Here is a 270,383-nt window from a genome sequence, read left to right as displayed (position 1 = left end):
GTATATGTCCTTTAATATGTAATTAACATATCATATGTGTCATAAAAATGTAGAATTTCCTCTTTAAATGCAAATATGAGCGTTTCTGCATCTCACCAGCTACATGGCCTGGTTATAAGCACACCACAATATCCAGAATTCATAACGATTTTAGGATGTGGAGGACTGCGCCGTGGAGGTGTGAGAAATATAAAAATGTCTGTCTTTGTAGCCAGCACTTTCAGCGAGAGCATTTCGAAATGGAACTGAAGTCTCAAATGTGGTTGCCATGTAGTCAAATGTTTAAAAGTGATGCTATTCTATCGATTTTCCCCTTCACTTCAAAGAAGGAGCTATCTGATCAGCCAAAATCCGCATAGCAGAAAATAAGTCAACCTGAAGTAATGTAGCTACCTAGATAGCTAGCTAGCGAACTACATTTGTTTATCTAAACCAAAATCTAGCTTACTGACTTTCATAATATGCTGGCTAGACATTCTAAAGCATATCAATATAATTTGGCAGCTGATATCTGCCGATGTGATTTGTAACTTTGCATGCTAACGTTAGCTTCGTCAGGCTACGTTAGCTAACAGTTAGCTAGCTAACTAACTACCACAGAGGCTAACATGACTTTTCTATTTAGAGTCCGATCCCATCAACATCTGCAGAGGCATCAACATTAAGCTCAGCACCAGGAACTAGTGTAAGTCACCTTCTAAAATCTACTCAATCTTTCCATAACTCCATGATGAGCAAATAAATATACTGGAGCTAGGAATAAGCATGGTCCATGTCTTGTTGCTATAGTTGGTGTTTACAAGTAGGCTACAACTTCTACTGTAGTTTTCTCTGTATTATGGTGCCTTAGTTGATTGTTCATTGTTCATGCAAGACAATTGGAGAAATGGAGGTATTAGTAAGGAGTTGAGGGTGGGTATTGTATGTGAAGGTTAGTATGCATGATTTATTGACATGAGGGAGGTGGGTGGATATCGTATATTGTTTGAGTGTGTATTGGTGGGGGAAAAGTAGTAAAATGTTGGTTTAAGACTAATCCTGCTGCTGATGATGATTACTTTGACACCAGTTTTATTAGTACATAGTCTGTGACCCATTCCATGAAAGCTTTCAGCCTGGAATAAACTCAAGCTCAACATCATCTGACTTTGAAACAAGCCAGGACAGCCAAAGGTACATTATTTATAAAAGCACAATACCCTATTGTGACTAAACTGTCTACAAGCCAAGTGCGCCTCAAACTTTTCACACACTTGCAGTCAGTTCTTTGACATGGGGTAGAGGGGCGGTTAGTATACTCTTCTAGCCTATTCACTCTATTGTCGGCATTGCTTGTCTACTCAACAGCACAACTGTAGGTGCTCATACACAATACATGACTAGACTGTCTACAAGTCAAGCCCCCCGTTTCACATCTTTGCTAACAGCCTGTCTCAATGCCCCATTATTGACTCAAAGTGTAACAAAGCACATACCAGTCTACTGTATCCTTTTTTGTTACAGATAGATGAACATGGGTTTATTGTATGGTGACACATCCTCATGATCAGTCTGCATGTCTTTCCAGGAGACCTTCTGCAAGAGGTCGAAGCAGTGGGTGAAGAAAGTGTGTCAGAAGCTTTGAAGAAAGTGTGCGAGAAGCTTGTCTACCTGGCTGTGGAGTGCAGAAAGGACAAGACGATTGTTTACAAGGAGCCAGAGTCTCAGTCCCCAAACCCAACACAAGCTGCCATTAACCTAAATCAGCTGCTATTACAAGAAGAGGTTCACCAGCTGAAGAACATTTTGGAACATTCAACCAACCAACGCAACATCCATATTCAGTTAGACTGATGTTGTAGTATGATATAGAATACCTAGCATGCTCCCAAATGCATTGTGGAATAGATATTGTTAGCTGTTGTATACAATGTTGTTTTATAAAAAAATTTTTTTACAAGTGTTCTGACAAGTGACAAAATTATTCCATCTGCATCAGAAACCAACAAAGTGTTGACTTCAACTTCTTGATCAATTCATTATGATTGATGAATTGATGAAGGGGGGCAGAGTTGCAATCTACTGTAGAGATAGCCTGAAGAGTTCTGTCATACTATACAGGTCTATGCCCAAACAGTTTGAGCTTCTACTTTTAAAAATCCATCTCGCCAGAAATAAGTCCCTCACTGTTGCCGCTTGTTGTAGACCTCCCTCAGATCCCAGCTGCGCCCTGGGCACCATATGTGAATTGATTGCCCTCCATCTATCGTCAGAGTTCGTACTGTTAGGTGACCTAAACTGGGATATGCTTAACACCCCGGCCGTCCTACAATCTAAGTCAGATGCCCTCAATCTCACACAAATTATCAAGGAACCTACCAGGTACAACCCCAAATTCGTAAACATGGGCATCGTCATAGATATCCTCCTGACCAACTTGCCCTCTAAATACACCTCTGCTGTTTTCAACCAAGATCTCAGTAATCACTGCCTCATTGCCTGCGTCCGTTATGGGTCCGCGGTCAAACGACCACCCCCCATCACTGTCAAACTCTCCCTAAAACACTTCTGCAAGCAGGCCTTTCTAATCGACCTGGCCCGGGTATCTTAGAAGGATATTGACCTCAACGCGTCAGTAGAGGATGCCTGGATGTTCTTTAAAAGTGCTTTCCCTCACCATCTTAAATAAGCATGCCCATTTAAAAAAATGTAGAGCAGATATAGCCAAAGGTTCACTCCAGACTTGACTGCCCTTGACCAGCACAAAAACACCCTGTGGTGTACTGCACTAGCATCGAATAGTCCCTGCGATATACAACTTTTCAGGAAAGTGAGGAACCAAAATACACAGTCAGTTTGAAAAAGCTAGCCTTTGCTTTCCTAACAGAAATTTGCATCCTGCAGCACTAATTCCAAAAGGTTCTGGGACACTGAAAAGTCCATGGAGAATAAGAGCACCTCCTCCCAGCTGCCTACTGCACTGAGGCTAGGAAACACTGTCACTACCGATAAATCCACGATAATCAAGAATTTCAATAAGCATTTCTCTATGGCTGGCCATGCTTTCCACCTGGCTACCCCAACCCTGGCCAACAGCTCTGCACCCCCAACTGGCCCAAGCCCCCCCACTCCGCTCTCCTTCACCCAAATCCAGACAGCTGACGTTCTAATAGAGCTGTATAATCTGGATCCCTACAAATCAGCTGGGCTAGACAATCTGGACCCTCTCTTCCTAAAATTATCCGCCGCCAGTTGCAACCCCTATTACTAGTCTGTTCAACCTCTCTTTCGTATCGTCTGAGATTCCTAAGGATTGGAAAGCGGCCACGGTCATCCCCCTCTTCAAAGGGGGAGACACTCTAGACCCAAACTGTTACAGACCTATATCCATCCTGCCCTGCCCTTCTAAAGTCTTTGAAAGCCAAGTGAACAAACAGATCACCGACCATTTCGAATCCCACCGTACCTTCTCCACTACATAATCCGGTTTCCGAGCTGGTCACGGGTGCACCTCAGCCACGCTCAAGGTCGTAAACGATACCATAACTGCCATCGAGAAAAGACAGTACTGTGCAGCCATCTTCATCGACCTGGCCAAGGCTTTCGACTCTGTCAATCACTGTATTCTTATCAGCAGACTCAACAGCCTTGGTTTCTCAAATGACTGCCTCGACTGGTTCACTAACGACTTCTCAGATAGAGTTCAGTGTGTCAAATCGGAGGGCCTGTTGTCCGGACCTCTGGCAGTCTCTATGGGGGTGGCACAGGGTTCAATTCTCGGGCCGACTCTTTTCTGTATATATCAATGATGTCGCTCTTGCTGCGGGTGATTCTTAGATCCACCTCTACGTAGATGACACCATTCTGTATACATCTGGCCCTTCTTTGGACACTGTGTTAACAAACCTCCAAACGAGCCTCAATGCCATACAACACTCCTTCTGTGGACTCCAACTGCTCTTAAATACTAGTAAAATGAAATGCATGCTCTTCAACCGATCGCTGCCCGCAATCCGCCCACCCGACTAGCATCACTACTCTGGACGGTTCTGACTTAGAATATGTGGACAACTATAAATACTTAGGTGTCTGGCTAGACTGTAAACTCTCCTTCCAGACTCACATTAAGCATCTCCAATTCAAAATTAAATCTAGAGTCGGCTTCCTATTTCGCAACAACGCCTCCTTAACTCTTGCTGCCAAACATACCCTCGTAAAACTGACTATCCTACCGATCCTTGACTTCGACGATGTCATTTACAAAATAGCCTCCAACACTCTACTCAGAAATTTGGATGCAGTCTATCACAGTGCCATCCGTTTTGTCACCAAAGCCCCATATACTACCCACCACTTCGACCTGTATGCTCTCGTTGGCTGCTCCTCGCTACATATTCGTCGCCAAACCCACTGGCTCCAGGTCATCGATAAGTCTTTGCTAAAAATAAAAAAATAAAAATGATATTCATGAAATGTACACTGAACAAAAATATAAACGCAACAAGAAACAATTTTAAAGAATTTACTGAGTTACAGTTCATATAAGGAAATCAGTCAATTGAAAGAAATTAATTAGGCCCTAATCTATGGATTTCACACGACTGGGAATACAGATAGGCATCTGTTGGTCACAGATACCTTAAAAAAAAAGATATGGGCGTGGATCAGAAAACCAGTCAGTATCTGGTGTGACCACCATTTGCCATGCAGCTCGACACTTCTTCTTCGCATAGAGTTGATCAGGCTGTTGATTGTGGCCTGTGGAATGTTGTCCCACTCCTCTTCAATGGATTTGCGAAATTGCTGGATATTGGCGGAAACTGGAACACGCTGTTGTACACGTCGATTCAGAGGGCATCCCAAACATGCTCAATGGGTCACATGTCTGGTGCAGGCCATGGAAGAACTTGCGATATGTTGCCGTGAATTATCATGCTGAAACATGATGTAAACGGCTGCGGATGAATGGCACGACAATTGACCTCAGGATCTCGTCATGGTATCTCTGTGCATTCAGTTTGCCATCGATGAAATGCAATTGTGTTCATTGTTCGTAGTTTATGCATGCCTATACCATAACCCCACCGCCAACATGGGGCACTCAGCAAACCGCTCGCCCACACGATGACATAAACACTGTCTGCCATCTGCCCTGTACAGTTGAAACCGGACACCTACTACACTGGGGTAAGAACTGCCAGACTAAATGTCTAAGAGCCTCGCCATGTCCTCCTGCATCCCTTGAAGACCAAGACTTTTCCGCTCTCTCTCCCAAATACTTCGACCCCCGGGAGACCTTCAGTAAGAGACAGGCCGCTACCCTTCCCCCTCATCGTCCTTACGACTGTGCCATTGAACTAAGATAGTTAGACAAGCTACTCTAACTTGATTGATAGCCTGAAATTGTCACGAATCCCGCTTCCTGAGTCTGTTTTTGCCTGTGTTCTGTCCTGGAGTGTTTTTTTCCGGTGTCCTGGAACGCACCCTGTCTGGTTGCCGGGCGACGTAGCTGGTTGGGAGATCTCTGATTTACCGCACCTGTTTCCAATCCGCTATCTGCACACCTGGTCCTGATCATCACCCCTCCACTTCATAAGCTCTGACCTGACATCCATTCCCTGCCGGATCGTTAGCCATGAACAGTATGTTGTGCCAGTGTATCAGCCTCCAGTTTGATAGAGTTTGTTTTGTTGTTTTGTACGTTTTGCTTGCCTTGAACTCACCTCTGTTTTTTCTGTCTACAGTCATTTACCCGGAACACTCATCTCATCCCTACCTGGTCGTCGGTGACTTCAGTTACTTCATTGGATCTGCCTATTCAATCCCATCAACTCACCTCCGCTGCCCGCTCCGTCACTTGGATTTTTCTATCACTACATTCAAAACTTGTAAATAAATACTCACCTTCGTCTTACTCTCCTTGTCCTGGTCTGCTTCTGGGTTCAACTTTAGAAAACCGTGACAGAAATGGCTTCTTGGTAGGTAATTATGATGTGTCCCTGCATCGATTACAGAGGGCTGAACCAGATTACGATCAAGAATTGTTACCCCCTACCCCATGATGTCCACCGCATTGGAATTGGTCCAAGGGGCCCAATTCTAAACCAATCTGGACCTCTGCAACGATTACAATCTGGTTAGAATCAGGGAGGGAGATGAGCGGAAGACTCTTTAACAATCCTAGTGGCCATTATGAGTATTTAGTCATGACCTTCGGATTATCGAACACATCGGCATTCTTTCAAGCATTGGTCAATGACACCCTGAGGGATATGTTGAATCGGTTCGTCTTTATTTACCTCTACGACATCTTGATTTTCTCCAAGACCCTTCCGGAACACATACTGCACATCCGGCAAGTCCTGAGACGCCTCCTGCAGAGTCAACTTTATTTCAAGATAGAGAAGTGTGAGTTCCACATATCCCAGGTTTCCTTATCTTTACCGCAGGCATCCAAATGGACCCCGTAAAGATTGAGGCGGTCGCCGACTGACCCCGTCCCACCAACTCAAGCAGGTCCAACGGTTCCTCTGGCTTGGCAATTTTTACAGGTGTTTCAAACGCAACTTTGGTGCGGTGGTAGCGCCTATCACAGTCCTAACCCGCAAGTCCCAGACCCATTTTGATGGACCCCGAGCCTGAAAGGGCATTCATGGAGCTCAAGGGACGTTTCACCTCTGGAACCATCCTTGTTCATCCTGATCCGACTCGTCCCTTTGTAGTGGAGGTGGACGCCTCGGACACTGGAGCAGGGGCGGTCCTTTCACAGCGGAAGAAGGAGGTTAAGAAACTGCACCCATGTAACTTTCTATCCAAGGGGTCTGAATACTTGATAAAGGCACTGTACATATATGCATAAGTGTCACACGTTTGAGGGTTGGTGTCAGGTTAGAAGAGTTTCTCATTTTCAGAACTCTTTGGTGGATTTGTTAATGTTATTGTAAGAGCTTTTTGAGCAGGGCCTTCCTTTTTCCACATTGAAGGTCTATGTGACAGCCATCTCTGAAAGGCATGCGTCGACTCAGACCAGTGTCTAAGCTTATGGCACTGACCTGGGACTTGGCTTTGGTTCTGGACGCTCTTGTTGAGCCACCATTGAAGTCTGTGGACCTGAAGGTCCTTTCCTACAAGACTGCCGTGCTCATGGCCTTGGCGTCGGCCAAGCGTGTTGGGGTTCTCTATCAGTACACTTTCCTGTTTGGAGTTAGCGCCTGGCAACTCGAAAGTGAGGTTACATCCTAATGCATCTTTTGCTGTCAAGGTTATGCTTATGCCTTACAGGTCCCTGACTTTCGAGCTGTTCCCTTTCTCACATCCTCCATTTGCTTCCAGTGAACAACAGATTGCATGGCCTGTGTCTGGTGTGTACTTTACAGACATAAATGAATAGGACCATGGGTATCTGCGTTTGTGACCAGATTGTTGTCTATTTCACTAATTCAGTTCGGGGTAGGGCGTTTTCTAAGCAGCGTCTTTCTCACTGGATTGTGTAGGCTATCTCCCTGGCATATGACAGCAAAGGACAAGGGTTGCCTAGCGGTGTGCGTGTTCAACCATTAGGGTTGTGGCGGCTTCTTGAGCATTGTTCATGGGCACAGTTCCCCTGTGGGATTGAGTCTTGGGCTGCTGTGCTTAGTTGATGAATGGGTGCATGAATGCACATTATCAAGTCACAGCAGGTGCCCTGTTGTTTTAGACTTGTGGTTTCTTGTGTGAGTTCTGGCATTCCAGACTACTCAGGTCTCGTTCTGAGCCTTTTTGGAACATATAGGGTTTATGAACTTGGGCCGATGTTAGGTGGTCTATGTTAGGCAGCATTTTGTACAGGTTACCACAGTTTCCCTGTGGGTTTGAGCCTTGGGTTGAGGCAGCTTGTAAAGTGTGCATTATCAGGGTTACCACAGTTTCCTGTGGGTTTGAGCCTTGGGCTGCCGTGGAAGCACGCAATTACAGTGCCCAGGTTACTGCAGGTTTCCTGTGGGTTTGACTCTGATAGACTCTATGCAGTGCACGTGTGCGCTTTACCAAGTTACAGCAGGTGTTCTTTTGTTTTTGACTTGTGGTTCCTTGACATTTTAGGCTTGCAAGCTAAGTATTGTTCTTTTTAACGGGGGAGGTGAGTGCCGAGAGGGGGGCCGCCAGGGTGCTGTAATCCCTAATGAAATGGCGGTAGAAGTTTGCAAACCCATGAAACCGTTGCAACTGCACCCTGGACATTGGTTGAGGCCAATCCACCACTGCTTTCACCTTGCCATGATCATAATTGTGAAGAGACCCCTGGTGGCATATCTTGTTGGGTATGTAGTGGTGTCTGAACTGTGTGTTGGCTGTTTGAACAAACAGTTTGGTGCTTTCAACACATCAATACCTCTCACAAAGTAGTGATGCAGTCACTCTCTCCTCTACTTTGAGTCAGGAGAGATTGACATGTACAGTGCATTAGGAAAGTATTCAGACTCCTTGACTTTTTCTACATGTTACATTACAGCCTTATTCTAAAATGGGTAAAATAGTTTTTCCCTCATTAATCAACACACAATACCACATAATGACAAAGCAAAAATTGTTTTTGCAAAAGTATTCAGACCTTCTACTCTGTACTTTGTTGAAGCACCTTTGGGAGTGATTACAGCCTCGAGTCGTTGGTATGACACCACAGTCGTGGCCAAAAGTTTTGAGATTGACACAAATAGCAGGCATTCTCACTAAGGATTGGCCTACAGACTACACTAAACAAAAATATAAACGTAACATGTATAGTGTTGGTCCCATGTTTCATGAGCTGAAATAAAAGATTCCCGAAATGTTCCATACGCACAGAAAGCTTATTACTCTAAAATGTTGTGCACAAATTTGTTTACATCCATGTTAGTGAGCATTTTTCCTTTGCCAAGATAATGCATACACCTGACAGGTGTGGCATATCAAGAAGCTGATTAAACAGAATGATCATTACACAGGTGCACCTTGTGCTGGGGACAATACAATGCCACTCTAAAATGTGCAGCTTTGTCACCCAATACAATGTCACAGATGTCTCAAGTTGAGGGAGCGTAAATTGGCATGCTGACTGCAGGAATGTCCACCAGAGCTGTTGCCAGAAATGTGAATGTCATTTCTCTACCATAAACTGCCTCCAGAATTTGGCAGTACGTCCAACCGGTCTTACAACCGCAGACCACGCGTACGGCGTCGTGTGGGCGAGTGGTTTGCTGATGTCAACGTTGTGAACAGAGTGCCCCATGGTGGCGGTGGGGTTATGGTATGGGCAAGCATAAGCTATGAACAATGAACACAATTTCATTTTATCGATGGAAATTTGAATGCACAGAAATAACGTGACGAGATCCTGCGGCCCATTGTGAGACCTATTTTTTTTTAAAGGTATCTGTGACCAACAGATGCATATCTGTGTTCCCAGTCATGTGAAATTCATAGATTAGAGCCTAATGCATTTATTTCAATTGACATATTTCCTTATATGAACTGTAGCTCAGTAAAATCTTTGAAATTGTTGAATGTTGGGTTTCTATTTTTGTTCAGTATATTATGACCCCTCTATGGAAAGATGAGACTCTCACAAACATGTACATGTCTGACAAGACTCGTCTGAAGGTCCCCAGGTACTAGTTTAAAAAAAAATGAATGTAAGTATATTTCGAGATTGTTTGGTTCCAAAAATAAGGGGTCAAATACATGTCAACAAAATATTTAAATGGGTTCCTGATCTGTCTTATATCTCTCAGATACAGGAAACACACTTCAGAGAAAACTTCCTTTTGATTTTTTGGGGGACTATATGTTGTTTCAGGTAGTGAATCTGGTATTCAATGCATTTGTATGGGCTAATAGCAGTAAGGTCATTTTCTGATACTTCAAGGAGTCTTAAAATCCTAAATATAATAGCTAAATGATCCTTGGTATGACCTCCTTAAAACAATTCCTTATTGATTAGTAGAACCCCCACACCCCCGGTTTAGACAGGGCTTAGACTGTAGAGGGTTAATAACAGAAGACCAAATAACTACCTACTTCAATTTCAATATTGAAATCATAGTTGATTAGCTAGCTCTTTGATTTGCTAGTTTCTCTACTGAAAAACAATTGAATTTACCTCTGTTTTCTTCTTCTTTGGTGTAATGGTGTTCGCAACAATTATATGTGCATTCCGCCACCTACTGTACAAGTAGGATAAATGGATTAGGTGGTTAATAAAGACCACAAAAAGGAAAAAATGTGAGGTAAAAAAGAATACACTACCTTTCAAAAGTTTTAGAACACCTACGCATTCAAGGGTTTTTCTTTATTTTTACTATTTTCTACATAGCAGTATAATAGTGAAGACATCAAACCTATGAAATAACACATATGGAATCATGTAGTCACCAAAAAAGTGTAAAACAAATCACAATATATTTTATATTTGAGATTCCTCAAATAGCCACCCTTTGCCTTGATGACAGCTTTTCACACTCTTCTGTCACACTCAGACCAAACCAAACTCATGTCCAGCCCATCCATTATCTCAGCCAATCATGGCAAGCGGGAAGGTTCCTGAATTTTTCCGTGGCTAAACCAACTAGACTTGTAAGTGAACATATTTATAGATGGCATACAAGTTTGTTATTTTGACACATGAATGTTCACATGTTCCAGAAGTAATTTCTGCCACAAAAAATAATTTAGATTTTTTTTTCAAGTTCACGTTCCAATGCCTTTCCTGTGAAGTAGTGACACACGACATACGAGTCACAAATATGTTAGTGAGAGGAAACCCAGTAGCCAGCAGTGGGAGAAGATGGAACAAGATGGATTTTGGCCCGACATTCTGATAATTTTGTCATTGATGAAACCGTTGATCTCAATACAGTTTTCTGTTCTTAAAACTATAATCTGTTACAAACAGTGTGGACTAAGTTTTCTAGACTTTACCCCGTTGATTAGGAGTGTAAAGGCGAATTGAGTTATTGCACACACGCACTTCACAGAGTAGTCGTTCCCTAATTGAATATGCAAATGTATGATAAAACACACCAATAGGATATCGCTAGCTCTTTGTTACAGTCCGCAGTTTCTGTGTTGTGGTTTTGTTTGTATGTGTGTGTTTCAGGATGGCTTCCTGAAATTCCCCCAAGCAGCTGATTGGTCGGCCCCATCGATGATTGGAGCTGACCCCGCCCTCTCGCCAGAGGATACAGCTGTATCCTATTACAGTCTCCTTCTGAAGCTAGAACAGCAAGTGTTCCTTTGTTAGGATAGAACTGATTGATATGTCCTGTGTTGGTTGTTGCTGTGAGAGAGCTGATGGTTATGTTCTGTGTTTGTTGTGCAGACAGAGAGCTGATTGGTATGTCCTATGTTGGTTGTTGCTGAGAGAGAGCTGATTAGTATGTCCTGTGTGTGTGTCAATAGGATGCAGTGTTTTTGATTCTTGAAATTGTTTACTTACGTTTGGATTATTCTGTGTCATTTATTCCCAGGGGGGAAGGCACCTAGGGAGTGCTTAGGCAAGAGGCCTGCCGGCATGCAAAACCCGTAGTATTTACTGTCTATGCACACTAGATAAGACCTGGGCGGACCACCCCCTGTATTTGTTAGCGCACCAGGTGGTGCTAAGTTAGGTAAGTAGTGGGTAGGCAGGTAAGGTAGGAGAGGGGGCTTTGACATGTACTTTCTTTGCTTTGGTTCCATTCAGCTCCTTTCCCCCAAATTTACCGTGTGAAGGAATAAATTCCCAGTAAACGGTCAATTCTCTGCCGTTTGTCATCCTTACTCGCACTTACAATCCCATACCTCTTTCACACCGTGGGGAGCTGTTGTAGCAGGGTGTTGCGTTCCCTCCAAGACGCATACGTAACACTTGTGCTCGGCTCTGTCCCTCTCCTTGCTTGTTCTGCACACTATGACTCATTTGTTCCCATTTGAAACGTGTGGTCTTTCACCCCGACGGGGTACTCGGGGAATTCGGAAATATAATCCCTACCACAGTTGCAACATTTTACATTCAGACTCTTCAATAACATATTCCTTCTGTCTGCAAACACTTGACATGTGGCCAAACTTCTTGCATTGGGTTTTGCACAAATGCTCTTACAGCGGATCTCATATATCCCAGCTTTACATAAGGTGGTATATACAGTCTTCCTCAAACATCAATAATACAGAAACTTTTCGCCCTTTTCCCCATTCTCCATACGGGTCAAGTGACGAGCATTAACTACTCCTGGAATTTCTTGCCTAAAATATTGTTTTTTCAATGCCCAACAGGATGCCAGAGAACTCCTTTTACCAGTGACCTGCTCTGAAAATCAAAGCTGTCCACTTCCTGCATTGATCCTTTTGTGAGCCACAATGCATGCTCTTTTTGCTCTTGGGATACACACAATATCAACACCATACCACTCCTGGTTACTTTGACTGCGTCCACTTTTCCCAACACCTTCCTCACTATCCTTGTGACTTCAAAAGGGTTTCCCGAATGAACATTCTTATCCAAACAACATACTCCAACAAGCAACGATTCATCAGACTCATTTTCCACAAAAATGTTAGCCCTTTTTGCTCCATTCTTGGACTTCACTGTTCTTGGACTTCATCTTTCTCACAAACCACTCGACGCGCTTTCATCTTCAAACAACGCTTCCGCCATCGCAACTTCTCCCGATAAGATAGCCAACTTACCTCTATTTTTGTCAGCTATCGTTCACCGTCCCCTTTCATCTCTATGGTCAAAGAGTTAGAGAGCAGTCGAGCCGTGATTGGTCCAAAAACCTGACCAATTGTGGACAGCTGAAAAAACCCTCACAGAAGTCCGAAACAGCACAAAATGTAGTCATAATATATGCACAAACTCTTCTGAACTGTTTTGGCTGGAAGCATATGGACACTTTAAGCCTCGACACATTTCTACTTTCTTAAGACATTCCTATCTACATGAGGACATATTCCATTTCACCATTTCAGAATAATTCTCTAAGAAAACCTAAGGTAACCTCCGTCTGAAGTTTTCTGTGGAACTTCCAAGTTAGTGAGATGGTACCTGGATTGTTTGCTCCCATACATCGGTCCCAATACACCAGAACAGTAAACATAGATATCCAAAACCACTATTTGGTCTGATAGCAATGCCGTGGAGTGCAACAGTGCTGGCCTTCACTGGAATAGAACAGGTCTCTTCCATGGAAATGAGAACTGAGATGACAAATAATATCACCAGCACTTACAGCAGCAGTAACACACAAATTCTTATCATACTCAAACATCAGTGGTAAGACATTTTGTCACACGTGATAACCATCAGAGCTTCTGGGTTGAGGACCCTGGTGGTTGACAAAATGTATCTCTGATTTATGTTCCTCTGAACTCCAATTAGTGGCTACATGAGATTTAATTTTGGTAGTAATAGCTTAACAGTGAAAATGTGACAGTGCTGTCAACAGGCATCTTCCATGCATAATCAGAACAGATGTTGATAGTAACGCTAATTGAATTCTCCAGAACAGAAGGATGATGGTGACAAATAGGCAGGTTACATACATATTTTAATCACTGTCCATATGGGCAATCAAGAAGCCATTTTTTCCCTAATGCCAATTAAATCGCCAAGTGGAAGATCTTGTATCTTAATACTAGGATTTGTCAATTATGTTTAAAACACATGGTTATATGTATGCAGTGGCCACACTGTGACTTACCTGGCTGCTGGCCTCTGACATGCAAAATGTGTTTGGGTAAGAGTAGGTTAGAGTTTCCCCTAGACACTAGGGGAAACTTCACCCCGCAGCAAGTTTGCAGCAAGTTTGGAATGACTTCAAATGCTTGACTTGCAGCATTCCATCTGGTAAACAACCCAAAACACAATCTTTGTAAACATTGACAAAGACATTTGAATCAGGAAATGGCTTTTATATAACATTGATAATCAGATACAGAGGATTATGTTTTTCTATATGTATAAAAAAAAACATACATACAATGAAGGAAGAAAATAAATTAGATAAATTAGAGAGCAGGTGTTCAAGTTGGTAGATGAAATACAAAAAGGCACTAAATGTACTACATTCCAGTTAAGACATCGAACAGAAGAAGAAAAATAAAATCATATAGTGCTTGTGGTCTTTGATATGCGGGATATAGTGCAGGTTTTGCAACATACAATATTATATAAACAAGCACCAAATGACATACACTATATTGCTACTTAACAGCTAAAAGTACAACTTCACACTTAAGACACGTAACAGTGGAATGGGTTTTGTAAACTGTACTTATCCAAACTTTGACACCGTCATTTTTTGAGCATTTGAGCTTACTGTAAACGAAACGCCTTTTCATAATGCATAATCAAGGACAATACTACCTTAACTATTACCACACACACACGCACTAACACTGCACAAGCACAAGCTACAGTATTTGATGATTTTTTTGGAATGTAAATTGTCAATAACTTTTGCTATATTTTGCAGGACTAGTGGATAAGGCAGTTTTGGAATACAGGAATGACGCTTCCTCTAGCACTCTTGGGTGATCAAAACCATTTTGTCAACAGCGAAAACATAGTTAAAAACACTAAAGACGGATTTTTAAGACATGACAGTGGAAGGCTCAGCATCAAGACAGAGCATAAAAAATAAAAAAAAGATACACAATATCAAATTGGAATTCTGAAACACATATTTGATTATTTTGTTAAAACACCAAGAGGTACTACCATTGAGCAGAAAGGAATGAATTACAGTAAGGAGCACTATATTTTACATACATTAAACTATCCATATGCATAAATGTTGGTCGGGGTAAGACAACTGCATTTTGAAACAAATGAAAACATTAAGAGATGTTGAATGTCCCGATTTAGACTTGGTTTCGATTCTCCTCATTAGGACTGAAAACGACATTTGGGTTTTGGGGGTGTGCTTTGATGTGGGTGTCTAGCGTGTGTTCGAACATGGAGCACTTTCACTCTGCCGGGAACAGTACAGTTACAGTCACTCACCTTTCTAGATAACTTGAAACAGTGTAACCAGGTATTGTGTCTGGAAGTAGCCTAGCCGAGCTAGCAAGCTGGTCAACTTAATTTGCCAATTAGCTTCAGCTAGCTGGCGTGGGACCTTGGCAAAAATTGGTTTGACTTTGGATAGGCCATCTGTGGGGCTAGTTAGGGACCATCAATAAATTACACTATATAAATGGAACAAAAATTTCTTGTTGCACACCTTTTGTCTCATTAATTGCTGTGAATATTTGTACATGAATTTCAACAATTTACAGTTGGTTTAAGGTCAAGTCATTGACATTTGGAGCTATTTGCATTTAAAAAATATTGTCCCATGTACATTGTGTAATTCACTGATGGTCCCCAACTACCCTCATAAGGATATCTAATGTCAAACCAAATTCAACATGGACATTATATCAGGTCGCGTGCAGCTGCACTCCAAATTAATGATTACTTGGGTGCTGCCAGCTGTGGACAGGATTGAAATAACAGTTATCCTGGGGTTGAGTTTATGGTACCCTTCATTCCATGACACACAACTTTTTCCTCACAAATCTGTTTTGTACGAGACTGACTTTATGACCCAAATTATCCTATTTACACTTTGTAGTCAATTTTGACACTAAAATAGATGTTTGACTCATAGACACCACATAGCCTCTTTTCAAAAGAAAAAAGTTGCTTATTACGTTCAGTTGCTCTTTAAAACGGACTATTAATGCATCTCTTCAATCAAACATGATTGACTCATTGGAATAGAAACATTTGGCTTTGTAACATAAAATAAGACTTTTATGAACTTTGAATATATTAAAAGCACAGTGATACATCAAAGTAGAGTAATTAATGGAAGATATTTGGCCCATGATATCAGTCTCACATGATCACATGAAATCTAAAACAGATGTCAAAACGAAAATATGTCAAACATGGTTTTTGTCATAATTAGTTGTGCTCAGTTAATAAATTACATGTAAACAGTGTATAATATCTATACAATAAAAGCAAGGTCAAAAAAAAATTGGTCATTGTCCATGTTTCCATTTAACAGTTCAGTTTCTAAGCCAGTGGCAGGTATGGTTTCAGACATGGATATATCAATGCAATGTGCCAACCTATAGGACAATACACAAACTCTACACCAAAGTAATTTCACCATGAGGCTTTCCATGGCTGTGTACCGGCGTGATATATGGAGTTAATCTAAATATGTTACAAGGTAACAATTTTGTTAAGGCAACATGATTGCAGACAAAACACCAATGCATTTCAGTTATCCTATAACTAAACCATAATTTTAACATCCAATGTGTTGGACTGAGCTGATGGTTAACATGTTGCTATCATGGTCCCTGGATTGTAAAACAGAAAACTGATTACTACGCATGCAGTTAATGCACAGTGCCTTCAGAAAGTATTCACACCCCTTGACTTTTTCCAAATTTTGTTGTGTTACAGCCTGAATTTAAAAAAGATTATATTGAGATTGTGTCATTGGCCTACACACAATGTCAAAGTGGAATTATGTTTTCATCCATTTTTACAAGGAGTTTACTCAACCCCTTTGTTATGGCAAGCCTAAATAAATTCAGGAGTAAAATGTGCTTAACAAGTCACATAATAAGTTGCATGGACTTAGTGTGTGCAAGAATAGAGTTTAACATGATTTTTGAATGACTACCTCATCTCGGCACCCCACACTTTAAATTGACTGAGGGCCCTCAGTCAAGCAGTGAATTTCAAACACAGATTTAACCACAAGGAAAGCATTGGTAAATGGGGGGGGGGGGGGGGGGGGATAAGCAAACATTGAATATCCCTTGGTGAAGTTATTAATTACATTTTGGAGGGTGTATCAATAAACCCAGTCACTGCAAATATACAGGTGTCCTTCCTAACTCTGTTGCCGGAGAGGAAGGAAACCGCTCAGTCCAATGGTGACTATAAAACAGTTAGTTTAATGGCTGTGATAGGAGAAAACTGAGGGTGGATCAACAACATTGTAGTCACTCCACAATACTAACCTAAGTGACAGAGTGAAAAGAAGGAAGCCTGTACAGAAAAAAAAAACATGCATTTTGTTTGCAATAAAGTAAAACTTCAAAAAATGTGGCAAAGAAATTAACTTTATGTCCTGAATACAAAGAGATATGTTTGGGGCAAAGCCGACAACACATCACTGAGTAACACGCATGGTGGTGGCAGCATCATTTTACAGGTAACATGCTTGTTATTGGTAAGGACTAGGGAGTTTGTGGGGGAAAAAATAAAGGGAATAGAGCCAAGCACAGGCAAAAATCCTAGAGGAAATCCTGGTTCAGTCTGCATTCCAACAGACACTAGGAGACAAATTCACCTTTCAGGACAATAACCTAAAACACAAGGCCAAATACACACTGGAATTGCTTACAAAGACGACATTAATATTCCTGATTGTCCTAGTTACAGTTTAGACTTAAATGGGCTTGGAAATCTATGGTAAGACTTAGAAATGGCTGTCTAGCAATGATCAACAACTAACTTCACAGAGATTGAAGAATATTAAAATATATGTGCAAATACTGTACAATTTAGGTGTGCAAAGCTCTTAGAGACTTACCCAGAACGACTCACAGCTGTGATAACTGCCAAAGGTGATTCTAAATTTTATATTTCATCTTCAATAAATTTGCTAACAAAAACATGTTTTCACTGTCATTATGGGGTATTGTGGGTAGCTGGGTAAAAAAAAAAAAAGTACCCATTTAAAATTCAGGCTGTAACACAATAAAATGTGGAGTACGTCAAGGGGTATGAATACTTTCTGAAGGCAGTGTTTCTCTAATCTCTGTGTTGTATTATTGTATTGAAAGCCTTGGTAGCGTAACTGTTTTATCACACACATGAACATGCAATGAATGCTTTCTGCAGACAAAAGGAGAAATTAATGACAAAAAAACTATCTTTCAAAACATCATAAATTCTAACCTTGTATTTAAACAACCCCCACCCACCCATCCCAAAGCAGCGAGCTATGGTGGCCTGTCCCTTTTGGTCTCCAGTTCTCTTCAGTTTTTCCTTATGTCAGCGTAGACCACTGGCTCCATCTTGTGGAATGAGTTGGGGTTCTTGGTGCCTGAGTGATCCAACTGGGCGTATATCACAGGTCCCTGTTGTGATGAGCATATGGATGGGTGGGGAGATCAGGAAAAGGGGAGGGGGGGGAAGGCTGTGTTAGTTAAAATACATGTCAAACTGGTTCAGCTGTTAAGTTCAAATGGCCGACTGCAGATGGAAGCCTGTAACAATGCCAGATTGTAGCACAAAATACCCCCCCCCCCCCCCGGGACTACATCTGGGCTGCTCTTGTCATCTTCAGGGTGAAATTTCTAACCCCCACTGAGCACTAACCTAAGAATCACAAAACAAAACAAATTTAAATAGAAAAATGAAAATCATAGGAAACATACAGTGCCTTCAGAAAATATTCATACCCCTTGACTTACAGTATTCAAAATGTTGTTGCGTTAGAGCCTGAATTCACAATTCTCACCCATCTACACACAATACCCCATAATGGCAACGTGAAGCCAATTACATAAGTATTCACACCCGAGTCAATACTTTGTAGAAGCACCTTTGGCAGTGATTACAGCTGTGAGTCTTCCTGGGTAAATATAAGAGCTGTGGCTCCTGAGTGGCGCAGCAGTCTAAGGCACAGCATTAAGTGCTAAAAGGCATCACTGGTTCGATTCCAGGCTGTATCACAACCAGCCATGATTGGAAGTCCCATAGCGCGGAGCACAATTGGCCCAGCGTCGTCCGGGTTTGGCCGGTGTAGACCGTCATTGTAAATAAGATATATATATATTTTTTTTTAAACTGACTTGCCTAGTTAAATAAAAGGTTAAATGGAAAATAATATTTAAAAAAAGCTTTTGCCAAGTATTATTATTATTTGTTTTCAAGCCCTGTCAAATTGGTTGTTGGTCATTGCTAGACAACTATTTAAGTCTTGCCATAGATTTAAGTCAAAACTGTAACTCTGCCACATTCACCGTCTTCTGGTAAGCAATTCCAGTGTATATTTCACCTTGTGTTTTAGGTTATTGTCCTGCTGAAAGGTGAATTTGTCTCCCAGTGTCTGGTGGAATGCAGACTCAACCATGTTTTCCTCTAGGATTTTGCCTGTGGTTAGCTCCATTACATTTAAACCCAAAAACTCTAACACACAAAGAGTGAACTTTGGGACAATATTTCTAAGCTAAGAATGTATCTAAAGGATCTAAAGAATAATCAAGTCATATTGCTTTTCATTTTGTGATGCTATTAAAAACTGTATAAACTAAAATACTGTAACTTGAAGAGCTTTCACACTGTATGTCAGGTTAACATCCTTTATGTTGTGTAGGAAATATCAAGAACAATGAAACTATTTTTGTTAAGATAGGAATGTGATTTTAGTTTTCGAACGAGAACATAGTTAATGTGCAACGGACATGAAAACTAAGCCACGCTCCGAGTGAGGTCAGAAGAGTGTGTCAGTGTGATGGAACCGCCCTTTTCAACCAGAGTGCTTAAAAGGACTCGCTAAGGATTAACGGACCAGCAGAAGTGAAGCATGAGCTAAATGTTGAAATGGTTGAAACTCTAAAACCAGAAAACGTGTAGCCAGGCTGAAAATGGTTAGAACTTTAAATCTCCACACGAGGTGAAGAAGATAAAGACTAGACCAAAACATTTGACCGTCTGCATCTGTAAAAGTGGTCCTAGAACTTTGACTATCTACTCGAGGAAGAAAAGCAGAAAGAAGCTCACCTCAGACAATCACTGGGGAATCATTTAAGCCACAGACAACTAAGGACATTGTGACCTCTGATGGACAATCAGAGCCTTACACCCACGGGAGAGCCCACCGAAACATCCTTCCGACAGGGCATGGTTCTGACCGAGATAGACGAAAGAAGGCATTCACCACATAAATACATTCGTTACTTTCTTACCAAGCAGACAGTGGTTCATGTGCAAGGCATATGTTTAATGTGAGAATAGTTATAGAAATGTATCCACTATAAATGTCCATTACTCTATCTCCCCCCAATCCATCTGTGTAATAAGCCGTCATATCTTGTCAGTCCACTGGGGACTTTTGTCTCGTGTAAGAGTATGAGTATTCTGTGTTATTATTTAGTTAATTAGTAAGTAAATACATTTGTGTAGTACTGAATAATCACAAAAGGCTGGGGTTCTTGTGGATTCAAGAGGTCTGCGACGTTCAGAATGAGACTGATATGAGGTAATGATTAATAAGTGACTTTTCGATAAATAACTGATATATATACAATCTTCCGAATTAAACTCAAGATAACTCGTTAACTTCTTATGGCTGCAGGGGCAGTATTGAGTTGCTTGGATGAAAGGTGCACAGAGGTGCCCAGAGTAAACGGCCTGCTCCTCAGTCATAGTTGCTAATATATGCATATTATTATTAGTATTGGATAGAAAACACTCTGAAGTTTCTAAAACGGTTTGAATTATGTCTGAGTATAACAAAACTCATATGGCAGGCAAAAACCTGAGAAGAAATCCAACCAGGAAGTGAGAAATCTGAGGTTGCTCGATTTTCAACTCATCGCCTATTGAAAACACAGTAGGATATGGATCTGTTTGCACTTCCTATGGCTTCCACTAGATGTCAACAGTCTGTAGAACCTTGAATGAAGCTTCTACTGTGATGTGGAGCCGGATGGGAGCTGTTTGAGTCAGTGGTGTGGCAGAGAGCCAGGTCCTGGTCAAGCGCATTTCACATGATAGGGACTTGCGGTCCATTACTTCTATAGGCACAAAGGAATTCTCCGGTTGGAACGTTATTGAATATTTATGATAACAACATCCTAAAGATTGATTCTATTCTTAGTTTGACAAGTTTCTTTGACCTGTAATATAACTTTTTGAAGTTTTCGTCCGACGTTCGGCTGGACCTACACGAGCGTTTGGATTTGTTTACCAAACACAAATAGCTATTTGGACATAACAAACATTTCTTGTTGAAGTGGGAGTCATGGGAGTGCATTCCGACGAAGATCAGCAAAGTGAAGATTTATAATGCTTTTTATGAGTTTTGTTGACTGCACAATTTGGCGGGTAACTGTATGGCTTACTTTTGTGGCTGAACGCTATTCTCAAATTATTGAATATTGTGCTTTTGCCGTAAAGATTTTTGAAATCTGACACAGCGGTTACATTAAGAACAAGTGTGTCTAATTCTATGTAAAACATGTATCTTTCAAAGTTTATGATGAGTATTTATGTTATTTGACGTGGCTCTCTGCAATTTCTAAACATGGCGCCAATGTAAACTGAGGTTTTTGGATATAAATATGAACTTAATCGAACAAAACATATATGTATTGTGTAACAAAGTCCTATGAGTGTCATCTGATGAAGATCATCAAAGGTTAGTGATCCATTTTCTCTCTATTTCTGCTTTTTGTGACTCCTGTCTTTGGCTGGAAAAATAGCTGTTTTTCTGTGATTTTGCAGTGACCTAAAATAATCGTTTGTGGTGCTTTCGCTGTAAAGCCTATTTGAAATCGGACACTGTGGTGGGATTAACAACAAGATTACATTTAAAATAGTATAAGATACATGTATGTTTGAGGAATTTTAATTATGAGATTTCTGTTGTTTGAATTTGGCGCCCTGCACTTTCACTGGCTGTTGTCATATCATCCCGTTAACGGGATTGCAGCCATAAGAAGTTAAACAACTTCTTCCGTGGTACCCCTAGTCCTAATGAGTACATTTTTACACAAGTATTTTAAAATCGAGTAACAATTAAACATAGTTAGTTGATTCGATACATAAATCATCAGATTATATTAGTCACGTCACTACACAAGCATAACCAAAACACGATGCAGCCACCACTACACTTGAAAATATGTACAGTGGTAATCAGTAATATTTATTTTGGATTTGCCCCAAACATAACACGTATTCACAACAAAAAGTTAATTGCTTTGCCAGATTGTTTTACAGTATTACTTTAGCGCCTTGTTGCAAACAGGATGCATGTTTTGGAATATTTTTTTTAATTCTGTACAGGCTTCGTTCTTTTCACTAACTCATTTAGGTTAGTATTGTGGAGTAACTATAATGTTGTTGATCCATCCTCAGTTATCCTATCACAGCCATGTAACTGCTTTAATATCACCATTGGCCTCATGATGAAATCCCTGAGTTGCTTCCTTCCTCTCCTGCAACTGAGTTAGGAAGGACGCCTGTATCTTTGTAGTGAATGGGTGTATTGATACACCATGCAAAATGTTATTAATAACTTCACCATGCTCAAAGGGAAATTCAATGTCTGCTTTTTTCATTTTTTACCCATCTACCAATAGGTGCCCTTCTTGGCAAAGCATTTGAAAACCTGCCTGGTCTTTGTGGTTGAACATGTGTTTGAAATTCACTGCTTGACTGATGAACCTTACAGACAATTGTATGTGTGGGATACAGAGATGAGGTAGTCATTCAAAAATTATGTTAAACACTATTATTGCACACAGAGTGAGTCAATGCAACTTATTATTTGACTTAAGCAAATTTTAACCCCTGAACTTATTTAGGCTTGCCATAAAAAAAAGAGGTTGAACATTTCAGCTTTACATAAAAATAACTAACAATTGTCTACATTTCTGAAAACATAATTCCACCTCGACCTTATGGGGTATTGTGTGTAGGCCAGTGACAAAAAAATCTAAATTTAAATCAATTTAGAATTCAGGCTGTAACACAACTAAATGTGGACAAAGTCAAGGGGTGTGAATACTTTCTGAAGGCACTGTAGATGGGGAGGAAACGACACACAAACAACTGAAAAGTACAGTACAGTACACAGGAATGTAGCCACCACAGATCTGCCCCGACACGTCTCTGAATGTAATAAGGGAAAGGCGCCTCTCATGACGTCCCTCACAAGATCAGCAAACGAAACCAGTCGACCAGCAAAGTTGACCGTAAACAAACGCCTCTCAGAGAGACATAAAGCATATAAGGTTCTTCTTTTCCCAGACATAATCCTACAATATCAGTTTAAACTCCTATGAACATTCATAAGCAATGCATAACACCTTCATAGGCACTAAATGAACATCTATGCATGCTTATGTCAGCAACAGCAGCTTCGCAAAAGGATATGCCGTGACATTCCGGCCTGCTGCTGTTGTTGAGTTCAACCTAAATGAGAGGTCTCATACAATACTTGTTAATGTACTTGTTAATGTACTAACTTGTTAATCACCAACCTTAGTACTGGAAAGCTACAGGATGCATGGGCTTTTGTTTCAGTCCAGCACCAAAACACCTCATCAATTCAATAATAATTGATGACTATTTGGATCAGGTGGGTCATCAGGTGGGTCACATTTTACTATATACATGCACGGACTGGTTTGGGTTTTTACTTTACCTTCTATAACAGTATTTGAATGTTTGGTTTGTTAAATGTGATAGACTGTGTGCAACGCCCATTTTTATAGTTTACACCGCTACTTCTCTCGGCTATATCTCCATGACACATTCCACGCAGAATGTGTTGTTGTTCCTTGACCACAAGACACTTGCGTTCAGTCTGCATGGTCAATGCAGCACAAGCAGCAATGTTGATGACAACGATGCCGTTTTCACTTTGCTTCTTAATATAAATCCACTAGCATTCTATAATTACACGTTTGTGTTTCTTACATCTGCAAAAGGCTAGTTTGTCTTTTCTTAGCAAGTTGGGCCGAAATCGTGTTAGCCGCTAATACTAAATCGCTAGTTAGCTAGCTACCCTAGCTAATAAATGTAGAGTCAGAGTAAACATAACTAGCTATACAGCCCGATAGTACCAGTAATGGTGTAGAATCAGCATGTTTGTGCAACAGTGTCTTCTAAAAAAGGAATACGTAAATATGTTAGCTACATGAAGTAGCTAAGAGAAAACATTCAATGGTCACGCAAGTGTTTTGCTCTAAATCGGAAGTTAAATCGCAATTGCAATATTTGGTTAAAAATAAGGTCTAGATTGGTTGCCCGTATCGTGCAGCCCTACGTAGCATCATATAAATAATCTCAAATGAGTGCAGGAAATGCAGAAATGTATAAATTATTTTAAGTTGAACTGAACTGTATAAAACAATCAGACTGGAGAAAGACCCTTTAAATTAACTTAGAATGTATGTGCTGCCACCCTAGGGTAACACACTACTCATAAAGCAAAACGTAGAACTTTTATACCGTCATACTGTCAACATAAAAAGAAAATACTGTGATTAGATTATATTTTGTCCATATCACCCTAGTCCACATCCCATGCCAATTGTTGTGTAAATCCATCTACGCGTCAACCCCAAATGAATGGGAAAGACAAGCAATGCAAAAATGGTGCTTATCTTTTCCATTGACTTTAGTTTGAGGCATATACAGTGGCAAGAAAACGTATGTGAACCCTTTGGAATTACCTGGATTTCTGCATAAACTGAACAAATGATCTGATCTTTATCTAAGTCACAACAATAGACAAACATAGTGTGCTTAAACTAATAAAACACAATTTATTGTATTTTTCTTGTCTATATTGAATACAGAATTTAAACATTCACAGTGTAGGTTGGAAAAAGTATGTGAACCCCTAAGCTAATGACTTCTCCAAAAGCTAATTGGAGTCAGGAGTCAGCTAACCTGGAGTCCAATCAATGAGACTAGTTTGGAGATGTTGGTTAGAGCTGCCTTGCCCTATAAAAAAATCTCACAAAATTTGAGTTTGCTATTCACAAGAAGCATTGGCTGATGAGAACCATGCCTCGAACAAAAGAGATGTCAGAAGACCTAAGATTAAGAATTGTTGACCTGCATAAAGCTGTAAATGGTTACAAAAGTCTATAAAAGCCTTGATGTTCATCAATCCATGGCAATACAAATTGTCTATGAATGGAGAAAGTTCAGCACTGTTGCTACTCTCCCTAGGAGTGGCCGTCCTGCAAAGATGACTGCAAGAGCAAAGCTCAGAATGCTCAATGAGGTTAAGAATCCTACAGTGTCAGCTCTGGAACATGCTAACATCTCTGTTGACGCGTCTAAGATACGTATAATACTAAACAAGAATGGTTTTCATGGGAGGACACCACGGAAGAAACCACTGCTGTACAAAAAAAACATTGCTGCACGTCTGAAATTTGCAAAAGTGCACCTGGATGTTCCACAGCGCAACTGGCAAAATATTCTGTGGACAGATTAAATGACATTAGAGTTTTTTGGAAGGAACACAGGACACTGTGTGGAGAAAAAAAGGCACAGCACACCAACATCAAAACCTCATCCCAACTGTAACGTATGGTGGCGGGAGCATCATAGTTTGGGGCTGATTTGCTGCCTCAGGGCCTGGACAGCTTGCTATCATCGACGGAAAAATGAATTCCCAAGTTTATCAAGACATTTTGCAGGAGAATGTTAGGCTATCTGTCCGCCAATTGAAGCTCAAAAAAAGTTGGGTGATGCAAAAGGACTACGACCCAAAACACAGAAGTAAATCAACAACAGAATGGCTTCAACAGAAGAAAATACGTCTTCTGGAGTGGCCCAGTCAGTCCTGACCTCAACCCAATTGAGATGCTGTGGAATGACCTCAAGAGAGCAGTTCACACCAGACATCCCATGAATATTGCTGAACTGAAACAGTTTTGTAAAGAGGAATGGTCCAAAATTCCTTCTGACCGTTGTGCAGGTCTGATCCGCAACTATTGCTGCCAAAGGAGGGTCAACCCGTTATTAAATCCAAGTGTTCACATACTTTTTCCACACTGCACTGTGAATGTTTACATGGTGTATTCAATAAAGACATGAAACGTATAATTGTTTGTGTGTTATTAGTTTAAGCAGACTGTGTTTGTTCATTGTTGTGACCTAGATGAAGATCAGATCAAATATTATGACCAATTTATGCAGAAATCCAGGTATTTCCAAAGGGTTCACATACTTTTTCTTGCCACTGTAGTTGGACCTACACAACACATGGCCTGGGACATGGACTCATCTCGACATTAGACTACTTTCTGAGGTCTGGAAACAAATGACAAATTACATTTGAGTGTATTAATACCTGTGATTGGTTAGGGAGTGTGTCCACCTGGGTTGTGTTCAGTAGATCGAATAGTCAACATTTTGTTACAATGTTCCTGTACTTAACACGACCCTGGTTTTCCAGGTCTGAAATCAGATGGATGAAAAACGAAAGAACAAGCAAACACAGAAGCCATCAAGGAGATCAGCTTGAAACCCTATGCTGTAGTAGTCAAATGTTGGCTTGTCAATGATGGTAATAGAGTTGGTCAGAGCACAAATAGATCTGGACGAGGGTAATGCTGTAGTGCAGATGAAATCCTGCGACTAGCGAGGTTTGGCTGCCAGACAACCTGCCCGCTCGACCCCATTCCCTCCTCCAGACGATCTCTGGAGACCTTCTCCCATTCCTCATCAACTCATCCCGGGCCACTGGCTGCATCCCCTCCGACTTCAAAATGGCCCGAGTCGCTCTCCTCCTCAAGAAACCAACACTCGACTCATCTGACGTCAAAAACTATAGACCAATATCCCTTCTTTCTAAAACACTTTAGCGCACGATCTTCTTGACCCAAACCAGTCAGGCTTCAAGACGTGTCACTCAACAGACTGCTCTTCTCTGTGTCACAGAGGCTCTCCGCACTGCCAAAGCCGACTCTCTCCTCTGTTCTCATCCTCCTACGTCTATATGCTGCCTTCGACCCGACCTAAAAACAAGAAGCGGTGCAGATTCTAATCCAGGCACTTGTCATCTTCCATCTGGATTACTGCAATTTGCTGTTGGCTCCGTGCTAGTGCCATCAAACACCTGCCACTGCAGCGTTTTCAACCTTCCTAAGTACTCCAATGTCACCCCACTCCTCCGCACACCACTGGCTTCCAGTCAAAGCTTGCATCAACTACAAGACCATGGTGCTTGCCTACGGAGCAGCAAGAGGAACTGCCTCTCCCTACCTTCAGGCTACGCTCAAACCCTACAACCCAACCTGAGCACTCCGTACTGCAACCTCTGGTCTCTTGGCATTCCTAACCCTACGGGAGGCCAGCTCCTAGTCCAAGCTCTTACGAAACTTACTATGCCTGTAACATGTGGTTGTCCCACCTAACCATCTTAAGATGAATGCACTAACTGTAAGTTGCTCTGGATAAGCGCGTCTGCTAAATTACAAAACATGTCAAATGTAGTGCATCTCAGCTCTAGTTAGTTAGTGGATCCCTCTCCACCCTGTAAGTGTCCCCTGGGCGATGGTGGGTATGGATGGTTGGTTTGTCACTCACTGTAGCTCCTACCTGGACCGGTGTGGAGTGGCTGCTACACCTGGAGCCCTTCAAGCTGGACTCTGGTTTCTTCCCCCCCGGGCGTGTGGCGTGGGAGCTCACACTCTCCACTGACGTGCAGCTAGTTTTTGGGCCGGGTGAGGGGTTTGCAAACCAGAGGTTTGTTTTGTGCAGTTCGGGAAGCGTTGGCACACAGAGAAATAGGCGACATGGACACATACAGACATGGATACACACAGGAGAAGACTTACGGGACAAAAATGCAAATGAGAAATGGGCAGATTCTACATGGGTTATGTGGCACATTTTTAAATGACTGCTCCTAGTGGTTGGGAGGAGAGGTTTGCAGGAGTGACAGACATTGGGTAGAGACACTGTACTGGAAGATTAACAAAGCATTTGTATGGGCACCAGGAGCAAATTCAAATAAAGATCGTCTTTCAACCTATGGAAGACAATAACTGATCAACTAAGAAAAAGCATCAACTTAACAAAAGAAGTTACTTAAAAAACAATTAGTTTACCTAATAGCCTATACTACAATCAATTGGTCAATAAGAAAAGAGAATAAATAAAGAAGTGGATTAGAGAAAAACAACATTCCCCACCCCAAAGATGTGGTCACCCACGAGAGATTAGTTGTGTGTACATACCAATGTCAATCAGTCGTCCACTAAACACTGAAGAGCAAACATGGCACTCTAAAGAAACACACACACCATGTATATGTCCCAAATGGCACCTTATGCCCTAAATAGTGCACTACGTTGGACAAGAGCCCTATAGGCCCTGGTCAATAGTAGTGCACATAATATAGAAAATAGTGTGCCATTTGAGACACACCCCATATCCTCCATTTTGAATAATAAGATCAGTTTGTTCACTCTACAAGATCTCAGCTCACATCTAACCAGGGGATGTATTAAGCATTTTAGAGTAGGATAAACTATAGAAAAAACATGTACATTTGATTTAAAATACATCAAATATAATTTATACATTTAAAAAATGATTCTAGACATGAATCTGAGCTGGCAGGTAGTCTAGCAATTAGAGCGTTGGTCCTGTAACCGAAAGGTCGTTGGATCGAACCCCTGAGCCGACAAGTTGAAAAATCTGTAGTTGTGCCCTTGAGCAAGGCACTTAACCCTAATTGCTCATGTAAGCTAAATGACTAAAAGGTCATCTTGAAACTGTTAGCATTTAGTTTTTTGTGAGACTTGAAGAACATGTGTATGTCGTTCAGAAGGTATGTTAGAGGAAACATGACAGTGAGACAGAAGAGGGAGGGATTAGTGGTTAGTAGTGGATGAGTGACATGTGAGTGGTAGACAACAACATGAACGTTAGATGACAAGCCAAGCTTAACGATGCGCTTTTTAATACTTCACTGTGGGCACTGACAGACATGATATCTCTCGTCTTTCTACATTGTTGTCAATAATTATGGTGGATTTGGATGATAGGCTAATTAATTAATTAATTATCTAATTATTATTAAAAACATTCCGAATTGAGTCTAAATGCATCGTTTTAACCGCAGTGTTAAAAAAAAGTATCTATTTAAATCTAATGTGATATCCACCCAAACAAAATGATTTAGCCCAGATAATTTAATGAAAACATAAAGTTGCACACATTGGTGTTTTATACCCATTACAATCAGGGAGGGGCAACTTTGATGGCAGTGGGGGCCACAAAATCTGAACTCATGAGGAGCCGTAGTGGCTTGCGGGTCTGCGTACCCACGTCCATGCATGCAGTCAGAGCTGGCCCTAGCATTTTGGTGGCATTATTGCAATTCTACACATTTTACCATGGGGCAGAGGGAAGATTTTGCAATTGTATAATTCATTTTATGCAATTATACTAATTTTGCCATGGGGCGGAGATTCCCTCCCCCCCAGTTTTACAGCGTACTTCCTGAATTCTACAAATTCTGCCATAGGGTAGAGAGCAATGTTTGCAGTTTTTAATATGATGTGAGAGTGACTAACAAAATAAAAAATGTGGTCCCCCTTCAGTAATTTGACCATGATTACTACAAGTTTAGATAGCTGGCAAGACAAACTTACCAATCTTAAAAATAGAAGCTGACATGGGCTAATTGAGTGACTGCAAGTGACTGACATCATGAGAAAACCGCTGATGCACAATCAAATTTTGAACTTGCACCTACTATTCTAATTCACAACATTAAGTTGAGACCCCTACTGAGTTGGGAGGAAATTGATTCGCGGGCCTACAAAAAGGGAGCTGCCGCCAATTGCCCATTCCTGCATTAAATCATCAGGAGTCCATCTTTTCGCTAAGTTTACGATTCCGTTAGTCAGCACTTCCCCTACTGACTTGGATGTGCGTCAACTAATTAGGTCATGAAAAAACATTGACACCAATCATGTGATGCAGAGAGAAGTCCCTAAACATCTAGTCAGAACTAGCGTGACGTCCTCTACTCATGTCTCTCATCCAGCCACGTCTTTCGAATTAGTTTTCATTTAAGGTTATTTCAGACAAACATTTTTTTATCAATCACAAACATGTTACTGTATTATTCCAAGAGAGGGCACAAGCGACAATCTACCATAACCCAACCCCCATATCCCATGCAGCGGAGTTAAGGACTGCTGACTAAGAACGTGTGTGTATTGGGAAGTAGAGAGAAGAGATGTTCACGACATGCCACACAACCAAACAGGCCATTAAAACATCAGTTTGAAAGTAGACCTCCATTCATTGCAAGGGTCGCTTTCAGAAAAAAAGACAACTATGAACATCTGATGCATAATTTCTGCAGAGATTTAAGTTCCTTTAACATTGGCCAGCATCCCTGTGGAATGCCTTTGACACCATGTAGAGTCCATGCCCTGACGAATTGAGGCTGTTCTGAGGACAAATGGGATGCAGCTCAATATGAGAAAGGTGTTCCTCATGTTTGGTATTCTCAGTGTATATCACCAAGATAAGAGTCCTCTGTGTGATTTCATTTGTTTGATCAAATATGTCATATTATTTCATTTTTAGATACCTCCTAAAATACTCTACGGATACTGACGGTCAGGTGTAATGATTGATACTGACCAAAGTAAAGTTATTCAAGTACTATTAAAGCGATCTACTACCTTGATGGTAATACAAGGGAGACTGCCTTACCCTTCGTATTCATGGGTGGTTTGATGCCTCTTGATGATCAAGCAGATAACCACAGAGATGACGATAAGCCCGATGACGGCGCCGCACACGGCGACCACTATGACGGCCGTGTTGTCTTGAGGGAGAGACTCTGCAAAACCAGACAACGTAAGCATCATCATACAACATAACAATTACGTTACAAAGTCACAGCTGTGCAAATATTACTAGGACCCTACACATTTTTTTTAATTGAACTTAGTAGGGAATTAATTAAATGTATTAATTATACATTAATTAAATGTCTATCATAATACATCAGTGAAAATGGGATTTGGGAATAAAATAAACGGAATTTGGAAAAACAAATAATACCAATTTTATGGGGCCCTATACTACCAGTTCAATGTTTGAGACGTTAAAAATCAGTGTTAGTGTTAAAATTGTGAATCTCTTGTACGAGTGTTTCTCAATCCCTGGTTAGTAAGATATGATTAATCGCTCAGTTGGTTTGTTAGGTGAAATGTATTTTCTGGCTGTTTTATTCTAAGTCATCCTTCAACGTGAGAGACTTCGGTCAGGTCCTATTTAAAAGTGAATTGAGTTTTGCTGTACTGTTGTGAATATATTTGCAAGTTTACCTTTGATGACGACCTTGAGCTGTGTCTGAGCGGCGGTGCCAGATATGTCAGGCGGGTTAATCACGGCACACGAGTAGGTGCCGTTGTCGTTGAACTGCGCCTCAATTAAATGAACCGAGGCATCTTTTTTGTTCAGGTCTCCTGCCCATTTCACCCTGTCTTTGAATTGAGCCACACTCCCTGGATAGTGGTTTGCAGAAGTGTAATAGAAAATCTAAAAAAAAATAAAAAATGATAGATTTAAAAAAATATATATATATGTAAGAATGACTGAAGAGAAAATAGATTGCGCAAGAATTGCACACAATGTCAGCGTCCCATATGACACCCTATTCCCTTTATAGTGCACTTCTTCTGAGTATGCCCATGGGGCTCTGGTCAAAAGTAATACACTAGGCTATATAGGGAATAGGTTGCCATTTGAGACATAGCCAATGACTAAGGACTCATAACAGGAAATGGGAAAGACAAGCAAACAGGTTTAACCGTTGGGATGCTTATGGCTTACCTACATGACTGGGTACTTTTGCCAAGCAACAGCAAAACTTCCCCTGATACTGTGCGTTATGTTCGTATCTGCTACTGTACCAAACTGATGGGCAATTTGTTTAGCATTTACATGACAGACAGATATCCTTAATAGTCATTTTGTTTAAAAGTTGAGTGGACAAATAGCCGTTTGCATTAGTGTGGTTGTTGGTGACTCCCTCTCCAACTGCACTCTGTTACGAGGCCGGATACAAGCACAGCATTATGGGCAAGATGAGCCAGCTAGCTAGATCTCTAGGGGAGGGAAATGGGAATAGGGGAACTAGTTACGCTTGTTCCTTCCATTTCTATTCAAATCCCAGCATTGCAAATATGAATTAACCTTCAGAAACTACTCTGTCAGGCTCAAAACTCTTTCCACATAAACAGGTCAAAGTTACTGCCTCAATGAGTTGTGGGTCATGTTCATTTGGCCACGCAAATGAAACAAAAATCTATATACATATTGCACTGAATTCAATGCTTAAGCTTGGAGAAACATGAAAGGGAAGGACGCAGATGGTCAGGAAGAAGTGGCCTAGAACATAACACAACCCTCCTCGGGCTCCTTTCCTTTCATTGGACCAGTCACAAACACACACGCAAACTCCCTCACTCTTTTCTGTGGCAGTGGGCCTACATAATACCAGGAAACATGTTGTGCTAGGACACCCATCGGTGGGAGATCTGAGGAAGCTCTTGGGAGTTTCATGGACCTCAGAAAAAGAAAGGACTCACGGAAACAGCGCTTCCGGCGTCGGATCCCGCCGGGCAAAACGACCAGGTGACTGTGGCTGCGCTGCTGATCACTTCCCTGGACTTGAAGGAACACTTGAGGATCCCCGTGGTGCCATTCTCAACCAGCACTTCCGCCGGGGCGTACAACTCTATAGCGAATGTTAGATTTACACCTGTTGATAAAGAACCAACATTCAATTTCTTGCTTAATGTATTCAACGTTAAGAAGCTGCGAGGGATTGGGACTCTATAGGCACTTATATGTATACATCAAAGCTTTGATGCTTTATAGCCGCTTGGCCTAAGTTTGCCTAATACATCAGACTGTTACCTTGGTTACCCCATGGATATTCAGTCTGAAAGAAGTCACAAGAGTCTCAAACCAGAATGTTGAATAAAACTATGTTAAAATGTACTTCCCCGGTTGTCCGTGCTGTTGGTCATTTTGACAGTAGTAAGTGAAGAAAATGTCCACACGAAAGTATTATTAACCTGACTTTTTGGGGTGCCGGTCTGTATATGGCTCTGTCGGCTTGTATTTTCAATCTCCTGAAGCATTGCACAATATGTAAACAATAGCCAAACGTTGTTGACCGAAGCACATTTCCTCGCATTCACCTGGAAGTACCTGCATCTCACTGCAAATTCAAAGTCAGCAACGTTCGTTCAGTGGTTTGGTTTCTCTCAGCCATTGTTTACATATTTTGCAAGTGTTTACTTTGTGTGTGAATTGCGCCAGTATTGAAAATACAAACCGACAGAACCATATACAGACCAGCATACTGAAAGTCGGGCTAATAACACTTCCCTGTGGAAATGTTGTCTCAGATTACCTCCAACAAAGACAAAATCAGCAGACAACAGGTCAAATAAATCCAAATGAAGTTTATTCAACATTCTGACTTGTAACGGGACTGTTTGTAAATGTTGAGCCTACAATGTAAGAGACGAAAGTGTAAGTCTTCCACTCTCGGATTCTAAAAGGCACTAGGCGTAAGTAATTTCCAGCTATCGGGAAAAAAGGATAGAGATATTCGCTTCTGTGTTCTTACAACAATCTGTGTTAGTGTTGTCTTGATACCAGTATCGCGATACTAGGAAGTAAGGAAGCAAAGGAAACAAAACATGAAGGAAAACAGTACTAATGTTAATAACAATAACAAAAAAACTGGCTTATGTTGTCACCCAGAGTCACATTTGTTTATTTTGCAAGCTATAGCACACAATATTTTACAAGAGTAGGTTATAAAAGGACCATAGAGTTAAGTCTGCTTCTGGGTTTTTGCCAAAGAAAATCTGGTATCGTGACACTGCTATTGTGACAACACTAATCTGCGTTTACTAGTTTTTCATAGCTTAAAGCCGATACAGCGAGTTGTTCAACAGATTTCTGTACATATTTCACAACATATTCTCCAGTTAGAGAGAGCCAGGTCAGAGAGGAAGGCATGCAGTGACAAAAACATGCTGACAGTGCAGAATGCAATAATAAAACAGCTGGACACTTTCCCTGCAAGCCTTTGAATTTCAAACCAACAGACTGTGTGCAAGCAACACACACATAGAAACCAAATCCATTGGAAGTGATATGATATGGCATCTCAAAAGTGCAGTAGACAACAAATGATGCGTTAAAATAACCATGACATTTTAACTTTTACACCAAAAAAAAACCCAGATAGAACAACGAGCCAGATGTTTCACCGGATGTATAAATCTGAAGCATCCGGTTTGAATTTCCACTACCCACCAAATATGGCGAGGAGAGGAAGCCAGTGGCCGAGTACGGAGCGAATTGGGCGAACATTCAGCAGATTTTCTTATCGAAGAAAAGCCTGATCTCAATTAGGGACGGACAATACCAGTATCGCGATACTCATTATTATCGTGGCAAGGAAACAAAGCACGAAGCAGATTTATCTTCTTTAGGAAAACAGCCCTAGTGTTGGAAGCAAACATCATGTTGTCATCCAGAAACACATGTATTTATTTTCCAAGCTATAGCACACAATGTTTTACATGCAGCAGGGGACCAAAGAGTTTGATCTCCTTCATGCTTTCATTTTTGCCATGGAAAAAAAAAACACTACTATACTTGTATTGCCCCTACACTAAGTTTTGTTGACCATTTCAAATCAAATCAAAATGTTGTCGACACATCTGCTGAATACAACAGGTGTAGACCTTACAATGAAATGTTTACTTACAAGCTCTTAACCAACAATGCTGTTCAAGAAATAGAGTTAATAAAATATTTACTAAATAAACTAAAGTTCAGAAAAATAACACAAATGTACATAACAATAACAATGGGGGGGGGGGGGGGGTGCTCCGGTACCGCTTGCCGTGCGGTAGCAGAGAGAACATTCTAGGACTTGGGTGACTGGAGTCTGACAATTTTTTGGGCCTTCCTGACACCGCCTAGTATATGGATCTCAGGAAGCTTGGCCCCAGTGATGTACTGGGCTGTACGCACGACCCTCTGTAGCGCCTTACGGTCAGATGCAGAGCAGTTGCCACACCAGGCGGTGATGCAACCGGTCAGGATGCTCTCGATGGTGCAGCTGTAGAACTTTTTGAGGATCTGGGGACCCATGCCAAATCTTTTCAGTCTCCTGAGGGGGAAAAGGTGTTGTCGTGCCCTCTTCACAACTGTCTTGGTATGTTTGGACCATGATAGTTTGTTGGTGATGTGGACACCAAGGAACTTGAAACTCTCAACCCGCTCCACTTCAGTGCTGTCGATGTTAATGGGGGCCTGTTCGGCCCTCCTTTTCCTATAGTCCACGATCAGCTCCTTTGTCTTGCTCACATTGAGAGGTTGTTGTCCTGGCACCACACTGCCAGGTCTCTGACCTCCCCCCTATTGGCTGTCTCATCGTTGTCTGTGATCAGGCCTACCACTGTTGTGTTGTCAGCAAACTTAATGGTGTTGGAGTCGTGTTTGTTTACAAGGAGTTCAAGTGTGAAATGTAGTTATTGCACATATGCTCCCTAACAGAAATATGCAAATACATGTTAGAATGCGCCAATAGGATCTCGCTAGTTTGTGCACGGCTTTACCCACCTCCTTGCCTGTTCTGCCCACTATAATTCTTTTCTCCCCCATTGAAAATTAAACAAATGAACTATCATAGTTATGAATATCGTTGCTAAAAATGACGAACTAAGTGAAATCTTTTTAACTTGCTGTGATTTGAATCTGTCATATTTAGCCAATAAGTTGGTCAATTCTTAGTTATCACGCCAAAACAATAGATTCTGAAATATTTAGATGTCATTAAGGCAACAACATGGGTCGAGTGTCACACCAACGGGCACACTCGCGTATCTTGAGATATTCTTTGGTTTTGTGCCAGCTAGTTACGTTACCTAGCAAACAAGTTAAACTAATCAGACCCCATAAATTAGGAATCTAACCAGCTAGCAAGTACTCTAGTTACTATCTCTATCACATGCCTTAATTAGAAATACGACTATCGTACCAAGTCACGCACTAACGTTACTAACTAAAGACAACTATTATCGTCGTTTAGCTAGGTACAGTAGCCAGCTAACTAAAGCATATTATGTTAGCAATTACCTAGCATGCAAACTACTGTATTGGCTAGCTGACTAGTTAGCTATCAACTATAGCGATCATATTGTTATCAGCTTAGCTAGAGCAGTACTTACCGAAAATAAGACAGAAGGTTATTCCACATAGTAAAGCACAATTGCACGCGGGGCTTGTCCGTCTTAGCTCCATAATTTAGAATGCATGAATATTGCCCCCTCCCTGTTTTTAGGTCTAACGTTAACCAGCGTCCAGCTGCTCATCCACTGCACCCTCTTCCTGTAAGCAATGTTCGTGGGGCGTTTAAGCCCTAAACAGCGCTTGACTGGCCGCTTCGTCTCCCAGGCTGCGTGCCGCTCTCAAGACCAGAGCCAACCGATACAAGTATCAACGAGCAACATTCAAACAGAACCAGAAAGCTAACGCCTAATGATGTGGAAACCAAGGCTTTCTGAAGCCTTTTGGGTTTTCACCAAATTGTGCTGAAAAATTGTTCATTACGCAGAGTTTTTAACACAATGACCATTAGTGACCTCTGCTGGTCAGTACTGAAAAGCAGCGTTTGATGTTCATATATATCACATCTCGTGGTGCAGTTGTTAGTCGTGGGTCTTAGCCTATTGTCACTTACAGGTTCGCACCTTCCATCGTACTTCCCTGTTTTGCTGTGAATCCCATTTTTTTTGCTGTCAAAAACGGTGAATCGATGGCATTATTTAGGATAGAAGCTTGGAATGAACGAGTGACGAATTTCCGGCCAAGGGTGGTCCATTTAAGATCATTCCTTCCTCCCTCGCCCTGCAAGTGTATACTCGTCAGACGTCATGACACGTCATCAGAAGTGTCCACTTCATTTCAGGGCTGAGGGGATAGAGTGAATATTTTAGGAGTTTGGATCAGTAGCGCTGTGAAAACTGCATCGGAGCTCCGGTATTGATCGTTCCATCACTACTCAAGCCTAGAGAGGGAAAAGGGTGATATAGCAAGCATCTTTCAAAATTAAGGCAACTTTATGCTAAAATATCACTGATATTATATCAGACTGATTTGTTGCAAATAATCATTCTTTATGTGTTTGTTAGCTACCCAGATAGCACACATACTGTGCATCGCGCCGAAGTCGGCCCGATGTATACATGATACATTGGGTTGATGTAGTATGGAGAATTTGCACATTGGCAAGACTTGCATTAGATCGCATTCGCCCTTCAGTCGCTGTTTGGACGATGATTGTCAAAGCTGCATGCTGGCTAGCCGCTCTGCAGACGACTTAAAAAATACTTTGAGGTCGTAATCATCAGCACATAATGTTTCACTATATGATTTGAATTACCCATACCCAGTGGCAACCCGTCATTCAAGGCAGGTGTTTTGAGTCCACCTGTTTAGTTAACTGTTGCCTGCTTTGCATGTTATTTTGGAATTTTAATACGTCTCACATATCAGGTTACAAACATTGTAAAATAAAATAAAAAAATCTTTGCTTTAATAAAGTCACATTCAAAAATTGTCTCTTTTTTGCTTTCTTGAGTAAGGCAGCTCCAACATGCAGGTGTTTCAGCCATGCTCAGTGCTTTCTGTGGTGGTGGGGCAGCCAGCAGAAAATACAGAGTGTAGGGGTTGGTAATGTTCTCTAGTTGCGCCGGGATTGGCTCAGTGTTCTGTCACTCATAGCGACACGATGTCATCGCAAAATCAACAGGGAGAGTGCGAAAATTCAAGCCCCTTGGGTGCTGCCATAGATTTGCATTAGAAGTGTCTGTCGAAGAAGGCTCAAGGTCATTGGTCAAATCAAAGTTTATTTGTCACGTGCACTGAATACAACAGGTGTAGACCTTACAGTGAAATGCTTACTTACAGGCTATAACCAACAATGCAAAAAAGGTATTAGATGAACAATTAGGTAGGTGAAGAAATAAAAACAACAGTAAAAAGACAGTGAAAAATAACAGTAGTGAGGCTATATACAGTAGCGAGGCTATAACAGTAGCAAGGCTACATACAGGCACCGGTTAGTCGGACTGTTTGAGGTAGATATGGTTAAAGTGACTATGCATTTATGATAAACAGAGAGTAGCAGTAGCGTAAAAGAGGGGGTGGTGGGTGGCGGGACAAAATGCAGATAGCCCGGTTAGCCAATGTGCGGGGGCACTGGTTGGTCGGGCCAATTGAGGTAGTATGTACATGAATGTATAGTTAAAGTGACTATGCATATATGATAAACAGAGAGTAGCAGCACAATGCAAATAGTCTGGGTAGCCATTTGATTACCTGTTCAGGAGTCTTATGGCTTGGGGGTAAAAACTGTTGAGAAGCCTTTTTGTCCTAGACTTGGCACTCCGGTACCGCTTGCCATGCAGTAGTAGAGAGAACAGTCTATGACTGGAGTGGCTGGGGTCTTTGACAATTTGTAGGGCCTTCCTCTGACACCGCCTGGTGTAGAGGTCCTGGATGGCAGGCAGCTTAGCCCCAGTGATGTACTGAGCTGTACGCACTACCCTCTGTAGTGCCTTGCGGTCGGAGGCCGAGCAATTGCCATACCAGGCAGTGATGCAACATGTAGAACCTTTTGAGGATCTGAGGACCCATGCCAAATCTTTTTAGTTTCCTGAGGGGGAATAGGCTTTGTCGTGCCCTCTTCACGACTGTCTTGGTGTGTTTGGACCATTCTTTGTTGGTGATGTGGACACCAAGGAACTTGAAGCTCTCAACTTGCTCCGCTACAGCCCCGTCGATGAGAATGGGGGTGTGCTCGGTCCTCCTTTTCTTGTAGTCCACAATCATCTCCTTAGTCTTGGTTACGTTGAGGGATAGGCTGCTGTTCTGGCACCCTCACCCAGGACCCTTAGCTTAGTGATGAGCTTTGAGGGTACTATGGTGTTGAACGCTGAGCTGTAGTCAATGAATAGCATTCTCACATAGGTGTTCCTTTTGTTCAGGTGGGAAAGGAAAGTGTGGAGTGCAATAGAGATTGCATCATCTGTGGATCTGTTTGGGCGGTATGCAAATCCGGTACAGGTACAGGTGATGCTCTCATGCATGCCTCAGTGTTGCTTGCTTCGAAGCGAGCATAGAAGTGATTTTGCTTGTCTGGTAGGCTCGTGTCACTGGGCAGCTCGCGGCTGTGCTTCCCTTTGTAGTCTGTAATAGTTTGCAAGCCCTGCCACATAAGACGAGTGTCGGAGCCGGTGTTGAACGATTCAATCTTAGCCCTGTATTGACGCTTTGCCTGTTTGATGGTTCGTCGGAGGGCATAGCAGGATTTCTTATAAGCTTCCGGGTTAGAGTCCCGCACCTTGAAAGCGGCAGCTCTACCCTTTAACTCAGTGCGAATGTTGCCTGTAATCCATGGCTTCTGGTTGGGGTATGTACATACAGTCACTGTGAGGGCGATGTCCTCCATGCACTTATTGATGAAGCCAGTGACTGATGTGGTGTACTCCTCAATACCATCGGAAGAATCCCGGAACATGTTCCAGTCTGGGATAGCAAAACGGTAGTTTAGCATCTGCTTCATCTGACCACTTTTTTTATAGACCGAGTCACTGGTGCTTCCTGCCTTAATTTTTGCTTGTAAGCAAGAATCAGGAGAGTAGAATTGTGGTCGGATTTACCAAATGGAGGGCGAGGGAGAGCTTTGTACGCGTCTCTGTGTGTCCGCGTCTCTGGTCACATATAAAATGACATAAAATCACGTTATATCTACCGTAGCTTTGATTGGACTGATCATGTCATCATCATACTTTCAAAATCTTAGCTTGCAAGCTAGACAAGCAGTCAGCATCATGAATCAAGTCAACAATCTGCTGCAAATCCTTTTCAATCCTTGTTTATTGAAGAGAAATTATAGGTATAACATATCTTTGCTCATCGGCCATCGGCCATTGGACATGAACATTACTCAACAAGTTGTAAATCGCAAATTCAACAGTGAGTGGTTTGGAAGGAATCAGTGGCTACCTACAAGTGTTGCAAAGCAATCATTCAGTGGAGAGGGTGTGTGGTCCAAGTCTGGGTTTAAGGGTCTTATTTCCAAGCTTTAAAGGATAACCATTCACATGCAACACCGTGGGTGAGAAAATATTGAATACTTTGGCCTTGATGTCAGAGTGAGTTCAAGACAACTGGGAACTCAAAAAAAATTAGCTCCAACTGGGAAAATACGTTTTGAACAGTCATCCAACTCGGAATTCCAAGTCAGGAACTCGGCCTCTTTCTAGAGCTCCGACCTGAAGATCACAGACGTCATGATTCACATTTCCCCCCCAGAGTTTCCAGTTCTCTTGAAAGCACCATAAATCCAGAAAATGCCAGACTTCGATGATTAAGTTTGATGACAACATTTTCTCACAAGAAGGACCCCGGCACAACCTTCCTGTTCAAGTGAGCACAGCACAGCACGATGAGTTCCAAAATGTATTGTATGCTGCTGCATAAATTACAGTTGAAGTCAGAAGTTTACATACATTTAGGTTGGAGTCATTAAAACTCATTTTTCAACCACTCCACAAATTTCTTGTTAACAAACTATAATTTGCAAGTCGGTTAGGACATCTACTTTGTGCATGACACAAGTAATTTTTCCAACAATTGTTTACAGACAGATTATTTCACTTATAATTCACTGTATCACAATTCCAGTGGGTCAGAAGTTTACATGCACTAAGTTGTCTGTGCCTTTAAACAGCTTGGAAAATTCCAGAAAATTATGTCATGGCTTTAGAAGCTTCTGATCGGCTAATTGACATCATTTGAGTCAATTGGAGGTGTACCTGTGGATGTATTTCAATGCCTACCTTCAAACTCAGTGCCTCTTTGCTTGACATTATGGGAAAATCAAAATAAATCATCCAAGACCTAAGAAAAAAATACAAAAGTATCTATATCCACAGTAAAACGAGTCCTAAATCGACATAACCTGAAAGGCCGCTCAGCAAGGAAGAAGCCATTGCTCCAAAACCGCCATAAAAAATCCAGACTACGGTTTGCAACTGTACATGGGGACAAAGATCGTACTTTTTGGAGAAATGTCCTCTGGTCTGATGAAACAAAAACATAACTTTTTGGCCATAATGACCATCGCTATGTTTGGATAAAAAGGGGGAGGCTTGCAAGCCGAAGAACACCATCCCAACCGTGAAGCACTGGGGTAGCAGCATCATGTTGTGGGGGTGCTTTGCTGCAGGAGTGACTTGTGCACTTCACAAAATAGATGGCATCATGAGGCAGGAAAATTATGTGGCTATATTGAAGCAACATCTCAAGGCATCAGTCAGGAAGTTAAAGCTTGGTCGCAAATGTGTCTTCCAAAAGGACAATGACCCCAAGCATACTTCTAAAGTTGTGGCAAAATGGCTTAAGGACAACAAAGTCAAGGTATTGGAGTGGCCATCACAAAGCCCTAACCTCAATCCCATAGAAAATTTGTGGGCAGAACTGAAAAAGCGTGTGCGAGCAAGGAGGCCTACAAACCTGATTCAGTTACACCAGCTCTGTCAGGAGGAATGGGCCAAAATTCACCCAACTTATTGTGGGAGGATTGTGGAAGGCTACCCAAAACGTTTGACCCAAGTTAAACAATTTAAAGGCAATGCAACCAAACACTCAATTAGTATTTGCAAACTTCTGACCCACTGGGAATGTGATGAAAGAAATAAAATCTGAAATAAATAATTCTCTACTATTATTCTGACATATCACATTCTTAAAATAAAGTGGTGATCCTAACTGACCTAAGACAGGGAATTTTTACTTGGATTAAATGTCAAGAATTGTGGAAAACTGAGTTTAAATGTATTTGGCTAAAGTGTATGTAAACTTCCGACTTCAACTGTAGTATTAGGGTGAACATGATGTGGCTCTGGTGGCTGTGGTCCTTGATAATTTTATTGGCCTGAAGCGTTGGGCCCTCTGGAGAGCCCAGCAGTTGCGGATGGTGCATCTGTAGAAGTTTGTGAGGGTCTTGGGGGCAAATACACATTTTGTCAGCCTCCTGAGGTTGAAGAAGTACTGTTGCACCTTCTTCACCACACTGTCTGTGTGGATGGACCATTTCAGATTGTCAGTGATGTGCACGCCAAGGAACTTGAAGCTCTCCACCTCTCCACTGTGGCCCCATTGATGTGGATGGGGGCATGCTCTCTCTGCTGTCTCCTGAAGTCTAGGATCATCTCCTTTATTTTGTTGACATTGAGGGAGAGGTTATGGTTATTTTCCTGGCAACACTCCTGTTAGACATTGAGGGAGAGGTTATGGTTATTTTCCTGGCAACACTCCTGTTAGGGCGCTCAACTCCTCCCTGTAGGCTGTCTTGTTGGCACTATGAGCTTGGACGGCACTATGGTGTTCAATGAACAGCATTCTTACATAGGTGTTCCTCTTGTCCAGAAGGAATAGGGCAGTGTGATTGTGATTGCATCATCCGTCTATCTGTTGCGGCGGTATGTAAACTGTAGTGGGTCTAGGGTGTCGGGGAAGGTGGAGATAATATTATCCTTAACTAGCCTGTCAAAGCACTTCATGAAGACAGAAGTGAGTGCTACAGGGCAATAGTCATTTAGTTCAGTTACCTTCACTTTCTTGGGTACAGGAACAATGGTGGACATCTTGAAACAACTGGGATAGGGAGAGATTCAATATGTCACACTCCAGCCATCTGGTTTGCACATACTCTGAGGATGCGGACAGGGATGCCGTGAAGGGTTAACATGCTTAAATATCTGCATTGTGTTTTCCTCGAAGGGGACAGAGAAGGTGTTTAGCTTGTCCGAGAGCAAGGTGTCAGTGTGTGCCACGTGGCTGGTATTCCCTTTATAATCCGTGATTGCCTGGAGTCCCTGCCACATATGTCTAGTGTTTGAGCTGTTGAATTGCGATTCCACTTTTTCTGTACTGATGTTTTGCCTGTTTTCTTGCCTTATGGAGGGCATAACTGGACTGTTTGTACTCATCCATGTTCGCAGCAGTGGTTCCTCAGAGGAGGGAGGTGAGGACCATCCTCCTCAGTGAAATAAATAAAAATAGTGAAACACTAAAAAGTTATCCTTTTTAGATAAAACCATACTAAATATATTCATATGTCACTAAATAATGAATTAAAGCACACTGTTTTGCAATGTAGGTCTATAGTAACTTCAACAGCACTCTCTGGGGTAGCACCATTGCGTAGCTGGAGGACAGCTAGCTAATGTCCTCCTCTGGGTACGTTGACTTCAATACAAAACCTTGGAGGCTCATAGGCCTCACCCACTTCCATAGACCTACATGGTAATTATGACCACTTCCGGAGGATGACCTCCAACCAATCAAAGCTTTTGCACTATGTTGTCCATCCAATCATAGGATTAGGATCAGAGAATGAACCTAGTGTGTTGTATTGGGGTTGTGCCGCAGAGCATTATGGGTTCAATGGTTGTTCTATGTGTTGAGAAGCTTGGTAAATTAGTGACATTATTGGATGGAGATTGAAAAGTGATAGTTTAGCATGTTTGGGATATTCAATTCAAATTAGTTTCTTCAATCTACAGGAGAAGAAGGAGGTAGATCAATTGTTTTATTAGTTTTAGAACTTAATTTTTGTGTCCAGTCAGTGCAATTTATTTAAATGTGCCTTGCTAACTTTAGTAGCAAGTAGCAGTAACTCCAGTGTGGAGTTTTTGCAGCCAATGCTACCGCAAATTTAGTTGACTTTTTGTTTAAGAACGCATTTCATTCTCTGCGGTACATGGAAAAGGTGCGAATTAAAACCAAGGGTCGACTTCTGCCTGAGATCAGTTTCTTGAAGAAGGATGAAAAGGTGAGGGCATTCAATACCACCTGGTATCAAAAGATTAGCTGGTTAACAGGGAGCCTTTCATCAAGTCGCCTGTATTGCTGGCCTTGCCTGCTTTTTGGAAAGTCTGAGCCTTGGTCGAAAGGTGGGTACAGTGACCGTGATCGTTCAGCTAAATGGCAAAACATAAGCAGGGAGCATATAAATTCCCACATCAAATTCAAGTTTCTGGGAAAAAGCCGCATCGATCATGATGACGGTCTGGGTATTAGTGATGGGTCGTTTGCGAACGAGTTGGCTCTAAGAGCCGGCTCTTGTAGGTGAACGTTGGGAGCTGGCTCGCATATCAGAAGAGCCGAATCTATTTATAAAAATATACAAATTAAGATCTGAATAATCAAAATATTTAAATGAATAGAATGAACTAATTCAAAGAACAAAAAAATAAATATTAATATCGGCCTAAATGCTCAAGCGCACACATAATCGTTCTGACTGTCTGCTCAGACTAACAGCCTCACCTGTTGTTCCTGTCAATCAGACACGCAGTGTCAACCAATGAACCAAAGTTGCATAAGGGAGGGCCGAGTCAACTCACTCACAGTCACACACTTAGCAGCCGAGGAGAGAGAGGAAGGACAGCTGTGAAAACAACAGCTGGAAAATTAGTCGGAAGCACAGTAGCATTTGGATGCATTTTAATAATATAGACAATGTTAGAGCACAGTGTAGAATATGCCAAAACAAAATCTCATATAGAGCCGGTTCTACACATAACCTACACCGGCATATGCGAACTGTGCACCCAACTGTGAAGCTAGCTGTAGCGGAGCTTCGCGAAACTAGCGGGCCTGCTAGTGATAGTGATGGAGCCAGCACCTCCACACGTGGAGATGTATCCACTCAGTCAAGTGGGCCTACTCCGCGACCCACAGCAACTCAGTCTTCTATGGACCAGTTTATGCCAAACTCTATGTCTGTAGCAAAACAAGGCCAAATTAATATTGCATTGGCCTTAAATGATTGCCACCGATTTCCAGCCATTTTCGATTGTGGAGGACAGAGGTTTTAGAAATTATAGCAATAGTCTAAATCCAATGTACACAATTCCAAGCAGGAAACCCCTTTCAAAATCACTTATTCCACAACTGTGTGAGAGCACACAGGCTTCGGTGTGGGAAAGATTCCAAAAAGCTACTGCAGTTTGCCTTACCACTGACTGCTGGACATCAAGGGTAACCACTTCTTACATGTCGGTTATATGTCACTTCATTGAAGATTTTTCGATGTCTTCTGGACTGCTTTGAGTTCAGCAACAGACACACCTCAGAGAACTTGGCAGAGGAACTGTTGAGAGTGGCCCGAGAATGGCAAGTAGATGGAAAGGTGGTCTGTTGTGTTAGCAACAATGCAGCTAACAACCAAAGCCGTGAAAATGTTAAAATGGACTCATCGTCCATGTCTTGCCCACACAATCAACCTGATTGTAAGAGATGCTCTGAAGGTGATGAAGCCCACTGTGGACAAAGTGAAAACAGCTGTGGAACACTTCCACAGGAACTCAGTAGGTGCTGAAAAACTAAAGTCTACACAATGCCAGATGGGGATGCCTGAGCTGAGGCCTAAACAAGACTGCCCTACAATGTGGAATTCAACATTTTATATGTTGAAGCGGTTTCTTGAGTCAAAGGATGCCATCATCTCTACCCTGATCATTGTCAATGCACCTGTTGATGCTCTGACCCAAGAGGAATGGGAGGTGGTGGAGGAGGTGTGCAGAGTCCTGCAACCCTTTGACAGGTCACTGTGGAGATCAGTGGAGAGAGGTACAGTAAGCAGTTATTACTACACCATTATTTAATCCAGTATTATATATGTATATGAGCAGTAGATGAGAATGTAGTATCAGTAGACAAAACATGAACCTGAACTAATAAGTTACTGTTCTCTCTTTTCAGCTATGTGACAGCCTCAAAAATGATACTCCTGTGTAAGGGTCTGCAGCGAATCACAGCCAGCCGCCACAGAGAAGCAAATGTAACCACAGGACATGTGACAGACTTGATGGACACCCTATGTTCATCAATGGACAGAAAGTTCCACAGAATGGAATATAATCACGTGCTATCAGAAACCGCTGCACTTGACCCCAGGTTTAAGAAGTTAGCCTTCAGTGATGCCAGAGCGATTGATGAGGCTGCAGGGAGGGATAGCCCCAGCAGTCAGCTGGCTCAGGCACCAGGGCAACAGGAAGAAGAGGGATCAGATGGAGGAGAAGCACCAGCAGTAGTGCCACAAACGTCTGCTGTTTGGATGCTGTTTGACGAGAGAGCAACTGGAGATGCAGCACGAAGGAATCCCTTAGCAGATGCCATAATGGAGGTCCAATCCTATTTGGAAGAGCCCCTCCTCCAAAGATCTGCAGATCCTCTGAGCTGGTGGAAGAACAAGAAATCTGTCTACCCACAGCTTACTAAAGTCATGGCAGGGAGACTGCATAGTGGGCACATCCGTTCCCTCTGAAAGGGTGTTCTCAAAAATGGGACAAATAATTACTGAGAGAGGAAACCGCATCAGCCCCTCAAGTGAGGAAGCTTGCATTTCTGAATGCAAATCTCTCATAAAAGCAAAATATGGTCAGCATTGCTGTGTGCTGCTGGTTATAACATTGCAATAAAGAAGAGAGAGAAAAGAGGGACCAGTTTAATGTTTTAAGTGGGATGCTGCAGTTTTGCACATTGTTATTTATTTTTCTTTGATATGCTGCAATATTCTATTATTATGTTGTTCAGATTGTATTCGTTTTGAATTGTTACAATTATATGCACTTTGTTTATATACATTAAAAAGTTATCCACAATGTATTTAAAAATGCGTTGGTTTGTTATGAAAAATATTGCTATTTGCATTTAAAGGTTAAGGTTATGCTTTCATTGAATAATTTCATTAGAATTGTTTTAACACCAATCATAGTCAAACTATCGCAAACCGTTTGACTTGAAAAAAATACAAAACTTATTTTTTTTAAAGAGCCGTTTTGAAGCCAAAAGAGCCAGCTCTTTTTGGTGAGCTGAGCCGAACAAGCCGGCTCACTGAAAAGAGCCGGAATGCCCATCACTACCGTATTCAAACTGCGCAACACAATGAGAAAGTTACAGGCTGACCACGCGAGCGTTGCAAAATAAATTTAGAAATCTATGTTATTCAATTATTGCGCCAACGAGCGTCTGCGTTGCAAGGGCTAACATGCTGACCAGACCGGACACGCCGCGTGAGCGAGCATCGCAAAATACATTTAGAAATCCATGTTATTCAATTATTGCACCCACACTGCTCGCATGCGCCAACGAGCGTCTGCGTTGCAAGGGCTAACATGCTGACCAGACCGGACACGCCGCGTGAGCGAGCATCGCAAAATACATTTAGAAATCCATGTTATTCAATTATTGCACCCACACTGCTCGCATGCGCCAAAGAGCGTCTGCGATGCCAAGGGCTAAAATAGAACTCCTTTCTATTTCTGACGCAGATCGAGCTGCAAGTCCTGCCTCTCTCATCTCCTCATTGGTTTATAGAAGCAGCTACCCACGTGCCATCTCCTAATTGGTTATACCCATTGGTTTACCCAGAAGAACGAGGTCAGTGGCGGTAATGCACATAATTTATGAAAGTTGCCAATCGCAATATAAAGTCAAGAGAAGAAAAAGCCTGGAAGGAAGAGAGATGACTAGAAACGATTTGGTTGACCGTTTTATGTGTGGAATTATTGGCGGAGTAGAGGACCTTGTACATTTCAGGTAAAATAACAACTCAATGTTTATATCCCAGGACAAATTAGCTAGCAACAGCCAAGCTGGCTAAACAGGACAAATTAGCTAGCAAGTGCAAGCTAACTAGCTAAATTGCCATAAATGTTTAATGCTTTTCGACCTGTCCCCAAATTAATATAATTGGTTCAGAGTTTGTTTTTATATTTTAACCTGCGTGTCGTGATCGCGTTTGTTTTTCTGTGGACAAAATAAATGTATGCACGACGGCGCATGCGCGCAGCCGGCACAAAACCCAAACCGGCTGCGCGCGTGCGCCATCGTGCATAAATTTGTTTCAACCGAATCATTTCCAGTCAATTCTCTTCTAGGCTTTTTCTTCTCCTTACTTTATATTTCGATTTTAGAGGACATGGCGAGAGAGAAAGTACCGCTAACAAGTGCAATTACAAGGAGCTTGCATCAGTATTTCCACGTTACGATGCTTTACTTGCTGAACAAATGGAACTTTCTACTTTCTTTTTTGGGATGTCGAAATCAATTCAGAATTATTTGATAGCTTCCATAGCATCATCCATTAAAAGTTGAATGAAAACATGAATAATGTTCAGTCTGATCGGCTGTAGGCTACTAGTAAGAGCAGCTGCATTCAGCCTATGTGCACTGGTAACGTTCTGTATGTATAGTTCATTTGTGTGTCAGGAGAAAATGTGAATGTGATCCAATTTGATTTATATTCAAAATTGGTCTGGCTAGGCTGCCTATACGTTTTCAATCCAAAATTATTAACTGGAATGAATCAACATAATGTGAGTAGACGTGAGTACACAATGCGAGTGCATGTTTTATACGGCTTAGAGTTGCATTGATGCAAACATGCATAAAACAACTCTGTGTCTGGGTAGTGGAAATACCTGACCTAATCTAGTCTAAATATAATTCATATGAAGAAGTATAAGGTTGCTGCAGTTTGACAGGGTTTCATATTCCCCTGACCAGGAGTTTTTATCATTTTTTAAAAACCATGTGACGTGATTATGGAAAACTGGTCTAATCATAGCCCTTATGAAACCTTTTAGAACCGATTAATCACTGTCCTACCTTATAGGGTCCAGAGTTGTCCTGGTTAGGTTAACAGATAAGTTTTTTTTTTAATTGCCCCGTCCCACTCTGGGACCTATGGTGCCACCAGTCTGCTTGCAGTTGTCAGTTATCATCAGGTATGTGGATGATCAGGGCTTTATTCAGCTAACGTTTCTTGGGCTACTTTGATGTGTCAAGTGGGTGAGATGTGCAGTCTGTATTTAACTTAATGGAGAAACTTCTTGTTCAAACCTACAGTGGCACAGCTGTAATGGAATGTATCAGCTATTTGTATTTCCAGCTAAGTTCCCTCCTGTTCCCTGATTTTAAGAGGTGATGACCACTCCACTACCATTGTCAACTCTCTCCTGACATGAACTGAAGCTACATCTCATGTGCCCGATCATCTACTGGCACATTGAATGTTTCCTCTCCAAGCACTGTGAGTACCCCTATCAATGTTTTTGTCATTACTCTATGAGAAGTCAATCAATCACACACACAAACACAATCACATTATTACACATCAATGATTTTACTCCTTGCTTGGACTAACTCATTCATTGCTATTTTGTCTAAGTGTGTTGTGTTATTGTTTTTTGTCTTCCCTGTCAAATCCTATCCTGCACTGAAGTCAAGCCTCTGAACACTTCACCTCATGCCTCATAAAATCGAATTACATTTTATTAGTCACATAGACATATTTAGCAGATGTTATTGCGGGTGTAGCGAAATGCTTGTGTTCCTAGCTCTAACAGTGCAGTAATATCTAACAATTCACAACAATACACATTCATCTAAAAGGAAAATAATGGAATAGAGAACTGTATAAATATTAGGATGAGCAATGTCAGTGGCATTGACTAAAATACAGTAGAATAGAATACAGTATATACATATGAAATGAGTAAAGCAATATGTAAACATTTTTAAAGTGACTATTTTCCCATTATTAAAGTGACCAGTGGTTTCATGTCTATGTATATAGGGCAGCAGCCTCTAAGGTGCAGGGTTGAGTAACCATGTGGTAGCTGGCTAGTGATGGCTATTTAACAGTTTTATAGCCTTGAGATAGAAGCTGTTTTTCAGTCTCTTGGTTCCAGCTTTGATGCACCTGTACTGACCTCACCTTCCGGATGATAACGGAGTGTACAAGCCGTGGCTCGGGTAGTTGATGTTCTTGACACCAGATGCTGTAGGTGTACGGGAGGGCAGGATGTGTGCCCCCGGCTATGCATTGGGCAGACTTCACCACCCTCTGGAAAGCCCTGCGGTTGCGGGCGGTGCAGTTGCCGTACGAGGCGGTGATACTGCCCGACAGGATGCTCTCAATTGCGCATCTGTAAAAGTTTGTGAGGGTCTTAGGGACCAAGACAAATTTCTTCAGCCTCCTGAGGTTGAAGAGAAGCTGTTTCGCCTTCTTCACTACACTGTCTGTGTGGGTGGACCATTTCAGATCATCAGTGATGTGTACGCTGAGGAATTTGTAGCTTTCCACTCCGGTCCCGTCAATGTGGATAGGGGCGTGCTCCCTCTGCGATCAGCTCCTTCGTTTTGTTGACGTTGAGGGAGAGGTTATTTTACTGCCACCACTCCGTCAGGTCCCTCCTCCCTGTAGGCTGTCTCGTCATTGTTGGTAATCAGGCCTACTATGTGTCGTCTGCAAACTTGATGATTGAGTTGGAGGCGTGTGTGGCCACGCAGTCATGGGTGAACAGGGAGTACAGGAGGGGGCAGAGTACGCACCATTGTTGGGCCCCTATGTTGAGGATCAGTGAAGCGGAGGTGTTGTTTGCTACCTTCACCACCTGGGGGCGGCCCGTCAGGAAGTTCAGGACCCAGTTGCACAGGGCAGGGTTCAGACCCAGGGCCCCGAGCTTGATGATGAGCTTGGAGGGTACTGTGGTGTTGAATGCTGAGCTATAGTCAACAGCATTCTTACATAGGTGTGGGTCTAGGGTGTCAGGTAAGGTAGAAGGTATATGATCCTTAACTAGCCTCTCAAACCACTTAATGATGACAGAAGTGAGTGCTATGGGTCGATAGTCATTTAGTTCAGTTACCTTTGCTTTCTTGGGTACAGGAATAATGGTGGACATCTTGAAGAAAGTGGGGACAGCAGACTGGGATAGGGAGAGATTGAATATGTCCGTAAACACTCCAGCCACCTGGTCTGCACATGCTATGAGGACGAGGCTAGAGATGCCGTCTAGGCCGGCAGCCTTGCGAGGGTTAACAGGCTTAAATGTCTTACTCACGTCGGCCACGGAGAAGGAGAGCCCACAGTCCTTGGGAGTGGGCCGCATCAATTACACAACACACCTCCAGGCTGTGTAAGAGAAACTGCTCATATTAAGATCAAACACCACTGCTGCCTGTCAGTGGTAGTACCGATAAGTACAGGGTCTGTATTCATAGTTTTTCAGAGGAGTCTTCATCTAGGTTCAGGTCTGACCTATTCATGCAATGTTATTCACTATGATCTAAAAGGCAGAACTGATCCTAAATCAGCGCTCGCACTGAGACATTTTATGAATACGGGCCTAGATTAATTGTCTGATTTGGTCTCTACCATCTCTCTCTCTGTCTCTCCACCTGTAGAGTGTCAATGAGATAAATCAGTGGCTCCTGGCCCTGAGGAAAGCCTGCAGCCACAACAGACACTCCTTCCACCCAGGGGTTTACACAGGAGAAAGATGGAGCTGCTGCCACCAGAAGGACAAAGCAGGTACTGCCTTTTGGCGTGCCAATGCAATGCATTAATACAGTAAAGGGGATACCTAGTCAATTGTACAACTGAATGCATTCAACTGAAATGTGTCTTACGCATTTAACCCAACCCCTCTGAATCAGAGAGATGCGGGGGGCTGCCATAATCGACATCCACAGCGCTCGGGGAACAGTGGGTTAACTGCCTTGCTCAGGGGCAGAACGACAGATTTTTACCTTGTCAGCAAGGGGATTCGACCCAGCAACCTTTCGTTTACTGGCCCAACACTCGAACCACTAGGCTACCTGCCGCACAAGGTGCCAGCCCTCCTGGGCAGGTGTGCAGGTTTTTGCACCAGCCCTACTCTTAACACCGATTCAGCAAATTGAGCTCCCAGTAACCAGCTGATTACTTAAATCAGGTGTGTTGGAGTAGGGTTGGAACAAATTCTGCACATGTCTTGGGTCAGTTAGGGTCACCACTTTATTTTAAGAATGTGGAATAATAGTAGAGTGATTTATTTCAGCTTTTATTTCTTTCATCACATTCCCAGTGGGTCAGATGTTTGCAAATAGTAAATGAGTGTTAGGTAGCATTGCCTTTAAATTGTTTAACTTGGGTCAAACATTTTGGGTAGCCTTCCAGAAGCTTCCCACAATAAGTTGGGTGAATTTTGGCACATTCCTCCTGTAACTGAGTCAGGTGTAACTGAGTCAGGTTTGTAGGCCTCCTTGCTCGCAGATGCTTTTTCAGTTCTGCCCACACATTTTCTATGGGATTGAGGTTAGGGCTTTGTGATGGCCATTCCAATACCTTGACTTTGTTGTCCTTAAGCCATTTTGCCACAAGTTTGGAAGTATGCTTAGGGTCATTGTCCATTTGGAAGACCCATTTGAGACCAAGCTTTAACTTCCTGATTGATGTCTTGAGATGATGCTTCAATATATCCACATAATTTTCCTGCCTCATGATGTCAACTATTTTTTGAAGTGCACCGGTCCAGCAAGCAAAGCAAACCCACAACATGATGCTGCCACCCCCGTGCTTCACAGTTGGGATGGTATAAGCCTCCCCCTTTTTTCCTCCAAACATAACCATGGTCATTATGGCCAAAAAGTTCTATTTTTTTTTTCATTCTATTTTTGTTTCATCAGACCAGAGGACATTTCTCCAAAAAGTAGATCTTTGTCCCCATGTGCAGTTGCAAACTGGTCTTTTAATGGCAGTTTTGGAGCAGTGGCTTCTTCCTTGCTGAGTGGCCTTTCGGGTTATGTCGATATAGGACTCGTTTTACTGTGGATATAGATACTTTTGTACCTGTTTCCTCCAGCATCTTCACAAGGTCCTTTGCTGTTCTGGGATTGATTTGCACTTTTCGCACCAAACTACGTTAATCTCTAGGAGACAGAGAGACAGTCTCCTTCCTGAGCGGTATGACAGCTGCGTGGTCCCATGGTGTTTATACTTTCGTACTATTGTTTGTACAGATGAACGTGGTACCTTCAGGCGTTTGAAAATTGCTCCCAAGGATGAACCAGACTTGTGGAGGTCTACAATTTGTTTATGAGGTCTTGGCTGATTTCTTTTGATTTTCCCATGATGTCAAGCAAAGAGGCACTGAGTTTGAAAGTAGGCCTTGAAGTACATCCACAATTTTGCTCAAATAATGTCAAATTAGCCTATCAGAAGCTTCTAAAGCCATGACATCATTTTCTGGAATTTCCCAAGCTGTTTAAAGGCACAGTCAACTTAGTGTATGTAAACTTCTGATCCACTGGAATTGTGATACAGTGAAATAATCTGTCTGTAAACAATTGTTGGAAAAATTACTTGTGTCATGCACAAAGTAGATGTCCTAACCGACTTGCCAAAACTATAGTTTGTTAACAAGAAATTTGTGGAGTGGTTGAAAATGAGTTTTAATGACTCCAACCTAAGTGTATGTAAACTTCCGACTTCAACTGTAGATGGCTATCTAGCCAGCTAGCTTTGTAGCCATGGATTGTACACCTTCCATTGTTTAGCTAAGTAGTTAGCTAGCTATACACCTAGCTAGCTGGTTGATGTTTTCCTTTTGCAACAGGGCAGAGGAAAGCAACATTCAACTCCACATGCTGTTTACGTTGTTATCCATACTAAATAAAGCACTTAAGCTGCACCTTTAACTTTTTCACTTAATTGAAGAGGGGAATTCACCTTTAAGTCAGTTGCACAAAACATTTTAAGTTAAAGAAACTTTAATGGAAAAGATAAGGGGGGAAATTAACTTCATATGTTTTATTGAGCCCAGGGCCTGGTTGCATAAAACATCTTAAGGGTTACCCTTAAGGGTTTACCTTAAGGAATCATTTTCCCTTACCCAAGGGAATTGTTTAAGGCCATTGCATAGAGCCCCTCAAATATTTCCTTAGTTCAAAGCATACATGAGGGGTTTTATGGTAGTTTGAAGGCATGTATGGCAGAAAGAGTATCTGGTTACCATGGAGATGCCTGATTCACTACATAAATTACTCCTCAAAGAGATTGCTATCATTTTGTGAGATCGCAAAATAAAACTTCTACAATCAAGACAGGATAACCAAATTGCTTCAGAAGATAATAAATCATGTTTCTTGTAGTCACTTTCTAGTACATCAAGTTAGCTTACAGAGTACCTATAGCAAACTAGCCAGCTAGCTTTGTAGCCATGGATTGTGCATCTTCAATTGTTTAGCTAAGTAGCTAGCTGGTTGTTTTCCTTTTGTAACCACCCCATGTGTACCCTTAACCTTTTCACTTAATTTACGGGGGAAATTCACCTTGAAATGTTTTGTGCAACTGACTTAAGGGGAAATTAACTTAATGTGTTTCATGCAATTGGGGCCCAGGCTCTACAGTGCTACAATTTTGGGGGGCATGTGCTACTAAATATTTTGCCGTTCTACCTGAAATTTTTATTTGGGAGCACCAGTGCCCCTACAAAACAATCACCCAGGTAATAACTGTTTTAGTGATTTTTTATTTATTTTATTGTCTCACAGCCTCAGTAGTATGCAAACTTATTGTGGCACAGAAAGAAAGAAAAAGGGAGCGCTTATTCAGGAAATTAGATTCAAATGTAGCTAGGATTCAAATTGGCCCAATGTAGGCTATATCTCAGTCTTACAATATATTTTTTGATGGTGCTCCTAAACCCTGAATTTTGTAATTGCTGGCAATTCTTATTATTAAAGGGGAAATCTGCAGTTACTACATCACTTTTTGGACTTATAAATTAATTATGTAAACCTATTGATTATTGAAGCGTATAACTTAGAAATTCCCCATGAGCTTAGTTCTACTGTCGTACCCCATCAGAAGCCATAATATTAGCTTGTTTTTCCAATATTTGTAAACAAAGTAAATGTAAAAAAAAAACATAGAGCCTCAAAACATGGTTTAAACTATTATTTCGATATAAGGTATGGTCAGTCCTTGCATCCATAACTCTGTCTATCAATTTGAGTGTGGTTATATTTCCCTAGCCGCATCCCTCAACCTTTTACCGAAACAGTGACGTTGAGAAAGCTTTGTTATTGTTTTAACTGTGGCTTGCCGCTTTAATACCCCCCCAAAAATGCATTGTGCTCCTACATTTGTGTGCTCCTACATTTGTGTGCCCCTACATTTTTCAACTTAGGAGCACAAATTCTGAAGGTAGGGTCCTTGAAACTTCTAATGATATACAGTATATAATCAAGTTGCTGGTTATTATTTGTTTGAATGCATACGATTGTAATGAAAGACAACAGGCCAAATTCTGTGTTCTATACCAGTGGTTCCCAACCTTTTTTGATTACTTTCCACCATCTGAATTTTGCTCTGCCCGGAGTACCCCTGAAGTACCCCTTTTATATGCATTTTACCAGTAGGTCTCATGAGTCTTCTCAAGTACCCCTGGTTGGGGGTTCTATACTATCTGCCCTTCTATACCCTTCTACGTGCCTTCCTAGACATTAGAGGGCACGCATTTGTCATGGTTATGATTGCGGTTATGGTTGTGGTCCTGCAGCTATCACGTTGTAGCTATTTAAGTGCACGTGCAAATACTCTGAGTGCATTGTCGGACATCATGTTCAGCTGCGGTGCTGCTTGTGGCTAAAGTGTGTTTGAAAGATATGTCTCTGTGTATCTCTGAGCTGGTTGATCCCAGTCTGGAATCTGTTATCTGGCCTCCTGTCCCAGGTGAGAAGAAGCTGGACGGGGTCACAAGGTTGTTCAGTGTCCTACAGGACCTGCAGGACTCCCACACTGCAGTGGAGGAGAGGAGGTCAAAGAATATAAACTTTCTCCTGGAGCTGCAAACGTAACAGAACGTCAACTCAACAGGCAGTTTTCAGGCCTAGGATGTCCCAAATGATACTCCCTCATCCCCTCTATAGTGCATACAAAGATATCCCAAAAATGCATACAAAGATAACCCAAACCCATTACCCCCCCTCAGTCCCCACCTTTTATCTCTAGAATGTTCTAGCATTCAGGTCCAAAAAGTAACTTTCTGAGCACTTCTACAATGGGCAAATATGAATGGAAGGTTTCATTCAAATCAAAAGGTGTACTGTCAAAGTGATTCAATTCAAATGGATTTACTGTACCCTAGACTTTTTACATGAACTTGTGAATATGATGCTCTGGAACAGTATAAACAATTCTACAGACGAGTAGGAAAATGCATTTCAGAGGACAGATTGTCTGTATATGTATGCAAATTAATTGTTGAAGTGTTAAAATTGAGAATGAATGGACCCCTGAAAGATTATTCTCAGAAATGTGAAGTGGAAGATATTGTCATCCCTTTATTAATGTTGCCATTCTGTGTAAATTCTGACCTTTTTTTATGTGTTAGGTTTTTATTGTATGTGTGCATATGTTCTTATAAATCTTATACATTTATATTGCACATTTGTATATGCAATTTTTTTTCTGTTTCACCAGGTGAATGTAAAATGTCGGACCATTAACATAGTTCATTGTTATTAACCACTAGGTGGCTCAGTTGCATAAGTATGCTTGTGAAGTGCTATACAGCCATGCTATACAGTATGGTGTAAAGTGAGGTTGCACCTAGACGCTGATCTTGGGTCAGTTTAGCATTTTCCCCAATAATGGTAAAAGGATTGCGGGAGGAGAATCTGATCCTAGATCTGTACCTAGGCAAAACTGTACCCTGGAGCTGTACGGTATACAGGGTTGGTGTACTTTATACTGTATCTTTCCAGGAAGAACCAAATGGTTAACTACTTCCATGTTGCATATCAACACATTTTGTGTAAAGCACCTGCAAGTACAGTTTGAAATTCCAGTTCTCTCTAATAATTTGAGAATTATCTAAATGTATTTCAAACCAGCTAAACAGTGGACACCAATATGGTGCTGGCTTGTATTGTGACTGTGTGGATATAGATAGGCAATACTTTATACAGTTCTTTACACACAGAATGAATTCATTTCAGATTTAATCAAGTGCAATGTATATTAGATTATAAAAATGGAAAATGTGTTGCTTTACATGTGACCAGAGTACATGCTTAATTAACTGCGTGCAAGGTCATTAAAAACTACTTGTATTGTATAAAAAAAACTCTAAACATCTAGTCAACATTGATATAAAGACATTTGCTTATCAAAAGTTTCAGTCAACACTCTTAGTTCTGTATAGTGCTTTCAGTATGCCTATCTTATTACTCAAATGTGGGTTGACTCACAGTATTACAGTTGACTTACAGTGGCATATCAATACCTGTCACTCCTCGTTGAATGACACAATGCAGTATCCCAAGTCAGACAATTGTTAGCGAAATATTACAGAAACATGCATTAAATTACGGTAATCAAGGCTCATGTAGTATCTGTTTGCATAGTTTGGCTAAAGTCCAGATCTTCAGCCCTACAGAAAGAATGTACTTCCTGTTGTGGTTTCAACATCTCATGGAAACAAGAAACATCCAAGCCCCTTTGCTCCCGCTCTCCTCACTCAATTTCAAGCAGAGGTGGCTCCGGAGAGGGCCTTGCCGGTTCTGACACACCCTCACTAGTCCTAGCACCACCATGAAACAATTGATAAGTACATACATGTACACCATTGATGGCAAGCATCCCTACGCAATGACCAAGCTACCCCAGTGACACCTATTGGTGCCGCCAAGGATTTTAAGACATGGTGACATAACATATTAGTTTATGCCACAACCAACTATGGATAGGTTATCCACTTTCCACTTCTGTAAACCTGTGATCTGGATGTTCCATTCATTTTGAATTGTGGCATAAACTTTTGATTTTGAATCAATAATGCAGCTTTAGGAATGGGAAAATGTCATTGTATCTTTTCTGACCATAAGCTTTTTTTTTATTAATCTGGTTATCAGCTATATATCAACTTTTTTACACTCAGTACATGGACCTAAGTTAGTGAGACATTTTCATACTGCAAGAGTAATCTATTGTGGAATTCTTTAAATGTTCCCAATTCACATTTATTTAGAAAGACCTTCAGATGTTTCCTCATGCATGTATAGGGGGGTCTACACAATCTATGGAATGGATTTTGCTCAATTTACTCAATCTACCAATTTGACCTGCTACATTCACAACTCATCATTTACCACCGCTAAGTCTAGGTTAATGTGTTGACTAAACATTACTAACCATGAGACATCACTTCAACAAGATCTTTCGCCACCCATTGCATCACACCCCATTGGAAATTAGCATTTTTATTTAAGCATGTAATAGGCTAACCTCATCCTTGACACTCAGGGCCACAATATAGATTAGACACTGACAAATAGCCTCAATCTATCAATGTTGTGCCACAGCCATTGAGATGCCTGAAGCGATGACTGTTGAGTGCTTCAAAGGGTATTGATGATGGACCCGTGCACATTTAACTGTATTTTTTATTTAACTTTTATTTAACTAGGCAAGTAAAATACTTATTTATAATGACGGCCTACCCCGGCCAAACCGAACAACGCTGGGCCGATTGTCCGCCGTCCTATGGGACTCCCAATCACGACCAGATATGATTCAGCTTGGATTCGAACCAGGGACTATAGTGTCGCCTCTTGCACTGAGATGCAGTGCCTCAATCAGGTGTAACTGATTTCAGAGTTGTTCAAATGTCTCTGCTAAAATACTTTTTCCTTTTACCATAAATATTGCAAAATATAAGATAGGGCAAGACTACTTATAGTTGGCATTTCCAAATATCCAGTAGACCTACTTTTCAATAAGTTTCCCTTATACAGGTCTGTTTATTTAGCCTGTATGGTATTATAACAGTAGGCAGTGTAATTACAATGTTATTATATTGTCAGTTCATTATCTCAATTGTATGTATGTTTGGAAATCCTTTAGTGTGAGTTGCAAAAAAAAGTATATTGTAATTATTGTAAATCGCATTAGGGAAAGTGCTATAGCCTATTGCAAAGTGGGATCTAATTTAATGAATTTTCAGGAAGGATAACAATTTCCCAGTGATTCAGCACCAGGTGCACATAAATTCCTGTAAGCAAGTTGAACAGCTGGACCAAAGAATAATCTGGATACATTCTTATTATACACCTTAAATATACAAAATATGCAACTATTTATGAATGCCTTCCAAGCCGCCACAACATTGTTGGCCTTCTTCTATTCACAACTCTCTCAGCAACAGCGTCCACTTCCTTAGCTCTTTGTTTGGTTGAGCCAGCGAAGGGGGCGGCTACAGAGGCGATAAAAGAGGCCGAAAATCCATTGCGCCCCCAAGCGAAACATTGAAAACCTCATATTCTGTGTTCAGTACGCCACATGTGCGACTGACTGCGTACTGGTCAACGTTTTTAAGAGTCAATTTATGCTTGATCCGAAATGTGTTTGGAGGCGCCGTATGGATGGTGTGACGCACTCGCGGAGGCCAAATTGAGCTCTGTTCCGCATCACCGTGTGCCTCTCAAATTGGGTAACAATGTGTAGGGCTCTGTATAGCTCCGCATTTACGTAATTGGTTAACGGTAGGTGAGGGCGGGAGGTCCTGTATAAACACAAACTAACTTCCTTGACAACTTCCTTCACAACAGCTCTGCGCTGCTTGGCGAAGCGCAAGAACTATGAATGCCATGACTTCTGTAGAAGCTATCACCGTACGGTAAACGCTGCCCGACCAATGCAGACTACAGATTGACCATACAGCGCCTTTAAGAGTCGTGGACGGGGATCGAAGCTGCATGATTGAATGTGAGTTGCTGATGCTGTGTTGCACACCAAAACCGCAAACAAGAAGGGAGACCGAGGACTTGGCATATAGTTACGTTGTTGTTTCTGTGTGCTATGAGAAAACAATCTCATTTTGTTTCTGAAAACAATCAAATTTTGTTCCTGAAAGTCGTATTTTGAAATTAAACCGGCATCTCAGTCGTCTGAAATAGCCAAATGCGGCTCGCATCCTATCACACTCTCCCTTTCAGCTCCAGCTCAGCATCCATATTTTTTTGTGCATCCCTGTGTTGGTGTATAGGGAGTGGCAACCTTCTGATAAATCAACCGATCAGCGCACCCCTCTAGGAAAAACAAATACGTTCATGCGTAAATTGTACATTAAAAGGTAAGCGTTTCTTTCATGCATATTTATCTGGATTTGTTGAGCTGAAATAGAAAAGCACACCACGCTGTAGTTGGTATAACAATAGGTCAATAGGTTGTATGTGATTGGATGCGCATTCTGTTTCCCTATCACAGAAATATCACAGAAATATAAATTCGCAATATAATTGTGTAAACAATGTATCCAACAAGCTTAGCAAAGACAATGTGTCACTCAATAGCCTTATGGTCCTTGATGCTTAGAACATCAAATTGTAATATTGTAGCCAAGCTTAGCCCTAATGCACTGTCATATATATATATATAATATATACACACAAAAGTATGTGGACACCCCTTCAAATTAGTGGATTCGGCTATTTCAGCCACACTCGTTGCTGACTGGTGTATAAAATCGAGCACACAGCCATGCAATCTCCATATAAAAACATTGGTAGTAGAATGGCCTTATTGAAGCACTCAAATCAAATTTTATTGGTCACATACACATGGTGAGCAGACGTTAATGCGAGTGTAGCGAAATGCTTGTGTTTCTAGTTCCGACAATGCAGTAATATCTAACAAGTAATCTAACAATTTCACAACTACTACCTTATACACACAAGTGTAAAGAAATTAATAAGAATATGTACATATAAATATATGGATGAGCGATGGCCGATCGGCATCGGCAAGATGCAGTAGATGGTATAGAGGACAGTATATACATATGAGATGAGTAATGTAGGGTATGTAAACATTATATAAAGTGGCATTGTTTAAAGTGACTTGTGATACATTTATTACAACCAATTTTTTATTATTAAAGTGGCTAGAGATTTGAGTCAGTATGTTGGCAGCAGCCACTCAATGTTAGTGATGGCTGTTTAACAGTCTGATGGCCTTGAGATAGAAGCTGTTTTTCAGTCTCTCGGTCCCTGCTTTGATGCACCTGTACTGACCTCGCCTTCTGGATGATAGTGGGGTGAACAGGCAGTGGCTTGGGTGAAGGACAACAATGGAGCAGTTGCCGTACTAGGCGGTGACACAGCCCGACAGGATGCTTTCGATTGTGCATCTGTAAAAGGTTGTGAGTGTTTTTGGTGACAAGCCAAATGTCTTCAGCCTCCTGAGGTTGAAAATGCGCAGTTGCGCCTTCTCCACCACGCTGTCTGTGTGGGTGGACCATTTCAGTTTGTCCGTGATGTGTACGCCGAGAAACTTAAAACTTTCCACCTTCTCCACTACTGTCCCGTTGATGTGGATAGGGGGGTGCTCCCTCTGCTGTTTCCTGAAGTCCACGATCATCTCCTTTGTTTTGTTGATGTTGAGTGTGAGGTTATTTTCCTGACACCACACTCTGAGGGCCCTCACCTCCTCCATTTAGGCTGTCTCGTCGTTGTTGGTAATCAAGTCTACCACTGTAGTGTTGTCTGCAAACTTGATGATTGAGTTGGAGGTGTGCATGGCCACGCAGTCATGGGTGAACCGGGAGTACAGGAGAGGGCTGAGAACGCACCCTTGTGGGGCCCCAGTGTTGAGGATCAGCGGGGTGGAGATGTTGTTTTCTACCCTCACCACCTGGGGGCGGCCCGTCAGAAAGTCCAGGACCCAGTTGCACAGGGCGGGGTCGAGACCCAGGGTCTCAAGCTTAATGACGTGTTTGGAGGGTACTATGGTGTTAAATGCTGAGCTGTAATCGATGAACAGCATTCTTACATAGGTATTCCTTTTGTACAGATGGGTTAGGGCAGTGTGCAGTGTGATTGCGATTGCATCGTCTGTGGACCTATTGGGGTGGTGAGCAAATTGGAGTGGGTCTAGGGTGTCAGGTAGGGTGGAGGTGATGTGATCCTTAACTAGTTTCTCAAAGCACTTTATGATGACGGATGTGAATGCTATGGGGCGATAGTCGTTTATCTCAGTTACCTTAGCTTTCTTGGGAACAGGAACAATGGTGGCTCTCTTGAAGCATGTGGGAACAACAGACTGGGATAGGGATTGATTGAATATGTCCGTAAACACACCTGCCAGCTGGTCTGCACATGCTTTGAGGACGCGGCTAGGGATGCCGTCTGGGACGGCAGCCTTGTGAGGGTTAACATGTTTAAATGTTTTACTCACGTTGACTGCGGTGAAGGAGAGCCCACAGGTTTTGGTAGCAGGCCGTGTCAGTGGCACTGTATTGTCCTCAAAGCAAGCAAAGAAGTTGTTTAGTTGTCTGGGAGCAAGACGTCGGTGTCCGCAACGGGGCTGGTTTTCTTTTTGTAATCCGTGATTGACTGTAGACCCTGCCACATATGTCTCATGTCTGAGCCGTTCAATTGTGACTCTACTTCTATACTGACGCTTAGCTTGTTTGATTGCCATGCAGAGAGAATATCTACACTCTTTGTATTCGGTCATGTTTCCGGTCACCTTGCCATGATTAAAAGCAGTGGTTTGCGCTTTCAGTTTTGCGCGAATGCTGCCATCAATCCACGGTTTCTGGTTGGGGAAGGTTTTATTAGTCACCGTGGGTACAAAATAACCGATGCACTTGCTAATAAACTCGCTCACCGAATCAGCGTATACATCAATGTTGTTGTCTGAGGCTATCCGTGAACATATCCCAGCCCACGTGATCGAAGCAATCTTGAAGCGTGGAGTCAAATTGGTCGAACCAGCGTTGAACAGACCTGAGCACGGGCGTTTCCTGTTTTAGTTTCTGTCTCTGTCTATAGGCTGGGAGCAACAACATGGAGTTGTGGTCTAATTTGCCGAAAGGAGGTCGAGGGAGGGCTTTGTATGCGTTGCGGAAGTTAGAGTTGCAATGATCCAGAATTTTGCCAGCCCGGGTCGCACATTCAATATGCTGATAAAATTTAGGGAGCCCTGTTTTCAGATTAGCCTTGTTCAAATCCCCAGCTACAATAAATGCAGCCTCAGGATATGTGGTTTCCAGTTTACATAGAGTCCAATGAAGTTCTTTCAGGGCCGTCGAGGTGTCTGCTTGGGGGGATATACACGCCTGTCATTATAACCGAGGAGAATTCTCTTGGTAGATAATGTGGTCGGCATTTGATTGTAAGGAATTCTAGGTCAGGTGAACAAAAGGGCTTGAGTTATGATCACACCACAACTCGTTAATCATAAGGCATACACCCCTGCCCTTCTTCTTACCAGAGAGATGTTTGTTTCTGTCGGCGTGATGCGTGAAGAAACCGGGTGGCTGTACCGACTCTGATAACGTATCCCGAGTGAGCATTGTTTCCGTGAAACAGAGAATGTTACGATGTCACTCTGGAAGGCAACCCTTGCTCAAATTTCATCTACCTTGTTGTCAAGAGACTGGACATTGGCGAGTAGTATACTCGGGAGCGGTGACGATGTGCCCGTCTACGGAGCCTGACCAGAAGACAGCTCCATCTGCCCCTTCTGCGGTGCTGTTGTTTTGGGTCGTCTACTGGGATCCTATCCATTGTCCTGAATGGTGGTCCTAACAGAGGATCCGCTTCGGGAAAGTCATTTTCCTGGTCGTAATGTTGGTAAGTTGCCGTTGCTCTTATATCCAATAAAAAACAAAATACGGCATAGTTTCCTAAGAACGCGAAGCGAGGTGACCATCTCTGTCGACGCCATCCTAGTGGCTTTCAACGTGGCACCGTCATAGGATGCCACCTTTCCGACAAGTCAGTTCATCAAATTTCTGCTAGAGCCGGTCAACTGTAAGTGCTGTTATTGTGAAGTGGAAACGGTCAGCGCAAAGTGGTAGGCCACACAAGCTCACAGAATGGAACGACAAGTGCTGAAGCATGTTGCGGGGAAAAATTGTCTGTCCCCAGTTACTACACTCACTCCCGAGTTCCAAACTGCCTCTGGAAGCAACGTCAGCACAAGAACTGTCCTTCGGGAGCTTCATGAAATTAGTTTACATGGCTGAGCAGCCGCACACAAGCCTAAGATCACCATGTACATTGCCAAGCGTGGGCTGGAGTGGTGTAAAGCTCGCCACCATTAGACTCTGGAGCAGTGGAAACGCGTTCTCAGAATTACACTTCACACTTCACCATATGGCAGCCCGACGGACGAATCTGGGTTTGGCGGATGCCAGGAGAACGCTACCTGCCCGAATGCATAGTGCCAACTGTAAAGTTTGGTGGATGAGGAATACAGGTCTGAGGCTGTTTTTCATGGTTCGGGCTAGGCCCCTTAGTTTCGGTAATGGGAAATCTTAATGCTACAGCATACAATGACATTCTAGACGATTCTGTGCTTCGAACTTAATCGCCCAACATCAGTGCCCGACCTCACTAATGCTCTTGTGTCTGAATGGAAGCAAATCCCCGCAGCAATGTTCCAACATCTAGTGGAAAGCTTTCTCAGAAGAGTGGAAGCTGTTATAGCAGCAAAGGGGGACTAACTACATATTAATGCCCATGATTTTGGAATGAGATGTTTGACGATTATGTGTCAACATACTTTTGGTCATGTAGTATATATAGGCTACAAAGTAGCAACTTTGTATTGTCAAGAATATAGCCCCTAGCAGAGCTGTCATAAAACTGCCCTGAGGAAATATTCTGAAAGCATATACAGGACTATTGCGTAAAATAACCTACGAATTGATGTTGATACATGAGTCGACTGAATGGTGCTGATGATACTGTAAAAGCATATTTGCATTTTGTCAGTCGTCTTATCTCGAAACCTGCATAAGTGCAACGTGGTGCTAGAACAGTGATGTAACGCTGTCATGAATTGCATATTATGGTTGGAGAGATGTTGTCTTTTAGGCCATGCATGCAATTGGGAATACAGCTGATCAGATCTCAGAGTGTGTGGGCAGGGCCTAGTGCAATGAAGTCCTCTCATAGACATGTGATGCTATGGCACTGGCATAAGGCCACCCTAACCCTAACAGAAGTCTAATAACCACTATTATAACCACAATTCTATAAATAGCCCTAGGATATTCATTTGGAATGAATGCACAACCAAAGACGAGACCAAATGTCTCTTTTTCTGTCAGTGAATATTCTTGAAATACAAATTTTAGCATTGAGGCAAAACTGGAAGCTCTTTTTGTGAAAGTGAACACATTTAAGTCCATGTGCATTAATTCACCAACAACACACTTGCAACTATACATTTGACTCACTAAGGCCCATTGGCCAGAGTTCAGGAGAATCAACAACGATGATTAATAACCCAAATCAGAAATAGAGCCTATTGTTTTCTTATCTATAGTTAATTTTAAAAAATTGAAAAGGAAACACACAATTATTTAAATGTGTAGGCCTTTACAGTAGTACAGTATAGGCTATACTTGCTACACCTTGACATGGCTTAAGTTTTAAAAGGGCTGGAGTTCTCAACAAGGAACCCAGCTAGCACAGAACGTTCCTGTAATGTATCTATGAACCTAATTGTCCTTTACAGATGGATAAAGCTAGCGTCGTCACTAATACACTTTGATGCTTCCACCCATCTCCACAGCTAAAATGGAGAGAGATTGCCACCATTCCGATTTCTAGTGCCTCAAACCGAAAGCCTTGATTGGGACTTTCTCATCCCTGCACATCTCCCCTGTACATGATGAACATGCTGAAGTCCAGTGGACTGAAGATCCCTGGCAGGGGCCCAAAGCACTCCCCTGGCCCCGTGGGACGAACGTCTGCTGGGGGATCTGCTTCCGGCACTGTGAGCCATAAAGACAGTAAGTCACTTCTTCACACTTCAAGACTTCCTCTAGACTCTCAGGAAGAGAGTGGATTTCCTATCGCTTAGTTAGCCTATAAATCATGGTGGCATTTCATCATTGGAAGTGACCAGCGATTCCTTGATTGTTGTAATTGATTGTTTGTTTGTTGTCAGGGCCCTGAGTTTTTCCTGGTCAGCTCATGTTGTCAGAAAAAAATCAGGGCACTAGGTACAGTATTATGCTTTAGGTCAGAGTTTAAAAATGTGTTTTGGTTACTGTAGCCCCAATCACATTTTGCTTTGTCCGAAGTACCCCTTCATGTGCAACTGATCATTAGGCCGGTGTTCTTATGAGTCTTCTCAAGTACCCCTTGTGGATATGGCAGGTACCCTTAGGGGTATTGGCACCCCAGGTTGAGAATCACTGTTGTAGGTGACTTTGTTGTGATTCACGGGAGATGACATCTTAGTACTAAACCATATTTGTTTACCACTATAAAAAATCCGAAACCTACTCTCCATCTACCCAGGTGTTGTGCAAAGCCAACAGAAATAGGAGACTTACGTTATTCCCGGTTTTAGATCACATAACAAGCCCAGACCCTAGGCAGGATTGAGTTTGTTGTCATGAGTCTTGTCCTGGGCAGAACTGAGCAATTTCCCCTTAAATAGGCCAGCTGTAAAGTCAAAATTGGCTATATTGTAAAAATTAGCCTTTAAAAAAAAGCTTTTTAGTCTTAATTTAAGGTTAGGGTTAGCAGTGTGGTTAAGGTTAGGGTTAGGTTTACAGTTAGATTTTATGATTTTGTGGCTGTACGAGCTACTGACCACTCTGCAGAACTGCCTCCAGAACAAGAGTCATGACGAAAAACGCTAACCTGTGACCCTAACGCCACAGATGCGTGTGTAACACTGGCGCAGCTTTCTGCAAAATTACAGCTAGACTCTCCCTCCCAGCTGCACTCGGCTGATATTAGCCTACAGTAGGCCAAACACTGTCTGGGGGAGTCTGGGCTGCTTCTGCTGTCTTGTTATTTGCAGTAGCCTGTATGGGAGAGTTCAATCAGAGGCAGCTGTGTCATGGTGGAATGTTGTGAGCAAAGGAAAGGAAAGAGAAAAACACAGGAAGTACAGTCGTGGGTAAATGAGAATCAGGCATTGCAGTAATGCCTTTGACAGTGCATATGTTTTTTATTTATTTTTTGTTCTTTCTTCAAAAGGACTATTTTGCAGTGCAGTGTTAGTGTATGTTGTAAGTATAACTACCAATAGATTATGCATAATTACCTATCAATAGATAGTTATTTTAAGGGATGTAGGACTAATATTGTTTCAAATTACTAATAGTGTTATTTGAATTCCTTCTCAATTATCCAAATTCACAAAGTCGTGTGAATTATCTTAGTTATTGAATGTTGGTAAAATGCCTCTCTCCATGCACAGTTTTGTAACACAATATGAATATGTAACACAATATGAATATATGTTGTAAGCAATATTAGCAATGCTTTATTTATATAAAAAGGAAGTATCTTTAAATCGGTAGAGGTAGGGCTTAGTATATCGGCCTACTTCAAGTCCCTCTCACACAGAGAATCAGGTTAGGGCTGTTGAGTGAATAGCTGTTTGGTCATCAAATTTCCATTTGTGTACTAAAAGCCCTGCTCTAATTTCCTTTTTAGTTCAAGATCATTGCCATTTTTTTCTGTTGTTGATTGGTGCTATAATACAGTACATATTCTTCCCTTTATTGAGGTCCAATTGATTTGATAATAAGCAGGCAGGCCTAGATAATATCCTCTTGTTGTCCTGTCCCTATGTTCATCCTCCTTGGATTTCAATACCAAAAGGCTACTTTTTCCATTTAGAAATATATTGTGATTATATATAATGGTGCACCAACATACAGTTGAAGTCGGAAGTTTACACACACCTTAGCCAAAGACATTTAAACTCAGTTTTTCACAAATACATTTAAACTCAGTTTTTCACAATTCCTGACATTTAATCCTAGTAAATATTCCCTGTTTTAGGTCAGTTAGGATCACCACTGTATTTTAACAATGTGAAATGTCAGAATAATAGTAGAGAGAATTATTTATTGTATTATTGTATTATTTGTTTATTTGCCTATTATTTGCCTATTTATTTATTTCAGCTTTTATTTCTTTCATCACATTCCCAGTGGGTCAGAAGTTTACATACACTCAATTAGTATTTGGTAGCATTGCCTTTATATTGTTTAACTTAGGTCAAACGTTTCGGATAGCCTTCCACAAGCTTCCCACAATAAGTTGGGTGAATTTTAGCCCATTCCTCCTGACAGAGCTGGTGTAACTGAGTCAGGTTTGTAGGCCTCCTTGCTCGCACATGCTTTTTCAGTTCTGCCCACAAATTTTCTATAGGATTGAGGTCAGGGCTTTGTGATGGCCACTCCAATACCTTGACTTTGTTGTCCTTAAGCCATTTTGCCACAACTTTGGAAGTATTCTTGGGGTCATTGTCCAGTTGGAAGACCCATTTGCGACCAAGCTTTAACTTCCTGACTGATGTCTTGAGATGTTGCTTCAATATATCCACAATTTTCCTACCTCATGATGCCATCTATTTTGTGAAGTGCACCAGTCCCTCCTGCAGCAAAGCACCCCCACAACATGATGCTGCCACCCCCGTGCTTCACGGTTGGGATAGTGTTCTTCGGCTTGCAAGCCTCCCCTTTTTTCCTCCAAACATAACAATGGTGATCATGGTCAAACAGTTCTATTTTTGTTTCATCAGACCAGAGGACATTTCTCCAAAAAGTACGATCTTTGTCCCCATGTGCAGTTGCAAATCGTAGTCTGGCTTTTTTATGGCAGTTTTGGAGCAGTGGCTTCTTTCTTGCTGAGTGGCCTTTCAGTTATGTCGATATAGGACTCATTTTACTGTGCATATAGATACTTTTGTACCTGTTTCCTCCAGCATCTTCACAAGGTCCTTTGCTGTCCTGGGATTGATTTGCACTTTTCGCACCAAAGTACGTTCATCTCTAGGAGAGAGAACGTGTCTCCTTCCTGAGCGGTATGACAGCTGCGTGGTCCCATGGTGTTTATAATTGCGTACTATTGTTTGTACAGATGAACGTGGTACCTTCATGCGTTTGGAAATTGCTCCCAAGGATAAACCAGACTTGTGGAGGTCTACAATCTTTTTCTGAGATCTTGGCTGATTTCTTTTGATTTTCCCACTGTTGTCAAGCAAAGAGGCACTGAGTTTGAAGCTAGTCCTTGAAATACACCCACAGGTACACCTCCAATTGACTCAATTGATGTCAATTAGCCTATCAGGAGCTTTTAAAGCCATGACATAATTTTCTGTAATTTCCCAAGCTGTTTAAAGGCACAGTCAACTTAGTGTATGTAAACATCTGACCCACTGGAATTGTGAGACAGTGAATTATAAGTGAAATAATCTGTCTGTAAACAATTGTTGGAAAAATTACTTGTGTCATTTACAAAGTAGATATCCTAACCGACTTGCCAAAACTATAGTTTGTTAACAAGACATTTTTGGAGTGGTTGAAAAACGAGTTTTATTGACTCAAACCTAAGTGTACTGTATGTAAACTTCCGACTTCAACTGTATTAGGGACAACAAATCTGGGTTTTGGTAAATTCAATTTAAATTCAGTCAATTCAGGGAGTAGACTGAAATTCCAATTCAAAAATGGTGACAGCTTTTTATATGAATATTCTAAAATCTGCATAATAACAATATGCACATTTTCCCACCAGACGTGTTTCCATCAAATTAACTTGTTGCAGATTAAAGGCTGTGTGTGATAACATAGTGAATATAAACATAACTGTGGCGTTTAAATTCCCACCTACAAATAAAAAATACAAGTTAAATGGGTTTTCATCGCATGTTCAACTCTACTGGAGGTTTTGTCTGCAACAAAAAAAAGCATTACATAGCGAAATTTGTGCCCACTCTGGTCTTGGCAAGTGCGGTCTAGCCAACAACTCGCAAATACAGTGCGTGTAGGCTACCTACTTGATGAGATTATGGATAAGAGCCAGATTCTTTTTATTTGTCAAACGGCAGCCAAGCATCTATCATCATGGCACCAGAATAAGACCCTCAATATTTATTGGAAAGCAGCATCAAGCTCATCACCTTGCACATTCTCCACCCTTTCAAGTTCATCATTACTTATTTTACTGCTTGCTTTCCGGAGACGTAGTGGGAGGACCACGCAACATATCATCGCACCACTCCAAGTTTACTTCAATATGATGGTTATACTGTAAATATTTGCACATAAAGGCGTTTCCACCTCCATTTCTTGCATAATATATTTAACAGACACAAAAAGATCCCACCCTGTCTAGTGTATTTTGTTTTGTCAACATTTAGAAAGTTTAGACAAATTTGCTCTTTCCACCAGGCCTGTCGTGACATTTTTCGTCCAACGTGTACTTTACAGGATGGAATCTTGGTTATAGAGAAGCATTTAGGAGAATTTCCTTGAAATTTAAATTGACTGAATTGAAATGGAATGACCCAACCCTGCTAAAAATCTTTTGTCAATCTCATAAAAGCTGACATGGTATTACCTCATAACTGCTCCCAGTGGTTCTAACTTTAGAGGTCATGTCCTTGTAACTGTCGAAACAAAGAATAATAACAGAGAGAAAAGTGTTTAGGTATGGCCCCTAAAAGCCTAGTCCTAGTCTCTCCTTCTCCCACTGTCTTTAAAATCAGCCCCTCAACTGTGAATGCTACACATTAGCTATAGTATTTTTTATAAGGAATTAACATCAGTTTATTATTAGGGAAGCCAAAGAAATGTTCAACTTCACTTATTGCACTTAAGTCTCTGAAAGCTTTCAGTTCTCAATCAGAGAGAGAGAGAGAGAGAGAGAGAGAGAGAGAGAAAGAGAGAGATGAAGAGGGAGAGAGCAAGGGAAGAGCGAGCGAGTGAGTGTGAGGGAGAGGGAGGGGGTGTTCTAAGGAGTTGTGGTGGGGTGATTGTGTAGGGCTGGTTTGAATAGTTGGATTCAGATGGTGGTGGGAGGTGGCTAGGCACAATAGTGAAAGTGAGGCCTGTGTTCTTGCTCTTCCTCCTGCCCGCCTCATTTTCCCCTCGATCTTCCGTTGCCCCGGCAACACAGCCACTTGGACTAGCACTGCGCCTGTCTTTTTTGGTGCATGCTTGTTTGTCTGGCTGGGACTTGTAGAGGGAGAAGGGGGTGGGTAGAGTTCTTCTCTGTGTTGGCCCAGTGATGTGGCACAGGGCCATGGTGTTGACAAAGCTTACACATGTGATACACACAACATGCACAAGCAGGAGCATGCTCACACACCCATACCCCCTGCTACAGCACATGATATTACATACAGCACCTGCTACTGCACTGTCACGCCCTGGCCTTATTATTCTTTGTTTTTCTTTATTATTTTAGTTAGGTCAGGGTGTGACATGGGGAATGTTTATGTTTTGTTGTTTTGGGTGTTTATTTGGTAAAGGGGTTAATGGGTGTAGTATATGGTTTTGTGTTGAGTGTAGAGGTTTAGCATTGTCTATGGTGGTTAGTTATCTAGGAGAGTCTATGGTTACCTGAATGAGTTCCCAATTAGAGACAGCTGATTTCGGTTGTCTCTGATTGGGAGCCTTATTTAGGGTAGCCATGGGCTCTCATTGGTTGTGGGTAATTGTCTATGTCAGAACGTTTGTAGCCTGTGTGTGTAGTGCACAACGTTATTTAGCTTCACGGTCGTTTGTTGTTTTGTTAAAGTGTTTCGTGTCGTGTTTATTTTTCGTCATCTTTTTAAAATAAAAGAAGATGGCTTACTTTCCAAAAGCTGCGTTTTGGTCCATCAATCCGCCACACGATCGTGACAGAATTACTCACCATAGGACCAAGCGGCATGGAAGGCGGCAACAGGACCTACCTACACAGGATTTCTGGAGTTGGGAGGACGAATTGGAAGAAGATCCATGGGCACAGCCGGGAGAATATCGCCGTCCCAAAGCTGAGCTGGAGGCAGCGAAAGCAGAGAGGCGGCGATATGAGGAGGCAGCACGGAAACAAGGCTGGAACCCCGTAAGTCAAACCCAAAAATTTCTTGGGGAGGGGCTCATGGGGAATGTGGCGAGTCCAGATGGGAGAACTGCGTCAACTTCCCGTGCTTCCCGTGCTTCCTCTAAGAGGGAACCTGAGCCAGTCGGGCTGAGATTGGAGGGGAGCAATGGGAATGATGCAGAGACTGTTAAGGATTTATTGGGGAGGTTGGAAGAGAGTGAGATGAGGGAGCTGCTGTGTTGGTGCGTGAGGCACAAGATCCGCCCGACAGAGCGTGTGCGGGATGTGAGGTTACCTGAGTCAGCTCTCCATGCTCGTCCTGATGTGCGTGCTACCCGTCTGGAAAGGACAGTCCCACGAACCAGGCCTCCTGTACGCCTCCCTAGTCCTGCACCTCCTATATTAGCCCTATGTACTAACTCTCCTGTGACGGTCCCCAGCCCAGTACAACCAGTGCCTCCTCCACGCACTAGCCTTATGGTGCGTGTCTCCAGCCCTTTACCACCAGTGCCTAAATTACGCACCAAGCCTCCTGTGTGTACCCAGAGTCCTGTGCGTCCTGTTGCTGCTCCCCGCATTAGCCCTGAGATGCGTGTCCCCAGTCCGGTACCACCAGTTCCGGCCCCACGCACTAGGCCTAATGTGCGTCGCCAGGGTCCAGTATGCCCTGTTCCTGCTCCCCGCATTAGCCCTGAGATGCGTGTCCCCAGTCCGGTGCCACCAGTCCCGGCACCACGCACCAGGCCTACAGTGCGCCTCAGCCGGCAGGAGTCTGCCGTCTGCACAGCGATGACTGAACTGCCCGTCTGCCAAGCGCCATCTGAGCCATCCGTCTCCCCAGCGCCATCTGAGCCATCCGTCTCCCCAGCGCCATCTGAGCCATCCGTCTCCCCAGCGCCATCTGAGCCATCCGTCTCCCCAGCGCCATCTGAGCCATCCGTCTGCAATGAGCCTGCAAAGCCGCCCGTCTGCCATGAGCCTGCAAAGCCGCCCGTCTGCCATGAGCCTACTGAGCCGTCCGCCAGACAGGAGCCGCTAGAGCCGCCAGCCAGACAGGAGCCGCTAGAGCCGTCCGTCAGACAGGATCTGCCAGAGCCGCCAACCAGACAGGATCTGCCAGAGCCGCCAACCAGACAGGATCTGCCAGAGCCGCCAACCAGACAGGATCTTCCAGAGCCGCCAACCAGACAGGATCTTCCAGAGCCGCCAACCAGACAGGATCTGCCAGAGTCGCCAACCAGACAGGATCTGCCAGAGCCGCCAACCAGACAGGATCTGCCAGAGCCGCCAACCAGACAGGAGCAGCCAGATCAGTCATCCAGCCATGAGCAGCCAGATCCGTCAGCTAGCCATGAGCAGCCAGATCCGTCAGCTAGCCATGAGCAGCCAGATCCGTCAGCTAGCCATGAGCAGCCAGATCCGTCAGCTAGCCATGAGCAGCCAGATCCGTCAGCTAGCCATGAGCAGCCAGATCCGTCAGCTAGCCATGAGCAGCCAGATCCGTCAGCTAGCCATGAGCAGCCAGATCCGTCAGCTAGCCATGAGCAGCCAGATCCGTCAGCTAGCCATGAGCAGCCAGATCCGTCAGCTAGCCATGAGCAGCCAGATCCGTCAGCCAGCCATGAGCAGCCAGATCCGTCAGCCAGCCATGAGCAGCCAGATCCGTCAGCCAGCCATGAGCAGCCAGATCCGTCAGCCAGCCATGAGCAGCCAGATCAGTTAGCCAGCCATGAGCAGCCAGATCCGTTAGCCAGCCATGAGCAGCCAGATCTGTCAGCCAGCCATGGGCCGTCCCTCAGTCCGGAGCTGCAGTCCTTCAGTCCGGAGCTGCAGTCCTTCAGTCCGGAGCTGCAGTCCCTCAGTCCGGAGCTGCCATTCCTCAGTCCGGAGCTGCCCCTTACCCTGGAGCTGCCCCTTCCCCTGGTGCTGCCCCTTACCCTGGTGCTGCCCCTTACCCTGGTGCTGCCCCTTACCCTGGTACTGCCCCTTATCCTGGTACTGCCCCTGACCCTGGTACTGCCCCTTACCCTGGTACTGGTCCTTAGTCCGGAGCTGTCCCTTAGTCCGGAACTCCCCCTTAATGCAATGGGGTTAATGTGGAGGGGAGTCGTTTGGAGGAAGCCTAGGAGGTGGTTAGGTACTGTGGTGACGTGGGGACTACGACCAGAGCCGGAGCCGCCACCGTGGAGGGGAGCCCACCCAGACCCTCCCCTGGACTGTGTATGGTGCGCCCGGAGTTCGCGCCTCAAGGGGGGGGGTTATGTCACGCCCTGGCCTTATTATTCTTTGTTTTTCTTTATTATTTTAGTTAGGTCAGGGTGTGACATGGGGAATGTTTATGTTTTGTTGTTTTGGGTGTTTATTTGGTAAAGGGGTTAATGGGTGTAGTATATGGTTTTGTGTTGAGTGTAGAGGTTTAGCATTGTCTATGGTGGTTAGTTATCTAGGAGAGTCTATGGTTACCTGAATGAGTTCCCAATTAGAGACAGCTGATTTCGGTTGTCTCTGATTGGGAGCCTTATTTAGGGTAGCCATGGGCTCTCATTGGTTGTGGGTAATTGTCTATGTCAGAACGTTTGTAGCCTGTGTGTGTAGTGCACAACGTTATTTAGCTTCACGGTCGTTTGTTGTTTTGTTAAAGTGTTTCGTGTCGTGTTTATTTTTCGTCATCTTTTTAAAATAAAAGAAGATGGCTTACTTTCCAAAAGCTGCGTTTTGGTCCATCAATCCGCCACACGATCGTGACAGCTACTGCACACACTTTATTACTTCACACATACACACCAACACAAACATACTGCATAGTACACACACATGACCTCACAGTACATTGTCCTCATTGTCATGTGGCCGATGTGCAAAGCTTTGTTTGGTTAAAAAAAAGTATCTGTGTTTTGGAGGTATAATAACTTGAAATATGAAGGGTACGAGTGACTTTCATTGTCTCATTATAAATCACTTTATTTGGGGTTAAAATGACATTTTAATGTACACTAGCTACTGAAAATCGTAGGCTATGCCCTTTTCTATAAGAATCCCAAATATAGTGGAAGTTCAGATTTAATAGGCCTTTTCAAACACACATTAGTTATGGCCAGAAAGAGTAGCTGTTGGAAGCAGGGGCAGTGTCCCAAATGGCTCCAAATTCCCCAAATAGTGCACTACTTTTTACCAGAGCCCTATGGGTCCTTGCCAAAAGTAGCACTGCACTACATAGGGAATAGGTTGCCATTTGGGACGTAGACAGGATTTCATCCAGCATATCCTAGTCTTTGTCAAGGAAGACTAGAGTTTGATTTATCAGTGCTGCTTGAATCGTCACACAAGCTAGATACGGATGTTTTTCCTACTTAGATACCTGCTGAAACACCCATTACACTTATGATTAACACCCATTACACGTAAAAGTGTGTATTTTGTGTTGGCATCAAAATACAGTTGCCTTAATGACATTGTTTGATTTTGTTTTGTTTAATGTACAACATTATTGTATTCTGTAACCCATCAAGATTGACGTTATAATCACTCTTCATTCATGCAATTACAGTGTATAGATTTCTAATGAATTAACGTAAAACACATTGTACAATACAAAATGTTTTCTAAGTGGTGAATGTTACATTCCTGCGGGGGAACATACAATACAGTGCCTTCAGAAAGTATTCACACCCCTTGACTTTTTCCACATTTTGTTGTGCTACAAGGTTGGATTTAAATGGATTTAATTATCTTTTTTTTTCTCAACGATCTATACAAAATGCTCTAATGTCAAAGTGGAAGAAACGTTGTAAAAAAGAAAATAAAAAAAATACTAATATATCTTGATGACATAAGTATTCAACCCCCTGAGTCAATACATGTTAGAATCACCTATGGCAGCGATTACAGCTGTGAGTCTTTATGTGTCAGTCTCTTAAGAGCTTTGCACACCTGGATTGTACAATATTTGCACATTATTATTTTTTAATTCTTCAAGATCTGTCAAGTTGGTTGTTGATCATTCCTAGACTGCCATTTTCAAGTATTGCCATAGATTTTCAAGCCAATTTAAGTCCAAACTGTAATTAGGCCACTCAGAAACATTCAATGTTGTCTTTGTAAGCAACTTCAGTGTATATTTAGCCTTGTGTTTTAGGTTATTGTCTTGCAGATTGAACCAGGTATTTCTGTAGGATTTTGTCTGTGCTTGGCTCTATTCTGTTTAGTTTTTTTGTGACTTTTTTTACTCCCTAGTCCTTGCCGATGACAAGTATACCCATAACATGATGCAGCCACTACCATGCTTGAAAATATGAAGTGGTACTCAGTGATGTGTTGTGTTGGATATGCCACTAACAAAACACTTTGTATTCAGGACATAAAGTGCATTTCTTTGCCTAATGTGTTGCAGTTTTAATTTAGTGCCTTATTGCAAACAGGATGCATGTTTTTGAATATTTAGGTTAGTATTGTGAAGTAACTACAATGTTGGTCCATCCTCCGTTTTCTATAATAGTAACTGTTTTTTGAGCAGTGTCCTTCCTCTCCGGCAGCTGAGTTAGAAAGGACACCTGTATTTTTGTAGTGACTACGTGTATTGATACGAAATCCAAAGTGTAATTAATAACTTCACCATGCTCAAAGGGAATTTCAATGTCTGCTCTAAAATGTTTTATCCATGTAACAATAGATGCATTGGAAAACCTCCCTGGTCTTTGTGGTTGAATCTGTGTTTGAAATACACATCTCAACTGAGGGACCTTACAGATAATCATATGTGTGTGGTACAGAGATGAGGTAGTCATTCAAAAATCACGTTAAACACTATTATTGCACTATTATGTCCATGCAACTTATTATGTGACTTGTTAAGCACATTTTTACTCCTGAACTTATTTAGGCTTGCCATAACAAAGGGGTTGAATACTTAAAACTTACTTAAAACATTTCAGATGTATTAATTGGTAAAAAATTAGAAAAACACAAATTCCACTTTGACATTATGGGGTATTGTGTGTAGGTCAGTAACACAAAATCTAAATGTAATAACTTTAAATTCAGGCAGTAGCACAACAACGTGGAAAAAGTCAAGTGGTGTTAATACTTTCTGAAGGCACTGTACCTCCATAAATGCCATTGTAAGACCCCATTAAGTTTCAAAACTGAATTATCATGCTAAAACCCACATTCTTTTGTTCAATGTAGTACCCGTTTTGCAACCAAGTCTATCGGTCTCACACCATATGGGAGCAATTGAGGCATAAAAACAGCCATTGGGCCCCCTCCCCCACTGTTTGGGTTTCAGAGAGACGGTCCTGGCACCAACCGTACACACACACACACACACACACACACACACACACACACACACACACACACACACACACACACACACACACACACACACACACACACACACACACACACACACACAGCTTAGCTTCCTTGCTACAGTTAACAGCTTGTGTCTCTCTCACCAGAATGGATAGTGCTCATCTAAACATCATGTGTCAAAACAGCAAAGCACCGGTCAAGTCATCATTACATGAGAGATAATCTCACAGACACAGTTTTCATTAGGAAATAGAGTAATGGCTAACCTCGCATAAATGCCGTTTTGTGACGTGATATGACGAAATTGGATAAATAGATGCTTGAGTGACTGGATTTCGAATGCATTGTTTTCTCTTTAGTCAACGTGCCCGCCACCCACCCGCTCTTCATCCATTCAATATTTCAGGACCCTAAACCCGTCAAACATACGCATCACTATTATAGATCTTCTACGTTTCTATTATGACTGAATTTCTTATTTCAGCAGTTTGTGTCCATGCATGAGAAAACTGGACTGTAACCTGCATACAACACAAAATATTAATCCTATAGACAAGCTACGCTGTTGAGTTTATTATTTTTCTCATTGTTTGTTTGTAGACCTGTATGTATCGCCTTTTCTCTCCCTTCTTTAGCACTTTTGTTCCTATGGCATGCACTGCTCTTCATCATTGTAATTAAAGGCATACTGTAGATTCATGTCCATTTGAATGAATATAGGAATTATCTGATTGTAACCTATACTCTGTCTACAATAGTAATGAATGTAAATAGGAATTCCATGATTGTAGCCTACATGATCTCATACTCTCTTTCTCTACCTCCATAGACTCCCCACACAAGCAGACCTCCCCACTCCCCAGCAGCAATGCCTCGGAGAAGTCGTGCTCCAAAACATCAGAGGTGGGGGACGACGTCCTGGGGGACTACGTAGTTGGCGAAAGCGTCTGGGTCAACGGTGTCAAACCGGGCGTCATCGCCTACCTGGGCGAGACCCAGTTCGCTCCGGGACAGTGGGCTGGGGTGGTCCTCCATGACCTGTTGGGCAAAAATGACGGCTCTGTGGGCGGCGTGCGCTACTTTGAGTGCCAGCCACACCAGGGCATCTTCACGCGCCCCTCCAAGCTCACCAGGCAACCGGTGGGCGAAGGGAGCGACGGCCACTCTGCTGATTCCCTGACGGCTCAGAACCTGACGCTCCATGGCGTCAACGGGGCTTCGCCCGCTGGTCAGCGCGTGGTTATGCCACTCAGGGAAGGCATGCTCAACAGTTCGGTGAAGACGGGTAACGAGTCAGGTTCCAACATGTCCGACAGCGGCTCGGTCAAGAAAGGCGGGGATAAGGACCTTCGAGTGGGAGACCGCGTGCTGGTGAGTCCATGTCCACACACACACACACACACACACACACACACACACACACACACACACACACACACACACATAGTGTTGGGTTACCAGTATGGTTCAGACATAGTTTCTAGGTCAAGTATACTGAACACAAATATAAACGCAACATGTACATTTTTGGTCCCATGTTTGATGAACTGAAATAAAAGATCCCAGAAATTTTCTAAATGCAAAAATAGCTTATTTCTCTCAAATTTTGTGTCTGAGACCAGCCACCCGGACAGCTGATGAAACTGTGGGTTTGTACAACCAAAGAATTTCTGCACAAACTGTCAGAAACCGTCTCAGGGATGCTCATTTGCATGCTCGTCGTCCTCACCAGGGTCTTGATCTGACTGCAGTTTGGCGTTGTAACCAACTTCAGTGGGAAAATGCTCAGCTTCGATGGCCACTGGCACGCTGGAGAAGTGTGCTCTTCACAGATGAATAGCGGTTTCAACTGTACCGGACAGATGGCGTTGTGTGGGAAAGCAGTTTGCTAATGTCAACGTTGTGAACAGAGTACCCCATTGTGGAGGTGGGGACATGATATGGGCAGGCAAAAGCTACGGACAATGGACAGAATTGCATTTTATCGATGGCAATTTGAATGCACAGAGATACAGTGACGAGATCCTGAGGCCCATTGTTGTACCATTCATCCGCCGCCATCACTTCATGTGTGACCGACCACCTTGATTCGGTCTTATGTAGCAAAATTTGAAAGTGTTTTTTTTACATTGGATAAAAACAGACACAGAGCTACAACATGGTATATCATTCACTACATTTGAGAAATAATGGAAAGGTAATTCTGCTTTGAAAGTTGTTAAACTTGTAACCTCACTTTTGAGGAAATGGCCTTTGAATGTTTTGATACCTACTGGAGAGCTCTTCTTTGTCTACACCCATTCAGCATCGTTCACACCCTCTTAAGCTTGAGCCCCCACCCGAACTCTTACCATTTTACTCACCCTAGCAGGGATGGTTAGGCTGTTTTCATGTTATCCAGAGCATTGGTGACTGTAACTGTGCTGCTGGCAACAATTTAATGATGCTTTTTTTGCCAACGTTTACTGACACTGTCACTGACACTGTCACGCCCTGACCTTAGAGAGCCTTTTTTATGTCTCCTTTTGGTTTGGTCAGGGTGTGATTTGGGTGGGCATTCTATGTCCTTTACTTCTATGATTTTGTGTTTCTATGTTTTGGCCGGGTATGGTTCTCAATCAGGGACAGCTGTCTATCGTTGTCTCTGATTGGGAATCATACTTAGGCAGCCCTTTTTCCCACCTGTGTTTGTGGGTAGTTAACTTGTGTTAGTGGCACTTAGCCCTCGTAAATCCAGTAGCCCTTGTAAATCCAGCCAAAGTGTCCGATTTCAAAAAGGTTTTACGATGAAAGCACACCAAACGATTATGTTAGGTTAGAGCCAAGTCACAGAAAAAGACAGCCATTTTTCCAGCCAAAGAGAGGAATAACAAAAAGCAGAAATAGAGATAAAATAATCACTTACCTTTGATGATCTTCATCAGATGACACTCATAGGACTTCATGTTACACAATACATGTATGTTTTGTTCGGTAAAGTTCATATTTATATCCAAAAATCTGAGTTTAGGCTGGACGCTACGGTCTCACTGGGCAAAAAGACAGAGAAAATGCAGAGCGCCAAATTCAAATTAATTACTATAAAATTACTATAAAAATCATACTTTCATTAAATCACACATGAAAGATACCAAATTAAAGCTACACTGGTTGTGAATCCAGCCAACATGTCAAAATTCAAATAGGCTTTTCGGCGAAAGCAAACGATGCAATTGTCTGAGGATAGCTGTAACGGGCTTCCTCCTTCTCCTCATCCGAAGAGGAGTAGCAAGGATTTGACCAACGCGCAGCGGGTTGTGAATACATAATGGTTTATTTACAAAACGGAAAACACGACAACACTTTAACAAACTACAAAACAATAAACGACGTAGACAGACCTGGACGACGAACTTACATGAAACACGAAGAACGCATGAACAGGGAAACTGACTACATAAAAAAACGAACATACAAACAAACCGAAAACAGTCCCGTGTGGCGCAACGACATACACAGACACAGGAGACAACCACCCACAACAAACAATGTGAAACAACCTACCTTAATATGACTCTCAATTAGAGGAAACGCCAAACACCTGCCTCTAATTGAGAGCCATACCAGGCAACCCATAAACCCAACATAGAAAACACATAACATAGACTACCCACCCAAAACTCACGCCCTGACCAATTAAACACATACCACACAACAGAAAACAGGTCAGGAACGTGACAATAGCACCATTGTAAACAAAGCGAGAGAAGCATATTTCAACCCTGCAGGCGCGATACAAAACGCAGAAATTTAAATATAATTCATGCCTTACCTTTGACGAGCTTCTGTTGTTGGCACTCCAATATGTTCCGTAAACATCACAAAGGGTCCTTTTGTTCGATTAATTCCGTCGATATATATCCAAAATGTCCATTTAGTTGGCGCGTTTGATCCAGAAAAACACCGGTTCCAAATTGTGAAACGTGACTACAAAATATCTCAAAGGTTACTTGGAAACTTTGCCAAAAAATGGCAAGCTACTTTTGTAATACAACTTTAGGTATTTATTAACGTAAATAATCGACAAAATTGAAGACGGGATGATCTGTGTTCAATACAGGATTAAAACCAATTAAAACCACCTTTCTGGTCACGGCTTCTAACAAACAGGACACTTCGAGTGACCCTCCTTCAAGATGGCCGTACTTCTTCATTACACAAAGGAATTACCTCAACCAATTTTAAAGAATGTTGACATCCGGTGGAAGTAGTAGGAACTGCAAGAAGTTCCCTTAAATCTGGTTTCCCAATGAAAACTCATTGAAAAGAGAGTGACCTCAAAAAAAATAATATCTGAATGGTTTGTCCTCGGGCATTCGCCTGCTAAATAAGTTCTGTTTTACTCACAGACATGATTCAAACAGTTTTAGAAATGTCAGAGTGTTTTCTATCCAAATCTAGTAATACTATGCATATCTTATCTTCTGGGGATGAGTAGCTTGCAGTTGAATTTGGGTATGCTTTTCATCCAATCGTGAAAATGCTGCCCCCTATTCTAGAGAAGTTAATTAAAGAACATCCAGGCATCCTCTACTGACGGGTTGAGGTCAATATCCTTCTAAGATACCTGGGCCAGGTCGATTAGAAAGGCCTGCTCGCAGAAACATTTATGGCAATTTAGCTAGCTAGCTTGCACTTGCTAGCTAATTTGTCCTATTTAGCTAGCTTGCTGTTGCTAGCTAATTTGTCCTGGGATATAAACATTGAGTTGTTATTTTACCTGAAATGCACAAGACCCTCTACTCCGCCAATTAATCCACACATAAAACGGTCAACCGAATCGTTTCAAGTCATCTCTCCTCCTTCCAGGCTTTTTCTTCTCTTGACTTTATATTGCTATTAGCAGCTTTCATAAATTAGGTGCATTACCGACACTGACCTTGTTCATCTTTCAGTCACCCACGTGGGTGCAACCAATGAGGAGGTAGCTGCTTCTATAAACCAATGAGGAGATGGGAGAGGCAGGACTTGCAGCGTGATCTGCGTCAGAAATAGAACTGACTTCTATTTTAGCCCTTGGCAACGCAGACGCTCATTGGCGCGCGCGAGCAGTGTGGGTGCAATAATTGAATAACATGTATGTCTACATTTATTTTGCAACGCATGTGACGCGAGCGGTGTAGTCAGCCTGTTACAGCTAACACCAGATTTTGGTTGGTCTTAAATATCCCAACCAGCGCTGCCTGAAATTAGAACTTTGGATCATGTTTTTAAGGACACCTCTCAAATATTTCCACCTCTCCCATCTGAGCACATGCTTGCTGATGTTAGACAGGTAAATTACCGAACCTGGTGTTAGGGCTGGAAAATGTTAGTGCACCAAGTTTTACATGATGAAATTGCAAATGAACATGCGTTTGACACTAGCGCCACCTTAGCGCCAGCTGAAAATAGAACCCATAAAAGTATCTGTAAGGTCCCTCAGTCAAGCAGTGAATTTCAAACACAGATTCAACCACAAAGAACTGGGAGGTTTTCCAATGCCTCAAGAAGAAGGGCACCTATTGGTAGATGAGTAAAAAAAACTAAAGCAGACATTGAATATCTCTTTGAGCGTGGTGAAGTTATTAATTACACTTTGGATGGTGTATCAATACACCCAGTCACTACAAAGATACAGCCGTCCTTCCTAACTCAGTTGCCGGAGAGGAAGGAAACCGCTCAGGGATTTCACCATGAGGCCAATGGTGACTTTAAAACAGTTACAGAGTTTAACGGCTGTGATAGGAGAAAACTGAGGATGGAACAACAACATTGTAGTTACTTCACAATATTAAGGAGGAACCACACGGACTTGGATGAGCTATTGGCCTTTGTGCAAAGTGAAATCAACAGCAATGTATGGAATACATATTATAACTTCATCAGTCTTCCTCCTCAGACCTCACCCCTCAAGTATCAACCCTGCTCTAGTCAAGTGTCACCCCTCCTCCTCAACCCTCACCTAGTCAAGTATCAACTCTGCACTGGTAAAGTGTCACTCCTCCTTTTCAACCCTCACCTCTCCCCTAGTCAAGTATCAACCCTGCACTAGTTAAGCTTGTAATCCTACATGTGTTGTTGTTGTTGTTGTGGTTGTCAGCTCTTAGCATGTATTTCGGGCCAATGGAAAAGGTATTTATTATTGTGGGTAAGGAGTGAGAAGGAGAAGTGAGGCTTGACTAGAGCAGGGCTGACAACTGACCAATGCAGAGGTGAGAAGGGTTGAAGAGGAGGGGCCACACTTGACTAGTGCAGGGTTGATACTTGAGGGTGAGGTCTGAGGAGGAGAGGTGACAGAGTTCCTAATATGTATTTCGTACACCTGTGTACAATGCTCCGTGCTTATGCGGGCGTATGTGATTATGGCTGGTTCTGTACATCACAGTGTTCCGTACACTACCTTATTTTAGCGTTAAAAAAATGTAATACTTCCAGGTCAACTGTAATATTAGTACCATTGTAAAGCACAAAAATCAATGACGATACCTCCACGCTGCCCGTCTCTGCATGATTAAAGAAAGCAATGGAGCTCTGCCGGGTCTGTTTAAAAATGGCGTTAAGTAAATTTTGAGAGTCATGATGGCTCTCAGTGATGATGACACGAAAAATGAACTATTGATTGAATTAACTATTGATGAACTCGGATGTAATTCAATTGACTCTCATCATTTGATGTCTTGATAAATAAATAAATAGCGTTAAATATATGAGTTACACAAAGTAGGGAACTTTATTTTGAGAGGGGATGGATTGTGATTCTGTTCAAAGAGATGAAGGAACATAATGTTACTTTAATTAATTAATGAACAAAGCATGAGAATGAATAGGGTTAATATTATAACTTCCATTAGCACGAGACAAATCATCGTATAAACTACTTAACGTTAGTAAATTACTGTATAAAGCAACAATATTAATATTAAAAAGAAGTATAACAACTAACAACAGTTGTAACACAAACTTCCATGTGTAATGAATACAATGGGAGACAGACGCAGGTTTGAAGCGCAGGGCGCAGCAGGTGTTTATTAGGAAAGGACCACAGGAGGAGGCAGGTAGCTGGGTCCAGGGACAGGCAGAAGGTCATTCACAGGGAGTCCAAACAGGTAACAGTACAGGCAGGGGAAAGCTAATCACGTAGTCCGGGAGTTCAGGCAAGAGGTTGATGACAGGAAATCAGGCAAAAGTACAGGCAGGGAATAGGCAAAAAGGCGTCGTAAGTGAGGATGGCCAAAAACTATGATACACGGGAGGGCTAATACGGAAAAATGATCAGCGCTCCGAATAGACCATGTAACAAAAACAAACAATACCTCACAATGATGGAGTGCAAGGAACTGAACTAAATAGTGTGTGTAAATGACCTACAGGTGTGTGAACAGGTGATCAGAATTCCGGTGATTGGGATCTGTAGAATTAGCTGCGTTCAAGGGATCTATGTGTTTGTGAGCTGGAAAGTGGGCTGCAAAGTTATCTACATGTTTGAGAGTGTGAGTTGGAAGCAGAAGTTACACCATGAAATATGCAATAACGTTATGTTGGATTATATGGAAATGATATCCACAATTGTGAGTCCATTTCCTATGGCACTATCTCAATAAATGATGTTGCATTAACAAACAATTTTTAAAAAACAACTGTATTTTGACAGAAAAAGCCCAACAACAGCCCAAGAAACGGCGAAAACAGCTACAGGCTGCTAACGAGGAGGTGATGGCGCCGAGCGAGATGGCCGCCTCGCTTCGCGTTCCTAGGAAAATATGCAGTATTTTGTTTTTTATGTGTTATTCCTTACATTGGTACCCCAGGTAATCTTAGGTTTCATTACATACAGTCGGGAGGAACTACTGAATATAAGAGCAACGTCAACTCACCATCGTTACAACCAGGAATATGACTTTCCCGAAGCGGATCCAGTGTTTTGCCTTCCACCCAATACAATGGATCTGATACCAGCCGGCGACCCTAAGCGACGCCGTAAAAGGGGCAAACGAGGCGGTCTCCTGGTCAGGCTTCGGAGACGGGCACATCGCGCTCCACTCCCTTGCATACTACTCGCCAATGTCCAGTCTCTTGACAACAAGGTTGATGAAATCCGAGCAAGGGTAACATATCAGAGATTGTAACGTTCTCCGCTTCACGGAAACATGGCTCACTCAAGAGACGCTAACGGAGTCGGTGCAGCCAGCTGGTTTCTTCACGCATCGCGCCGACAGAAACAATCATCTTTCTGGTAAGAAGAGTGGCGGGGGTGTATGCCTTATGATTAACGAGATGTGGTGTGATCATAACAACATACAGGAACTCAAGTCATTCTGTTCACCTGATCTAGAATTCCTCACAATCAAATGTCGACCGCATTATCTACCAAGGGAATTCTCTTCGATTATAATCACAGCTGTATATATTCCCCCCCAAGCAGACACATCGATGGCCCTGAACAAACTTTATCTGACTCTTTGTAAACTGGAAACCACACACCCTGAGGCTGCATTCATCGTAGCTGGGGATTTTAACAAGGCTAATCTGAAAACAAAACTCCCTAAATTCTATCAGCATATCGATTGTGCTACCAGGGCTGGTAAAACCTTGGATCATTGTTATACTAACTTCCGCGATGCATATAAGGCCCTCCCCCGCCCTCCTTTCGGAAAAGCTGTCCATGACTCCATTTTGTTGCTTCCAGCCTACAAACAGAAACTAAAACAACAAGCTCCCTCGCTCAGGTCTGTTCAACGCTGGTCCGACCAATCTGATTCCACGCTTCAAGACTGCTTCGATCACGTGGATTGGGATATGTTCCGCATTGCGTCCAACAACAATATTGACGAATACGCTGATTCGGTGAGCGAGTTCATTAGAAAGTGCATTGACGATGTCGTACCCACAGCAACGATTAAAACCAGAAACCGTGGATTGATGGCAGCATTCACGTGAAACTGAAAGCGCGAACCACTGCTTTTAACCAGGGCAAGGTGACCGGAAACAAACAGTGTAGCTATTCTCTCCGCAAGGCAATCAAACAAGCTAAGTCCCAGTATAGAGACAAAGTAGAGTGGCAATTCAACAGCTCAGACACAAGAGGTATGTGGCAGGGTCTACAGTCAATCACGGATTACAAAAAGAAAACCAGCCCCGTCGCGGACCAGGATGTCTTGCTCCCAGACAGGCTAAATAACTTTTTTGCTCGCTTTGAGAACAATACAGTGCCACTGACACGGCCCGCTACCAAAACCTGCGGGCTCTCCTTCACTGCAGCCGAGGTGAGTAAAACATTTAAACGTGTTAACCCTCGCAGGGCTGCAGGCCCAGACGGCATTCCCAGCCGCGTCCTCAGAGCATGCGCAGACCAGCTGGCTGGTGTGTTTAAGGACATATTCAATCAATATTTATCCCAGTCTGCTGTTCCCACATGCTTCAAGAGGGCCACCATTGTTCCTGTTCCCAAGAAAGCTAAGGTAACTGAGCTAAACGACTACCGCCCCGTAGCACTCACTTTCGTCATCATGAAGTGCTTTGAGAGACTAGTCAAGGACCATATCACTTCCACCCTACCTGACACCCTAGACCCACTCCAATTTGCTTACCGACCCAATAGGTCCACAGACGACGCAATCGCAACCACACTGCACACTGCCCTAACCCATCTGGACAAGAGGAATACCTATGTGAGAATGCTGTTCATCGACTACAGCTCAGCATTTAACACCATAGTACCCTCCAAACTCGTCATCAAGCTCGAGACCCTGGGTCTCGACCCCGCCCTGTGCAACTGGGTCCTGGACTTCCTGACGGGCCGCCCCCAGGTGGTGAGGGTAGGTAACAACATCTCCACCCCGCTGATCCTCAACACTGGGGCCCCACAAGGGTGCGTTCTGAGCCCTCTCCTGTACTCCCTGTTCACCCACGACTGCGTGGCCATGCACGCCTCCAACTCAATCATCAAGTTTGCGGACGACACTACAGTGGTAGGCTTGATTACCAACAACGACGAGACGGCCTACAGGGAGGAGGTGAGGGCCCTCGGAGTGTGGTGTCAGGGAGCACCCGCCTATCCACATCGACGGGACAGAAGTGGAGAGGGTATTAAGTTTTAAGTTCCTCGGCGTGCACATCACGGACAAACTGAATTGGTCCACCCACACAGACAGCGTTGTGAAGAAGGCGCAGCAGCGCCTTTTCAACCTCAGGAGGCTGAAGAAATTCGGCTTGTCACCAAAAGCACTCACAAACTTCTACAGATGCACAATCGAGAGCATCCTGTCGGGCTGTATCACCGCCTGGTACGGCAACTGCTCTGCCCACAACCGTAAGGCTCTCCAGAGGGTAGTGAGGTCTGCACAATGCATCACCGGGGGCAAACTACCTGCCCTCCAGGACACCTACACCACCCGATGTCACAGGAAGGCCATAAAGATCATCAAGGACAACAACCACCCAAGCCACTGCCTGTTAACCCCGCTATCACCCAGAAGGCGACGAGAGACTGAAAAACAGCTTCTATCTCAAGGCCATCAGTCTGTTAAACAGCCACCACTAACATTTAGTGGCCGCTACCAACATACTGACTCAACTCCAGCCACTTTAATAATGGGATTTGATGGAAATTATGTAAAAATGTACCACTAGCCACTTTAAAAATGCCACTTAAACTTCTTGCAACTATAGGGGGTGCTGTTTCAAATTAGCATAATTGTCTCTACAGATTAAACTGCCTAGTACTCAATTCTTGCTCGTACAATATGCATATTATTGTTATTATTGGATAGAAAACACTCTCTAGTTTCTATAGTCGTTTGAATTATGTTTCTGAGTGAAACAGAACTCATTCTACAGCACTTTTCCTCCCAGTGTGTGAGATTTAGACATCTTGGCCTCTGGTTCCAGATCAGTTTTTAAAGTCTCTGTTAATCCTATGAGATACAAACACTGCCCACGCCTTCCACTAGATGTCAGTAAGTGGTGACAATTTGAATGGAGTCGATTGCGCAATCATTGGCTCTATAAATGACAAAATACCGGAAGTAAGCCTTCCTTTGGACACTGCGCTCAACGCGAGAAGGATATCTGACTGGCCTTTTTCCAAGCATTGGTTTAGCCAGTAATATAGCGTCGGTCATCTTTTTACTTGTTATAGGTGTTAGAAACATCATAATGTAGTTAATTTAAACCGTTTTATAGCAATTTATATCCGTTCAGTGCAATTTTGAGGCATTGCTTTGTAATAGACTTTGAAGCTCCGGGCACGTTTCGGGGTCCCGGTCGTACGTTAGTGGGCATTTCGACGGACAAGTGGACATCTTTCGACCAAAAGAAGATTAGACCCAAGAAAGGATTCATTGTCCAAGATTCTGATGGGAGAACAGCTCATAGTAAGAACAATTTATGATGATAAATCGTGTTTCTGTCGATAAATGTTAAACGTTTATGCCGCCATCTTGTTTGCTATAGCTTCACTTGGCGCAACCTGTATTGAAAAGTAAGGATAATTTAAAAAATGTAATTCCGCGATTGTATTAAGAATTAAATTGTCTATCAATCGCTGTCCACCCTGTATTTTTTAGTCAAGTTTATGAGTATTTATGTATAAGACTAGATCACTGTCTAATATGGTGCACGACATTTTCTGACCAGCTGAGCTACTTTTGTCATTGTCTAACCATGATTTTGGTGGCTAAATATGCACATTTTCGAACAAACTGTATTTGTATGTTGTAATATGATGTTACAGGAGTGTCATCTGAAGAATTCTGAGAAGGTTAGTGAAAAAATTTATATATTTTGGCGATGATACGATATCGCTTTCTTTGGCTAGAATCAGTGCTCGGGTAACGTTTGCGTATGTGGTATGCTAATATAACGATTTATTGTGTTTTCGCCGTAAAACACTTAGAAAATCTGAAATGTTGTCTGAATTCACAAGATCTGTGTCTGTCCATTGCTATGTGCTGTGTATTTTTAAGAAATGTTTTATGATGAGTAAATTGGTAATACACGTTGCTGTCTGTAGTAATTCTAGGAGCTTTGGTGAGATTTGTGATGCTGGCTGCAATGGCAAACTATGATTTATACCTGAAATATGCACATTTTTCTAACAAAACCTATCCTATACCATAAATATGTTATCAGACTGTCATCTGATGAGGTTTTTTCTTGGTTAGTGGCTATCAATATCTTAGTTTAGCCGAATTGGTGATAGCTACTGGTGTTGCGAGAAAATGGTGGACAAAGAAAAATGGTGATTTTTGCTAACGTGTTTAGCTAATAGATTTACATATTGTGTCTTCCCTGTAAAACATTTTAAAAATCTGAAATGGTGGCTTTATTCACAAGATCTGTATCTTTCATTAGGTGTCTTGGACTTGTGATTCAATGATATTTAGATGCTACTATTTAATTGTGACGCTATGCTAGCGATGCTAATCAGTGTGGGGGGGGGGGGGGGGGGTTTGCTCCCGGATCCGGGGTAGAGGCTCGTTAGAGGTTAATATAATATTTACATACCCTACATTACTCATCTCATATGTATATGTATATACTGTACTCTATATCATCTACTGCATCTTGCCATCTTTATGTAATACATGTATCACTAGCCACTTTAAACTATGCCACTTTATGTTTACATACCCTACATTACTCATCTCATATGTATATACTGTACTCTATACCATCTACTGCATCTTGCCTATGCCGTTCTGTACCATCACTCATTCATATATCATTATGTACATATTCTTTATCCCTTCACACTTGTGTGTATAAGGTAGTAGTTGTGGAATTGTTAGGTTAGATTACTTGTTGGTTATTACTGCATTGTCGGAACTAGAAGCACAAGCATTTCGCTACACTCGCATTAACATCTGCTAACCATGTGTATGTTACAAATAAAATTTGATTTGATTTGATTTAGGAAGGAGCCTGAGAGAGGTGGCTCATACCTCCTGTCAGTACCTGTTTACAGGGAAGCCAATGGTCCAGAAACATTCCACATAGTTAATAACTATTGCAGTATGGTGACATGCTGTAAAAGATCCCCGAACTGAGTGTGCACTTTTGTCTTTAAGGGAGTCCCGATCATTTTCTTCACCTTTAAACAGTCAATAGTAGAAAGAGAGGCATGCAGGAATGTCACGTTTCAATTTGGGTTCGAGCATGTCATTTGCAAACAAGTTTAATAGATAGCACACGTGATTTATTTAGGATATGCGTTATTGCCATGCATTATTGCACACGTGAGATTTCACAATGATTGAACACATAGCACTCGTGAACAGGTTGGCACAGCAAATACAGTTGAAGTCAGAAGTTTGCATACACTTAGGTTGGAGTCATTAAAACTCGTTTTTCAACCACTCCACACATTTCTTGTTAACAAGCTATAGTATTGGCAAGTCGGTTAGGACATCTACTTTGTGCATGACACAAGTAATTTTCCAAGAATTGTTTACAGACAGATTATTTCACTTATAATTCACTGTATCACAATTCCAGTGGGTCAGAAGTTTACATACACTAAATTGACTGTGACTTTAAACAGCTTGGGAAATTCCAGAAAATGATGTCATGGCTTTAGAAGCTTCTGATAGGCTAATTGACATCATTTGAGTCAATTGGAGGTGTACCTGTGGATGTATTTCAAGGCCTACCTTCAAACTCAGTGCCTCTTTGCTTGACAACAGTGGGAAATCAAAAGAAATCAGCCAAAAAGATGTAGACCTCCACAAGTCTGGTTCATCCTGGGGAGCTATTTCCAAACGCCTGAAGGTACCACGTTCATCTGCACAAACAATAGTATGCAAGTATAAACACCATGGGACCATGCAGCCGTCATACCGTTCAGGAAGGAGACGCGTTCTGTCTCGTAGAGATGAACGTACTTTGGTGTGAAAAGTGCAAATCAATCCCAGAACAACAGCAAAGGACCTTGTGAAGATGCAGGAGGAAACGGGTACAAAAGTATCTATATCCACAGTAAAACGGGTCCTATATCGACATAACCTGAAAGGCCGCTCAGTAAGGAAGAAGCCACTGCTCCACAACCGCCATAAAAAGCCAGACTACGGTTTGCAACTGCACATGGAGACAAAGATCGTACTTTTTGGAGAAATGTCCTCTTGTCTGATGAAACAAAAATAGAACTGTTTGGCCATAATGACCATCATTATGGTTGGAGGAAAAAGGGCATGCTTGCAAGCCAAGGAACACCATCCCAACCGTGAAGCACCGGGGTGGCAGCATCATGATGTGGGAATGCTTTGCTGCAGGAGGAACTCGTGCACTTCAAAAGAATAGATGGCATCATGAGGCAAGAAAATTATGTGGATATATTGAAGCAACATCTCAAGACATCAGTCAGGAAGTTAATGCTTGGTCGCAAATGGGTCTTCCAAATGGACAATGACCCCAAGCATACTTCCAAAGTTGTGGCAAAATGGCTTAAGGACAACAAAGTCAAGTTATTGGAGTGGCCATCACAAAGCCCTAACCTCAATCCTATAGAAAATGTGTGGGCAGGACTGAAAAAGCGTGTACGAACAAGGAGGCCTACAAACCTGACTCAGTTACACCAGCTCTGTCAGGAGGAATGGGCCAAAATTCACCCAACTTATTGTGGGAAGCTCGTGGAAGGCTTCCCGTAACGTTTGACCCAAGTTAAAAAATGTAAAGGCAATGCTACCAAATACTAATTGAGTGTATGTAAACTTCTGACCCACTGGGAAGGTGATGAAAGAAATAAAAGCTGAAATTAATCATTCTCTCTACTATTATTTTGACATTTCACATTCTTAAAATAAAGTGGTGATCCTAACTGACCTAAGACAGGGAATTTTTACTAGGATTAAATGTCAGGAATTGTGAAACTGAGTTTTAATGTATTTCGCTAAGGTGTATATAAACTTCCGACTTCAACTGTATACTTCAAAATATGTGAACACAGGAAACGTGAGAGCAAATAGAGCAAAAAAACAAAAGCTCTTTGTCAGCAGGTGACGGGTTTGCTTGTGTAAATGCAGATCAGAGGTTGGCACGGTGGTATTCTTTTTATGATTCTGCAGTCTTATGCAATTAATTATTGATTGATTCAGTGTGTTATTGATGACCACTGCTATTAGCACCATACTCATGAAAAATGAGTTTAATATTAGCCATAATAGTATTAATACTAAATCTCATTTAAACAAAAATCATAAATAATTTACATAATTTAGCAGACACTCTTATCCAGAACAACTTACTTATTGGTCTCCCGTGGGAATCAAACCCACAACCCTGGCATTGACAGCACCATGCTCTACCAATTGAGCCACACAGGACCATAGTAATCAAGGTTTCTTACAAGTGTATATGGTTACGCTTGTTTTTAATCTGTGAGAAACACGCTACCCCTGGTGAAAGAGGCTGTATGGCACACAATGAGTTGCATAATGCATGCTGTACGTTACGTTGTGACACGTCACGATGTAACGTACAGCATCAGAGGGGTCCGTTTTTTTCATATTTTCTCAATACTATTGGTTTATTTCCATGTCAATCAACGCTTGAATAGAAACATAGCTAACACCCTGGATTTTGATGCTATTTTGATGCATGTATTGTAAATGTTTATCAGCACAGCATTTTCTAAACTGCAGAGGGGGTTCTTGCTATTATTTTGTAGGTTTCCTATACCATTATCTTCTGTAGAATGCATTTATTAAACCCCTCTTGTACAGTATATTCAAATCTAGATGTGCAGTACTTGAACAAGGATGGCTTCAAATTTACAGAAAGTAGTCAGAGAACACACACAGGAGAGAAATCTTATAGCTGTGATCAATGTGGGAAGAGTTTTACTACATTTTGTTCTATACCGTTAGGTAGCAGTAGCCAACTAAAAATATCAAAAGTTTTAGACTTTATTCTTAAAATACTTTATTCTCAAAATTGTATTTCGATTTTATTATGGAAATATTGCAACTAATCACCAAATTTTATTTGGACATTATTCTCAAAATGTCAACTCTCTAAAGTATTTCGAGTTTAAGTACTATCCGTGCAACAACAAAAAAATCCAAGCACCACCACCTATCGCCGTTTATTCTTTATCTTCACTTGGCCCTAATACTCTTCCGTAATACAGTGAATATGTGCAAAATAACCTGTAAAAAACATTTAACCATCTCTATTAATTATGTTTTATTGATGTATATGTCACTATCTGCATAGCACAATTACACAGTTGGTGGAAGTTATATCTTTTTTTAATGCAAGGAAAACTAACATCCTCAATATGATGTCTTAAGAGAGACTAGCCTCAGGGTTACACCTTATATCACCTTACTGTATCTTATAGTGCATCTGTCTAACCTCCATTTGAAATCATAGACACAGATATCACAGCCTTGTGCCCTGGTGTAGCTCTCTGTGTCTTGGCACTAAAACTGGGTCGCTTTGAGTCACATCTCAGGCCAACTTTCAGTTAAACAGGAAGTTAGAGTGGCAGTAGCCAAGAGGAGTCTTACAGTATGTTGCTGACTCGCTGTCTCTGCACTGCTGGCAGGCACACTCAGGCTTTAATCTGTGAATCCTTATGCAGTCATCCATCCAACTGGCATCACAAGCAGCCCACTACTGTGTTTTGCCTCATGGCTTTCACACTTTTCCATCACAGTTATCTCGTACCTGAAAATGGACAGGTTAGGGATGGAACACTCGGATAACAGTGAACCAGCAAGATGTCCTATTTTGTCAACCCAGGTCAATGACTTCTCCTTATGTTTTGACAAGCTAGTTTCACACAGCATGTTTTCCTTGGTGTGAAAGCTGGTTTGTACATGGTGTGTCATGCTGTGCAGGTTTAGGGAAAGGGGAATACCTAGTTAGTTGTACAACTGAATGCATTCAACTGAAGTGTGTCTTCCGTATTTAACCCAACCCCTCTGAATCAGAGAGGTGTGGGGGGCTACCTTAATTGACATCCACATCATTGACACCAGGGGAACTGCCTTGCTCAGGGGTAGAAGGACAGATTTTTACCTTGTCTTCTCGTGGATTTGATCTTGCGGCTACTAGTCTAACGCTCTAACCACTAGGCTACCTTCCGTCCCCATAAGTAAACAAAATGAGAGGAAGAGAGGACTCGACATTCTTTGGGAGTGTTTTTGTTATGTCTATGTAGATTCACGGGTGATGAATGTGTCTGTCATAATAATGATAGTGATGTCAATGTCAATGTGAGTCAAAACAGGTTAAATATCTCAACTTCCACTCCTTCTCATCCACATATGGTGCACATTTGTACGTGAAATACGAGTAGTGTCACTGTAACATCCTCACTGCCTCTGAGAAGAGAAGCTCCAGCTTGAGGTGGATTAATAATAATTATTAATAAATAACTATATTGTAATGAAACAGCAGGGAGCAGGTCTCGAACCCTCGACCTTCTAGCCCGAGGTCCGGCGCACTATCGACTGTGCCGCAAAAGCATGCTCGTGCGGCAGAGTCGATTTCCGCGCTTATAAACCCAGGGTCGTTACACTATATATAATAAATATTATATTATAATATTTATAATTATTATAATAAATAACGTTTATTTATTATAAACATGTATTAATCGATCAATTCAATTGATCAATTAATCGATCAAACCTGTCACACCCTGACCTGAGTTATCTCTGTTTTCTTTATATTTTGGTTAGGTCAGGGTGTGACTAGGGTGGGTACGTTAGTTTTGTATTGTCTAGGGTTTTTGTATGTCAAGGGTTGTTGTAGGTCTAGGTGATTTATATGTCTATGGTGGCCTGATATGGTTCCCAATCAGAGGCAGCTGTTTATCATTGTCTCTGATTGGGGATCATATTCATAAAGACACAAAAGACAATAATACAAGAAACAACACTTCTATTGCCTCTCCCTCTACGATACGCACTTCCGGGTTGGAGCGAGTAGTTGCATTCCGCTTTGCTCCACAGGTAGTATTACATTTCATTTCATTACAGTACAACAGTTTGATTTGTTTGATCTTAGCTGGCTACATAGCCGTCTTTGTATCCAAGATAATTGTGTAGTCTAGAGTAATTGTCGAGGTTACCTAGCCAGCTACACTTTCAAACAAAGTCAACAACGCAGCCACTGCTAGCTAGCCTATTTCACCAGCCAGCAGTACTATATCATTTTAGTCAATAAGATTTTTTGCAACGTAAGCTTAACTTTCTGAACATTCGAGACGTGTAGTCCACTTGTCATTCCAATCTCCTTTGCATTAGCGTAGCCTCTTCTGTAGCCTGTCAACTATGTGTCTGTCTATCCCTGTTCTCTCCTCTCTGCACAGACCATACAAACGCTTCACACCGCGTGGCCGCTGCTACTCTAACCTGGTGGTCCCAGCGCGCACGACCCACGTGGAGTTCCAGGTCTCAGGCAGCCTCTGGAACTGCCGATCTGCGGCCAACAAGGCAGAGTTCATCTCAGCCTATGCTTCCCTCCAGTCCCTCGACTTCTTGGCACTGACGGAAACATGGATTATCACTGATAACACTGCTACTCCTACTGCTCTCTCCTCGTCTGCCCACGTGTTCTCGCACACCCCGAGAGCTTCTGGTCAGCGGGGTGGTGGCACTGGGATCCTCATCTCTCCCAAGTGGACATTCTCTCTTTCTCCCCTGACCCATCTGTCTATCGCCTCCTTTGAATTCCATGCTGTCACAGTTACCAGCCCTTTCAAGCTTAACATCCTTATCATTTATCGCCCTCCAGGTTCCCTTGGAGAGTTCATCAATGAGCTTGACGCCCTGATAAGTTCCTTTCCTGAGGATGGCTCACCTCTCACAGTTCTGGGTGACTTTAACCTCCCCACGTCTACCTTTGACTCATTCCTCTCTGCCTCCTTCTTTCCACTCCTCTCCTCCTTTGACCTCACCCTCTCACCTTCCCCCCCTACTCACAAGGCAGGCAATACGCTTGACCTCATCTTTACTAGATGCTGTTCTTCCACTAATCTCATTGCAACTCCCCTCCAAGTCTCCGACCACTACCTTGTATCCTTTTCCCTCTCGCTCTCATCCAACACTTCCCACACTGCCCCTACTCGGATGGTATCGCGCCGTCCCAACCTTCGCTCTCTCTCCCCCGCTACTCTCTCCTCTTCCATCCTATCATCTCTTCCCTCTGCTCAAACCTTCTCCAACCTATCTCCTGATTCTGCCTCCTCAACCCTCCTCTCCTCCCTTTCTGCATCCTTTGACTCTCTATGTCCCCTATCCTCCAGGCCGGCTCGGTCCTCCCCTCCTGCTCCGTGGCTCGACGACTCATTGCGAGCTCACAGAACAGGGCTCCGGGCAGCCGAGCGGAAATGGAGGAAAACTCGCCTCCCTGCGGACCTGGCATCCTTTCACTCCCTCCTCTCTACATTCTCCTCTTCTGTCTCTGCTGCTAAAGCCAATTTCTACCACTCTAAATTCCAAGCATCTGCCTCTAACCCTAGGAAGCTCTTTGCCACCTTCTCCTCCCTCCTGAATCCTCCTCCCCCCTCCTCCCTCTCTGCTGATGACTTCGTCAACCATTTTGAAAAGAAGGTCGACGACATCCGATCCTCGTTTGCTAAGTCAAACGACACCGCTGGTTCTGCTCACACTGCCCTACCCTGTGCTTTGACCTCTTTCTCCCCTCTCTCTCCAGATGAAATCTCGCGTCTTGTGACGGCCGGCCGCCCAACAACCTGCCCGCTTGACCCTATCCCCTCCTCTCTTCTCCAGACCATTTCCGGAGACCTTCTCCCTTACCTCACCTCGCTCATCAACTCATCCTTGACCGCTGGCTACGTCCCTTCCGTCTTCAAGAGAGCGAAAGTTGCACCCCTTCTGAAAAAACCTACACTCGATCCCTCCGATGTCAACAACTACAGACCAGTATCCCTTCTTTCTTTTCTCTCCAAAACTCTTGAACGTGCCGTCCTTGGCCAGCTCTCCTGCTATCTCTCTCAGAATGACCTTCTTGATCCAAATCAGTCAGGTTTCAAGACTAGTCATTCAACTGAGACTGCTCTTCTCTGTGTCACGGAGGCGCTCCGCACTGCTAAAGCTAACTCTCTCTCCTCTGCTCTCATCCTTCTAGACCTATCGGCTGCCTTTGATACTGTGAACCATCAGATCCTCCTCTCCACCCTCTCCGAGCTGGGCATCTCCGGCGCGGCCCACGCTTGGATTGCGTCCTACCTGACAGGTCGCTCCTACCAGGTGGCGTGGCGAGAATCTGTCTCCGCACCACGTGCTCTCACCACTGGTGTCCCCCAGGGCTCTGTTCTAGGCCCTCTCCTATTCTCGCTATACACCAAGTCACTTGGCTCTGTCATATCCTCACATGGTCTCTCCTATCATTGCTATGCAGACGACACACAATTAATCTTCTCCTTTCCCCCCTCTGATAACCAGGTGGTGAATCGCATCTCTGCATGTCTGGCAGACATATCAGTGTGGATGACGGATCACCACCTCAAGCTGAACCTCGGCAAGACGGAGCTGCTCTTCCTCCCGGGGAAGGACTGCCCGTTCCATGATCTCGCCATCACGGTTGACAACTCCATTGTGTCCTCCTCCCAGAGTGCTAAGAACCTTGGCGTGATCCTGGACAACACCCTGTCGTTCTCAACTAACATCAAGGCGGTGACCCGTTCCTGTAGGTTCATGCTCTACAACATTCGCAGAGTACGACCCTGCCTCACGCAGGAAGCGGCGCAGGTCCTAATCCAGGCACTTGTCATCTCCCGTCTGGATTACTGCAACTCGCTGTTGGCTGGGCTCCCTGCCTGTGCCATTAAACCCCTACAACTCATCCAGAACGCCGCAGCCCGTCTGGTGTTCAACTTTCCCAAGTTCTCTCACGTCACCCCGCTCCTCCGCTCTCTCCACTGGCTTCCAGTTGAAGCTCGCATCCGCTACAAGACCATGGTGCTTGCCTACGGAGCTGTGAGGGGAACGGCACCTCCGTACCTTCAGGCTCTGATCAGGCCCTACACCCAAACAAGGGCACTGCGTTCATCCACCTCTGGCCTGCTCGCCTCCCTACCTCTGAGGAAGTACAGTTCCCGCTCAGCCCAGTCAAAACTGTTCGCTGCTCTGGCACCCCTATGGTGGAACAAACTCCCTCACGACGCCAGGTCAGCGGAGTCAATCACCACCTTCCGGAGACACCTGAAACCCCACCTCTTTAAGGAATACCTAGGATAGGATAAAGTAATCCTTCTAACCCCCCCCCCCCCCCCCCCCCTTAAAAGAGTTAGATGCACTATTGTAAAGTGGTTGTTCCACTGGATATCATAAGGTGAATGCACCAATTTGTAAGTCGCTCTGGATAAGAGCGTCTGCTAAATGACTTAAATGTAATGTAAATATTTAGGTAGCCATTTTCCCTTTTGTGTTCGTGGGTTCTTGTCTATGTGTAGTTGCCTGTCAGCACTCATTTGTATAGCTTCACGGTTCGTTTTGTTATTTTGTTAGTTTTGTTCATTCTTAGATTAAAGAAGAATGTATGCATACCACGCTGCGCCTTGGTCTCCTCCTTTTGACGGCCGTGACAAACCCTCAATATTCATTGTGCAGTTTTTATCCTCAAACATCAGCAGTAAGTTCTTAAAACACGTCATGACAAGACAACCTACAGCACAACTGATTTGTATGAATTTGATGAATACAACATTATAATTCACTGGAAACCGCTCTGTGCTGACAATGCCATGCTATCCATAAGGGCAGTGTGCTGTAAGTAAGTTATGCTCTTTTCGCTTTCTATAAAGGCAATTACTGTAGGTTCTTCTCTAGCCCACTCACAAAAGGCCTCTGTGTCCCGGGATCAGTCTGGAGAAGATGTGACTCAAAACCAGATGGCAGTAGTCATGAGTCAGATGTTGGGAAGTGAACAAAGCCCTATTCTCCACCAACTAATTTCAGTGACAGACATTGTCCATCTCTACTACATTCACACACAACATTGTTTTTAATGATTGTGGATAACACTATGAATTCCCTCTACCTCATTATAATGTATTATAACGCCATGAGAATGGTGTGAGGGCATTATAAGGCATTAAGGCATTATACAATGCCTTAAGCAATTATTAGTGCCTATTTCATGGATTATAATGCATTATGCGTAGCTCATAAGATTTTACAAATGTGCTTATAATCCATTATAAAGACAGTATTAATAGGAAGTTTTACCAAGTTGTGAAATTGAGTGTATTTTTTCCAGTAAATACGCCTTGAGGAGCAGTAACATCTCAGTCTTTGTTATTTGCATTTATGCTGTCATCATACCATTTAGAAAACAATATCTTCTCACAGCCAGAAGTGGAATCAATATGACTCTGTGAAAGAACAGGAGAGTCCTTTGGGGGATTGAAAAGAGAGTGAAAGCTATACCAGGTTTTACTATCAGATGAATTTAGACAGAATTTCATTGTTCTGCTCCTTGCAGTGCTTTGAGTAAGAGATACACACTGGCATGGATGATATCATTGTTTGGCCTCTAGGATGATGACATAATGTGTGTGTTCATCATGTTTATAAAAAAATAACCTTTATATTTCTTGTTTATGTGGAAAGAGATATGATATCGAATCGATCGTTGAGAATCTGTATTTATATTGGTTTATTTGTTTATTTGGGTTTAGTGAAGATCAAGGAAAGGTTATTTCACTCATTGGCGATTGGCCTGTTGTTTGTTAGGTTATTGTTTGGGCGGATTACTTTTAATCAGTTGTTGATTACAGATTACATGGCAACGAAAGTAATAAGTAACATAATACATTGGATTACTCTATTATTACTCTTAAATGAGTATTAAAAACATTCTGATTACATTTACTTCTATTTCAATCACTGGGATTCTTTTAATTAAAATCGTGCCCCTAATATTCAATAGAAAAACAAAGAAACACAATATCAAGTAATCTAAAACTCTTTTAATCTAAAACTCTTCACATTTCTTGTTGCTGCTGGATTATTTTCCTGCTGTAGCAAACTGCCTCAAATTAAGATCCTACATCTGTATGTGCTAACAGTGGGTTTACATTAAATACACAGAAAAAATGTTTAAAACATTTTAAAGATGGGATATATTGATGCACACTTTTTTCCATTGTTACAGACAGAGGTAGTATCAGTTCTACCTGTGCTTTTCCACGGTTATAGTGGATGTACTTTTAGCCAACTCGGGCTACGTAAGTACCTTTGCTTATATGTGAATTTGAGTTCGGAGCACACCAGATGCATGTTGGATATGGTTGGGTTTTCTCGTGAGTTTGGCCTCCTTTGACACTAGCAAATCACATGCCAATCATCACGTGGGGCGTTCCAAAAGTATATTGTTGGTGCTGCTTGGCAACAGACAGCGCATCTCAGTATGAAGCGTGTGCACAGTTCATTTATCTCATCAGCTGGTCATTTTTTTCTCACGACAGGTAAATTCGCTGCAGCATAGGTCGAGTATAGCCTAGTGCATGCCATGATGATGCTTGTAAAGTTGTATGTTAATTTACAGTATACCATGTCTGATTATCTTAGATTTGATATTATTATTATTTTGGGGGGTTTGGGAGAGGACACAATATTGTTGTTGTCATGACATTCCAAAACACTGAGAATGGATCTCTGTTTGCATCGGTCCACTGTTTGTAGATGATTGAACTTTAGATGGAGTATGTTTCTTTATCATCAGTCTGTCTGATCGCACTAGCGTAACCGGCTGGGACCTTTTCAGACATAGAATGTAGGCCATATCAGCTTTTTCAGTCATGCACGATTACACATCAGCTCCGTCGCTCCGTTGTCAACTCCGATGTCTCCCCATGCAACACCAAGATGCCTGTCTGATTTCACCCTTATGTGTCTACGTCCTTTAGTGTCACTATGGGATACATGCATAACATCCCAATCCCACCTTCTAAAAAGGCAACACTCCATTGTCACTGAAAGTAGACCAATGGTTATTGTTACCTTTTTTGGTATACAGTATATACTGTAGCGGTGAAGGCGCCGTGCAGGATTTCGCCACACTACATACCTCCTTTTTAAACCTGTAAGAACATCTTTGCACAGTTGGAATGTCACAAACGACATATATTTTTTTCAAGTATACACATTTTGGGGGCATCTGAAATAACAAAAATACCACATGCCCAGAAACAAACGAGCAAAAAGAAACAGAAAGACAACCTCATGTCTACCTCAGTTGAAGTTTTTCTATATTTTATCTTACTATGCAAGGTATTTTGGACATGATAATTACCAAGATGTTGCAGTTGTTCATCATGCTCCTTTGTATTTTCAGGTGGGGGGCACTAAGACGGGAGTGGTGCGCTACGTGGGGGAGACTGACTTTGCCAAGGGTGAGTGGTGCGGCGTGGAGTTGGACGAGCCCCTGGGGAAGAATGACGGTGCAGTGGCTGGAACCAGGTATCTCTCTCTCTCTCTCTCTCTCTCTGTGTGTGTCTTTCTCTCTCCCCCTCTCCTACTTGATCTAACTCCCTCTTTATTTCAATGTTTCTGTCTCTCACTGTCTCTTTCTCACTCTCCTACACACACGCTTGCATGCACGCACACAAAGCCCCCACACAGATCTGTCTGGCAGATCTAGCTGTAGGCCTAGTAGTGGCTTAAACAAATCTATCATGTGTGGTTTAGTGTCAGACAAGACAGCATCATTCTCTTTTTAGCTGCAATTCCACTGTATGGTAAATGATTAGAGCTAGGCCTTCCCCTCTGTAACACAATATTCAACTGAATTATTTCCACAATGGTGGAAACATAAATCGCTGTGCAAACAGAATATGACTTCACTCTTCTACCTACAAAATGAATCCCTAAATCCAAAAATAAAAATTGAGATGGAAAGTAGCTGTGTTAACATATACTAGCGGCAACATGCTCTAGTTTCCTCGACTTATATATTTGATTTTTGAAATATGCCTTAGAAAGCTTTATTTCAATCCACTTATCTAAAAGCATGTTTTCCGCCTCTCAAAGTGATTGATTTCTATTAAAATACCTTTCGATGTGAAGGAATGCTCGACAGCAACTAGTCATGACTTGCATCACATTTTACAGTACTATATTATTAATGACATAATACATACTAGAACATTGATATGACTTTTCCAACATGCCACTAAAATGAATGTAATGTAATGTTTCCCAATAGTCTTGAAAGACCAGTCTTAATTCCTCATTGTCACCTTTCTCTCATAACCTCTGATTTGAAAGAACTTGATTCCACTTGACATGATGGAAGCTAGTAGTGGGCACCAATATCGATAATTCGATATTATATCAATATAATTTTTTTTCATGTCGATCTGAGCAAGGCATATCGTGATACCGGTTCATCCTTCCGGTTTACCTAACCCTTCATAAAAGAGTGGGAAAAAAGTAAACATGACTGTAACTGCATGCACAAAACCCTCTTAACTTAGCATAATTACATACTTAGTTACATAGGCAAATCAAATGTTATCTGTCACATTCGCCGAATACAACAGGTATAGATAGACTTTACCATGAAATGCTTACTTACAAGCCCTTAACCAACAATGCAGTTCAAGAAAGAGTTAACAAAAGTTTTTCTAAATAAATGAAAGTAAAAAATTAAATAAAAAGTAACAATAAAATAACAATAACGAGGCTATATACAGGGGTACAGAGTCAATGTGCGGGGGTACAGGTTAGTCGAGGTAATTTGTACATGTAGGTAGGGGTAAAGTGACTATGCAGAGATAATAAACAGTGAGTAGCAGCAGTGTAAAAACAAAGGTTGGGGGGGTCAATGTAAATAGTCCGGGTAGCCATTTAATTAATTGTTCAGCAGTCTTATGGCTTGGGGGTAGAAGCTGTTAAGGAGCCTTTTGGACCTAGACTTGGCGCTCCGGTACCGCTTGCCGTGCGGTAGCAGAGAGAACAGTCTATGACTTGGGTGACTGGAGTCTTTGACAATACATTGAGACAACAGGAAATTCACCATGTATTTACGTCGACCGAGACATAACATGGGAATCTTTGTTTAAGAGGGCCTCGGTCGAAAATACTAAATGCGCTATGAAACTCTCTCCAGTCGCTCCTTTGCAGACATTGGGATGTATAGGCATGATGTCCGATGTCAATTACTCATTAATTATTCCTTCCTTCGATGTATTAACTATGGCACACTTCCTTGCAAGGTAGAAGCAAAACATTTATAAAAAGAGCAAATTTTACTCAAACATTTTTAAAGGGTATTAGTCATAAGACTTTTAAAATAATAATAAATAGTTTGGTGGGTGCTTATATTTGTCTTATTTCACACATGTATTTATTGGAAATTAGCTTTTTTGCATATCCCAACTCCCCCTGAGACACCTTTGGAGAGTCTCCATTATCAACAGCGACCCTGGAGCAATTAGGGTTAAGTGCCTCTGTCAAGGGCACATTGACCAATTTTTTTTTTAACCTTGTCAACACTTGGATTCAAACTAACGACCTTTCGGCTACTGGCCCAACACTAACCGCTCGGCTACCCGCCGCCCTGTGTTTTAGCATGTACAAAGGAACAAAAACAAAACAGATAACTTAGCATACATTTAAAAAACCAACCTAAAACAATGAAATTGACTGAATATTCAAATTTAAAAGAATGGGCAAGACAAAAGATTTAAGTGCCTTTGAACTTGGTATGGTAGTAGGTGCCAGGCGTACCGATTTGTGTCAAGAACTGCAATGCTGCTGGGTTTTTCACATTCAACAGTTTCCCATGTGTTTCAAGAATGGTCCACCACCCAAAGGACCTCCTGGCAACTTGACACAACTGTGGGAAGCATTGGAGTCAACATTTATTTAATTTAACTAGGCAAGTCAGTTAAGAACAAATTCTTATTTACAATGACGGCCTATGAACAGTGGGTTTAACTGCCATGTTCAGGGGCAGAACGACAGATTTTTACCTTGTCAGCTTGGGATTTGATCTAGCAACCTATCAGTTACTGGCCCAACACTCTAACCACTAAGCTACCTGCCGCCCCAGCATCCCCATGGAGTTCATGCCCCGACGAATTGAGGCTGTTCGGAGGACAAAGGGGGGTTCCAACTCAATATTAGGAAGCTGTACTTAATGTTTTGTACACTCAGTGAAAAGCCTGAGCGTCCTTCACTCGTCTCATTCATTATTAGAGGTGAACGTTTTCAGGATTTTTGGAGTCGACTCCGACTCCTGTGGTTGGAGTTAAAAGAGTCAACTCTTGCTCGACTCCCAAAACACGCTAAAACAGCTGTGCACACACCACCTCATTATTGCAGAGTCCTACTAGGAAGACACATTTTACGTTCTAGGGAGGACTGCCCATTTGCTTATCAACTTATTAAAGGCCTATGTTGTTTGTATATAGAAGGTGATGTGTAGGAACTAGAACATTTCAGTGATATTTCTGCTGTGTGCAGCCTTGACATATCCCATGGGATAATGCGGTGCACTCTACGCCGATAAACCTATTATTTGCTGTGTTATGAAATTATTATCCAAGCATTTGCTTTATTGGAAAGGACGATTTGCACAGGATTATTTTTTCTAAACGTCCCCCTGTAATTATTATTCTTTTTTTTTTTAATTAAATTGACTCTTATAACAGAAGCCTGTGGTGGAAGTTTTTATTCTAGGCAAGAAGATATTTCAACTTCATGTCTAGACAATGACAGGCTACACTGATAACTCATGCTTGGCTGACAGATGTATCGGTGTCTCCATAATATTTCAATTGAGGATGTGTGATCGTAATCATTATTTTAGTGATCCGTGGTAGACGTCCTTCCAAGTAAAAATATCCCCCATTATGATGATTTGAGCTGCAACATTTTTGGGGTCTGAAACATACCTTTCTAGTCATTTAAAAAAAAAAATTGCTGAGGTGTAGTCACATCTGAGTACACAAGCTCAAATACATACATATATTCAGAAAATATGAAAAATCAAATATGATTTTTTTCTTATTCAAAAAAGTGGGGCAATAGGGCATGAAATGATTGAAATGCTTTCTAAATATGGTAACAACAGTTTATTGGCGCAAGAAACTCTGAGGGCCCGGAATAGGCTACCCACTGGTCACAGATATCATTTCAACATCTAGTTTTGATTTACATTTGATTGAAAAATCACCATGTCATTGGATTTAGGTTCAAAATTACAGGTGAGAAAAGACAATTCCCTTGCGTTGATGACTTTTTGCAAATCCAATCCCTTTTCCAGGTTGATTCAATGTCATCATGTAGATTTTATTTGTTGAAATGACGTGGAAACAACGTTGATTCAACCAGTGTTTGCACAGTGGATAGTTGTTACAATGTTGCAAGTTCGCTATAGCAACAGCTTCCGGCCGGACACAGTTGATTGATTTGATATAATGTTGCAATTCACGAGTGACACTTCAAGTCAAACAGATAGAAGGGGAGGCAGACAGGCAGAGTAGAGAGATGAATGCATTTTTACTTAGTTGACAATGGAAGTTATAGGACTACTGCTGCATTGGCCTATAGGCTATCTCTGAGTTCCATGCGCTCATTTCTTTCGCCGCCAATGGCTCACGGTGTATCAATTTGTCCATATGGCAGAAGCTGGTGCTCTTGCATTAGTTGAATTCTTACTTTCAGATTTGTATCATTTTAATTGAAATTTGTATTATTAGAGATAAATGATAAATGAAAATGTTATTATTGAAATTAAACTGCAGATCGGTAGAAATAGTATAATAAATTGTAAACTTCCCCAAACTTGAAACTCACTCGCCGCCTATGTCAGCTACCTAAGTTTATCAGGCATTGTGTTATCTTGGAAAATGCCGACCGTATTTTCTTCTTAGCCATGATCAGCTCAGAAATTGACAAAAAGCCTACAAACTTGAACTCGCCAATTATCATGGCAATTTAACCCACTAAGTGGAACTTGCGTACAGCAGTCGTGTGTAGTCTAATTTCATTCCATAGGCTATTTTCCATTTTATCTGTACGGTTTTTAGGATATGGTGTGTTTGATAAGATGTTAATTCATATTCACATCGAAGCGCATTTGTATTTGATATGGGACACCATTTGGGCTATTTGATTGGAAACACACATGATGTAAAAAGTGTCTGTTTCATGACATTGTCATACATTTGGTTGCCCTGTAGGCTACAAAAAAGGCCAAAGAGGCTATATACTTTTTCAACGTATAGGCTACATGTTTTATGTTAGATGACTTTGACAAAGCGGAGCAGTGCGTCATTTTACAGATGTATGTTGAAAACGTTTTTGGGAGATGAGATGGATCCTTGGGGATCATTCAATATTCCCTTTCTTTTGTAGTTCAGTGAAATCATCCCATGTGAAGAGTCAACTCATTTAATTAAAGTTAAATTCGTAACTAAATAGTTTTTTACATTTCTATTGGAAGGATTTAATCATTTGCAATTATGTCTACTTATGATAAGGTAAATGGTTTATGTTTCTGTCTCCATATGATATGGTAAATATATCCGGGGCGGCAGGTAGCCTAGTGGTTAGAGCGTTGGACTAGTAACCGCTAGGTTGCAAGATCGAGTCCCTGAGCTGACAAGGTAAAAATCTGTCGTTCTTCCCCTGAACAAGGCAGTTAACCCACTGTTCCTAGGTCGTCATTGAAAATAAGAATTTGTTCTTAACTGACTTGCCTAGTTATATAAAGGTAAAACAAATATATCCAATGCTAAAAACAATTAAATGGTATTAATTTCCATATAATTCCCATATATTCCTGTTAATTCCCACGGAAAGTTTCCACCTCTGAATATTCCCCAAAATGTGCAACCCTAGGTAGGCCACACAAGCTCACAAAACAGGACCGCTGAAGCGCATAGTGGGTAAAAATCGCCTGTCCTCGGTTGCAACATTCACTACCGAATTCCAAACTGCCTCTGGAAGCAACGGAAGCCTAGCTTGTAGGCCTATGGTCCTAAATGAAAGGGAAACAGATTGCCATTTGTAGCCCAATAGACCAATGAAATCAGTCAAAACGAGCTCAATAACTCAATGCATGCACACAGTCCTATTGAATATGAATTCATCTATATTGTGAGTAGGCCTATGCCATCTTGATGGAGATTCACCATCTTGATTAGAGATTCACCATTCAAATAAATTCTTACCATTATGTTGTTATGTAGTTAGATTGTTAAAAACAAAATCGTATTGATACATGGCTGTCTGGGAATATTTCTCATCAAACAGTTAACAATTCATTATATTTATTATTGGCATTAAATGTCGGCCTCCTTGACCCCACAAATCATCATTAGCCCTTAAAAACCCATTTCGATCATTCTCTACCTCTGACCCAGGTACTTCCAGTGTCCGCCCAGGTTTGGACTGTTCGCACCCATCCACAAGGTGATTCGTATCGGTTTCCCCTCCACCAGCCCGGCCAAGGCCAAGAAGAGCAAGCGCATGGCCATGGGGGTGTCGTCCTTGGCCCACAGCCCCAGCAGCTCGTCCATCAGCTCTGTTAGCTCTGTGGCTTCCTCGGTGGGCGGGCGGCCCAGTCGCACAGGCCTGGTGAGAGATACACATGCATGCATAGACATAAACAAACCAATGTATTTTCATGACTATAACTGCTAGTCTAATGGGGTGGTATCATTCATGTAAAGTGCCTTCAGAAAGTAGTCATACCCCTTGACTTTATTGCATTACAGCCTGAATTAAAAAAGATTACATATATATTTTTATCTCACCCATCTACACTTAATACCCACAATGATAAAAAAAGTTAAAACATGTCTTTAGAACTTATTGCAAGTGTTTTGAAAATGAAATACAGAAATATCTCATTTACATAAGTATTCACACCCTTGAGTCAATACTTTGTAGAAGCACCTTTGGCAGTGATTACATCTGTGAGTCTTTCTGGGTAAGTCTCTAAGAGCTTTCCATGCCTGGATTGTGCAACATTTGCCCATTATTATTTTTTTAATTCTTCAAGCTGTGTCTAATATCCAACGTTTTGACAGACAAGCTGTCTTCATCAGGGTATAATGAAGACAGCTTGTCTGTCGAAACGTTGGATATTAGGTTATTCAATTATTGCATCTGAGTTCCTAGAGTGTGCGGCTCTCCTTTTCTTTTTCAATCATTGCTATACAACCATTTTCAGGTCTTGCCATAGATTTTCAAGTAGATTTAAGTCAAAACTAACTCAGCCACTCCAGAACATTCACTGTCTTCTTGGGAAACAACTCCAGTGTATATTTGGCCTTGTGTTTTAGGTTATTGTCCTGCTGAAAGGTGAATTAATCTCTCAGTGTCTAGTGGAAAGCAGACTGAACCAGCTTTTCCTCTATGATTTTGCCTGTACTTAGCTCCACTCTGTTTATTTTTTATCCTGAAGAACTCCCCAGTCCTTAACGATTACAAGCATACCCATAACATGTTGCAGCCACCACTACGCTTGAAAATATGAAGAGTGGTACTCAGTAATGTGTTGTATTCAGGAAAAAAAGTGAATTGCTTTGCCACATTTTTTGCAGTATTACTTTAGTTCCTTGTTGCAAACAGGATGCATGTTTTGAAATATTTTTACAGTTGAAGTCGGAAGTTTACATACACTTAGGTTGGAATCATTAAAACTAATTTTTCAACCACTCCACAAATTTCTTGTTAACAAACTATAGTTTGGAAAGTCGGTTAGGACATCTACTTTGTGCATGACACAAGTAATTTTTCCAACAATTGTTTACAGACAGATTATTTCACTTATAATTCGCTGTATCACAATTCCAGTGGGTCAGAAGTTTACATACAGTAAGTTGACTGTGTCTTTAAACAGCTTGGAAAATTACAGAAAATTATGTCATGGCTTTAGAAGCTTATGATAGGCTTATTGACATCATTTGAGTCAATTGGAGATGTACCTGTGGATGTAAAAATCTGTCTGTCGAAACGTTGGATATTAGGTTATTAAAATATTGCATCTGAGCTCCTAGAGTGTGTGGCTCTCCTTTTATTTTTCAATCATTGCCTCTTTGCTTGACATCATGGGAAAATCAAAAGAAATCAACCAAGACCTCAGAAAAAAATTGCAATGTAGACCTCCACAAGTCTGGTTCATCCTTGGAAGCAATTTCCAAACGCCTTCATCTGTACAAACAATAGTACACAAGCATAAACACCATGGGACCACGCAGCCGTCATACAGCTCAGGAAGGAGGCGCGTTCTGTTTCCTAGAGATGAACGTACTTTGGTGCGAAAAGTGCAAATCAATCTCAGAACAACAGCAAAGGACCTTGTGAAGATGCTGGAGGAAACAGGTACAAAAGTATCTATATCCACAGTAAAACGAGTCTTATATCAACATAACCTGAAAGGCCGCTCAGCAAGGAAGAAGCCACTGCTCCAAACCGCCATAAAAAAGCCAGACTACGGTTTGCAACTGCACATGGGGACAAAGATTGTACTTTTTGGAGAAATGTCCTCTCGTCTGATGAAACAAAAATAGAACTGTTTGGCCATAATGACCATTGTTATGTTTGGAGGAAAAAGGGGGAGGCTTGCAAGCCGAAGAACACCATCCCAACCATGAAGCACGGAGGTGGCAGCATCATGCTGTGGGGGTGCTTTGTTGCAGGAGGGACTGGTGCACTTCACAAAATAGTTGGCATCATGAGGCAGGAAAATTATGTGGATATATTGAAGCGACTTCTCAGGACATCAGTCAGGAAGTTAAAGCTTGGTCGCAAATGGGTCTTCCAAATGGACAATGACCTACAGGAATACTTCCAAAGTTGTGGTAAAATGGCTTAAGGACAACAAAGTCACGGTATTGGAGTGGCCATCACAAAGCCCTGACATCAATCCTAAAGAACATTTGTGCGCAGAATTGAAAAGATGTGTGCGAGCAAGGAGGCCTACAAACCTGACTCAGTTACACCAGCTGTCAGGAGGAATGTGCCAAAATTCACCCAACTTATTGTGGGAAGCTCGTGGAAGGCTACCCGTAACGTTTGACCCAAGTTAAACAATTTAAAGGCAATGCTACCAAATACTAATTGAGTGTATGTAAACTTCTGACCCACTGGGAATGTGATGAAAGAAATAAAAGGTTGAATAAATCATTCTCTCTACTATTATTCTGACATTTCACATTCTTAAAATAAAGTGGTGATCCTAACTGACCTAAGACAGGGCATTTTTACTAGGATTAAATGTCAAGAATTGTGAAAACTGAGTTTAAATGTATTTGGCTAAGGTGTATGTAAACTTCTGACTTCACCTGTATATTGTACTGGTTTCTTATTTTCACTGTCAATTAGGTTAGTATTGTGGAGTCAATACAATGTTGTTGATCCAGCCTCAGTTTTCTCCTTTACAGCCACTGCTAGCTTGCCTCTGAAGCTAAGCAGGGTTGGTCCTGGTTGGTCCTCATGCTGCTGGAAGTGGTGTTGGAGTGCCCGTAAAGGGGCACTTTTTCCTCTGGTCTAAGAAAATGTCCCAATGCCCCAGGGCAGTGATTGGGAACATAGAGGGCTTTCTTTCGGATGAGACGTTAAACATGTGTCCTGACTCTCTGTGGTCACTAAAGATCTCATGGCACTGATCGTAAGAGTAGGGGTGTTAACCTGAATGTCCTGGCTAAATTCCCAATCTGGTCCTCATACCAACATTGCCACCTAATCATCCTCAGCTTTCAATTAGCTCATTCATCCCCCTCCTCTCCCCTGTAACTATTACCTAGGTCATTGCTGTAAATGAGAATGTGTTCTCAGTCAACTTACCTGGTAAAATAAGGGTTAAATAAAATAAAGTACAATTAAAAACTCTATAAATATTTGATAGTCACCATTGGCCTCATTGAGGCAACTGAGTAAGGAAGGATGCCTGTATCTTTGTAGTGACTGGGTGTATTGATACACCATCCAAAGTGTAATTGATAACTTCACCATGATCAAAGGGATGTTCAATGTCCGCTTTTTTATTTTTACTACTTATAGGTTTCCTTCTTTGCGAGGCATTGGAAAACCTCCCTGGTCTTTGTGGTTGAATCTGTGTTTGAAATTCACTGCTCGACTGAGGGACCTTACATATAATTGTATGTGTTGGGTATAGAGGTGACTTTATCAATATATTCACTTGTATTTAGCTGCTAATGTGGCTATCATAAAGAACTACAAATGCCATGATGATCTGGACGAGACTGACAAATCGAGACAAAGGTAAGAATCTCTGGATTAACTGTCTAATGTTAGCTAAATGTAATGATTCAATTGGCTACATTTCTTTAAAAGGACAATTCCGTGGTCTATCTTGTGCAAGTTTAAAAATGTACACGATACCTATTAGCAAAAGTGTCAGCTAGAGATGAAGTGCAGGAGCTTGCAGGGATTTTTAGTTTTGCATGATGTCTATTTTGATGCTAATTAGCATTTTTGGAATCTGAGAGTAAATTGAGCTGAATATATTGATAAAAGTCACCTTGTCCGAGAGATTTATATGGTTCTCAAAACGTCACACCAGGGTAAGCCTACATGAAACACAGCCCTTATTTTATGTTTTTTTTAATGTTTTCCCTATGGGAAAAATGAATGGTGGAAAAACGATTGAAGCCATTTCCCTGTTTAATCTCTAGGTTTTATGGGTATTATGAAACCTTCACTGTGAGGCTCTGTAGGAATTAATGGAATTCTACAGTATTTCAATTAAAGGACAAAATTACATGTATTTAAGTATTGCTTTGTTGTATTGGGGACAGTAACATTAGTACTTTCCAAAACGTATACTTGAAAATGTTTTTATATATTATTTCATTTTTTTATGTTTAGCTCACATAATATAATTTGAAATATACATTAAGATGTCTGTATGTAATAAATGTGTCAAAAACAAATTATAGACATTAAATGCATTTCTATGGCTTTCAAAATATGTTTTACAATGGTGGGTGAGTGGCAAGATGGAGGCGCGGGGGTTTCAAAACAGCGCCCTCTGTTAGTCATCTAGTGTAGATATAAATAATTGAGCGGTATGCACGCACAAAAACTTGTCCCAGGTGCTGGATCAGAGAGGACAACGTAAAACAAAAAGTAAATCTGTACACTGGTATAATACTCCCAAAGCATTTAGTTGCATTATACACATTTTTGCAGACCTTCAGATATATATATATATATACATTAGATATAAATAATTGAGCGGTATGCACACATCAATTTAAAACATGCCCCAGGTGCTGGCTCAGAGAGGACAACGAAAAACAAAAAGTAAATCTGTACACTGATATAATGCTCTCAAAGCGTTTAGATGCATTATACACATTTTTGCAGACCTTCTGACAGACACAAACAGACTGAAAGATGAGACTGATAGAGAGCAAGAGATGGAGAGAGACAGACATGAGACAGAGGATGAGAGAGATTAAGAGAGGACAGAGAGGGAGACAAAGAAGACATGCAATAGATAGAGAGCAAGAGATGGAGAGAGAGAGAAATGAGACAGAGAATGGGAGAAAGATTCAGAGAGGGAGACAGAGAACCCGTTTGGTGTTCGCCAAAAGGCATGTGGGAGACTCCCCAAACATATGGAAGGAGGTACTCTGGTTAGATGAGACTAACATTTAGATTTTTGGCCATCAAGGAAAATGCTATGTCTGGCACAAACCCAATGTCTGGCACAATGCTATGTCTGGCACAAACCCTATGTCTGGCACAAACCCCTCATCACCCCGAGAACACCAGCCCCACCGTGAAGCATGGTGGTGGCAGCATCATGCTGTCGGGATGTTTTTCATCGGCAGGGACTGGGAAACTGGTCAGAATTGAAGGAATGATGGATGGCGCTAAATACAGGGAAATTCTTGAGGGAAACCTGTTTCAGTCTTCAAGAGATTTGAGACTGGGACTGAGGTTCACCTTCCAGCAGGACAATGACCCTAAGCATACTGCTAAAGCAACACTCTAGTGGTTTAAGGGGAAACATTTAAATGTCTTGGAATGGCCTAGTCAAAGCCCAGACCTCAATCCAATTGAGAATCTGTGGTATGACTTAAAGATTGCTATACACCAGCGGAACCTATCCAACTTGAAGGAGCTGGAACAGTTTTGCCTTGAAGAATGGGCAGTGGCTAGATGTGCCAAGCGTATAGAGACATACCCCAAGAGACTTGCAGCTGTAATTGCTGAGAAAGATGGCTTTACAAAGTATTGATTTTGGGGAGGTGAATAGTTATGCACTTTCAAGTTTGATGTTTTTTTGTATTATTTCTTGTTTGTTTCGCAATAAAAAATATTTTGCATCTTCAAAGTGGTAGGCATGTTGTGTAAATCAAATGATACAAATCCCCCCAAAAATCTATTTTAATTCCAGGTTGTAAGGCAACAAAATAGGAAAAATGCCAAGGGGGTGAATACTTTTGTAAGCCACTGTACATGAGACAGGACACATAGACTGTATTTGGCACAATAGAAACATTTTAGAGACAATTCAAACACAATATTGACATTACATAGAATAGTTACAACATGTTGGGGACACAATTACTGATTATCATAGCACATAAATATGCAATATTATTTTAAAGATAGTATTGATATATTATCAGTATTGATGGAAATGTCTGTCTGTGTATGTCACCCATTCCGCTCTTATTAGGCAGTCAGGTGACATATTTGGAAGATGTAGCATATTAGGTTAATTAACCTCAGCCAGCATTAGGACACCCTAATTATCACATTCTTGCACATCAGGGGGCCATCTTGGTGCTGGCAGTAGGGCTAAAGTACAGACATACTGTATATACCCAGAAAACATGACCCCATTGGCCCCATGTGGGTATTCGATGGCCAAGGTGAATCGGGCCATGATAGCATACATCATCTCTACTCTCGGGCAAGGCCCTGGCTTGGGCAATGGTGGTGTGAGAACAGCAGCCACCATCCTGCAGCTCCACATTAGCCTTCACTGCCAAGCTGCGACGAGTCTTCAACCACCCAGTTGGCAGACGAGAAGCGGCAAGCCAACTGTTCTACCTCCGCCAAGGGGCCAGACCAGTGGCTGACTTCGCCATTGAGTTCCGCACTCTCGCCGCCGGGAGTGGGTGGAATACTGAGGCACTGTTCACCGCTTTCCACCAGGGTCTGTTTAACTCCATCAAGGATGAACTTGTTGCTTGGGAACTGGGAGAGGACCTCGAGTCCCTGATAAAGCTGGCCATCAGGATTTACAACCTCATCCGAGAACGTGAAAGACAGCGCCTTTGACACCACCACCGGTTTCCGGAGCACCCCAAGCCCCCCCGAGCCCAGCATTAAGGAGGCCAGTCAGCTGGGGGACACACGTCTGAGCCCGCAGGAATGTGACAGGCACATGAATAACGGCTGCTGCCTCTACTGCGGAGGTCTCGGCCATCCCCGTTCTACATGCCCAGAGTTGACGGGAAACACCAAGCTCGCCAGGACAAGGGGAGACCCTGACGAGCTGTGCAGTTACACCCCAGCTACCCAGTCACCGTCTGACAATACCCGCAACCCTCCATTGGGACAACCGTCAGCACCACATTCAAGTCTTTGTGGACTCTGTGGCCGCGGATAATTTCATTCACCAAGACTTCACCAGAGAATTGCAAATCCCCTGTGTGAAATGTCCCATTCCTCTGCAGGTTCAAGCCCTCGATGGACCCACCATCGGCTCCGGCCAGTTGGAATATCAGACCAAGCTCATTCTACTGCAGGTTGGGGTGAACCACTCAGACACTCTGAGTTTTCTTTTGATCAATGCTCCCGAGAACCACCTTATCCTAGGGTACCCCGGGCTAGTGCTACAACCCACTATTCTCCTGACGTAAGAACTTCCAGACTAAATGCCTAAGACCCCCACCAAGAGCCTTGCTGTGTTCCCCGGCATCCAATGAAGACCAAGACTTTTCCGCTCTCCCTCCTGAGTACTTTGACCTCCGGGAAGCCTTCAGTAAGAGGCAATCCGCCACCCACCCTCATCGTCCATACTACTGCGCCATAGAACTCTTACACGGTTCCAACCCTCTCCGGGGCCGTCTGTACTCCCTCTTGACCCCTGAAGCAGCAGTCATGGACAATTACATCCGGGAGTTGCTGGAGGCAGGTTTCATTCACTCCTCTACATCCCAAGCTAGTGCAGCCTTCTTCTTTGTGGGAAAAATGGATGGAGGTCTGCGTCCCTGCATCAATTACAGAGGGCTGAACAGGATTACAATTAAGAATCGTTACCCCCTACCTCTGATGTCTGCCGTCTTGGAGTTTGCCCATAGGGCCCAATTCTTCCCCAAACTGGACCTCCGCAACGCTTACAATCTGGTGAGAATCAGGGAGCGAGATGAATGGAAGACTGCTTTTAACACCCCGAGTGGCCACAATGAGTATTTAGTCATGGCCTTCGGGATTACAAAACTCACCGGCAGTCTTCTAAGCATTGGTCATTGAAACGCTTAGGGATATGTTGAATCGGTTTATCTTTGTTTACCTCGATGACATCCTGATCTTCTCCAAGACCCTTCCGGGAACACTTCCTGCACGTCCGCCAAGTCCTGAGACGCCTCCTGCAGAGTCAACTATTCATCAAGATTAGACAAGTGTGAGTTCCCTATATCCCAAGCTTCTTTCCTGGGCCACATTATCTCTCCCGCCGGCATCCAAATTGACCCCGTAAAGGTGAGGGCGGTCACAGACTGGTCCCCGTCCCACCTCACTTAAACAAGTCCAGTGGTTTAACGGACGTTTTGACGTTTTATATGCAACATTGGTGCATCCTGATCCTACCCATCCCTTCGTGGTAGAGGTGGATGCCTCAGACACCGGAGCAGGGGCGATCCTTTTACAGCGGAACGAGGGGGACAAGAACCTACACCCATGTGCCTATCTCTCCAAGCGGTTCTCGCCAGCGGAACGCAACTACGATGTAGGCAACCGAGCGCTCTTGGCAGTTAAGTGTGCCCTTGAGGGGTGGAGACACTGGTTGGAGGGGCACCTCATCCTTTTGTGATCTGGACGGACCATAAGAACTTGCTCTCCATTCAAGAAGACTAGAGGTTGAACGCTTGCCAGGCTAGGTGGACTCTGTTCTTTAACAGGTTCAACTTCGCACTAGCCTATCGCTCTGGATAAAATAACCAGAAAGCAGACGCCCTCTCCCGCCAACAAAATGTCTCTAATGAGGAGAGGGACTCTCATCCCCAGCTCCCGCAATGTGGCCCCCATGATATGGAGTATTGATACCACTGTCCGACAAGCCCAGACCCGAGAACCTGACCCCGGCTGGGTCCCACTACAGACTTTATGTTCCGCGATCAGCCCGTTCCCGGGTACTACAATGGGGACACTCCTCTGAAATTAACTGGGCATCCAAGGGTTAATCGGACACTGGAATTCCTGAGGCGGAGATTCTGGTGGCCCAACATGATTGAGGATGTGAGATCCTTCGTTACGGCCCGCTCCACCTGTGCCCAAAGCAAGTCCTCTTGACAGCGACCAGCTGGGTTGCTCCAACCTCTGCCCATCCCCAGCCAGTCCTGGTCCCACCTGTCCGTAGACTTTATCACAGAGTTACCCCCATCCTAAGGGCTTACCACTATCCTGGTCGTTGTCTATCAGTTTTCCAAGGCTGCCCATTTCATCACCTTACCCAAGTTGTCTTCAGTGAAGGAGGCCGCTGATCTCATGATTACCCATGTCTTTCAACTACACAGACTTTCCCAGGACATTGTCTCGGATCGTGGGCCCCAGTTCGTCGCACGGTATTGGAAAGCCTTCTGCTCCCTGTTGGGGGCGTCGGTGAGTCTTTCTTCTGGGTTCCACCCACAGTCTAATGGGAGCGGGCCAACCAGGAGTTGGAGAAGTTCCTTTGCTGTTTCGTCTCCACCCAGGCCAGCAACTGGATCAAGTTACTCATCTGGGCAAAGTATGCTCACAACACACTGGCGAACTCGTCCACTGGACTGTCACCGTTCGAGTGTCAGTTCGGGTTCGCCGAACTGTTGTCCTTTGCAGAAGCTTAAATTGTTTACCATGTGTGTTCGTTTCCTGAGTACGTTTTCGAGACTTACTGTTTTTTTTCTAGTGTACTGTGATCCTGCTGCTACCGTTTTTCAGTAAAGTATTTATATTTATCCTTAACCACTGATTCCTTGTCTGGTCTCTTCTCTGCACCTGGGACCAACCTCACCACATCACAAACACAGGCCAGCCCACACCAAACCCGACATGGGCCGGTCCACACCAAGCCCGACACGGGCCAGACCACACCAAGCCCGACATGGGCCAGTCCACACCGTGTGCAACCGTGACTGAGTGTCCTTCCAGTTTAAGTGTTCTGTTGTGAGATACCCATTTGTTTTTTCTTGTACACTGATGACGTCTTTATAAAGACTTAAAATAAATAAGTGCATATTGTCATCAAATAGTATGCCGTAGTCACACTGTCACTAGGCCTCTCGTTCCCTCAGGTGTGTGTGTCTGTGCATGCGCACAAGCATGCATGCGTCTGGGTGACCCAGTTTGGCTCTACTATTTTGATCACAATTCAGATCTGTTCAAATCAGGCCAGAGGTAGGCAATTTTGGTTTGAGGGCCGTATCGTGACTTACAAATTCAATGGTGGGCGTCACAAATTTTCTTTGAACGGATTTGTTTATCAAAAGTAATTCGGGGGTCAGAAAAAAATATGTATTATCATGTCTGCATACTTTATATCTAGTTTAAGACCTTGAAGTGTAATTTTTATCCAAAATAATCATGTAATCTTTTAAAAAATGTATAAAAAGGAATCTATCACATCCACAGCACCCACCATTTGAACAGCTCTTGGGCCGGATCCGGCACGGGGGTCGTATGTTGCCCACCCTTGGTCTAGGCCTGTTGTTCAGATGTCTGAATTTATATCCGGTATATACAAAAGTATGTGGACACCCCTTCAAATTAGTATATTCTGCTATTTCTGCCACACCCATTGCTGACAGGTGTATAAAAATCGAGCACACAACCATGTAATCTCCATAGACAAACATTCACAGTTGAATGGCCTTACTGAAGACCTCAGTGACTTTCAACGTGGAAGACGTGCACCTTTCCAAGAAGTCAGTTTGTCAAATTTCTGCTCTGCTAGAGCTACCCCGATCAAGTGCTGTTTTTGCTGTTATTGTGAAGTGGAGCAACAACTGATCAGCCACAAAGTGGTAGGCCACACAAGCTCACAGAGCGGGACCGCTGAGTGCTGAAGAACAGAACCCTGACCTCAACCCCATCGAACACCTTTGGGATGAATTGGAACGCCGACTGCAAGCCAGGCCTAATCACCCAACATCAGTGCCCGACCTCCTTAATGCTCTTGTGGCTGAATGGAAGCAAGTCCCTGCAGCAATGTTCCAACATCTAGTGGAAAGTCTTCCCAGAAGAGTGGAGGCTATTATAGCAGCAAAGGGGGGGACCAACTCCATATTAATGCCTATGATTTTGGAATGAGATGTTCGAAGAGCAGGTGTCAACATACACTACATTACCAAAAGTATCTTTAGTTTGCTCCTAATTTTTTTTTCTAAAGCTCCCAGACAAATGGCCACAATAATAATAATTCTAATATCATGAAAGCCCCTTATTTCATGCAGCATAGAAATAATTCATGAAATCCCCTTTCTTTTTCTTGCATTTTTAAATTGAGTGTGTATAAAAAAAAGTGCAATGCTGCAAGACAAATTTCCTCTAATCTTATTTGTTTCTCTCACCCCCCCTTCTCTCCCCTATTCTCCCATATCCAACCACCCTACCCCCCTACACAACCTCCCCTCCCCCTCCATAGCTCACAGAGACGTCGTCGCGCTATGCCCGCAAAATTTCAGGCACTACAGCGCTGCAGGAGGCACTGAAAGAGAAACAGCAGCACATCGAGCAGCTGCTGGCCGAGAGGGACCTGGAGCGGGCCGAGGTGGCCAAAGCCACCAGCCACATCTGTGAGGTGGAGAAGGAGCTCAGTGTCCTCAAGGCCCAGCACCTGCAGGTAGGCAGTAACCTGAGTGGCAGTTTTTGTCATCATGCCATGAATTTGCAAGCCCTCTTTTTGTACTGCGTTGGTCAGTTTTATGCGATAATATTGCGATGATTTCACTGTTTTATGCTGAAACAGTGAGGTGATTGGTCAAATTCACAATAATTATTGATTTTGCAAAAAAAGATTATATCGCAGAACCCTGGAGGGACTGGCTTACTGGACTCAAAGCGGTACTAAACTGTAAAAAAAAAAAATCTCTAATGCGCTTTGGTTCGCCTGGAGATGTGCATCATTCATAAACAAATCAGTCAGTCAGCTACTTCTGACAAATCAGAATCTCATGCTGAGCCTCAAATTCATAAAGCCATTCAAAGCTGAATGTTATCTCTCATGGTTATCTCTCTATTCTAGATAAGGTGCACGCTAGTTTTTGCATTACCCGGTGCTCTGTTTGGGGGTAGATTTCATTTACGGAGCAATGGAATAATATGCACAATACGCCCACCCAGGGCACTGGTGATGCAAAACTAACGTGGCCAAGGAAAGCAAGTCCAGCACTCTCAACCAATCAGCATTTATAGCGGAAACAGAGAGGGTCTTGGCCTTTGGCTAGCCATACCTACGTTTATGTCTCCAACCATATTGTCAAAGGCACACAGCCAGAAAATAAGCTAGCATTTATTTCACTAGAAAGTTCCTAAATGCATGCCAGACAAAGCTTGTCTTCACGATAAAACAGTCACCGTGGGAGAGCCATAGACCATCTGGGAGTCGATGGAGCAGTTTGAGGAGGGATATCGGAGAGAGATCTTGACTAGGAGTAGGCTGCAGCGCATGCGTTGTGAAGAGCGTGTCATCAGTCCGGTGCAATCTGTGCTGGCTCCACGCACCAGGCCTCCAGTGTGCCTCCTCAGCCCGGTACGTCCTGTGCCGGTTCCCCGCACTCGCCCTGAAGAGCGTGTCATCAGTTCGGTGCAACCTGTGCCGGCTCCACGCACCAGGCCTCCAGTGCGCCTTTCTAGCCCGGTCCGTCCTGTGCCGGCTCCCCGCACTCGCCCTGAAAAGTGTGTCACCAGCACGGTGCAACCTGTGCTGGCTCCACGCACCAGGCCTCCAGTGTGCCTCGTCAGCCCGGTACGTCCTGTGCCGGTTCCCCGCACTCGCCCTGAAGAGCGTGTCATCAGTCCGGTGCAACCTGTGCCGGCTCCACGCACCAGGCCTCCAGTGCGCCTTCCTAGCCCGGTACGTCCTGTGCCGGCTCCCCGCACTCACCCTGAAGAGCGTGCCATCAGTCCGGTGCAACTTGTGCCGGCTCCACGCACCAGGACTCCAGTGTGCCTTCCCAGCCCGGTACATCCTGTGCAGGCTCCCCGCACTCGCCCTGAACAGTGTCACCAGCCCCGGTGCAACTTGTGCCAGCTCCACGCACCAGGCCTCCAGTGCGCCTCCCTAGCCCGGTACGTCCTGTGCCGGCTCCCCGCACTCACCCTGAAGAGCGTGTCATCAGTCCGGTGCAACCTGTGCCGGCTCCACGCACCAGGACTCCAGTGTGCCTTCCCAGCCTGGTACGTCCTGTGCCGGCTCCCCGCACTCGCCCTGGGGAGCATGTCATCAGTCCGGTGCAACCTGTGCCGGCTCCCCGCACACGTCCACCAGTGCGTGTGTACAGCCCGGAACCTCCAGCGACGGTCTACAGCCCGGAACCTCCAGCGACGGTTCACAGTTCAGGGTCTCTAGTGATGGTCCACGGTCCGGAGCTTCCAGTGACTGTCCACGGCCCGGAGCTTCCTGCGCCGGTGCCATGGCCGGAGCCTTCCACTGCGCCGATGCCCAGTCCAGGCACGATGTCCAGTCCCGCTCCATGGCCGGAGCCTTCCTCTGCACCGGTGCCCAGTCCAGGCACGGGGTCCAGTCCCGCTCCATGGCCGGGGCCTTCCTCTGCGCCGGTGCTCAGTCCAGGCACGGCGTCCAGTCCTGCTCCATGGCCGGAGCCTACCTCTGCGCCGGTGCCCAGTCCAGGCATGGCATTCAGCCCGGCTCCATGGCTGGATCCGCGGTCTGAGCGGGTTACCGGATCCGCTACCGACGAATCCCGAGTCACTGTCACGACCGCTACCGCACCGGAGCCGCTACCGACGCTAGTTACCCAGCCTAAATCTCCCCATCTAGTTTCAGGTTTTGCGGTCGGAGTCCGCACCTTTTGGGGGGGTGCTGTCACACCCTGACCATAGAGAACCCTCCTATTAATACGACGGTCATGACAGTGACTCGGGATTTTAAAGAGCTCCTCAACCAGAAAAAAACAAGTGTTTAAATCATATGGCAGTAAAGGAGGTAACATCAAAATCCTACTACTGCAAAGGGAGGCTTACTGGATATCATATCTAAAACATTGACCCCTAGTGGTCTGAATATTGACTTTGATCTCATGCCCTTCTTATGAACAAATCTTTATTTTATGAACATGTCTTATAAATTTATATATTCTTTCTACAGCTTATTAGCGTACACCAAATATGTTCCTCCTGTTGATGATGCTCATTACACATTAAGGTTGAACCAAACAATTATATGTAACAAATATGAAATTAAATATGAAACAATTATGTGAAATTGAATTAAACAATAATGTATGTTAATGCTAATATGATGTACAATATTCAATTGTTTCTATATGATAACAATAGCGTAATATATTTAATATGCCATAAACTCTTTTTTACAGTTTCACTAATTCATTTTAATGAACTTAATAATTATGACACACCCCTCACTAGTGTCATTGGTTGCACTAATTGCACTGTTTGTCTACATAACCTGGTTCAAGTATTCATGATATTACCCTGAGAAAGGCACAGTGATGCGAAACGTTGGTAAATACCCATTAAATTGCTGGGAGATTATACATGGAGTGTGCAACTTTCTTTATTTTGATAGTTTATAGTTTATTTGCCGTTAGTCAGCACCTCCAGATAAAACATTTTTCTGGGTGTGCGCCTGCTCATGTTTTTTAATCTAGTAAAGAGGAAAGGAAAAATGTTCAGAGCAGATTCAAAAGCAAGAACAAGAAGTGCAAGGCAGCCTACAAAGACAAATTAGACAACGTGTTTAAAGACAATGACAGTAGGAAAGTCTGGCAAACCATCACAGGTTACAAACCAAAGAGATGACTGTTGATAATGACCTTGTCTTTGCAAATGTTTTGAACAGTTTCTATTGAAGATTTGACATGGGAGATTTTACATCGCAGCATAAATGACCATGGACAGTATAGACAGCATACCAGCTGTTGATATACAAATCCCTGTGATGACGTCAAGCAACACTTTAAACATGTCATCCCAAGAAAATCATATGGCCCAGACAGCTTCAGCAGGAAGGCAATCTGGGCATGTACAAAACAGCTTGCACTACCGTTCCAGAAGCTGTTACTGGACAGCGGGATAATTCCAGACTTATGGAAAAAGTTGCTGATTGTCCCAGTACCTAAAAACAACAGGCCAAAAGAAAAGAACGACTTACGTCCTGTAGCCCTGACATCTGTACCTATGAAAACGAAAAAAACATTATTTCTGGTGTCTCATCCCAACTAGATCCAAACCAATTTGAATAACGCGCCTCCAGGCGTGTTGGTGATGCGTTACTGGACATGCTGAACATCATATACGAACACTTAGAAGAGGCAAATAGCCTAGTGAAAATTGTATTCATTGACTTCAGTGGTGGAAAAGCTGGTGAATTTGGGTGTCAACTCTCTACTGATCAAGCGGATCAACAGTTTCCTTGTGAATTGAACCCAGCATGTGAAGTTCAACTCTGCCATCCCCACATCTAGAACGGTGAATACGGGAGCGTCACAAGGTTGGGTACTTTCATCGATCCTATACACACTATGAACGAACGATGGTCAAGCCTCTGAGCCAGCCCACACATTCTTTAAATATGTAGATGACACCGCTCTTGTGGGTTTTTCCACCCAGACCAAGGTTTTGACAGAGAAACTGTCAAATTCGTCCAGTGGTGCGCAATTCATCCAGTGGTGCGCAATTCATCCAGTGGTGCGCAATTCGTCCAGTGGTCCGCAGATAACTTTCTTGAAATAAACGTTAAGAAAACAAGAGATTAAAATTGATTTTAGAAGGAATGGAACTGCCCTATCCCATACGAAACTCAATTGGGAATCCGTCGATAGAGTGACCACGTATAGATATCTGGGAATTGAAATAGACTAACTGAAATTCAATGACTGTATCCTTGCAAAGACAAAGAAACTGCCACATACAATGTTTTTTTACGCAAACTGAACCATTTTAATGTTGATTGCCATATCCTACAACTGTTTTACAAATATGTCCTGCAGAGTGTGCTGTCGTTTGGTCTGACATGCGTGTTTGGAAGCATACGAGCACAAGACCAAGTCAAGCTTCAGCGCTTGATCAAGACGGTGGGAAAGATAATTGGTATAGACCAATAATCAGCCACCAGTTTGTACACAAAACCTATCCTCCAAAAACTTGAAACCATTTTACAGGACAGTACCTATCCCCTTCACTCAAAACTCAGTCACAGCAGCAGCCGTAAAAGTGGAAAGAGACTTCTTTAAAACCACCAGTGGCGCATTTATAGCTCAATCTAATTCGTGCTGATATAAACAAATCCCTCCGTCTAACGGACACATGCTCAACCTCGCACACTTTTGACACTTTGCAAATTATCGAGATATCAAAGTGTCACCAACATAAACCTCAACAATAGGCCTATTGCAAATGTAGCATATGGCACACATTTTTCAAATGCAAATAGCACTTTTCGGTAGTGCTCAAAGCATGCAATTCCGAGAGCAGCATTTATTTTTCATCTCGAAGCATTGAGCCCAATCAGTACTCCATGACAACAAAATCATAAACAACAGTGTAGTAACAGAGTTGGCTAGTCCTTAGTTTTTGTGTTATGCTCATGTAAAACAATTTGGCTAATCTATATTTCCATATTTCCCATTCACTTGAAGATCCAGGGGTATTAAATATATTTGGAATGACTGGCAATCTGACACTTGTTTTTTTTAATGAAAAGATATAGCCTAATCATATTATCTGTAGTAGAAAGGGATGGGTAAGGAGAAGCCTGCATAACCAATCCATAAAGAAACATGAAACATCCATTTATGGCCAGCTATGTAAACTCTAACATTGACTTATCCTGCAATATGTCGTTCAATATGTTATATTCATTTTGGCTCTTCTAATGCCTCTTATTAAGCAGGTTGACATTTATTGGGATGAGTTTTGTCCTTGAGGCAGAACCAAGCGATTTCCGCTAAATGGGCCACCTGCAAAATTGGATATATTGTAAAAATGTATGAAATCAGACATTTGCTTTTTGGTCTTAATTTAAGGTTAGGCCTTAGGGTTAGCAGTGTGGTTAGGGTTAAGGTTGGGTTTAAAATCAGATGTTATGACTGTGGCTGTGCCAGCTAGTGGCCAATCTGCAGAGCTGCCTCCAAAACAATATTTGTGATGAAAAATGCTAACCTGCACCCCTTAAAGGGAAAGTAATCAAAAACTTTATTATCCTACCCGGGGGAAATTAATTTGCTTGTGTGCTTAAAAAGACGGTATATAAAAACAGAACAATAGACAATCAAATGAATTTGAAAGTGCAATAGCCTACATATTTACAGTGAAAGTGCAATATGTGTAACGGCTGTTCGTGGAAGAAGGTGAGGACCAAAGCGCAGCGTGGTACGTGTTCATGTTTGTTTATTGACACTGAACACTAAATACAAAAATAACAAAGGGAATAACCGAAAACAGTCCTGAAAGGTGAAAACACTAAACAGAAAACAACTATCCACAAACACAGGTGGGAACAGGCTACCTAAGTATGGTTCTCAATCAGAGACAACAATTGACAGCTGCCTCTGATTGGGAACCATACCAGGCCAAACACATAGAAATACAACACACAGAACAAAACATAGAATGCCCACCCCAACTCACGCCCTGACCAACCAAAATAGAGACGTAAAAAGGATCTCTAAGGTCAGGGCGTGACAATATGCTGTACACTCACGTGACCAATAGACTATCCATTGTGTATATCAGTTGAAGTCGGAAGTGTGCATACACTTAGGTTGGAGTCATTAAAATTCGTTTTTCAACCACTCCACAAATTTCTTGTTAACAAACTATAGTTTTGGCAAGCCGGTTAGGGCATCTACTTTGTGCATGACACAAGTAATTTTTCCAACAATTGTTTAGAGACAGATTATTTCACTTATAATTCACTTCATCACAATTCCAGTGGGTCAGAAGTTAACATACACTAAGTTGACTGCCTTTAAACAGCTTGGAAAATTCCAGAAAATGATGTCATGGCTTTAGAAGCTTCTGATAGGCTAATTGACATAATTTGAGTCAATTAGAGGTGTACCTGTTGATGTATTTCAAGGCCTACCTTCAAACTCAGTGCCTCTCCTTGACATTATGGGAAAATTTAAAGAAATCAGCCAAGACCTCAGAAAACAAATTGTAGACCTCCACAAGTCTGGTTCATCCTTGGGAGAAATTTCCAAATGCCTGAAGGTACCACGTTCATCTGCACAAACAATAGTACGCAAGTATAAACACCATGGGACCGCGCAACTGTCATACCACTCAGGAAGTAGACGTGTTCTGTCTCCTAGAGATGAACGTACTTTGGTGCGCTAAGTGCAAATCAATCCCAGAACAACAGCAAAATACCTTGTGAAGATGCTGGAGGAAACAGGTACAAAAGTATCTATATCCACAGTAAAACGAGTCCTATATCGACATAACCTGAAAGGACGCTCATCAAGAAAGAAGCCACTGCTCAAAAACTGCCATAAAAAAGCATGGGGACAAAGATTTGTACTTTTTGGAGAAATGTCCTCTGGTATGATGAAACAAAAATAGAACTGTTTGGCCATAATGACCATCGTTATGTTTGGAGGAAAAAGGGGGAGTCTTGCAAGCCGAAGAATACCATCCCAACGGTGAAGCACGGGGGTGGCAGCATCATGTTGTCGGGGTGCTTTGCTGCAGGAGGGACTGGTGCACTTCTCAAAATAGATGGCATCATTAGGCAGGAAAATTAACAACACACAGAACAAAACATAGAATGCCCACCTCAACTCACGCCCTGACCAACCAAAATAGAGACATAAAAATGATCTCTAAGGTCAGGGCGTGACACACCAATGTGTCAAGAATTGGGTTTTTCATGCTCAACAGTTTCCTGTGTGTATCAAGAACGTTCCAGACGCCTCATAAGTCCTTAACTGGCAGCTTCATTAAATAGTACCCGCAAAATACCAGTCTCTTGGCCAGTCTGAGATATGTATTTTTATTTGCAACTCTGCCTAGAAGCCAGCATTCTGGAGCCGCCTCTTCACTGTTGACGTTGAGACTGGTGTTTTGCGGGTACTATTTAATGAACCTGCCAGTTAAGGACTTATGAGGCGTCTGGAACGTTCTTGATACACACAGGAAACTGTTGAGCATGAAAAATCCAATTCTTGACACAAACTGGTGCGCCTGGAACCTACTACCATTCCCCGTTCAAAGGCACTTTTTTGTCTTGCCCATTCACAGTCTGAAGGGAAAAACATACATAATCCATGTCTCAATTTTCTCAAGACTTAAAAATCCTTCTTTAAGCTGTCTCCTCCCCTTCATCTACACTGCTTGAAGTGGATTTAACAAGTGACATCAATAAGGGATCATAGCTTTAACTTGCTCAGTCTGTCAAGGAAAGAGCAGGTGTTCTTGATGTTTTCTACTCTCAGTGTATATCACTTGTAGACTAGTACAGGAAAGCAGCGCCACAGATGAAAGGAGAAACTAGTGATCAAACCTGAGATAGTTAGTCGCTTATCTTTGGTAAAGCGTGCGCAGCTTGCCTTGCTCCCTCCGATAGTCAAACAAACTGAGATTTTTTTCATGAAACTAACACAAAGTAATATAACTAATAATAATGCAGTACTTTCCACACAAAGAAATATTGTAAAGTAACACTTTACTTTTGTTAAATGTAACTAGTAATATGTAATATATTACTTTTCCAAGTGACTATTCCCAACACGGGTGATGATGATGGTAATTAGCCATAAAAGCCGTTGGGCCGTGCAAGCACAGTGGTGACAGTGTGGCTACCTCCAAAATAGCACCATATTCCCTATATAGTGCACTTGAGTGTGAGCATGTCATGTGCAGTGACAGGGGCATTTGAATTGGCACCATATCCCCTATATAGTGCACTACATAGGGAATAGGTTGTCATTATACAGATGTAGGATCTTAAATTGATCACTCTTTTGTTGCTGAGAATTTTTTTGCACAGCAGGAAATGCAAACTTGTAGTGTATTCAAGATTTAAAAGGGCTTCTAAGGTTTGTAATTTCCACTTCAAAATATATCTGTAACGGTTGTCCTCCTCCTCTTCGGAAGAAGAGGAGGAGTAGGGATTGGACCAAAGCGCAGCGTTGTTATACGACATGATATTTATTAAACAAGACGAAAACTAAACACACTTGAGAATTTACAAAATAATAAACGAAGTCAACAGACCTGAACAAACGAACTTACATATACACGAAGAACGCATGAACAGGTACAGACTAGACTAGACTAGACTACACAAACGAACGAACAAACGAAACAGTCCCGTGTGGTGCACAGACACAGACACGGAAGACAATCACCCACCAACAAACAGTGTGAACAGCCTACTTTTATATGGTTCTCAATCAGAGGAAACGTCAAACACCTGTCCCTGATTGAGAACCATATAAGGCTAAATACCAATGACCTAAACATAGAAACACAAAACATAGAATGCCCACCCCAACTCACGCCCTGACCAACTAAACACATACAAAAACAACAGAAAACAGGTCAGGAACGTGACAATATCAAGCCCTACAAAAAAATGCCCATTAATTATAATCCACATAATAATTCACATTTCCTGTTGCTGCAGGACTATTTTCCTGCTGTAAATAACTGTCTCAAATTAACATCTGTAGTTGCATGCTGTCACGGTCACTGCAGACTACACACTCACACCAGCCAAATCAGCAGCACCCACTCTATGACTCAACCAGGGAAATGTCCTAGTATGTCATCCCAATGAGTCTGCACATGTTGATGAGTCACGCAATGACTGGGCTGTTGACTGAATTAAGAGAAAAGCAACTGCATCTGTCAGACAAATTAATCTGTTAGATATGGAAGTTGACAACATATAGGGCTGGTTTCCCAGACAGATTAAGCCTAATCCAAGACTAAAAAGCATTCTCAATGGTGATTATCCATTGAAATAATGGTATTGTAGTAGTGTGTGCAGTTCATTGGAACTGAATGACACACACAAACACACACTTGCAGGAAAGCATATCTATTGTGCTCTGGTTCGCACCGGGGTGTGCTTTGAGTGATTCTCCATTGAAAGAGTTTTTTTAGTCCAGGACTAAAATGTATCTGTGTCTGGGGTTGTTCTATGTCATTAAAATATATATATATATTTTTACCTTTATTTGAAATTTCAGCAAACCATGATACCCACCATCTCAGATTGTTCTGAAATTGTTTCTGTAGTTAAAAAACAGATACGATAAGCATTACGGAAACATTTTGTTGAAATATAATTTGATCTCTGAGAAATTAAGCTAATTGATTGCACCCAAATTGGCCATTTTAATTGATAGGATACAATAATTATTAATAATATAATATTCAATTATAGTACCTAACATCCAAAGTTTTTTTTAACGATGAGTAAGACAAAGAAATGGTCAAAAGCCAATCACGGGCCCTCCACACCCCACACCAATCCCACCCCAACAACCAGTATATACAGTGCATTCGGAAAGTATTCAGACCCCTTCACTTTTTCCACATTTTGCTACGTTAACACCTTATAATAAAATGTATTAAATAAACAAAAATCCTCATCAATCTACAGACAATACCCCATAATGACAAAGTGAAAACAGGTTTTTATTATTTACATAAATATTCAGACCATTTGCTATGAGACTCGAAATTGAGCTCAGGTGCATCCTATTTCCATTGATCATCCTTGAGATATTTCTACAGCTTGTTTTGAGAACCTGTGGTAATTTCAATTGATTGGACACAATTTGAAAAGGCACACACCTGTCAATGTAAGGTCCCATAGTTGACAGTGCATGTCAGAGCAAAAACCAAGCCGTGAGGTCGAAGGAATTGTCCGTAGAGTACCGAGACAGGATTGTGTCGAGGCACAGATCTGGGGAGGGTTACTAAAACATTTCTGCAGCATTGAAAGTCTCCAAGAACACAATGGCCTCCATCATTCTTAAATGGAAGAAGTTAAGAACCACCAAGACTCTTCCTAGAGCTGGCCGCCCGGCCAAACTGAACAATCAGGAGAGAAGAGCCTTGGCCAGGGAGGTGAACAAGAACCTGATGGTCACTTTGACAGAGCTCCAGAGTTCCTCTGTGGAGATGGGAGAACCTTCCAGAAGGACAACCATCTCTGCAGCAATCCACCAATCAGGCCTTTATGGTAGAGTGGCCAGACGGAAGCCGTTCCTCAGTAAAAGGCACATGACAGCCCACTTGGAGTTTGCCAGAAGGCACCTAAAGGACTCTCAGACCATGAGAAACAAGATTCTCTGGTCTACGGTGAAGCATGGCACAGATCTGGCAGCATCATGCTGTGAGGATGTTTTTCAGCGACAGGGACTGGGAGACTAGTTACAATTGAGGCAAAGATGAACGGAGCAAAGTACAGAGAGATCCTTGATAAAAACCTGCTCCAGAGCGCTCAAGACCTCAGACAGGGGCGAAGGTTCACCTTCCAACAGGACAACGAACCTAAGCACACATGCAAGACAACACAGGAGTGGCTTTGTGACAAGTCACTGAATTTCCTTGAGTGGCCCAGCCAGAGCCTGGACTTGAACCCGATCGAACATCTCTGGAGAGACCTGAAAATACAAAAACTTTTTTCTCCTAATAGCAGGAACAGCACCACGTAGTGGTCAGAACCTGGTAACATTAGGATGTTGGATGGGACACACCAAATTCACCGAGAATACATAACATAGGATGAAGAAACAAAATTCAGAGCCACAGCTCCATACTACTTGTCAGACAGATACATTTTGAAAATGTTTAACTTCTACTGCCTCAGAAACCCGGATCCGGGAGCACCCCCCACCCCCCACACACTGTTTAGCATAGCTAGCATAGCTTCACAAGTAGATAGTAGCATCTAAATATCATTAAATCACAAGTCCAAGACACCAGATGAAAGATACAGATCTTGTGAATAAAGCCACCATTTCCGATTTTTAAAATGTTTTACAGGGAAGACACAATATGTAAAGATGTACATCTATTACCTAAAAACACATTAGCATAATCCACCATCTTTTATTTGTCCACCAACACCAGTAGCCATCACCAATTCGGCTAAACTAAGATATTTATAGCCCCTAACCAACAAAAAAACTCATTAGATGACAGTCTGATAACATATTTATGGTATGGGATAGGTTTTGTTAGAAAAATGTGCATATTTCAGGTAGCTGCCATAGGTTACAATTGCACCCACCGTCACAAATGGACTAGAATAATTACAATGAGCAACGTGTTTACCTAACTACTAATCATCAAACATTTCGTAAAAATACACAGCATACACTAATCGAAAGACACAGATCCTGTGAATACAGACAATATTTCAGATTTTCTAAGTGTCTTACAGCGAAAACACAATAAATCGTTATATTAGCGTAGCACATAGCACATAGCAGCCCAGCATTGATTCTAGCCAAAGTGAGCGATAAAAGTCAACATCGCCAAAAGATATTAATTTTTTCACTAACCTTCTCAGAATTCTTCCGATGACACTCCTGTAACATCATTTTACAATATACATATACAGTTTGTTCGAAAAGGTGCATATTTAGCCATACAAAACCGTGGTTACACAATGAAAATAGTAGCAAAACAAGCCTGAAAATGTCGGTCGCCATCTTTCAGAGTGATCTGGTTTAATTAATAGCTAATCATATACTTGACTAAAAAATACAGGGTTTACAGGAATCGAAAGACAAATTAGTTCTTAATGCAACCGCTGATTTACATTTTTAAAATTATCCTTACTTTTCAATACAGGGTTCGCCAAGTGAAGCTATACCAAACAAAATGGCGAAATATGCGTTTAAAATATTTCGACAGAAACACGATTTATCATATTAAATATTGCTTACTTTGAGGTGTTCTTCCATCAGATTCTTGGGCAATGTATCCTTTCTATGTTATAAACGTCTTTTGGTCGATAGATGTCCTCTGTCCTTCGAAATGTCCACCACCAACGACCGACACCCCAAAACGTGTCCAAAGTTTCAGAGTGCACAACAAATAAATTCCTCTAAAATCGCACTAAACGGATATAAATTGCTATAAAACGGTTCAAATTAACTACATTATGATGTTTTTAACACCTAAAACGAGTAAAAACATGACCGGAGAAATATTGCTGGTTAGAAAACGATTTGGAACGAGGCAGGTCCGATGCCCTTCACGCTTCAGGCGCACGACGAGAAAGGGCGGTCTCTATACATTTTGGTCTTTTATACTGGCTGTGAATATCCCATCGATTCCATTGAAAGCGTGATGACGTACAGACACCCAGAGGAAGACGTAGGCAGTGTCGGTTTCTTCATAGCATTCACTGTCGCCTTAAAAACAGACCCCAGATCAGAGGTAAAAAAAATTGAAATCTGAACCCTGTCATGAAAAGTGCTGTAGAAATTGTTCTGTACAACTCAGAGACAAAATTTCAACTTCTATAGAAACTAGAAGGTGTTTTCTATCCAATAATAACAATAATATGCATATTGTACGATCAAGAATTTAGCACGAGGCAGTTTAATTTGGAGACACAAATATGCTAATGCGGAACAGCACCCCCTATAGTTCCAAGAGGTTAACTCATTGTTAGAAAAAGGTTTGGTCCAAATCAGATGTTAGGTAATATATTTATTGAATGTTATAAGAATCCTATAAATTAAAAGTGACGATTTGGGTGCAATCAATTAGCTTAATTCAGAGATCAAATTATATTTAATCAAAATAATTTTGCAGGAATGCTAATCTTATATGTTCCTAACAACAGAACAATCTGGGATGGCGACTGTCGAAATCTTCTTTCTTGTGCTTTTTGAGGTGGAACGACCCTCTGGGAAACGGACTCTTATTGTGTAATCTACAGACTTCACAAAGAAATCTACTCAACTTGACAAATAAAGCATGATTCATTCATCAATGTTTCTTTTCATTGTACTACGAGTACAGTAAACCAGGCCTACATTAGTATGGGTAAGTGTACTTCCTGAGAACTTGTCAAAGCACTCAGTGATAGCATGGTATAGCTCATCCCTGATATGTTTTTTTCTCTGATTACAGTATGTCACAGAGACTGAAAGCAACCTCCAGCAAGTCAAAACTCTGTTGGCAAGCACTCAGAAGGACAAAGTAGAACTGGCCAATCAGCTTGAAGAAGAGAAAAGGTACAGTGTCAGGGATTTCTATGGAAGGATTCATTTGTGGCACAAAAATATATAAATACTAAATTGCTCAGAGCAATTGAATATACGTATATTTACATTTACATTTAAGTCATTTAGCAGACGCTCTTATCCAGAGCGACTTACAAATTGGTGCATTCACCTAATGACATCCAGTGGAACAGCCACTTTACAATAGTGCATCTAGATCTTTTATATATATATAAAGTATCCACTTTCAGGACAACGGGATATTACTATTGTCATTTCGGCATTTGAAACCAATGCTAAAACCTTCCTCAAGTGCGAAAATCCCATCGATATTATTCCATTTATGGTTCTCAGAAGAACATTGCTAGGACTTTGTCATTGTCATTTTCATATGCCCTGCTTTTAAAATACACAACAATTTATTAGCTAGCTGCACTAGCCATCTTTGGTAGAACTTTCAGCTGTGAATAAAATCTATTGTTCCAGTAAAAGAGATAATATGCGTCCCAATGGCACCCTATTCCCTATATAGTAATACTTTTTTTCAATAGGGTAGCCATTTTGGAACGGAACCATGGTTGTCGGTGCTGTGATCAGACCTGTGCCAAATACATATGGCAAACACTTTCACATACTTAAAGTTCGCTTGATTTAATCTGACCAGTTTTCAGGGTGGGCGTATTTAGCACTTTTGGGACTATTCCATCGCACAGGGCAAGCTCGGTCAAGTGTACCTCGAGTGATTGAATTGACATACTGTATGCAGTTCTTGAAGTGGGACAATGCTTTCCTGTACAGTGTACTGAGTCCGACTCCTCTAATTTTCTACTGCTGGAGTACTGGCACCTTTTATGATGAGTACGGTCACCCAAAATGAGTACGGTACCCACACCTATTTAATTCTACTTCATGCACTGTCCGTATGTATTTGATCCAGGTGTGGTACTGTGTAGCTCAGTTAAGAGCATGGCGCTAGATACGCCAAGGTCTTGGGTTAATTCCCCACAGGGCTCAAATATGCATGTCAAAAATGTATGCAGTCACTGTACTGTAAATTGTTTTAGAAACCATTTGTTGGGTCGTGATGCTCTTCTGTGGCACTTCCCTGACACCTTGTGGCCGACATGTTATTACAGGAAAGTGGAAGACCTTCAGTTCAGAGTGGAGGAAGAGTCAATCACCAAAGGAGACCTTGAGGTATTTATCTACCGTTTGGTAAAAAGCTTAGATCAACAATAGTTTGATTAACATGTTTTGAAGGGATGAGAATGTGTGTTTATAAGATTACTTTATAAGATTACATTAGCAAAATAATTGCTCTTTTTATAGTGTAATGTGAAAGATATTGAGTAGTAGGCTGGTAGCGATCGACACTATGATGCTTAGTTAGGTTAGAGTGACCAAAAGCCTGTGTCAAACATATAGCGATTAAACCAAGGAGTGAGCAAAGATAGACAGAGGGACGTTTCACATTTTCAATGTTTAGGGGCGGCAGGTAGCCAAGTGGTTTTAATAGCCTTTGGCCAGTAACGGAAAAGTCACCGGTTTGAATCCCTGAGCTGACTAGGTGAAAAATCGGACTAATATGCCCTTACGCAAGGCACTTAATTCTAATGACTAAAATGTAAATGTATATCCTCCTCCAATCTTTTGACAGCTGTTACAGAAAATCCCATGTGATGTGTATTTTTCACACAGTCTCTTCAATCTGTACAGGTTTCTGTGTCTTGTCTTTTTTTCTACCTCTGGTCTCTCTCCGTTCTCTTTTCCTCTCTCTAGACTCAGACGAAATTGGAGCATGCCCGTTTTCGGCAGCTTGAGCAGAATCTGTTCCTCGAAAAGTCGAGAGCAGAAAAGCTTCAGAAAGAATTAGAGGTGAATCGGGTAACTGGAGAAGCTAGCCCATCCTAGAGCCCCTGCCTGTATCCATTATCCTTTGCGCTTCTCCCCTGTATCTTTTGTTTTGGTTGCTGTGGAACTTGCAGCACACATCTTTATCCTTCCTGTCCTGCACCTGTCTCCAAACTCAGTCACTCATACAGAAAATACTGTCAATTACGTCATCAAACAGCATAGACTACAATCAGAATTGGATGCCATTGCCCTGATTTATTTACCAATGCCAGGAATGCTCTGTACAGATATTAGGTTTCATGTTGAGAGAAACAAATTTCAAGCCTGACGACTCACACTAAAGTGTTCCACTATTCTGTCGTTGCTAAATACTTTAGTCTGAGACTGCCATCATTGAAGTTGTTTGTGGTGACATGGGGCATTGTACAAAACAAAGTAATTTAACCAATCAGAGTATCAAAGCCAATGACGAATTTTCAAACCGCCACTTTACCTACGTGTGTTCTGGCTCTGGCCCAACCTATAGGTTTCTGGACCAATCAGAAATCCCCGAATGTGTTCACATTCGGTGATGGGTCGGAGAGGTACTCAGATCCAGACTCATTGCGGATAAGAAATGAATGTCTGTGGACGTGGTGTAGCGTTTGGCCGGAACAAGGAGTCTGAGTAGTCAGGCAAACAAATTGCACAAGTGTAACTTGAATTCATTATTTCATGAATTAATGAACAATTGGCCTCACATCCAATAGAAAACCTCTCTATCTCTGGCTGCATCTCAAAGGGCACCCTATTGCCTATATCGTGCACTACTTCTGACCAGAGCCAAATGTGCTCTATAGGGACACAACCTCTATCTATTTCTCTCTTGGCTCTCAGCTCTATTTCTCTTGGCTCTCTTTCCTCGTTCCTTTTGCCGCCCACTCACAAAAATCTTGTTTGAGTTTGCAGGGTGCAATGCTGGAGTGATTGTCAGCTGTAGTCAGCGTCGTTTCCACTGTTGATGTCATAATTTTGCATTAGTTTATAAGGAGGTTCAATTGGTGGCATAATATTAGAATTAGCACCAATGTGAAACTTCCATTAAGTTCTGCTGAGGACCAAAATCTTGCCTTATACAGTTATGTACAGTTATATACAGTCACACAATCATTTTGTGGTGAAACACACTTAGCACATTTGGGTCATGAATGTTATATAGAGTTACAAATATACTGATTTTACCTACAGGGAAGACACAGACTTGATGCAGCACCCTTGAGGTTGGGTAAGAGAACCAAGGTGACACAAAATGGACTCGTCGTTTCGTTCAGCTAACTAAACTGTTTGATTCCCAGTTGTCTATTTTTGACGACGTTGATCTTGTGAAGTCAATCTTGCCATTTTCTTGAACTTAATTATTATCTGAATGCTATTAGGGAACTTTTTGATACTTTTCCTAGAAAGAAAACTACTTTTCCTAGAAAACGATCAACTGTAGCGTTGATTTTGCCTCAATGGTCTGTATTAACATAATATGCACTCCGTGTCATTATGTCTGCTCTGTCAAACATAGAGTTCTGTCATTTTAATTGGATGTTTGAAAATGTCACACTTTAATTGCTATGTGTGCTCCTAGTGATTGCCTATCTATGTGTAGTGTAATGTCTGGGGGTTTCTTTGTGGGCTTTGTGCATTTGCCTGGCTTCTAGAGTGACAAAATAGCAAAGAATGGCTTGCTTTCTTCTCATTAGGTTGCAATGCACCTGCTGATTTTAAAAGCTCAACTTGTTTTTGATGTCTGCGAGCAAAGCGTTTCATCAAACCAAGGGATTTACACTGTAATGCTGAGCAGTCTGCTGGCCCAGCTTGTACGCTCATATGATTCTCAATAGGCCTCTTTTCCTGGGCCTGCATGCTGTAATCAAGCATTTTATTTGAACGCTTGGTGCTTGAAAGATGTCATCCTGTTTCAGGCAAGACGTCATCCCCGTTACAGGACTGACACTATCTGGTAATGGAGATGATGTCATTCTGTTACGGGAACGATACTCCTGACAGCTTCAGTAATGACTCAAACCACATTAAGGCAATGACGAACTCTCTCTCTCTCTCTCTCTGCCTCCACAGCAAAGCACGGTTGAGGAGCAGAGCCGCGTCGTGCAGCTGGAGGATGAACTGGCTCTGCGGCGGGCCGAGATCGAGGAGCTCCAGGTCCGGCTCCGGGATGCGGCCAAGGACGGGGACTCCACCCAGGGGCCGGTGGCCCAGTCGGAAACCATTCTGCTCCGGGAGCAGCTCCTGACAGCAGGCCGGGAGCACCACAAGGAGAGCAGCCAGCTGAGGGAGAAGTACGAGGCTGCAGTGGCAACGGGCCAGGAGGAAACAGACAAACTGAAAGCCACGGTGGACAAACAGAGCCAGGAGATCATCGAGCTGAAGCAGAGAGTCCAGCAGGCCACTACAGAGAACATGGAGATGATGGACAACTGGAAGGTGAGAGGGACTATTCTCAGCACATAAAGGGAATTAAATTACTCATTTGGAAATGTAGGTCTCTCTCTCTAATCTTGTATCCCTCTCCTCAAGGTCAAGCTGGACACCCTGGTCAACGACCACCAGCGTTCCCTGGAGGACCTGAAGGCCTCGCTGTCCAGCGGCTCAGCCAAAGGCCGGGAGCAGGAACCCCAGGCGCTGAGGACCACACTGGAGAGCCTGCGCATGGAGCACCAGCTGGAGCTGGAGAATCTCAAGGCTAGGCATGAGATCGAGGCAGCCATGCTGGCCAAGGAGCGTGACGATCTGCGCTCCCGCCTACAGGATGCCAAGGACCAGCTGGGCGAGAGCAGCCAGAACTGGAACAGCCAGGCCCAGACGAAAGCCAGGAGTGACCAGCAGGCCCTGGAGTTGAGGGAGGTCTGGGAGAAGTTTCAGAAGGCCCAGCTGAGGGTGGGCGAGCTGGAGAGGCTGCAGGACAGCGCCCGAGACGAGCTCCGGGAGCGCTTGGAGCTTGCTGAGAAGAAGATGGTGGACTACAAGGCCCTGCAGAAGGCCGAGGCCCAGAGCAGGCAGGAGCTCTACAGCCTGGAGGAGAAGCTGAGGGTGACTGAGAACCGGCTGCAGGCGGTGCAGGATGACCACCACATGCCACAGGATGCCAACGTGAGTCCTCCGGGGAGATAACTGTGGTAGCATTGGTAGTATATGCCATGCTGTGCTCCAGATGAGATTAGAGTCCTGTGACCCAACTATAAAATGAACTAAGTTTGCGTTTAGAGTGGCGCTAAAGTCCTTATTCATGTGATCTAGTGCTAGCTTTCTAGAAACATTCTTTACACAAGTAAATAAAATACTTCCACATGATATCCATGCTTTTCTAGTTCCTTTTGTGTTTCCATATATTTTCCCTCAATAAACAAATAAAGCAATGAGTTGTCAAGGATTTTAACTCTCAAATTTGTCTCCCTCTCAGGTTATAGAAAATAATGACATCTTGGAGGAACAGATGAAGCTAAAACAGAATGTTGAAGGTATCGTAAATGTTAACCTGGTTAATTAAATTGTATTGTTACTGTAAACATATTTTTAGGTAAATGAGGATGGTTTTAAAGACCCTTAATGTTCAACCTGTGTTATAGTAAAGCATTTCAAATGTCAGACCTCTGCAGGCTTTTGATTGTACTTTGAGGACTTTGCATACCGTAAAACTTCAGTTACTGGAATCATCCGTTTTATTGCCAGTAAGAAACTGCTAGCCCTTGGCTGCTAACAGCTGAGAACTACTAGCTAACTGGCAAGCACAAAACAGTCAACATCGGGTGTAAAGACAGAAATTGAGAAGGGTCTATCTGCAGACTGTGCTTACTACATGCTGCACCCACTTACTTTATGCCACGCCCACTGCCATTGAGGCTGTTAGCTATCTAGCAGCCTCCCGAGTGGTGCAGAGGTCTAAGGCACTGCATCTCAGTGCTAGAGACGTCACTACAGACCCTGGTTCGATTCCAGGCTGTATCACAACCGGCTGTGATTGGGAGTCCCATAGGGCAGCGCACAATTGGCCCAGCGTCGTCCGGGTTAGGGTTTGGCCGGGATAGGCCGTCATTGTAAATAAGAATTTGTTCTTAACTGACTTGCCTAATTAAATGAAGGTAAATAAAATCTAGGACACCGGCACACAGTGTCCTTCGCCCCTGCCTGCTTAACACTGCTTTCCCACAGTTCTTTTAACGTTACAGCAAAGGTATTCACTACCCAGTAGTGCCGCGCAAGAGTTGGGTTAGCTACACTAGCTACCTACTTCCCTCGCCGTAACGTTAACAGAACTGTGGCGTAATGTTAACAGAACTGCTGGCTCAGAATGTAGTGGGTGCCACACATAGTAACCACAGTCTGCAGATAGGCATTATTGCAGAAATCGTCCGATCGTGGTAAGAACTGCCAAAAATGCACAGTCAAAGAGGAGAATAAATATTCTGTCAAGAAGAGGCATACTTGGCCTCCCGGGTGGCGCAGTGGTCTAGGGCACTGCATCGCAGTGCTAACTGCGCCACCAGAGTCTCTGGGTTCGCGCCCAGGCTCTGTCGCAGCCGGCCGCGACCGGGAGGTCCGTGGGGCGACGCACAATTGGCATAGCGTCGTCCGGGGTAGGGAGGGTTTGGCCGGTAGGGATATCCTTGTCTCATCGCGCTCCAGCGACTCCTGTGGCGGGCCGGGCGCAGTGCGCGCCAACCAAGGGGGCCAGGTACACGGTGTTTCCTCCGACACATTGGTGCGGCTGGCTTCCGGGTTGGAGGCGCGCTGTGTTAAGAAGCAGTACGGCTGGTTGGGTTGTGCTTCGGAGGACGCATGGCTTTCGACCTTCGTCTCTCCCGAGCCCGTACGGGAGTTGTAGCGATGAGACAAGGTAGTAATTACTAGCGATTGGATACCACGAAAATTGGGGAGAAAAATGGGATAAAAATTTTTTTTTAAAAAAGAAAAAAAAAGAAGAAGAGGCATACTAAAACAAAACAAATGTGACACAGTGTGTAAAGGATAACACATTAGTGAAGGAAATGAAGAAATTCATTAACATGCTGGAAGTGAATGCTAGAATTAAACAAAATGTACTATGCAAATGAGCAAAAGCTGTATGCGTTAAGGAAATAGAAGCCTTTCTCTAATAAGCGCCTGTTGTGTTCATTGATTTAAGCAAATAAACACCCAGGCTTTTAATTTAAGTTTTACGGTAGTTAGATTCCAAGGTTTTTGACCAACGGTGGTTTTACATTTCTTTCAGAAACTATGGAGAATCTGACCAAAAGAGAAAAAGAGGTCTCTACTCTCACATCACATGTCGATGCCCTCAAATCACAGATAACTGGTAAATGATACTGCTACGACTACGATATGTGCGTAAAAGGTGAAAAGAGACACCGAACACTGATGAAGACCTGATTGGTCGAGACATTGTCAAATAAATTCCCATGGGAGCATAGAATATTGTGTGTGGAGTATATTTTCACCTTTTATTGAACATTCTTTGATATCCAGAACCGATTCAAGTCAATAGACGTGCGTATGTATGTAATCTCTTTTTTCTATTTATTGTATTTTGCACTCCATGAATGTCTTGACAAATACGACACATTCATTCTCTATCAACTACAAGAACAGTATTTGATTGCCTGAGAACATTTACTCTCAAATATATTGCATGAAAAAAATGTAAAATGAAATGATAAAACTAAATTAATTAATAATAAAACAAATGAGTAATAAAAATATAACATTTTACTGACTGGCGACTGAATATACATATCCTTTTTTTTAACAAAAATATAAACGCAACATGTAAAGTGTTGGTCTTATGTTTCATGAGCTGAAATAAAAGATCTCAGAAATTTTCCATATGCACAAAAAATGTTTGCCAAGATAATCCATCCACCTGCCACATATGGCATATCAAGAAGCTGATTAAACAGCATGATCATTACACAGGTGCACCTTGTGCTGGGGACAATAAAAGGCCACTCTAAAATGTGCAGTTTTGTCACACAACTATTTTTTTTTTTGAGAGAACGCGCAATTGGCTGCAGGAATGGTGACTGCAGGAATGTCCACCAAAGCTGTTGACAGAGGATTTAATGTTGTATCATAAGCCTCCTCCAACGTCATTTTAGAGAATTTGTCAGTATGTCCAATCGGCCTCACAACTACAGACCACGTGTATGGAGTCGTGCGCGCGAGCAGTTTGCTGATGTCAACGTTGTGAACAGATTGCCCCATGGTGACAGTGGGGTTATGGTATGGGCAGGCATAAGCTACGGACGACAAGCACAATTGCATTTTATCGATAGCAATTTGAATGCATTCATCCGCCGCCATCACCTCATGTTTCCGCGTGATAATGCACGTCCCCATGTCGCAAGGGTCTGTACACAATTTCTGGAAGCTGAAAATGTCCCAGTTCTTCCATGGCCTGCATACTTACCGTGCACAACAGCGTGTTCCAGTTCCAGCCAATATCGAGCAACTTCGCACAGCCATTGAAGAGGATTGGGACAACATTTCACTGGCCATTATCAACAGCCTGATCAACTTTATGCAAAGGAGATGTGTTGCGCTGAATGAGGCAAAGGGTGGTCACACCAGACACTGACTGGTTTTCTGATACACGCACCTACCTTTTTTTAAGGTATCTTTGACCAGCAGATGCATATCTGTATTCCCAGTCATGTGAAATCCATAGTTTAGGGCCTAATTCATTTATTTCAAATTACTGATTTCCTTATATGAACTGTAACTCAGTAAAAACTTTGAAATTGTTGCACTTTGCGTTTATATTTTTGTTCAGTGTATATATATTTAAAGCGCCGATATTGCAGCACTTGTTGGTCCAAACCAAACATTTAACTCTAAATCCATCTCAAACTTATTTTTGTCCACCAGCCTTGGAGGGCAAAGTTCGCTTGGGTGAGAAGAAGGGCGATGCCCTGGTCAAGGAGAAGATGCGCTTGGAGGCCGACCTCGAGTGCATGACCAAGAAGTCCCATGATGCATCGGGACAGCTGGTTGTCATTAGCCAGGAGCTACTGAAGAAGGAGAGGTAATTTAATGGCGAGAGAGCGAGAGAAAGTGGGAACACTATTGATTTTACACCACAGCTCAGTATTTTCCCTTTGAAATAGGGAATAAAACATGGCAGCCCACCCACTGCTACAAGATATAGCTTACATTCATCTGAAGGAGATTAGATGTTTGCTAATGCACTTGTATGAAACTGTCCCCAGTCTTTACAAATACAGTATTTTGTGCTAGAGTCGTGCGTTTTCAAAGACTGACAAAACAGTCGCAACTCGTCTTTGTGATATGCAGTCACTAGACGTATGCTAGACATCTGTTTTATGAGGATCAATCCACTTAGGTTAAAAGCAGTTAAGGTAATGGAGAAAATTAGCCTGATTAAAAGTAGGCCCAAAAGCCCTTTTCACCCCTCAAATCAATGCATCGTCGTAGCTGTTACTTTAAAGTGTCCCATTACTCAGTCTAAGGCGTTTAGGGAGATTATGCACAGCGCTTAGGCCTGGAAATATAAGCAAACATTTATTGAAAGGACAATAGCACAACATTATGTATCTCAGTGACTCTTAGGGCACCTAAGTTTGCAGTATTTGACTGTGTCATCTGCCTTTCATGGAGAAAAAAAAATATGCCATGTATCATAGATCGGTTTGGGTCATTGATAGTGAAACAACCCTGAATCTAGTTTGGCTGCCAGTCTCTTTCTGCTCTCTTGCCAACTCTGGGGAATTGTCATGCCAATGACAGCATTGGAGTTGGCAAGAGCACAATCAGGTCTGGGACCAGGCTACCCAGAATCAGGAAGGCAAGGTATTAACGGTATTCTTTATTGTATCGTCCCCTTGCGTCAGGAGTCTGAACGAGTTACGGGTGTTACTGCTGGATTCCCCTCGCCACTCGCCCGGCCTGGACCGAGACCTGAGCCGAGAGGTGCACAAGGCTGAGTGGAGGGTGAAGGAGCAGAAACTCCAGGATGACATCAAGACCCTGAGAGACAAACTGATCCTGCTGGTGAGAGGGGAGGGGCTGGGAGATGTCAATCACAGTGCTGGCTACGCATCACATCATGTGTCCATCAATTTAGGGTTGTATTCACTAGTAACCAAACGGGAGTAAACAGGCTGAAACGAGGAGGAATGCTTGTTTTCTTTGCTAAACGTTTTGCTATGGTGTGTACTAATCAATGCGACACAGTTGTTGTGTTCCCACAAAGATGGACTTTGGTCTAGAAGTAGCAAAGGTCTACATGATTAAGATTATAAATGTTCCATGTTTCTTATTTAAAGTGGATACAGTATTTGGCTATTATTTCGTTCATGTCTGTATCCTATATGATTTAAAATATGTTTGACTCTGTGTATTCATATCAAAGGCAGACCTAGCAATGACAGATGTAGCCCTCCACATTTTTCCAGCAATGGATTGAATAACTAAACAGGGTTGTGTTCATTAGGGCCCACAACTATAAAAGTCAAGGTAGTCTATTCCTGTTAAAGTCTGTTTTCTTTATTTTAGTGCCTAATGAACACCCAGTTGATCCTTACGCTTTATGTGTGTGTTCTCAGGGCAGGGAGAGGAGCTCGTCCCCAGATCACCGGCGCTACTCTATGCTGGACCCGTCGACCCTGGACTCGGAGGTGACCCGTCTGCGCCAGCGGCTCATGAGCACAGAGGAGGCTCTGAGGGGAGCCCTGGAGCACAACCAGGAAGTGGACCAGCTGGTGCAGGCCATGCGCACGCACCCAGACAAGAGCGAGGTAAACTAGAACAGGACCACCTCTAGCTAGCACTTGTTTTGCCTTTCTGGGACAGATTTTGTTTTATAGTGGCTATTTTAAAGTAGGGTCTACTTGCAATGACTGTGATTGTTTTCCCCTTGTTTATCCAGAGTGACTTACAGTCACCCTAATTTAATGTAATATAATCTACAGTTGCAGGAACTAAAAGTTAGGTCGTGTCATGGTTTTGGCAGAACAATTCCCACAATGTGTGTGCAACAAAATGTGGCACTCTATCGTCTCCCAGTGGTGTATAATACGTATGTAAAAATACTTTAAAGTACTACTTAAGTCTACGTTTTTTCCCAGTATCTGTACTTTACTATTTACATTTTTGACAACTTTTACTTTTACTCCACTATATTCTGAAAGAAAATAATGTACTTTTTACTCCATACATTTTCCCTAACACCCAAAAGTACTTGTTACATTTCAAATGCTTAGCAGGACAGGGAAATGGTCCAATTCAGAGCATCCCTGATCATCCTTACTGCCTCTGATCTGCAGGCTCACTAAACAGAAATGCTTCGTTTGTAAATGATGTCTCAAGGGTTGGAGTGTTCCCCTGGCTATACGTAAATTTAAAAAACAGGAACATCGTGTCATCTGGTTTGCTTAATATAAGTAATTAGAAATTATTCATATTTTTCCTTTTGATACTTAAGTACATTAAGCAATTACATTTAATTTAAACCCAAGTATTTTACTGGGTGACTTTCCTTTTACTTGAGTCGTTTTCTATTAAGGTAACTTTAATTTAACTCAACTATGATAATTGGGTACTTTTTCCACTAATGTCGTCTCCTTGCGATAGTTTGTCACAGAAACCTTTACCCACAATGGTAACATGAGTTTGATTGGCAAATGTAAAAATAAAAAACATGTTTCTTGAACGACAAACAGAGTATGTACCATGTAACAAAGTACTAACAACACTGTACTTGCCTTTGTAACAACCACATAAATACATGGTTTCAGTGTAATTTAATATAAAGTGGTACCGAAGGATGTTCAATACAAAAGTCAGGATATATGAGTTTGAATAGTGTAAATGCACGCTTCTTTCATGATTCTCTTTCAGGTGCATGGTGGTGCAAATTCAGCCAATGGGATTCATCAACAGAATTCTTCCTTTACTCAAGATGTAGGTATTAATTCATCATAATAGCACATCAATCACACATGTTGTATGTCATATCAATTACATGTATCTTAACTCTATAGATCAGTTATAGATCAGTTAGTTACTCACTGTCTAGAGATTTACTAAATGCCATTATTGCCATTCCCACAATGAGTTACATAAATACAACATTGACAGCCGGTTTACCTAACACAGATAAAGACGAGTTTTAGACTTAAAAGCATGCTCAATAGAGAATCTCCATTTAAAATGCTTTTTCTTCTAAAACAAGGCATAATCTGCCCTAAATTAATACTCTGACTGATATGTATTTGACACATTATTTGAGCTTCTTCAATTTGATGGCTTGCTCCCCAGGAACAACACTGATATAGGAGAAGAAGAGCTCATCTTGAATTGGGGAAATGCAGAGTCAGTACGACTTGGGACTAGCACTTCACTGGACTCCGGACAACATTTTCTGTTTACAGTTACTACCAAAACAATGTCTCTATCTCAATATGTACATTCATCTGTTGCAAAAAAGAAAAACACCCATTAGCCAAACTTAAGACAGCTTGAAGATACTGCAAAATGGTTGACAGAGGTGAAGAATTATAGGTATGACTTTTGAAAACTGATACATACCCTGCCTACATACCCAATGATGGTATTGAACTTTTGGGCATGAGATAACCTTTTATCTTAGTTTATTAGAGATCATGACCCTATGAGCCACGAGGAACGAATTGTGACTCCAGAGAATGAAATGACTCTGGTGTCTGATTGTAAACAAAGATCAAGAACTTGGCCTCAATCCATCACTTTTTGTTTTATTTATTTACCACACTTCTTTTTTTTATCCTTCTTAGATTACTGTAGCTGATTTGATTTGGCCAGTGACGTTCAATTTGCTTCATAGCGAACATGTGAATGAAACGGGGATGCTGCTGGATTTAGGCTGATGTTGTATCTACATATGAATATAGCTGCATTATCTGAAACCTGTGCATACTGTAAAAGTGTATTTAGCCAACTGAACCAATGCAACTCGGTGCCGTATGTGCACCAAATAGCTATCAGTTTAATGGTTTACTCATTTGAACTGAGTTATCCTTAATTCCACTATGGCTTTACTGGATAGTGGGAAACCATACCACTTTGTAGTGTTTTCATACACGTGAGGGAAAAAAAATGAAAAAAGAAAGTCTTAACTTCCTATTGTTGATCATTTATTCAAAGAAAGTTCAACCTGGATCAATGCCTTGGGATCACTTTGTTCTTTGATTCGAGTAGGCCACTCAACGGCTGTTTGGAGCACAATGCAAACAATGGAACATGCAAAGCTTGTGTCCCAAATGGCACTCTATACCCTATACAGTGCACTACTTTTGACCAGAAAAGTAGTGAACTATATAGGGAATAGAGTGCCATTAGGGATGGAGGCCTACTGTAACTGCTTCCTTCATTCTGGATGATCCCTCCCTTCTGGATGTAAACAACTAATCACAATGTACAGAATTGATACGTTACGGTCTTCCAAATGTTATTATCTCCATTGAACAAGCCAACGGGGAGATTCTAAATGTATTACTGTATTCTTGGGAGATTAGTTGATATTCTGGTTGCGTCTCGAATGGCACCCTATTCCCTACTTACAGTGAGCTCCAAAAGTATTGGGACAGTGACAAATGTTTTGTTGTTTTGGCTCTATTCTCCAGCACTTTGGATTTGAAATGATACAATAACTATGAGGTCAGCTTTAATTTGACTGTATTTTCTTTCCTTATCGGGTGAACCATTTAGAAATTACAGCACCTTTTGTACATAGTCCCCCCATTGTAGGGGACCAAAGGTATTGGGACAAATTCACTTATGTGCATTAAAGTAGTAAAAAAAAAGTGAAGTATTATCGCAGTGCTAGAGGCGTCACTACAGATCCGGGTTCGATCCCGGCTTTATCACAACCGGCCGTGATCGGGAGTCCCATAGGGTGACGCACAATTGGCCCAGCGTCGTCTGGGTTAGGGGAGGGTTTGGCCGGGGGGGCTTTACTTGGCTCATCGCGCTCTAGTGACTCCTTGTGGTGGGCCGGGCGCCTGCAGGCTGACCTCGGTTATCAATTGAACGTTGTTTCCTCCGACGCATTGGTGCGGCTGGCTTCCGGGTTAAGCGGGCGGGTGTTAAGAATCGTGGTTAGGCGGGTCATGTTTCGGAGGACACCTGACTGGACCTTCGCCTTCCGAGCCCGTTGGGGAGTTGCAGTGATGAGACAATGTCGAAATTGGGGAGAACATGGGGTAAAATACAACAACAACAAAAATAATAAGAATAAGAAGTTCAGTATTTGGTCTCATATTCATAGCATGCAATGACTACATCAAGCATGTGACTACAATTGTTTTGGATGCATTTGCTGTTTTATTGTGTTTCAGATTGTATTGTGTCATTTTGAGGTCTTTTTTATTGTAAATAAAAATAGAATATGTTTCTAAACACGTCTACATGAATATGTAATAACTAATCCTGAATGAATTGTGAATAATGATGAGTGATAAAGTTAGACGTACAAATATCATACCCCTAAGACATGCTAACGTCTCACCATAACAATAACAGAGGAGGTTAGCATTTTTGGGGGGTATGATATTTATGCCTCTGTAACTGTCTCCCTCATCATTATTCACGAATCAATCAGGATGATCCGTAATCATGGTAGCATCCAGATTAATGTAGAAGTTTTTAGAAACATATTCTATTCTTATTTACAATAAAAATTACAATACATTATTTACCATTAATTTCTATTGGGCACAAAATAATCTGAAACACAACTAAAACAAACAGCAAATGCATCCAACAAATGTGTAGAGTCACAAGCTTGATGTAGTGATTGCATGCTATGAATATGGGACCAAATGCTAAACTTTTGACTACTTTAATACACATATAGGTCCATTTGTCCCAATTATTTTGGTCCCCTAAAAATCGGGGTTCTATGTACAAAAAGTGCTGTAATTTCTAAAAGGTTCCCCCGATATGGATGAAAATACCGTAAAATTAAAGCTGACAGTCTGCACTTAAACTCCGTAGACGTATAAATTCAAATCCAAAGTGCTGGAGTACAGATCCAAAACAACAACAACAAATTGTCACTGTCCCAATACTTTTGGAGCTCACTGTATATTGTGCACTAATTTTGACCAGGGCTCTACCCCTGGTCTAAAGTAGTGCACCATTTTGAATGCAGACTCTGTCTTTGGGAGAACATTATTTTGATGTGACTAATGTGGAATGTAAGACTTGGGGATTGACATTTCATGGGCAAAGTGTAGGGCTGGCCTCTGGTTAGCGAAACTGAAGCTACAAATTGTCATTGGATATTGTATATGGCCTTTTTCAGATAGGAAACACTTCGTACCCTTAATGCTGTAATGATTTCTGAGATTGAGTCATTAAATGTTAACAATGTGGGCAAAGGATTATGGTGTTTTATTTCATGTGGACATATTTTCTGATGTGTTAAGCATTTATTCATGTCGTGTGCAGACTACATAATGAGCAGCTGACCAATTACGCAAGGCTTTAGTTCTGGCTTAACTGAGATTAGGCGTTTATTGAACACCCATTTACAATTTTCTCACTCACAAATAAATCCTGTTTGTAGTGTTCTTACCTGCTGGACATGCGCACACATTCAGGCAGGCAGGCACGCACGCACACACACACACACACACACACAGAGCTCCCACTGGTGACTAATGGTGTCACAATAAACATTTGGCTCAGTTGTGGAAGTGATGTATCATTCATGGGAAAATTGCCATGATAGAGGCTGTGAAGCCCAAAAAAGTGCAGCAACAAATGTTGTGAAGGTGTTCAGAAATGTACTTCTAAAAGTGGGACCAGACAGAGTACAATACTGTACTCAAACACTAGGGGCATAGTAGGCTGCTATTCATGATTTATGCACTTGGCCAATGTCACCAAGTATATGAAGCGAGCTAGATCACATGCAAAGGGACAGTTTGGGCACTGCTCAGGTGGCTGACCAAAATAGTTCACAATTCAACTCTTGATATCATACAGAGGTAAAGTATTGTTATCATTTTACATGTTGAAATTGTATATTTTAGGTGTTCCTTTTTCACTGTAGTTGAGAGTCAATTCTTAAAAGCACCTAAATTAACCTACCAATACATTGTCCATTATATATAATAATCCTTTATAATACATTATATTAGTCCCAATTAGTTTTAAGACCAGTTTTTGTGCAGTCAAATCTAAATGTTTAGTTATTTAGTTAAATGTTTAATGCGAGTGTGATATTTGTTTGTTTGTTTGTTTTTACAACAGGTTTAACTCACGACCCTCTCCAGGCGAGTTTCCCCCCATGGTTTCCCAGAGGTTCCTTAATCCTAGCTATATGTAAATTACAGCCAATAGATGCTGTTGTTGAGTTGGACCTGGATTAGTGGAGGCGAATGAGTTTCAATTTTACTGGATTAGCTACAGAACAAAGAAACGGGACACACTCCACTGTTAAAGAAAATAGAAAAAACGGGGGAAATAGAAAAATAATCTCGGTGATAACGGTTTGCTAACGAATTTTGTGCAACAATGTTTCAGATTACAAGGCTTCGAAACCCCGATATTAATGCTAGATTTTAGATGGGAATTCTACCCAACAATTTCGGTTGGATTAAACGGGGAATAACCATATTCCGGGATTGACAGTGTAAAACAATTTAAACGTTGATGTTGGTAAGGTATGCATCATGTTATTGTAACATTTATGAACATTCAAACATAAAACCGTGTCTTTTGTACACACGTGACTTTTTATGACTGTACAAATTGTGAAATTACAGATTAGAATTCTGGGGGAGGAGATGGGCCAGCTCGATTGAACCATCTCGCTATTTCCATAGCTAGCTAGCTAGATGCGGACAATGGTATGGGCTAAATTATATTTATGTTGCTAAATTGTGTATTTTATATGTGTACAGCTAACTGAGAAACAACATTTCACAGAATGATACGATGTACGACGAGTATTGGTTGGGTGTGCGCACGGATGGTTTAGCTAACGTTATCAAGAAAGCTAATTTAGCTAGCTAGCCAGCTATCCGGTCATTGTTTTGTTGCCTGTTATTAGCTAAAACGGATGGCATATTACATTTTGTGTGTTGAGTATAAATTAAGACATTTTTCAAGAGCACGTCAACCATTTTATTTTAGTGAAAGTTTACTGGGTACCTACCTAGCTAGTTTCGCTAGCTAATTAAATTAGACTCAAGCGTTTTGTTCAATCTTGTCAACATGATCTAGCGAGCTAGCAGGCAGCCCACATAGACATTGGTTGAAAAACACTTTCACAACTGTCATGCACAGTTTTCTCTTCCCAATCTCATCCACTATTTTTGCATTTATACTAACTACTCTTCTGTAGCTATCGTTAGGTAGTTAGACTACATAGCTAGTTAGGTAGCTACAGTCAGGATTCAAAACTCCCGATTGTAGCTAAACTGGAGTAGGGCGTATAGCTAGCTAGTGTACTATAGCCAGCAGATTCTGACCCAACTGATGTTATGCTTGTTTACACTGAGCTGCACTGGGGTCAACGGTATTAATGGTTAGATTAAGACAATGCGGAGCAGGCACGAGATATAGGTCGGGTACCTGCAGGGATGGGATGTGCCACTGTTATCCACATTTGACCTATATCCAAACTGATATATTAAGAAGATTGAAATACTGCTATTTTACTGGAAAACTGCCCTTGTCCTCAGGCTAGATTGTAGAAGCCACCACTGCCATTCCAGCCAATCAGCTCCTTTGTTGTGGAATGGCACACAATGGCTCCCGTTGGTACTGCTAGCTAGCACGAGGATGAAAGGCAGCTTTCCGGAAAAAATAGCAGTCGTTCAATCTTCCGTGTGTAACAGTTAGGATAATGGGACAATCGGAGTACAATGCAATTTCTAATCACTGGATTGAGGTATGTTTTCGAACGAGTGCAGCTCAGTGTAAACAAGTGTAACGGTAGGGTCGTAATCTGCTAGCTAGCTAGTTTACTATCATGTCATGAACATATCACTGAAGTTCACCTCAAACAAGCTTCACATGCAGTTTAGCCAATGCATGCATTACCTGAGACATGATATAAAAGCAGCAAGCTACAGTAACCTATGCCATGCCCAAATTTTCTAAATTGTATTAATTTAGTAGACACTCTTATCATAACTCTAATTGCTCCTGTAAATTGCTTTATGCCTTGCCAGAGGACTTGCGGTTACTGGCCCAAAGATCTTAACCGCTAGGCTACCTCAGTAAATTTACCTCAGTAAATGTTACAAGTAGGGATGTGACAAATGGACAATTTTACTTAAAGGTGCTACATATAGGATATTTAGGAATTTTTGGATTGTAATTTAAAAAATGTCCATAATATATCTGCATCAATAGTGGAATGGTAGTGTTTCACAGTCTTACTTACCCACCAGTGTTGTGATATTCATCTATTGATTTCTCCCGCTGGTCTGGCATCCCAAAATGGGGAAAACGGTTTTGACTTTGTGGCTGTGTTGTCTAGGGAAATCGGGTCAAGTGGCCAGTGTAGAAAGCGCTCTGTCATTTCCTGGTTGCTAAATATTGTACAGTGATCCCTCGCCACTTCGCGGTTCACTTATCGCGGATTCGCTATTTCGCGGATTTTCATAATGCATTTTTTTTTTTTTTTGGTGCATTGTGCTCTGCATTCTGATTCGCTAAAAACTCACTCCCGCTTCTTGTATCAAAACATGCTACGAATTGTGCTATCATTTTGTCGTCTCGTGCAGTTATGTGTACGTACATCGCTTAGCAACCATGGTGCGAATGGCCACTGAACTTAAGCGAGTAGCTGAGGAATGGGACCCTTTGATGAGCCGTTCATTACAGTTCTCCAACGTAATCGATGGTGGCATGTCGGTGTACAAGGATCTTTTTGCAAAGAAGAAAAAAGAGCGACAACAGCTGCCTATCACTATGTTCTTCTCCCGAACAAACAAACGGCCTACACGTGAGTCACTGTATTTGTATACATGTAATAGTTGCTAATTGTAAAAAAAAAAAAAAAAATCTATTTCGCGGATTTCACTTATCGCGGGTCATTTTCGGAACGTAACCCCCCGCGATAAACGAGGGATTACTGTACACGGTTTGCTCAATTGCCATTTGCGTGAGAAAACATTGCTGTGAAATGTCTTCTCGATTTCAATAACAAACAATATAGTTTTTACAGTTGTTTGAAGCTGGTGGACCAAAACTGAAAGTTAAAGGCGCGAGTCTCCGCCAAATTGCGGGGGATGAGGGAGATTTGTTTTGAATGCAGCCTAGTGAGGTTGTAATTCACCGATCTTCCATTTAATGTTAACTTTTTAAAAATCGGTTTTCCTTTTAAACAATAAGAAAATAAACATACAATTCCACATCAATTCACAATGCAGAATAATGGTTCTATTACATATGTATTAGAGGTCGACGATTAATCAGAATGCCCGATTTAATTATGGCCGATTTTCAAGTTTTCATAACAATCGGTAATCGGCATTTTTGGACACCAATTATGGCCGATTACATTGCAGTCCACGAGGAGACTGCGTGGCAGGCTGACTATCTGTTATACGAGTGCAGCAAGGAGCCACGGTAAGGTGCTAGCTAGCATTAAACTTATCTTATAAAAAAACTATCAATCTTAACATAATCACTAGTTAACTACACATGGTTGATGATATTACTAGTTTATCTAGCTTGTCCTTCGTTGCATATAATCGATGCGGTGCCTGTTAATTTATCATTGAATCACAACCTACCTCACCAAACGGGTGATTTAACAAGCGTATTTGCGAAAAAAGCATTGTCGTTGCACTAATGTGTACCTAACCATAAACATCAACGCCTTTCTTAAAATCAATACATAAGTATATATTTTTAAACCTGCATATTTAGTTAATATTGCCTGCTAATATGAATTTCTTTTAACTAGGGAAATTGTGTCACTTCTCTTGCGTTCTGTGTAAGCAGAGTATGGGTATATGCAGCAGTTTGGGCCGCCTGGCTTGTTGCGAACTGTGTGAAGACCATTTCTTCCTAACAAAGACCGTAATTAATTTGCCAGAATTGTACATAATTATGACAAAACATTGAAGGTTGTGCAATGTAACAGCAATATTTAGATTTAGGGATGCCACCCATTAGATAAAATAAGTAACGGTTCCGTATCTCACTGAAAGAATAAACGTTTTGTTTTCTAAATAATAGTTTCCGGATTTGACCATATTAATGACCTAAGGCTCGTATTTCTGTGTGTTATTATATTATAATTAAGTCTATGATTTGATAGAGCAGTCTGACTGAGCGGTGGTAGGCAGCAGCAGGCTCGAAAGCGTTCATTCAATCAGAACCTTCCTGCATTTGCCAGCAGCTCTTCGCTGTGCTTCAAGCATTGCGCTGTTTATGACTTCAAGCCTATCAACTCCCGAGATTAGGCTGGCAATACTAAAGTACCTATTAGAACATTCAATAGTCAAAGGTATATGAAATACAAATGGTATAGAGAGAAATAGTCCGATAATAACTACAACCTAAAACTTCTTACCTCGGAATATTGAAGACTCATGGTAAAAGGAACCACCAGCTTTCATATGTTCTGAGCAAGGAACTTAAACATTAGATTTTTTACTTGGCACATATTGCACATTTACTTTCTTCTCCAACACTTTGTTTTTGCATTATTTAAACCAAAATTGAACATGTTTCATTATTTATTTGAGACCAAATTGATTTTATTGATGTATTATATTAAGTTAAAATAAGTGTTCATTCAGTATGGTTGTAATTTGTCATTATTAGAAATATATATATAATAATCGTCCAATTAATCGGTATCGGCTTTTTTTGGTCCTCCAATTATCAGTATCGGCGTTGATAAATCATAATCAGTCGACCTCTATGTATGACCTTCTCAGGAGATAGTTTCGAAGTGCCACTGAATGTGCATGTTACTTTTATTTTTGTATTTTATTTTACCAGGTATGTTGGCTCACATGCTGACCACACTGCTCGCGAGCGCTGCAAAATATATTTACACATACGTGTTATTCAATCATTGCACCCACACTGATCGCACGCCTCAACGAGTGTCTGCGTGGCCAAGCGCCAAAATAGAAATAGGTTCTATTTGTGACGCTCAATGCGCTGCATGTCCGGCCTCTCCCATTTCCTCATTGGTTTTCAAGAGTATATACCCATTGAAAGATGAACTGATGTCCGCATTCCAGTCGGTCGTAGTAATGCATCGTAAAGATGGTTACCAACCGCCGTATAAAGTCCAAAGAAGTAAAAAATTATCCTGAAGGAGGAGAGATGACGAGAAAGGAATTTGGTTTACTGTTTTAGCTGTGGATTAATTGTCGGAGTAGAGGACCTTGTGCATTTCAGGTAAAATAACAACCCCATGTTAATATCCCAGGACAGATTAGCCAGCAACAGGAAGCTAGCTAAATTGCCATAAATGTAATTCATGCTTTTCGACCTGTCACCAAATTAATATAATTGTTTCGTAGTCTATGATATTTCAATCTCCGTGTCTGGTGTGGGTGTACAAAATCAACATGCATGCGTGCGTCGGTTTGGTCAGCATGTAAGAAGCCAAACTTACTAAAGTGTCTTCATTAGTTACCACACTCACAAAGTCATAAACCCAGCTTATTTCTACAATTTCTCTTCTTAAAATGTGATTTTAAACCTAACCTTAATCACACTGATAACTTTGTGCCTAACCTTTAAATGAAGACCAAAAAACAAATTTTACTTTTCATGCATTTTTATGATATAGCCAATTTCGACATTGTGGCTGTGGTAACTAGTGGAAACCTTACTGAAGTACGTTATTCCTACTACTCTCAATTGGCCTCCCCTTACTCACAGGGAACCTCTTAGGATCCCTCTCCCTGGACCCATCTTCCTCCACTACTCTCGTCACTGCCTCATCATATGACACCTGTACTACTTGGGGCTATATAGTGCTACCATTTTACTCGCATACGTACCTACATATTTTAGCTGTGCAACCTGGAATTTTTTATTTAGTTGCCCAAAGAAAAATGAATAATTCTAGCTTTATTACCACAAATATTTGTCATTGTGCTCCTAAATTCCTTTGTGTGCGCTTACAGTTTTCAACTTAGGTGCTCATGTGCTACTTGTAAAAAAGTCCAGCATAGAGCCCTGCTACTCTGACCCTGGCAAACTTGACCAGTCTTTCTCTCGCTGGACACTTTTGATCTCCAGCAACATGGGTACCCCTACAGTTAACATGCACAGCTTTCCCCACCAATACTACATATTCCTTTGTCTCATGCCCTCCTGCACACTTCTCACATCTTCGAATCTCCCTCCTACACACTGCTGCATCATGACCATAAGATGAACCTGTGAACTATGAACCTCAGTTGTTCCGTGTATTTGAACTAATCCAGAATTAGCTGGATCTCCAAACTGATGATGTGGTAAGCTGATACGTAAAATACTTATACAGGTGTTATAAGATCTGGCATGCGTCAGCAACGTCTGAGCAGAGGAATGGCTAGAATGACTCATGGATATGCCTATCCCACAACGCAGGCATAATAGCCTAGCTAATGCATGTCTACAGCCTAGTAGGCCTGCTACAGCCTCTGGGATCATGCCTGGCATGCCCGAAGATCAACATAATTAATTAAAAGTCAATGATCAGCACTGAGCCTAACAATTTAGATACAGTTGTGGTCTTCAAAAGGTCTCCGGCCGTAATGGCTTGTTAAGGGGTATAAGCAAAGTGTTGTGTATCAATGGCAGCGAGAGCCACAAGCCTCTTAGTGCAAAACCAGCTCAGAAAACCCTTATACTAATTCTGAGTACATTGTAGCCTAATAACTCTGGCTAAATAATGCTTGGGCAATTATTCAACAAGTAAAGGATCAGCTCAGCCCTCTGTAGCCTGCAGAGGTTTACATGACATGAAGGAAATAACAGTGCCAGCTTCCCGGGGGGACTCAAATGGGTTAGGATGTCATTAGCTGGAGCATTTAAGCATGGCAGCTAGAGCAGCATTTTATCGTTTTAAGATCAAGGCGTACTCTCATACCAGGGAAGTGTTCTGAAGTGTAGCCATACTGTTGTGGTTCTTTTTTGTTTCCTAGGTAGAGGCTAGTTTATCTCACAAGGCACAGGCAAAACATTTTGGGTACTGTAGCCTGGTGGTATCATAAATGTTGTAAGACCAAGCTATATTTGGGCTACAGTCTGAAATGATTTGCTGTAAGGCAAGAGAGGCTACTATTGCAAACAGTTTAATTGTTTTTGTTTTGTCCTTGCCAAAGGTCAAAGATGGCAATGTTTTTTAGCCCTTTTGTATTCCTATATATATTATAAATTACCAAAGCAACAAACCTAAAGCTTTTTCAGTCACATGCACCTACATTAATAATTGTGTTTGACATCTACAAGTGAAATTGGAACCGGAACCATATTGATTCATTTGCATTTTTTCATCTCAACATCAGTGGCTTTGTCAATTTCCATGCTCTTTGTTTTGACATTTGTACTTGTGAAGGAGTGACATTGCATTTGAAGTAGCCTAACCACTGCCAGCTAGAAAACACTTCATTTGAGTTCACTGGTGGTGGCTTTCTCTGGCTGCGAACAAAATGACGGTGCCTCCCTTCTAATTTTTTTTGTGCCTCTTTTGCCTTATAGGTGGGAGTGAAAGAGGCCATCTATTTCGGTGGTGTAATAGTTTTCAAGGGGCTATGTTTGCTGTTGGTTCAGGGGAGGCCCTATTCAGACTGTCTCTGTCTCTGCCCTCCCTCACTGTGGAGTCTATGGTTTGGGGCTGCCCTGAGAGGCTAGGATAATGACTCCCAGTGTCTGGAGAGATTAAAGGCCGGAGCTGCATTGTTCAAATGCCTCGAGATTAGTTTCCAAGGAGCAGATTGCTGTTGCCATGAGAACGCAGCGCCTGGAATCAGGATCGGAGGGGAAATTCTTCTTTTTATATGCCCCACTCTTCCCTCCCACTTTTATTTACCCTTTCTTTCCTTGATTTTGTATTGACACTGATTATATTGTCCAGTTAACATGTTTGTGATGAAAATGTTAGGCTTACTCCCCTGCAAATAGGCTAATTGACCCTTTTCTAAGCCCCACCCCCTTGGTTACTGTTGAGCACGAGCAACGTGAAGTTCGTAGGTGCACATCAAATTTGGTGTCAGATGACAGCTGAGTCTATTTATTTTAAGACATATACTGTATACACTTTTTTCATAAATGTTCCATCCAAAAAATGTGGAATAAGTAAAGGCTTTGATTTCTGGTCAAACAGACAGAAAGGTGGTCTTAGAAAACATCTAGCAGGAAAAGTCTTAAAATGTATTAGAAATACATCAAAACACAATTATGTTAAAGACCCTGGCAACTAATATCAACATTTTATATTGTTTTTCAGAAATTATTTTCCTTTTGTAAGTAAAAAAATATATATAGCCTAGTGTCTTGTCATTGTGTTTCCAAAAATCTACATATCTTTAAGATATTTTATAGTTACTCTCCTTCATGAGGGAAGATAATGAAAGTTCACAGAAGTTACAAGTAAAGGTAGACCTACCAATTAGTTTGTGTTTTTGTGATAACAATTTGTTTTTCGATTTATTAAGTGATTTAAACAAGTCATTCTGTTACCAAATTGGTAACATAAACTCTTAAAAATCTGTAACAGAATGACTGCAACTGAATAGGCTACAATGGGAATTTATAGAAGTCACAAACCAGTTGCGTCACCTGCTACTATCCTCCCTTCTACTAGCATACTGTTATGCTCTGCACAATGTTTCCGTTCTCTTTCTGTCCTGTGGTGGTCAAAGCAAGAGTGTGAAAACCGTCTGGACAACCCCTCCCTCTCTCTCTCCCCCTATCTCTCTTCTATCTCTCTCTCCAGTTAATGTCAGCTTTCCCGGTCTTTTACTGACACCTACCCATGAGCCCCCTCTCTTTCCATACTGTAACCAGCCCTCTCACCCACTGAGCACCGACCGACATCAGACGATGAGAAGTAGTTGAAATTTGATCAGTCAAAATCTGAACCAATCATAAATGACAGTTTCACAAGTTTGGACAGCACAGTAGATAGAGTACAGTAAAGAAAAGTAGAGTATAGGACTGTACAGTAGAGTTTAGAACAGTACAGTAGCACACTAGAGTACAGTACTGTACTGTAATATACTGTGTTGAACTAGACTGTGTTGAACTCTACTGTGCTGTAGTGTGATGTCCAAACTTATGAAACAGACATCTATGATTGGTACAAATTTGTTCCGGTCCAACCACATTTGGTCTTGTTTGGGGGAGGAGCTAATTTAGAATAATAGCCAGTGTGTAGAATAATACCCAAACATGCAAAGGAGAGTAGGAAATGTTTCTACCTTCTGTGTACCTATTTAGGATACATCACCATGAAGAGAATGATATTCATAATTATGCAATTCTGTATAGTCAGAGACCCATGATGTCATTCTGTGACCATAATTTTGTTACTGGGTGTTAATCTACTTCAGTTACTTTATTACAATAAACAAACAAAAAAATGTCAAACTCAAGGTGTCATATCATAGCTGACACTCCATTCTTTCTACAGACATCTTTAAATTTGGAGTAGATATTTAAGAGTTTTTGGATAATGTGGTCACATAAAAAACTGAGGGAGATTTTACCATCATTCTGTTATCAAACTATACATCTGCACAGTTTTTCGAGTAAATGTTACATTTTCAGTGGAAATCGTTAAAAGTAAACTTTGCAATCAATGGTTTTTGTTTGACATTCTTTTAAAGTGAAAAATCGGAATATCAGCATCATTGGAACATTGCCCTATGACAACTCGGAGAACATTTTTCTGGGTAGCCCAATTCCCCGTTCAAACTAGTGGAGAAAAACCCTCAGAATGATTTCAAACTGTGTTTTTAATACTCGTGGAAGATAAAACACAAACTAACCTTTGCTAATCAGGAGCCTCTCGGGTATGTTGTGGTGGACTGTTGCTTCACTGGAACCTGGTAAAATATTGTTTTTAGTGTGGTTAGCCACTGGATGACTGAATGCGCTGTGTCAGCATGTAGCTACTAACCACTTTTGGAGCTAATTAATACTCTCAAATCATATCCTGATGTCGACAGCAGATGAGGGTTATATACATAATATAGCTAACTTAGCTAGCTAACATACATTTGGAGAAAACAAGGTATAATTAATTGGCTAACTAGCATTAGCAGCATTTTCAATGGTGGCCAATGCAGCTAGCTAACAGTTTGTAACAGTTGCCATCCAATGGAGCCCTGTGATTGATTGCCCAAAATTCTGGGGCGGGATGTAGCGAACGGGCAGATTACGAGTTCTCTCCTCCACGGCTGTCCATTTTCCAAATGACATTGAACATTTAGGGCTGTTATGGTCATGGGATTTTGGGTGACTGTTATTTGTCAGCCAAATGACTGCGGTCACTGGTATAAAATATGCACTTTTTCTCTTTTCCACCGCTCCTGAATGCGGGGGGCTCAACCGTAGACTTGTTTGCTACAACACCTTGCTTGTTTCCGCAAAGAACAAGAAAGTTTCATCACACTGTTACCATGGAAACGGACTCAACCGCAGGAATGCCTGTCTACCCCATCCATAGATATACACTGAGTGTACAAAACATTAGGAACTTGTTAAATCCACTTCAATCAGTGTAGATGGAGGAGAGGAGATGGGTTAAAGAAGGATTTTTAAGCCTTGAGACAATTGAGACATGGATTGTGTATGTGTGCCATTCGGAGGGTGAATGTGCAAGCCAAAATATTTAAGTGCCTTTGAACGGGGTATGGTAGTAGGTGCCAGGTGTACCAGTTTGAATGTGTCAAGAACTGCAGCGCTGTTTGGTTTTTCACACTCAACAGTTTCGTATGGGTATTAAGAATGGTCCACCACCCAAGGACATCCAGCCAACTTGACACATCCAGCCAACTTGACACAACTGTGGGAAGCGTTGGAGTCAACATGGGCCAGCATCCCTGTGGAACGCTTTCGACACCTTGTAGAGTCCATGCCCCGACGAATTGAGGCTGTTCTGAGGGGGGAAAAGGGGTGCAACTCAATATTAGGAAGGTGTTCCCAATGTTTTGTACACTCAGTGTAGCATGGCCATACTATTTTTAAGGTCCCTGTCTTCAGTCAGATGTTCGTTTCACATACACAAAAATAAAATAAGCATTTATGATGATCTTCATCCAATTATTATCCAATTACCGTGCCAGCCCTAAATTTGAAATGAGGCCTAATCGGGAGCAAACAGAATTTGGGTACATTTTTCTTTCAATTCCTAGACAATTCCAACCTCTACAGTTATTTGCTGAGTTACCTTCTAAGGAGAGCAAATGAAGGATGAAGAGATTAAAATAAATATTCAGAGCTATCTTTAATTGGCTGACAAAGGCGTATCGTAATTTGTTACTTTCGCATGTGTGTGACGGATTTGGGTATTAGCATATTACATGGAGGCTATTACCGCCTTTTAAAAGCCTCTTAATGTGAATAAACCTCCCCCTCCACCCAAATGACCCCCATCCAACTGCCATGTTTTATCACTATTCAAAATGCAGCCAAACCCTGTTGTCAAATCAGTGTGAGCTTCTTGTTCTTTTATTGGTACGATGAATGGCAGAGACACCTTATTCACTCCAGATCAACGTCATGTGCTTTTGGTTACTGCTCATTAATTTGTAGGCTTTAGCTACCTTAAATGGCAGGACATGACTTTGTCTACCTAGCATATGCCATATACTTAGACCATGTATACACAGCCTCCTTTTCTGCAGACGTGGGTAAAACTGAATCATTGTTCAGTGTTTTACTCAGAACCGAGCTCTGGGGTGAAGTTTCCCCTAGGTACAGATCTGGGATCAAAAATCACAACATCAACCATTAGTGAGTAAAAGTCTAAACTGACCCAAGATCAGTGTAGGAGCAACTTCATCCTACTCCCAGAAGTGACTGATGGGATGCAAATGAGGTACCATCCACATTTATGTAATCTACACAGGCAGACACAAATGACTGTTTCGGTTCATCTTCTTGATAACTTATTGAAAGCCCTCTGTTTTGTGTCCCCTCAGAAGAGGAATGGCACAGATGAGGAAGTCGGGATGTGACGGGATAAGGACTAACTCCCGGACTGAGCTGCGGGTCCCACAGGTGTCGGCTAGACAGGAGATCCTCACCAGCCTAGTGTCTGCGCTGGACTCAGTGGTAGGACCACTAACACATACACATACGTTATTAGTTTTGCAGCGGAAAAAACATGAAAGATTGATTAGTCAGGTAGTGTTATTTCAATGACTCCTTACAAAAGCAAATTTGACAATTCCACGGGAGCTGAAAATATTTTTGGTATTTTGGATTGTTCTGGCAATTCTCACATTGGGAGAATGGATGTTTGAAATGCTTTTTACATTTGTATTACAAACCATAAAAAAATTATATCATGATTCAAGTGGCCAGTTTTGGCTATTTTTTTGAAATATACATGCCTCCTGTAAGACCCTATGATCTGTGAACTACATGATACAGACAGCATCTTGGTGTCATTATACTCCTTATGGTGTTCTCTCAAATATATGTATTGATTCCAAAATAAAATGTCACATTAATTTATTCAACATAAAAAAATATTAATATCTCAAAATGACCCATTTTAAGACTTTGTTTAGAACAATATACTCCACAATTACATCAAATTGCCAGAGTGGGCTCTCTGCTAATTCTGAAGATATGCTACATTTTATGAGCACCACCAACTCAGTGAATGGGAAAATAGATTCAAAGGGAACTCCCGCTGCTGGTCACTTGCTGAATGTGCAATCCTAAAGGAGACTGATTGGGGTTAATGTTAATTTATATGTATAAAATGGGTCATCTTATGAAAGGGTAACTCTCAACCCCAATTTTAGCCTTTGCTCAACCCCTTCAAATAGAAAATGCAGTCAGGGGAGAAGTTGTGGGTGGGGGAAATTGCTCATAAACATTCATTTTGGGTGTGGGTAAACATAGTTGTACCTGATCCCAACACTTTCTCACTAAAGCGTACTTACCAGAAGTTCACTGGCACGCTCTGATAATAAAATGATGTGCAACGGGAGCAGTTACGGCTCTGTACAGTTACCTCACAGTGGTAAGGTACCAACCAAGTTTCTGACATGTCATTTTAGCAGACGCTCTTAACCAGAGCAACTTACAGGAGCAATTATGGTTAGGTGCCTTGCTCAAGGGCACATCGACAGATTTTTCATCTAGTCTGCTGGGGATTCAAACCAGAGACCTTTCGGTTACTGGCCCACCGCAATTAACCGCTAGGCTAGCTGTCGCCCCATCTATTGCCACTTGCGGTGTGAGTTCGAATACCCCATGGGGGCACGAAATACATCTTTTGAAATGTGTATTTTTGGTACTGTGTTGGGAAGAAAAGTGCAATCGTCACCTTGAAAATGAAGATTAGGTGCTCAATCCAGCCCGCATTGCAATATTTATGCAGTAGCTATTTTTCCAATGGTCAAATTAACTCAGAGTGGTTTTGGGTACTGTAAAAAAAAAACTACAACTGCTGCCAATGTGACCCCTCACAGGTATAATTTTACATTTTAGAAGTGTTTGTGTGTGGGCACTGTATGAATGTTGTAAATAAGGGATGAGCATTCACAACCATTGAACTATGAGCTAACTGTCTTAGTGGACTGTGCCACCAATCATAATAGTGGTTGGTAAAAAAAAATACAACAAGTTAAGATGACCACCATTGTCATCTATTTCATTGTTACGATGGATTTAGCTACGAATATAAATGTATAGTCCTCATAGCCTATGTTTTTTCTTTCTTTTCGTAAAAGCACCGATGTGTATGAAGCGGTAAGCAAAAACATTGAATTTGGTCATATGCGGAAATGTTCCTTACACTCCACTTACCAGGACCATTGCCAAATAAGGCACACTGTCACCTGCTTTTATAATAAGCCTTGAGGTGGTACCACCCAGAAGAGTTTATTTCATACCGAACCCCTCCCTTGAGATGACGTAGAGGGACCTTCTCAAGGTGCTTCTCTTCATCATGATTTCAATGGTAGAGTTGAACCATTGAAAGGGGCAAAAGAAGCTAGATTTTCTACTAAAATACCAAAAAATAGCACTTTTTTAACGAACTGTCAAAATGAAGAACAGAATTGGAATGTTTCACTAGAATGCCAAGAGTGTGCAAAGCTGTCATAAAGGCTACTTTGGCTACTTTGAAAAATCTCAAATATATTTTGACTTGTTTAACACTTTTTGGTTACTACATGATTCCATATGTGTTAATTCATAGTTTTAAAATCTTAACTATTATTCTACAATGGAGAAAATAGTAAAAAAATATAAATACTGTTGAAGTCGGAAGTTTACATACACTTAGATTGGAGTCATTAAAACTTGTTTTTCAACCACAGGTTGACTGTGCCTTTAAACAGCGTGGAAAATTCCAGAAAATGTCATGGCTTTAGAAGCTTCTGATAGGCTTATTGACATAATTTGTGTCAATTGGAGGTGAACTTGTGGATGTATTTCAAGGCCTACCTTCAAACTCAGTGCCTCTTTGCTTGACATCATGGAAAAATCTAAAGAAATCAGCCAGGACTCCAGAAGAAAAATGGTAGACCTCCACACAGCCGTCATATCGCTCAAGAAGGAGACTCATTCTGTCTCCTAGAGATGAAGGTACTTTGGTGCGAAAAGTGCAAATCAATCGCAGAACAACAGCAAAGGACCTTGTGAAGATGCTTGAGGAAACAGGTACAAAGTATCTATATCCACAGTAAAACGAGTCCTATGTCGACATAACCTGAAAGGCCGCTCAGCAAGGAAGAAGCCACTGCTCCAAAACCTCCATAAAAAAGCCAGACTACGGTTTGCAACTGCACATGGGGACAAAGATCGTATTTTTTGGAGAAATGTTCTCTGGTCTGATGAAACAAAAATAGAACTGTTTGGTCATAATGACCATCACTATGTTTGGAGGAAAAAGGGGGACCACACCATGCCGACCGTGAATCACGGGTGTGGCAGCATCATGTTCTGGGGGTGCTTTGCTGCAGGAGAGACTCGTGCACTTCACAAAGTAGAGGGCATCATGAGGCAGGAAAATTATGTGGATATAATAAAGCAACATCTCAAGACAGTCAGGAAGTTTAAGCTTGGTCGCAATTGGGTCTTCCAACTGGACAATGACCACAAGCATACTTCCAAAGTTGTGGCAAAATGGCTTATGGACAACAGAGTCAAGGTATTGGAGTGGCCATCACAAAGCCCTGACCTCAATTCTATAGAACATTTGTGGGCAGAACTGAAAAAGCATGTGTGAGCAAGGAGGCCTACAAACCTGATTCAGTTACACCAGCTCTGTCAGGAGGAATGGCCAAAATTCACCCAACTTATTGTGGGAAGCTTGTGGACGGCTATCCGAAACGTTTGAACCAAGTTTTTTTTAAATATATATATATATATTTTTTAAATTTATCCCATTTTCTCCCCAATTTTCGTGGTATCCAATCGCTAGTAATTACTACCTTGTCTCATCGCTACAACTCCCGTACGGGCTCGGGAGAGACGAAGGTCGAAAGCCATGCGTCCTCCGAAGCACAACCCAACCAGCCGTACTGCTTCTTAACACAGCGTGCCTCCAACCCGGAAGCCAGCCGCACCAATGTGTCGGAGGAAACACCGTGTACCTGGCCCCCTTGGTTGGCGCGCACTGCGCCCGGCCCGCCACAGGAGTCGCTGGAGCGCGATGAGACAAGGATATCCCTACCGGCCAAACCCTCCCTACCCCGGACGACGCTATGCCAATTGTGCGTCGCCCCACGGACCTCCCGGTCGCGGCCGGCTGCGACAGAGCCTGGGCGCGAACCCAGAGACTCTGGTGGCGCAGTTAGCACTGCGATGCAGTGCCCTAGACCACTGCGCCACCCGGGAGGCCCCGTTTAAACCAAGTTAAACAATTTTAAAGGCAATGCAACCAAATACTAATTGAGTGTATGTAATCTTCTGAACCACTGGGAATGTGATGAAAGAAATAAAAGCTGAAATAAATAATTTCCCCTACTATTATTCTGACATTCTTAAAATAAAGTGGTGATCCTAACTGACCTAAGACAGGGCATTTTTACAAGGATTAATTGTCAGGAATTGTGAACAACTGATTTTAAATGTATTTGGCTAAGGTGTATGCAAACTTCCGACTGGTACTGTGTATATATATTTAAAAACAAATTGGCCTCAGAAAACATTGTGAAGTGAACCACTGTGTAAATTTGTAAAATATGTGTACATGCCAATACAACAAAGTATTTATACAGCAAAAATGGCTAGGGATTGTAAGTTGTCGGAAGAAGAGTCAATGAATAGAACAATATTCTAAATGTTGATTAAGTGTACTTTGAGCCTCACAGTAACACTGGCAAATGTTTTACTTTATTCACTCTGAAGCTGTGTTCGAATACTCATACTAACTGTACTATTTGTGACGTAAATTGAGTGTGTAGTATGCTTATTGGTCATAGTATGGATATAGGTACAATGCCAAAAGATGTACTACATTTGCCAAAATACGAAGTATTCAAGGAGTGGACACTATTTCCGGGCTCTTAGGGCTCATAATGTAATTATCCAGAAAATGGGTGTGGATTCACAACATTTTCAGATTTGAAGAAAATTGAGGAAAATATACAGCCGATGTCCGACGAGAGCGGATTCAAATTCATTGCTTTAACTAATTATGACAACTGTTGAGCAATGTAATGACTTTTCAAATAAGTTACACGTATGGTGGCTGACAATTTGTTAGCTACGCTAGCCTTACAAACCACATAGCATATCATTACTGCAGTTGCTTGTATATACCGGTATGTTAGCTAGCTAACTAACGTTAGTTGGCTACTAACACATCAAATTTGACAGTATATTAACTATATGCTATCTAATGACCCAACATTTATTGACTTGATTATTCACGTCATTCTTAGCATAGTTAAGTGGTATAGTCGTTATGCGTTCTCAATGGACATTGTTAATGAAGTCGTAAGATGTCTAGCTAGTAATTTGTTAGCTATGTTAACAAGCATCTACTTCCGGTAGAAAGGCGAAGTGCTAGTACACTCTACTGAAAGGATACCGTTCATTTACAGTATACTAAAATTAACTAATAGTATGTAGTATATACTCATTAAATACGTAGTATCCAGTATGTTAGTATGGGTTTTCGAACACAGCTTTAGTCTTGCTTCAGAGGTGACCTATGACCTTGTCTTTTAACCTGTGTTCCAGTGTACGGCCATGTCAAAGCTCAATGCCGAAGTGGCTTGCGTCACAGTGCATGAGGACAGCGTGATCGCCGTGGGAACAGAGAAGGGAAGAGCTTTTCTCAACTCACGGAGGGAAATACAAACAGAATTCCACAAGTTTTGCAGTGAGTGCTTCGCTGTGTACTGGGCAAAAAATCAGAATCGGGTATAATTTGCCCAAATCACATAACACGATTAGGCTGGATTTTTCACTTGGAGCAAAATTGCTACAACATTTTCCTCACAGGTCCTGCTTTTGTTTTGGAGTTGAACTTATTTTTTTTATTTTTTTATCTGAGCCTAAAAAGGTTTTGTCTTATTTAAGTAATTCAATCTCTAGTTTTACATTTACATTTGAGTCATTTAGCATTTGGTCTTATCCGGAGTGTAGAACCATTTTTATTGTTTGTATCTCTGTAATGTGTCTCTAACCATGCAACTGTATACTGAATGTATCTATATACTTAAAGAAAAATGGGGACCACAATGGAAATAAGTCCCTGACTTTATTGTGCAATCCCAGTCAAGTAAAAAAAAAAAAAAATGTACTGTGTAAATATGTATTTTTTTTACTGATAAATAAATCTATCAATCAATTCTAAAGCAATTGAGAACCAGAATAGTCCAAGTTTGAGTGAAACTGGCAAGGTGAAAAGTGGCGATTTAGTTTAGTTTCTCATGCTTGATTCTTTCAGGGGTGCCCTGTCTGCAAGGGCTGACCACAGTGAATTCCCATGCCAAAGTCCAGGAGAGTGAATCCAGCAAGCTTGGCAAAGAGGGCGGGCACGGCAAACAAAGGGCGTCAACAGATGCCCACTCTAACATCTTTGTCTTGAGGAAAATGGTGGAGGAAGTCTTCAGTGTGCTTTACAGTAAGGGCTGCAAAATACCTCACCAAACAAAGATATCATTTTTATAGGCCTGCGCTATCGGAATTATTTATATTTTCTATTTTAACTTCCTAATTTCTACCTTCTCATTTAAATCAAATGTCAAGCACATGATTGAATGTTAATATTTACAGTAATTTGACATGCAACAAAGTTTCAGATGAAACGTTCCTTTTCTAATCTCTACCATCTCATAACTAAAATCCTATTTCTGACACGTGATTGAATTTTGTCTACATTGTCAAATCAAACTTTACTTGTCTCGTGTATAGGATGCAACAGGTGTAAAACAGTCCAGTGAAATGGTTGCTTACAAGCTGTTTCTCAATAATGCAGCTTGTAAGTAAGCATTTCGCTGGACTGTTTTACACATGTTGATTTTTTTTTTTTCATGTGATTAGTGATTAATTTACATCTGTCCCTCATTTTAAGGTCAACCCTCTTATGTGAACTGAACTCTCATTTATTATTGTGAAACTATTCCTTAAAAATAAAAAATAAAATCTAAAGAAACATTGTACATCTAATAGTCAAATCATAGTGTAAAAGCAGGTGGAGCTTGCGTTCAATTGCCACTTCCTGTTGCACACAGCAAGCTTCCATTCCTCCTGCCACAAGGGTTTTTTATGGCTGATTTAAGATGAAATCATCAACCTTGTTACTGTCAACCATGTAACTTTATTTGGCACATAATAGGAACTTAATATAGTATTTTTTGAGATGGGGAAAACTAATAGTTTTTATGACGTTGACATAATTTTAAAATTAGGTGAAATCCAAAAAACATTTGACCAAGTTACACTTCTCAAAAGGCACCGAATTAGTGGAACGACCCAGTAATAATAACAATAGAAGCAGCAGTGTATATATTATAGGTGAACGTGCGTGTGCATGTGTCAAACAGTCATTTGACATGTCCTTTTCTAATTTTTAGCATCTCACAACAGAAAGCATGTTTCTGACAAGTCATGGAATGTTGCCATTTACAGTCATTCAACATATGATGTGATATGTGATAATATTCCAGGTGAGGCTGTTGGAAAGAGCAATAGCCTGGTCCCTGTGCCTTATGAGTGGATCCTGAAGGACCCCAGCTCTGTGGTGGCCCACGGCCTGCCTGAAGGGATCGCTCTGAGGAAACCTGCTGAGTATAACACCAAGACCTTAATGAAGATTCTGGAGCAGAGCAACCGCATCTACTTCACTGTCAAAAGGTGATCTCACTCCATACAGTACTCCATGACGTACCTGCATAAATGGCAGAAATATAGCAGCATAATTAGGATTGATCCAGGGCTGGTCTTGTTATTGACACACAGCTTTATCTTCTCCTGTTTCCTTCTTCTTCATCATCTGTGTATAGGGGAACAGAGGAGCCTTTGCGTGAGACTAAGTCCAGTGCCGGCAATGTCAGCAACCACAACTCCTTCTCGGGCACCACCAAGATCCTAGCCAAACACGGCCCAGCCTCCAAGCCTGCCTCCACCGCCCAGGAATTGTCCACCGCATCAGTCTCGGCCAGCAACTCCATGCTCTCCAGCTTCCTGTATGGCATGCCCATGTCTTCCCTGCCGCACCCTGACGGCAACCCCACGTCCCTCCTCAACCTGGACAAAGACCGCCTGGGGGCCTGGGTGGCAGGGGTGGAGAAAGGGACGGCCGCCAAGGACAGTTCCGACAATGGTAAGATATATAACGTGACCCCACAGGAAGAAGCTGTTGCTGAGGTAGCAGATGATGGAGATCCAGGTTACTTCTGACAAACCCTTCACCATTTTGTGTCACCGTTCATTTTTTGTGTCTGTAATTTAATTAATTTGGCAGGGGAGTGGTTACAATTCTCCCTGTCATTTTTGCTAGTGGTTATACTACTGGCCGTCATTTCACATAACTTATTTGATCGAGAATCACTTTTGATTATGGCAATTTTCATTTTTCAAGATTTGCTTAGCCTTGAAAGCATGATTTAAAGGCTTTAAATAGGCTTTTAATGCTACGCTTGTGAGTATGTTTATCAATGTTTAATTTCTGGCATTTTGCGGATAGTACTCCAAGGGGAGTTGGGCCAGAGTCCTCCCAGCATCCACTTCTCCAAGCGCCTCCTGTTTTCCCTCGTACATGAGAAGTCAGGTAGGCTTGAACTGGAGCTGGACACAGACAGTAGACCTGTAGGCCACATACATTTCTCACCAACCCGTTTGTGCTGTCTCAGATATTTTCCATTCACATTGTTCATGGATGCAGCGTCTATGGTGGATGTGTAACAGGTACAGCTTAGCTCAGTTTGACTCGGCTCAGTAGTGTGAAAAGGGGTCAGAGTCTTTAGGCATCTCACCCCACCCCCCTGCCAGACAATGCATATACTCTACATCTGGGTATAGACAATCTCTCAAATGTGGACTCAGTCTTAGAGAATGACTTGTCAGCTCACTTAATGGCTCTTTTTTTCATGTGAATCCCACATTGTAGTTAATAAAGGGGAGCATATCAATCAACCAATGGTTTTTGCCTCACGCTATCGACTCCTCTCCTTTGTGTTGTATGACATGATTGAAAATTATAGTTTTACATTTTTTTACTTTGATTTCATATAATTTTTTACATTTGACTCAGTGATATGGCCTTACCACAAGATATTGCAGATTACAGTGAAGCAAAACAGTGCACTCACACAGAGTATCTACACGTGCACAGTTGTGCTTCATGCTGCTGGAACATGATAGCTGCCGGACCAAAACAGTGTGAAGTTTGTGCTGATTTTAATTATTTTCTCATTCTACTTTGTCACGGTTTATTCTACATAGTAAATTATTGGGTGGGCCGTCTAAGGCCATACAGTATATTTTTAGAAATACATTTTGGAGTTGGTAAAACGCATTCAGTGTTAACTTTAAGGGATACTTCGGCATTTTGGCAATGAGGCCCTTTATCTACTTTCCCAGAGCCACAAATTATATTCTAATGTAATTCCTTATCCCTGTAAATCCCATTCCAATGTTTAGGTAAAATGTAATTCCCAATTCAATATTATTCCACAAATTCAAATTCAATTCCGTCAGGCTGATAATGTAATTGTTCAGACAGCCTAGCTAAACTGGAAATATAGGAATAGCAGTTAAAATGATCAAAACAAATCCTGTAGTCAATTGTTGATACTAAGTGCATTATTTCCATTAACTAAGAAAAATACAAATATTGAATTCCAATTCAATTCCAAAGATGACATTTTTTACAATTCAAATAGAATTCCAATTCAATTCCATAACTTGAACATTTTTGAAATTCGAATTGATTTCCACGTAAATGTTCCACTTCATGATTGAATTCAATAATTTAATAGGGATTTCAAATTGATTTGGATTTGACCACAACCTTGATAACCACCACCAAAGCCCCTGTGTACATGTGGAAAGTAGACATACAGATTGAAGAACTTTATTTTTTCCATCCTCCCTTTCTTCACCTATTTTTATGTTTACGTTATTCTCTTTTGCGCTCAACAGAAAAATGGGACTCGTTCATTCGAGAGACAGAGGACATCAACACGCTGAGAGAATGTGTGCAGATCCTGTTCAACAGTCGCTATGGTGAGATGGTTAACCACTATTTCTCAGCATGGTTTCCTATTGTAGGGCATTAGCAGCAAACACTTTTAGGGTTTTAACAACTTTCCAGTTTCCCGGACCCAGATTAAGGTTACTCCTAGTCCAAAAAGTACTTTCAGTGGAGATTCTCTGCGAAAACGTCCCTTATACAATTTATTTTAAAAATGGTTTTACTATAGAATGATTGTTTAGTCAGTTTCCAGCTGTCATTACTGCATATAAATCCATCCATCCATCCATTATACCCTTATGAAGACAGCATTGTAGGGCCTCATGATTGAAATCCTTCAATGATTTTTGACAACCCCCTTATTTTCAGCGGAGGCCCTGGGGTTGGACCACATGGTTCCAGTGCCGTACCGAAAGATAGCCTGCGACCCAGAGGCTATGGAGATCATTGGCATCCCAGACAAAATCCCCTTCAAGAGGCCCTGTACCTACGGAGTACCCAAACTCAAACGCATCCTGGAGGAGCGCCACGGGGTCCGCTTTGTAGTGAAAAGGTAAACACTGATCTGAGATCAGTCTGGGAAAGTCTGTCATTTTTCTTTCTCGTTCTTCCCTCCAAAAATAAGAGATTGCACTGTAGTGTGTAGTGCACCCAAATAAGGGCTACATAACACATCATACCAGGGTTGTGTTCATTAGGCTCCAAAATATATATTTTTTTACTGAAACAGGGAAGAACTACAACTAATGCAGTTGTTCAATAAGAAACATGCCCTAATGAAAACAATCCTGTTTGAGGACCACTGTTTGATGAGCTACAAAAGCATTCACAGCATCTCATCTATCTATAATTTCCTATTTGGAAAACTGAATCAATGAAGGGAGAAGTGTCAAACCAGGCCATCTGTCGGTTAAATACCCTGCCCTCCTCCAATAGACAATGCCCCGCTGACTGGTAACCCCCACTTCACACCACACAGCATGGTGCCTCCTGCTCTCTGGCATATTGAGCCAACGTCTCGCTGTCATTCAACCCATTTGATGAAATAAATGTAGATTGGGCTACAGGCTTAGTTTGAGTCAACACCGGTATCAGCGCATGGCCCATGTACAAGGCGACATGGGCATGTCATTAATGTTAATACAATTAGAGCAGATTGAAGATCATATTTTTATCCAAGAGTGATACACTCCTGACTTTGTTTTTGATATTTGTTGTTGTTATTGCTGTTTATTCAAGATGGCCCAGATATAGACCGTGCAGCGATGTCTGTTTAATCTCGTGAGATGTTGTCTGTTCAAATTTATTTATATAGCCCTTCTTACATCAGCTGATATCTCAAAGTGCTGTACAGAAACCCAGCCTAAAATCCCAAACAGCAAGCAATGCAGGTTTAGAAGCACGGTGGCTAGGAAAAACTCCCTAGAAAGGCCCAAACCTAGGAAGAAACCTAGAGAGGAACCAGGTTATGAGGGGTGGCCAGTCCTCTTCTGGCTGTGCCGGGTGGAGATTATAACAGAACAGTTCAGTTCCCTTGTTGACATGTGCACTGTTGTTCACCAACAGGGTGCCCTCCCTACTTGACTGTTATCAATGACCAATAATCACATTTATAAACAATAACAACCCTCTGTTCTCATTCCAGAATGTTTGACGAAAGGATTTTCACAGGTAATACTGAGTATTTTTTCCTCTTGCATTGTTGATTTCTAAAGAAGCCCTTAGCATGCCTTAGCAATGGCATGTCCTTATTTTTCTTCTGATACGGTGGATGTTTAGCTGTAATAGCTTGTAGTCCATCATGGCTGATCTGATTGATTGATCTGATTGATTCTGTTATGTTGTGTCACAAAGCTGCTGGTAAGGTGGCCAAGGAGGAGGGGAAGCATGACATAAACTCCACCTTTGAGGATGGTTTCCCTGACAACCTCCAGTTCCCGTTGGCTGCACTGGAGCTGGTCACCAATCCTCATAGCAGCAGGTCTGTACGCAAATCCTAGGACCGAGTCAGTAATGTAGAGGGTGTAGTGACGCAAGATGTTATTTGAAATCATCAGAAAAATCTGTTCCGCACCTGATTTAGCCAATCTGCATCCAGAGCTATAACAGACAATTAGATCAGAAGACAATACAAACAAACGTTTCAACCCGTTGTAATATATTGATAGAGCCATTCAGTGAATGCTACATGTCTATCACTTGGTAATGGAAGGCCATACCCTGACACACCACAATTTATCTATGCCAATTAATTTATGTTATAATTCGAAATTGTGCATTTGTTTTCCTTTTCAGATCTACAAGCTCTTGTGTGAGTCCATTGGCTGACTGCGAAGCAGGTTAGTGACAAGGCAATGCTATAGCCTACTATAGTAATACTTTCATGCAAACCCAATACGTGAACTCTGAGGTTAGCACTCCTTTTTACAGTAGTCTAATAAGTTACATTTTGCATATCCACTCTTTAACTGTCCCTTGGGATTCGCAAATGAAAACTTAAGCCATCTGATACAGAACATACTTACTTAAAGCATTTGAAACACATCTATAAAAATCCAATGTCACACATTCTGGGAGAAAGATCGAGCTTTACCCCAGATGGAACCATATTCCCTATATAGTGCACTACTTTTGACCAGAGCCCTATGGTCCCAGGTAAAAGTAATGCACTATATAGGGTGCCATTTGGGAGGCAGCACTGCTATATGAACTGTTTTTACTCTTACTCTTTAAGGGCCTTCAGGAGATTGTATTCCCTTGAAAAAGATTAAAACGGAACCCCCAGATGGGGAAATCATCCAGGTGACTGTACCAGGTAAGTGGTGCGCCTCTGTCATTATAGTACCTTTTGAAATAGCTTTAGCTGTTAAACCAGATAGCATCTGGGGAGCAGCAAGTCAATATAGTGGAGAAATGCAGTACCAGTCAAAAGTTTGGACACACCTACTTATTCCAGATTCTTTTTATTTATGTAGTAACCAAAAAAGTGTTAAACAAATCAAAATATTTTTTATATTTGAGATTCTTCAAAGTAGCCACCCTTTGCCTTGATGACAGCTTTGCACACTCTTAGCATTCTCTCAACAAGCTTCATGAGGTAGTCACCTGGACGGCATTTCCATTAACGGGTGTGCCTTGTAAATTTGTGGAATTTATTTCCTTCTTAATGTGTTTGAGCCAAACAGTTGTCTTGTGACAAGGTAGGGGTGGTATAGAGAAGATAGCCCTATTTGGTAAAAGACCAAGTCCATATTATGACAAGAACAGCTCAAATAAGCAAAGAGAAACGAGAGTCCATCAATACTTTAAGACATGAAGGCTGTTCCCCTTTACACTCACCGTACTTATATTTGCATGACAATGAAAGCAGTGGAGTTAGCAAGAGCATAAACAGATCTGGGACCAGGCTAGTACTGTCTCTCCTCTCTCACGTGACTGTCCTGATATCCAGTACCCTAACACTGCTGTCTGTCCCTAAGTTACCCAGTACCCTAACACTGTGCCGCATGTCTTTATTAAGTACCCTAACCATGTGCCATCTCTCCTCCCCCAGATGCCAGTGTTTCAGTGGAGGAGCCAAGTGAGCCTCAGGCTGACCCAGTTGCAGCAGCAGTGTTGGCAGTGGCCAACCTGGCGCAGGCTTCTTCCTGCCGCCCTTTGGAGACCCACGCAGGTAACTGCAGCCTCGCCTTCCTTCTCCACCTCACGGCTGCACCAGGACAGCCCAGACCCGGCGCCACTGGGCCTACTACCGCCAACACGGTTTCTCCCTCTGTTAGGGAGCTAGATTACCAGCACACGTATGGAATCACTTTTCACAGATACTCCCTGCCTCCTTTCCCCCCTCTCACACTTCCTACCCCACCCCGAGTAACTAGTACCCAGTATTATCTCTTACACCCCACCTCCCACCTACTCTCTGCCAAACCTGTAACACACTAAGTAAGTAATAGGCCGCCTGCTCTGGACACACACTGTCCATCAGTTTATTTATTATTTTTTATCCCTTTTTTTATGGTATCGATGAATTTGGCTTTCATCATTGAAAATCAGACTTTAAGAACGTGTCGTTTTCATTTTAGAATCTGATGGATGGTGCGGCGATCCAGTATTTGAGCTAGTATCCATAAGCAATACCTCAGATAAACACAGTTTTCACAGTAAAGCCTGTGTTCCCATAAAACATATTCAAAGAAAGATTGGTCAACAAATGACAAGATTTTTTGCAAACATCCAGATCGGTTTTAGTTTCCTAATATAATAACTGCAATGGAAAACCTCTATTTATAAACAAATGTAATTTGACAATTGACCAAAACTGGGTTTATTTTCTCCAGTTTGTGAGTTTCACTAAAGCTATATGTTTTTAATTTGGACTCTGTCTCAGGTTTGACGGTACAGTTCATGCACCATACACAAATTCTTGTCTCATCCCCGGCCAACAGCCCGTGCAGCCCAACCCCCAACCCTAGTCACCCACACCCTAGCCTAAACATCCATCCCCAAGCCCTGATTGTAGTCGAGTAGCACGAGGTAACTAAGGACACTTGAGTACACTACATTCTCTTTCTGAACCTCAATTCTAAGTTGTGCTATAGTTGTGGAGCTATACTAGCCTGAGTGCAGTCTGTTTGTGCTATCATGTCACTCATTGTCATGTTTGGCTCAGTATTTGAAGATTCGTAGAGAAGAGGAAAGAAAAGGAATTGTACTCGTGTCCACGCTAACCTCTTGTCTAGATCCTTAGACATGTTTGTTTTATTTGGTTGCTGTGATGTTATGTTCACGTTTTCTTTTCCAACGATGATCATGAAGGAAAAAAACACGGGTAAGTGCAGAAAAATGTCATGCTATTTTTTTCTACTATTTTTTTTCTACATATTACCAGATAAACAAATTATGTACAACAATATCTTTGCCTTATGATCAATGGTGAGATACAATGTCAGGTTTTTTTCTGAATCAATAGGTGGCATAGGTGGTGGGCGTGGCAGGGTGTGCGTTCAGCCCTGAATTTTAGAGGGAAACTTTTTTGCATTTTTAAGGCAATTTCCTGCAATTCTCCATGGAGTTGAGAGGACATGTTGCAGTTTTAAAGCTCATTTCCTGCAAATCAAATCAAATTTTATTTGTCACATCACATGGTTAGCAGATGTTAATGCGAGTGTAGCGAAATGCTTGTGCTTCTAGTTCCGACAATGCAGTAATAACCAACGAGTAATCTAACCTAACAATTCCACAACTACTACCTTATACAAACAAGTGTAAAGGGATAAAGAATATGTACATAAAGATATATGAATGAGTGATGGTACAGAACGGCATAGGCAAGATGCAGTAGATGGTATCGAGTACAGTATATACATATGAGATGAGTAATGTAGGGTATGTAAACATAAAAGTGGCATAGTTTAAAGTGGCTAGTGATACATGTATTACATAAAGCTGGCAAGATGCAGTAGATGATATAGAGTACAGTATATACATACATTATATTAAGTGGCATAAAGTGGCTAGTGATACATTTTTGATCAATTTCCATTATTAAAGTGAGCTGGAGTTGAGTCAGTATGTTGGCAGCAGCCACTCAATGTTAGTGGTGGCTGTTTAACAGTCTGATGGCCTTGAGATTGAAGCTGTTTTTCAGTCTCTCGGTCCCTGCTTTAATGCACCTGTACTGACCTCGCCTTCTGGATGATAGCGGGGTGAACAGGCAGTGGCTCGGGTGGTTGTTGTCCTTGATGATCTTTATGGCCTTCCTGTGACATCGGGTGGTGTCGGTGTCCTGGAGGGCAGGTAGTTTGCCACCAGTGATGCGTTGTGCAGACCTCACTACCCTCTGGAGAGCCAACCCTCTGGTTGTGGGCAGAGCACTTGCCTGACAGGATGCTCTCGATTGTGCATCTGTAGAAGTTTGTGAGTGCTTTTGGTGACAAGCCAAATTTCTCCAGCCTCCTGAGGTTGAAAAGGCGCTGCTGCGCCTTCTTCACAACGCTGTCTGTGTGGGTGGACCAATTCAGTTTGTCCGTGATGTGTACGCCGAGGAACTTAAAACTTAATACCCTCTCCACTACTGTCCCGTCGATGTGGATAGGCGGGTGCTCCCCCTGCTGTTTCCTGAAGTCAACATCAACAAAACAAAGGGGATGATTGTGGAGTGTGAAGTTATTTTCCTGACACCACACTCCGAGGGCCCTCACCTCCCTGTAGGCCGTCTCGTCGTTGTTGGTAATCAAGCCTACCACTGTAGTGTAGTCCCCAAACTTGATGATTGAGTTGGACGCGTGCATGGCCACGCAGTCGTGGGTGAACAGGGAGTACAGGAGAGGGCTCAGAACGCACCCTTGTGGGGCCCCAGTGTTGAGGATCAGCGGGTGGAGATGTTACCTACCATCACCACCTGGGGTCGGCACGTCAGGAAGTCCAGTACCCAGTTGCACAGGGCGGGGTCGAGACCCAGGGTCTCGAGCTTGATGACGAGTTTGGAGGGTACTATGGTGTTAAATGCTGAGCTGTAGTCGATGAACAGCATTCTCACATAGGTATTCCTCTTGTTAGGGCAGTGTGCAGTGTGGTTGCGTGTTGAGATGTGTCTGTTACTTAAACTCTGAAGCATTTATTTGGGCTGCAATTTTTAAGGCCGGTAACTCTAATGAGCTTATCCTCTGCAGCAGAGGTAACTCTGGGTCTTCCTTTCCAGTGGCGTTCCTCATGAGAGCAAGTTTCATCATAGCACTTGATGGTTTTTACGATTGCACTCGAATAAACGTTAAAAGTTTTTGACATTTTCCGGATTGACTGTTCTTCATGTCTTAAAGTAATGCTGGACTGTCATTTCTCTTTGCTTTTTGAGCTGTTCTTGTCATAAAATGAACTTAGTCTTTTACCAAATATGGCTATCTTCTGTATACCACACCTACCTTGTCACAACACAATGCGCTCAAACACGTTAAGAAGGAAATCAATTCCACAAATTAACTTTTAACAAAGCACACCTGTTAATTGAAATGCATTCCAGGTGACTCCCTCATGATACTGGTTGAGAGAATGCCAAAAGTGTGCAAAGCTGTCATTAAGGCAAATGGAGGCTACTTTGAAGAATCTCAATTATATAATATATTTTTATTTGTTTAACACTTTTTTACTACATGATTCCATATTTGTTTTTTCATAGTTTTGATGTCTTCCTTACAATGTAGAAAATAGTAAAGAATAAAGAAAAACCCTTGAATGTGTCCAAACTTTTGACTGGTAGTGTGTATATATATTTAATTATTTTTTCATGTGATAGTAAATATTTGTGTTTTTAGCAAATGTAAGGAACATTTATGTTTATCGGTAGCCTGTAAAAGTTAGTTGTTTTTTAATTTAATACGCCATTTCGGTTGACCGGTCAGTCTGTATTTCTGAGGTTTGTATCTTTTGAGGTTCTACTGTTGTTTGAGCTTTGTCATTTTTTAAACAGTATATCTTGGCTTGACAAACAGTAGCATGAGTTGTAAGTACCAATGTGAAACCTTTTTAGCTAGACTTGCCAACCCTGCTCACCTCTTTGCCGTCTTCCTTTCAGCTGAAGCACTTTCATCTAAACCAGCTTCTCAAGGCCTCAGAAGATCTTCTGAAGGTAAAAATAGGATGGACAACCTGTCTCTAAGATCTTTCAGCTGGATGCACTGTATGCTTACATTGGATAAAGCCTAACAAATTAATTTCAAATGATTGATTGTTAAAGGTGTAATCTGGGATTTTTCACTTTTGCACTTTTAAATTGATTCTGGATTAATATAATATGCCTCATGAGTTTAGTTCAACTGTTTTACCCCTTCAGGCCATTGTTTATTCAGACTGCAGTTTTAATGCATTGGAATCTGTTGTAACTTTTACATGTATCACATTCTTCTTCACTAATCAGGTCGTTTTCTTCAGCTCTGAATAAAACACTCGTGAACATTTCTCCTCATTTGCTTTTTTTCCGGAAAGGAAATCTAGCTGAGGACATAGGTGAAATTATCCTCCAACTTCGGAGGCAAGTGGAAAGCCTATTCAGCACTAAGTATGGTAAGCTGCCTAATACACTTACCTGCACACTCAATGTTCAGACTCTGGCCAAGCGAGAGCAACTGACTCGAGCAATAAATCATAAATTATAGACTTCATCAACCGTTTCTACACAGGCTCATAATTTTCTATCCTTGTTAAGATGTCACAGAGAAAGCAATGATTCTCTAAAAAATCCTGGGAATAATTCCAGATGGTGCTGTATATGAACTAATATACATGGGTTCTAACTTGAACAATTATTTGTTAGTTTACAATTGTACAATTTATGCTCCGTGCATATAAAAACCACGAAGACTACCGGGAAAGCCCCGAACACAAGATCGTAGTTTCTGACTCGCACAGTGGAGGAATATATTGCTGGTAGACTCCTCTACATGGTTATCTGGCACACACCAAGTGGCACTTCACTTTTTAGTATGAGTAGCATTCCAGTTTAGCTCGCACTCGGCAGGCCATATAGAAAACTCCCCTAGAGCTACAGAACGGACTAATTACTGCAACGTGCAGCCCCCACATATTCCATCCTAAAATCTGCCACCAGTATGGTGTAGGGAATATCTTCGAGTAGCCCATAGAAGATGGTAGAATAAAATTCTGCTGCAGATGATGCATCAACCCGTGCAGATCCATAAGACGAGCCATCCACACACACAGTTTCAGCCCCAGCCATAGGGCTCTATACAGTAACCATGACCTCCGTAGCGGTCAAACCTACTCTTTCCCATAGGCTTGTACTATCTATAGTAGGACAGTACCAGCAGTTCGTTACCAACAGCTGGCAGACATGTTTACATTTGGTTCGTTTTATCAGTGTTATTTAGATGGAAGATGTGAACTACATGTGGTAGCTCTATATCTAGTAAATGTTAGCATAGAGGTAGAAAGCTAGATCTTTCACTTACCCTGCTCACTTCCATGCTCACTGAAGCCTGTGATAATGCTCAGTCTGCTGATGCTGCTGGCTGTTTGAGATGTTTTAGAAGTGATGTTGATGGTAGGGACAGCATTCACTTTGAGAAGCAAGTTCTTGCTGATGCCCTCCTTCCATTGTTGATAGCCGTGGATGTTCCCAGGGATTAAATATGACATGCAGATTGACCATAGACACCCAATTTGCACGCCTCATTCTCACCAATGTATCCCACTTTGTGACGCTGATTGAGCGGCGTTAGGGGACTTTCTGAAGTTAGAGCTGACTTGGAGAAAGCCTCAAACCCAACTTTAGGAAAACATTACAATATTATAACTGATTTAAGAGTTTGTAATTTGGGTATGTTTTCTTTTGGTTCTCTAAGCTATTATTATATGTGTTTCTGGCATTGAGAAGTAGGTGCTACACTGCCTTTTAAAGATGTCTTCCAGCAATTTTTTAACTTACACTGTTGAAAGCGATATCCCAAGTGTAAACACAGTAAAGTACAAACACTAACGGGTAAAAAAAAGTTAGTCTGATCGGAATCCATGATGTCATCAGCCTCCCCCTTGCTTGAGGAACAATAGAGGAGAAATAGAGAACAAAAGAGGAAAGGTCCACCCTCCCATTTGTGCTATGTCATGACTTACCTGTACCACCTATTGAGATGTGCCTTTTGTTAAGTAAATCCGGTGTTTAATGAGGTGAAAAGGAGACTGGAGTGCCAATTTAAATATTGAACAGCATAGGGCTTTTGCATAAAATGAATCACCCATATTCCTCCATTTCCCATCCCCCTCTCTTTCTGTAGCCGAGGCCCTTGGACTACCTGAGTCTGCAAAGGTGCCCTACTCCAAGTTTCAGATGTACCCAGAGGAGCTGTGTGTCACAGGGCTCCCAGAGGGCATGACTTTCCGTAGGCCCAACTGTTTCGGAGCGGCAAAGCTGCGCAAGATCCTGGCCGTTGGCAGCCAGATCCACTTTGTTATCAAAAGGTCAGAGGTCATACATTGTCACGGGGCAGGGTGCATCCCAATAATATCTCCTTTCTCCAGAAGTTTGCAGTTGTTCACATCCCTTCATTGATTTGAAAGGAAATGACTGGTATATGGAAACCCTCTAGCCCATGCCAACACCAATCTAATACTTTTGTGGGGAGTAGTGAACAAGTGCACACTTCAATAGGATTATTGGAATGCAACTAGGGTCTTGGTCGCATTCCAGTCTGATTACATTGCAGATGTTGCATTACATCAACCAACGGTTGCATCATCGACTGCCCAGTTGGGCATCAGACTGCTATATCATATGATGTGGTTAACTGATGTGTAAAAGACTTATCCAGGCGTTGTGAGATATAGAAGGCATCTGCAATGTAGTCAGCCTGGAACACAATCCTAGTTTGTATATTATTATCGTTGTTGTATGAAGAGGATATAGGTAAAACGTTATATACGTTGGTGCAGGAATGAAGCACAAAAGCATTATTTGTGTGCAAGCTTCTCTTTATGAAGTTCTAACCATGTTTTGTTGTGGTATACTATCCAGGCCAGAACTGTTAACAGATCAAGTCAAGCTAGAACCGCCTCCTCTCCCAGCCTGTGATTCAGGTGAATACATCTTCATCCTAAATGCCAGCTGATTTAATGATTGTATAACAGTTGATTTGAACAATTTGAACATTCAAAAACACTAAGTTTACAAACTAGATTAAACATCCCCACTTAATATAATGGCCAATATCTCAATAGTTTGAAATAAATTTGAATTTTGTTTCAATGTCGATTCATTACTGAATTGATTGAGTGTAAATGGGCCCAGCCCTTTTATAATGTTCTTCATTGTGTCCGTTACCATTAGGCCCTTTTTAAAGCAACTATTATTCTACACATGATCAGTTCAAAATGTTGAGCCCATAAATTAGAATTAACTCTGTAATTAATTCAAATGAGCTGGTAATTCCACACTTAAGGCAGTGGTTTGGATCCATATTTCCAAATAGGTCTGGTGAACTGGTTGTATTCACTGCAAGTTTAGACTTTTTTTCCACAGACCTGGACTCCAAAGATGCTTTGTCAGAAGACGTAGGGGCTGCAATGCAGAGACCAAGCTTCCCAGGTAATAAGGAGACCAAATACTTAATTCAATATCGGTACATTAATTTGCCCTCTTATACTTTGAGTAATACATAGTGGATATCATATGGAGCCTGGTTAGGATTGTTTTTTTCCTCTTGCTTGTTCATTTTTTCTCTAAAATGAGAAGCACTATTTATATGCCGCATTTCAGCTTCAAGCTGCAAAGGTGTATATGAAATAAATTAAACAAACTACTCCATTCATCTGATGTTGTCATATGGTTCTGTTGACAGATAGCTTAGAGGCCAAGCTGTCTAGGATCGACCTGGCCAACACCCTGAGAGAGCAGGTCCAGGACCTATTCAACCGGAAGTATGGGGAGGCACTTGGCATCAAATATCCCGTCCAGGTGCCTTACAAGAGAATCAAGAGCAACCCGGGCTCGGTGATCATCGAGGGCTTGCCCCCTGGCATCCCCTTCAGAAAACCCTGTACCTTTGGCTCGCAGAACCTGGAGAGGATCCTGGCAGTTGCCGAAAAGATCTGCTTCACCATCACCAGGTGGGTAGTTTTCCTTCACGTTTTCATGGGGTTGTGGAAATAAGACATATGGCAGGGATGTTCAGCTACTGGCCCTTGGGACAAACTATTGCTACTTTTCTTTTCTCCCTGGTAGTTGGTTGATTGATGTTAAGATTGCATCTTTGTTTATCTCTTGCAGACCTTTCCAAGGACTGATCCCTAAACCAGGTAACTCTCCATATATTTTATGAAGCAGATATTCAATTCATATTTCTGAATTTTCATTTCAAATCAAATTTTATTGGTCACATAATTTTACATGGTTAGCAGATGTTAATGCGAGTGTAGCGAAATGCTTGTGCTTCTAGTTCCGACCATGCAGAAATATCTAACAAGTAATCTAACAATTTCACAACTACCTTTTACACACAAGTGTAAAGGAATGAATAAGAATATGTACATATAAATATATGGATGAGCGATGGCCGAACGGCATAGGCAAGATGGTGTAGAGTACAGTATATACATATGAGATGAGTAATGTAGGGTATGTAAACATTAAATAAAGTTGCATTGTTTAAAGTGACTAGTGATACATTTATTACATCCAATTTATTAATTTATTATTAAAGTGGCTAGAGATTTGAGTCAGTATGTTGGCAGCAGCCACTCAATGTTAGTGATGGCTGTTTAACAGTCTGATGGCCTTGAGATAGAAGCTGTTTTTCAGTCTCTCGGTCCCAGCTTTGATGCACCTGTACTGACCTCGCCTTCTGGATGATAGTGGGGTGAACAGGCAGTGGCTCGGGTGGTTGTTGTCCTTGATGATCTTTTTGGCCTTCCTGTGACATCGGGTGGTGTAGGTGTCCTGGAGGGCAGGTAGTTTGCCCCCGGTGATGCGTTGTGCAGACCTCACTGCCCTCTGGAGAGCCTTACGGTTGTGGGCAGAGCACTTGCCGTACCAGGCGGTGATACAGCCCGACAGGATGCTCTCAGTTGTGCATCTGTAAAAGTTTGTGAGTGTTTTTGGTGACAAGCCAAATTTCTTCAGCCTCCTGAGGTTGAAGAGGCGCTGTTGCACCTTTTTCACCACACTGTCTGTGTGGGTGGACCATTTCAATTTGTCCGTGATGTGTACGCCGAGGAACTTAAAACTTTCCACCTTCTCCACTACTGTCCCGTCGATGTGGATAGGGGGCTGCTCCCTCTGCTGTTTCCTGAAGTCCACGATCATCTCCTTTGTTTTGTTGAGTGTGAGGTTATTTTCCTGGCACAACACTCCGAGGGCCCTCACCTCCTCCCTGTAGGCCGTCTCGTCGTTGTTGGTAATCAAGCCTACCACTGTAGTGTAGTCTGCAAACTTGATGATTGAGTTGGAGGTGTGCATGGCCACGTAGTCATGGGTGAACAGGGAGTACAGGGGAGGGCTGAGAACGCACCCTTGTGGGGCCCTAGTGTTGAGGATCAGCGGGGTGGAGATGTTGTTTCCTACCCTCACCAGCTGGGGGCGTCCCGTCAGAAAGTCCAGGACCAAGTTGCACAGGGCGGGGCTCGAGACACAGGTTCTTGCGCTTAATGACGAGTTTGGAGGGTACTATGGTGTTAAATGCTGAACTGTAGTCGATGAACAGCATTCTTACATAGGTATTCCTCTTGTCCAGATGGGTTAGGGCAGTGTGATTGTGATTGGGTCGTCTGTGGACCTATTGGGGCGGTAAGCACATTTCCTAACAAGTGCATGACTTGTTAGAAAATTTCCCGTGTCAACTGTGAACTCATAGATAGTATAGTAGTAATAAACACTGAGTGTACAAAGCATTAGGGACACATTCCTAATATTTAGTTGCACCTCCTTTTGCTTCACACAGGAAACTGTTGTGTGGAAAACCCATCAGTGTTGCAGTTCTTGACACACCGGTGCGCCTGGCACCTACTACCATACCCCATTCAAAGGCACTTAAATATTTTGTCTTGGCCATTCACCCTCTGAATGGCGCACATACACAATCCATGTCTCAATTGTCTCAAGGTTTAAAAATACTTCTTTAACCTGTTTCCTCCCCTTCCTCTACACTGATTTGAAGTGTATTTAACAAGTGACATCAATAAGGGATCATAGCTTTCACCTGGATTCACCTGGTCAGTCTATGTCAGGGAAAGAGCATGAGCAAGAATGTTTTGTACACTCGGTTGTATAATGACATTACATTTGTCTCCCTCTAAGCACCTCGTCGGATCACTTTATTGAAGAAGGCCTACGCCTCAATAAGTGGTGAGCATTATAATTGTGTTGCATGTTCATTTTGATGCAGTAAGAACACTTGGTTTGAAACTGTCATGAATGCATGCACTAAATAGGAGCATTCAGATACCCAGAGCAAGCAAAAACAAAGTAAACAGTGCACTTATCAGAGTCAACTGCGTACATGTATTTATTTTATTTTCCCACCAATTCTGTTTGACTCCTCTCCTCCTGAAATGACAGATGAGGAAGAGGTCAACTGCATCGGGGAGAAAGTGATCCTTCGCGAGCAAGTGAAAGAACTCTTCAACCAGAAATATGGTCAGTGTATATCCTTCATTCATACTGTATGCTTTATCTATACAAGCATTAGTGAAAAAAATGATCCTAACTTAAGTTTAATATTCACTTAGTCTCTCATTGATATCCATGAATGACTTAGTGAAAATTCTACCTAAGTTGAAGTTAAGATCTGCCCAAAACTGACTGAAAAGATTCTTGTTAAGGTGATGCTTTGGGCCTGGACCACTCTGTATTGGTCCCATACAAGCTGATCCGTGCCAGTCCCGAGTCTGTGGAGGTTAGTGGCCTTCCGGACGATATTCGCTTCCGAAATCCCAACACTTACGACATAGTCCGTCTGGAAAAGATTCTTCAAGCCCGAGATGAGATCAACATCAACATCAAAAGCCAGCTACAGTGAGTATCTGTGTAATTGTGATAATAGCGTCAATCTGAAGTTTGTGGAAATATCCCAGATTATGGATCCAAAGTCTAAAATGTGAAAGAAGGACATGAAAGAACTGTACACGTTGAAATTATAGTAGAGAGACTCACTCTTGGGCAAAGCCAGGCTCACCTCTGGTCATTTACAGAAATTAAATTCATATTTAATTAATTTTCTTTTCTACAGGCCTTTTGCAGAAATATGCACCCAAACATGTAACACAGGTAAGGATTGTTCTACAGTAACCTATTTATAAATATTTTAAAAAGCAATGCAGTCTATAAGAACACGTGCTTTAGCAGTATGTTCAAAACGGCATTATTGTTTTTGTGTTTTAAGAAGAGAAAGAGGTTTCTACCAATCGACGCAAACGCAAAAGAGTCCTGGAGAGCAGCCGGGTGTCCTTACCCTCCGAGTCAGGGGTATCAACCAATCAGATTCCAGTGATGGTACGTGGTAATTACGTGATCATTCTCAAAAATACATGACTGAAATACTCTGATTTGATACTTTGATGCAGTTTACTTTATATTTATATTGCATTTGTAGGTATTAAAGGCATTTGTAAAAGGCACTAATAAGGTTGTGTAATTGGACAGGAATTTGCTTCTGCAACAGCATAACTAGTCTCCCTCGTCCTCTCTCTAATGATCCTTCTATTGCTTTGTCTCTTTCTGCTTGTAGCAATGGCCCATGTACATGGTGGACTACAGTGGAGTGAATGTGCAAGTCCATGGGAAGGTGAACTACTAGAAGAGGAAAAATATGCTATGCTACAGGAAGAGAATAGACATGAGAGGACTTTATCAAAGCTGTACTTATAACCACGTCTCCAAGTTTCAGCTTTGCCCGTGTGCTGTTGCTTAAATAATCTTCTAACTGAAAATATAGGTTTGGATGTGTGTTTTGGAATGGTGGCGATTGCCAATATTAGGTGGCTTGGGTGGAAAGGTGAGGAGGAACTATAGAATCTGTGCATAATTTGTTGCAGGATGCTTTCTTTTCTTTTGTCTTCCCCCACAAGTCCTGATGGGGCTTTCTTGATACACCTATTTCAAAAGTGATTACAAAAAAACGCTATTCAATCCGACTGGGGTTATGTTATGGCACTAAGCTTATGGAACTCACAATTACTGAAGTACTCACTATTTTAGATAATTTTTATCAGATCCAACATGGAGACTTTCGTTATGGGGTGTAACTACGGCACAAATGTATTGGATCAATCTGGTTTTACAACATTCAGATATTTGTATGATTATTTATTTATTTATTTTGAAGATATAAAAAAAAAAATAACATGTGCAGGGATGTAAATTACAATGTTCAGTAATCTAAGTACTGAATCAAATGTCTCTACAACGCTAACTACTACTGTATGTAACTCAAAAAGTATATCAATTGAAATATGTTTGCCTTCAGGTGTGCGTACCGGTATTCTCCGTGGTAGGAATAACCCAAGGTGATAGCACTATATCTAAGAAAACATTACATATTTTGTATAACTACATGGCTTTTCTTTTATCACAGTACTTGTACATAGAGTTGAGATTTCTCAACTCGGCTTTTCTTATGTTTGTTCCACATCTGCGCTAAGTTGAAATGTCTCATTAAGTCAACATGAATGTAACGTGTGTAAAAGAAAGAATGGTCTGTGTTATCCTGTAACGATTGTCTCTGGATTCACCAGTATTTATATGCTGTACCTTAATGCCATTTAGGCCTTTGAAATAAAATGTGTTGCCTTGCACTTTCATTGGACTGCAGTGACTTTGTGTGTGATGAATGCAAGTTAAAAAAATAAAAATTATTCGAAAGGAAGTTTAAACCTACTACTTTTGTATTCGTATTGTGTCATTAACTGTCATGGTGTCAGAGAAATTAAAAGTATATGATGGAGGTTTGACAGGACAATTGACATCTAAGTGCTTTTAACTACCTAATACTTAGAGGCTTAAACATTTTAAATTACATTAAAAAAACATCTGGCTGTCAGTAGCTGATAAGGTTAATATAGACGCTTATACCACAAAAAAAAGCAAATCCTGTGTCAAACACTATACAAGTAACTAGCATATTTGACTCACTTAAGATAAGTTTATATTTTCGGTTGCATTCACATGTCCTCATTTGCCAAGCAACTATTGTTGTTCAGATACAGAAATAGAAAGGACATGGAAGCTCTTGGGTGCACTCAAAATGGCTGACTGGTATTGTGCAATAATTTCCCTGGTAATTTGAAATGTTCTATCAGCTGATGCTGGATTGCCATGGTAATGTAGAATGTTCATTCAAAAGATGCTAACTGATGTGGGCCATGCAATGGAATGTATTTTTTTGTAATGTCAGTTGAGTTGACTCAACAATTCACAGCACATATTGAAAGGTACACGTCCTGCTTTAACTCTAGGTTGAAGACAACGGCATCACAATAATGCAGAGGTTCTACTGCTCCGAATCAACAATAGGACCAGCTCAAGTGTTGTAGCTACGCTGCCTAGGCAGAAGGCAAGCGGTCTGAAGCATATAAGGTTGGTGAAAAAAAAAAAAGCATTTTAAGATAATGCCAGAAACAAGAAAACCATCTCGCCAGCAAGCTAATGTCTTGGTTGAAGATTACAAGGTTAAGACAACAGGGTTCTAATATTCCATAACTCTTTGCAATCAATGGCGTTAGTCCCATGAATTTGTTTATTTTCAAATGCTTCCGCATGGAATTATTGTGTTGTCTTAACCTTGTATTTTTTTTTACCTAGCTTTCACTTCTTGGCATGGGTACACTAAAAAAGTCTGCCAGTCCATCCATTATGCCATAGCTACACACAGCGAGGCATGCACCCGAGGAGGGTACAGCCATAGCGCACTCCCGTTAACTCCCATAGCGCACACCCATTAATAAAATGCAAATGCTTATTTTCCACCATAATTTGCAAATTAATTAATTAAAAATCCTACAGTGTGTGTTTCTGGAGTTTTTTTTCTCATTTTGTCTGTCATAGTTGAAGTGTACCTATGATGAAAATTACAGGCCTCTCTCATCTTTTTAAGTGGGAGAACTTGCACAATTGGTGGCTGACTAAATACCTTTTTGCCCCACTGTAGGGGCGTGGATCAGAAAACCTGTCAGTATCTGGTGTGACCCCCATTTGCGTCATGTAGCGCGATACATTTCCTTCACATACAGTTGATCAGGCTGTTGATTGTGGCCTGTGGAATGAAGGTTGTTCCACTCCTCTTCAATGGCTGTGCAAAGTTGCTGGATATTGGCGGGAACTAGAACACGCTGTCGTACACGTCGATCTAGTACATCCCAAACATGTCTGGTGAGTACGCAGGCCATGGAAGTTCTGGAACATTTTCAGCTTCCAGGAATTGTGTACAGATCCTTGCAACATGGGGCTGTGCATTATCATGCTGAAACATGAGGTGATGGTGGAGTATGAATGGCACGACAATGGGCCTCAAGATCTCATCGCGGTATCTCTGTGCATTCAAATTTCCATTAATAAAATGCAATTGTGTTTGTTGTCCGTAGCTTATTCCTGCCCATACCATAACTTATGGGAATTTTATGAATAATGACTAAATGATGTATACATTTAACGTAGAATTATAACTAACAGAATTATATCCTGTCTGATGAAGAATGTTTGTCCATAAGAAAGAGGGACTGTTAGTAGGCAAGGAACTGTGGCAGACAACTTGTGACCACTGTGAAACTGATAACAGGGATGGAAGTCTCCCCACCCAGGGAGGGGAGAGACCTTGGGCTTGTAGTAGATTGTATAACAGGTGGCGGACAATGTATGAGAAGAAGACTTGTGAACTATGTTGCCATTGTATCTGAGAGGAGGAGGAATGTTTATGACGAAATGTGAGGTATATAGACCAATGTACCGGAAATGATAGGCAGAACGTTCCCGTAAAAAAACATTTGACTATTGTAGACTGGGCCTCTGTTTTTATTTCTATCAGTATCCTGCAAATCCTGATATAGCAGACTGAGTAATTTAATTTAATTGGTTAAAGAACATGAAAACTTAATTCTCCTAACAAACTCTACCATTGGGCATTCAATCCATTCACAACGTTGAAATCAGCAAACCGCTCGCCCACACAACACCATACACGCTGTCTGCCATCTGCCTGGTACAGTTGAAACCGTGTATCATCTGTGAAGAGCACACTTCTCCAGTGTGCCAGTGGTCATATATGGGCTCCTGAGTGGCACAGTGGTCTAAGGCACTGCAACTCAGTGCTAGAGGCATCACTACAGACACCCAGGCTGTATCACAACCGGCTGTGATTGGGAGTCCCATAGGGTGGCGCACAATTGGCCCAGCCTCGTCCGGGTTTGGCCGGTGTAGGCCATCATTGTAAATAAGAATTTGTTCTTAACTGACTTGCCTAGTTAAATAAAGGTTACATTTAAAAAAATAGATATTATAATAAAAAATCAAAAGTGAGCATTTGCCCACTGAAGTTGGTTACGACGCCAAACTGCAGTCAGGTCACCCTGGGCAGGGTTACGAGGAAGCAGATGAGCTCTCAGACGGTCACGTAGGTGAAGAAGCCGGATGTGGAGGTCCTGGGCGGGCGTGGTTACATGTGGTCTGCGGTTGTGACGGTAGTTGGGTGTACTGCCAAATTCTCTAAAACAACTTTGGAGGTGGCTTATGGTAGAGAAATTAACGTTTCATTCTCTGGCAACAGCTCTGGTGAACATTCCTGTAGTCAGCATGCCAATTGCACACTCCCTCAAAACTTGAGACATCTGTAGAGATGCCTTTTATTGTCCACTGCACAAGGTGCACCTGTGTAATGATCATGCCGTTTAATCAGCTTCTTGATGTGCCACACCTGTCAGGTGGATGGATTATCTTGGCAAAGCAGAAACGCTCACTAACAGGGATGCAAACAAATTTGTTAACAAAATGTGAGAGAAATAAGCTTTTTTGTGTATATGTAAAATTTCTGGGATCTATTATTTCAGCTCATGAAACCAACACTTTACATGATGTTTATATTTTTGTTCAGTGTAGATAACTAACCCTGCTTTTAAGATGCTGAAAAGCTGTTACATACCGCTTTGTTTGAACAATAGTAGGAGAAAAGACCACTAAATTAAATGATATCAACTGCCCAAGGACCAGATTAGGCTAAACTCATGGTTAGGCTATTATGCCACGATGATGATGGAAAGCTGTGGGCTCCGGTTACTCGACACATTTATGTGTTCGAACCACTTCATCACTTGTTTGTATCTGACTAGTGTTAGTAAAACGTTTACTGTTGACAGGAGAACAAGAGGAGACAATAGGACGAGGTGGATAATTTTATAATAAGGCCGTTTAATCACATGTAAAGATATCTTAGTAAAATCTTGCAGCAAGGCTCTTTCTGTCTGATTCTTATTGAACCGTCCGGAAAAGAGGTAGTTTCAACAATTGTACAGTATTATATAGACAACAAGCAAAGTAGGTAGATCTGCGAGTCTGGCCTTCCGATTGGTCGATCTGGGTCTTGGGTAGTCCTGAACAGGCCTGGTGTCCACGTTCCATTGGTTACTGAGATAGTTCTTTGTCTTGAGCTCCAACCCTGAGTTGTGTGTGTCTGTGGTTATCATGGGGGAGGGGAATTATGTGTGTCTGTAGTTGGTGTCTTAATAAGTCCAGCATATGTCCAAGAAAAATGAGGAGTATGTGTATTTTGTATAAAAGATGACTTATGTTGAAATGTAGTTATTACTAGTTTCCAGTCCCTATTACAATTTCTTACACTAGCTATGTGTATTGCACAAAGCTTGCTCGTTAGCTTGTAGTAAGACTAGTGAGTTGTATCGGTCAAAATAACATCTATAATTTTCCTCTGCATTTGGATATTTATGCAAACCTGCAGATTCCACCAAGTAGGTGTAGTTATCGCCATAGGCTACTTTGGGCCATTTGGTAGGGTTGTCTCCCCAGCTTGTCGGTCTCTGACAAGTTGAAAGGACATCATATATAGGCAAGCCAACAATAATCAACTTTTCTAAATACCTCGACCTTTCCAAGGAAAGCAAAAACATGGAAGTAGTTACACAACACATCTAAGACTAGCGAATTAGATCTAGATAAATGTATCTTGATAGCCAGCCAGCTAACAGGCGAAAAGGCTAGAAGTAAACAAACGGTGACATAAGTATAACGCGACGGCTTTCCTGTCAGCGTTAGAAGGTCGGGTAACAAATTAGTGGCTGAATAAGTATCATGCAAATAATTTGTGGAAGCTGAAAATGTTTATTGAAACGACAAAAAAGCGTCAGTAGTTCACTTAGGATAACGCCCAAGTTAGGCTAATTACAGTAATGGGAGTACAATACAGTACCCGTAATCGGGGGCGTGGTCATGTAAAGCTATGCCTCGCCGTGTGTATCTATTATTGTGTTGAATGGTGAAGGCCCTGCTATTTCTGTGGTTCAGACAGATTGGTGGCTAGCCAGTTTGGGTTGGTATGCAATGTATGATTAGCATAGATGCATACATTTCCGAATCGAAGGATTAATTGCTTCGCCAAAATGTTTTTTATACGTTTGCTTGAACGTTTACCGCCTGACCTGGAATCGGTCTTATTGTAAAAATGAGGCATTTTAAGAATCCAAGCTAGCTGTCTAGCTAGCTTTCCATCTTGTAAAGTCAATATGCTTTGCTAGCGTAACGTTAGCCAATTTGCTAGCTAACCGTTAGCGGACTAATCGTGTAAACGTTAGTTATTTTGGTTTGCTAGCTAACGTTACATTTTATTGATGGGATAACGTTAGCTGGCAAGGTGTCCTGTAGTTTGTCCATCTGACTTCCTAAACCTAACTAACGTTAGTTTACCAGCCTCCGCTTTATTCCTTTAACTATCGTTTCGTTTACTGGATTTGACGTAACATTAGCTGGCACTGGCTAGTAGCTGCAAGATATGGCCACTGCCTCTAGCTCCTGTGTGGGGAGAAATGTGTCTAGAAATGGACCCTCTGTCTCGACCCCGACCTCGGGAGCACCTGGACAATCACTGTCTATGGTCGTTGTATGGGAATGGCAGGATGATCTTGGCGTCTGGCGGCCGTACAGCGGCCAGGTGAGCGGCTACATAGAACAATGTTTCTCTTCTTCGCGGGGACACAGAGGTGGGGGTCCTGGTTCCACCAGTATCTGGCTCGGACAATCAGATCCCAGTTTGTCGCCTTATCTTATAGACATACCAAGCTTGAAGCAGTTCCGCCAAGATACAGGTAAGGAAATTAAGCCACTGCACTACTATGTATGCTTTACATTACAACTCAACTGAAGCCTTCTGGCTTTAGTTTGTGCCCTAGCTAGCGCAGCGCTAGATAGCTAGCTGTTGTTGTGATCATGTGTTAGCTACCATAAACCAAACATAATCGCATTGCTTAGCTTGATAACAGCTATAGCGAAGAGTCAGCTGCTTGGCTATTTCCCAGCGATGGCAACGTTTTCTTAGGCTAACTAGTTAGCTGGCTAACTGTAACTGCAATGGCACAGATATTATATTAGCCAGGGATATACACTACATGACCAAAACTATGTGGACACTTAAGTTACTCATCGAACATCTAATTCCAAAATCAAGTGCATTAATATACATTTGGTCCCCCTTTGCTCCTCAAATCAAATTTTATTGGTCACATGGTTAGCAGATGTTATTGTGAGTGTAGTGAAATGCTTGTGCTTCTGGGAAGGCTTTCCACTAGATGTTGGATCATTGCGGGGACTTGCTTCCTATCAGCCACGTGCATTAGTGAGGTCGGGCACTGATGTCAGAGTATCAATTCATCCCAAGGGTGTTTGATGGGGATGAGGTCAGGGCTTCCACACTGATCTCAAGATACCATTTCTGTATGGACCTTGCTTTTTGCACAGAGGTATTGTCATGCTGAAACAGGAAAGGGCCTTCCCCAAACTCTTGCCACAAAGTTGAAAGCACAGAATCATCTACAATGTCATTGTATGTTGTAGCATTAAGATTTCCCTTCACTGGAACTAAGGGGCCTAGCCCGACACAATAAAAACAGCCCCAGGCAATTATTCCTCCTCCACCTAACTCTATGGTTGGCACAATGCATTGGGGCAGGTAGCATTGTCCTGTTATCTGCCAAACCCAGATTTGTCTGTTGGACTGCCTGATGGTGACTGAAGTGTGATTCCTCACTCCATCACTCAACACTTGGCATTGCTCATGGTGATCTTAGGCTTGTGTTAGGCCATGGAAACCCATTTCATGAAGCTCCTGACGAACAGTTATTTTGCTGACGTTGTTTCCTGGGGCAGTTTGGAACTCTGTACTGAGTGTTGCAACCAAGGACAGATTATTTTTACGGGCTTCATCAGTCCTGTTCTGTGAATCTGTTTGGCCTACCACTTTGCAGCTGAGCCATTGTTGCTCCTAGACGTTTCCACTTCTTAATCAAAGCATTTACAGTTGACCAGGGCAGCTCTAGTAGGGCAGAAATTTGACGAACTAACTTGTTGGAAAGGTGGCGTCCTATGACAGTGCCACGTTGGGAGTCACTGAGCTCCAATGTTTGACTATGGAGATTGCATGACTGTGTGCTCAATTTTATACCTGTCAGCAACGGGTGTGGCTAAAATACCAGAGTCCACTAATTTGAAGGGGTGTCCACATACATATTCTATATAAAATGGACAATCCATTTTAATGCAGACTAGATCAAAACATTAATCATTGAAAATGACAAATTACCCAATGGCTCATGATCATTTTCTTGTTAAAAAGTGGGGGTGCAGATGCTCCGCTTGCTCCGGTGCTCAGGCGTTAATGGATGTTCAGTGTACTTAGTTGACATCATGAACCACACTACTACTAGACTAAGACTATAATAAATAAATAGTTTGGCATTCACTGATGTCTATTGCATAGTTTTCTGTGCAAAGCACTTTTGCCTCATGAGTACATTATTAATTCAGTTTTGTTATTTTCTCTCTAGGGAAAACGCGGTCTGTACGCCGCCAATTGTTTGCCCAGTCCTCAGGCTTGGGTAGCGGAGTATATTGGGAGTGGGTGAATGACGAAGGAGGATGGACTCCATACGAGACTCGCACTTCTATCCTACTAGAACACAGCTACCAGGCACGGCAGGCCACGGCGGACATTGTCTCACACGGCTATAACTACATAGTGGACCTCACGGCGCTGGCCCAGGTCAACAAGGCCACGGGCTACCGGCGGCAGGTACGACGGCAGGGTAACCTCCCCTACCCACTGGCATCTGGTGCATCCGTCATCCACTCGGGCCCGGCCTGCTCCTGCCAGCAGTGTCTGAGCCACAGCAGCACTGGCCCCATGTCCAGCCGCTCGCGCCACTCCTTCTCGTCGGGGCAGCTGAGCCGGCCTAGCCTCCAGGTCCCTAGCAGGGCGACTGGAGCTCACCCCACCTCAGTGTACTCACCCTACCCCAGGAGGCCTCTTTCTGTGGGGGGAATGGCGTGGGGAGGCCCCTGGCCACTGGCACCCTCCGCTAGTCAACTCCCTGGAGCTCAACTGGCCTTCTCCACCAGTGCCAATGGCTTAAGGTGGGTCCTCAGGTCCATCTTATGGCCTTTTCAACCGGCTTTGTTGGCAATGTTTAAAAAGTAATAGTCGACTCATTTAGGAGCTTATCCATTTAGACTAATAATCTTTGAGTTGAGTAAGGCATAGCCTACTGATAGAGGGTCTGATTGACATTTACGCAGAGTTTACACAGGCAGCCCAATTCTGATCTTTTCCCCAATTATTGGCAAATTATCAGATCTGATTGCTCAAAAGACCAATTAGTGTCAAAAGATCAGAATTGGACTGTCTGTGTAAACGCAGTCTTAGACCAAATTGTTGTTTTGAACCAATTTATTTCTATGATCTATAATTTCATCTTGAGCTGAGTGACATATTGTGTTTTGGGGTTATGTTTTCGGGTTAAACTGCAGTAGTTTATAAAGTGCTGAATCTGAAAGATTCACAAACACTGTGCGAAAACACCAGGATAACCTGTTTTGTTGACCTCCACTAAAGAGGAAGTGGTGTTACGCAGGATAGGAAACAAGATTTGTGACCCAAAGCTCTGCTTGGTCAATACGCCCGCTGATGGTTAAAGGGTTACAATACATCAACTGTTGCGTGTCACACACACACTTCCTCCAATTGTTGTATCACCATGTGGTCCCTGGTTGTAGTAGGCCTAGGCTATGTCACACCATGTGACGAACAAAGCACGCGGATGACATACTAGTATGTCATCCTTGTGATGGTTATATAGCATTTTTGTTTTCAGTAATACCTTAGTGTCACAATTTCTGAATGTTTTGAAGCAGACTTGATGCCACACAGCGCCTTCCAAATATTCTTAAAATAACTTGAGTGAAAAGTGGCAGCATTAAGCAATGTTGAACATAAACATTCACATTACTCCAGATCCTTATCAACTTGGAGAGAAAGCACACAAAGTACAGTGCATTCAGAAAGTATACAGACCCCCTTTTTCACAATTTATGTAACAGCCTTATTCTAAAAAGAAAAGTTTTTTTTTTTAAACATTTTTGCCCCAAAAAACTAAACATACCTTATTTACATAAGTATTCAGACCCTTTTCTATGAGACTTGACATTGAACTCATCCTGTTTCCATTGATTATCCTCGAGATGTTTCCACAATTTGATTGGAGTCCACCTAGGGCTGGGTGATATGGCAAATCAATTATCACTATATCTATATATTTTTTCATTCATAACGATAATTATCATGATATTAATCAAATAATGTTTAAAAGGTGCATATCTGCTTCAGACTCAAGAATACCTAATGCCTTAACAAACTACTAGGCAGGTAGCCTAGTGGTTAGAGCGTTGGGCCAGTAACCAAAAGGTTGCAAGATCGAATCCCCAAGATGACACTGTAAAAATCTGTCGTTCTACCCCTGAACAAGGCGGTTAAACCACTGTTCCCCGAAGCTGACTTGCCTAGTTAAATAAAGTTTCCATAAAATTAAAATGATGTGAGCTACATATAAAATTATACTTTAAGGAAAATTGTTCCATGTTTGTGGCCAGGGTGCACGTACCTGGGGTCAATTAAATTGATAAGCCTCTTGAAACCTTCCTTTTTGACTGTGCTAATTGGTAGCATGTCCTTAACAATTCAATGCATAATAGCATTTGTGATGTCTTTGTCTTTTCGATGTTTGCTTGTAGGGCATAAACGCTGTCAGTGTTGACTGCTTCGGGCAAACATTCCTAGATTGGCTGGTGCTTAAGGGGCATTCATCAATACCGTGGTGCAAACTCAAACTTCCTTTATGTTCCAAAGAGTGATTTTGCTTCAGATGTTGAAAAAGGTTTGTCGTATTACCAGACTTCGTAACCATCTGTCTACGGCACAATTTCCACCGAACATTGCTCTGCTCTTTGTCGGACTTCAAAAAGCCAAACCACTTCCAAATTACTGAAACAGTTTAACCCTTTTTATCAATAATTTCTTCGTTGGAAGCTGCTCCTTTTTCATGGCTATCACTGTTTTTGCCTACATCACTAATTTTTCGTGGTTAATAGTGGCTAATCCATCACTTGAGGTGCTAAGTGTTTTTTTTGTGGGCGTATACCTCTCCACGTGCATATTGTCACTTCTCCGCACGTTCCTGCTGCGTCAGAGGTGAAGTGAACTGCTGTACCTAATTATTCTATATCGACCTTATCGAAAATGAATCTCAATGTTTTTATATCGTTATTGAGGGAAGTAATTACCTCTAGTTATTGATTTATCGCCCAGCCCTGAGTCCACCTGTGGCAAATTCAATTGATTGGACATGATTTGGAACTGCACACACCTGTCTGTATAAGGTCCCACAGTTGACAGTGCATGTCAGAGCAAAAACCAAGCCATGAGGTCAAAGGAATTGTTTGTTGAGCTCCGAGACAGGATTGTGTCGAGGCACAGATCTGGGGAAGGGTACCAAAAAATGTATGCAGCATTGAAGGTCCCCAAGAACTTAGTGGCCTCCATTCTTAAATGGAAGAAGTTTCAGGACCACCAATACGCTTCCTAGAGTTAGCCGCCCGGACAAACTGAGCAATCGGGAAAGAAGGGCCTTGGTCAGAAAGGTCACAAGAACCCAATGCTCTCTCGGACAGAGCTCCAGAGTTCCTCTGTGGAGATGGGCTAACCTTCTAGAAACACAACCATCTCTGCAGCACTCCACCAATCAGGCCTTTATGGTAGTGGCGAGACGGAAGACACTCCTCAGTAAAAGGCATATGACAGCCCACTTGGCGTTTGCCAAAAGGCACCTAAAGACTCTGACCATGAGAAACAAGATTTGATGGTCTGATGAAACCAAGTTTGACCTCTGGCCTGAATGCCAAGTATAATTTCTGGAGGAAACCTGGAACCATCCCAAAGATGAAGTCTGGTGGTGGCAGCATCATGTTGTGGGGATGTTTTTCAGAGGCAGAGACTGGCAGACTAGTCAGGATCAAGGAAAAGATGAAAACCTGCTACAGAGCGCTCAGGACCTCAAACTGGGGCAACAACGTATCTTCCAACAGGACAACGACCCTAAGCACACAGCCAAGACAATGCAGGAGTGGCTTTGGGACAAGTCTCTGAATGTCCTTGAGTAGCCCAGCCAGAAGCCGGACTTGAACCCGATCTAACATCTCTGGAGAGACCTGAAAATAGCTGTGAAGCGACGCTCCCCATCCAACCTGACAGAGCTTGAGAGCATTTGCAGAGAAGAATGGGAGAAATTCCCCAAATATAGGTGTGCCAAGCTTGTAGCGTCATACCCAAGAAGACTCGAGGCTGAAATCTCTGCCAAAGGTGCTTCTACAAAGTACTGAGTAAAGGGTCTGAATACTTATGTAAATATGATATCAGTTTTTATTTGATACATTTCTAAACTTGTTTTTGGTTTGTCATTATGGGGTATTGTGTGTATATTGATGAGGGGGGTGAAAAAACGTTTTAATCCTTTTTAAAATAAGGCCGTAACGTAACAAAATGTGGAAAAGGTTCAATGGGTCACAATACTTTCCAAAGGCACTGTATCTAACGCACTGGATTAGGGCTGGGAATTGCCAATACGATAGTATCGCAATACATAGGCTTGTATTGCAATTCTCAGGGTTCTATATGTACTGCTATTTGATGCCCCAAATATTGCTCACTATATATCTGCTGCAGAGGGATGAGAGAACGAGTTTTGATCAGTCAGGAAAATAAAATTGCTGAAAACATGTTAGCTCACTATTTAAAAAAGAAAAATCCTGCCGTTTTGGAGCAGGGACAGACGTCTACCGGTAGCTAACGCTACCTACAGTATTAAAAATATATATTACAGTTGAAGTCGGAAGTTTACATACACCTTAGCGAAATACATTTAAACTCAGTTTTTCACAATTCCTGACATTTAATCCTAGTAAAAATGTCTTAGGTCAGTTAGCATCACCACTTTATTTTAAGAATGTGAAATGTCAGAATAATAGAGTGATTTATTTCAGCTTTTATTTCTTTCATCACATTCCCAGTGGGTCAGAACTTGACATACACTCAATTAGTTTTTGGTAGTATAGCCTTTAACCTGTTTGGCGTGCAAGCCCGACGTCGGTACATTTATGACAACAGCCAGCTCAAAGTGCAGGGCGCGAAATTCAAAAAATGTTTTTTTTAAATATTTAACTTTCACACATTAACAAGTCCAATACAGCATATGAAAGGTACAGATCTTGTGAATCCAGCCAACAAAATATGTAAATCTATTAGCTAACCACGTTAGCAAAATACACCACTTTTTTTACTATAACAGTTTATTACTCCATCAGTAGCTATCACAAATTCGACAAAATAAAGATATAAATAGCCACTAACCAAGAAACAACTTCATCAGATGACAGTCTGATAACATATTTATTGTATAGCATATGTTTTGTTCGAAAAATGTGCATATTTCAGGTATAAATCATAGTTTACATTGCAGCTACAGTCAGAAATTGCACCGAAAGCAGACAGAATAATTACAGACACCAACGTCAAATACCTAATTACTCATCATAAAACATTTCTGAAAAATACATAGTGTACAGCAATTGAAAGACAGGCATCTTGTGATTCCAGACAATATTTCCGATTTATTAAATGTTTTACAGCGAAAACAAAATGTAGCGTTATATTAGCGTAGCCACAATAGCCAGAAACACTTGGGCGCCGACGACCAGTTCACATGCGCGACAGATATTAGAAATAGCATCATAAAATGTTTCTTACTTTTGGTGATCTTCCGTCAGAATGTTGGACAAGGTGTCCTTTGTCCAGAACAGTCGTTGTTTGGATCTGGAACGGCAAATTTCCCTCTTCATTTAGCATGGGCACTTGCCAAGTGGCACGGATCACTCCAACGTCAACAAAGTCAGAGAACGGAACACGGCAAAACTCCCGAAAAAAATTCAATAATCTGATTAAACTATATTGAAAAAAACATACTTTACGATGATATGGTCACATGTATCAGATTAAATCTAAACCGGAGATGTTAGTCGTCCATAACGACAGCTAAACAGAAGGCAAATCCATGTCCCGTTTCGCGCGCTCCAGAAACAGGAAATGGACGTTCACGTCATACAAAGAGCTTTAATTCCACCTCAGACCAAGATGAACACAAAATTTCTTCTCACAGCCTCTTGACAACCAGGGGAAGGTCTATGAAGTGTACGCAGACTCTTACGTTTTATGCCCATGTATAGGCAGGAAGTTGAACAGAGCATCGATTTCTGACATTCCACTTCCTGGTCAGGAGATGTGCTGCAGAATGAGTTCTGTTTCACTCAGAGAAATAATTCAAACGGTTTTAGAAACTAGAGAGTGTTTTCTATCCAATAGTAATAATAATATGCATATTGTACGAGCAAGAATTGAGTACGAGGCCGTTTGAAATGGGCATCGTTTATCTGGCTACTCAATACTGCCCCTTGCAGCCATAAGAAGTTAAATTGTTTAACAAGCTTCCCACAATAAGTTGGGTGAATTTTGTCCCATTCCTCCTGACAGATCTGGTGTAACTGAATCAGGTTTGTAGGCCCCCTTGCACACTTTTTCAGTTCTGCCCAAGCATTTTCTATAGGACTGAGGTCAGGGCTTTGTGATGGCCACTCCAATACCTTGACTTTGTTGTCCTTAAGCCATTTTGCCACAACTTTGGAAGTATGCTTAGGGTCATTGTCCATTTGGAAGACCCATTTGTGACCAAGCTTTAACTTCCTGACTGATGTCTTGAGATGTTGCTTCAATATATCCACATAATTCTCCTCCCTCATGATGACATCTATTTTGTGAAGTGCACCATTCCGTCCTGCAGCTAACAACCCCCACAACATGATGCTGCCACCCCCGTTCTTCACTGTTGGGATGGTGTTCTTCGGCTTGCAAGCATCCCCCTTTTTCCTCCAAACATAACGATGGTCATTGTGGCCAAACAGTTCTATTTTTGTTTCATCAGACCAGAGGACATTTCTACAAAAAGTACGATCTTTGTCCCCATGTGCAGTTGCAAACCGTAGGCTGGCGGTTTTGGAGCAGTGGCTTCTTTCTTGCTGAGCGGACTTTCAGGTTATGTCGATATAGGACTCGTTTTACTGTGGATATAGATACTTTTGTACCTGTTTCCTCCTGCATCTTCACAAGGTCGTTTGCTGTTTTTCTGGGATTGATTTGCACTTTTCGCACAAAAGTATGTTCATCTCTAGGAGACAGAACACGTCTCCTTCCTCAGCGGTATGACGGCTGCGTGGTCCCATGGTGTTTATACTTGCGTACTATTGTTTGTACAGATGAACGTGGTACCTTCAGGCGTTTGGAAATTACTCCCAAGGATGAACCAGACTTGTGGAGGTCTACAATGTTTTTTCTGAGGTCTTGGCTGACTTCTTTTGATTTTCCCATGATGTCAAGCAAAGAAGCACTGAGTTTGAAGGTATGCCTTGAAATACATCCACAGGTACACCTCCAATTGACTCAAATGATGTCAATTAGCCTATCAGAAGCTTCTAAAGCCATGACATAACTTTCTGGAATTTTCCAAGATGTTTAATGGCACAGTCAACTTAGTGTATGTAAACTTCTGACCTACTGTAATTGTGATAGTGAAATAATCTGTCTGTACACAATTGTTGGAAAAATGACTTGTCATGCACAAAGTAGATGTCCAAACCGACTTGCCAAAACTATAGTTTGTTATCAAGAATTGTGGAGTTGTTGAAAATCGAGTTTTAATGACACCAACCTAAGTGTATGTAGTCTTCCGACTTCAATTGTATATACAGTACCACACAAGTTTATTTTTACTATTGTCTACTTACTTTGTAGAATAGGAGAGCAGACATCAAAACTATGAAATAAACTATTTGGAAACATGTAGGATGCAAAAAATTGTTAAACAAATCAATATATTTTAGAATCTTTAAAAGAGCCACCCTTTGCCTTGATGCAAGCTTTGCACACTCTTGGCATTCTCCCAACAGTCTTGAAGGAGTTCCCATATATTTTGTGCTCCTTGAGTGGCGCAGCGGTCTAAGGCACTACCTTGCAGTGCTAGAGGCATCACCACACCCTGGTTCGATCCCGGGCTGTATCACAACCGGCCGTGATCGAGAGTCCCATAGGGCTGCGCACAATTGGCCAAGTGTCGTCTGGGTTAGAGGAGGGTTTGGCTGGGGTATTCCGTCATTATAAAATAAGAATTTCTTCATAACTAATTTGCCTAGTTAAATACATTTTAAAAATTAAAATATGTTGCGCATTTGTTTGCTGCTTTTCCTTCACTCCACGGTCCAACTCATACCAAACCTTCTCAATTGGCTTGAGATCGGGTGGTTGTGGAGTCCAGGTCATCTGATGCGGCACTCCATCACTTTCCTTGGTTAAATAGCCCTTACACAGCCTGGAGGTGTGTTGGGTCTTTTTTATGTTGAAAAACAAATAATAATCCCACTTAGCACAAATCAGATGGGATGGCGTATTGCTGTAGAATGCTGTGGTAGCCATGCTGGTTAAGTGTGCCTTGAATTCTAAATAAATCACTAACAGTGTCACCAGCAAAGCACCATTACAACACCACCTCTGTGCTTCACAGTGGGAACCACACATGCAGAGATCATCCGTTTACATACTCTGCGTCTCACAAAGACACGGTGTTGGACCCAATAATCTCATTTAGACTCGTCAGACCAAGGACAGATTTAGCCTGGTCTGATGGCTTGTGTTTCTTGGCCCAAGCAAGTCTCTTCTTATAATTGGTGTCCTTTAGTAGTGGTTTCTTTGCAGCAATCAGCCATGAAGGCCTGATTCAGACAGTCTCCTCTGAACAGTTGATGTTGATATGTCTGTTACTTGAACTCTGAAGCATTTATTTGGGTTGCAATTTCTGAGGCTGGTAACTCTACTGAACGTATCCTCTGCAGCAGAGGTAACTCTGGGTCTTCCATTCCTGTGATGGTCCTCATGAGAGCCAGTTTCATCATAGAGCTTGATGGTTTTTGCGACTGCACTTGCAGAAACTTTCAAAGTTCTTGACATTTTCCGGATTGACTGACCTTCATGTCTTCAAGTAATGATGGACTGTCATTTCTCTTTGCTTATGTGAGCTGTTCTTGCCATAATATGGACTTGGTATTTTACCAAATAGGGCTATCTTCTGTATACCACCCCTACCATGTCACAACACAACTGTTTGGCTCAAACACTTTAAGAATGACATATTTTTTTATATATTTTTTTAACTAGGCAAGTCAGTTAAGAACAAATTCTTATTTACAGTGACGGCCAAGGAACAGTGGGTTAACTGCCTTGTTCAGCGGCAGAACGACAGATGTTTACCTTGTCAGCTCGGGGATTCGATCTAGCAACCTTTCGGTTGCTGGCCCAACGCTCTAACCACTATGCTAAATAAATTCCACAAATGAACTTTTAACAAGGCACATCGGTTAATTGAAATGCATTCCAGGTGAGTACCTCACGAAGCTGGTTGAGAGAATGCCTAGAGTGTGCAAAGCTGTTATCAAGGCAAATGGTGGCTACTTTGAAAAATTTAAAATATACACTTTTTTGGTTACTACATGATTCCATATGTGTTATTTCATAGTTTTGATGTCTACACTATTATTCTAGAAAGAAAAATCCTAGAATGAGTGTGTCCAAATATTTGACTGGTACTCTATACATATACACACTGTAGGTATCGCTACACTAGATATGCGTAACTGCGGTAGGCCCACTCTGCATGTGTTCTGGAATACTTTCAGCAGGACTTCTCTGCTTTTGCTCTGCTCTCTCTTGGGCACCACTGAACACAGGCCTCAGTGGAACAACATGACAGTTTTGGAAACCAGGAGGAAATACTGCACAGTGCACCACAGTCCCCCTGGCCTTTGTCTGACGTGGAGCAGGAAAGGCAGATTTTTGGGGGTCCATTGTTCTCCTCTTCATGGGGGCAGGTTCAATTCTGAACACAGGCAGGCATGTTTTAGCAAGGCCACGCTAGCTTTCCATCCATCATTAATCAGAGGAAGGCCATTTAACTTCTGTGGATTTCGTAGCTTTTTAGTTTAGAATCTCCAAAGTTGAGAAATTCAAATCGTAACCTTAGTATTATTATTGATATACTTGTTAACCTGCAGTGGCAGGCCACAGAACTATTCAATATAGATGATATCGTGGATGGATTCTGCAGAGTCTAGAGTAAAAAAAAAAAGAAACCACCACATCAGTTTTTCACTTGATTGCTTATGCAATGGTGTGTACGGATTCGTATGTGTGCCTTTTGGCCTCCACCATGCTCCGTTAATGTCTGTTTTCCTGTTTCCTCTGCCACAGTATCCCCGCCATCCCTGTGCAACTGAATGGATCCACCAGTGTGAGCTCAGCCCTGGCAGGTAAAGAGGTCCCAAGTAATTCATCCAATTTTCACGTCCCCCATGGTGGTACTACCTGTATTCTTAGTCCCCATCCATGTGAATTCTAGCGGTTTCGGTGAAGCATTGTTTTTCTTGTTGACGATGGCAGAACTGTCTGCTCCATGAGTTTACGTCTCAGTTTGAAAGTAAGAGGGTGAAAAAGTTGCGTTTTCACACTCCATAAGTTCTAAAATCGATGTTCGTTGACGTACTTTGTTTCAGCCAAATGTGTAGCCTATGGCAAGCTAATGTCTTAACAAAGATGGCTGATACACCAGAAACAGGCTACACATTTGACAGCACTGTTCAGCAATTGTGTGTTTTAGTAAGCTTATCTGATAGACCTGACAGATTTTAGAGGCACAGCTTTTGTTGACCAGTCATTAAAGCAGTGATACAGAGAACTCCTTTGTGATTTCATGGCAATGGCCTGTCACTGTCTATGGTGTGAAAGCCATTGTGTCTCTCTAGACAACTAGCCTAACACCTCAGTTTATCGCTGTGCACAATCTCCACAGACCAGGCCCTGTTGTGCTCCAACCAGGCTTGGTTCTTGTCAGTTGCCCAGCCCATGATGTCGTTTATTTTCCAGGGTAGTCTGAGGTTTGTGGTCTTAATGAAAAGGGATAGTTAAAGCAAAAGTTCACTTTTTTTCTTTCTTGTTAGAATATTTTCGTTACACTTAGGGTGTTGTCGTTTTATCCAAACCGTTTATTTTATTTTGTTATATGGTTATTTCGCAATGTCCAAAATGTCCTAGCTAGCAGTTTATCTTTTTACGCCAAAAAAATCTCATTCCCGTTGAGCCAGCAGAGAGGCCTCCAGAGACAGACTGAGCATATATATGCATGTGTGACCAACAGCAATTCCGCTTCCTTTGCATGTGAACGCTTTGGTCCAGTTGGGCTTTAGCTAAAATGTTTTGAAGAGAGCCAATGTAGAGATCATTTTTGAAGATTTTCTTGTCACATTTGTAAATATTTGTTTGTGTGCTGGTATTCCTCTTTTTAAAACGTACCCTTAATGAAATAACAGATTTTTTCCCCACCTAGTTGGTTCAGGGATTCAAATCGGCAACCATTCAGTTACTGGTCCAACGCTCTTAACCACCTGGCTAAATGCTGTCCAGAATCGAGGCAAAACCTTACAATATGGCTTTAAAAAGGAAATCGGTGCATTTATCACATCAGCCCACATTTATTATGTCTGAATGTTAGTCAAACACATTTTCTTTACTGTACAAACATTGAATCCAAATTACTTCTTATTCCTGAATCCGATGTTCTCTATTTAGACCAAGCAGAATTGGTCTGGAAGTTTCCCAAACTTCCCAATACACGCCCTCTTTTCCCACCAGTCAGTCACTGCTTTATCCACCATGTCGCATCCCTTTGGTCCCGATCCCCTTCCGACCCCCACCCCCTCTGCATGTCTCCACCGGTCCTCCCCTGGCCACCCACTCCAGGCATGGCCTCCATTTTGATGTCAGCAGTGGGACTCGGCGTGCGCTTCATGAGTGCCCCCTCCTCCGCTCCTCCTCCTCCCCCCAGCAGCAGCAGCAGCAGGCCCGCGGGCTCCAAAAGTCGCAGCTCGGTTAGGAGGGAAAAGAGGCAGCACAGGACAGGTAGCTACGCCACCCACCCCCCCTCCCACCCCCCCCATTATGGGCCTGCATCCAGCTCAGTGCCTTGTCAAATCCAATGCTTTCCATTGTGTTGTCATCTTGAGTCATCCCTAACAAGTTGTAATACATGTTCAAATATTATTATTTTTTATTCCTTGTGTTTTTGTGGTGGGAAACTAATATGCCTGCCTGGTGAAACATTGGAGATATCCGAGCTAGGAATTCCTATTCTCACCCGGTTTTAGGATCTCAATAGTCACTCCACAAGACTTACAATCAATGGGAGTGATGGGGGACACTGAAATCAACTCATTGATTTGGTTTCACTTGACTTTAAGGTGATTTGGCCCAAAATATATGCATGGTTGCCCGTATCACTCCCATTGATTTTTCACTAGTGGTGGCTAAAGTTAGCTCAAGTTAGTAGTGGCTTTGTTAAATAAACATGAACCATGGATTACATTTCCCCTGGCTGATATACTACTATCAGTGTAAGGAACCATTTATCATTAAGTTGTGTGTGTATTTTATATTATATATGCCTTTCAGGTTACATTTGGAAATGTATCTCAGGCAGTGTGTTTTGATTGATTTCTGCAGGCGTGTATAGCTTCCTTTTATTTCTCTTACATGTGCTCGCTCTTTTATCGCATTCCATCGCCCATTTGTCTCTGTACGAATCATTTGCCCTTCCGTGACTCTCTCATTCATATCCACAAATCAGTGTTGTGATGTTGCTTGGCTGTCGACACCGTATTCATTAGCTAACAAACATTGGTGTGTTTCCTTCAGAACTAATCGTGTTATATGAAGATGGCAGAGCGGACTGACATTCACAAATCTAACCGAGGAAGCATCCCAAATGGCACCATGTTCCCTATATAGTGCAGTACTTTTGACCAGGGCCCACAAGTCTCTGGTCAAAAGTAGTGCACTATGTAGGGAATAGGGTGGCATTTGTGATGCAGACCTGACTGACGAAGGAAGTGCAAGAGGGTGCTTTTGGCACATTAGTAGATTAGTGTCAATCTCTTACCCTCTTCTCTCATTCAGTCATAACTGTCAAACATTAATACTGTGTGCCTCAAACTCGTTACATTTTTGAGCAGTGCTCTTGCATGGTACAGATTTACCAACGAAGCCCGCCTAAAGTCTGAGCTGCAGCGACGTGTGTAGGCTACTTCTGCAGAATGAGTTGGGAATTTTTGCTTTAGGCTTTCAGAAGGCAGAAATATAAAATACAGCGAAAGTGAAGTGTCAGTTAAATGTTTTCGGATTAACTATAGGCTTTAAAATCTCGGCTATTATTTCTGTGAACATAATTTGTTTGCAAACTGCAAAACAACTAGGCAACCACTGTAGTTTCAACCACTCAAAGCCATGGATTAAAAAAACAAATGTCTATACAATTTCTGTCATGATAACACCACCTGTGTCCTGTGTATGTGGTTGGCTTCTCCCCAACTCTGTTCATTGTGTCCACTCAGTCCCGGCCCAGAAACCAGAGGATGTCATTCACCGCTACATGGAGGAAGTGGCCTCTGCTCAAGACGAGGTACGCATGTCAATGTCAATCTCCCTCCTCCTTCGCATCTTATTATTTTTTTGTATAGGGTGAAGTTGCCCCTAGATGCTGATCTTGGGTCAGTTTAGCATTTTCCCCACTAATGGTTAAGGTTAGGATTGGGTGAAGGGAATCTTATCCTAGATCTGTACCTAGGGGGAAATTCTCCCTGGGGCTGTCTCACTGAAGTAGTGCTCTTGCAGGATAATGTTTTTCTTCGTTCTGGTACACTGGAACTCATTGTAAACATGAAATTAATTACACCTGCTTTTGTTTGCATGTAGTCTCTCAGACGTAAACCATTTTTGTAAAAAATTATACATTCATGTGAAGGTGATGTGATTTTTGTATACAAAGCCACTAATTTTATTTGTATTGAAGAAATACATGTGTTATTTTGCAAAGAATTTGCAGTATGCAGGTTGAAAGCAATATGATTTCTCTAAAATGAACACAGGCTTGGCCTATTTCTAAAGCAGTATGAGCAAACCAACTGCTGTTTTGTATACAATACCCATCTGTTTCCCCAAACTAAATTTATAGACTTGCAATATAATATCATAGAGATCCTGTAATACTTGTTCTCGTGTAATTTTATTAGAACATTCTCCCTGTGGTTTCAGGACTGCATCATCTGTATGGACCGGCTGTCTTGTCCGTCGGATTATGACGTGGCGTCTGAGGGAGCCCAGTCCATCCAGCCTGGCGCCGTGGGCAAGTTCAAGTGTGGACACACCCTGCACATGCTCTGCATGCTGGCCATGTACAACAATGGTACCAAGGTAAGTGCCACAGAGATCCTAAATGTAATTCAGCCCACATTGTCCTTCATAGAGGCATTAACATATTATAAGCCTTTATAAGGCATTATAATGGCTTGTACATGCTTATAACAAGTAATGAAGCGTTGTACCTGCAGGCTAAAAGTGAAGTGTTACCCACAACATGTCATATTACAGTGCATCAGAAAGTATTCACATCCTTTGACTTTTTCCACATTTTGTTGTTACAGCCTGAATTGAAAATTGAGTAAATTTCAAAAAAAAAATTGTTGGTCACTGGCCTACGCACAAATACCCCATAATATCATAGCTGAATTCTATTTTTTAAAATGTTGAAATTAAATAAAAATATGTCTTGAGAAGGGCTGTGGCGGTCATGAAATTCTGTCGGCCGGTCATTGTCAAGCAAATAACTGCCGGTCTCACGGTAATTGACTGTTAATTAAACACATGTAGCATCTCCTGGCTTCCGCGCATAGCCTACAAGCCACTGATGTAGACCTTTGCAACATCTACATACATTTTTTATTTTTTATAAATCCATGTAATATAGCCTACACCATCACAGTAAATCCGTTATGTATTTTAGACAGGTCTAAAGAAACATGATATGAAGATGTAGTCTATTTCAAAAGTATAGAATAGCATACTCTGAGTTGTCCATATGTTAGGCCCTGATCAGGCTATGCCATATGGCTGTGGGTTACACTAGTTAATTTAGCCTACAAGATTTGCTTAGAATTCCGTGCCATTATTTTATGGTTTGAAGAATACAATTGAACATAGCTGAATAAAATAGAAAGGATATTTTCTCCAAAGATTTGAGTGTGCACATGTGGCTATTCTGTGTTGATCGGTTAACAACGAAACGGGTATATTTATGTAGTGATACAAATGTTGGCCGATATGTTTTGATTTTGGATACATTCTAAGGCTCCATGATGCGACTCCAATGATTTGAAAAAAGTTGCATGAAAGACATGAGCTCTGCTTTGTTTTTTTGCGCAGGCTGTACATTATCAGTCTCTCATTCACAATTTGACAAGCACTTGACAATGCCTCAAATTTCCCGGCTGCCCCCCCCCTTTTTGTGGCCGTAACGCCCCCTAAAAAAATCCATGCCTTTTGCGGCCGTTGTGCCCTAGGGCTGAATATAATAATTCCCTTCTCCCCGCTGCGTGCCGAAGCACCTCACTCACATGGCTCTCCGTCACATGATTGGGTCTTTCGCACAGGTAGCCCGAAGACCGACACATTGGGGACGCAACTGTGTGCGTCCTTATCCAATTCCAAGGTGCATATTGAAGATATTGGAAGAACTGTCCACATTTACTTTGTCAGACAACGAGATGAGTAGAACTAACAAACAGCAAAAGCACTAGCCTGTCAATCTACTGTCCCCCATAGTACAAAAATTGACTCTACACCTGTTGTAAAGCATATTAAGGTGTTTCATTTTAAGAATTTAATTGGCCACTTTGTAGTTGTGATACAAACCTTATCAAAACATATAGGCCTATGGGCTAGGCTACATGAGGTGTGTGGCTGATTTTAAAGTCGCAAAAGAAAAGAAGCATTCTCTTTTTCTTGCATCATTCACAAGTGATAGGCTAATATTGTCAGCCAGCATACTATTCTTAATTTAATCTAGTCTTTACATATACTAAATAATCTGTGTGAAATTTGATTTAGAATGGACCATTATCGTGCACCGGTCTTGAAACGGGCAGCTGAAGAAAAAAATACATGTCCTATTTTCGCTAGCCTATAGAAAGCTGATGAGATCCTCCAAATTTTTTATAGAGGCCATCAGTCTGTTTTCTCACGCAGTTGCATAGCCTATAGGAATGTTGCACAACATGAGTGCATGGGCTCTCATGAAGGGTTTGATTACGTTTGCATTGATGTCAGTGATTAGAGGGACAATGTAGTGCTGAGTACCAGGCAGTTTTGTAGGCTACTAATGACCACCATCAGCAGCATCGGAGCTTGGAGAAGCCTAATTACGTGAATTAACAGTCACGTGGAATTTGACTGCCATCATGACCCGTGACTGCCGGTGTGGAGGTAATACGGTCATCGTAACAGCCATAGTTTTGAGTTTAAGTATTCAACCCCTTTGTTATGGCTAGCCTAAATAAGTTCAGGAGTAAAAATTTGCTTAACTCGCATAGTAAGTTGCATGGACTCACTCAGTGTGCAATAATAGTATTTAACATGATTACCTCACCTCTGTATTCCACACATAAAATTATCTGTAAGGTCACTCAGTTGAGCAGTGAATTTCAAACATGGATAAGACCAGGGAGGTTTTGCAAAGAAGTGCACCTATTGGTAAAAATAAAATAAAGCAGACATTGAATATCCCTTTGAGAATGGTGAAATTATTTATTACACTTTGTAGTGACTGGGTGTATTGATACACCATCCTAAGATACAGGTGTCCTTCCTAACTCAGTTGCCGAAGAGGAAGAAAACCGCTCAGAGATTTCACCATGAGGCCAATGGTGACTTTACAACAGTTAGAGTTATATATATATATGTGAAAAAATCCTGTTTGCAACAAGGCAGTAAAAGCAAAACAATTGGCAAAGCAATTAACTTTTTGTCCTGAATACAAAGTTTTGTGTTTGGGGCAAATCCAATGCAACACATTGAGTACCACTCCATATACAGTAACAGTCAAAAATATGGACACCTACTCATTCAAGGGTTTTTCTTTTATTTTAACTATTTTATACATTGTAGAGAAGACATCTCAACTATGAAATAACACATATGGAATCATGTAGTAACCAGAAAAGTGTGTTTTAGGTTCTTCAAAAGTAGCCAACCTTTGTCTTGATGACAGCATTGCACACTCTTGGCATTCTCTCAACCAGCTTCACCTGGAATGCTTTTCCAACAGTCATGAAGGACTTCTCACATATACTAAGCACTTGTTGGCTGCTTTTCCTTTTCCTTCACACTGCGGTCCAACTCATCCCACATCATCTCAATTGGATTGAGGTTGGGTGATTGTAGAGGCCAGGTCAACTGATGCAGCACTCCATCTTTCTCCTTCTTGGTCAAATAGCCTGTAGCGGTATTTATTGGAGAGGGGTAAAGATAAAGATTTTGTTCGGGCGTCAGGCAGGTATTAACCGTGCCGAAAAGAGTAGAATAGAGAGAGTACCACTACCAGACCCACACACATCAGCAGAAGACACCTAGAGTGTAGCCTGTTTACCAGATAGCCAGTGGAGAGAAAAGAGAATACACACCCTATAAAACCCACAGCACAGCATAGGGGTAACCCCACCAAGAATACCTCATATTATAATAATAATAATAATATAATGGCAGAGCAATTGAACAGAAACTTCATAAAAACAATTTACAAGAAAGAACCCAGTCATCAACAGAGGATTTGCAGTAATATGTATTATCTTCCAGTGGAGGAGTGCAGAGGGTATGAATGTGGGGGGTGGTCATAGACAAAACAAAGGCCTTAAATGTCCACAATCTTCTCGGCCACATGTCATTAGTACACCCCACCTCAATACAGTTTAACTAACAATACACAACTTGCAAGCAACCTCCCTTTTAACTAAAATGTCAACCCATATACTTCTGGCAGGGCAATAATAGTCCAGCACTAAAGAACATCAACAGGAAGTGCTTCTGAAAAATAGAAAGTCTGTTGCAGTGTAAAGCACTGGAACGATAGAGGGAAGAAAGAAAGAGAACAAAAGATCTTAGCTGTGGTCTTCAGGCTTGCAGTTGTCCTGTCTGACCGTCCGATGGTTTGGTGGTTTGTATGTCAAAGCTTCGCATCAATGTTGCTACGAATCCGTGCGGTGCCAAACGATAACAACCACGACCTAGAGCGGTCACACCGATGATTGAGTTAAATACTTAATAAACTACACACGCTGAAAACAAACAAACTTCTGCAGCATAGCACACATAATCAAACTGTCGCGCCACCCAAGAGCTCCTCCCCAAAGAGCTGAACGAGCTGTCTTTATTTCCTCCTTCCTTACTGCTGATGCGCTCTTAAAGTGGCAGCGCACGGTGAAGGCTCCGTGCAGGATTTCACCACAAGCCCTTACATAGCCTGGAAGTGTGTTTTGGGTCATTGTCCTGTTGAAAAACAAATAATTTTTATATTTTAATTAGGCAAGTCAGTTAAGAACAAATTGTTATTTACAATGACGGCCTACCGGGGAACAGTGGGTTAACTGCCTTGTTCAGGGGTAGAACGACAGATTTTTACTTTGTCAGCTCGGAGATTCTATCCATCAACCTTTTGGTTACTGGCCCCATGCTATAACCACTAGGCTACCTGCCACCCCGGTAGTCCCACTAAATGCAAACCAGATGGGATGTCTGCAGAATGCTGTGCATCAGACAGTGTCACCAACAATGCACCATCACACCACCACCTCCATGCTTCATGGTGGGAACGACAAATGCAAAGATCATCCGTTCACCTACTCTGCGTCTCTCAAAGGCACTGCGGTTGGAACCGTTTTCTTTGCAGCAATAGACCATAAAGGCCTGATTCATGCAGTCTCCTCTGAACAGTTTATGTTGAGCTGTTTGTTGCTTTGAACTTTGAACTCTGAAGCATTTATTTGGGCTGCAATTTCTGAGGCTGGTAACTCTCTAATGAACGTATCCTCTGCAGCAGATTGCTTATGAGCTGTTCTTGCCATATCCCTATTTGGTAACAGACCAAGTACATATTATGGCAAGAACAGCTCATAAGCCCTCTGCAGCAGAGGGCTTATGAGCTGTTCTTGCCATAACCCTATTTGATAACAGATCAAGTACATATTATCTTCTATATACCACCCCTGCCTTGTCACAACACTACTGATTGGCTCAAATGCATTAAGAAGGAAAGAAATTCCACAAATGAACTTTTAACAAGGCACACCTGTTAATTGAAATGCATTCCAGGTGACTATGTCATTCTCTCAGCTAGTTGAGAGAATGCCAAGAGTGTGCAAAGCTGTCAAGGCAAAGGGTGGCTACTTTGTAGAATCTCAAATATAAAATATATTGTGATTTGTTTAACACTTTTTTTTTTATGTCTTCACAATTATTCTACAATGTAGAAAATAGTAAAATTATAGAAAAACCCAGGAATGAGTAGGTATGTCAACTTTTGACTGGTACTTTATGTAAATTAGATATTTCTGTATTTCATTTTCACTATGGGTTATTGTGTGAGAAATGTAATCCATTTTGAATTCAGGCTGTAGCATAAGTCAAGGTGCTTTCAAAAAGTATTCATACACTGTATTTGGACCCCTTGACTTTTACCATGTTTTGTTACAGCCTTACTCTTTATTCTAACCCCCTTTTTCTATCTTTTCTCATCACTGCAAGTCCTCAACGGGCTCGGTAGTCATGTTTTTTTTCCTACTCTTTAACCTCTTAATTAACTAGGCAAGTCAGTTAAGACCAAATTCTTATTTTTAATGACAACCTAGGAACAGTTCTGCCTTGTTCAGGGAGACAGATTTGTACCTTGTCAGCTCGGGGATTTGAACTTGCAACCTTTTTGTTACTAGCCCAACGCTCTAACCACTAGGCTACCCTGCCACCCCTAACCATGCTCCCTAAAACCCGCACCAATGTGTCGAAGGAAACACTTTCCAACTGGTGTCAATCTGCAGGCACCCGGCCCGCCACAAGGAGTCACTAGGGCACGATGAGCCCCGGCCAAACCCTCCCCTAACCTGGACGATGCTGGGCCAATTGTGCGCTGTCCTATGGGACTCCCCGGGAATGAACCCGGGTCTGTAGTAACGCCTCTACCACTGTGATGCAATGCCTTAGACCACAGCGCCACCCGGAAGGCACATTACAGCCTTATTCTAAAAAAATAAACTTTTTTTATTCTCATCAATCTACACACAATATGCCATAATGACAAAGCGAAAAAATAGGTTTTTCAAAATGTTTGCAAGTTTATGAAAAAAAGATACCTTATTTACATAAGTATTCGGACACTTTGCTTTGAGATTCAAAATTGAGCTCCGGTGCATCCTGTTTCCGTTGATCATCCTTGAGATGTTTATACAACTTCATCGGAGTCCACCTGTGGTAAATTCAATTGATTGGACATGATTTTGAAAGGCACACACCTGTCTATATAAGGTCCCACAGCAGCCTTTTATATAGAAAGTGTGATACAATTTCTAAAAACCTGTTTTCGCTTTGTCGTTGTGGAGTATTGTGTGTAGATTGAGGAAAAATATTTGTATCAATTTTAGAATAAGGCTGGAACAAAATGTGGAAAAAGTCAAGGGGTCTGAATACTTTCCGAATGCACTGTGCATGTGCCTTTTGGTATTTTGTAATGAAAGTTTTCCTCCGTTGGGTGTCTTCTAAGGTGGTTGACTGTCTGTTCTCTGTTCCAGGATGGCAGCCTCCAGTGCCCTTCATGCAAGACAATCTACGGGGAGAAGACTGGGACCCAGCCCAAGGGGAAGATGGAGATCTATAGTATCTCCCAGTCCCTCCCTGGCCACCCCGACTGTGGAACTATCCAGATAATTTACAGCATCACCCATGGGATACAGGTACACACACAAGACCCACACAAGACACACACACACACACACGAGACTCACTCACTCACTCACTCACTTCCTCAAACTCTCTCCAGGGTCCAGAGCACCCTAATCCCGGGCAGTCGTACACCTCTAGAGGCTTCCCTCGCTTCTGCTTCCTCCCAGACAACAAAAAGGGCAGAAAGGTAAGCAGCTAACACTGCATCTATCTTACAACGAACCAACACACTGCAAACTGTTGACAACACCCTGGACGTGCTCATAAGGGCACGCAACAAAAAATGTGCAGTTCTAATTGGACAAGACCACGTAGTTCCTCCCTGTTTTAGTCCGTTTTTTTCCAGTTTGCGCCTTAATGAACACAACCTTTGACTCTGTTCTGCTCATGTAACCGGTGCTGTACTGCACCGCCGTAGCTCCGCTCTGTGTGTATGTGGTCCTTGTGTAGCTCCGTTGGTAGAAGACGTTGACTTCAGGCTGTTTTCATTGTAATGAGTTGCATCTGCTTCCAAAAGAAAATACAAAAACATTTGTAGAGCACCTATGTTCTGCCAATCATTGCATCTCTCTACAACATAGACACAATACAAAGGACGGTGATCCGTCAAGGAGCTAGCCATCATTCACAAATACAACACACTAGCTAGCTAACAACCACATGTTGAATTCGAAATGTTATTATCATCTTAAAAAGTAATACTTACAATACCATCCCTTTATGAGTAAACACTAAATATACACCATTATTTATGAACAAATCCGTGTGTATCGTGCTTATTACATGTAACATTTCTGAAGATGAAAAAGCGTGTCTACCTCTGCATCCAAAGTATTTGAGTATGCAGGGCAAACCGTAAGTATGCGCTCCCCTATTTCCCAGGATTCAGGCAAGCATAATAACTCAACATACTATATGAATATACGAACCTGGTGAAATTCACAAAATATTTGAACAACTGTTACACTCACACATTCCTCGTATGTGCTAAAACCAGTCTAGGAAGTCTGACTGAGCAGTTTCAAGGGGAAAAGAAAAAATATTTAATTTTCACGTGTACCATTCAAAATAGTGAAACCTCTCACTTGAATATCTTGTTCCAATTCCTCATTACTACTTTAATTTGATTTGCCATTCATTGCGACCAACTCTGCTGCTCTGTTGGCTATATTTAATAAATGCTTATTTACTGTAGTGTGAGGTAATTGTTTTATTGATAATTCATCCAAATGTTCTTGCCAAAGAAATCCATTTCTATATCTGATTTCCTGTCACTGTCGATGTGAAATCAAATGGCTATACCTCTACCATAACCTAAAGACAATGCAAACCACCTTTAAAAGGGACATTCAATATTTTATAACTTAATGTTAGAAGGTTCCTCACCCTGTTTTAAAGGGGGCTGAACTGACAGATTTTGCCTCGGTTTTCCTCATTTAAGAACACGAGATTTGGGTCTTGGAGGCATGGTTGTGTGTGTGTGTGTGTGTGTGTGTGTGTGTGTGTGTGTTCACACGTGGGAAGCGTTTGTACGCTAACTATGGCAAAACAGTACCACAGTCACTTATTCGTCTAAATAACTTCAAAACATTCTGACCTGGTCTGCTAGGGGGAGTAAAATGGTTAGAGTGAGGTGTGAAAGTCACTGCAAATTAGCTCATACTCTTATAGTTCTATGTTCACTATGTATTTTAAATATAATATACAGTATTTACATTATGTTTAAATTCCTCTATGTATTGTCTCTATATTACATTTCTATATGTCTTGCTAGCAGCACCATTTTACCAAGTCAGATTCTAGGTATGTGTAAATTTACTTGACGAATAAAGATGATTCTGAAGTACAGTACATAGCGCTTTTGCCAGCCAGTGTGCGACCATGGCGGTTAGGTCGCTGTTGGATATCTATGGGGATAGTTGGGGATTATCCAATTACACAATGTACGTGGGACAATATTTTCTAGTTTTCTCATTAAATGTCAAAAAGTGTACTTTCAAGGTATGTTTATTTTCTGTGATCCAGAAATTAATACAAATGTTGTTATTAATCTAAACACGACTCATATTTCAGAGCACACGGTAAGGTTTCAAATGACACCAAGACTGTCTTTGTAGCATCTACAGACTCATCGTTGTAGTGTCTTTAAAGAAGGCCTGGGTAAGGCCAAAATGTCACATTTATTAATTTCAATCAATTACTTCTCAATAATATTTTTGGGTAGACTTCAAAGGTATGCCAAACATCCTTACCCCAAAGGACATTTCAATGCATTTAATTTCAGGAATATCATATCTTTGGGCTAATCTCGTATGGAGTTGCCCACTACAAACTTCCAGTAACTTTGCCACCGCTAGCTAAAAGTCCATGACAGTGATGGGGGCATGTCATCTCTAATTTCACGTCTAATTTCATGTCAGGTGCTGGAGCTGCTGAAGGTGGCGTGGACACGGCGCCTCATTTTTACAGTGGGAACGTCCAGCACCACGAGCGAGCCCGATACGGTGGTGTGGAACGAGATCCATCACAAGACGGAGATGATGTCCAACGTGTCGGGCCATGGCTACCCGGACCCCAACTACCTGGACAACGTGCTGTCCGAGCTGGCCTCCCAGGGGGTGACCGACGACTGCCTCCTCAGACAGGAGGGCCCCAGCCAGGGGGGAGCGTCAAACTCTAGACTGTGAAAACTGACCCTGAATCAGTTATTGAAATCTGGTTATGGCTAGGGAGCATCCGACTGTGAAACTGACCGTGAATCACTTTCCTCGTAATGTCGCAACTTCAGCATAGAGAACATAAGGGATAAACCAAGTATTCACATTGGTTTATATGCAAAGCGTATGTCTGAGTGCAGTGTGCTGAATACTACACATACTGATAATGTGGGGTTTGAATTTACTTGTCTTTACTTTTGACTTTTATTAGCTGCAGTAGTGCTCCATCAGCTCTTGGTTTAGTCACCTAGGCTGTCTCAAATGGCACCCTCTTTACATCCCTATATTTGTAGTGCTATATATATAGCACTACAAAAGTCCTTTTGTCAAAGATAAGGGCACTCCATACTCCATAGGACTTTTGTAGTGCTATATATATATATATATATAAGGACTTTTGTAGTGCTATATATATAGCACTACAAATATAGGGATGTAAAGAGGGTGCCATTTGAGACAGCCTAGGTGACTAAACATATATATATATATATATAGCGGGGCGCCCTTATCTTTGACAAAAGGACTGTTTTTTTTGGAACAGCCTGATGTGTCGCACCCCTTTTGACATGCTCCATGGAAAGTGCCAGCTCTCGCAGGGAATATAGAACATCAGTAGCACTTTTAGTTTTGACAGTGCATTTAATTAACACGTATGGTAATTACCAGGTTATCTGTGGTAGATAGTCCACTTTTTTTTTATATATATAAATTATGCAAATACATTTTTTTCTGTTGAGCAATGTACTTACTCACCAACTACACAGGCATATAACAAAAACAAAATGGTAGCAAAGTGAGTACTTGTTTGTGTTAAAATGGAAGAAAAACTTTTATTGGTAAATTTTTCATTTTGGGGTGTAATTTAAAGCACCGTAAAGGAACAGATTTGCCTGTAAATGCCAGTTAATTTAGAAGCATAACCCGGAAGAGAAACTTCTCACTTTGCCTTTGTTTCAGTTGTATTTTTTTCTTTCTTAATGCATTATAATTGAAAGGTGGAATCCTTAGTTGCTACATCCATGTTTTACTTAAATTAATATTATGTACCCATTGATTCTTGAATAATATAACTTATAAATGCCTCATGAGCTTAGTTCAATTGTCATACCCCATCAGAACCCAAAATAGAAGCTTGTTACTCCAATGTTTAAACAATGTACATTTAAACAAACTCTGTATAGCCTCAACATGTATAGTTTTAACCATTTGTATATAATGGATGGTCAGTCCTTGCATCTATGAATTTGAGAGTGGTTATGTTTCTCCAGGCCCATCCCTCAGCTTTTTACCAAAGCACAGACGGGGTGATCGCTTTGTTTCAATTAAGGATTTTATCTTTAACCATTTAAAATGGGAAAACAAGCAGATTTGTCATGCAGTCACTCGTAATTCAAACAAAGCTAGGCCCATGTTCATAAAGCATCTCAAAGTAGCAGTGCTGATTTAGGATCAGGTCCTCCCTGCCTATGTAATCTTATTCATTATGAACAAAAACACAAAACTGATCTTGGATCAGTACTAGTGTCCTACTCTGAGGCGCTTTATGAATACGGGCCCTGATGCTTTGCTACACCCACTTACAGTGCATTCTAGGCCGTCATTGAAAATAAGAATTTGTTCTTAACTGACTTGCCTAGTTAAATAAAGGTAAAATAAAATTCGGAAAGTATTCAGACCCCTTGACTTTTTCCACATTTTATGTCACAGCCTTATTCTGAAATTGATTAAATATGTTTTTCCCTCATCAATCTACACACAATACCCCATAATGACAAAGCATAAACAGGTTTTATACATTTTTGCAAATGCATAAAAAATAACTGAAATATTACATTTACATAAGTATTCAGACTTTTTACTCAGTACTTTGTTTGAAGCACTTTTGGCAATGATTATATCCTCGAGTCTTCTTGGGTATGATGCTACAAGCTTGGCACACCTGTATTTGGGGAGTTTCTCCCATTCTTCTCTGTAGATCCTATCAAGCTTTGTCAGTGACCATCTGGTTCTTGGTCACCTCCCTGACCAAGGCCCTTCTCCCTCGATTTTCTTAAGAATGATGGAGGCCATTGTGTTCTTGGGGACCTTCAATGCTGCAGAAATGTCTTGGTACCCTTCCCCACATCTGCGCATCGACACAATCTTGTCTGAGCGCTCCGAACAATTCCTTCGACCTCATTGCTTTGTTTTTGTCTGACATGCACTGTCAACTGTGTGACCTTATATAGACAGGTGTGTGCCTTTCCAAATCATGTCCAATCTATTGAAGTTACCACAGGTGGATTCCAAGTTGTAGAAACATCACAAGGATGATCAATGGAAACCGGATGCACCTGAGCTCAATTTCAAGTCTCATAGCAAAGGGTCTGAATACTTATGTAAATAAGGTATTAATTTTTTTTTTTTAATTATGTTTTAAGTATTAATGTGCAAAAATGTCAACCTGTTTTCATTTTGTCGTTATGGGGTATTGTGTGTAGATTGATGAAGAAAGTGTTAGTTAATCTGTCATGGAAATTACCATCAAGGACACCTGAAGTTATTCTTAAATTAATCATTCTTTATTAACAGAAAGCTGGAGAGGTCACAGTCAAACTTGGATGCATAAAATACCAGTCTGAAGTGAGCTCTCCCGAGGCAGTCACGTTAGTTCTCTCATATACTGCTTACACAGACAACTTATATTTGCATGATTTAGCTTATTCATAATTAATTCATCATTAATGCTTGGTTCATGTATGTGACCGACCAGTAGCTCACGAGGCTTCTCTCCAAGCTGAGACACCCCTTTCGGTTCTCAAAACAATGTTCTGGGAGTGCTGCCAAACTGCAGATACCGATAGTGAGGGTTCCCCCCAGGCACAGTCAGTCACTTGCATGAACCTAGTCGAATTGGTTATTAGAAAAGCACAAACATAAAATGTTTCTTCATGTTCCCTCCCCCAATCGTTAAATTTCAAGGTAAGCATTGGATTATAGCTTCTATCAAAAGGTTCTATACTTCTATTAAAGTTAAGGGAAATCAACACTTCCAGATTCTTCAGCATTTCAAACCATTCGTTCTGCGTTATACAATCTTAAGTAGTATGGTAATACTATCATCATAATAAAGGTTATACTTCTATTAACGGGAGTGAATTCATCAAAAATACACACACATATACACAGCGTGTTAGTTAGGCAAACTAAGCAAAAAAAACATCCTGCAGCCCATTTGCAAATTTGTTATCCCCAATTTCCAAAAAGGGATTCCATCCAAGTTGCAAGTATCCACTCTGGTTGTTGGGAATTATTCTAAGCGACAGTGGCAATGTATTTGTTGAGATCAGTCATATTAGAAGAGTGGGACAAAAGTACAACATTCATTGCCAATGATTGCACGAGTGCCCCCTTGACCTGCAGAGCCAATGTACGTAATTATTTTATCATTGGCATATTTCTCTGTGTCTAGAGATCTCCCGAATTTGGTCTAGGGCACATGCAGCTCCATACCCAGGTAAAAACACACCAAAGAACCTGAAGAGAAAAGGCAGTTGATAGCTTCGACTGGAGGCTGTGTACAGGTTGCTGGCTCGGACTCCGGTCTCACGGTAGAAGTGGTGAAGGACAGGGCTATAGTGAATGCTATTGTCGCCATTACTTCAGCTGGTTAGAGGGGTTGAGGCACAAATCAAATCAAATGTATTTATATAGCCCTTCTTACATCAGCTGATATCTCAAAGTGCTGTACAGAAACCCAGCCTAAAACCACAAACAGCAAGCAATGCAGGTGTAGAAGCACAGTGGCTTGGAAAAACTCCCTAGAAAGGCCAAAACCTAGGAAGAAACCTAGAGAGGAACCAGGCTATGAGGGGTGGCCAGTCCTCTTCTGGCTGTGCCGGGTGGAGATAACAGAACAGGGCCAAGATGTTCAAATGTTCATAAATGACCAGCATGGTCAAATAATAATAATCGAAGTAGTTGTCGAGGGTGCAGCAAGTCAGCACCTCAGGAGTAAATGTCAGTTGGCTTTTCATAGCCGATCATTTAGAGTATCTCTACCACTCCTGTCCCTAGAGAGTTGAAAACAGCAGGTCTGGGACAGGTAGCACGTCCGGTGAACAGGTCAGGGTTATATAGCCGCCGGCAGAACAGTTGAAACTGGAGCAGCAGCACGGCCAGGTGGACTGGGGACAACAAGGAGTCATCATGCCAGGTAGTCCTGAGGCATGGTCCTAGGGTTCAGGTCCTCCGAGAGGGAGAAAGGGATAATTAGAGAGAGCATACTTAAATTCACACAGGCCACCGGATAAAACAGGAGAAGTACTCCAGATATAACAAACTGACCCTAGCCCCCCGACACATAAACTACTGCAGCATAAATCCTGGAGGCTGAGACAGGAGGGGTCAGGAGACACTGTGGCCCCATCCGATGATACCCCCGGACAGGGCCAAACAGGAAGGATATAACCCCACCCACTTTGCCAAAGCACAGCCCCCACACCACTAGAGGGATATCTTCAACCACCAACTTACCATCCTGAGACAAGGCCGAGTATAGCCCACAAAGATCTCCGCCACGGCACAACCCAAGGGGGGGCGCCAACCCAGCCAGGAAGATCACGTCAGTGACTCAACCCACTCAAGTGACGCACCCCTCCTAGGGACGGCATGAAAGACCACCTTTAAGCCAGTGACTCAGCCCCTGTAATAGGGTTAGAGGCAGAGAATCCCAGTGGAACCGGCCAGACAGAGACAGCAAGGGCGTTTCGTTGCTCCAGAGCCTTTCCGTTCACCTTCACACTCCTGGGCCAGACTACACTCAATCCTATGACCCCCTGAAGAGATGAGTCTTCCGTAAAGACTTAAAAGTTGAGACTGAGTCTGCGTCTCTCACATGGGTAGGCAGACCATTCCATAAAAATGGAGCTCTATAGGAGAAAGCCCTGCCTCCAGCTGTTTGCTTAGAAATTCTAGGGACAATTAGGAGGCCTGCGTCTTGTGACCGTAGCGTACGTGTAGGTATGTACGGCAGGACCAAATCGGAAAGATAGGTAGGAGCAAGCCCATGTAATGCTTTGTAGGTTAGCAGTAAAACCTTGAAATCAGCCCTTGCCTTAACAGGAAGCCAGTGTAGGGAGGCTAGCACTGGAGTAATATGATCACATTTTTTGGTTCTAGTCAGGATTCTAGCAGCCGTATTTAGCACTAACTGAAGTTTATTTAGTGCTTTATCCGGGTAGCCGGAAAGTAGATGTTACGTAGATGGAAAAAAGCTGTAATTGAAACAGTCTTGATATGTTCGTCAAAAGAGAGATCAGGGTCCAGATTAATGCCGAGGTACTTCAGTTTTATTTGAGACGACTTTACAACCATCAAGATTAATTGTCAGATTCAACAGAAGATCTCTTTCTTTCTTGGGACCTAGAACAAGCACCTCTGTTTTGTCCTAGTTTAAAAGTAGAAAGTTTGCAGCCATCCACTTCCTTATGTCTGAAACACAGGCTTCTAGCGAGGGCAATTTTGGGGCTTCACCATGTTGCATTGAAATGTACAGGTGTGTGTCATCCGCATAGCAGTGAAAGTTAATATTATGTTTTCGAATGACATCCCCAACAGTTAAAATATATAGTGAAAACAGTAGTGGTCCTAAAACGGAACCTTGAGGATCACCGAAATGTAAAGTTGATTTGTCAGAGGACAAACCATCAACAGAGACAAACTGATATCTTTCCAACAGATAAGATCTAAACCAGGCCAGAACTTGTCCGTGTAGACCAATTTGAGATTCCAATCTCTCCAAAGGAATGTGGTGATCGATGGTATCAAAGGCAGCACTAAGGTCTAGGAGCACGAGGACAGATGCAGAGACTCGGTCTGACGCCATTAAAAGGTAAGCGAAACCAGGCGAAACCCAGAGGACAAACCATCCTGGGAAAAAAATTTGAGGTCACTGTTTTCAATTAGGTTTCTATGGGAAACTATATTTATGAGGAACCTGGTTAAAGTTCCTATGGCTTCCACTAGATGTTAACAGTCTTTAGAAATGGTTTGATGTTTTTCTTTTGAGAAATGAAGAAGTAGGGCTGTTCATTGTGAGTGTCAAGCCAAGTGGACTCTTCTGTGTGGCGCGCGTGAACTGGAGCTCACTCCACGTTGTTTTTATCCGCTGTTGAACACAGTATATATTCCGTTTTAAATTGTATTGATTATTTACGTTTTCGGTTCGATTAGGAAAGTTGTTTGAAATGTTTGGACCACGTTTACAGGTAACTTATTAGATACTTTGTATTCATGTTGGGCGAGTTGGAACCGGTGTATTTCTGAATCAAATGCGCCAAATAAATTGATATTTTGGGGATATAAAGAAGGAATTTATTGAACAAAAGGACCACTTGTGATGTTTCTGGGACATTTTGGAGTGCCAACAGAAGAAGATCTTCAAAGGTAAGGCATGAATTATATCGTTATTTCTGCGTTTTGTGTCGCACCTGCCTGGTTGAAATATGTTTTTCATGTGCTGGTATGCTTTTGCCGTAAAGCCTTTTTGAAATCTGACACGGCGGCTGGATTAACAACAAGTTAAGCTTTATTTTGATGTATTGCACTTGTGATTTTATGAAAGTTACATTTTATAATTTATTTAATTTGAATTTGGCGCTCTGCAATTTCACCGGATGTTGTCGAGGTCCGAAAGAAGTTAATAGTAATTATCTGTTATTTTCTAAATTTAAATATTCTTATTGTTCCAATAACAATCCTCCTATTATCCAAATGTCAAACAATTTAACATGTTTTTTCCACACTCACACAACTCTCACATACACATTCACATTCACTTATTCCCAAACACACTCAATAATCTCTCTTATTACTCTCTGTGCATCTTCAACGATTCTCTTGTCACTACTTCCTATGCACCATATGTATCTTCACCAGTTCTCTTGCCGATACTTGCTATACATATAAAATAACACCTCGTGCGCAATAACATCTCGTGCTATTTGTAGTGGCTGCAAACCACATGGACACTTCTTCAATAAATGCCTACAGACACCTGTCAGCTGGGCTTTCCATGGTATCGTTACTCACCCTGGCTCTAGTTTTCTCACCATACAACTAGTGAGTAGCCTTCTCGTAAGACTATGGGTACCTTTTTTATATTGTAAAGTTGTATTTATTTTTATATAGATTCCTTTAAATTGACTTACTGAATTTCAGTCGCCGTGTCCCTCAATTGTTTGCGAATGATGTATCAAATCGTCACACCAACTTGTCATGGAAATGACCACCAGTGACACCTGAAGTCAATCTTAAATGAATCATTCTTTATTAACAGCAAACTGGAGAGGTCACAGTCAAAACGTAGATGCATAAAATCTAATCAAATTTGTCACATGCGCCAAATACAACAGGTGTTGTAATACAACAAGTGAAATGCTTACTTACAAGCCCTTCAGCATCAATGCAGTTTTAAGAAAAATAAGTGTTAAAATATTTACGAAAATAAACTGAAGTAAAAAAGAAAGAAAGAAAACAAGAAATTAACAAATAATTAAAGAGCAACAATTAAAGAACAGTTGCGGGGCTATATACAGGGGGTACCGGTACAGAGTCAATGTGCGGGGGCACAGGTTAGTCGAGGTAATATGTACTGTACATTTGAAGTCGCAAGTTTACATACGCCTTAGCCAAATATATTTAAACTTAGTTTTTCACAATTCCTGACATTTAATCCTTGTAAAAATTCCCTGTCGTAGGTCAGTTAGGATCACCACTTTATTTTAAGAATGTCAGAATAATAGTAGGGAAAATTTATTTATTTCAGCTTTTATTTCTTTCATCACATTCCCAGTGGGTCAGAAGTTTGCATACACTCAATTAGTATTTGGTAGCATTGCCTTTAAATTGTTTCACTTGGGTCAAACGTTTCGGGTAGCCTTCCTCAAGCTTCCCACAATAAGTTGGGTGAATTTTGGCCCATTCCTCCTGACAGAGCTGGTGTAACTGAGTCAGGTTTGTAAGCCTCCTTGCTCGCACAAGCTTTTTCAGTTCTGCCCACAAATGTTCTATGGGATTGAGGTCAGGGCTTTGTGATGGCCACTCCAACACCTTGACTTTGTTGTCTTTAATAAGCCATTTTGCCACAACTTTTGAAGTATGCTTGGGGTCATTGTCCATTTGGAAGACCCATTTGCGACCAAGCTTTAACCTCCTGACTGATGTCTTGAGATGTTGCTTTATTATATCCACATAATTTTCCTTCCTCATGATGCCATCTATTTTTTGAAGTGCACCAGTCCCTCCTTCAGCAAAGCACCCCCACAACATGATGCTGCCACCCCCGTGCTTCACGGTTGGGATGGTGTTCTTCGGCTTGCAAGCATCCCCCTTTTTTCCTCCAAACATAACGATGGTCATTATGGCCAAACAGTTCATCAGACCAGAGGACATTTCTCCAAAAAGTACAAATCTTTGTCCCCATGTGCAGTTGCAAACCGTTTTTTTGATGGCAGTTTTGGAGCAGTGACTTCTTCCTTGCTGAGCGGCCTTTCAGGTGATGTCGATATAGGACTTGTTTTACTGTGGATATAGATACTTTTGTACCTGTACCTTTGTTGTTGTTCTGGGATTGATTTGCACTTTTCGCACCAAAGTACGTTCATCTCTAGGAGACAGAACGCGTCTCCTTCCTGAGCGGTATGACGGCTGCGTGTTCCCATGGTGTTTATACTTGCATACTATTGTTTGTACAGATGGACATGGTACCTTCAGGAAAAATACCTTTTTGGAAAAAAAAATTCTTCCAGAAACCAGCCTGAAACTCTTTCTAAAGACTGTTGACATCTAGTGGAAGCCCTAGGAACTGCAATCTGGGAGGACTTTGCCTTACAATAAGTGACAGCCATTGAAAATAGTGGTAGGCTGAAATTATTTTTTGGGGGAGATGGTTTGTCCTCTGGGTTTCGCCTTCCATATCAGTTCTGTTATACGCACAGACATTATCCTAGCTTCTGGGCCTGAGTAACAGGCAGTTTACTTTGGGCACGCTTTTCATCCGGACGTGAAAATACTGCCCCCTACCCAAGAGAAGTTAAGGATAAACATAATACTTTACTGAGAAACGGTAGTCACAGGATCACAGTACACTTGAAAAACAACAAACTCTAAGTCTCAAACTCCCTCAGGAAATGACCGCACACGGTAAACAATTCAAGCTTCTGCAAAGGACAACAGAAAACACACTCTTTTAACAGGGAAATCATAACAAGTAAATATGACACACCTGAGTTTCGTTAATGTCTCTAGGATGGTCTCTGCCGCCCTCTTGTGACAGGTGGAACCATGACAGTACCCCCCCCCCCCCCCCCCCCCCCCCCCTTCTAGGAGCGGCTCCAGCCACGGAGCCAGGGCGACCACCATGTAGTTGGTGTAGTTAGTTGAGGGCGACCACCATGTAGTTGAAGTCCCAAACAAGTCCCGGATCCAGGATGTCCCGGGCAGGCACCCACACCAGCTCCTCGGGGCCACAGCCCTCCCAGTCCACTAGATGCCTCGGACCCAACGAGCCTCCAACAGACGCCGGACGATCATCAATAAGTCGAGGTGGCAGAGGGGCAGGTGTGGGGGGACAGAAGGGACTTGTCCTTACCGGTGACATGGAAGGATAGACAGACCCTCATATACCTGAGAAGCTGAAGACGATAGGTGACCAGGTTGATGCGGCTCAAGATCTTGAATGGTCCTATGTAGCGTGGAGTGAGCTTCCATGAGTCCAGCCGTTGATCCGGGTCGGAGGAGCCGGTGTTGGTGTCGGGCAGAGGAGCAAAGCAAGGAGGATCGCTCTCTGACCCAGGAACGGCGACCTCATCGAATGAACTTGGCTGATGGCACCCTGCTTCGGCCTCTTCGGGTTTGGTCGGGTCACTGGGGCCGCAATGCGGGAGCTGGGGTTGATGAGCTCAGTGTCCCTCTCCTTGTCCCTCTCCTCATTAAAGACATCGTGTTGGCGGGACAGGGCGTCTGCTTTCTGATTATTTTACCCCGGCCGATAGGCTAGTGCGAAGTTGAACCTGTTAAAGAACAGAGCCCACCTAGCCTGGCAAGCGTTCAACCTCTTGGCTTCTTGGATGGAGACCAAGTTCTTATGGTCTGTTTCAGATCACGAAAGAATGAGGTGCCCCCTCCAACCAGTATCTCCCCCCCTCAAGGGCCCACTTAACTGCCAAGCGCTCCCAGTTGCCTACATCGTAGTTGCGTTCCGCTGGCGAGAACCACTTGGAAAGAAAGGCACATGGGTGCAGTTTCTTGTCCCCCTCGTTCCGTTGTGAAAGGACCGCCCCTGCTCCGGTGTCCGAGGCGTCCACCTCTACGGTTGGGACGGGTATGATCAGGATGGATGAAGATGGGTCCAGAGGTGAAACGTCCCTTGAGTTCCCTGAATGCCCTGTCAGCCTAGGGGGTCCAGCAAAAACGGCTCTGGGACTTGCGTGTTAGGGCTTTGAGAGGCGCTGCCACCGCACCAAAATTGCGTACATGCTGCCTGTAAAATGGGGCAAACCCGAGGAACCGCTGGACTTGTTTGAGTGAGGCGGAACGGGGCCAGTCGGTGACCACCCTCACCTTTTACGTGGTCTATTTGGGTGCCGGCGGTAGAGATAATGTGGCCCAGGAAAGAAACTTGGGATGCACCACACAGTAAACAATGCAAGCTTCTGCAAAGAAAAACAGACAACACACCTCTTTTAACAGGTAAATCATAACGAGTAAATAGGACACATCTGAGTGTCGTCAATGTCTCTAAGACAGTCTCTGCCTCCCTCTGGTGACAGGTGGAACCATGACACCTAATGACTCTTAGACCATTTGAAACCAAGATTGAACTCTTTGTTCTGAATGCTAAGCGTCACATCTAAAGGAAAACTGGCACCATCCCCTACGGTGAAGCATGGTGGTGGCAGTGTGGAGGTTTTTCAGCGGCAGGGACTGGTGAGACTAGTCAGGATCGAGGGAAAGATGAACGGAGCAAAGTACAGAGAGATCCTTGATGAAAACCTGCTCCAGAGAACTCAGGACCTTAGACTGGGGCGAAGGTTCACCTTCCAACAGGATAATGACCCTAAGCACACAGCCAAGACAACTCAAAAGTGGCTTCGGGACAAGTCTGGATGTCCCAGCCAGAGCCCGATCGAACATCTCTGGAGAGACCTGAAAATAGCTGTGCAGAGACACTCCCCGTCCAACCTGACAGAGCTTGAGAACATATTTTATTTTAGCAGGTAAGTTGACTGAGAACACATTCTCATTTACAGCAACAACCTGGGGAATAGTTACCAGGAAGAGAAGGGGATGAACAAGCTGGTGATGATTAGGTGACTATGATGGTATGTGGGCCAGATTGGGAATTTAGCCAGGACATCAGGGTTAACACCCTAACTCTTACAATAAGTGCCATGTGATCTTTAGTGACCACAGAGAGTCAGGACACCTGGGGCATTGGGATATTTTTTTATTAGAGAAAAGTGTGCCTCCTACCTGCCCTCCAACACCCCTTCCAGCAGCATCTGGTCTCCCATCCAGGGACTGACCAGGACCAACCCTACTTAGCTTCAGAGGCAAGCCAGCAAGCCAGCAGTAGGATGCAGGGTGGTGTGTGTATATATATATATATATATATACACACACACACAGTGGGGAGAACAGGTATTTGATACACTGCCGATTCTGCAGGTTTTCCTACTTACAAAGCATGTAGAGGTCTGTAATTTTTTATCATAGGTACACTTCAACTGTGAGAGACGGAATCTAAAACAAAAATTCAGAAAATCACATTGTATGATTTTTAAGTAATTAATTTGTGTATATATATTATTTTGAAACTCTGAAGAGGAGGTGTAGCAGCGATCGGACCAAGACGCAGCCTAGTTAGTGTTCATCATGTTTAATCACGACAAAACCGTGAACACTACAAAATAACAAATGTGGCAAAACCGAAACAGTCCTATCTGGTGCATAGACACAAAGACAGAAGACAACCACCCAATCAGAGACGATGACTAACACCTGCCTCTGATTGAGAACCATATCAGGCCAAACAAGAAACCCCACATAGAAACAGACAACATAGAATGCCCACTCAGCTCACGTCCTGACCAACACTAAAACAACGAAAACACAAAATAACTATAGTCAGAGCGTGACAGTCTGATACTTTCCGAATGCACTGTATATTAACAAATATATATATTCAAAATAATGTATATATTTCCCAAAAATATATGAGAGATGGGAAATTATGCAGACAACTACATTGATAGAAGCCACAATCTTTCTGCAATGTTAAAGCTGAACTACCCCTTAAAAAAGTGTACATATATAAAAAAATGTAATATACACGATATATAAAAACCAGCTCCTCCCTCGACAGAGATCGATCCTCTCGAAAACTAAAGCAGATAGCATGTACGGCCCACCACCTACTACTGGAGGGTCTAATGTGCTTCTACACTCTCCATAATTTCCACTCCCTCAGCTTTGGGATACTTGTGCATAATGGCAGAGATGTACTTGAATGAGTAAATGAAGGGCCGAGGCTAAGGGGATGATTTGCGATTCAGCCGTAGTTGTTCTGCCTGATGGGCCTTCTCATGCTTGTTTGTATAGCCTACTTTTATTTTGAGCATGCCTTTAGATTTTAGTTTTTGTATGTATTGTTGCGTTTACGATTGGCTGGTCTTGTCCACTGAGTCAGTGTAGCTAGCTTCTTCAGTCTGCAGATGACCGTTAGCTAACAGTTGGCTAGATGATCTAAACTAACGTTAATGTACTGTAGCTGGCTATTCTCTTGTATTTACACAGACCTTACGTGTGGATGGCATTGGAAGAAGGTCCATGACAACCTACTATCTTGTTTCAGGATGTTTATTTCAGACAATTTCTAACACTATAATTACTGTATATCTCCTTTACAGATCACACATAAGTGTCCATACTGGGGCCATATAACAAACTGACGAACCAACGGAAAAACACTGAAAACAAAAAACACTGAAAACAAAAACACTGAAAATTGGAACATTCCGCTGTCAATCATTTAGGGATCAAAGTAGGCGGGACATACTGCTTCTGTGGTACAACAATATCATTATTTAGGTCACCATCAATTGAAATTCAATTAACTGCTTCAGCTGGATGATTCAAGATAGAGGTTGCCCTAGACCCCAGGAAACCAAGCTGTCTTCCAATATCCTAGTCCAGGGATCATCAACTAGATTTAGCCGCGGGCCGATTTTTTTCTTGAGAGGATGGTCGGGGGGCCGGAACATAATTACAAATAATTTGTAGACTGCAAGAAGCCCAAAAAGATACAATGTTGGTCTAACACAATTTCAAAACTTGCTTACATTTGTATACGATCACGTGTCTCTATTATGTGTGGAAATACTTGGGTAAAGATTTCTTAAATTAAAATTACTTAGAGCTGATTTCCTGGTGTTTTTACAGTCTTCTATTTCATTTATTTTTCTCTGAAAACCAAATAAAACCTCCCGCGGGCCAAATTCAGCCAGCTACAGTCCTAGGCACTTGTTTGTACCCATTTCCTCCAGCATCTTCACATGGTCCTTTGCTGTTGTTCTGGGATTGATTTGCACTTTTCGCACCAAAGTACGTTCATCTCTAGGAGACCGAATGTGTCTCCTTCCTGAGCGGTATGATGGTGTTTATACTTGCGTACTATTGTTTGTACAGATGAATGTGGTACCTTCAGGCGTTTGGAAATTGCTCCCAAGGATGAACCAGACTTGGGGAGGTCTACATATTTTTTTCTGGGGTCTTGGCTGATTTCGTTTGTTTTTCCCATGATGTCAAGCAAAGAAGCACTGAGTTTGAAGGTAGGCCTTGAAATACATCAACAGGTACACCTCCAATTGACTCAAATTATGTCAATTAGCCTATCACAAGCTTCTAAAGCCATGACATAGTTTTCTGCAATTTTCCAAGCTGTTTAAAGGCACAGTGAATTATAAGTGAAATAATCTCTCTGTAAACAATTGTTGGAAAAATTACTTGAGTCATGCACAAAGTAGATGTCCTAACCGACTTACTAAAACTATATTTTGTTAACAAGAAATTTGTGGAGTGGTTGAAAAACAAGTTTTAATGACTCCAACCTAAGTGTATGTAAACTTCTGACTTCAACTGTATGTTAACATTGCCAAAGCAAGTGGAATAAACAATAAAAAATTAGCAATTATCTCTCTCTCGCTGTCTTGACATTCCTCATAGTTCAGTCACAGATGGTATGTAGGCTGGTTGATAGCACCTGCAGACCTGTTTGAGGGACAACTGGACAGAACTTATCAGAATTTTTGGACTTCAGCTGAGACACTCGTCTCGTTTCCCATCCTTCTATTTACTTGTTACATGTGTATTTAAATAATGAGTCCCTCTCACATAATGTGAATTACATCTACTGGCCAAATGCAGTCACCATACACTTCAGCTAGCATTTCCTGTCTTCAGGCCTGGTTTAAAATGTTCAGGTAAAGCTCTTTGGATGAAGTGTCAAAATTATGACACAGGCTTTATTGTTATGGCTATGTATGTGTTGGTACTGTATGTACAATAAGGTATCCAATATTCTTAAATGTGACATGGGTTGAAGTTACTATCATTAATTCTGCATTATACAAATTATACACATATAATAATCATGGCCAGTGTCGATTTTAGAATGTAAATCTTGGTGGGGCAAACAGGAAAAAGAATTGGGTGGGATGCATGCCAGCAAAGCCACTACACTAAACAATACATTAATTGAACTATAACCGTGAACTGTTAAGGCCTACATAAAGTTGTCGCTTTCCCATGAAGTGAATCCTTACCCTCGCTAAACCTGGCTATCAGCGGAGTCTTGTCTGGCAGCGAAACAGTTCATCCAGCCTCATTTACTGCCTTAAAAAAACATGGCTGACTTGCTTAGACAAATGTGGTTTCTACTGACAATTGAGCTGTACAAACTATGGCGTAAGGGAACGATGAGGGGATGAGCCAATCCGTAATTTAGATTAAGACATTCATGAGCGAGCTAAGACGAACATAGTTAATTTAACTATTTGTTCAGCACTTTTGAAATGTACAGTGACAGAATTCAGAACATGGGCCATTCTTACACGTTTCTACCTGTACTCCAAGTCAGAACCGTAGGATCAATTAAGGGTGCACATAAGCAGAAAATGAAAGCTCTTATAATATCCGATCATGACATTTCTCCAAAACATGCTATAGGCTACATGTGCACCACCAAGTCAGAACAATAGGCTAAGTTATGAGGGGAAAAGAGACCAAATTATTAGAGTGAGGCACATGGGCTACTAACAGCTTACTACACAACATACGATTAGTATTACTTTCTTAGCTACAGTATACATATGTCCCTGGCATATTACATCATTTATGCAGCAGCATACAATACATTTTTGGACTCACCTTGTTGTGCTGTGCTCACTTGAACAGGAAGGTGGCACGGCGGTCGTTTTTGTGGGCAAATGTTGTCATCAAACTTTGTTAACAAATTCTGGCATTCTCTGGATTTATGTGCTTTCAAGACAACTGGGAACCTCGTAAAAAAACAAGGTTGGATCATGACGTTAGTGATCTTCAGGTCGGAGCTCTAGAAAGTGGCCCAAGTTCCCGACTTGGAATTTCGAGTTGGATGACCGTTCAAAACGTATTTTCCCAGTCGGAGCTAGTTTTTTTCTGAGTTCCCAGTTGTCTTGAACTCACTGAGGTCTGAGATTTCCCAGTTCCAATTTCCCAGTTGTCTTGAACTCACTGAAGTCTGAGAATTCCCCGTTCCAAGTTTCCAGTTGTTTTGAACATGGCATAAGTCATGCTGGATTGACAGCATGGCCAATGTATTCAACCTTTTCTGGCCAATGGTGTTGCATGTGAATGTTTATCCTTTTAAGCTCGGAAAAGAGACCCTTAAACACAGACACCCTCTCCACCGAACAGCAGGCTAGTGATTTCTTTGCAACGCTTGCAATTTGCCACTGATTCCTTCCATACCACTCATTGTTGAATTTGCGATTTCCAACTTGTTGTGTAATGTTTATGTCCAATGGCATTACAACATTACATGGCATTACAACATTACAATGAGCACCGATACATTTGATCTATAATTTCTCTTCATATGACAAGGATTGAAAAGGATTTGCCAGTAGATTCTCGACTTGATTCATGATGATGACTGTTAGCTTGCTATCTAAGATTTTAAAAGTATGATGTTGACATGTTCAGTCCAATCAAAGCTACGGTAGATAAAATGTCATTTGACATCCTTTTATCTGTGGCCAATGACCTTGAGCCTTCGTGGATGGGCACTTCTAATGTAAATCTATGGCAGCACCCAAGGGGCTTGAATTTTCCAGTTCCCCTGTAGATTTTGCTGTGACGTAGTGTCCCCATGAGTGACAGAACACTGAGCCAATCACGGCGCAACTAGAGACCATTACCAACCCCTACGCTCTGTATCTTACGCTGGCTGCCCCACCACCACAGAAAGCACTGGGCTAGGCTGACACACCTGCATGTTGGAGCTGCCTTACTCAAGAAAGCAAAAAAGAGACCATGTTTTTTTATGCAGCTTTATTAACTCCAGTTATTTTACTTTTTATTGTTTGCTAACTGATATGTGACACGTATTAATGACAACATAACACGCAAAACAGGCAACAACAAAACATTTGTTTATTTTTTGTAAAATAATTTGTTTTTGCTAAACATGACGGGTTCCCACTAATCACAGCAAGTAGAACTACCATCTAGCCACACTACACAACAAGTACATTTCTCCTTCTCCAGGCATTGTGAACAAACTCAAACATGCCCTGTTTGAAACAGATATAAAGCCTCTGCTCATCGAGTAACCAGAATACTTCAGGGTTATCAACAAAACTTTTACAAAAAAGAACATGTCTCAGATCGTCATACAGAGGACAATAAAATACAAAATGGATTTTGTTTTTGATTTCCCCAAGATCACACAGTAGGCGAATTATCTCTTCAGGCACTCTGTTATATCTACCCATCTCTATAACCAGAGGGAGGATGCGAGATCTGACTTGTGCACAAACTGACCTTTGGTTTTTTGTTAGGTTCAGGCGGACCAGTGGAGGCTCCTCAGAGGAGGAAGGGGAGGATCATAAGGAGGAAGGGGAGGAAATACTTGAGGAAAACAAACTATTTTGCAATGAAAGTCTACAGTAGCCTCAATGGCACTCTGTAGGGTAGCACCATGGTGTAGCCGGAGGACATCTAGCTTCCGTCCTCTGGGTACATTGGCTTCAATAGAAAACCTAGGAGGCTCATGGTTCTCACCTCCTTCCATAGACTTACACAGTAATTATAACAACTCCTGGAGGACGTCCTCCAATCTATCAGAGCTCTTGCGGCATAACCTGATATGTTGTCCACCCAATCAAAGGATCAGAGAATGAATCTAGTACTGAAAGCATAAGCTACAGCTAGCTAGCACTGCAGTGCAATGCATAAAAAGGTGGTGGGTAGTTGACTCAAAGAGAAAGACAACAGTTTTGAACAAATTAATTTATTCCAAAATGAAGGAGAAGCAAGACAGAGATGGATGGAGTGTCATTTTCAGTTTCACTCACTTAGCTAACACATGCAGCTAGCTAGTTTAGCCTACTCAAAAACCCTGCTCAAACAGAGGGATGCTGTGTTAGCTAGCTGGCTATGACTATCCAACACAACACAGGAACTCTACCAAGTCAAGGTAAGCTTTTGTTTTTACTAGTTTATTGCCACTGGGGCCCACTGGTGTAAGTGCTGTACACTAACGTTACTGCATGATTGTAGCAGGTTTAATAACGCCTTAGTTATGTTAGCTATGTTGACTATGACGTTATTTTAGCTAATATGGTGACAACGATGTAGGCTGTGTGTAGCGGTTAAGATATGGTTTGGCTTGGAAAGTTGTTTTTGCCTGGTCACATACAGCTGATGTGTTGTGCATTGAAGTCATTGAAGTGCATTGAAGGGCTCCCGAGTGGCGCAGCAGTCTAAGGCACTGCATCTTTTCCGTTGTAAACACGACTATTGCTGCGACAATTGGCGTACTTCTCTGGTGTACGATCTTAATTTAATCACCCTGATGTTACAGGAACTTTCATTCATGGGCTAGATTGTAGCAACCCCATGATGGGTATAGGGGAAATTTGAGTATCATGTAGTAGCCTAAACCTATCTCTGTTACGTTGAACTGGGTGAATGGAATATGAATGACAGTCATCCAATATGCTGTAATAGAAATAAGGCCATGCTCATGAAAAAAAAAAATGATGTCCTCCCTCATCTTAAATGGCACCAACCGCCACTGAGGAGGACATACGGTTCAGCGGCACTGTTCTCTTTGATGAGTGTACATTCTAAGAGTAGGTTTAAACCAAACATCAACTGTCCATTTTTCCTAGTCCTTGATTTGGTTAACACCACATGGTAATTTGTTCCTGAATATGCAGTTGAAGTCGGAAGTTTACATACACTCAGGTTGAAGTCATTAAAACTTGTTTTTCAACCACTCCACAAATTTATTGTTAACAAACTATAGTTTAGTTTTCACTTATAATTCACTGTATCACAATTCCATTGGGTCAGAAGTTTACATACACTAAGTTGACTGTGCCTTTAAACAGCTTGGAAAATTATGTTATGGCTTTAGAATCTTCTGATAGGCTAATTGACATCATTTGAGTCAATTGGAGGTGCACCTGTGGGTGTACTTCAAGGCCTACCTTCAAACTCAGTGCTGCTTTGCTTGACATCATGGGAAAATCAAACGAAATCAGCCAAGACATCAGAAAAAAATTGTAGACCTCCACAAGTCTGATTCATCCTTGGGAGCAATTTCCAAGCGCCTGAAGGTACCACGTCCATCTGTACAAACAATAGTACGCAAGTATAAACACCATGGGACCACGCAGCCGTCATACCGCTGAGGAAGGAGACGCGTTCTGTCTCCTAGAGATGAACGTACTTTTGTGCGAAAAGTGCAAATCAACGGGTACAAAAGTATCTATATCCACAGTAAAACGAGTCTTATATCGACATAACCTGAAAAGCCACTCAGCAAGGAAGAAGCCGCTGCTCCAAAACCGCCATAAAAAAAGCCAGACGGCGGTTTGCAACTGCACATGGGGACAAAGATTTGTACTTTTTGGAGAAATGTCCTCTGGTCTGATAATTTGTGTGCAGACTTTAAAAGTGTGTGTGAGCAAGGAGGGCTACAAACCTGACTCAGTTACATCAGCTCTGTCAGGAGGAATGGGCCAAAATTCACCCAACTTATTGTGGGAAGCTTGTGGAATGCTACCCAAAACATTTGACCCAAGTGAAACAATTTAAAGGCAATGCTACCAAATACTAATTGAGTGTATGTAAAGTTCTGACCCACAGGGAATGTGATGAAAGAGATAAAAGCTGAAATAAATCATTCGCTCTACTATTATTCTGACATTTCACATTCTTAAAATGAAATGGTGATCCTAACTGACCTAAAACGGGGAATTTTTACTAGGATTAAATGTCAGGAATTGTGAAAAACTGAGTTTAAATGTAGTTGGCTGAGGCGTATGTAAATTCCAAATTCAACTGTATGCTGCAAATAAGTTTCACAAAAACTATATAACATTTCTCTAGCCCACAGATAGTTATGAGTCGAACACTTTTGTTTTTTGTGATTCTGTGTTCTGACATATTTATCAGTATGTTCCTACATATGACTGGTTGTGATTCAGTCACATGCAACGTTCAAGTATTATTCAAAGTGTGTAATGTTGAGCCCCCAACTCCTGTCTGTCACTTGCTCCAATAAATATCTTAAACATATACAGATGTGTGAATATTCCATTTTGATTTCACAAATATTCCCATTTGTTCTCTCTGCTGTAAAATATAGATGTGTTTTAGAATTACTGCCAGAGACATATGTTAAATACTCATGCACTTTCTCATTGGAAGAGAGGGGAGGGATCAGAAAATAAAGAGGCAAAGGCCTGAGGCTACAGTCCATTAACAAATGACCAGCCATGCCACCACACTCACCTGCAGTACATTCCTCTCCCCATCCCCACCTACTTACACACATGCAATTCAAGGAAGATCTAAGTCTGTATTCACAAAGTGTCTCAGGGTAGCATTGCTGATCTAGGATCACTGATCAGGTCCCTCTATGTAGTCAGCAGATGCAGCTGCTGTTTCAGCACTGAGTACCGGATCCAATTATAGGAAAAGTCACATGTAATAAGTAATTGTGGAGATGATACAATGGTCTTAATTTTGAATTGTCTTTTGATGACATTTTGTTATAGGAGATATCATTCTGATTGACTCCTCGCCACAGTGCACAAAATGTTTCCAAAAATGTATTTTTCATGCCCTCGTCTATGTAGATCTAAAACTCATCAGTATTGGCAACCAAAGAAATATGTGCTTTCATGGATATAAACAAAGATTTTTGGAATTCTTATCAACATTTCCGAAAAAGGCCTATTTAATTAAAGTGACATAAAAAAGACTTCATATTCATCATCTCCAGCACCACCCCAACATCAACATGTGAAAATGGTGTGTTTCTATGTTTTGTATTAAAAAAGATAAAGATAATTGTTTCCATTGACATCATCAACTAATTAGTAGGTAATTAGTAGGCAGTGCCTACTTGTAATTGGTTAAATTCCCACGAGGCACACAGATGACGTCATTGGAAACACTTATCTTCTATCTTTTTTACTCCAAAACATAGAAACGGGCCATTTTCACTTATGTTGATGTTGGAGTGGTGCTGCAGATGATGAATATGAATATTTTGAAATGTCCCTTTAAGTTCAATTGGATGTAGTAACTTTTAAAGTCCTCTGGATGGCAATAGAGATCAGTAATTAACCCTGGAGTCCATCATGTCGAACCTTGAAATGACAGATGACAAGTGTATTCAAACAAACACGTAGCATTTAAAATAGAGGCAGTCAGACATGTATCACAATTTGTACCTTTTTTTTTTCTTCTTTTTTTTTTACATTCAAGGCCCATATCCACCAAGCATTTCAGAGTAGGATCGATATCTATACCTTTTAGGTCATAATTAATACAATTATATGGATTGATCCTACATAATCATTCCTACTCTAAAGAATTATATGGATACTGGCCAGGTTCCATACAGTTTAAGTCTTTATTTTAAGTATGGGACCCACATGGGTATAAAAGGTTTGGACGTGGCAGAACAGATCTATGTTTGGGGCCCTCAGCCTTGGCTTTGACTAACATAATGGTATAGAACACACTGATCTCCCTCTCTCTCCCTCTTTTATGTGTCTTTCTCACTTGCTCTCTTTTCTGAAGGATCAATATATTGGAAGTAGAATGCACGGATGGCCCTGGCCTTCCCCCAGGCAGACCCCTAGGCCCTTTAAAGAGGAAGAAAGAGACCACGGCAAAATCGTTTTACATACACAATTATATTTTCATGTAAAATGTACAGTATATTGGCAAAGCAATGAAAGTTGTGTGGATGTGACTGGCTAGTACAACTGTTACCCTATTAAAAGCCAAAATCAAATTAATGAATCTATTAATCAAATCAAAATCAACTGTTGTAGTAACTTGGGAATTTGGAATTTAATTTGGAATTTCACTAACTAATTAGGATACAAACAATACAGTTTATAAGTATGTGTAAAGCTATAAGATCCGTATCATCGTAAGATAAAACAAGTTGGAATAATGAAACACTTTAATGCCAAATTGTTCTCTTCCCAAAGAGACTACGAGGACGTGGTCCAGGTCTCTGATTGGGTTGGATGCAGTGAGGACCACCATACAAGAACTCTCTGAGCTGCAGCAGGACTCAAAGCCAAAATACTCATTCATCTGCCTTGTGTGCAGAGGTAAGATATATGAAGAGCATTTCACAATTTATCCTCAAGTGAACACTGAACACTTCAGATTGTATTATTGGAAGCTTGGGCAAGAGTGAGTTTCCATCATATTTCTTCTACTAGTCATTCTTTCAAATAAGTGAAGAGAAGTGAACAAGTGCACATTATGGGACGAAGGCGAGAGAACTGTGACATAGCCTATAGATCGCAGACTAGCGTTCTGGCCAAGGGGTGTACTTGTACATCAAGCTGCCTCACACTACACAGACAGGAGGGTGAGGGCCCTTAACTTTTTTGTCTGATATGCCTTTCCATTTTATACAACTCACATCATTGTTACATATTTGATTGGTACATTAGTTGCCAAATCTATCCTTTAACCCAGTGTTTACCCTGGTCCTTGTGTACTCCCAACAGTACACATTTTTGCTATAGTACCGGACAAACGCTGTGGGGGATTTTTTTTATTAGCATTACTTTAAATGATAGGTATGTACAATCCTGTTACTCTGGTTGTGTAAATTGCTGTTTTCACCTAAACTCATTACCTAATCCACCACGGCTGTGCACATCTCGTGTTCTTACCCCCACCCTCTGAACTCTGAAACTTGCATGTTCGGAACGAGGTATCTTTGTTCCGAACAAAGTCTCTCATTATCCTCTGTTCTAAGAACAAACAGTTTTTAGTATACGCAGGAGAACACAGAGGACTCTGAATATTTGACCACCTCATCCAGTAGATATCGGTTGGTTTGACACATTGAGACAGTTGTGTAACAAGGTTGGGCTATATAAGGCAAGCCCCAACTCAGAATCATTGAGCTCTCACTCTATTCACTTGTGTGTGTGTGGTGTGACCTGCTCCCCTATTAATATGTTTTGAATAAAGAATATAACCTGATTGTTAATGGTTCATCTCTCTTCTCATTATTGATTAGAATTTCCACTACAGTATTTGGCGACGAGGATGGGATGTGCAACTTCACTTGCTGACCGCTCCTGAAGATCTGGGTAAACTGTGCACAGGGGATTCCAAATTGGAATCTCATGGAAGCCGCCTAAGGATCTGAAGGGCAGCAAGGCAGGTGGATACCACATCCCGAACATAGAAACATTGAGAGAGGTGAGCTTGAATATTTTCAATAGGTTGAAGCTCCTGTTGAGGGTACGTCCAGAGCGTGACTCTGAGAAAGAGAGGCAACGGCTGGGGTGACTAGCAGGACTGGGCTAGGTTGATTGGGTGTTTGTGAGTTAATCCTTAGACACATTTATTAAGTGGACAGTTGAGGGCTTAACCAAAAGTCCAGGGCCGTGTCTGGTTTGATCACAGCAGAACTGGTGAGGTTGTGTAAGAACAAAAGTCCAGGGTGCAAGTATACTTTTCGCGAGAGTTTCTTTCCCTGGTGATTTCAATTTATAACGTGCATTTGTTTTATAGTGTTATTAGAGGGCAAACCAAGTCTGCCATTTTAAAGTGGAAATTACAAACTTTAGAAGCCTTTTAAACCTCAAATGCATTACAAGTTTGTATTTCCTGCTCTGCATCAGGGGTTTTAAATTAAGATCCTACACCAGAGAAGTAGGCCAATTGTCGCAGCAATAGTCATGTTTACAACGGAAAAGTATAGCCTAACTCTGCCTTTCAGTGAGCAGTAAAGGTTGTTGATGAAGTATACCCATACCAATAAAAAGGCTTATTTTAATTGGCTGATGTAACTACATGAAGTTCATGATGATCTGCTCCGATGCCATATTGTGCTTTTCTCCTGCGGGAACATCCAGATATATATATATATATATATATATATATATATATATATATATATATATACATACGCACGCACGCACGCACGCACGCACGCACGCACGCACGCACGCACGCACGCACGCACGCACGCACGCACGCACGCACGCACACACACACACACACACACACACACACACACACACACACACACACACACACACACACACACACACACAAACTTAATTGGATATTGTTGTATGTGAAATCAATAGCTAAGTTAGCTATACAAAGTGGCAGACAGGTAACTATATAGTAACTACATGAACTCATTATTACTCTGTTAATAAACACCATCAGCCATCAGAAGATCTAGCTAAGTTAGCTACAGAAAGTAATGGAGAAATCTGACGGGCAGCTTCATCTTGTAGCAGGTTGAGGGACTAACTTATTTCCACTAGCTACTACTAGCTAGCGTGACTATAGCCATTACAGTTTTTCCCAATCGCTAAAACACAATTTTGCAAACTAGGCTGGTTTTATCAAAAATACTTAACACAATTCACAAAACCACACACCCAAACTGCAAAATACCTCATATATCCTGCAAAATGAAGCACTGCAACCAAAACTACATATAGCATTATCAAAATCAAACGTTTGCACGAAATGGCACACACTTCATTCATATTACCAGATTTCTGTCTAACCAACTACACACTGTTGGGCATAATGAAAAGCACTCTCATCTTTAGTATGCTTTGCCATAATACTAAAATAGTTCAAATTGTAGAAAATTCTTCAGATGCACAGACATATTTGCAGATACACACACATGCTGTTGAAACATTTTATTTTTTATTTTTCACCAAACAAGTCAGTGCAACATATGCACAGCAGATATATTTACATTGGACTGAACAAAAATATGCTCACAAAAAAACAGTAAACTGAAAAAGAAAATTGCAGAAAAAATTTATAGAAAAAAAGAGAAAGAAAAATAATTAGGCAGCATCTTGCCGCAAAGCTGGGTCTGGCCACAACGCCTCGTCCACATCACAGGCAATATCTTCCCTTGCCAGACATCGAGGGAAGAAGCGTCTTGAGTGCCTTATCCATCCCTGAATCGCACCCACATCAATCTCATCACATGCCTCTTCCATAGCCTGCACAAGAGGCATGCGCACAAAGGGCTGCCGGTCGTATACCTTCCACCGCCATGCTGAAAAGAACTCTTCTATGGGGTTCAGAAATGGTGAGTATGGTGGGAGGTATTGCACGAGAAATGGTGGGTGGTATTGCACGAGAAATGGTGGGTGGTCAGCAAACCAGTTTTGGACTGGGGCTGCACGATGAAAGCTCACGTTGTCCCATACTACAACGTACCGGGTTCTTTGACGGTCTGCATCATTCATACGCTCTGGTGGTATGAGAATGTTGTGGAGTCTGTCCAGAAGTGTGAGAATATGGGCTGTGTTGTATGGTCCAAGGATGGCATGACGGTGGAGGACACCATGCATATTGGAGATGGCAGCGCACATTGTGATGTTCCCACCACGTTGGCCAGGAACATCTATAATGGCTCTGTGGCCAATGACGTTTCTCCCCCTTCTTCTGGTCTTTGCAAGGTTGAACCCAGCCTCCTCTATAAAGATGAACTCATGTGGGATTGCATGAGCATCCATTTCCAGTACTCCCTGAAAACAAAGAACAAAAGCAGTGGTGGTCTTATCCAGTACACTGGGAAACAATGTTGCGTGTAGTGTACTGCAGTCAATATTGTACTTACATCCACATATGCTCGTCTGACCTCTTTGTTTCTTTGAGAGTTTCTCTCAAACGGCACCTTATAAAGTTGTTTCATTCTGATTTGGTTTCGCTTGAGAATGCGAGCCAATGTGGACAGACTGACTCGTTGAATGTTGTTGAATATGGGGTTGTCTCGGATGATGTGGGTTTGAATTTCTCGTAAGCCGATTTCATTATTTTCCAAAACCAAGTTTACAATGGCACTTTCCTGTACCCCGGTGAACATTTGGGCCCTTCCTCCACCATGGTTACGTCTCTCAGTCCTTTAGAAAAACAAAAAAACAAAAATATAGGGCTTGGACAATGCAGCCTAAAGATATTCCCCCCACAGTAGAGTAAATTCTACAGGAAATTTGTGCAGTTAGTGTATGACATCAGCCATTCATGAAGTAAACAGGTGTCACCCAACTGATACACTATGACATGAAATTTTGGTTACATACCTGTACTCCAGTCTAAATGTCCGGATGACACAGGCGACAGTAAAACGGCTCAAGTTGGGCTGCACTCTCTGTCCAGCCTCTCACATTGTCAGCCCATGGTTGATGACATGATCAACTAAGGTTACTCTGATTCCAGCCTCTCTCATTGTCAGCCCATGGTTGATGACATGATCAACTAAGGTTGCTCTGATTTCATTTGAAAGTTGTTGTCTTCTTTGGCCATGAACTCCTCTACCAGCTCTACCCCTACCTCTCACTCTTCCTCCCCCTCTCATTCTCACCCTCCCTCTTCCTCTCTCTGCAACGGCTTCCATTGTTGTTGTAAAACAAAAGGTGCTCCCCTGTGGTCTTTTCATAATGCTTACTTCCTGATTGAAGTGGTAACAATTAACCATTGAGGTGTTTGGCCAGGTGGCACATGTATTGGCCAATTAGCTCATGTAGTGTCATTTTGAATGGCAGTGTTTTGAAATGGCAAACATGTGACTTTATGTCAGATTGTTGTGTCTTATGCAGAGAACCGTGTGCAGTGCATTCAAAAAGTGCCATTTTGAATTGCAAAATGTGTGTAAAGCAGAAAATGTGTTTAGACTTTTGGAGACTTGAGAAGAGGTTTTGCTCTCTGTGTGTCAGTTTAAATAATTGTGCTGTGCATGTCATTTTAGTGTGTTAGCAATTGGAAAAAAACTGTAAGCATATAGGGCGAGCTAGCCAGCCTGCTAGCTAGTGCAATCAAACTTTGTTCAGTTAAGTTTGTTCTATTGGCATGCAAACTTCATAATAAGTTCTGCATCTTAGCTAACATGAATATTTTTATCTTCCAGTCTAATCTTCCAGTTTATCTCACAGTCTAATCCTTTATTTTTAATGCCAACATAGGCTGTTAACACACCCCCTAAGCCCATGAATATTGTATTAGGGGGCATGTAATTCCGGGTATGGAAAATAATATATATTTTTATTTTTGTTTCTGTTATTCCATTTCAAATTTTGACACTATAAATTAGAAAACAAGTCGATTTCCGTTTCTCCATTCGACTCTGAAATCAAAGTAACAAAACGTACACGGACCTTGTAGGGGCAATGGGGTGGTTTGGGATTCACTAACAATCTTTGCAAGAGGGAGGGTATCTGATTTCATTGGTCCTCATCTCGCAGCTAAGACACTTCATTCACGATAAATGGAGTTAGCAGTGAGTTAGCCTGCCCTAGAGCAGGTTAGTTCTGAAGGATTCGTTGCCATAGAAATTTACTTGGCTAAAAGATGAGCCACTCTCTTGGTACTGGTTAAACTCAGAGTTAACTCCTCTAACTCCTCAAACCAGGTACCTAGTATACCCCTCTGGTCCGCTTGCTACTTCCATGTTAAATGCATACATTCAGACAGGTTATGGAGCAGGTAATCAGACATAAAACTCCTAGACATGGTGAGTTGACTTATTCGTAGGAAGACTAGTTCGTTTAGTAAGGACACACAAAACCTACCACGGTAGTTATTTTATGGCTGGTTATGACACCTACATAAGACTATAGCCTACTTGTTTATGTTATATAACATTTTCATAAATTTACCATATGAAACTATCATTGTAATTGCTCACACATTGATGTCAGGCATGCACCTACCTCAGTGCTATGTTTCTGATGAATGTGGGAACAGATTTCAGGAGCAGGATAAGACACCCTCTTTTTGACTGATGACTAACATAAGGGCGTGTACGTGATATGCCTACAATATCTGTCTTATATGATTATGATGCTCCTAATGATTCTTGACGGTGTCATAAAGTGCATTTTCTTAGTCCAAGTAACGTGACACAGGATGGTCATAATGCTTTACGACATTTTCATAAAGTACGTTTAAAATATGATAGGGAAAAAAATGACTGTAAAGAAGTCATTACAACAACAACAAAGGACTTAAGAAACTTTAAGATGAAAGGAAACCTCTTGGCAGGGAAAAAACATTTGAACAAATATGGGGTTTGACACTTACGTACTGTAGGTGTTATAACCAGCCATAAAATAACATAAATGTTACAACAGGTGTAAATATATGGGCCATGACAGTGTTATGAACATATTATGACAGGTTATGACAAGTTATGACTAGCTATTATGACATATGATATGGTTATGACCGCATCATAACAGGTTTAATGACGCTGGGTGTCAAGTAAAGTGTTACCGAATCCTTTCTCTCTATGAAATGAAACACTGTAGTATGTGATGTGGTGCTACTTCTTCTGTAGAGGGCAGCATTGTATCATCAAATTTAGAAACCAGCAATGAGACACGTTCACTCTCCCTTACATCAAAGATGCCACATGCTGCTCAGATATTCATGGGTACCTTTCCATGTTGTTGCCACTACACCCGTATGAAATATAGAGCAGTCAGTTGTTGAATATCATCAGAATATTTTCCCTTTTGTCATTCCTGTCAAGTCTTGAATATTTCTTCTGAGAATCTGTTTTTCTCACTTTAAATTAATCATGAATTATGCTGTTTCTTTTGTTTTTTCAGTCTTTTTTTAGTTGACTCCATTCTTGTTTGTTATGCTAATTATTTATGCTCCCTCATTGATGCCACCCTATCATCATAGCCCCAAACTCTCTAGATAAACATTAATACTAATCAGTTTTATTTTGAAATTGCACCTACTCTACTAACATAACTCTCAACAGTAAGTTGAGACCTTATCTAGTTTAAAAAAAAAAAAAATTTTTTAGGGGAAAATGTATGGATGAGTAACTGACGGCCCGCTGCCCCCCTTTTGTAGGCCTGCAGGCTGCCAGTCGCCCATCCCTGCAGTAGGGTGTGGAAGCTATAGTGAGCTTTGATTGGTCAATAGTGCTGCAATGTCATGGAGTATTTGCATAAAGTTCAGCTTTCCCCAACTTTGGTTTCACTCCGTACACACTCCCTCACCCATGCTCGCATGGTCCCCCAACCACCCACTTCACTTCCATCCTTTGAAAATGAATCGGCTCTGTTATTTCTTCGTCCCCCCAACGTGTTACGTGGAAATGCACTGTAAGCGATTCAAGTCGTTGCCTTCACTGAGGGAAGGACACTCCATTACAAGTGCACTGACCCAAGTCTGGACAAACTACTATCTACTTCACAGGCTAGGTTGAGGTTTTTCCATGGGTGAACGACCTCATTGCTGAATGGATAGATAAAGTTATATTTGAAAGACAATTGTTCCTATTTGAAAGACTTTTGCAGTAAATATTGGACAAAATCACGAGCAATCTCTCAGGGTTGAGGATGATCTCTTTCACAGGTTTTGCTTGTAGTGGGTCCTGCTGTGGCTGAGCAGACCGATCCTGCAGCCACATACATGTCCATAGACAATGCAGGTCAGGTTGGAAGGAAGGGAGTGTTGGTTTTGTTGGTGGGTTGAGGGTCCTTTTATTTCTGCCTTTTTTTCATCGGCCAGAGTGATGCGGGTGAGCATTCAAATGTGAGGGGGAACAATTGTGTGGGGTATCTGTAATAAATTGAGTGTCTTAACAATCAAGCAGCCCCTTAACCTCAATGAAATAGAGTACATTTAGTTTGTCTCATAATATTTTACACAAAAGTTAATGGATTAAGTCAAAAAAACATATTTTTTTGCAATAACATCTTAGACTTTCATCTTGAAAAATAAAAGCTTTTCAAGCATCAACTTCTAATCTATTGGTTGCTCTTTGAAATATTTACATTTGATCAGTATAGACTAGTAATGCTGTACATGCACCATTTTACATTCAGCCTCTCTGATCAAGCATGCCATTACTTCTGATGTTAAAAGCATATTAGAAGTGAGATCAAAACTCGTGCCTCTCCCTCGGCAAGGCTTTACATTGCATAAATACTGAGTCTCCAGCTCCTACAGTATAGAGAGAGAGAGAGAGATGCCGCAGCCCATAAAACAGGGTCTATTCAGCTCCCGCATTCCCATTTCAGTTTCCAGGGGATGAGAACCTCGCTGACTATCTGTATTAGGAAACATCTATGCTGTTTGTTGTCTGTAATTAAAATGAAGCTTGAGGATGGTGATAACTTCACTTGGACCTGAGGCACATATCTTCCTTAGACGGGATCTCAGCGCTGACTCAAGAGGATTTTCCCTCCCCTGTCCTCTGTCTCTCTATATTTCCTCTTTAAAAAATACATTTGAATAGAGATGAAAGAAGAAAGGTTTGCTTTTCTCCCATTTCATACAGTATAAGAGTAAAATGACTGACATAAATATAATGAAGAAACTTCATATGACAAAACGCATGTCAGAGGATTAACTGGGCTTTCCATTCATGGGGATTTTTTATACATGTTTGTATAATCGTTGTAGAATGTACAATAATGTCCATATTAATGCTATAGCATAAATATTTACTGCATTACAACACTGATGTCTTAAAGCTAAAGCCTACCATTCGAAAAACAACAAATCAGCTGCCCTACCACTTATTTAGGCATACAGCTGAGAGATGGGCTAATTCAAATGAACCCCTCTCATCTTTCAAAGACAGCACTCTAGATGCAAGGCCTGACAGTCCACAACCTTCACATGGTAGTTGTAACCATGTTATGAAGCTATACATTGTTTGTTTACAATGACATTGTTTAAAATCAATTTTAGTAACACAAGCTTATATTTTGGGGCCTGATGAGGTAAGACTGTTGTACAAAGCAGTTGTACTAGACTATCATGAGGTCACAGGAGGTTGGTGGCACCTTAATTGGGGAAGACGGGCTCGTGGTAATGGCTGGAGCAGAATAGGTGGAATGGTATCAAACACATGGTTTGATGCCATTCCGTTTGCTCCGTTCCAGCCATTATTATGAGCCGTTCTCCCCTCAGCAACCTCCACTGCATAAGTGATATTCTTCAAGACTCAATGGCTATATGTCATTCATTTAAAAGTCCCAAAATGGATGTACTATATTTATTTAAACTTTATTTAACTAGGCAAGTAGGTTAAGAACAAATTCTTATTTACAATGACGGGCTACACCGGCCAAACCCGGACGACGCTGGGCCAATTGTGCGCCGCCCTACTAATCCCAGACTGTAGCTTTAATGCCAGTGCCATCCATTTCAAGTAGTTGGGCTGAGGCAGACAGGAGTCTGCACTGTATACAAAGTCAGTGAGAGCTCTGGCATAAACATCCTAGCTGGAGGCCACAAAAGCACACACTAATGTTTCTTCTCTCGCTCTCCATATTTTATGAAACCAATCATTTGGAGCTTCAGCTTCTCTTTTTATGTCTTAAAATTTCCCATCTAAACTGAGAAGAAATGTAAAAGCAACATGTAAAGTGTTGGTCCCATGTTTCATGAGCTGAAATAAAATATCCCAGAAATGTTCCATATGCACAAAAAGCTTATTTCTCTCAAATTCTGTGCACAAAATTGTTTACATTCTTGTTAGTGAGTATTTCTCCTTTGCCACGCTAATCCATCCATCTGACAGGTGTGGCATATCAAGAAGCTGATTAAACAGCATGATCATTACACAGGTGCACCATTTTAAAATATTCTGTTAGGTCACACAACACAATGCCACAGATGTCTGAAGTTTTGAGGGAGCGTGCAATTGGCATGCTGACTGCAGGAATGTCCACCAGAGCTGTTGCCAGAGAATTGAATTTGGCAGTATGTCCAACCGTTCTCACAACTGCAGACAACATGTAACCACACCTCCACATCCAGCTTCTTCATCTGCAGGATCGTCTGAGACCAGCCACCCAGACAGCTGATGGAACTGTGAATAATATCTGCACAAACTGGCAGAAACATTATCAGGGAAGCTCATCTGCTTGCTCATCGTCCTCACCAAGGTCTTGATCTGAATGCAGTTCGGCATACTATCCGAATTCAGTGGGCAAAGGCTCACCTTTGATGGCCACTAGCATGCTGGAGAAGATGGCATTGTGTTGGTGAGCGGTTTGCTGATGTCAACATTGTGAACAGATTGCCCCATGGTGGTAGTGGGTTTATGGTATGGGCAGGCATAAGTTATGGACAATGAACACAATTGCATTTTATCAATGGCAATTTGAATGCACATAGATACCGTGATGAGATAATGAGGCCCATTGTAGTGCCATTCATCCCCCACCATCACCTCATGTTTCAGCATGATACCGCACGGCCCCATGTCGCAAGGATCTGTAAACAATTCCTGGAGGCTGAAATTGTCCCAGTTCTTCCATGACCTGCATACTCACCAGACATGTCACCCATGTTTGGGATGTTCTGGATCAACATGTACGACAGCGTGTTCCAGTTCCCGCCAATATTCAGTAACTTTGCACAGCCATTGAAGAGGAGTGGGACAACATTCCACAGGCCACAATCAACAGCCTGATCAACTCTATGCAAAGGAGATGTGTCACGCTTCATGAGGCAAATGGTGGTCACACCAGATACTGACTGGTTTTCTGATCCACGGCCCTACTTTTTTTAAAGCTATCTGATCAAAAGATGCACATCTGTATTCCCAGTCATATGAAATCCATAGATTAGGGCCTCATGAATTTATTTCAATTGACTAAATTGTAGCTCAGTAAAATCTTAGAAAATGTTGTTTTGTTTATATTTCTCTCAAGAATCGATGACCACCATCGATGAGTCAAGGTAAAAAGCTTAGAAGGCATCCAGGGCCATAAATATGGCTACGAATAACTCCCATAACCATGTTAAGACCGCCATTGATAAATAGTCTAAGCATTCTGTTGTCATATTTTTATGTCAAGTCAATAAATCTAAAGACCTTCCCGCATGAGTAAGTTTTTCTTGCTGGCTGGGCCACTTTGCATTATCCACCACAGTGTCATGTTTCATTTCTATAAGTGTTGACTCACTACTCAACAAAATGGGCAAGCAGTGTTCACAACTCTCTCAGGCTCCAGTAGGTGCAACAGCCTGTCTCGAACACCAAATGGAATCAATTTGCCTCTCATTGCCGCCACTATCAGCTCATTACTACAGCCAGATGCGTCGGGTCTCGGCTACTCCTTTGAGTGCGGCTGAGAAGAATTCATTACATTTGCACAGTAAAGAAAGTGACGTGTACGCCTTAGGTGAAAGCCTTGTGTATTGTTTACCTGACTTTTCGTAATATATGTCTCACATTTCCCGAGATACTACATTTGGTGCCTTATTTACACGTATAAAATGGGTAGATTGGATCCTGGATGCTGCTTTTTTTGATAGGCGTTAGTTATTCACGATAATCCACAGGTAATGCCTGCAGAGCCTACCTGACCTGGGTTCAAATACAGTGTCAAATAATTCACCTGGGCTTGATTGAGCTACTGTGGAGAAATGGACCAATACAGTAGTCGTAAAAGTGCAAACCTCGCCCCTTTGTCCTATGCTTCATAAACAGTGAAATTCTTACTTACAATGCAGTGAGAAAAAAAATATAAAATCAATTATAACACAAGGAATAAATACACAATGAGTAACATTAACTTGGCTCTGTACATGGGGTACTAGTACCAAGTCAATGTGCATGGGTACGAGGTAATTGAGGTAGATATGTACATATACATTACCTTTGGAAAGTATTCAGACCCTTTGACTTTTTCCACATTTTGTTACGTTACAGCCTTATTCTAAAATGTATTAAATTGTTTTTTCCCTCATCAATTCACACACAATTCCCCATAATGACAAAGCAAAAACAGATTTATAGATATTTTTGCTAATTTATAATTTAAAAAAAACTGAAATATTACATTTACGTAAGTATTCAGACCCTTTACTCAGTACTTTGTTGAAGCACCTTAGGCAGCGATTACAGCCTTGAGTCTTCTTGGGTATGACACTGCAAATTTGGCACACCTGAATTTAGGGAGTTTCTCCCATTCTTCTCTGCAGATCCTCTTAAGCTCTGTCAGGTTGGATGGGGATCATCGCTGCACAGCTATTTTCAGGCCTTTCCAGAGATGTTTGATCAGGTTCAAGTCTGGGCTCTGGCTGGGCCACTCAAGGAAATTCAGCCATTCCTGTTGTCTTGGCTGTGTGCTTAGGGTCGTTGTCCTGTTGAAAGGTGAACCGTCTGAGGTCCTGAGCGCTCTGGAGCAGGTTTTCCTCATGGACCTCTGTAATTTGCTCCGTTCATCTTTGCCTAGATCCTGACAAGTCTCCCAGTCACTGCCGCTGAAAAACATCCCCACAGCATGATGCTGCCACCACCATGCTTCACCAGCATACCATGGTGCCAGGTTTCCTCCAGACGTGAAGCTTGGCATTCAGACCAAATAATTCAATCTTGGTTTCATCAGACCAGAGAATCTTGTTTGTCATGGTCTGAGAGTCATTAGGTGCCTTTTGACAAACTCCAAGCAGGCTGTTATGTGCCTTTTCTGAGGCTTCTATCTGGCAACTTTACCATAAAGGCCTGATTGGTGGTATGCTGCAAAGATGGTTGTCCTTCTAGAAGGTTCTCCTATCTCCACAGAGGAACTCTAGAGCTCGGTCAGAGTGACCATTGGGTTCTTGGTCACCTCCCTGACCAAGGACCTTCTCCCCTGATTGCTCAGTTTGACCAGGCGGCCAGCTCTAGGATTAGTCTTGGTGGTTCCCAACTTCTTCCATTTAAGAATGATGGAGGCCATTGTGTTCTTGGGGACTTTAAAGGCTGCAGACATTTTTTGGTACCCTTCCCCAGATCTGTGCCTCAACACAATCCTGTATCGGAGCTCTATGGACAACTCCTTCGACCTCATGGCTTGGTTTTTGCTTTGACATGCATTGTCAACTGTGGGACCTTATATAGACAATCCTGTCTCGGAGCTCTACGGATGATCAATGAAAACAGGATGCAAATTAGCTCAATTTCGAGTCTCATAGCAAAGGGTGTGAATACTTATGTAAAGAAGGTATTTCTGTTTTTAATTTTGAATACATTTTCAAACATTTCTAAAAATGTTGCTTTGTCATTGTGTGTAGATTGATGAGGAAAAATATAAATGTAATCAATTTTAGAATAAGGCTGTGCTGTAGCATACATGTTTTTGGAAAACGTCAAGGGGTCTGAATACTTTCGAATGCACTGACACACAATACCCCATAATGACAGTGAAAACATGTTTTTTAAATTTTTTGCTAATTTATTGAAAATTAAATCCAGAAATATCTAATTTATTCACACTCCTGAGTCAATACATGTTAAGAATCACCTTTGCAGCGATTACAACTGTAAGTCTTTCTGGGTAAGTCTCTAAAGGTTTTCCCATTTTCTTGATTTTTTTTTTCAAGCTCTGTTAAGTTGCTTGTTGGTTATTGTTAGACAGCCATTTTCAAGTATTTCTATATATTTTGAAGCCAATTTTAAGTCAAAACTGTAACTAGGCCACTCAGGAACATTCAATGTTGTCTTGGTAAGCAATTCCAGCGTATATTTGGCCTTGGGTTTCAGGTTATTGTCCTGCTGAAAGGTGTATTGATCTTCCAGTGTCTAGTGGAAAGCAGAATGAAATAGTTTTTCCTCTACTAAGCTGGAAATGTTTTAATACCATGGATCATTTAGCTATTTGATTTTGAATTTTAGGACCCTTTAGATGTAAAAAAAAATATATATATTGAATTTGGCCTTTACTACTATAACCATAGAAACGCATTTAATAACTCATGAATAACTGATGAATGGCAAAACAAATAAATCGTAAGAAATAAAGTTTTGAAGTGTGTGTCCAATATCTAGGAGATATAAGAAAGCTCAAGAAATATTTAAGTTTTTTGGACACATTTAACCCCTTATTTTTGTTGGCACACAACTACATACCTCCATTAATTTGTATTGGTTTCCTTCAGATGAGTCCCGTGACATGTTTGGGGGTCATAGAGCAAAACGGAGAACACCATCATGTTCATGAGAGTCTTATTGTAAATTCAGACTGTAACACAACAAAATGTGTAAAAAGTCAAGGGTTGTGACTACTTTCTGAAAGCACTGTAAGTGGCTCTGTACTACTATAGCTAGGTTATCTATTCAGTGAGATGTGTGCCTCACATGTTTAGCCCCAGTTGTCTAAAATCCACAAATAGAACGATACAACCATACAAAACAACATTTAAGAAAACCTGAAATACAGGAAAAATCTCCGTATTGCACACTTTGTTTCTCCTGCTCTGATGTGGCCATGACCTTTCCTGCAGATGCCGTCTTGCTTCTCTCTCCATACAGCAAAGGAAAGAGACATATTCAGACTCCTTGCTAATAGTCAGTGCTGCTTCCAAGAGACAGCAAATCAACAGTGGACACTGAGGCAGGACCGTTGCATCTCCAGGCAAAGCGAATGTGAGTCTCTCTGGCTCGACCACACACAGGGTCACAGCGGGACAGAGCCAATATGGCTGACAAGCTTCAACCGAGGACCCGAAAATATACTGCTCCTTGGGGGCACGCTTGGCTTTTTTTTATTTTACCATGCAAAGACAAGATTGTTCCTCCAATTCCATTAGAGGAAGGAAAATAGTATTAATAAAAGATCAGTCAATAAAACATGCCTCACTCTTGGGCATTCCCACATGCCTATTGAGTTGACATAGCAGAGCGCTGCTGTGTGAATTAGCGTTTTTTTCCTATGTTATAGAGTGGGTTGCTGAGTGTATTGTGTGATTTATTCCACATATTCCAGCAGTGGCAAAAATCCAATCATGCCTGGTGAGGAAGAACTCTGACTCTCCTCCTTTCCCATCAGCCTCCTTTATTTACCCGTGTTTTACTCACGGGCGGAACGCTATTTGTGTTTGAGCGGTTCATTAAGGGCATACCCGCGGTGACAAACGAGTTACCCAAAATGTTTACTCATTTGGTTGTTAGGAGGGTATTGATTTTAGAACCTCATCTCTACGTCCCGGGACACACAGCGATGAATCAGTGGCGAGCAATATAGTTCGCCCATTTATCATCACAAATCAAACACCTCGGTTGCATGTTCATTAACCTAATGGCACGCAAATACATAGCTTTCCCACACATAATGCTGATTACTTGGATTCGCAAGGATATTCATGGATTTTTGTGCCTCATTTCCATCTAATGAAAATTTACTTTGCTCTCTCCCTACACATCACTATCACCTTTAACTTTAAAAGAATAGTACATTCATCGTGGTGAAAGGAAGAAATCAGAGTGGTGCAAAATGAACTCCTATGGACAAACTGACTTCTCTCTCTTATTACACTGAACAAAAATATAAATGCAAAATGTAAAGTGTTGGTCCCATGTTTCATGAGCTGAAATAAAATATCCCACACATTTTCCATACGCACAAAAAGCGTATTTCTTTCAAATATTGTGCACAAATTTGTTTACATCCCTGTTAGTCAGCATTTCTCCTTTGCCAAGATAATCCATCCACCTGACAGGTGTGACATATCAAGAAGCTGATTAAACAGCATGATCATTACAGAGGTGCACCATATGCTGGGGACAACAAAAGGCCACTAAAATGTGCAGTTGTCACATGACACAATGCCACAGATGTCTGAGGGATCCTGCCATTGGCATGCTTACTGTATAAATGTCCACCATAGCTGTTGCCAGACAATTTAATGTTCATTCCTTCAACGTCGTTTTAGAGAATTTGGCAGTATGTCCAACCGGTCTCACAACCGCAGATCACATGTATGGCGTTGTGTGGGGCGAGCTGTTTGCTGATGTCAATGTTGTCAACAGAATGCTGATGGTGGCGGTGGGGTTATGGTATGGGCAGGCATAAGTTACGGACAATGAACACAATTGCATTTTTTCGATTGCAATTTGAAAGCACAGAGATACCATGACGAGATCCTGAGGCCCATTGTAGTGCCATTCATCCGCCGGCATCACCCCTATGTTTCAGCATTGTAATGCACAGCCCCACGTCGCTAGGATCTGTACTCAATTTCTGGTAGCTGAAAATGTCCCTATGGGCCCTGCTCAAAAGTAGTGCACTAAATAGGGAACAGGGTGCCATTTGAAAAGCAGCCATGCTGAAAGTTTTTTAGTAAGCTGGGCTAAAAGGCAATACTGAATTCAATCTCTCTCCAACACATAATTATGATTCCCATTTAGACCTGAAGCAACCTCCTGTGCACCCTCTCTCCAAACAATTATGTAGACTCAAGCCCAATAAAGAAGAAGTAAACTCATTTCACAAAACCATTAAGCATTTTCAATCTGGCTACACTCTATTTAATTATCCAAACTCAGAGAATTAGGTGAGCGATGTCTCCGCCAACTCCAATGTCTTCACATAGATAAACTAATGTCACCATGGTTACAGAGACCAGAGCTCTTCAACAGGCACTCAATATTTTCCCTATAGAGAAGTTCACTATCCTCCCAACCAACTGCTAGGCCTACAGTGCATTTGGAAAATTTGCAAACCCCAAACCCCTTTTTCCACATTTTGTTACATTACAGCCTTATTTAAAATGGATAATTTTTTTCCCCCCCTCATCAATCTACGCACAATACACCATAATGACAAAGACATTTTAGATCTTTTTGCAAAAAAAAGTATTCAGACCCTTTACTCAGTACTTTGTTAAAGCACCTTTGGCAGTGATTACAGCCTCGAGTCTTCTTGGGTATGACACTACATGCTTGGCACACCTGTATTTGGGGAGTTTCTCACATTCTTCTCAGCAGATTCTCTCAAGCTTTGTCAGGTTGGATGGGGAGCATCGCTGCACAGCTATTTTCAGGTATTTCCAGAAATGTTGATCAGGTTCAATTCCGGGCTCTGGCTGGGCCACTCAAAGACATTCAGAGACTTGTCCCGAAGCCACTTCTGCATTGTCTTGGCTGTGTGCTTAGGGTCGTTGTCCTATTGGAATGAGAACCTTCGCCCCAGTCTGAGGTCCTGAGCGCTCTGGAGCAGGTTTTCATCAAGGATCTTTCTGTACTTTGCTCCGTTCATCTTTCCCTCAATCCTGACAAGTCTCCCAGTCCCTGCTGCTGAAAAACATCCCCACAGCATAATGCTGCCACCACCATGCTTCACCATAGGGATGGTGCCAGGTTTCCTCCAGATGTGGTGTTTGGCATTCAGGCCAAAGCGTTCAATCTTGGTTTCATCAGACCAGAGAATCTTGTTTGTCATGGTCTGAGAGTCATTAGGTGCCTTTTAGCAAACTCCAAGCAGCCTGTCATGTGCCTTTTACTGAAGAACGGCCTCCGTGTGGCCACTCTACCATAAAGGCCTGATTGGTAGAGTGCTGCAGAGATGGTTGTCCTTCTGGAAGATCTCCACAGAGGAACACTGTAGCTCTGTCAGAGTGACCATCGGGTTGCTGACCAAGGCTCTTCTCCCCTGATTGCTCAGTTTGGCCGGCCGGACAGCTCTAGGAAGAGTCTTGGTGGTTCCAAACTTCTTCCATTTAAGAATGATGGAGGCCACTGTGTTCTTGGGAACATTCAATGCTGCAGAAATGTTAAGGTACCCTTCCCCAGATCTGTACCTCGATACAATCCTGTCTCAGAGCTCTACGGACAATTCCTTTGACCTTAAGGCTTGGATTTTGCTCTGGCATGCACTGTCAATTGTGGGACCTTATATAGACAGGTGTGTGCCTTTCCAAATCATGTCCAATCAATTGAATTTACCACAGGTGGACTCCAATTAAGTTGTAGAAACATCTGAAGGATGATCATTGGAAACAAGATGCACCTGAGCTCAATTTCGAGTCACATAGCAACGGGTCTGAATACTTAGGTAAATTACGTATTTCTGTTTTTTATTTTTTATAAATTTGCATTTCTAAAAACCTGTTTTCACTTTGTCAGTTTGAGGTATTGTGTGTAGATTGATGAGGGCAAAACATGTTTTTTTATCCATTTTAGAATAAGGCTATAACGTAGCAAATTGTGAAAAAAGTGAAGGGGTCTGAATACTTTCCGAATGCACTGTATCCCATAATATTTTTGCAATGTTCCTTTACCTCAATTTAATTCAGGGTGAGAACAGTCTCTGACAAATCACAACTTTAAGCGTGTGTCAAAAAAAGAGAAGTTTAGAAAAATACAAAAATACAATTTCCATGCAATGGAAGCTGCAGATTCAGCGTGTGCAATGTCATCCGAAGGATGCGATAATGTGATATGATTCCACCGAATAAGGTCTCGTGTATTGCACTGACAGTGATATACATTGCATCCGGCTGCCGCTTTTTACATTTTTTATAAATTAGCAAACATTTAAAAAAAAAAAAAAAAAATTGTTTTGTCATTATGGGGTATTGTGTGCAGATTGACGAGGGGAAAAACAATTTAATCCATTTTAGAATAAGGCTGTAACGTAACAAAATGTACATATTATGTGCATTCCATGTGGCTTTAGCCATTTCAAATTTTAATGTTCTGCAGAGGCACTGTTGGAGTCAAGTGTATTTCAGTTGGAGACGCAGTACTTGTCAGTCTGGCACGTAAAATGTAACGTTGGGTAATCTTAATATCCTGTCATGACAGGCATTATCTTGAGACAGATTTGGTCTACAGACGGTTCGTATGTAGACACTAGGATAGCTCTGTAGAAATTTCAAGGGCAAGACAATCTCCTCTGCCTGACAAGTGCCATTATTCTTCGTGATTGGAGCTGATTGCATTGCATATGACCTGTAATATTAGATACGGTCAATTGCGACTCCTTCAGTCTTTTCTCCTCAGTCTTTGCTTTCTAGATTTATGTCTTTGAGTCCTAGCCCACAGATACATTAAGTCCCTCGTTTGAGTTTATTCGTATCTGTGTCTGATGCAAACTTTTTTCAAAATCATTCTCTCTACTATTATTCTGCCATTTCACATTCTTAAAATAAAGTGGTGTTCCTAACTGACCTAAGACAGGGAATTTCTACTAGGATTAAATCTCAGGAATTGTGAAAAACTGAGTTTAAATGTATTTGGCTAAGGTGTATGTAAACTTCCGACTTCAACTGTATGCTGCATAAAGGTTTCACAAACAATTGATAACAAAATGCCCTCTTTTAGTTCAGTTAGGATCACCACTTTATTTTAAGAATGTCAAATGTCAGAATAAAAGTAAAGAGAATGATTTATTTCAGCTTTTATTTCTTTCATCACATTCCCAGTAGGTCAAAAGTTTGCATGCACTCAATTAGTATTTGGTAGCATTGCCTTTAAATTCTTTAACTTAGGTCAAACGTTTTGGGTAAACTTTCACAAGCTTCCACAATAAGTTGGGTGAATTTTGGCCCATTCCTCCTGACAGAGCTGGTGTAACTGAGTCAGGTTTGTAGGCCTCCTTGCTTGCACACGCTTTTTCAGTTCTGCCCACATTTTCTATAGGATTGAGGTCAGGGCTTTGTGATGGCCACTCCAATACCTTGACTCTGTTGTCTTTAAGCCATTTTGCCACAACTTTGGAAGTATGCTTGGGGTCATTGTCCATTTGCGACCAAACTTTAACTTCCTGACTGATGTATTGAGATGTTGCTTCAATATATCCACATAATATTCCTGCCTCATGATGCCATCTAGTTTGTGAAGTGCACCTCCTGCAGCAAAGCACCCCCACAACATGATGCTGCCACCCCTGTGCTTCATGGTTGGGATGGTGTTCTTCGGCTTGCAAGCATCCCCTTTTTTTCTCCAAACATAACGATGGTAATTATGGCCAAACAGCTCTATTTTTGGTTTCATCAAACAAAGACTACGTTTCTCCAAAAAGTACGATATTTCCACATGTGCAATTGAAAACCTCAGTCTGTCTTTTTTTATGGCGGTTTTGGAGCAGTGGCATCTTCCTTGCTGAGCGGCCTTTCAGGTGATGTCGATATAGAACTCGTTTCACTGTGGATATAGATACTTTGGTACCTGTTTCCTCCTGCATCTTCACAAGGTCCTTTGTTGTTGTTCTGGGATTGACTTGCACTTTTCGCACCAAAGTACGTTCATCTCCAGGAGACAGAACGCATCTCCTCCCTGAGTGGTATGACGGTTGCGCGGTCCCATGGTGTTTATACTTGCATACTATTGTTTGTACAGATGAACATGGTACCTTCAGGCGTTTGGAAATTGCTCCCAATGATGAACCAGACTTGTGGAGGTCTACAATTTGTTTTCTTAAGTCTTGGCTGATTTCTTTTGATTTTCCCATAATGTCAAGCAAAGAGGCACTGAGTTTGAAGGTAGGCCTTGAAATACATCCACAGGTACACCTTCAATTGACTCAAATGATGTCAATTAGCCTATCAGAAGCTTCTAAAGCCATGACATAATTTTCTGGAATTTCCCAAGCTGTTTAAAGGCACAGTCAACTTAGTGTATGTAAACATCTGACCCACTGGAATTGTGATACAGTGAATTATAAGTTAAATAATTGTCACGACTTCCACCGAAGTCGGTCCCTCTCGTTGTTCGTGCGGCGTTCGGCGGTCGATGTCACCGGCTTTCTAGCCACCACGATCCACTTTTCATTTTCCATTTGTTCTGTCTTTGTCTTATCACACCTGGCTTCACTCAACCAATTACTTGTTTATTATTTCACCCTCTGTTCCCCATGTTGTATTTGTGAGTGATTGTTATTTGTTACGTGGCTGATTGTCAGGCGCTGCACTTTTGTTTTAGACCGTGTTTTGGCACTTGTATGTGTTATGTGCTGTTGTATTAACCTGGTGTAACAGTCCTGACATGTTTTATGTTGTTTTTATGTGTTTATGGTCAGGGCATGTGTTTTGGGTGGGCAGTCTATGTTATCTGTTTCTATGTTGGTTTTGTTTGCCTGGTATGGCTCTTGATTAGAGGCAGGTGGTTTGCGTTTGCCTCTAATTAAGAGTCATATTTAGGTAGGGCATTCTCACTGTTTGTTTGTGGGTGATTGTCTCCTGTGATGTCTTCGTCGTTGTCGATGTTATTCACTTTCGGAGCTGTTTGGCTGTTCGTGTGTTTTGATGTAACGTTCCTGTTCGTGAGTTTACGTTTGTGATGTGAGTTTATGTTCAGGTTCCGTTCTACGTCGTTTTGTTATTTTGTAAGTTTGTTAAAGTGTTTGTTTTTTCGTATTGCCATCTTCATCAGTTCATCGTTGTTATAAAATAAAAGATGGCTTATTTCCCTGACTCCGCATTTTGGTCTGAAGATCCTTCTCTCCTCACCTCATCTGAGGATGAGGAGAGCGACAGCCTTAACACCTGGTATATTTATGTTTACCAATAGATGGCAGTATTGACTCAAGACGGGGGTTTGCTTCCCGCTATCCGTAGCTATTTCATATGTCTGCCTACATAACTATGATTAAGAAAGCTTCAGGTAGTTTAAGCCAGGTACTTTGGAGAATGTAATTCTAAGTTACAATTAAATACTAAACCGTACTTAAGTCTCATGAGTCGTAACTCTAAGAAGCCTTTAATTAAGGATACTACATATTTGGCGATGAGGATAGCTATGGAGAACTGCATTGGATTTTTTTTGCCACGAATTTAACTGAGTGTTTGGTTGTGTGACGCGGGAGGTGAGACTCAAGTGAGTGGTGGAAGATTCTGAAGGATTGATTCCCTGGATACGGGTAGGACAAATTATTGACTGTGTGAGGGGAGAAAGAATCGGAAAAGATGGCTTTGGCAACAATAGGTTCGCTATCACCATTTGATCCTAAAAATCAGGAATGGGAGGAGTACTGTGAAATAATGGAACATTTCTTTGCTGCTAATGAAATAACTGATGCCACTATACAGAAATCCATACTCATAAGCGTTGTCGGTGCACAGACGTCCAGCTTAATGAGAAACCGGTTGAGCCCAGATAAACCAGGAGAAAAGGCATTCATAGATTTAGTCGAGCTATTAAAACATCCCCACAGAGGGATGTTTACCTGTAAACACTTACCTTTCGGGGTGTCTTTTGCACCAGCTATCTTCCAAAAACTATGGAGGGAATTGTGCAGGGGATACCCAAGGTAGCGGTTTACCTCGACGACATTCTTGTCACGGGAGTCACGAAGGAGGAACATCTCAGAAACTTAGGTGAAGTTTTGAGGAGGATGGAGGACGCCGGTCTCCGGCTGAAGAGGAGCAAGTGTACACTGTTAGCTGATGAAGTGCAGTACCTGGGTCACAAGGTGGATGCCAAGGGGTTACACACTGTCAAAGCTAAAGTGAGGGCTGTTGTAGAAGCTCCAGCTCCGACAAACGTTACAGAGCTGAAAGCCTATCTAGGCTTACTGAACTATTACAATCACTTCCTCCCGAACCTCTACCCTCCTAGCTCCTCTACATCAACTGCTAAGGAAGGATGTGGCCTGGAAATGGTCAGAAAGACAGGAAGAAGCTTTTGCAAAGTCAAAGGTGTTACTGCAATCAGCTGAAGTGCTAGTGCACTACTCAGCAGACAGAGATCTCATCTTATCGTAAGGATACTACAGCTGTCATTTGGTAACCGGTATTAAAGTGCGCCTGTTTTACTATACTCCGCTCTCCTGCACTTGACTTCGCCTCCCATATACACGCATTGCAATAATATGTCTGTAAACAATTGTTGGAAGAATTACTTGTGTCATGCACAAAGTAGATGTCCTAACCGATTTGCAATAACTATCGTTTGTTAACAAGAAATTAATTTGTGGAGTGGTTGAAAAACGAGTATTAATGCCTCCAACCTAAGTGTATGTAAACTTCCGACTTCAACTGTACATACAAATACCTCCTTTTTTAGGATATACCTTTATTATTCCCCGCAAACCCTACCACCCCTCCCCCAATTGGAGTAAACTAATAAACAATTACACTAAGGCTTCTACCTTCAGTTTGAACATATTATACACATTTTACAGACACAATCTATTTTACAATAGTTATATTTTGTTTGTTTTTATTCCTTCCTCTATTTCTGATGTCCATCTAGTTTGATTTCTGTTTGTAACTGTGCTATTTCACAACATTTCTGAACCTTTATACATTTTACAGACCCCGTATGTTTTACATTGGTTATCTTGTTATTAGTCCAACCCTTCAGCTCCATTCAACCCCTCCCATCTATCTCTTAACACCATCCATTTAAAATTTCTATTTGCCATATATATTTCAACTGTGCTGTGATGCTTCACAAAGTACTGAACATTTCTATTCTCATAGCTTCTACAGATTGTAAATTAAAGATAAATTAATTATTATATTATTGATTGATTGACTATGACTTTTCAAATCACCCAGTATTGCTGTCTGCAGCGTTAGTTCTAGGCAAATGTTGCAATTCTTCAGCCATTCCTGGATCTGTGACCAAAAACGAGCTACAGAGCTAGGCAGATTGTATCTCCCATATATATATATATGTATATATATAACATTCTATTGGTTGCAAGAATTTGGTATAATAATTTACATTGAAAAATTTGAAGTTAGTGTTGGTCAGGACGTGAGCTGGGTGGGCATTCTATGTTATGTGTTTCTATGTTGGGTTCATTGTTAATTAGCCTGATATGGTTCTCAATCAGGGGCAGGTGTTTTACGTTTCCTCTGATTGAGAACCATATTAAGGTAGGCTGTTCTCACCGTTTTTTTGTGGGTGATTGTTCCTGTGTCAGTGTTTGTACCACACGGGACTGTTTCGTTGCGTTCGTTCGTGCGTTCCGTCCTGTTCGTGCGTTCATGTGTTTTGTTTTCAAGTTCAGGTCTGTTCACGTCGTTTGTTATTTTGTAGTTTGTTCAAGTGTTTTTCGTCTTCGTTTAAATAAACGTGATTATGTCTTTAAACTACGCTGCATATTGGTCCGATCCTTGCTCCTCTTCAGATGAGGAGAAAGACGAGCGTTACAGAACCACCCACCAAACTCGGACCAAGAAGCGTGGCTACGGGCAGCAGCAGCAGCAGCGGTCCAATACACAGGACTCCTGGACATGGGAGGAAATTTTGGAGGGAAAAGGACACTGGGCTCACATTGGAGAATATCGCCGCTCTCGTGAAGAGATGGAGGCAGCTAAAGCCCAGGAGCGGTGGTATGAGGAGGCAGGACGGAAGCGTGGCTGGAAGCCTGAGAAGAAACCCCAAAAACGTATTGGGGGGAGGCTAAAGGGTAGTATGGCGAAGTCCGGTAGGAAACCTGCGCCCACTTCCCATGCTAACCGTGGAGAGCGGGAGTACGGGCAGACACCGTGTTATGCGGAAGAGCGCACGGTGTCTCCTGTACGTGTGCTTAGCCTGGTGCGGTACATTCCAGCTCCACGTATCGGCCGGGCTAGAGTGAGCATTGAGCCAGGTGCCATGAAGCCGGGTCAACGCGCCTGGTCTCCAGTGCGTTTCCTCGGGCCGGGATACATGGCACCAGCCTTACGCATGGTGTCCCCGGTTCGCCAACACAGCCCAGTGCGGGTTATTCCACCTCCCCGCACTGGTCGGGCTACGGGGAGCATTCAACCAGGTAAGGTTGGGCAGGCTCGGTGCTCAAGGGAGCCAGTACGCCTGCATGGTCCGGTATATCCGGCGCCACCTTCCCGCCCCAGCCCAGTACCACCAGTGCCTACACCACGTACCAGGCTTCCAGTGCGTCTCCGGAGCCCTGTTCCTCCTCCACGCACTCTCCCTGTGGTGCGTGTCTCCAGCCCAGTACCTCAAGTTCCGGCACCACGCACCAGGCCTACTGTGCGCCTCAGCAGGTCAGAGTTGCCCGTCTGCCCAACGCCGCCTGCACTGCTCGCCTGCCCAGCGCCGTCTGAGCTGCCTGCCTGCCCAGCGCCGTCAGAGCCGCCCGTCTGTGCCGAGCCGTCAGAGCCGCCCGTCTGTCCCGAGCCGTCAGAGCCGCCCGTCTGTCCCGAGCCGTCAGAGCCGTCCGTCAGTCAGGAGCCGCTAGAGCCGCCCGTCAGTCAGGAGCCGCTAGAGCCGCCCGCCAGTCAGGAGCCGCCAGAGCCGCCCGCCAGTCAGGAGCCGCCAGAGCCGCCCGCCAGTCAGGAGCCGCCAGAGCCGCCCGCCAGTCAGGAGCCGCCAGAGCCGCCCGCCAGTCAGGAGCCGCCAGAGCCGCCCGCCAGTCAGGAGCCGCCAGAGCCGCCCGCCAGTCAGGAGCTGCGAGAGCCGCCCGCCAGTCAGGAGCCGCCAGAGCCGCCCGCCAGTCAGGAGCCGCCAGAGCCGCCCGCCAGTCAGGAGCCGCCAGAGCCGCCCGCCAGTCAGGAGCCGCCAGAGCCGCCCGCCAGTCAGGAGCCGCCAGAGCTGCCCGCCAGTCAGGAGCCGCCAGAGCCGCCCGCCAGTCAGGAGCCGCCAGAGCCGCCCGCCAGTCATGAGCCACACGCCAGTCATGAGCCGCCCTCCAGTCATGAGCCGCCCTCCAGTCATGAGCCGCCCTCCAGTCATGAGCCGCCCTCCAGTCATGAGCCGCCTTCCAGTCATGAGCCGCCTTCCAGTCATGAGCCGCCCTCCAGTTATGAGCCGCCCTCCAGTCATGAGCCGCCCTCCAGTCATGAGCCGCCCTCCAGTCCGGAGCGGCCCTTCAGTCCAGAGCTGCCTCTCTGTCCGGAGCCGCCACCGCGGACAGATGCCCACCCAGACCCTCCCCTTGAGTTTTAGGGGTGCGTTCGGAGTACGCACCTCAGGAGGGGGGTACTGTCACGTCCTGACCATAGTTCTTATGTGTTTTGCTTGTTTTAGTGTTGGTCAGGACGTGAGCTGGGTGGGCATTCTATGTTGTGTGTCTAGTTTGTCTGTTTCTGTGTTCGGCCTAATATGGTTCTCAATCAGAGGCAGCTGTCAATCGTTGTCCCTGATTGGGAATCATATATAGGTGGTTTGTTTTGTGTTGGGATTTGTGGGTGGTTGTTTCCTGTCTTTGTGTTTTGTCTGCACCAGAAAGGACTGTATCGGTTTGCCACATTTGTTTTGTAGTTTTGTAAGTGTTCACGTTTATTTGTCGTATTAAACATGTTGAGCACTGGCTACGCTGCGTGTTGGTCCGATCCCTGTTAAACTTCCTCTTCCTCTCCTCTTCTGCCGTTACATATTGTCTTTAATGCAGGGCCGACAGACAAGTTCCTTACTTTTTCCCCCTTCTACTTGCCTCTTCCATTTTTTGTGGTAATGCTGCAATTAGTTGGTTGTAATTTTGGGTACAGCAGACATTTCCATATGTCTGTGTTAGCTGCATGTGTGACATAACTCCGCCAGTCCTATTTATGATATAATTTACAAAAATTCAACCTTTTTAAAAAGTTTTATCAAAAAATTATGTTTTTTTTTTATCAATTAGTATATTTGAATTTAACCCCAATATTTGTTGTATTATCTGTTCTGTCTTTACAGGTGGATTTAACTGAAATTGCAACCAACTTTCTTAGGTTTGTTTAAAAAATAACGATATTTTCGAGATTATTTCGTTTTCAAACAACCGAAAGTGAGCAGTTGTAATCTGAATTAAGGGAAAAAGGCCATTCTTGAACATGGGGTGAGACATTCCTACCTATTTACTAGAGAACCATTTCGGATTTAACTTCTTCAGGCTGCAGGGTGAATATTGAAAAAACTGGAAAATATGTGCACATTTTCAAACGGCCTCTTAAGAAATTTTTGATTTTACAATATGCATATATTTACTACTATTGGATAGATAACAGTCTATAGTTTCTAAAAACGTTTGAATTATTTCTCTAAGTGGAACAGAACTATTTTTACAGCCATTTTCCCAGCCGAATTGAGATTTCCAAAATGCGATGTGTCTCTTTAAGACCTTGTCTATACAAGGTCATGACACTTAGGACCGTAGAAACACGTCATACGCCTTCATCTGGGTGTAATGCGGAAGTGAGAGTTGAAAGGAGTCGAATATCTCTTCCATGGACTGAATACCACATCTTCTTGTGAGACCTGCGCAGTTTAATTTTTTTTCCGGGCGCGAGGCAGAATCTGGACTCGGCTCCTGGAATCCGCTCGTTAAAAGTGAATAGGACCTCTGCCTACGATATTATTTGATACATGTCACAAAATCATCCTAAAGTATGTTTTTTCAATATACTTTAATTATATTATTGCAATTTATTCTGGACTTTAGATGTCATGCGACGGAAGAATTTTTTGAAGAAAGACAGATTAGCGCCGCACGGCCGTTGTGCTTGCTAACCAAAGAGGGAAATATTTCGTTCTGGAACCCAACTAAAGACTTTACTGGACAATGGACCCCGTTACAACATTCTGATGGAAGATCAACAAAGATAAGGACCCAATTTGGGATGCTTTTTCATATATCTGTCGAACTGTGCTATGCTAGCGCTTGACTAGAATCAATGCTGCCGTATGCTAGCTAATGTTGTAAGCTAATATAACGATATATTGTGTTTTCGCTGTAAAACACTTCAAAAATCGGAAATATTGGCTCTATTCACACGATATTTGTCTTTCATTAGCTATCCACCATATGTTTTTCTGAAATGTTTTATGAGGTGTAATTAGTAGTTGACGTTGGTGTCTGTATTTTCTCTGGCTACTCCCATCTGATTTCAGACTGTAGCTATGCTGTAGCAATGATGGGAGCAGTAATGTAAAACTGATTTATAGCTAAAATATGCACATTTAATGAACAAAACATAGATTTATTGTGTAACATGTTATAGGACTGTCATCTGAGGTAGTTTTTTCTAGGTTCTTTAGGTTGGTTTTAGGTTATTTAGGTTGGCTTGTGCATGCTACTTGAATCATAATTCATACATCATAATCATAATCATACGTGTCTGTCCACTTTTGTATTTGGTGGTGAGCTAACATAAATATATGTGGTGTTTTCTCTGTAAAACATTTAAAAAATCGAACATGTTGGCTGGATTGACAAGATGTTTATCTTTCAAATGCTGTATTGGACTTGTTAATGTGTGAAAGTTAAATATTTTTTAAAAATTGCTTTTGAATTTCGCGCCCTGCACATGAGCTGGATGTTGTCATATTTGTACCGACGTCGGGAGAGCCCGCCTAACAGGTTAAGTATAACTTTTACATGACTGATGCCTTTTTGTAAGAGGTCTAATGCTTTAATATTTAATAATTTATGCCGTCCGAATTCATATTCGTTATATAAATAGGCCCTTTTAATTTTGTCTGGCTTGCCATTCCAAATCAAATGGAATATTTTTTGTTCATATAATTTAAAAAGCAAGTCACTAGGTGTAGGCAAAACCATAAGAAAATAGGTAAACTGTGATATGACTAAAGAGTTAATCAGAGTGATTTTTCCACAAATAGACAGGTATTTTCTTTTCCATGGTAGCATGATCTTATCTATTTTTGTTACATTTCTATACAAATGTATTGGAGTGAGATAATTTCTTTATTTCGGGATTTGTATATCGAGTATGTCCACATCCCCGTCAGACCATTTTATTGGTAAACTACACGGTAATGTAAATGTTGCATTTTTTAGTGATCCAATATGTAATATAGTACACTTTGGTTTTAATCCAGAGAGGTTAGCGAAAGTATTTCGATCCTCCATGAGGGTGTGGAGGGATTCTAATTGTGGTTTTAAAAGAAAACATGAATCATCAGCATACAATGACACCTTTGTTTTTAAACCACACATTTATAATCCCTTAATATTATTGTTGGAACTAATTTTAACAGCTAACAATTCGATTGCAATAATAAATAGATATGCTGATAGTGGACAACCTTGTTTTACTCCTCTTGACAGTTTAAAACTTTCTGAGATGTAGCCATTATTTACTATTTTACACCTAGGTTTACTATACATAACGTTAACCCATTTTATAAGAGATTTTCCAAAATTGAAATATTCAAGGCATTTATATATAAACTCCAGTCGTACTTTGTCAAAAGCCTTTTCAAAATCAGCTATGAAAACCAAGCCTGGTGTCCCCGATATTTCATAGTATTCTATTGTTTCCAGTACTTGTCTTATATTATCTCCAATGTATCGTCCATGTAAAAAACCTGTCTAATTAGGATGAATAATATCTGACAATATCTTTTAAATTCTATGCGCCAAGCATTTTGCTAGAATGTTTGCATCACAACACTGTAGTGTAAGGAGGCCTCCATTTTTTTATGGATTGGAACTTTATACAGTATATACCACTTGGATCCAGTTTCAGTAATAATGAAATCAGACCTTCTTGTTGTGTGTCCGTCCGATCATCTACCATTTATATAGGAGTGGTTAAAACATGCTAATAATGGTCCTCTGAGTATATCAAAAAAAGTTTGCTATACTTCCACTGGTATGCAATCCAGCCCTGGAGTTTTCCCAGCCTTAAAGGCTTTAATTGCATCAAGAAGTTCCCCCTCTGTAATTTGGCCTTCACATGACTCTTTCTGTACAGAAGTTAATTTTTATTAATAGGAAAAAAATCCATACAATTAGCTTCAGTTAGTGGAGATGGAGGAGACTGAAACGAAAATGTGCATATTTCCCAGTTTGCTTTATTTTTTATAAAATATTACACTGGATCTTTCTTGAATAAGTTCCTCCTTTTCTCCTATAACTTTCTTCCTTCTTCCTCTAACTTATTCTGTGCCTCTATGGTAGAGTTTTTATTGCAATCTCACTGTACTGTTAGTCCTTCAATTTCCTTTGTTAATATAAACTCTTTTGATCTTAATTGCTTTTGTTTTATAGATGAGTACTGAATTGCGTGGCCTCTAAAGGCACATTTAAAAGTGTCCCATACGATAAGGGGATCTGCTGTACCTATGTTATGTCTGAAAAAGTCAGTTATAAATGATTCTGTCTTAGTTATAAACAAGTTATCATCCAGTAGGCTTTGATTACATTTCCAATATCCTTGCTGACGTGCAAATTCTGTTAGAGTAATATATATGCCAATTATGTGATGATCCGACCACATTCTGTCCCCTATCAACACTTTATAAACTTTTGGAGCCGGAGAGAATGACATAAGAAAGTAATCTAGACAACTAGCTTGTTTAAGCCTCCGCAATGTATATCTCACTAGGTCAGGGTATTTAGGCCTCCATATATCCAATAATTCCAATATATCCATGACATTCATGATTTCCTTAAGTGCCTGAGGGTGATAGTTTGTATTGTGATTTCCCTTATGGTCCATAGAGGTATTTAAAATTGTATTAAAAACCCCACCATAATAATACAGTCTAGTGTTGCTTGTAGAGTTGATAAATTCTTATATATATTTTCAAAGAAGCTTGGATCATCCTTATTTGGACCGTATTACTATTATTACCCACCAAATTATTATATTACTCATGTTAAGTAATGCATTAGTGAATGCAAATTCATGTAACTTTATTGTAAATTGTTATCAATCTATAATGCAAATTATTACGTTTGGAAGAAACCCTACATTACTGTGACAAATCTAGCAAAAAAATTACAATAAAGATTATCTGTCATTTAAAAAAATACGAGTGATTGTATGATATTGAAGGAAATCTTCTCACGTTTTTATCCAAGTGACGGGGAGATTTTACACAAGAACTTTATGCTCTTTATGTCACCGTGAAATGTTTGCACCCACTCCTTCTCACCTGGCGCCCTTCAACTATCATGGAGAAAAGCATACAATACTCCCCTACTACACGTCCTCTCTCAACCCAGGAAAATTATTTGGTGAGAGAACATGGAGAGGGTAGTCTAGCCAGTTATTCGTCTAGCCAGTTATCTAAACTGACCTCCAGGGGGCCCCCATTGATTTTCTTAGTCACTTTACGATATCATTAACATGGCATAAGTCATGGCGAAATGTGTGGAATTGCAGGAAAATAGCTTTAAAACTTCAAACCTTTTTTTCCACCCCATCTCAAAATGGGTAGAAGTGCAAGAAATTAGCTTTAAAGTGGCAAGAATTTCTCTGGCCCATGGCAAAATCAGTAGATTTGCATGACACTTGTTAAAAAAATTGCAACATTTTCCCTCTGCCCCATGGAAAAATATGTAGAACTGCATACAATTTGATAGCAAAATTGCAACATTTTATCTCTGCAACATGGCAAAATAACTAGAATTACATTAAACGTGTTATAAAATTGCTACAATTTTATATATATCGAGGGTCTTATTCTGGTGACATGATGATCAATGCTTGGCTGCTGTTTGACAAATAAAAATTATCTCGCACTTTTGTCCATAATAATCTCATCATGTAATAGGCTATACCCGCACTATATCAGTGAGCTGTTTGCTGGAGCACACTTGCCAATACCAGAGTGGGCGCATTCGCTATACCTACTCAACATTTTTTTGTGACAAAATCATCAGTAGGCTTAGAGTTGAAAATGTGATGGGAACCCATTTAATTAAAAAAATGTATTCGGTACATGGGAATTGAACCACAAAAGTAATTTTTATGTGCATTACGTATTTACGAAGAATACTTTTATCCACAACAAGTCAATTTGATGGGAACAACTCTTATGGGAAAATGCTCATATTGTTGTGATGCAGATTTTAAAATATTCGCATATTGTCGCCAATTGGATGGAAACCTAACTATAGACATCCTAAAGATTCTGGCAAATGCGCTAGTCCAG

The 270,383-nt window shown here is 41.9% G+C and overlaps 4 protein-coding genes across 17 annotated transcripts; 3 read left to right on the top strand and 1 right to left on the bottom strand.

Annotated features, from left to right (window-relative positions):
- Positions 1-13,869: 13,869 nt before the first annotated feature.
- On the bottom strand, positions 13,870-36,557 carry LOC129820157 (myelin protein zero-like protein 1). 2 transcript variants are annotated; one of them, XM_055877107.1, is made up of 6 exons: positions 36,052-36,557; positions 32,377-32,549; positions 31,111-31,324; positions 30,491-30,620; positions 27,338-27,458; positions 13,870-18,129 (listed from the first exon to the last, which is right to left on the bottom strand). In XM_055877107.1, the coding sequence occupies exons 1-6, from the start codon at positions 36,122-36,124 to the stop codon at positions 18,028-18,030; spliced, it is 813 nt and encodes a 270-aa protein (XP_055733082.1). In that variant the 5' UTR covers positions 36,125-36,557; the 3' UTR covers positions 13,870-18,027. The 2 variants fall into 2 exon arrangements, with proteins under 2 accessions (XP_055733082.1, XP_055733091.1); XM_055877116.1 differs by having other exon boundaries at positions 27,350-27,458.
- Positions 36,558-59,026: 22,469 nt separating this feature from the next.
- Positions 59,027-147,781, top strand: LOC129820130 (CAP-Gly domain-containing linker protein 2-like). 6 transcript variants are annotated; one of them, XM_055877065.1, is made up of 19 exons: positions 59,027-59,868; positions 65,325-65,544; positions 77,739-78,280; positions 101,240-101,364; positions 107,280-107,493; positions 118,751-118,948; positions 132,421-132,524; positions 133,649-133,709; positions 134,292-134,387; positions 135,594-135,644; positions 136,473-136,838; positions 136,932-137,504; positions 137,815-137,872; positions 139,624-139,707; positions 141,276-141,432; positions 142,259-142,418; positions 142,973-143,164; positions 144,267-144,329; positions 144,687-147,781. In XM_055877065.1, exons 2-19 carry the CDS (start codon positions 65,421-65,423, stop codon positions 144,696-144,698), a joined length of 3,180 nt encoding a protein of 1,059 aa, XP_055733040.1. In that variant the 5' UTR covers positions 59,027-59,868; positions 65,325-65,420; the 3' UTR covers positions 144,699-147,781. The 6 variants fall into 6 exon arrangements, with proteins under 6 accessions (XP_055733040.1, XP_055733031.1, XP_055733022.1 ...); XM_055877056.1 differs by lacking the exon at positions 144,687-147,781 and having other exon boundaries at positions 59,027-59,501; positions 144,267-144,670; XM_055877047.1 differs by lacking the exon at positions 144,687-147,781 and having other exon boundaries at positions 144,267-144,670.
- Positions 147,782-148,312: 531 nt separating this feature from the next.
- Positions 148,313-186,604, top strand: LOC129820107 (general transcription factor II-I repeat domain-containing protein 1-like). Of its 7 annotated transcripts, XM_055877016.1 has the most exons (30): positions 148,313-148,399; positions 148,665-149,077; positions 149,180-149,263; positions 156,090-160,434; positions 160,538-160,670; positions 165,768-165,909; positions 166,480-166,656; positions 167,702-167,888; positions 168,038-168,357; positions 168,721-168,804; positions 170,178-170,261; positions 170,599-170,782; positions 171,875-171,900; positions 172,084-172,210; positions 172,525-172,568; positions 172,964-173,044; positions 173,783-173,902; positions 177,800-177,853; positions 178,210-178,287; positions 180,015-180,198; positions 180,752-180,813; positions 181,241-181,321; positions 181,575-181,842; positions 182,003-182,031; positions 184,028-184,075; positions 184,289-184,366; positions 184,552-184,744; positions 184,959-184,996; positions 185,112-185,221; positions 185,457-186,604. In XM_055877016.1, the coding sequence occupies exons 4-30, from the start codon at positions 160,424-160,426 to the stop codon at positions 185,523-185,525; spliced, it is 3,012 nt and encodes a 1,003-aa protein (XP_055732991.1). In that variant the 5' UTR covers positions 148,313-148,399; positions 148,665-149,077; positions 149,180-149,263; positions 156,090-160,423; the 3' UTR covers positions 185,526-186,604. The 7 variants fall into 7 exon arrangements, with proteins under 7 accessions (XP_055732991.1, XP_055733000.1, XP_055733009.1 ...); XM_055877025.1 differs by lacking the exon at positions 156,090-160,434; XM_055877034.1 differs by lacking the exons at positions 149,180-149,263; positions 156,090-160,434 and having other exon boundaries at positions 148,665-149,072.
- Positions 186,605-190,971: 4,367 nt separating this feature from the next.
- LOC129820097 (probable E3 ubiquitin-protein ligase DTX2) lies at positions 190,972-218,672 on the top strand. Of its 2 annotated transcripts, XM_055876955.1 has the most exons (9): positions 190,972-192,030; positions 193,765-194,350; positions 203,670-203,728; positions 205,215-205,373; positions 206,861-206,928; positions 207,561-207,719; positions 214,136-214,297; positions 214,384-214,473; positions 216,707-218,672. In XM_055876955.1, the coding sequence occupies exons 1-9, from the start codon at positions 191,718-191,720 to the stop codon at positions 216,971-216,973; spliced, it is 1,863 nt and encodes a 620-aa protein (XP_055732930.1). In that variant the 5' UTR covers positions 190,972-191,717; the 3' UTR covers positions 216,974-218,672. The 2 variants fall into 2 exon arrangements, with proteins under 2 accessions (XP_055732930.1, XP_055732939.1); XM_055876964.1 differs by lacking the exon at positions 205,215-205,373 and having other exon boundaries at positions 190,975-192,030.
- The last annotated feature ends 51,711 nt before the right edge of the window (positions 218,673-270,383 follow it).

The sequence above is a fragment of the Salvelinus fontinalis genome, chromosome 2 (assembly GCF_029448725.1).
Source record: "Salvelinus fontinalis isolate EN_2023a chromosome 2, ASM2944872v1, whole genome shotgun sequence".
NCBI lineage: Eukaryota > Metazoa > Chordata > Actinopteri > Salmoniformes > Salmonidae > Salvelinus > Salvelinus fontinalis.
This window is presented reverse-complemented; position numbering and strand designations above follow the sequence as displayed.

Bases quoted from the DNA above. Each gene is read 5' to 3' on its own strand.
- LOC129820157 (XM_055877107.1), bottom strand. From the start codon at position 36,124: ATGGAGCTAAGACGGACAAGCCCCGCGTGCAATTGTGCTTTACTATGT. The intron at 30,621-31,110 runs GTAAACTTGCAA...CTGGTTTTGCAG, and splicing joins GCTCAAGGTCGTCATCAAAG to AGTCTCTCCCTCAAGACAAC. The intron at 27,459-30,490 runs GTAAGGCAGTCT...CCCAAAAACTAG, and splicing joins ACCACCCATGAATACGAAGG to CTGCACGTCAGTGGAGAGTG.
- LOC129820130 (XM_055877056.1), top strand. From the start codon at position 65,421: ATGATGAACATGCTGAAGTCCAGTGGACTGAAGATCCCTGGCAGGGGC. The intron at 78,281-101,239 runs GTGAGTCCATGT...TTGTATTTTCAG, and splicing joins GAGTGGGAGACCGCGTGCTG to GTGGGGGGCACTAAGACGGG. The intron at 118,949-132,420 runs GTAGGCAGTAAC...CTCTGATTACAG, and splicing joins TCAAGGCCCAGCACCTGCAG to TATGTCACAGAGACTGAAAG.
- LOC129820107 (XM_055876980.1), top strand. From the start codon at position 151,220: ATGGGACCCTTTGATGAGCCGTTCATTACAGTTCTCCAACGTAATCGA. The intron at 167,889-168,037 runs GTGATCTCACTC...ATCTGTGTATAG, and splicing joins ATCTACTTCACTGTCAAAAG to GGGAACAGAGGAGCCTTTGC. The intron at 181,322-181,574 runs GTAATAAGGAGA...TTCTGTTGACAG, and splicing joins GCAGAGACCAAGCTTCCCAG to ATAGCTTAGAGGCCAAGCTG.
- LOC129820097 (XM_055876955.1), top strand. From the start codon at position 191,718: ATGGCCACTGCCTCTAGCTCCTGTGTGGGGAGAAATGTGTCTAGAAAT. The intron at 192,031-193,764 runs GTAAGGAAATTA...TTTTCTCTCTAG, and splicing joins GCAGTTCCGCCAAGATACAG to GGAAAACGCGGTCTGTACGC. The intron at 214,298-214,383 runs GTACACACACAA...AACTCTCTCCAG, and splicing joins GCATCACCCATGGGATACAG to GGTCCAGAGCACCCTAATCC.